Source organism: Desmodus rotundus, chromosome Y (genome assembly GCF_022682495.2).
Source record: "Desmodus rotundus isolate HL8 chromosome Y, HLdesRot8A.1, whole genome shotgun sequence".
Lineage (NCBI taxonomy): Eukaryota > Metazoa > Chordata > Mammalia > Chiroptera > Phyllostomidae > Desmodus > Desmodus rotundus.
Window position 1 is genome coordinate 4,326,264 of NC_092332.1, and position 243,793 is coordinate 4,570,056.

Consider the following 243,793-nt stretch of genomic DNA (forward strand, 5'->3'; position numbering starts at 1 on the left):
ATACTGGCTGGGAGGAAACACTTTTATAGGTAAACAGCACCCAAATACATCTGGCTGATACAAACTTGAGAGATCTTTGCAGAGCTCTGTCCTGGGATACTTTTAAAAGCAAAGAGCTAGGCCCACAACAGAGACTTCGCTATGGACGTTAGTAACTGTGAAAGCAGCATGTTTTACTGTTTTTGTCCCTTAAACACAAGGGACACAATGAAGAGTCGTGAGGTGCTTCCTCCCAGGCAGCACCAGGACTACACAGTATCAGAGGAGAATGAAGCCACCCGCACCTTGGGCTACACCCTGCACACAGCCAAACAGTAACAATGATCACAGGGCCTGGAGAACTGCTACAAACACTCTTCTTGACAAACCAGACTTTAAAGTGCAACTGTGTTCAAGTTTGTGTAACTTTATTTCTGCCCTGAGCCGCTTCCAGTAATAGTGTGTCCCCTCTGAAACAGCATCCTGCCTCCCCCCGAGCTGGGGCAGGCTGGACGCCTGTGTTCCTTATTTGCCTGGCTGTCTGTCTAGCTCAGGATGCAGAGACACGTTGCAAGAACAGTAATACATTGGAGTCCTGGGTGCCGTGGCTCAGTGGGTTGAGCACCCGCCTGCAAACCAAAAGGCTGCAGGTTTGATTCCCAGTCAGGGCACGTGCCTGGGAGGCAGGCGTGCAAGAGGCAGCCAATTGATGTTTCTCTCCCTCCCACTCTCTCTAAAAATGGATACGTAAAATCTTTTTTCAAAAAGATACTGGAAAGTAAGGAAGTAGGCTTTAATAATTCATATTTAAACTCTGAAGTTTTAAGTAATTTAACATAATTATTGTGTACCACTGACATCATTTACGATGCCCCGGGAACCAGGATAAATGCTTCCCATATATTATAACTCTTAATTGTTAGAGAACCTGGTGAAATCAGCATCATGTTCTGTGTCTTAAAGATGGGCAAACTCAAACTGAGACACAGAGAGGTTGATTTCTGCCCAAGATCACACAGTAAGTAATGGCGATGCAAAACCCGTCATGCTTGATTCTGACATTCTGGCTTTTCACTGGGAGTTTATCTTGTTTCTCCTCCTGTCCACCCAGAAAGGGCGGCGCACTCCGGCCCACGGGCGAACCCTGTGCTAGCAATGTAAGGAAACGGGGGCAGAGCACGGCGATTCTTCTTAGCGCACAGCCTGTCGGCCACCGCAAATGAACAAAAGGCTCAATTAGCCAGCGCTCACACTCTGCACGCAGCAAAGGAGTCTAGTACAGGCAGGGAGTGTTCAACCTCACGCAGCCATTCGCTGTGAGTGGAAAAGGAGGCACAACTCAAACTCTGCAAGCCACAAGTCCCGGATGGCTCAGGGCCATGGCAAGACTTGTTAACAACAAAACAAAAGATCCATGTAGCTATCGGATTCAGGAGGGGCAGTCAGTTCTGGTACAAGAGGTATCGATCAGGGCTCCCGGCTGCCGCCACCAGGATCTCTGTCTGTGTCACCTGCCCCGCCCCCCGCCACCCAAGGGCAGTGGGAAATCACCCTGAGGTCAGGAGTCATCTTTGCTGGAAAAGGGAAGGCTGCAGGCGGGTGCTTTCATGGCCGCAGGTGCTGTGGGCCTCCACACCTGGGCAGGGAGGTGGTCCAGCTCCCTCTGTCCTCACGCTCCACCCGTTCACCTCCATCACTGCTTCCCCATCCGGTCCCATCCTGGACCACGGGGCCACCAGCATCAGACAGGCGCCCTCACTCCACCAAAGCTGCACGGAGGCACTCCAGGGCCCTCCCACCCCTCACGCACAGCACGTAACATGCCGCTCTCCTTCTTGGTGTGGTGCCCGTCCCTCTGGGGGCAGGTGCATCTGTGGTCCGGGGGGGTCTCTGCACGCCCTGTGCAGGGGTATTTCTACCCTGACCATCAGCACAGTGCCCGGAAGCACATGTCTCCTACAATGCACTCAGTGTCCACGTGTGGACTATGTTGACACTTCCCGGGTTTGTGTGCGTATTTTTTTTCTTTTTTTTTCTTTTTTTTTAATGTTTTTAAATTTTTTTTTATTGTTATTCAGTTACAACTGTGTGCCTTTTTGTGTGCGTATTTTTAGCAAGAGGGCTGTAATCAGAACGTCCGTGTGCCCCTGGGGGGACTGTGGCAGTCAGGACTACAAGAAGGCAAGAGGAGAAGTGAAGAGCCTGCTAATAAGACTGAGAGACGACGGTATCCTCCAGCTACGTCGCACAGCAAGAGGCGAGCAAGGGGAAAAGGATCCAGGCCCGATCCCAAGCGCATATGCTGGGACCGTCAGGTCTTGGACTGCGTTCACGCAGACGCCGCCCGGGGTCCGCGGGGCCTTGTTCCAGCCCCACAGAGAGGGCCAGGCGGGCCCTGATCACCCATTCCTGTAGGCGTGGGCCCTGTTGCCCCTCCATCTTCTCTCAAAGTCTCTTTCCTCAATAGGATGCTGCTCATCTTGCAGGCAGCGCTAACAGGATGTGGGCAGAAGAGTTTAAACGGCAGTGGACTGTGCCGTGTGCATTGCCCAGAAGCAGATCTAATGCCGAGGAGCCCGTCCTCCATCCTCAAAGACTTCCCGGCGCCCACAGGTTAATAGCCGATTTCTTAGTGCAGCCCACGAGCCCGGCTCTCCGGACGTGTTCCGGGTGTCCATCCCCGAGTCCCAGAGTGACGGCGATGTTGATGGCATGCTTACATGCACTTGTCAAACGTCACCACCACGGGCCCTTAAAGCAGGCGCGCTCGGCTGGATGTATATGTCACACTTCAAAGAGCTTAGTGTAGGAAGTGATCAGTCAACAGGAAGAAACCCAAGCACCGGGTCAGGGGCCAGAAGGCTCCCAAAGCTCCAGGCGGAGCTTGCACTTGCCCAACGAGTGTGTTTATCTACAAACAACTACTTTGGGCTTCATAGCTTGTATGTCTTCAGACACCTTTTAAGCTATTTATTTGCACGTGCTGTGAGGGTTAGTGTCCCATGAACTTGACTTAGCCACCCGGGATTCTCACCCACACACGGGTGAGGTGCGATCGAAGCCGGTGTCCCAGGTACAGTAGGGTGGCCTCTCGTCCTGTTTCTGACGTGGGACGTGGACCTCACAGCTTGGATGGCGGCACCAGGATGGATCCTGCTAGATGGCAACAGCGGTAAGCACTTCCGCACACAGCTTTGATTTTTCATTCTTACAACACGCTCTAACGTGTTTTCCCCCACATGAAGCCAACCGTCCCAAACGCCCACTTTGGAGAGCCCTGCTCTGGCTGGCTGCCTCTCCCTGACGCATTTCCAGCCCTTTGACCGACGCCAGTTCCTGCCCATCGTGGGGGACCCGTCGGGCGTGACAGGCACCGGTCGTGTGTCAGATTACCCGCCTCCCGTGCTCCTTTCCATGCGGGGAAAGTCATCTCTTTCCTCCCCGCTGCTGTTCCAGCGCGGTTCCTCTACCATGGCATTGCTGACATGCTTCCCTGGGAACGGCATTTAGAGCAAAGTCTCCAGGTTGTGTCTGCCGTGGATTTCCGAAATGGTCTCCAGGCATGTGCGGGTTACCGACGTCCTTCATCCCGCCATGCAAAGCTGGAGGTTTCTCCCCCGTTTTCTTTCTTGTCGCCGAATGAAGTGCCGGGCCTGCCACCCTTCCTTTATTCTGACGACCTTTGCTGGGTTGTGCCCCCTGAAACAGAGGGGCTCCCCCATAGTCCCGTCGGCTTTGGTCCCTTCCTGTGGTCAGACCTGCTAAGGTGTTTTGCCGTAAGAACAATACACCAGGGTCCCTCAACTCGGGCGCTGTTGACACCTGTTGACACCTGTTGACACCTGAGGCAGACGCTTGTTTATTGTGGGGCTGAGCAGCACCCCTGACCTCTGCCAACTGGATGCCAGGCACACCCCGCCCCCCAGGCATGCAAGCAAAATTGCCTGCCAGCACTGCGCAGTGCCTCCCCAGGGGTGCGATCACCCCCAGTTGAGAACCTCTGCTATCAGGTGACCCACTCCACGCAGCAACAAAAGAAGGCCCTCGGCACCAACAGCTCTGCCTCTTTCCTCAGTGACCATAAGGACTCTATTGCATTTGCCAGTGAGTGGCCATTAACAGCTGGCAGACAAAAAATTTCTTTCCAGAAGGGAAGTACGCCTTTGGCTTAACACAAAGAAAGTCTTCCTTTCCAATGGGGGTGGACAGGGGGGCTCATTCCAGGGACCTGTTCTGCTTCCCTCGGGAAGTGCCTCCACAAGGTACTGGTTCCTTCCCCCAACATCCTTGGCAGAGGTGAGGGCGCCCCTCCCCCGGCACCTGGGGGGGGGCACCACACCCCTGATTGTAGACAGCCTGCAGGCCCCTCCGCTCCCCCACGTCCAAGTTGACGGCCACCTGTCCACCACTGAGGGGCACCCCAAAGCCAGGCATCCGTGGGGTTCTCATGCTACCACAAATAAGCACGCTTTTTCTCTCCAGCACACCCATGTAAGACGGAACCCTTCACACATGAGCTACGGGATGGAGAGATGGCTACGTGGCGGGGAAGGAGATCGGAAACAGAGGAGGCCGTGAACCTGTGTTGAGACCCTCTCTGGGTCTGATCCTGAGGCCACACTTCCTCCAGGGGACCCACACCTAGAAGGACAACCAGCGAGAAAGTTCTCGCCCGGGGAAGCTCCTTACAGAGGCCGGTCCCTGCTACAGCGTGAACACAGCCCCGCGAAGGGCAACCCACACAAAGTTGGACACAAACAGCGCCCGACACCAGGTCCTGCCTGGCCCTTGGGAGGGGCTCTGAAATGACAGGTGGGAAACCGGCTCCCTACCTGACTGACCCGGGAGCGCGCCCAGTAGCAGCGCGTCCTCCGAGAGGGTCAGCCCCGCCTGCTCTTTTTAAGACCCGAAACTTAAAATAATTCCAGACCCCTCGGCCACACGTTGTGCAAACTGCTGGGTAAGGGACACACCTGGAACTGATTCCAGCAATGCACCCCAGAAGGGGGTCTCTCCCATTTGGCAACATCAAACTTGCACCTGGAAAGAATTACTGGGACCAGGCAGGAGCGGGGAGGAAGGGGAGGAGGAGGAGGAGGAGGCCGTGGGGGAGGCTGGCCAGGACTCTGAGGAGCGGAGGCATGCTGTGCTGGGCGGTGTCCCCTCTCGTCAGCACGAGTCCTGAGGTCTTCTTTGTTAACCTCGCTCCCAAGCCTGAGAGTAATTAGCCCTTGGCACTCAAGCTCTGGTATCTGGGAAAGTCGTCCTTATTAATGGGTGGACTCTGAGCTACCTGCAGGATTTCAGCTCTCCCGCAGGTGGGAACATTCCGACCCCACATCTGTTTCCTAGTAAGATGCTGTTTGGACACGATTTGATAAGTACATCTGCCGTGCCCCGAGCGTCGCGAGGTCAAGCCACCGGTGCAAGGTCGCACAGAAAACGAGGCTCCCTTCTAATTACCGGGATCCCCCTGGGATGGTTTCCAAAGGAAATGGGCCGCAGGAAACCTGAAAGGGAAGCAGGAAGTCGTCGCAAAGACACCGCAGTTCCGCAGGTCTGGCTTGGTTTGGAGACCCTTCTGGAGAGAGCATGGTCCTCACAGCCGTCTCTGAGTTTACCCCCGGCTTTTCGGGTGCTCTGTGAAAGCCTGGAACCCTGTGCAGCTCGCCGGGATCAACCCCAGCCTCCCCGGGTTCCCCGCATCCATGAGGTCTGCTTACAAAACAAACAGGTGCTCAGTACTCCAGGGTGGCTTAAGGGGCCAGCAGCCTGAGCCTCTCTCGGGAGAGCTTGCTAGAAATTTGGGATCCCTCCCCCACCTCGGATCTGCCCAACCCTAAACTGCATTGTAACAAGTTCCTGGGTGATGTGCATGCAGGGATTAAAGCAGAGGAAGGCAGGCTCCTGGTCTGCAGGCCAAATCCGACGCCGGCAGGCTTTTGTAAATAAGGTTTTATGGGAACACAGGCTGGGCCATCAATTTGTCTGTGCTTGCTTTCGCACCACCGTGGTGGGCTGCAGAAGCTGCATGCACGTCCTGCCTGGCGCTTCACGGAAAAGTTTACAGACCCCTGATCTCAGACTGTACTCCACTGTGGCGGGGGGAAGGGTGGTAGACACCTCGCCCTGGGGAAACCACCGCAGGAAGGGATCACATAATGCAAAAGCAGGCATCAGTCAGGGTGTCCAACTCTTTGGCATCTCTGGGCCACACTGGAAGAAGAAGAGTTGTCTTGGGCCTCCGATTAAATACACAAACAGTAACAAAAAACTGATGAGCAAAAAAAAAGTTTTAAGTAAATTTACAACTTTGAGTTGGGCCCCATTCACAGCCATCCTGGGCCCCATGCAGCCCACGGGCCGCGGGTCGGACAGTCGAAATGACCCATCTGACGGGTGCCTTCAGTAATGAAAATCATCACACAGGTTTCCAGGCCTCATTCTGGTTATTTTGGAGTCACCGCTGCTGCTCCCGGACTGGGTGACGGCAGGACCGGGTGGACCACAGCACAGGGCTCCGTGTGCTAACTGCAGAGCACTGCCCCTGCCTGTGCCCCCCACTGCACCCCCCTTCTCCATTTCCCCTCACTCTGCCTCCACCCAGCACCTGACTGTGACGTCTGCCGGGGGGAGACTGTTCCTGGTCTCTGCTGTATAGATCTACTCCAGCTCTTCTCAAGGAGTCAATGCATTTGGAAAAACCACAAGCGTGAAGGATGTTAAAATTTAAAACTTCGAGAAGCGGCCTCACAGAGCTCATGCCACCACTTGGCCGAGCAGAGAACGGGCCCGGGGGTGGTCCATCAGTCACTGTGCCTTCCCCCCAAAACAAGCGCTCTGCTCTGGCCCTCACTGTTGGGCCAAACAAAAATTCACTTTGTCTCCAAGCCAGGGGTCCCCAAGGCGTGGTCCCCAGCACCACGTGGGGGCAGGTGGGAAACGAGTCTCAGGCCCCGCCCCAGACCTGCTGAATCAGAAAGCCCTATGATGTGTATTCACCAAGCCCTCCTCCTTGTGGCTGCCCCACACACTCGAGTTCGAGAATCAGGGATTACACAAGCCCTTCAGGTAACTACAGCGTGTTAATAGTGCGCTCTCCCCTTGGTTTTCTCTCCCTAAGATTTTGGGGGGGCACGAGGGGCATTAGAGGGGTACTGGGGCCCTCACATCAGCAAATGAAGGGCCCGAGCCACGGCGTGTGTCCTCTGCCCTCCGCTGCCCCATGGGGTGTCTCTCGTCCGCCTGGGCTTGCTTTCTCAGCAGAGACTGCAGCCTCCAGCGTTCGCTCTCAGAGCTCCAGGCGGCAAACTCTTCTATCCTTGCTCCACTGGCCCATAATTGTTGCTAATCTGGCAGTGAGGTGCTCACTTCAAGACACACCTGTGGCCTGAGGAAGGGAAGGTGATGCAGCCCCTCAAGGAAGGCACAGTGAAGGTGAAAGAGGCCGGCCAGCCCAAGCGGGGACCCCCCATGCTGCCTCTCTGCCTGGGGCAGAGCCCGCTCAGACACTGGTACCAATGCACTTACCTGCTGCCTGGAACCAAAGCCACAGTCTACAAGGAGGGGAACCTTCACAGGCTGCGGATGGACACTGCTTCTGAGACGCTGGTGTCGGGCATCTGGATACAGTTGCATGCACCACAGGCCCCTGCCAAATGAAGCTCTGGGTGCAGAACAAACGGTATGACGTCACACTTGAATCGCACAAGTTCGAATAAGCCGGTGATACGCCAAAGGGCCCGAGTGTTGGAGAGCTGGAGGCAGAAGGATCAGAAAGGGAAAGGATAGAATACACCCATCACTGCTGTGGACGTTCCCAGGGCTCGCCCTGGCTCCGAGATGACATTCAGAATAGAAAGGCTTACTTCTCGGCACTGGTTATCCTGACAACATGTGCTTCATGCGTGAGCCTGCCAGACGCCACGATTCAGCCGTGGGTGTATTTTCCGTGCAATCAGAACCATGTGCGGTTTCATCTGCCGCCCCTCCTGCCCACCAGATACTGGAGAGCACGTCTCATTTCGCTATGTTTTGTCTAGAGGCAGCCGAGCGGCTTCATAGCGAGGCAGAGGCTGAGGATGCAATTTCAAACAGGCCTGTGCAAAAGCTCAGAGCTAATTGCCTGTAGCTGGGGAAACGAGGCAGCGATGGAGACCCTGGCTGTGTTCACACAGGGGGGAAGAGCGGGGAGGGCTGTGAGCAGGCCGGGCAGATAAGAGCAAGGCACAGCCCCGCCAGGGACGCCCGTGAACTCCAAGAGCGGTGAACTGGGAGCAGGTGAAGCCGGCCAGAGAAAGGTGTGGCCTCACTGCCCAATCAGAAGGCCACACACACCATGCAGGAAGTGGTCCTGGCTACCGCAGAGAATCTAGCCCGCCACGCCAAGGGGGCCAAAGAACAAAAGCAATCCACCGCGACGAACAAGGAAAATCTGCTCCTTGAATCATGTTCAACTCACCTGACTTTCCCTGTTTTTCCATTTAGCAGCCCTTTCTTTATCAGAGGCTTTAGCAGAGACAAAATCTTGGTATACTTCAGACCTGTGCTTCAAAGGAAAAATAGGGCCCCGAAGTGGACCTCGGCCTGAGTAAATGCTGACTTTTCGTAAAGTGAACTCACTGCCCATTGGAGGAAAATTGTAGATGGAGGAAGACTGTCAAAACATGATGGGTTGGTTACGTCTAGAATTCTTTTGATTCTAAAGAGGTTTTGGCAAGTTCTTGGTCTTCGTAAACATTGCCCGGCTCTGAGGTGCTGGGTGAGGGGCGCCCCCACGTTCTGCTTCCCTCCCTCCGCCTGTCTCGTCCTGCATGCCCCTCCCTGCCTTACAAAACCTGCAGTCTGTGGGCTACAGCTTCTCCCCCAAGGCTTCCAGGCGGGAGTATCAGCAGCCCTGCCCCACGCTATTTTGCAGAGCTTGGTGCTACTCCCCTCCTTCACCGCTTGCAATTCTGTTATCTTTGTTGTGTGTGTTTCTGTTCTCAGTGCCCCCGCTTCCTTGCGAGCTGGCCATGGGTCTTCTTTGTCAAGCATCTCTGTATCTTTGCTTGGAAATGTTTCCAACTTCAGCTGCAAGTAAAGATACAAGCCCAACAGTTTTCAACACAATTAAAATATCTTCCTCTCCTCCGGGCGTACAGGAGTGCTGAGTAAATTAACCTGTAACAGTGAGAGCAGAGCCATTTCTCCGCCTCCTAGCTCGCGCGTCCAGGGCTACCGCAGGAAAGACACAAAGTAAACCCCACAGCGTGCATGTGCCACGTGCAGGCTGAAATTCAGCACTGGAGCAAAGCAGAGCTTGCCAAGGACACAGTTACTTCGAAATCCTGTTTTCATTTCTGATACGTAATTATTGCTACATAAACTGGGCTGAGGGAATTTATGCTTTTTGGAAATACAATCAAGAGAAATTGCAAGTGTAATATTTTCTATAAATGACTTAGAAGAATCGGGGCGGGGGGGGGCAGCGATAGCCATTCCACTCTAGTACAAGGTATGGAAAAATTGATTGTAATATACACTGCTTTCAAATGTGGAAGTGATGGCTTACACATGTACGTATGTACACACGTGTGAGTATATATTATATATGCATGTTGTGTTGTGTGCTGAGTGGGTGATACATGCATTTTGCATGAAGTATATGTGTTTATTGTGTGTGCATACATGTGTACGCACACACAGTTTTGTTGTTCTGCTTGGTGACTTCAGATCAGTTTTATCATTTGCACCATTAGAGTTTGGGCAGTGGCCTCGTTTCCTGCCTTGTGTGAAGTTCCCGTTGACCTTTCTGTAGCTGAACTCCTCACCCCTGCCGTGTTATAGTGTTTTTATGTTTCCTGTTTCAATAAGTGCGGTTGTCTCTGTCCTCACGCTCTGTGAGATGCAGGCCCCCCGCCCCCGCCCCACCAAGAGCGAGCCAGGGTTTCTGCATCCTCGCCACGTGGGCGCGTGGCCTTCCGAAAAGGACGTCCACATGTTCTGTGTGCGCTCTCCGACACGCGGAAAATGCTGCTGGCGACATTGCAGATCTGTTCCAAGGAGCCCCCTGGGTCTCGCTGGTGCGACGGGGTGAAGTTAAGTGAAGGAGGAACGGCACAGAGCAATACAAAAGACAGCTGTGAAGGCACGCAGAGACCAAGAGATGAGCAAGCCCTCTAACGCGGAGGGACCCTGTCTGACAAGGACATTGTACTTGGATGGCACCCTAGAAATGAAGAGAGGCAGCCAGGTAGCATTCCCACATACAGCACCAACCCTCACCAGCATCAGTGGGAGCTCAGGCTAGCTCCGATTTCTCCCTGGAGCCATCATTCCTGACCTAAATGCTTTCCGGGAAGGAAGCTCACTGAGCCCCATGGGTAAAGTGAACAATACTGAGGCAGAAAGACAGGGAGAGAAACATCGATGTGTGGTTGCCTCTCCAGCACCCCCTACTGGGGACCTGGCCTACAACCCAGGCGTGTGCCCTGACTGGAAATTGAACCAGCGATCCTTTGGTTCTCAGGCCAGTGTTCCACCACGGAGCCCCACCAGCCAGGGCCATAATTATGTATTTCATATTTCTATCTTATATAATATGTATTTGACAAATATATGTAATTCATGTTACATGATATGCGTGTTAATGTTTATGATCATTAATATATTTTTACCAGCATCTACAATGGCCTTTAAGAACTAGCAAACCATAATGTGTGTGTGTGTGTGTGTGTGTATCTGGCACAACTTGGCACGGGACTATCACAGCTGCCTGCCCGTCCTGTACACACCCAGGCTGACACAGTGTTGTTGTCACCAGAGGACGCATAACCTGGCTCACTCTCCTCACCAGCCACAGCTGCTCACTCAGCTCACAGAAACACACGTCTGTGCTGTTGGGTATCGCTCACTGGAACACACACAAGTTCAAGGAAAGCTGCCCACGGAATCACCTGAGCATCCGCAATGGTTCTCAGAGGCACAAGCCAGGCTCAGCGAGGGACGGCCGCCTGGCCAACAAGCACTGGGCCCACACGGGGCACAGGGTGACCCAGCGTGTTCACACCCAGTGTGAAGGCACGGCCACGGGAACGCAGCTGTTGCCTCCAGGGATGGTGTGTGGAGGGTGCCCCGGGCTCTCAGGGTGAGCCTGCAGGGGTCAGGGTGGGGCGTTGCGGTACCAAACAGCCCCCCTGTGTGCACCCGAGCCTCACGGATGGCCTGCTCACACACATTCCAGCGCACGAGGCCCTGGTCTGGCAGTGCCCCTGGCCTGTCTCCTCCTGCCAGCTGCTTCCCCTGCCCGATCCTAGGGCCGTGAAGAACCTGGACAGCTCACTCGAGTAGAAAGCAAGCCCACAGCCCGGCACACAGGGGATTCGGGCACCACTGGTGTTGTCATGGCGACCACATGTGGGCTTTCCAGGATCCACGTGTCAGATGATGCCTCAGCAGAGGCCTGACATCACAAGGTGCTAAAGTAATGAACAGTGGGCGTGGGTTCTCTTCCCAGCACCTCTGACCTTCTTAAGTGTAATCGAACCCTTCATAATCCCTCGGAAAATAGTCAAGACAGCACCGGGGTCTCCTGATTTAAGCTAACCATGGGATCGTGCTTCCCACCCCATTGCCACGCGAACCACGTTTCAACACCCCGAACAGGTCCACCGCCCCAACAGATTTCTCATCAAAGCAAGTGTGACATAATTTCCCCTGCTTTGTACAGCGAACTTCTTTATGGAAGTAAGTCCACCACAGAGGAGATAATGCAATTCCAGAGGCGCGAACACCCGGCTTCGAGAGGGCGCCTGCGCTGATGTTATCATAGGACATTGTTTCTTTTGTTTCCTTAAGTCTCAGCTGGGCGGTAGCAGCTAGCAGCGGCTATTGAAACAATGTTCCCCAGTGCAGCCTGGTCTTCAAGAGGCTTTCGGGAATGAAATTACCTTTTAATCATGAAATCCACGGAACCGTGGAGCAGCCTAGTAAGAGAACTCATGGAAAGCCGGCAGCTTTCAGTCATTTCAAGGTCCCCACGCAGGGGCCCTGCAGCAACTCACCCAAGGCTGTGGAGAGAGAAACAGAGGTCCCACCTCCTGCGCCCCTGGCTCAGAACCCCACGCTCCCTACATCACCCTCCGGGGGTGAGGAGCTTGTTAGTCAGGGGAGGCAACGTAAACCAGGAAGATCTGGAGTTTGCACTAGACTTAAAAAATCAGTCTCCTCTGTTGAACCTGCAGCTGATGAACAGCCCAGTAGCAAGACACCCCCCTGTTGGCAGACAGCTGAGGCAGACAGCTCCCGGCAACAGACACCCTGAGCAGACACGGCTGCTCCCAGGACCAGGCTGCCCTTCCCTCCGCTCCCTGCAGCACCCCTAACTGCTGGGGGTTCCGCGTCAATCACCTCCCTGTCCCCCATCAGTACGCTCCAGCAGGCCCACGAAGCCCCGGAAGCTGCAGCCTCGTCTGGGGGCCTCAAATTCATCTCGGATTGTGCAAGAACATCAGAGCACGGGGCAATGGTGGGCGAACAAACAGCAAAGTACTGGCGAGCTCGGCACAGGTCACTGACAGTGGCTGCATGTGAACATACATGCACACGTATGTGAACATGCATGCACATTCCTGTGTGCGCACTGTGAAAGGGAAGAAACATGGAGCCACCAGACTGCGATGGCTCTAGTGCCCGCAAATGCGGCCAGGTTACGGAATTGAAAAGCTAAGGCCCACCATGCACCAGCAACGGGGCCTGAAGCTGGAGCCAATCAGAGTTCCCCTGTCTTTGCTTCCACCTTTTCTACAGAAACGTCTCTCCGCCACCCCTGACGGTGGCGTGCTCCCCGCCACCTCCAGCTTGGCACTGACCCATTCAAATCGGCTTTCGCTCAAATAAACTGAAAACCTTTACCATGCCTCAGTTTACCCTGTCAGCAGCTGTGCGCACAGACACACACCCCCACCCCCACGAAAGTAGCCAACTCTGAGCGGTGAGCGAGCTGCCTATTGTCGTGGGCATCTATCAGTGTAGAGGTCCCTGGGCCGCACAGTGAGCCTGGGCCACGACGTCCCAAAGACCGAGACTTTGACCTTGGGCCACCAGCGTTCAGGCACCGACCCTCCGGCAAGGGGCCACGTGAATGGGGGCTGTGACGTGTCATCTCATGCAAGGACAGCCTGGCCACCTCAGGCTCCTATGCAGTAGAAGGAAGCCGTCCATCACTGGAGACGCACGCAGGCCAAGGACGGGGGTGGCCGCTGCGTCTGCCAAGCTGACCTTGCACGGACCTGCGGACCACAGATCCGCACAGAAACCCAAACCTCATGTGCCCTCAGCTTTGCTGCTGGACAACAGGGACCCGTCCTGTTTGGCTAGAGCTGAAGCTAGAAACGTGTGTAGCACGAAAAACCCGGAAAAGCAATCAAAGGAAGTAAGATCAGCTCAGAGAGCAGGAGAGAGGGAACTCCCCTCCCACTCTGCCTTCACACTGGGACCTGGGTCCTACTGGCAGGCAGGCCAGGGCCCAGGTGGAGCAGGCACCATCACCCCACTCCCTGTCTGCAGACCCGAGTCGGCCCCTCCAGGTGAGAGCAACAGAGCAATTCATCAGAGGTGTCCAGGAGGCCTGACCAGATCCAACCCCTTCAAGCAAATTGCCTTTCTCCCCTCCCTTTCAGCCCTGACTCTTTCTTACATAAGTGTGCTCCCCCAAAACGCCACTGTGTTTCTGGTAAAACGGCACTGTAAATCTGCCGGCCATCGTCCGGCTTTAACATCCTTATTGAAACGTGGCCCGATCTGCCGGGTCCACACAGGAGGAGGTTAGCGGCGAGGCAGGGTCCCCTGGGGGACAGCCAAGCGGGGCCTTCCGCAGGGCTTGTGCTCCTGGTGTCCACCTGCCAACTGCAGGAGATCAGGGAAAATTAGCCTGTCAATGAAACCTAGGTCTCGGAGTCAGAACTTGAAAATGGAAGCGTTTCCTTTTGCTTATGGGTCTGGCTCGAACCCCATGGGACAACCACATACGATTTGAATCCATTGAGCCATGCTGTCTAATATCCATGATTCGACAGAGCGCCCAGTCGGTTTCCACACCACGGTTACCACACACATTCCAAAGTTAGTAACAGAAACCTTCGAGATGTTCGTTAGGGGTTAACACTCAATTGTTGCGCTCTCATCAAAAGAAAGAAAAAGAAAGCCAACGCAGGTAAGTATTGCACTTTCAAAATAGTGTGTGCACGCACGTGTGTGTGTAAAACTGTTGTGGGGTGCACACTTTCTCGTTTTCTCAGGGGTGACAGGAAAGATTATATTTCACTTTAGCCTTCTGTACCCCAGGAGCAATTCACTGTGTTTTAAGAGGAATGGCAGATCCCGGTGAAAAGATGATATTCTGTGCTCACTGTGCAAGGTAAAAAATTAGAGTTCATGTCGGTGTTATTAAATGACCCAGTTTTTGTCTTAATCACGTTACGTGGACACGCCCGCTAACTCGCTGTGATTGGATTAGATTAAGTATCAGCTGAAGTTCAAGGGGCCCAGTTTCTATTTGCCTGGCAACGCGGGCTGTCTGACGGCTCCCTTATAACCCCCTTTGTGTTCAATGACGCAATTACTTAACGCAATGTAACTGTGTATCACCATCAGGACAAAACCAGAACAGGATGGAGGAGGCAGCAGTGAATCATCTGGTCGCAGAGAAGCCCAGCGGGAAATGTCTGCCTCCTTGACGTTCTCGATGTCTGTAATTTAATTACCTTTTTTACATCAACAACATTTTTAATTGTTACTGTACTTTTTCCTCTGAAATCTCACACCATTTCTGATTTTTTCCAAATCGATGCTGAAAGTACGTAAGTACTGGTAAGTATTAAAGTAGTTAATAAACACTGCGTAAATACTGAAAATTACTCATTCACGCCACCGATGGGAAAGATTGTGTGGGCACAATATTTGGTAGCACACACAAGATTGTACAGCGTTGGCCAAAAAGTCTGTTCAGTTTTTTCCGTAAAAGAAGAGACAGATTTTCATGTTCACCAATAATGGGATTGATTTTGGATGTTTTGAGGATGTCGTCTGTCTCCCACTATTGGTGTCTAGTGGGTAGAGGCCGGGGGGGCTGCTAACTACCTTCCAATGCATGAGACAGCCCCACAGCAGAGAATTATTTGGCCAAAACGTCTGTAGTACCAAGAAACTTCACAAACCCCTTTTGACACGTTCAATCTGTCACAGCCTCTTCTCCACACATGGCACAAATCTTTTTGGTGTATTTCAGTTGCATTTTTACTTTTCTTGAAATAATAAAGGATAATATGCCCAAAATATTGCGTATTTTCTTCCATCTTCAGTATTAAAATGGCTGCACAAAAATTCAGCAGTGTTGATCGGTTTTGTTTTTAATGCACAGCTCATAGGACAGCTGTCACCATACAATCTAACAGAATTGTTTCAATGAAGTTAAAGATGACTAAGCATTACTAAAGCCATCACATCGAAAAAAAAACACAAATGAACTTTTGGCCAACCCAATAGTTCGGCAGGGGACTTTGTAGAACTGCTGGGGGCCCTGAGCTGTTACATATTAATCATCCGCTGCTGTGTAACAACACGGAGCCAAACGTATCAATGTAACAGAATAGGGCTGTTACCTGCCACAGTTTCTACGGGAGCCACTTGTCAGAGGGGCTCCAGCTGCAAGCCTCTGTGAGGCTCAAGTCGAGCGGAGGTCACGGCTGCAGTCCTCTGGAGGCTTGGCGGGGGCTGGCGGAGGATGACTCCCCAGAGGGGATGTGGGCGGGGCCAGGCACCAGGTGCGGTGCTGCTCAGGAGACACCACCCCCCACCACAAAGGCCTCTCGGTGGGCTGCGCACGTGTCCATGCCGTGACAACAGGCTGCCCCCACGGTAGATGATCCAAGGCACAAGTGGCCGTGCCTTCCATGTCCGCCCCCCATGCCACAGTCTATCATTTGCATTTCATCCGATCGTGTTGTAATGGTCAGCCTCATCCTGGCGGGGCGAACGGCGCAGCGATGACCCTATTGGGAGGTAAGAATCCCTGGGCACCACCTTGGAGGCTGACACCTTCGGTTTCCCAGAAAACAATGAGAGAATCGTGACAACCCATACACAGGCCAGACCCCTGGTGGGGAAAGAAGGGCCAGGGTCGAGTGCAGGGCCTAGATACCGGCTCTCCTTGTACTGGGGTGGCCAGCAGCCCCAGTGTGAGGACCCGCAGGCCCACGGTACCCCCAGGGGGCGTCTGAGATGAGGAAGAACCACAGCATCCCCGGTGAGCCAAGCCTGGGAATGGCGGCAGCAGCCCGAGAGCCGAAGCAAGACCACGGCTGGCAGTCCGGGATGGCAGCCCGGTGGTTTCAGACGGCTCGTTGGACTTGGGCCAAGATTCCGGGTAGGAGCCCGAGAGTCCAGCGCCCTGCGAACGGAGCCGCCTACAGATCAGGGGCGTCTCCAGGCTGAGAGGTGAATGCGAGCGCCAACGAGGACCCCACACAGGATGGGGGGCCAGCGGTGAGCTGAGCAAAGCCGTCGGTGCCTGTGACGCTGGCGACGAGGCCGGGTCCGCGCGCACGAACACCAGGGCCCCTTCCTCTGCGCGCCCAGGCTTCCGGCTAGCTGTCACGGGCAGCTCTGCATCTACGGCTTCAAAGAATGAAACAGCCAAGAGACCGCAGATGTGTCCAAGTACACACGTGCCCCCAGTGCTGCTCCAAGACACGCGCAGAGCCGCGTTGGCATGGGGTGAGGCGGGCGTCCCTGAGCCCAGAGCTCCAAAAGCCTTTGGGGCTGGGCCTTGCGCATGGAGCCCGCTTGTCCTTCCAAGCTAAATGTTTCGGGGTTCCTCTGTCAGGGGCAGGTTTTAGGCGTCCTCAGGGTGCTGAGGAGGGGACCCGTGTGGGAACAGCTACGGGTTTCCTCCTACAGCAGCTGCGGCAGGGGGCGCCGTCCAGGGCGGGGCCGTGTCCCAGCCTCGCCGACCCTCACTCGTGTGGTAGCGTTTTAAGTTTCTTCCGAGGAAGCTGCTGAATCATTCCAGGGGGCAGGGGGCAGCCCAGGACGCTGCCCGCGGAGCCAGACAAACCGGAACCGGAACCGGGTTGCCTGGGAGAAAGGAGTGAGTTTTAATGGAATGTTACCATTCTCGATGATAACGCTGGGGAGCATTCTGCCAAACATGTATTAGTCACCTGCATCTTCCCAAATATTTGCAATATTGTGTCCCACAGTGAAACGTGTAACCTATTTGTTACTACGGACTTGCATCACTAGCACAGGAGTTACAATTTAAAACATCTTCCATGAACGTATTGTAATATACCTGCCAGCAGCTTGCTGGCCTGCTGGCTTCCACCTACAGAAATTCCACATAAGCACCACCTCTTTAGGAGCATTATTTTAGAAACACTGATGGCTCGTGAGGCTGGGAGGCCGGGTGCGGTGCTGGGACCAAAGTGAGACTTGTGCTTACGGGCTGTGCTGGAGCTGTGCCGTCCAGGAGAGCGGCCCCTGACCACACCTACAAACCCACTGTCTTCCCAGCAACCACCCAAACACCTGGCCCTCTTGGAAAACGGGCAGATCTGTGAGGAATTGGGCCCACGTTTCTATGGCTGGAGGCGGCCGCACCTGGCTTGCTTCCCTGCCGAAGGCACCTGCATGATCCAGTTTGACATCTAATCCCCAGACTCTGCCGTCAGAGCTGCCGTTGACCACTCACGCCTGGGTTCCCAAAGACTGGATGGCCGGCTGTCGGATGAAAGCTGGGCAATGGGACGCTTCAGAGCTCCCGGAGGTGCCTGCAGACTGGAGCCTTCTTCTTGGTCCTAACATGGAAGCTGTGCTTGTAACTTGGAGTCGACAGATTTTCTGCGTCTCCCAGATTCGCCGGGAAGGTGGCCTGTACCTGGCTGTTGTGTTCTTTGTGGCGCTGTCTGTTTTCTGGGAAGGGACGATTCAGAACTCGGCTGTTGCCGTGTTCCTATCAGGGCCAGAAATCAGCGCACCGAACTTTAGACAAGTATTTAGTTTGTTCCTGCTTTCTCATCTTTCTCTCTCTGGAACACCTGTTATTCAGACATTGGACCTGCTACAGTGGTCCTCTGTCTTCTCCGTGCTCCCCTATCATCCCTCTCTCTTCCTGTCTGTCTTTCTCTGCTTTATGTGTAGATTTGCTTCCTTTCGTGTTTGGTGGTAAGCTCTTTCGGCACTCGCCCATGTCCCCTTGGCACGTACGTTTTCCTGTCTGCCAGGCCGTGTTTCAGCAGCGAACGCCGTCCGGTGGGGGCTTTCTATGGCGACCAGACTCCACTGTGCTTTTCTGAGCGTCAAGCTGCAAATGCCAAGGAATTGTTCTGTCTCGGCAGTAGCCTTTGATTAATGGGTGATTGGCTTTTTTTCCCTCAGCATATTCCTTTTTTTTTTAAAGATTTTATTTATTTATTTTTAGAGAGAGGGAAAGGGAGGGAGAAAGAGGGAGAGAAACATCCATGCGCGGTTGCCTCTCATGTGCCCCCTAGTGGGGACCTGGCTGGCAACCCAGGCATGTGCCCTGACTGGGAATCGAACCAGTGACCCTTTGGTTCATAGGCCAGCACTCAATTCGCTGAGCCACACCAGCTAGGGCCCCTCGGCCGATTCCCTTGGGGACACATCCAAGTGGTCGCATGATGAAAGTGTGTTGCTTTTTACCACAAAATGGTATTCCACAGCACGAACAGACGAGCATTCGTTTAGCCAGCCACCTGCTGTAAGACACTGGGTTATGACAAGTAAGCCACTGCCAACATGGACACGTGGGCCTTTGTGGGCACAGGAATTCCATTTCGGGGAGACCAAAGCCCAAGAGGGCAGCTGCCGCGTGCGGTGCTATTTGCGTGCTTCCTGGCGTCGAGTTTTTGCACTCTCATCCATGGGGAGGCAGAAGGATTTGGACTTGGCTTAAGGGCAATGGAAAGTGTTCACCACCTTCAGGGCAGACAGAAGGAGGTCAGAGTCCAGCTATCTGCAACATATTGATGTCATGCAATATGGGGACGACATTGGACGTGAGGAGGCCGAGCCACCGCCGCCGTACAACTAGGAAGACAGAGAATGGGAGCCGGAAATGGGTGTAGGTGGGCGTAGGCAGCAGAAAGGGCAGAGTTCTCTGGAATCTTTCTGACAGAATGAATTCCACAGCGAGGAAACGGATAGCCATGTAAAATAGGACCCTCTGGGCTTCTGCAACCCCCAGGAGGATATTCGAGGAGAAATATAAACATAGCAAAGCAGGAGAGAAACTCGTTGTGCTTAAATTTATTTTTCATGAATGTGCCCATTAAAAATGATTCCTGTAAATAAAACCATGGCTTACATAACAGCCAAGAGAAAAACCCCCACTCCACGGCTTCCCTGTCTGCAGCCTCTCGGCGCGGCTTTTAATAAAATGAAACATGATGTGCTTCTGTGGGGAAATTATGATTTTCCCCTAATATGTTCTAATTCAAACTATTTTTGGAGAGCCCAATTGGAAAATTGCTCCCATATCTATAAAAAGCATGTGTATTTTGAGAAATAAAAGATGAGAAACAAGAAGAAAAAGACACTTTAAAAAAAAAAATGCCGCAGCCTGCCTGGGTGTAGCGTGAGCCAAGAATCTGGTGTCCCGACAGAACCACTGCCTCCGACCCTTTCAGAAAAGGAAGAGCCCAGATAAAAATAAGCCTCGAGCGCATGAAGCCTGGACAAGAATCCATCTCAAGAAAATCTCATTAAAAATATATATTATCTCACTTGTGCATCTTATTTTGGCTACCTAAGAGGCAAATTATAATTAAATTTCTTAAAAGAAAATGTCCCAACTTTAGTCCTTCTCTCTCTGTGTAGTTTCTTATTGCAATGGTAAAGGGAGGGGGAGCGTCTTTTGTTTTATTTTGGGTAAAGTTTTTCACGAGCAAAACCACCATTCCGTGTCTCAAACTCGGCTGCTCGGGAAGGCCCGTGTCAATAAAGAAGGAAAATCCAGCAGCAGCAACAAGAAAAGAGAAAAACTGCAAGACCCCATTTGAGCTCAGTTTTGTGAAGCTGGAGGGCCTGAGAGCAATCCTGAGAGCTGATAAACAACTCTCGAGAGCCCCAGTAGCAGCGACTGCAGACTCCTGAGTCTGGGCGTTGCTTCCCTGACAGGAAGAGCCTCCTTGTCCAGCCCGTCGCTGCTTTCTGTCTGCACAGGGGGTACAGGGATCCTCTTCCGACCTGACTCCAGTGAGGTGTCAGGCACTGTTGCCTGTCGGAGAGGCATGCCCCCGATTCTGAAGCCTGTCCTCACGAGGATGTATTGGCGGCATCTCCCAATACTCGGGAGCACGCAGGTTGGCTTTTGCGCCCCATTTAACGACATCAACAATCTCTTTCCAAGGCTGCCGCCGAAGAGACACGTGTAGGGACTCAGAGACACAGCAGAGTGCTTCCAGTAGCCCACAAATGTCGCATTTCCCAGCGTCCGTTCCATGTGACCATGCTCCATGCGGAAGCACAGCCCAGGCAAACGTTTTTGTGTCTCACGGCCTGTCTCCCTGACTGACCACTATACGCGTTAAAGTCCTTAAGTTTGTGTATATACCTTCCAGCCAAATGCTGGGGGACGCAGGGGGGCCATAATTCCAAGTTTGAGAATGATCACATCCAGAAAAGCTTTTAAGGTTTTCATCCACTAAGCAAAGAAGTGTTCTTAAAACCACTCATGCATTCAAAAGCTGATCACACCCATGGTTGCTGAGCTTGCTGGGTAGGAACTCATTTGTTGTAAACCTTCAATCATTGTTGGTATGTTTAAGGACGCCATGCCCGTGAGTTCGCCAGGGAATGGGTGTATGTACTGAGCACATTGTCGGGTGTCACTAGATACAGGTGACAGAAGCACCGGTCTGCAAGACCTCGCCCACAACGCCCACCACCTGGAACTCGCACCCTGCCTTTGTCCACTCGCACCCCGGACCAGGGCTGGCCCTGCATGGCCAGGAGACCCCAGAAGAAATGACAGCGTGTGACTTCCAAAACCAAGTGTTCAAAGGCACCAAAGTTTCCGCCCGGGTCTTGTGGAACACCCACTCCAGGAAGCGCCCTCCTCCGTGCTGTGAGGAGGAGAAGACGTCCCATGCAGAGGGACTCACGTCCCAGCCAAGTGAGGGAGCCACTGTGGAAGCAGCCCCCACAGCCCCAGTCAAGTCCCCAGATAACCGCCGCCCTGCTCAACACCTGACTGCACCTGCTGAGACCACCAGAGCCAGAACCGGCCAGCTAAGTCCCTCCCGGAGCCTGACGCTCGCAACCAGGGGAGAGGACGTATCACCACGGTTTCAAGCCGCTACACGTTGGGGATGGCTTGTTACAAAGCCACAGGCACGGCAACATGTACATTTTGGGTTGGCCGAAAAGTCTGCTTAGTTTTTTTCTCTGTAAAATAAAAGACACGTTTTTTTTTTCATTTTCACCCATAACCTTCTTCATTGGGATGTTCTGAGGATGTCGGCTATCTCCCACATGGCAGAACATAGATTGTTGTGAAGGAATGTGTTGATTTGCTCCCTGTCCGTTTCAACTGGTCTACTGGACCGTGGAGCCTCGTCCAGTGAGAACTCCAGCACGAAACTCCGCAAACCGCTTTCGACACGCTCCATCAGTCACAGCACCTTCTCCGTACACGGCTCACATCTCTTCTTGCGTTCCAGCTGTGTTTGCACCTTTATTGAACTAATAAAGTTTAATATATCAGAAATGTGTGTCTTCTTCCATCTTCAATATTAAAATGGCTACACAAAACTTCACCAACTTCGATGGGTTTTTTTTAAATGCACACGGATATGACAGCTGTCATAGTACAATCTAACAAAATTGTTCGAGATGAACTTGAAGACAATTAAACACCACCAGAGCCGTCGAACGGAAAAAAACAAGCGAACTTTTGGGCCAACCCAATATATACAAACCAAGCACAGATCACTCAGAAAAAGACTCAACTTCAAAACTTTTTCACAGGTAACAGCCGTCCAATTATTCAGTGGGTCCCATAAAATAACCCGTTTACTGATAATCTTTAAAATATCAAAAATTGAACATAGATATTTTTATACACCGATTAAAGATATTCTTCTTAGAAGCAGTGAATGCTTCCTACAGAGCTCCTTTCTCTGATCACATTCTGATAAGGAAGCAGGCATGGCCAGTATGCCTTTCTAGATTTTTCCGTGATTGTCTAGATGTGCTTGTCAGCAACTCATGTGCATTCCCAAACACTGCATATAGTGTAACTGACAAAAAAAAATCAAATTGAGACTATGTAGAACATGATTTAATTCTGTCTATAAAAGAAACCATAATATATTAATTGAGGGAGGGAATGAGATACATTTTTTAATTGTCTATCCAATATTTGCAATGGAGGAGGGTTAAACTCGTGTTTTTTCTTTCATTTCTGTATGTAACAGAGTCAGTACTCAGAGCTACACTATAAACAAGTCTGTACTGAATGTGCCAACCCTGTTAAGAAACAAATTATCTCTCTGCAGATGGAGCGCCCTATGACCAGACTGGCTGTAACCGGGTACATGTTCCCGATCTTGCTACATCTACGACAACTCGGAATTCTTACCCCGTTAGCCAACGTCTCCTCCAGCTACGTGCATCAAATTACATTCATGGACTCAGATGTGTGAGAGCTCACAGGTAAGCGGAATCATTCAGGTCAGGATACTGCATGAGCAGATGCAATATTCAGAAGGCCTCTAAAGAGGACACAACGCTGCCCCAGCAATAAAATTTAAAACAGAACCTTGTGAGAAGGTTCCCCGTCTGTAGGAGGGAGGTTCCCACACACGGCCAAGCACCACGGGTAAAATGCCCGTTCAACAGTCCTTTCTTCAGCCCGATATTTTTCTGCCCACAGCCCCCAGCTATCATTCCAAGGACCTCTAATTCCACAAGGAATATCTTGTTAAAAATAAGGAAGAAAAGTTAGTCGGTGACTACCCTGCATTCTTGTGCTTCCGGGTCTTACTTTTTATTCTTTGCATGAAGGGAAAAGAAATGTCACGCCTTTGCTTTTCTGTGTGCCTTTTTGTTTCACGGTTATGGAACACGTTGTATAACCAGAGAGCTGGGCTAAGCATCCCACGGTCCGACGAGTATCTCTGATGTAACCCTCAGTAACCACTGGGTCCTCCCCTCTCACAGGGGAGAAACGGGGCTCAGAGCGAGCGAGCAGCTGTGGGCGGTCCACATAACTACCCCATGGGGGGATCTGAGACTGTGACACCTGACACCACACCCTTAGCCACCACTCCCTCCCGGTCATTCTAAGGAAGACAATCTGTCCCCGAAGGCACCTGTTCTCAGCGGCTCTAACATGAGCTGTCCCGTGAGTGAAAACAGAGCAGAATTGCCAGGAAACTGGGGATTTCCCCTGCAGGTGTTTTACATATTATACGCAGTCCGTCCGACATTCCAGAAAGCTAACAAACGTGGTCACGTCACCGCTACCCGTGACAAATTCATAAAGAAACACTTCGAAAGGGGCTTTCCGGGCACGCAAGACTGTGATTGACAACCCAGACGCTTGCCTGATCCAACTGCTGCAAGAGACTCCCAAACGCAGCACAGGCTCGTGCGGTCAGGGAGGAGGGTTGACGGACTGGCGTGCCGTCGGGTAAAGCTCGCAGGGACGTATAGAAACCGTCCCTCCACCCCGCAGGCAGAGAAGAGCCAGCGTTGCCGCCATGGTTTTAAAATACGCTCACGGATTCTCTGATACTTGTCCCTCTCAAAAGGCGGAACCCAAGTCCCCTTCTGTGACTGCGTGATTTGCTTCCGACACGTAGAATACGGGGGAAGCGCAGGTATGTGACTTTCGAGAGTGAGGCACAGACAGCACTGTGAGTCCGCGTTCTCTCTTGGGTCACGCACTCTGGGGGAAGTCACCTGCCATGTTTGCAGAGGCTCAAGCAGCCGTTGTGCAGGTCCAGTCAGTGAGGGGGAGGCCTCCTGCCAAAAGCCAGGGGAGGGAGCCATCCTCAAGGCCCATCCCCCAGCGTCCGGGAAGGCTTAAGGTGGCCTCAGCCGGGGCTGAAGTCTTTCACTGCAGGCTGCTGAGCCAGCCCTTGGGTGGGAGCCACGCCAGCTCTGTGGCTCCCAAATCCCTGCCCTAGAAACCATGAGGTGATAAATGTTTGCTGTCCTTAGGTGCTAGGCGGTGATTTGCTGTGAAGCAGTACGTGACGAATACACCAGGACATAAAATACGGAGGTCTTGACCCCTTTTCTCTCACACCACCTCTTTTTCTATCACTTCTTGGACAAAAGTCAAAATATTTTGGCCCACCCAACTGACATTTCCGTAACCGCCAGCTCAATCTTTGCCAATGAGGTCAGCTTCTTCTGGGCCCATGTACAGTAGTGCTTTATTTTTTTTTAAGTATTTTATTTATTTTAGAGAGAGGGGAAGGGAGGGATAGAGAGAAACATCAATGTGTGGGTGCCTCTCATGGCCCCCTACTGGGGACCTGGCCCACAACCCAGGCACATGCCTTGGCTGGGAATCAAACCTGCGACCCTTTGGTTCTCAGGCCGGCACTCAATCCATTGAGCCAATCCAGGCAGGGCTGCTTATGGTACTTCTTGCATTCTTGAAACGCTGGCCTCCCCTCCGAGATTATAAGGGCTGTGGGAGCAGGCGCTAGACCTGTTTCGGTCACCTTTGCACGCCCAGGACCAAATTCAGTGTTCAGCAGGTAATAAGTACTCAATAAATGTTTTTGGATAAATATACACACATGACACATCTAGTCTACCCTTGGGACTTGATTCTCACTTTTTACTCAGCAAAGGAGAAGTAGATTCTGTTAGACTTCTAATTTCTATTGATCTGAGCTCCCCCAAAGCTCAGATCAACAGAAACTTTTTTATTCTGATTTAAAAAATAATAAAACTTTGCAGAGCTGAATACATTATTGTTTTTCAGCAACATGCAAAAAGAAAATGGTCAATATAAGTACGTTTTTCTGAGCCAAAGCTTCTTGTCCAGGGCTGAGCGAGTACTTTGGCTTCCTATTCCAGACCAGCCGACCAGAGGCTATGGGCAGTGGGCCCTCAGACAGGAGTGGCCGGGCTTGCCGCTGACCTCAGCCCTGGAAAGGTGCCTGGCATGGCTGAGAATGGGATTTTTAATTTCATTTCATTTTCTATTTTTTTAAAGATTTTATTTATTTATTTCCAGAGAGCGGGGAAGGGAGGGAGAAAGAGAAGGAAAGAAACATCCATGTGTGGCTGCCTCTCTCACGCCCCCTACTGGGGACCTGGCCTGCAACCCAGGCGTGGGCCCTGACTGGGATTCAAACCTACGACCCTTTGGTTTGCAGGCTGGCACCCAATCCACTGAGCCACACCAGCCAGGGCTCATTTTCTTTATTAACATATTATTAACCTATTACATGGACTTGAATTAATTTAAACTTAAACCACCGCATGTGGCTAGAAGCTCTGGTATTGGGCAACACGGAGCTGAAACTGGTTCCCTCAGAGTCTGGAGTAATTTTCGGTGTCCAACCGAAGTCCCCGTCTAATCCGAGAAGGACGCTCTGACCCCTCCACATCAGGGGCCATCGGCATGAACCCTCAGGGTGAAATGGGGCAGCAGAGGAAGCCCAGGGCTGCCTAGAAGAGAGGTCACACAGAACGTGCGAAGGAGGTGGAGCTGGAACGCAGCAAAGCACGCAGACAGTCCCTGAGTGAGAGGTCGGGCCAGCACAGGGCTTTCTTTACAGCATGCTTTCCCTCTGCTCACTGACAGCACCCCCATCCGACCGTCCAGGTGGGACTGGGGACCCCCCTCTGGAACATCGCCGTCTGCTGGCGGGAGTGTGAACTGACATGACCACTTGGGAAAATGGACTAGGAATCCACTCAACTGAGCCCTCCTGCCCCTGAGTAAACACAGATCCAACAAAAGACACCCATTTCAACGACCACAGCAACATTGTTCCAAGGGCCCGAACACGGGAAATACAGAAATCGCCACAGCAGTGCAAGGGATCCACGTGGTAGGTTTATACACCGGAATAGCACACGGCGATGAACGTGGACAGTCTGCAAGTTCATGAAGGGATGCGTCCGGCACCCAGATGGGCTCGAGCAGCTGGACGAAAGAGCACCCTTCTCTTATCTGACAGCAGAGACATGCTTCTTGCGGTCTGGATCATCATTCCACACATAGCAAACCCAGCAATGGCACCATTACTCCGTGCTTTTCCGACAGGTGGAGGAGGGTAGAGACTGGGAGGGAAGAGGGGGAGGGGGAGGAAGCAGGAGGGGTCCCAGCAGGCTGGGGATGTTCCTTTCTTGGTCTGGGTGCTGACGAGATGGGTGTGCTCAGTTGTAAAAAGTCAGCAAGCTGCAGCCCTGGCCGACTGGCTCAGTTGGTTACAGCATCATCCCATGCACCAAAAGGTTGTGGGTTCGATTCCCAGTCAGGGCCCATACCAAGGTGGCGGATTGGAGTTCTAGTCTGGGCGCATGTGGGAGGCAACCGGTCAGTGTTTCTCTCTCACACTGACGTTTCTCTCTCTCTCTCTCTCTCTCTCTCTCCCCCCCTTCCCAATAAATACATCCCCAGGTGTGGATTAAAGAGGGAAAATAAGTCACCAAGCTCCACATTGAAGATGCATTGAAGTGTATATTCCTCCACAGGAAGATACACTTCCTGTATGTACTCTTCCACACTTATTTTAAAACTCCGTCCTCGAAAGGGCAGCTCAAAATCACCTCTTCCATGAAGCATGCATCTTACGGCGACCTTTCGTTTTTCTCCTCCTCAAAACAAAATCACCCCTCCTATCATTTTAGGCACATACGTTTTATTGTTATCAGTCAGAATTTAAGCACTGCTCTTTTGAAACCTCCCTTGGCACCTAGCACAAAATGTGTATTTCATAAACACTGTTAAAGCAAGCACATCTCCGCTGCTACTGCTTAAAATTGCTTAAATGGCAAACATAGGTATTATCTCATACTTTCTGTGAATGTTGCAACAGCTCACTTCAGTTAAGCACACATTTCGTTGCGCGTATAAAAACGGAAACCATTGCAACAAAAAAGACTCTGGAATGTTCCATCCACGCAGCTGTTGCTACACAGTGTCCGCGGTGTAACCTTGTCTTAATGGAATTCCCAGCCGCAGTCCCACACACGAGCAATGACATCACCCTATTGCCCTCCGGTCACCTCACGGGGGGACAAGTCGTCGGGAATCGCCAAGGAGGAGAGAAAACACTCCCCCAATAGTGGGGCCAGAGGCATGAAAAGCTGGCCGGCGGCACCAGAGCCAGCGTTTGCAGACTCACAATAAAGCCTATGTTTGGGAGTTCCCAAACGACAGATGACCAGTGAGTGTGCTTACTCACTCCCTCGCTCAGACGTGATGAGAACCAGGCACCAGGCAAGTGCACCGCCTTGCACTTCGCCCTAACACGGCACAGCCATTCTGCGGAGCCCTCAGCAGGACCCGGCAAGGGGTTTGGCCCACGCGCACTGCCGATTTCGAGCAACTGCATGGCTGAACCCTTCTTCATCCATGTCCCTCACATATCCTGTCCTTCCCACCCAACGGCTGCCACAAAGAGGCTGGGCTCCCAAACGTTGTCCCAATGATCTGCTTGCTTTCATCAGCCCTGCAGCACGGGGAGCCGGTCATCTCCAATGTGCAGAAATGAGAATAAGGCGGGAGGTGGTGGGCGTCCTTGAACTTTCACCTCTGCTCAACATAAACAGTTGCAAATTCGCCCCTCCCTTTCCGGGTCACGGGGAAGGTCGTGCCATGGGATGAGAGGTGTAGTTGGATGTATTTACAAACGCCCGGGGACGGGCGGGGGGGGGGCGGTGGAAGAACACCGAGCATGTGCCAACACAATATACAGGCGACATCTTAAAGAATCATACCCGACACAGAGAATAAGTAGCATAGATGGTAGGTGGAAAATAGACAGGGGGAGGGTAAGAATAGTGTAGGAAATGTAGAAGCCAAAGAACTTATAACTATGACCCATGGACATGAACCATAGGGGGGGAATGTGGGAGGGAGGGGGTGGGCAGGATGGAGTGGAGTGGGGGGGGAAATGGGACAACTGTAATAGCATAATCAATAAATATATTTTAAAAAAAGAATCGTACCCAAGACCTACATAATTTTATTAACCAGTGCTACCCCAATAAGTCCAAGTTGAAAAGAAGACTCTTGTCAAATTTCCCCAGGACCACGAATGCACGACAGCAACACAGAACCGATGAAACCCAAGAACCAGTCCAGCTACAGCTGTTTAGGGCCCTGTGCGTACGGGTGGCGTGTGGCGTTGCACCGGGTACAACCTACAACATCCTTTGCTCGTGGGTTAAACGGTCTTCCAGAAATAGTCGCGCTGCCTCGTGGGTGAGCCTGGGAGGCACTATGTTAAGGGGACGACGCCAAACACAAGAGCCACGTATTTACGGGTCCCTTTGGATGAAATGTTCAGAATAAGCAAATCTAGAGACAGAACGTGTCTTGGTGGGCGCCAGGGGCGGGGGACAGAGGGGAATGCTGACAGGCATGGTTTTCTTGTGGGGGGAGATGAAAATGTCCTAAAATCGATGGTAGAGAGAGGGGTACAACACTGGACTAAAATCGCTGAAATGGACATTTGAGAAGGATTCCTTTTCTGGTAGGTGACTTATATCTCCATTTTTAAAACCTCCATTCCCACTGCAGGTAACCCAACACTATTAGGTGAAAGAAAGAAAAGAAAGGGGAGAGAGAGAGAGAGAGAGAGAGGATAGAGAGAGAGAGAGGGACAGAGACAGAGAGGGAGGGAGAGAGAGAGAAAAGAGAGAGAAGAGAAGAGAAGAGAAGAGAAGAGAAGAGAAGAGAAGAGAAGAGAAAAGAAGAGAGAAGGAAGGAAAGGAAGGAAAGAAAGGAAGAAAGAAAGGAGGAGTGAGAATTTGATGCACAGACTTAGCAATTACAAGGCAGGCCGTGTTTCCCACGGAGCTACGTCATATTATAAAATCCTCAACTGTGGCCTGAACGTAGGTATCTGGTGTTTTGGCAATTCCCGGGGTGTCACATAACAGGCATCAGTTAGAAGTGCATCTGGTCACCAATAACAGAAATCCCTCCTCCAGCCGTGGTGCACACTGGATGGAGCAGCTGGGAAGTGGGGCTAACGAGAGACGAGACCACTCAGAGCCCAATCAATCAACAGGACCAGTGGTCCGCGTTTTCTCTCCTCCTCAGCCCTGCCCACGCGCCTGGGTTTCACTTCCACACTGAGTCCCCCTCCTGGGCCCCGCCGATGGGTGCCAGCCATTCCGGCTGCTTCCTCATTGCAGACCAACAGCAAAGAGTATCTCCTGGCAGCACACGGGGCCCAGTAATGCTCCCCTTTCCTGGGAGCCCTGGCATCAGCCCCTTGGGGCCTCCCTGGGGGTCGACGGGGATGCCGGGAGCTTCGGCCGGGATCCAGCGCACCCATGTGCGAGACACAAAAATCGGTGAAGGCCAAATTCCTCAACAGCAAATCGGGGTTCAGTCCCGCAGCGAAATGGGGTCTCCCTCCTGGAGACACAGCACAAGAGTCGGATATACCACGCATACCTGACTGATTTAAAATGTTCACAAGCTAAAATCAACGTGAAATATAAAGTTTTACCACGCTGAAACCATTTCTTACCTCGAATTGTAGCCTCCTCAGCTTTTAAGGGCCATGGAAATCGTTGATACCCCGATTGCGGTGGTGGTGAGATTGCTGCTTAAATCGGTGGAAAGCCAGAGAATGAGAGCCCCGTCTACAACTCTGACGTAAAGGCTACATAGTAACGGCCGTTTGACTTTGCAGACCAAGACTGGTGCAGCAGCTGCTCAGGTCTGCGGGGTTACACGAAAGTACCCACAATATGTAAATGCGTGGGAGCAGCTGTGTTTCGATAAAACTTTATTTACAACAAACAAGTAGGGGGCCAGGCTGGACCCATGAGCTGCATGTTGTTTTTTTCCTTCTTTTTTGTGTTTTTCCTTTTCCCTTATTTTCATTACATTGATATACAACCGTATATTCATTTCAGGGGTACGACATAGTGATTAGACATTTAGTACCTTACAAACTGACCTCCCCGGTAAGTCTCCTAACTACACATCACCATGCATAGTGGCCACCGTGCGAGCTCTGGGTAGTTTCAAGATTCCCGAACTACACACTTGAAAAAGAATGAATTTGACTCTGTGTAATATATATATATCTCAAGACACAAAACCAAAAAGATAAAGTAGAAAAAAATAGAAAAAGAAAAGAAAAAACTGTAGGTCTTTTGCCTTATCTGAAATGAGATTTTATCAAGAGAACGGAGGTATTTCATTGCTTGGGAGAGGCATCTGCCGACAGGAATTGCGCCACGGGTGAGCCAGGAGATTTACAGAACGTTAAACAGGGCATTTTGCACTTGACTTTTGGAGATTATGTTGACCTTTGAACGGCACAGGTTTGAACTGTGCAGGTCCACTCAGATGTGGAATTTTTTCAATAAATATACACAGTACTGTAAGCGTAGTTTCTCTCCTTATGATTTTCTTCTTAACATTTTCTTTCCTCTAGCTTACTTTATTGTAAGAGCGCGGTATGTAATACATGTAAGCCAAAATATGTGTCAATCAAGTTTATTTTTTCATTGAGGCTTCTGGTCAACAGCAGGCTATTGGTCGTTAAGCTTTCAGGGAGTCGAAACTTAGACACTGATTTTCAGCTGCTCCTGGTGTCAGCACCCGTAACCCCCACGTTGTTCCAGGGTCAATGCATTTTAATGACTCACTTGAAACGGGCAACAAGAGGTGAGTAGCCTCACTAAGCTCTGTCCTTGACAAAGCCACCTACAGCTGTGCCCCGTGTCAACGCCCCAGGACTGGGCTGTTTGTTTTGCTTTCGTTTGGTTTAGAGAGATGAGTTTGAGACTCGGCGTATTAAACTTTTAGCTCTTTGTCGCTTACTGCTTTTATGACGAAGCAATCTTTGTCGGACATAGACTGTCACACCAGTCATTTGTTCCCTTCTATTAATAATGGTGCAAACAAGCCCTGGCCAGGTATATCAGTGGGTTAGAGTGTTGTCCCGATACACCAAGGTTTCAGGTGTAATCCCTGGTCAGGGCACATTCAAGAAGCAACCGATGAATGCATCAGTAAGTGGAACAACAAACCAATGTTTCTCTCTCGCTCTCTCTCTCGCTCTCTCTCTCCCCTCTTCCTCTCTCTAAAAAGCAATAAAAAGTTTTTTTTAAATAAAATACGGGCTCAAACAAAGCATCTCTGAGGCTGTTAAGCCACCAAAATTGAAAGAGTAATCAAACTCTTGGGAATGAGAAAAAGAACACTCTCACGGAAAAAAAGGAAAAAAAATTAAGCAGCATCGTTCCAAATCAGCACTCATCAGCTGGCATTCAAGCATCCAGACTGGGCGCAGGCAAAGGGACGGGGGTGTCGCTGTACGTGTGGAAATGCAGGTTGTAGAAAAGCAGCGCCGTCAGCCTCGAGCAGGGGGAGTCTCCGTCATGCTGAGAACACTTCGAGAAGCACAGTGGGGCTCTGATCTGTCAGCAGGAGAAGCGCACTTCTGCAGCAAAGGCGGCGAGTGAGCAGATCGGCAGTGTTCCACGGAGAAGCTCCTTGCTGCGCACACGTCCGTCCCTCAGGCCCTGTGTACAGAGGGGCAGCTGTCATGCTGGGCAGGGCTCCAGAGAGACACAGGACACGTGAGCTGCCCTGGCCCAGCGGAGGGCCCAGCGAGGAACACGGACGGGCACACGAACTTGAAGGAAATGCGTTGCGTTACCCGGGCGGCCGTAAATTCCTGAACCAGAGCAGGCGATTTCATTTGCACGAGGCGGCGTTGAAGGCGGCCGCAAGGTCCCGTCCCTTTGAAGCAATGTGCCTCAGAAAACGTGATCGAAGGGTTGTGCAAGCGAAAAGATTCACACACGGTTCCCTTCCCCCTCTCCCAAGTCGTGCGTTACCACCACACGAAAACATCGTGCACAATTTTCTTTCTTCTCTTTTTTTCCCCCCAAAACACTCACCCAAGGACATGCTTATTGATTTTAGAGAAGGGGGGAGAGAGGGAGAGAGAGAGAAACATCGATCAGTTGCCTCTCGTACGTGCCCTAACCATGGACCAAACCCACAAGCCAGGCTTGTGCCCTGGCGGGGAATTGAACCCACGACCTTTAGGTTTACAGGAAGATGCTCCAACACAGGGACCCACACCAGCCACAGCCGGAATTTTCTTTCTTAAAAAGTGCCAATCAAGGGGATGTTTATTTTTGCTCTGTTGTGTGTGTCTGTTTGTTTTGTTTTCACTAAATAACTTGAGCTTAACATGACTAAGAGGGATTAGGAGTCAAAGAAAGGTTAAACGGACCGTCAGAGTTCATCTCTGTAACAATGCGGGTCTTAGTAAGCATCAGAACATTTTGAAGACAGAATTGCGATACACTTTCAACAACCAGAAGATAAACCTGGGTGGAACACGTAGAGTCACTTTTTCCATGAGTCATTTCCCATAGTCAGACGTAAATATCTCCACGACTCTTTGCCCAGGAGATACAAACTGGCAAGTTCCAATGGAGCGGATCAGACTCAGTGCGAGTTCACGTCGGGATGTGAGGTTCTCACTCTGCAAGGAGTCCACCGCGGGACCACATAGGCCCTGGCTGGCGTGGCTCAGTGGACTGAGCACAGGCCTGTGAATCAAAAGGTTGCTGGTAGTTTGATTCCCGGTTGGGGCACATGCCTGGGTCATGAGCCAGGTCCCCAGTTGGGGGCGTGCAAAAGGCAACCACACACCGATGTTTCTCTCTCCTCTTTCTCCCTCCCTTCTTCTCTCTCTAAAACTAAATAAAATCTTTTCTTAAAAAAAAGAAGGACCCCATAGGGATCTTGTCTCAATGCAGATTCAGGCACAGACCCCAGACAACTTGGTTCAGTTTGCTTCAGGAGACTCACAAGGGACAGGGAATTCATGCATTCATTCGGCGAACTTTATCGTATTCCTACTGTAGCCAGGAGGGACCTGTGTGGGCACCCTGTGCTGCAGGTGGCACGTAACCTGGAGGTCCCCAAAGCTCTCCGCCACTGGCTTCTCAGGGCTCCCTCTCAGAAGCCAAGGAGAATGTGGGACGGACCCGGGTCTGCCGTAGATAAGGGAGGAGACAGGCCTGCTGTCTGGTGCATTTTTAACCATTCAACGAGCAATGGAAATGAGCTGGGTAGCTCAGCTGCTAACAGCATCGTCAGGATACACGACGGTTTCGGGTTCGATCCCGAGCGATGATTTCACAAATGGGTGCAACAACAGATGGATGTTTCTCTCTTCCTTCCTCTCTGTCTCTAAAACCAGTAAATAAACATTTCAAAAGAGGAGGGCGTGTTTGACATTACATTTCACCAAGTCTTTGGTTGCTTTTCCATTAATTATGTTACTACGAGGTCTGTTTCCTTACATGACACTTAATCCTATTAATCTGCAGCTACCGGTGGTCCCCGGTCAGCAGAATAACTACCCCTCAGCAGCTCCTCTCTTTGAGAAATTCAATCTCACGCCCAGGGTGAGGCACGGACAAGACCCCTCTCCCCGGAGTTAGCCGCGTGTCTTTGGACAAACGGAGGGCTCTCGGACCCAAGTGCCTGAAGGGAAACAGCACTCACACGCAGCCCTGGAACCATTCTACATGTTCATGTCACGCACACGAAACCTCTGCTGCCGCCAACCATGAACTGAGCGTGGCCCATTCGACTCTGCAGCGGCTATTAGGCCGTGTGTTTATCGCTCATCTCGGGGGAAGAGCACGGGTGCCTCGCTAAGGCTGGATGGGAGACGTGGCCGGTGTGCCGTCCAGCGGTTGACAAATCACAGCCGGCCGCCTGTTTTGGCAAACAAGCGAAGATCTACTGGCACAGAGACATGCCTATGCATTTAGGTACTGCCCGTGGTTGCTTTCTGGTGACAACAGCAGAGCTCAGGAGTCGGCACAGAGCCCACAGGGCCCTCGAAACCTAAAATAGTTACAGTCTGGCCCTTTGCAGACAAACTGTGCCCACCCCTGGTCTTGCCAGCCGTACCAGACTTGGAACTCAGACACAGCGCGTCCACACATGAAAATGCTGGATGTGGACAAAGAAACCGCCCAAACCGAGACAGAAGTGGATGGAGTTGCTGGGCCTAAAAAAGCAATACAAGAAATCACAGAGGAAATACCTATAGATGTTACTATACTCCACGTAACGTTTTTTAAATTTAACACCAAAAGGAAAAACATTGCAAAATAACTACAAAGGGGTTACTCTGTTGCATATCGAAAGAACTCTCACAAATCGGCAGGAAAGCCACTCAACAGAACAGACACAGGAGAGGTGTGGATACCAATGGCCACTTGAGAGATCAGGAAGCGGGCCAAACTCACAAAGACATGAAAAGGTGCTAACCCAACCGGCCATCAGAGAAACTAGAAGCATGAGGACACACCACTTCGGATCGGCAAGACCAGAGTGAAACGCTGAGTGGTAGTGTCAAGGCTTAGTACAGACTCGAGGTTCTCTCTTCACTCCCCACCGTGGAAGGGCATTTTGAATGGCCACTGCCCACATCTATTAAAGTTTCAAATACACGTGAACTTTGGCCCCACGATTAAAATCCTCGATGGTCGCCCTAGCGAAATACTCGCACTGTTCCTAAGACTACATGTCAAATAGACTCTGAAAGAGCCAGACTACAAGCTGTGCAGCAATTATAAAGGATGAAGCAGAAGTGAGCGGATTAATGTGGAAAGCAATCCAAGCTCATCATGACTGAAAGAAGCAATCAGTCAAGCAAAATATACATAAACATACTGCTGAGTTGTTGTTTTTTTAAATCATACCTTCAGCCCCGGCTGGTGTAGCTCAGCAGATTGAGCACCGGCCTGGGAACCGAAGCGTTCCTGGTTCGATTCCCAGTCAGGGCACATGCCTGGGTTGCGGGCCAGGTCCCCAGTAGGGGGCACATGAGAGGCAACCACATGTTGATGTTTCTCTCCCTCCCTTCCTCCCTCCCTTCCCCCTCTCTAAAAATAAGTAAATAAAATCTTTTTAAAATATTGTACCTTCATGTTCTTATGGGTTGAATTGTGTTTCCCAAAACCAATAATAAATAGAAGTATATATCATTTCACTGAATTGATCGAGTTGAATCGAGGTCCTTCAGGTGGGCCCCGACCGAAACTGAGTGCGTCCTTGGGAAAAAGGGACATTTGGACACAAGGACAGATGCAGACAGAAGAAAGACAAAGTGAACACACGGGGAGAAGGTGGCGGTGCGACCAGCCATGCATCTGCAAGCCACGGAAGGCCACGAAGGAAGTCTACTCAAGCTGCGGCCAGGTGAGTTGCTTCCCCAGTGAAAGCGAGAAACAATGACATTTCAGCGGATGCTTAATGACGTGGTTGTCATCTTCCTCCCATCCCCATCAACCTCAGTGCTCAGTGTCTATAATATCAGCAGAGGCCGCGAGGCACGTACAGGGACATGCATCAGGAGCAAGAAACCAAGTGAGCTGGAAGACCGTGGAGCTGGGTGTTACGCAGCATCACGCGGCTGTCTCACGGGTACGGCAAGAATCCGAGACAAGCCGCCGCACGGACCTCTAGAAAGAAGAGGGATGTTGCATGTACGGTCTTAAAAACCGTCTTTGAAGGACTTGACCTCCTGTTCTATTCTCTTGCTATTTTTACACCCTGTAATTATTCTTCTTGATATTTCACTAACGTAGCAAAAGGTTCTAGTAGTTTTGAGCGTGAGTACCCAGCTAGCTAGGGGGAATCATGGCCGGGTGAGAAGCTGTCACATCGTCATCACTGCTGACGCCGTGCCCTGGATTGTACCGTGGTCATCATCGGGGAGCACGCCAAGGCCATGTTTCTGAAACACATCGCCCGACCTGTGCTCCCCGCCACCCCCAGCCTCGCAAGAGAACAGCACACAAGCCGAGCCCCCTCATTCTTCTCAGATCAGTTTTTATCCCACATCTAGGCCTGAGGTTAGACCAGAGGTGGTGCCTCATGGCAGCTACCGTAAATCACTGTGATAAATTCAGGCTCAGCTGGTGAAGGTTGCACGTGGCAGGTAGGGGGTACGGCCCTTGTGTCTCCCTGGGATGCACAAATGTAAGGAAACAGTCCCTTAAATCATAGGAAGGAAGCACGGTTTTCCATATACATGGATGACAACCATCTTCAGTGACCTTGTGCAAGAAAGGAACACAGGAGAGAGTGAAAATTACTTTTAAAAAACTACCCTGAGCCCTGGCTGGTGTGGCTCAGTGGCCTGAGCACTGGCCTGTGAACCAAAGGGTCACCGGTTTGATTCCCAGTCATTGCAACTGTAGAAGGCTGCCGAGTTTTACATTTAAAAGTGTTCCTAGCTCTCACCAGGTAGCTCAGGTGGCTAGAGCATCGTCCCGATACACCAAGGTTGTTGGTTCGATGCCTGGTTGGGGCACATACAAAAATCAGCCTGTGAAAGCACCAACACAAGTGGAACAGGAAATTGATGTCTGTGTGCCTATTAAAAAAAATTTTTTTAAGTGTGCCCATCACCACCCCCACCAAACCCCACAGGACTCCCCAACTACTTAAACCGCTCCTTGTGCTGCAGCAAGACTGCCTTTCCACGCCAGCTCCAGGAGGAAATCCAACAATGAAAACTGAAATTTGACTTAAAACACCGGCGCCGTGGCCTGAGTCACGGACTGTGGAGCTGAACGCGCAAAGATGATGGCTGGTTTCCCCCAGCACCGCAAGGGAGAGCGTGAAGCAGCTCATAAATCCAACTCTCATTTCGAAATTTCCTGGGATTACACTTTGGTTCGTGATCTTTTCATCAGGGAAGTATTTCTAAGGCGTCCTCCTCTGTTTAAAAAAAAAAAAAGCATGGAAGCCTCTTATTTGTCTACAAATCATGGCTGATGGGCCCAATTCCCCCGCCCACACCCCAAAAACATATCAGCATCTGTCGCTGTTTTTTTCTTTCTTTTTTTTTATGTGACCCTAAACAGTTTTACAATTCTGGGCCTTTCCCAATTACCTGGAAATCAATCCTTCTACATTACATCATACCAGGCTCTCAGGTGACAAAATGCTTTAATTGGGTCAGAAGGGGAATTTGCTCCTTCAACAGCTCTGTGGGAAAACTCCTCAGGCGTTACCAGCATCCCAGCCCCCCGTTCCGACCCTACACCTCTGGCACACCTGCCGGCTGGCCTCCCTGTGTCTCGGGGGGACTGTGTGGGAGGCCCAAGGTGTCTGCAGGTTCTCTCTGCTTCCGCAGGATGGATGACAATCCCCATGCGTGTCCGCAAGAGGCTGTGACACAGGTAAGGACCCACCCATGGGTGGCCATACTTGAGCTTTTTGTTCTGCTTTATTTAAAAAAAAAAATCGATGCCCCATGAACACTTTTCTGTTTAGAGGTTGAACCATGTTGGGAAAGGAAAATTAGCCCCCGACAAATATTCTCTTGCTCTGTCTAAATCAATGAGGCTGAAAGACACGAAAATAGTTCACTTAAAAATTATAAATAAAAACCCTACGTCTCCCAAGCAGGGATCGGCAAACTACACCAGGAGGCCTGATAAGGCACTGCCTGCTTTTATAAATAAAGCTTTATTGGCAGACAGGCACCCCCATCTGTTTAGTTGTCTGTGGCTACAAGGACCACGTTAGGAGGTTCAGCAGAGATCATCCTGTCTTGCACGAGGCCTAGAAGAGTCCCTACGTGGCCCTTCCTAGAAAACGCTTGCCAATCCCTGCTCCAAAGCAGTGCGGTCTCACAGGGATATAATGTAGGCTGCGTGTGTGATTCTAAGGTACTTAGCAGCCATGTTAAAAGTGAAAAAAAAGAAACAAGTGAAGTTCATTTTAATAATATATTTTAAGCCAATATATGCAAAGTAGTATCATTTCGACACGTGATCAGTACTTAAGGCATTAACGAGAAACTTTCCCTTTCTTTTCTTCTCGCTACTAAGCCTTGGAAGCCTCACGCAACAGAGCAGACAAGTCCCAGTTCAAAAGCTCACTAGCCACTGGTCACTACTGGCCACCACACTGGCCCCTGCAGGTCCAAAGGGCAGGGAAAGTGACAGGGAACAAAGGTTTCGGTGTTTCTCCTTGTCATTTCAGCTTACAGCTCCTTGCAAACGCAGGTGATGGGAGAGAGCCACGGTTCCATCCCCCGCCTGTCCCCCCAGGCTCTGAGTTTGGATAGTGCCACGTCTCTGCCTTATTTTCGGACAGCCTTGCCCAGTTTACCTTAGATTCTTCCACCCTGCCCACCAGAAAGCTCACTGCAAAACAGGAAGTGCAAATGCACCAGAGAGCCAGTAGCCTGCCCCGTTCTCTCTCTCTGTGCGGGGGAAATCAGGAACACAGGGCCCCAGGTCATCCGCTGTGCTCTTGGGCGGAGAGACTCCTTTCTCTCACAGGCTGAATGGAAATGGACCGCCCCGTACTGCACCTCCAAGCCACTTGTAAGTCTCCCCACATTCACTGTAGAATTCTTCTCCAGATGAAATTGCATCATTGTGGAGGTAGCTAAGGCTGCTGAACTATACACTTAAAACGGGTGAACATGGTCAATTTTGTGATTCATTCGCTAGCACAATAAAACGTTCAAGCAGAGCCCTGGCCGGGCAGCTTACTTGGTCAGAGACCCAACCTGCTGTGCCCAAGTTCTGGGCTCCATCTCCAGTCGGGGTGCTCACTGGAGTCAGCCAACGGGTGAATGAGTGAGTGGAACAAACACATCGATGCTTCTCTCTCTCTCCCCCCCCTCGTTTCCTGTCTCTCTCTGAAATCCATAAATAAAAATTTCAAAAAATAATAAATACTGGAAATATAAAACATCAAATGAAACCAAACAGCTATACAATGTTGCGCGCAACACAACGCAGACGGCAGGCGTTATCCTACGTCCGTCACACCTCCCAGCCACCGCGTCTAATTTCCCTCCGTGACCTCAAATTCCGGAAGTTCCTCCCCTGCTACACACTGGCCATTCGGTCCTATCTGTGGACAGGCCTATCATTTAAGTAGGTTGTTAAAACACAGGCTTATCTGCACTACTCCCATGCAGGTGACGTAGTTATTTTGCCCCAAGGTGAAGACAGGCGGAAGTCCACTGCCACGTTACCGTAATACTAGTTGTATCTGCGCACGCCGGGGCCACGCCGGAAATCCCCCTTCTTTGCTGGCCATCAGCGACAATTTCTGTGCCATGGAAATCACAGTGACTATTGTCACGAGCAGTCCAATTCCTCAGTGAGGATTTGGTTCTCCACTAACAGGTAATTTAGGAGTACGTACAGTTTCACTGGGTTTTTTTATTATTTTTATTTATTTTCATTTTAGAGAGGGAAAGGGAGAGAAACATCAATGTATGGTTGCCTCTCGAGCGCCCCCTACTGGGGGCCTGGCCTGCAACCCAGGCATATGTTGTGACTGGGAATCGAACCGGCGATCCTTTGGTTAGCAGACCAGCACTGAATCCCCTGAGCCACACCAGCCAGGGCTATTTTCACTGTTTTGGAGATTAAACATTCCTTATTGAATTTTACTCATTTCCACCCGCCACGTCGGTTGGCTTGAAAGATGGGTTTCAGGTCTGTGATTTGTTCCTGGTGGGGGGCGGGCAGGGAGGTCCGGATGATGACTACACATACACAGTATGTAGAGCTGGAGAGAGACGGCTGGTCCAGGGGAAGGAGGGCGTTGCTGAGATGAGACTCAGTAAAAACGACAAGGCGTGCCCTGGCTGGGGTGGCTCAGTGGACTGAATGCTGGCCTGCAAACCTAAAGGTTGCTGGTTTGACTCCCAGTCAGGGCACGTGCCTGGGTTGCAGGCCAGGTCCCCAGTAGGGGGCGCTGGAGAGGAAACCACACATTGATGTTTCTCTCCCTCTCCTTCTCCCTCCCTTCCACTCTAAAAGTAATTAAATAAACATTTTTTTTTTAAGTACAAGGTGTGACATGGGGATCTAGGAGTGACATCCTTTCCCAGGAAGAATGGGGCCCACCACAGAGCAGGGCATGGGGCCACAGACTCCAGGCTGCAGAAAGTGTCACAGACTCAGGGGTACAGGTCATACCCTGAAGGGAAACAGGGCACCACTAGAAGGTTTTAAGCAAAGAGGCATGTGTTGGGTCACAGAGCAGCCCCCCAAAATACATGCTTCAGCCCTAAGTCCTGGCACCTCAGAACGGGACCTTCTTTGAAGGAAGGGTTTTTGCAGGTGGAGTTAAGGTGAGCGTCTCCAGATGAGCTCGTCCCAAACAGATTCAGGGTGGGCCCTAAATCCAACCGCAGGTGTCCTTTTCAGAGAGAGGGAGATTTAAGGCACAGAGCAAAATGTCCAGGGGAAGATGGTGGCAGAGATCAGAGAAGGGAGTCTACAAGCCAAGGATGGCTGGAAGCCACCAGGAGCTGGGGCAGGACAGGGGACAGATAAAACCTCCCCAGAGCCTGCAAAGGGACTGGCCCTGCAGACACTTTCATCTCAGACTTGTGGCCTCCTCCAGGACTGTGAGAGAAGGCATTTCTGGTGTTGTAAGCTCTACCCTCACCCTCAGCATCTCCCACCCCTGTTTGTGGTTCCGGCAGCCCCAGGTAACTAATGCGGATTCACACAATCAGATTTGCATTGCAGAAACACTATTCTGGCTTATGTAGGGGGGAAACGCTTTGTGAACTGTAAGACTCAAGCTGAGCCCCAGAGGCGGCAGGGAACAGGGAGTGGATGCAGGTAAGATGCACTGGTGCCAAGTTCAGCCGTGAGTGACCTTCTGCCTAATGACCTCCCTCACACAAGGTCATCTGTGCAGGGACGGGGCTGGGAGAGAGCCGTGGGCTCACACAGTTGGGCAGCAGAGAGCTGAAGGGGGGCTGGCAGAAGGGCTTGCTCACGCCAGGGCCCCCGCTGGGACCAAACAGCAAGATCCCCAGGAACCAAAACCCTGGGTCGTGCAATTTTCCCTCACAGCCCTCGGCAGCCTGGATGGGGACCAAGGGCGGCAGATGGCCGCACTGATTCAACACCATGCTTCCGCAAAGAGCGGAGCAGAACATTGCTGTTTGCTTCCAAAGGCGCTCTGGGCTGATGGACTTCAATAAATTCTCTACTGTAAACACCGGGTACAGAAAGATACTCCCTGATGGGCAAACGCAGGGCGGGGCAGTCACAGGCTACACGAGCGTTCAGCACGCACGAGCTACAGGGACGGCAGAGAGGAACGTCACCAGGTCACATGCAGTGTGATTCCATTCACGCAAAATTCACTGTGTAAGGGGGCCGACGGGAAGTAACACTATAGAGAAAAGCAAAAAAGATGACTCCCCCAAAACTCAAAATAGGGGTAAATCCTAGTGGGGAGAGGTCGGTGGGGGTCAAGGGGACAACGTTCTCCTTCCTGACTTGGAGCGCTACTGGGTGTTCCTTTTCAATTACTGATTAAAATGTGTTTATCTCAAACACATTTTTATATCCCCTGGTCACATGTCATAACAAAAGATGGAGGGAAAGGAGGAAAATGGTCTGTGGCTTTAGTAGCATTCAATTATCATTTTCATTCTCTACAAAACAGAAGTTGGTATTGTAAGAAGCCAGGAAATTTTTCTCAGTGGCAAGTATTTGCAGCCCATTTGGCACAAAAAAAAAAAAAACAAAAACAAACCCCACACACATACACACATTGCTTCATATAACTGAATAATAGTTCATGTATGGGCTTCAGGCTTGGCTGGATCCAGGTGCTCAAATGCTATGCAGTGCATCTGTCTCTGCACTCCTCAACTCTGTGCTTCTCAGTGCCCCTGTGCTGTCTTCAATCTCAAGCAGTGATAAAGACGGATTTTATCCTCACTAGGTTTACATGCTACCAGCTTAGCAACTGCAGCAAGCAAATAAACAAACAAACTTCTCTGTCAGGAATTCCAGGAAAGGCCCACATCTGGCTGTGTCTGGACCCTACAGGTCACACACTCTTTCCTAACCAGTCACTGTAGCCCAGGCCTGCTCCCCATGTCTCTGCCTGGAACTCTGTATCACAGAGCCTGCGAATGATAGCCAGGTGTTCCCTAAAGAAAACGTCACTTGGTCCTGGCCGGGTAGCTCAGTTGCTTAGAGCGTTGACTGGATTCACCAAGGTTGTGGGTTCGATCCCTGATTGGGGCACATACAAGAATCAACCAATGGATGCATCAATCAGTGGAACGACACATCGAAGTTTCTCCCTCTCCCTCTCGCAATAAATCAATAAAACTTTACTTGTTTTAACCAAAAGGCAGAGGGTGGACACAGGGACAGAGAAAACCCACCAATGTCCAACACCAATTATTTCCCCATTTCCTCCTGCTATCACCAAGCCCTAGTTTCATTTCCTGTATTTCAAACATCTCCCTTCCTGTCCAGCCCTCTGTCAAATAAAGACAAGAGTCAAACGACATCAACAAAACACACACACACACACAAAGACCCAAGAACTTAGAAGGAAGCAAAAGGACTCAAAGAACGCATGAATGATCCCGTCCTCCTCGACCTTTGGCCTCTGGTGGACTACAGAGAAGTCTGCACCAGCCAGGACACGGAAAGGCTGGACGCCCTGGAGACAGGGCCCTGCTGGCTCCGCTCAGGGGAACAGAGGTGACATTCGACTTGGCCAGACTGACCCAACTTCCTCAGCCCTTGCCCAGTGCCCAGGAACGGCTGTCCCACAGCCCCAGGGGACAAACGGAAATGAGCCTGCTCCTCTCAGCGAAGAAGGGGTAAGATCCCCAAGGCCTGGGGAGAGTCCAGGACAGCAGGGATTTCCCCCTCCCCCGCCCAGGAAAGGACAAACGTTGCTTATAGGGACCCACTGAGCCCCAGCGCAAGATAATCACAAGCTACAACGTCTGGTTAATGGTGTCTGTGGTTGGCTGGGTCCTCCAGGTGTCTGCTGACGTGGTCCAGCCTGGGCTTCCAGGCGGATCTGTGCACATTGGAAAGCGCCCTCAGGTTGCCCCCCTCCCCCTCTTTCCAGCCACCTTCCCCGGGGATCAAAGGCTCACACAGGCCGTGGCAACTGCCTCTGGACATCTCCTGGCTGGGACCCACTGCAGAAAATCCACACCATCAGAACACACAGGCTGGCTCCTCCTGCCTCCCATCCCCTCCCCCCAGTAAAGTGACCGAAAGGCAAAAGGAAACTGTCTCTTTTTAATCACTAACCGTAATCATTTCACAACAAACGGATTTGTGGTTTCACTCCTGTAGAATCAATGAGGAATAAATTAACATCTTGAAAACCCCCCTGATTCTTGCTCAAGCATACCTCGGGCTCCCCCCCAGGTGCCGCCAGGCTCTGGTGAGCTCTGGGGACACAAATCTTCCTAAGACACAGCTCCTGCCAAGAAGACATCACTCAGGCATAATTCGCCCTGAGCAGCATTTTCAGATGACCCTCGGGCTGTGGGGAAGACGGAATACAGAAGTAACCTCTTTTTGAAATCTCCCTTCTCCCAGAAGAGAAACTTAGAAATGCCACGGGCACTTAACAGTGCCCTTGAGGTCCCTCCCGTCCCGACCCGTCCCATCCCAGGCCCACTTCGGCCAGTACCCAGGAATGAAACAGCATCTTTCAGGAGGTGGTTGAATTAAAATGAAGGCCTTAGGGTGGGTCCTCCCCAAACAAGACTGGTGTGGACGACCGTGAGAGGACACAGGGAGACAGCCCAGGCGTCCGAGCGGAGGAGACCCGCCTCTGGAGGAACCAGCCCTGCCCACAGCTGGACCTTGACTTCCAGCTTCTGGGACTGGGATTAAACAGGTTTCTGTTGCTGCAGCCCCCAGGCTGTGCAACTTGGATACGACCTAGCTGCCCAGTCCGCGATCAGAACGCAGAGGCCCTCCCTTGGGTGTCAATTTTGAAAGCCTGGGCAGCCAGAATGCAGGAGATGCTCCTGAGGCTGGGGTGTACAGCGAACCAAAAGCTGACCCCACCCCCGCCCGCCCAATTACACACAGCAGCCCCCCAACCCTGTCTCTGCCCTCTTGGTCCCCTCTCTCCCCCACGGACAAGACCCCAGACCCTTTCCAGCCACTGCTGACCCTGGCTTGGCAGAGCCCCGGGCGCCCTGCCTGAACCTGGCCTTCTCGTGACCATAACAGATTGTGCCCTACGCGTTAGCCAAGTGTTCCCCCGTGCAGGGCCGTGTCTAAGTTATGTGAGCACAGAACGGCACTCCAAGGCCTTAAATATCTCCCAGGGGACAGGAGAGAGTAGAAAACAGCCCACAAAGCTCCCATAATATGAGCAAAAACAGCTGACGCCGTTTGGGGTGGGTTTCCTGCGTGTTTCCTGTTTGGGGAGGGGGCTCTTCTGGTGGGGCGCTTGCCGCCTTTGCTTTAGGGCTGCAGGAAGGGAGAATGGCACTGCAGGAACCCAGTTTTAACGGGCTATTGATCACTTGCAGGTTAAATGGAGGGCTTGCAGAGGCCCGGACTCCAAATCCTCAGGGGCTGCAGGGTGCGCAGGCGCAGAGGGTCCCTGTCACCCTGGGACTGGGGGACACCCAACCTCCACCTCAAACCCACCCCCTCCCGATCCGTGGACCGTGGACAAGCGGTTGTTTTAAAAAAGAAAATGTGTGTCTTTTTTTAAAGCACTACTTCCTGTTATGTTGGCGGAAGGCTTGGGCCGTTTCATTATTAAGCAATTTTCTTTCTGAGTGAGCCAGAAAGAGGCTGCATTTCCACCCGGCCCGGATCTGGTGTCCTCGGACCTCCAGCTTTTAAACCTCATCGTTTCTTAAGCCCTTCGCTAAGCCGGAGCTGGCCTCTGTGTCATCTGCATTCCGAAACAGAGAATCTAGTGTGTATTAACATTGTCTGCTTCGGCTGAAAAGGAAACTGTAAATTTTTACAGTCTGGCTTAAAAAAAAAAAACAAAAAATTGGCACTTGCATCTCATTGAGTCTCCGGCATGGGGCTGGGCGCACCCCCAAACCCCTGGGGCTGGGCTGCCCAGCCTCCCGCTTTGCCCATCCTCCTTACCCTGCCTTCCTCCTCCCCACACGCCCCCCCCCCCCCGGCTTTCCCACCCCCTGCCACCATCCTCCTCCCCCTGCCACCATCCTCTTCCCCCTCCCGTCCCCGCCCTCCTCTTTCATTTCCCATCCCCCCTCCTTTTGCGTCTCCCATCCCCCTTCTTCCTCCGAGCCGTCCCGTCCCCCCTCCTCTTTCATCTCCCATCCCCCCTCCTTTTGCATCTCCCGTCCCCCCTCCTTCCTCCGCGCCCTCCCCCGATCCCTCTCCCCTCAGGTCCCGTCCCCCCCTTTCATCTCCCATCCCCCACCTTCCTCCGCGCCCTTCCCCCTCCCACCCCCCACCCCCACCTTCCCTCTGTAGTCACGGGCTCCCTCCCCAACTCCCCGCACCCCACCCTTCCCCCAGCCCCCTCGGCGGGGGCGGGGGTGAGCCTCGCAAAGGTCACGTGTCCCCTCGGCCCCCGGGGCGGAGGAGGGGCGGCGGCCGAACCTGTTCTTTGTTAAGAGGTCAGCGCCGGCGCCCGGCTTCGCAGGGAGGGCGGTACCGACGACCTTGGAAGAGCGGCGCAGGGCCACGCGCGCCCGCCCGCTGCCCACGCCTGCGCGCCCGCTCTGCGCACGTGCTGGTGTCCCGGCCCCCCCCCCCCCGGGGACCCTCGGCCCTGGTGCGGAGGACCCGGAGAAGGAAACGGGGAGCGGGGGGCAGATGGGTTGCGCGGCGCGGAGCCCGCGGAAGGGCTGGGGCTCGGGCACGTGAGGGACACCGGAGAGAGGGGTGCGCCTGGAGAGAGGGGAGCCCACGGGGAGCTCAGGGAAAATGAGGCCCACGCTTTTAGGGCTGGCCGTCCGGCCCTGACTTTCTCTGAAGTCGCACTGTTGACCCCCACCTATATGGTTGAAGCCCCCTAAAAACACGGGGCGCTCTCCCTGTTGACGGTGGCGCGACTCTGAGAATGGGATGCCCGTGGGGGAAACCTCCGAAGCTTCTGGGGTTGTCGTCCTGGTAAAGCGAGTCGCCCAGTTACGCGACGCTTGGGGTTTCTTCGTAAGGCACCTGGTGAAGTCATTTCTTCGCTATGGCTTTACCGCTGAGGTGTGGAAGAGTGTCCATTCTCCCTAATAGAAAACACGGCCAAGACCAGTGGTGACGTCTGGGGGCCTCGCGTTTTTCTCTGCGCAGAAAACTTTTCCACCCCAAGATGGGCCTTGAGGGGTGAGGGGAGGTGAACGGGTGCGCCCGGGCTCAGTCTGTGAATAGCTGAGACTTCTGATTTCGTTAGCTAGTCTTAAAACTATTTTTCTGGGTCACTCGATAGTTCTCAAAGGCATGCTTTTAATGATGGCTTAAAATTCCTCTGGTCCACCATTTCATATGCCAGAAATTGTTCGCCATTCCCTATTGGGGAACGTGCCTCTCGTTTAAACCCCACCCGATCCCCCCTGGTGACCTTCCACAAGTAACCTTTTTCACCGCAGCCCTTGGTGGAAGAAGTAAATACAGTTTCCTTTTGCTGTGGATGGGTAATTGTGTCCCTTTGGGTGGTTTCCTTGCTTTGGGTGGTTTGGAACTCTTGCTTGAAACTTGCGAGGGTTAGAGGTAGAGAACATCGGACTAAGCGTCCAAGCCAAGGGCTGCTGCTTGACCTTTTGCAACCTCGGGTCAGAGAAGAAGAGGGTGGCCCACAGGGGGCAAAGGATGTCCCGGGTGCCTGGAGAGTGTTGCAAATATGGGAACAGCGGGGTTGTTGGAAGGAGCAGGGGATGAGAAACTCAGCCCCAAGGCCCTGCCTGCCTGCCTACGCTATCTGACATAGCCTATGCGCTGTGGTGAGCGTGGAAATTTTCCCGTCGGCCAAATTCTCTGCCGAGCACCTAGTGTTTTGCATTTATATGCATATGTGCGCTTTGAGGGGGATGGCGGATATCGGCAATGCCCTATAAATGGAGTGATCTGCACCGAGAGCACCAATCTCGGTGTATGGGGCGGGCCAGCAGGCAGGCCTCAGAGTGGCAGTCGGCAGTGGCCAGCTGCTGTGTGTGAACTTTGCGTGTGGGCTGCAATGCTTCGCCCTGTCTGTGCTCACCGCAGGCAAATCACTTCCCAGAGCGGCTCCTCCTCCCGCCCGCCCCCCAGTACTGACTGTGGAAGAAGAAATGCTAGAAGGAGGCCCCTTTGCCACCCTCCACTTCTGTCTTTGTAGCAGACGAGGACTCCCGCCAGAGCTGGTCTCGGACCTCTTCGGAACAGTCCCATGGCTGGGTTTTTGTTCTTTTAACCAACAACTTCAGTGTTAAAATGTGACCACTCATGTATACCTACCCCGGAGAAAAGGAAACATTCGCCCAGTGGGCCTGCCTGCGGCTGTTCACAGCTGCATCGTTCCTAGTGCAGGGCCATTTAGACGGGGGTCAGGAGGGTCGGAACCAGTGCCAGTGGCAGAGGGTCACCAGGGCGGGGTGCCTCGGCTGCCCAGTGACGGGCAGAACTACAGGCCTTGCAGACTGCTCTCTGAAGCTTTAACCCCTGGAGGTGACACCAGGCCTCTCCTGGGTTTCCGCTCCAGGCCCAGAAAAACAATAAAACCAAGTGGGTCAAAGCCGTAGCTGGCCTCGGGACCGGCTATAACGACTCATGACCCCTCCGCTGGTGCTGACCCATCAGTGGAGACCTTGACCCTAAAGAGACCACCAGGAAAGCTGGTGAGTGTGCTATCGGAAGCTCCCGAGACCTCAGGTGAAAGCCCTTTGGATGGAAGACCCAGCGAGGCGCTCTCTATGGAGCACGGCTGGGCCTGTCCTCCCTCTTGTTCTCTCCAGGTCTGTCTCTGTCCTCTCTCTCTCTCTCTCTCTCTCTCTCTCTCTCTCACCAAAGTACTCTGCACGAGATGTGATGCACGAGCGGGCGCATTGTTGTGATGAAGCTGCCAGTCACCAGTTGCTCACAGCTGCAGCCTTCTGAGTCATCCAAATAGTTTCTGTGGAGGAACGTTCAAGCTTAATGCAAAATTGGATGCAGCTTTATTGCTGTACCCACTCAGTCACTTTGAATGTGACGGCCACACAGTACATGTGCTCGCTCAATGGCGTCTAGCGCCCCCACTGACTGGCACAGTGAAGTCGTCGTTGTTCACACATGGGCCTCCCAGTCCCCTCTCCTTGGCTGCCGGGTTACATCAGTGTCGCGCACACCGGTCTCTTTATATTAACCAATGGCTGGGCTTTTTCCAGGCAGACCTCCTAGGAGAAGGAATGAATTACTGATACGTGCTACAACTTGGTTGAACCTTTCCCTAGGACCCCGACTCAGTGCCCCCTGCTTGGAGCCAGCTCCCCTCCATGGCTGGGCCCCAGGAGAGTGCGGGTCCTTCCGGGTGGAAACTGAGGTCCCGCCTACTGCTGTCGGTTGAAACTGCTCTGAAACGAAGCCACCTCTGCCCACACCACTCCTCGGCTGTCGCTCAGTCCTCCTGGCCTGGCTTGGTGGTGACACAGCCCTCCGCCCCCATGCACCTTGGCTCTCTCCTCCCACATTGCCTGCACCCCCCCCCCCCCCCCCCCCCCGTGCAGCTCCCCCTCCCTGCCCTGCCTTCTGCTGCTTCGGAAAGCTGCTCCTGGTCAGCCTGCCCTAACTCTGCTTCTTTCTCCCTGCTCTGCCACGTCCCCTGCGGCTCCAGCTTTTCCCCACGTGGGAGACACTCAAGAAGCTTTAAAAAAATCCTATGGCTGGGCAGGGGGCACCCCCAGAGACCTGGGCTTCTCTGGGCAACAATGATGCAATAAACTGTCACCCAAAGAATCCATTCTTCTGGGAACAGAATGAACATTTTAAACACTTGGTTTTCTCGGTTGCCAAAATTTTCCTTTTTTTCCCCTTACCTTGTAGCTACATAATAAAAACATGCAATGTATATATAAATATATACTTAGCATATACTTATATTAAATATATATTTAGTATATATATCAATAACTATATGTTTAAATATTTATAAATATATAAAATATAATTTTATGAACTTCCTTTTTTTGTTGTTTCTGATTTACATTTCTTGCTTGACTTGTAAATCAGCCAAGAAAGAACTGAGGAATTGTAATTTATGTTGTGACCAAAAAAATGTACAATTCACAGAATCAGGCAGGAGTCCCTTATGAAACACACAATGAAATCACTGGCCGGTGAGTTTGAAACGGCCTACGCAACACGAGGCGTGTTGCCTGGGTGTCCTTCCCCCCACCCCGACAGGTGGACCCAGGCGGCGACGTTAAGGTGTGCGACTGGAAGGTCAAAACACGCCTTCCTGCCTCCTCCACGCTGCTGAGCCAGCATCGCAACAGATGGATGGCCGCCCTTAGCTTCTCCTTACACTCTCTGGAAGTCCCGCCTTGCAAGGCAGGAGCAACACCTCACATTGTAACTGCCCTCTCTCGGCCCAGCAAACACATCCCGTCTTTTATGGAAGGTGACGTTGTTTGAAACTTTAAAAAATCGTCCACATATAAAATGCGTTTGTTGTATTCGTAAACGGGTCTCCGCGAATTTGGTTCTACGCTGGTTTTAAACACAGTTCTTTCACTCTAGTTACAAGTATCTTTCGGCGGGGGGGGCTGTGGTAATGAACTTGCTTTAGACACTAGGGACTTCGGCGTCCACTTCTCGGTATCTAAAATACCCCCTTCCTGTCACTTCTGTTTATCAAGCCGTGCACACATAGCAACTTGCTGGCTCCAGAAGACTTGAGGAGAGGGGCTGGCCCTTGTTTTATGACCACTGTTTTTTTGGTTTTTTGGAGGGTCCCCTCTGGCAAAACTTTGCCACCTTCCCTGAGATTTTCATTTTGCCGCAAGTGGTGTGTTAGTTGTATTACTTTAAACTATGACTACATTCTAAAAAAAAAAAAAAAAAAAAAAAGCAAGAGCAAAGGAGTCTTAAATAAAGGGGGGGGGGAATTTTTAGAGCAAAAGGGACAAAAATAAAAAGGTACAGATGACAGCCGGCTTAGATGCTTCTGTAAAGTCTGCATATCGTGGTGGTAACGGTCGAGCCCCGGGCGAGTGTTTCAGAGAAATGCACGGGAAGTGAAACTCACTATGCACCCACGGTCCGGTGTTGTGTTCATTCACGGTGCCCTGTCCCACAGCCTTCTCGGTCCTCACAGCTCTGCGTCACCTCCACACCTCATGGCGTAGATGCCCGGCTGCCTCTCTCCCACTCTCCACCGAGGACTGCTCTGCAGGTGTGACGGGACACAGCTTTCTTCAGAACAACAAAAACGGCGGGGGAGGAGTAAGGAAAACCCTGGCTGTTCCCCAGAGTCTCAGGGTGGCTGGCCTATCTTTTTCTCTTTCCTGCCCTGTGGGCTTCGTGTTTTCCTTTATTGGCAAAGAGGAAATGTCAAGGGTACTGGGAGGAACACTCACGATAAGCAAAAGGCAACATTTCGCCTACGGAGAGATCTTTGTTTCATTTGAGGTTGCACTGTTGAAAGGGAAGGACTCCTTGGAGAGTCTCGGGAGAAGAAAGACACAGTGAACCGATCCAAGGTCAGGCAGCACGTCTGTTTGCCTTGGTTTTGCAGCACAGCCCGGGGCTCCCCAGTAAGCCCTTGAATGCACTAATGACACCCCTGTGCTTGCAGGCCTTTCTCATGCGGATCTGGAGGTGCAGGGCAGCGTCAGCCAAGGACGGTGGCCAAAAACAGCCACCTTGCAGGGCCGCAGAGAAATGGCAAGCCAGTGGCAGAGAAATTGCAAGACCAGAAATTGCACGCCAGTTCCCCCATCCATGCCAAAGAGTGGGCTACTTTTGGTTACAAAATAGGCATGCCTGTCGGGAAGGATACAAACTGAAGAAAGTTGGGAACTTTGGGGCAGCACGGTGTCTGCATTTTCAGCCCGGTGATGTCCTGCCGAGTTTCTGGGGTCTGAGAGTGTGTGAGAAAGTGTGCTTGTCATTCTGTCCCCAGGCTCCCGGAACCCATGCGAACAAACGGAGATCACTAAAACAAGGAAAGCAAGCTGAGCAGTGAGTAACTAGCCTTACGTTGACGTCGCCAAAACCACAGGACGTGTGTGTGTTCGAGAAATGAGAAAACCTTAGCAAACAAAGCAGGTGTCGGCGGCATAACACAGCTCAGGATGACATCAGGGCCTTCGCGCCACTGGCGTCCTTCAGATAGATTTTCCCCTTCTGTTTAACTGAGCCCTCACTCGGGCGGCAAAACGCTATCCTAGGTGTGGCGGGAGGGGACCTGGGAAAGATACAACAGGGCCAGTTGGCGGAGAGACCTACAGTCCGTGACGGCAGTAGGCAGAGGCACATTCTCTAGGCAGAGGGAGAAGCCAGGCCAAAGGATGAACCCCGTTCCCTCGAGTTTACAAACGCTGGCACCACGGAGCCAAAGGACCTCCGGGTTCAAATTCCCTTGACATCAGGGGTTGGTCAGGGGTAAGGGTCCCTCCGAGCCTGGGGCGCAAGTCCAGGCCGAAGGGACCCCTTTGCAGTTTCATCCCATTCGTGATGCTCACCCTAGTGGTGTCATGGTGCCCTGCCCCAGAGGTGGACACGCCAGCCAGGATGTCGAGCTTCACGCAGTAGAGAGACAGGTGAAGAGAGACAGGTGAAGAGAGACAGGTGCACTGCCATTTGGCGGGCTGAGGACGGGCTGCTGAGTGGGTGGCGGGCAGTGTGGCTTCTTAGCCTAAGTTGCATAAAATGCTACGGTATGAACAACAGAGAAGGAACATAGGCACCAATCGGGTGAGCTGTGCCCCCCTGCCGCACCAGGAATCGGCCCCTGGGGGGAGGGGTCTGCAGTGTTGTGGGAGGTTTAGCAGCGTCCCTGGCAGACCTCAGGAGCATCATCCTCCGGGTGTGAGCACACAAATGCCTCGAGACATCGAGACGTCGCCAAATGTCCCCTGCACGCAGATATGTACCCCCCGCCCCCCGTGAAAACCGCCAGGGGAAGTGAACTCCTACAGCGACAGCCGGGTCAGGTCACAGGACAGGTCAACCCGAGTTAGTGGGTGCCCCAGGGCTGGGGGATACTTGGGCACTTCTGGACATGTCTTGCGGGCATAGCCCAACTTCCAGGGCTGCAGAGATTAGAGACGAGACGGGAGAGGGCAGGAGACTCTCTCTCCACCATTGGGACATTTTGAACTTTATGCCATGAGGATACGTGCCTGCTTGAAAAGAATGCATTTTATTTGAACTCCTCGCTAGGAACGTAATAGAAGCTCAGGGGACAGAGTCCACAGAAGTGAACATCGACACCTTCACAGGTGGGTGTCAAGCTGTTTCTGTTAGGGAGACCGGATTTCTGTCTTCTGAGGGTGTGGGAGGCACCCCTCGGATTCAGCTCATGGGCAGGGCTTTCACCAATCAGTCTCATCAGCCTCTTCGCATTGAACTGGTCACTTCCGTAGGTAGCCGTTCTCCGCCACCCTCGGAGTCACTGGGACTAAAATGCGTCCCCATGAAAACATGTTATTACAACAGCACAGAATGCATTTACTGTAACGCAGGATTAAAGCAATGTTGTGCTTCCTCCTTTCTGGTTGGCAAGGGGCTGCCATAATGCCTGCTTTCTTCAGGATGGCTGAACGTCCCTGGCCCATGTTCACAAACAGATAAATAGTACGCAGAAGTTTGTATTAAAAGTTCACAATCCTTGTTTTTTAAAGATGTTATGTATTTATTTTTAGAGAGAGGGGAAGGGAGGGAGAAAGAGAGGGAGAGAAACATCCATGTGTGGTTGCCTCACATGCGCCCCCTACTGGGGACCTGGCCCACGACCCAGGCATGTGCCCTGACTGGGAACTGAACCGGCGACCCTTTGGTTCACACACAAGCCGGCACTCAATCCACTGAGCCACACCAGCCAGGGCTAAAGGTTCACAATTCTGACTGAAGGAACCCCCCCCCCCAGAACCTTCACACTGGCTTTTTTCCCTTTTGGCTGCAGGGCGGAAACCCTAGGAGAGAGCAGAGCTGTCAGAGTGGGCTGTTTTGTATCATTTCTCCACATTTTCCGATGATCACCGTTCTTGTCAGGGGCTCCCCCACCACCCCCAGTGTTTTCAATGCAATCTAATTGCTGACTATGAGCAGAAATGCATAGGCTTTCATTGTCACAGAACAAAGGTTAACAATTGTGATTGCTCCGCCAAAGAGACCATGGAAATTGCCAAAGTGAAAATATTTCTTAAATCAAGGATTTTTTTTTCCTATAAATTTTCAAATCCCTGAAAATACCGTTGTTTCAGAATAGTTAATGAGTCATTTACGGGTCACTATTCTTGTATGCTCACGAGATTAAAATGTTAGATCCTTTATCATATGTGTATCAGTCCACTTTCTCTGCCTAACAAACATCCCCCAAGCTTAATGACTTCACCACGATTTATTTAGCTCATGATTCCGTGGGTCAAAAATCTGAGCTGGCGTCTGGTGAGCGGCACTTCCGGTCCTGGCTGGGCTCAGTCCTGAACAGGCAGTCAGCCCTCAGGGGGTCTAGAGGCCGTGTGCCCGTCAGGGATGGCTCATCTCTGCCTCGTACAGTCCACAACCCTCCGGCAGCCTGGGCGCAGTTCTGAGAGAGGTGGGGGCCTGAGACCTCTGGAGACCAAGGCCTTCAACAACGCCCCCACCGTCACATCCTCCCGGCCAAAGTGAGTCCCCAGGCCAGACGGGCCGGCAGTCTGCTATACCCTTTGTTTCCATTCTCCCAATCGCATTCTCTCACCTTGTGGTTTTAGAAATCCGGCCCTACCGCGAGGAATGGACAAACGCGTTGAAAACCGGACATTTCCATTGGATTCCCATTAGACACAACTTTCGTGCCTGAATGGCCGTTGTTCTTAAGCCTTACCAAGTCTGGCTAAATATGGGTCCTCAAAACATCACCTTGAACGTGAGACTCTTCAGTGACTGGCGAAGCTCCTGTTTTGTTGCTGGGTGAAAGAATGACCTGTCTCCCGCCGCAGTGGGAAGCCCTTGTGATCCGTTGCAGAGATAGTGCTGTTGTGGCAATAAGAACAAATCTCGGATCCGATCTAAGGTTTACATTGCTGAAGCTCACTGATGTTGAACAAAGCAGCCTCATTGTTTCTGCATTCCATTCAAAACGCACAGGGTGATAGGGGATGGGGAGGGGAAGCCAAGCTTACTGAACAGAAAAAAGAAAAAAAAAAAAAACATAGGAGAGGATCGTTCATTTCTTGTTCGTAAGTAGGAGGCTTTCACCAAGGATAATGAGAGAGAAAGCCAGCCCTGGCCGGGTAGTTCAGCTGCTTGGAGTATCATCCTGAGCTGTGCCAGGGTTGCAGGCTTGACCCCCGGTCGGGGCACATGTGAGCATAATAAATAAACACATCCATACATGGAACAATAAATCTCTCTCTCTCTCTCTGTCTCTCTCTCTCTCTCCCCTCCTTCCCCCCCTCCAAAGTCAATAAATAAAATGCTGTTTAATTTTATTTATTTTTCAGAGAGAGGAGAAGGGAGGGAGAAAGAGAGGGAGAGAAACACTAATGAGTGACAGAAACATCTATTGGTTGCTTCTCGCACGCCCCCTACTGGGGACATGGCCCGCAACCCAGGCATGTGCCTTGGCAAGGAATTGAACTGACGACCTTTTGGTTCACAGGCTAGTGCTCAATCCACCAAGTCACACCAGCCATGGCCAAACATTTTATTTAAAAAAAAAGAAAAAGAAAAAGAAAATCAGCAATATCTTCCTTGGTGCAAGCCAGCGTTCTGGCACGAACGGCCTATATTCAGGGCTTGTCCCTGCTCTCTCCACAACCCCCCTACTTCACAGGATCCGGGACCCGCCATTTATATGTGATGTAATTTTCTAAACTATCACAGGGGACTGGGACCCACCCCAAAACTACCGCCTTTCCAGGCTGCTTATATTTGGAGCACATGTTCGCGAGATAAAAATATCCATTCCCTCATCCCCAATATCTCTGGTGTTAAAATAACGAGAAATGCTTTTGGAGCTGGGGGCTTACTTCTGCATTCCTGGACACATCTCAAAGGTATAGCCCACTGAGAGGACTAAGAGTTGCGGAAGGAGAGCCAGGTGCGATGCAGAAAGGCCTCCAGGGACGCCAAAGCTGCGGGGTCCTTCCTCCTTTGCAATTAGTCTAACAATTGATTGAGCTCTTAATATGAACAAGGCGTTGCGCTTGCTGTGGGGGAGGTAGAGAGATAACCCCAGCTCTTTCTGTAGAGATTGTCATTCATCAGAAAGAGAAGCACATACTAAGTAACAGTAATGAAAGGTGGAAAGAGATACAGTCAGTCCACATGGCTTGCAGACACTGCCTTTGCACATTTGCCTACTCCCTGAAATGGACGTGTGACCGGGAAATCGATACTCCTGGGGCTTTCGCAGCCCCGTGTTTCAGGATCCGTACGGAGCCGCGAACATTTTTGCTTTTGCCCGATGTGTGCATTCCCCGCTGAGGTCAAACAAGGTGGCTTCTTGCTTCAGCTCTCAGATTGTAAACAGTGTCTTTTTCGCAGCTGATTCACCGCCATGGTTTCTGCATTTGGGGGCTTTCTGTTGGTGATGTCGCTGTTTCAGTGAGCATCCGATACTGAGGTGCTGCGTGGTGTCCCTAAGAACGAGAAAGCGGTGCTGTGTCTTATCGAGAATATCGCGAGTTAGGGGAGTTTTGTTCAGGCCTGAGTTTCAGGGCCGTCAGGCTTGAGTTCCATGTGAATGAATCAGTTCTATATTAAATAGGGTGTCCTTGCCCTGGAGGGTGTGGCTCAGTAGATTGAGTGCCGGCCTGTGCACCAAAGGGTCACCAGTTGGATTCCCAGTCAGGGCACACGCCTGGGTTGTGGGCCAGGTCCCCAGTAGGGGGCATGCAAGAGGCAACCACACATTGATGTTTCTCACCCTGTCTTCTTCCTTTCCCCTCTCTCTAAAAATAATAAATAAAATCATTTCAATAAACAGGGTGCCTTTGAACAGGAGCACACGGGAAATGAGGAGCACGCAGGAAGCGAGGTTAGGCACTGATTGGTCGTGACCAGAGGCTTGCGGGAACCTAACCCTGTATTTCCCGTAGGAGCATTCGGTATTCACTAACTCAGCGTTCACAGTGGCGTGTTGGAGCATCATGGGAATCGACTGTACTTGTTAAATGAATGAGACAATGTTTCTCACAAGAGGGACGGTGGATGTGCCGTAGACATGCAGAGGCACCTTCTAGCGGGAGGAGGCAACGTGAGCTGAGTCTGGCAGTGGGGTGGGGCAGGGGGCGGGTATCGAGTGTGCGTAAACAAAGTGGGCTGTGCATTCCCTGCAGGGTGGAACAGCACGAGCAAACGCAGCCGTGGAAAACCCCAGGGCACAGTGCCGAGTCCCAACCTCAGACCCTCCGAACGTGAAGGCAGCTCTGGGACAAACCAGAGCCGGGCTGCCTGCCGTCAGGTGAGTTGCTCGGTCTCCGGTGAAGCGGGTTAATACTGGCGTGTGTCTTCTGAGCTCGCTGTGAGGGTTCACATCGGCCACATCTGAATCCAGAGCCTTTGCCAAGGGACGCGTCTGGGCATGATACATACTTAAAACCAGTCAGCATTGGTTGTAGTTTCTCCTTAAGTTATGGCTCAGTGGCTATTTCCACGTGGCTCCATCGTAAAATGTATGAGGCAAGGTTGTGGGAAGTGGGGCTGGAAATACAGGTTAAAAGCAGGACCCAAGGGCCTTGGACTCTCGGAGAGGAGACAGATTTTTCACACGCCAGCGTGGGGGAGCCACAGTGAGCTTTTGGACAGGGGACAGACGCGCCGGGACTGTGCTCCAGCCTGAAGCTGCATGCACGAGGGAGAAGGGAGGGGACGGGCCGTGTGGGGGCTGAGCCCCATGAGAACAGGTCCAGAAAGGAGGTGAGGCGCCCCGGGTGATAAGGAGGAGAGACAGTTCCTGAGATCTGAAAGACGTCAACTCGAAGAGTCAAAAATGACGCCCGGGGAGCTGGTGGCGGTCTGCTTTGTCATCCAGTGCCGTTTCCATGATGGCACCTAGTCCGTGAAAGTTGGGGAGCTATGGACTGCGCGCATGTGCAGTGACCTGTACGCGCACTGGGCGGCGCTGCACTTGTTGAAAAGGGAGGGAGAGGGTCCGAGCAGGAAGACCAGTTTGAGCGAGGATCCGCTTCAATGAACAAGGGGAGAAAGGCGCCCAGGTGGGCAGGGAGGATGCTGAGTGCAGGCCGTGGCCTGGGGAGCTGGCAGAGCTTCGCAAACTGGGGTGAGTGGGATGCAAAGCCCCTGTGCTAACCTTCCAGCTCGGCATCAAGCAGGTGGAAGCAGGGCTATAAATCTCAGCATTCTTAAATAAAACGCCAAAGAGAAAGAAAGGGACGCAGGGCGGAAGGGAGAAAGAAGGCTGACCTGAGGCATTGCGTGAAGGGCCTTTGTTAGGAGGGGCAGACACTTACATCCAGGCTTCTGTGCCTGCTAATAGCCTGGCTACATTTCCCCTACAAAACAGAAATGGATTGGGTTGGCCAAAAAGTCCCATTTAGCGTTTTCCATAACATAAAAGACACATTTTTCATTTTCACCAATACCTTTATTGACTTGGATATTTTGAGTTTGTCGGCTGTCTCCCACGTGGTAGAATGTTGATTGCTCTCAATGAATGTGTCAATTTGATTGCTATGAAGTTCAACTGGTCTACCCAACCATGGAGCATCGTCCAGCGGGACATCTCCAGCGTGAAACTTCGCAAACCACCTTTGACAGGTTCAATCTGTCACAGCACCTTCTCCGTACACAGCAAAAATCTCTCTCTCTCTCTTTTTTTTTTTTTTGCATTTCAGTTGCATATTTACCTTTCTTGAAATAATAAAGCACAATCCGTATGCTGAAAATGTTGTGTTTTTCCTTCTGTCTTCAATGCTAAAATGGCTACACAAAAACTCACCAATTTCGATAAGTGTGGTTTTAAATGCACACTGATAGGACAGCTGTCACCCTACAATCTCACAAAAGTGTTTCGAATGACGTTAAAGGCCACTAAGCTCTACTAGAGCCGTCTCACAGGGAAAAACTTTTTGAACAACCCGGTACCGCAGCCTGAGTAAAATTCCCACAGGACACTGAGAAAATTTTGTCTCTACATGAGAGAGCTTCACTTCCAACACCAGTTGTCCAGTGGGGCACACGCACATGCCACCAAAAGTGTTAAATGCTTTCATTCTTACATCAACCCAGCTCACTTCATTTTGGGGAACAGCCCGGGGTGGGGAGGAGTGTTAAAGCCAAAAGACGAAACCCGCTCTGTCATCGAAAAACTGGGCTCTTTGCTCCTTTCCGGGGGGAAAAGCGACTGACGAAGGACAGCAGCCGGCGCTGGCACCCTCACCGGGGTTGACCTGTGTGTGCACATTCCATAGCGAGGCTGCCCGGGGCCTTTATCCCGATAAAAACAGCCAGGCATCTACATTTTGTCCGCTTGCCCTAGTGACTCCCTGCAGACAGGGCTGCACGCAGGGGATTTCACCCGTCTGGATGCCAGCTTAGTAAACAGAAAGAGCTGTCAAATCTCGTCATCTGGGTAACTGCCAAATAGACCGAGGACAAAGGAAGGAGGAGGAGGAAGAAAAAGGGGGGGGGGGGAAGAAGAAGGGAGAGGAGAAGGAGAGGGGAGGAGAAAAAGAAGGAGGGGGGGAGGGGAGGAGAAAAAGAAGGAGGGGGGAGGGGAGGAGAAAAGAGAGTGTTTACCAGCAGCCCCCCCTTTTTTTCCCTATGGAACAAATTACCTTTGGGGGCCCGATGCTCATCGCTCCTGCCATGGAGCCTCCAGAATGGAACACCCACCACCATAGCCAGGAGGGACCACATGACCTCTGTCTGTGCCTGGAACCCCCTTGCAGACCCCCTCCGGGGCATCAAGGCTAAGTGGAAGGCTTAACCAGGAAAAATGCAGAAAGTCACAGAGTCACCGTGGAGGGTGCTGTTTCCAGCACCGGTTTTTCTAGCGCTGACAGCGCTCCCGTCTCCACCTCAGGAACTTCTCACCAGACTGGTTGGGCGTCTCTATGTGATTTCCATAATGTCCCAAAAAATCAAAAGATAACGTTCGCCCTAAACCTGAAACGTTTTGAAAACACCGTGTAGGCTCCATGAGTCAGAACATATCCCAATCAAAACTGTGTTTCCCCAAACCTGGTTTCAAAAAGGAAGCAAGTGGGGAAGGGAAGGGGAAAGTCCCTGGACGTCACTCGGCCTTGCAGAGTGTGACTTGGGGCCAAGAGATAGGATCAGTCCTTACAGGGCAGCGCAGCGCAGGGCAGGTCAGCCCAGCGGGGTGCCACAGTCTGGGGGAATGCCGGCCCCTCAGTCACCCCAGAGTCCAAGGGAACTTAAAAGAGGCCCAGCATTCTGAGCTTCCCTCAGGAGGATTGCTTGCAACAAGGCAGAATCTGAGAGCCTTTTCATAAAGCTTGGGGGAACCAGAAAACTGAGGCCCGTCTCCCATTCCCTTGAGGTTGAGGTTTCACGGGGCTTTGAAACCTAAAATGAGCTCTCTTCACCATCAAGGTCGACCGGAACACAAAAACACGAAACACAGCCCTGGCTGGTGTGGCGTCAATTAGACGTTCGAAATGATAGGTGGCAGGAATTGTGCTGCCCGGGAGCCGGAAAGCCTGGTGTCATTCCTGGTTACCATGGTGGGACTGGGGTGCCGCCGCCCTGCACCCCCCTCCCGCCCATGACAGCCGACAGGGCTCCAGTCTGTGTCTGAGGCTGGGGCATGGGTTGATGGCAGAGCCCGGGATGAACAACAGTTGCCAATCTGCTTGATTGATCTGCCTTTGAGTCATTGATCATTTGATTGGCCGCTGACCCCCAACACGTAGCTCTGATTAGTGCCTCCCCTTCACGCCCCCGACCTCTGGGGCCTGGCCACTCTTGATCGCCGGGGGCTGAGTGGGGCCCTGGGGAACGGTGAGCAGCACCGCTGGCCTCTGCCCAGTAGAAGCTACAGGGCACATGACCTTGCTGTGACACAGGTGTTCCCACAGGGGGCATGGGGACAAAACCACTCCCAGTGAGGACTGGGTGTCGAGAAGAGGATGTAGTCCCCTGCCTATGTAGGTGTTGTCTTCGAGCCCAGCCCACCACCCCAGGCCCCCAGCTCGCCCAATGGCCAACGCCACCTGCCCAAGGAAAGCAAGTTGAACAGCTGCACCTCACAACAGCCAGTCCCGTCCACAACCTGGAGCCTGCATTCTCTCTCCGTCCTGCCTGTGAGGCCTGCGTCTGAAGCCCTTACAAAATTAATTGAACCTGCCACTCAGCTGTTTCTTCCTGGTCCTCATCAGTTGCCTTGAGCAACTCTTTCTTTTACTTTTCTTTTCTTTTCTTTAGTATTTTATTTATTTATCTTTAGAGAGAAGGGAAAGGAGGGAGGGAGACAGGGAGAAAAACATCCATGTGTGGCTGCCTCTCTCACGCCCCCTACTGGGGACCTGGCCGGCAACCCAGGCGTGTGCCCTGACTGGGAATCAAACCGGCGACGCTTTGGTTTGCAGGCAGGTGTTCAATCCACTGAGCCACCCCAGTGAGGGCTCTCTTTTTCTTAAGGCATAAATGATTCGGCGTTCGGGCTTACTGCGAGAAGCCAGCAACCAGTAAGCATTTCTTCCAGGACAAGCAAGGGCGGCAAGGGCCCGGTGGTCTGCAAAGTGTCGGGTGTGTGTTCGTTCCGTCACCAACGGGTGACCGAAGGAAGAAACAAGGCAAGCAGGACTCCTGTCTGACAATCCATCGTGGCGTCTTCTACCGCGAGAACAGGGTCTGGACCATAGTGGGCACTTGATAAATATTTGTTGAAGGAGCTCCCTTACTTCCCAGGAACGTTAGGTCAATAAATACCAACGACCATTTGCCCAGAAGAGGTGGTGGGAGCCAGAATTTTCAGACGGCCCCTCGGAGTCCTGCCCCAGGCATACCCGTGCCTTCTCCGATGCTCCAATCACACATTAACCCAGGGGTTGGCGGTGTGATGAAATCCCAGGGGATTATCTGGTGGGTCCGACCCAATCCGGCGAGACCTTAGGGGAGACAGCGTTTTTCCTGGAGGGATTTGAGAAGGAACCAGCTGTACCAGCTTCTCTGCTAAGGGATTCGAAGAGGAATGGACTCAGGGTACAGGGACAGCAAGTGGCTTCTGGGAGCTGGAAGCCACCTCCAGCTGAGAGCCAGCAAAACAGGGATGTTAGCGCTGCCGCTGCCAGGCACTGAATTCTGCCGGAACCACATGACTGTGGACAAGGACCAGGCCTTTGGGGAGCAGCCCCGGACCCAGAGTGCCCGCCAGGCCAACGCCTGGGCTGCAGCAAGTGGCAGCTGAGCAGAGACTCGGCCACACCCCACCGAGACCTCTGACCTTAGAACCGGAGGTCCTGAGCGGGCGTGGCTGTAGGCCGATAAGCTTGCAGGGATTTGGGATAAAGACATCCGAACTAGTCCAGAGGTCACAAAAACAGCGTGGCTTGGGAAGTAGGGCACAGAGCACTTCCTCGGAAAGTTCGTGTCGTCTGTGCCCAAGCGTCTCAGGAGCTCTTTCAAGCTCACACTGGAAGCCGGGCTCCTAGGTCCGGATGTGGCCGCAGTCACCCCACCTGGTGGAGTGGCCCCTGTCCCCCGGCCTGCTACCTGCCTGGAGCGTCTGTGGAAGGAACGAGGGGAAGACAGGACAGGCAGCAGGGCGGGGAGAGAGAGGTAAGAGGGCCACACTGGAGAGCAAGCTGGGGAGGCTGCAGGGGTGGGACAGAGAGAGAGAGACAGCAGGAAAGAGAGGTCGGCCAGGTCTGTTCCGCTGGACCAGGAAGGAAAACCCAGTTTGGTCATTTCCTTGATTGCCACACGTAGGACTTATTTGAAGGGTTGTTTTTTTTTGGATGCCAGGTTGATTTCTTGCCTTGGCCTTCACGGGGAAATGGCACTTCATTTGTCACCAAACGCCCAGTTGTATACAGATGACACCAACTTGGTCAGATTCGACCAAGGGCAGGGGGGATCTGGCTCAGTTTCCCGTCCGCCTGTGGCTTCTGTCCTGTGCTCCCAGCCGTTGGCTTCTGCCTGGAGGCTGGGGTAGGGGGGGTGGTTAGGAGGCGGAAGCCCCTGGACATCAATCGGCAAATACAGGTGCACGCAGCAAGAGCCTGTCCCCCTGTCCCCTGGGGCAGCTGCCTGCAGGAGCTCCCACCTTCCCTGGTGGCAGTGCAGGAGTGAGAACAGAGTCTCACAGAGGAGAGGCAGAGTGGAAGGCTTCACAGCAGAGACAGTCACCTCCTGTCCTTCAAGCGGGGGTCCTTCTGCTGCCCAAGGACCATTTGGCAACATCTGGGGACATTTTGGTTGCCACACCTGGGATGGGCGAGGGGGGCTGCTGGTCACACACAGCGGAGAAAGTGACGGAAACCAATTACCACAGGTCCCGCTGGCAGGCCCCTGTGTTGGGTGTGTGTGATGTTTTATGTAGGGAAAGAAACGGAAAGGACAGAAAACACCGTGATTTCTTTGGTCCAAAGATTGGACTGCAGTGAAAACCTCGAGGGGACAGGGCTCTCTCACTTGAGGGCCCGCAGACTCTGGTGGCCATGAGCGGCAGGGACAGCAGTGCCGGCCACTGTTGGCACCCTGCTGACTTGCCTCCTGAAGAGATGCTTCCAGGTGAGTGTCCTCGGCTGTGTTGCCACTTCCTGGGCTGCGCGCCTCTCACCAGCCTGGCTGTGTATTTGGAGGACGGATACATGACCAGCCCTGTGTGACAGCTGGGCAGGTGGGCTTAGGCCCAGGGCCGGGGAGCCAAATGCACGGCGTGAGTTCTTGTTCTAGGAGGTGCCACAGGGAGAGGACGCCTCGTGGGCGGCAGGGAGTGACTGGGACCTGGGACTGCCAGGGACAGGCCCCAGGTGGTTGCAAGTTCCAACCAAAGCCTCGTTTCCTGAAGTGGCCCCATGGGTCATTGTGACCCGCAGCTCGGGAAGGACAGGCAGAGCCGGGAGCGATTCTCAGGCACGCTCTCTCCTCCAGCTTCCTGCCCACCACATAGCCGTGGCCGACGTCCCTCCGTCCTCCGTCCAGGTGCAGCGTGGTCTCAGCAGGGAACAGCAGTGCTGTGCCCCCGTGAGGGGAAGCCTGGGGGTCTTCTCAGCTGAGCAGGGGAGACCACGTCCTGCTGAGTGAGAAGACGGGGACACGTGGGACGGAGACACCCCAAGAGACTTGGGGAGATTCACGCAAAGAGATGTGGTCCGAGACTCACAGACACATCGGTGGTGGCCCAGGTCTCTCTCTGGCGGGAGCCTAGGAGTGAGAGCAGCTGCCAGGGTCTGAAGAAACAAATCCTTCTATCGGACTTTAAAATCTGGGGGCTTTCCTTGTTACCCACTTTTCTAAAAAATTGATTTTACAGAGAGAGAGGATGGGAGAGAAAGAGAGAGACAGAGAGACAAGAGAGACGCATCAATTTGTCATTCCACTTATTGATGCATTCATGGGTTGCTTCTTGTACGTGCCCTGACCGGGGATCGAACCCACAACCTCGGTGTAGCAGGATAACACTCTAACCCACTGAAGTACCCAGCCATGCCTATTACCCACATATATCTGAAGTTTCTACGCCACAGGATGGATGTAAGTCTACAAAGAGGCATATCAAGAGTCATTCGTTTCATCTCGTCTTTCCGCGTTTTGGATGAGGCAGAAGCGACCAGGCTGTGGACAGATCCCCAGGAGTGCTGAGGCTCCCCAGGCTCTGGAGCCATCCGCGAGCCCACAGCCCAGGGCACGTGGCTGCCGCTCTGCCTCCGCAGGCTTCTGCGTGGCTCCGCAGCGCTCGCCTTGGGAACCAGCTCCTGAAATTCTGAGAGTGGCCACTCCTTCCCCACGTTCAGTGCCCATGATTTCATAATAATCCTACGATAGAAAAAACGGATCTGCAGGGATTTTACCACGACCGTTGACGGATAGTTTGAGCTCTCCATGCCCTCTGTCTATTTTTTCTTTTAATTCAACAAATTGTAACATTTATTGGGTCTCTGCTATGCTCCAGGCTCTGTGCGAGGGCGTGGGGGCTGGGCATGAAGTTGACTCAAACAGACACCCATCGGCCCTTGAAGATCTTTTTTATCGTTTTGATTTCAACAAATCCATGAATTCTTTTATAGAACAAAGAAGCTGAGGGCCAACCATGAGCAGAAATGTAGCAGCACCCGTCTAGAAGATAGAAGTGGACAGGAGTGTGGGTCTTGAGGAAGCCCAAGGTGCCACCAGGAGTGACGTGGGCAGAGAGAGTTCACCCTGCAGGCTCTCTGCTGGAGACGGACCCAACATTCGGCTCCCAGCTTGGCAGCAGCCAGTGTACACGGCCGGACGCCATGATGCCACAGTATACAATGTAGCTGAGGAAATGTATCAGAACAACACTCCCACTGTTCTCGAAAATGTTCTTTCTCTTGTGCTTCTAACGCGGCTCCCTGTGGTGCGATGCTAACAGTGAAGCTGGAAGGCCCACGGGGAGACGAAGTACCCATGAACACAGGCCGCGGGGCAGCCGGGTGTGGGCAGGGAGGACCGGCTCGGAGAATAGAGGGGGGCACCTGCAGAGATATGGCGGAAGGACCCAGCGCTAACGGTGGGGAAGACTCCCAAACAGGCAGAAAGAGTGGCGTTGCAACAGGGGGCACAGCCAGGACCCAGATGCGGGGTTCTGGAGAAACAGCACCTTTTGAGACACACGAGTTGTGCAGGTGGCTGGAGTTTAGCTCTTAGGGGAGCAGGAATAGGAAGATAAGCTGGAAAAGGCAGGCTGGAACCAGATTGTGACATTTCCTGAAGGCGGGCTGAGGGGTGGAGACGTTATTTTGTAGGTTGTGGTTTGTGTGGAGTCGGGAGGTATGGAAGGTTATGGCCGCAGCCAGGATGTATTGGGAGAGCAGGAGGTGGTGCATTGGGAGAGCAGGAGGCAGTGAGCCCAGAGCCATGGCTGGGGAGGGACACTGTGAAGAGGAGCAGGTTGTGAACGGGGCAGTGGACAGAGGTAATAAGGAGGATCAAAGGAAGAATTATAGGCTTTGGCTGAGGATTCCATCCTTGGCAAGGAGTCTCGGCTTGGGATTTAGACGCTCTACAAAGTTGGTCCGATGAGCAACCTCAGGTGGAGACTGGAAGGAAGGGGTGTGAGAAGGCGGCTTTGGGTGTCAGAAGGTGTGCACTCAGGAGCATTGCCGTGGCATGAACTGGAATAAGGAAGCCCGATGCAAAAACCCTGGAGACTCAGGTGCATTGACAACATACAAGTAGGGTTCCGATTCTCAGTTGCCTGAAGCACACTGTCTGCAACGGGGCAAGACGGGTGACGAAATGTTCCGCCCGTGGGTACGCATACAGTTCTGTACCTATTTTCAACTAATTCAGGTCTGAATGTTGCTCGTTTGGTTTTCTCGCCCGTGACCCATGAGGACCTCCTGGACTGACTTCAGGGCTCTCTGCAGTGTCTTAGGCTAACTCTGAAATGTGGTAAGCATTTATCACGGCGATGGGTATCTAAAACCGAGAGCTTTCTAACCGTATGTGCGTGGGATGCGTGTGTACTTCACGCGGCCTGTGGGCTTGTAGTTCTCGTCCTCTTCGGTTAAAAGAAGAGACCCAGAGGTCATGTCTTTGAGGCCAAGGAATTCTTCTGACTTGTCTCACTGAGCAAGTGGCCACGACTGATCTTTCCCCACACTGGTCCCTTGAATCAAGGAAATCACCTTTCACTGTGGCCCTGGAGCTCTTGGCCATCCCAGCTTTCACGCCACGTCTGAAGGGCAAACTCTCCTCCTGTTTTGACAAAGAAGCCCTCGTAATGAGCTGCGCCCAACACGACCCATCGGAAGATCCCTGGGAGATGGAAGAATTGCTCAGCGGCCGGGGAGCGCTTTGCGTAATGCATGCTTTTTAAAATCGTGGTGATGTAGAGTAGCCGCCTCCCCGGCTGCCAGGCTCCTCGCCGCGGCTATCTGCGTTCCCACATGTATGGTCGGCAGGCAGGCAGGCATTGGTTGGTTGGCTACCTTCAAAATTTTAAAAAGCCTGTGGTGTTTTCTTATCTTTCGGGGGTGGGGGAGTGAGGAGCCGGTATCTTCTCGATTCCATGTTGTGTAGCATTGACTGTAATGACAAGAACTGTGTTTTTCAGTGGAAATAGTGAGTAGCCGAGCGCTGACAAGGGTCAGATACACTCCAGTGAAGCGAAGGATGTATTAAAAGGGAAGATGGAACCTGAAAATCTTGTCTTCGGGGCAACGCAAATGAATGCATTTTCCACCTTCTGTATCTTCTTTTTTAGATTTTATCTATTTATTTTTAGAGAGAGGGGACGGGAGGGGGAAAGAGAGGGAGAGAAACACTGGAGTGCAAGAGAGATACATCCATCTGCTGCTTCTTGCACGCCCCCCACTGGGGACCTGGCCGGCAACTCAGGCATGTGCCCTGACTGGGAATCGAACCGGCGACCCTTCAGTTTATAGGCTGCCACTCAACTCACTGAGCCACACCAGCCAGGGCTATCTTCTGTATCCTAAACCATGGATACCTTGCAGGATTTTTTGTCTATTTCAGACCTACAAGCCCTGAGCACCCGTACCCAGCTCCGGAATTGTTCCTGGCTTCCTGACCCTCAATCCACTTGCCCAGCTGCCCACCTCCACTCAGCACCAACCGTCCCTCCCGATGCCTGCAGGGGGTCATTGCTGGAGACATTCGCCCAGTCTGCAAATGTCATCGGGGAGCAGCAGGAGGTCCAGGGCACGGAAAGCCATGCCCTGGCCTCATCGACAGGGGCCTCCAAGCTCTGGATCAGGGCAGAGAGCAGAGGTGAGTTGCCACGGCCACGGGTGAGGCTTTCACGGAGTCCAGCGAGGGCTACACGCGTCTGGGGTGGGACCGTTCTCTGTGGTGGGCCATCCTCAGCACCCAGTAGGGTGGGAAGCAGCATTCCTGGCCTTCACCCACCACAGGCCAGGAGCACCTTTCCATCTCCAGAGGTGCCCTGAACCCCTCTTCACCCTGTCTGTCGCCTGGAGAAGAACTTCCAGCCTGCACCCTAGAGTCTCCACGGGACCCAGGATCAAGGCCCAAGACTGCTGATGCCCAGAGATGCCACACCATGGGGGCTGTTGAAGCCCACCTAGAGGTGCCGTGTGCCTCACCCCTCAGGGAGCTGCCCCTGAGACCATGCAGATCCCAGCCCGAGCCTGCCACCCGCTCCTGAGCCTGGGTAAGAACGACAAGGGGCTGCAGCCCACCTGCCTCCCCTTCCTTCCTCCTTATTCCAGCCTTAATGAGCCAGGTCCCTTTCAGAGGCAGCTTCCCTACCTACTGCACAGAAGATCAAACACTTGGGGCAAATGGGGAGAGGAAAGGTCCAGCTAGAGGAGAAACACGAAGACGCGGGCAAGAGACGTGCCCGGGAGAGAAATAAGGCAGATGACACACACACACACACACACACACACACACACACAAGGAAAAGGAGCAAGCCTCTGCCGTGGGGGCAGGGGGAAACGAAGAGCAGAGGAGTGAACTATACACAGGGCACATTTGAAAGCAGGAGCACAGCGAAGTGTGAATAAATGTATCGAACCACAGAGACCTCTGATTCCCACCAACTTTCTCAGCTGGTCCTCAAAGGGGAGGACAGGAAGGAAGGTAACAAAGACAGGTTTCACCTATAACGGCATGCGGAAGCCCGCACGCTCCCACGGCCCTCACGCCTGGGAACTGGCCTTGGTGAGCTCTTCCTCGACTATTTGCCTGGCTTCCTGACCCCAGGAACAAAGACTCCCATCTTAAAGGAGGATCGTGGGTGAATCTTAATGAAGCCAATTGTGTCCTTCTGGATTCTTGGGTGTAAACAGTACGGCTTAACTCGGGCGAGTCTCGCCAGAAAACGAATTTATTAAAGAATAACAAGTAGTTCTTCACACGCGTAGCTGAGGAGGTCAGAGACAGCGGCAGAGCATCACAAAGCTGCTGACAAACCTGCAAATAACACCCGTGCTTGCCCTTGAGCGAGAGAACAGCGTTTGGTTGCCTGGATGCGGGACGAGAATCCGTTTTCCAGGCGAGGGAGGGTGGTACCTGCACCCTAAGTTCCTGCCTCAGCACAAATGACAGCTGAGCCGCCCGAACCTCGGGCCACACCCAGGTGCTGACTCCTGTGCAATTAAAGCCACAAACACTGAGTGTGTCTGACGCCATGGTGCAGCTCCAGCCCGGGTCCTATTTTTGTGCGGCACAAGTGATGTTTGTATTATCTACATGGTTAAAACAAAATCACCTGAGTCCCCAGGTGGGTTCCGGCCTGCTCACCCCTCGCCCGGCCCCCTGGTGCCTCATGCCCGGCCTGGCCCATCCCCACCCCACCAGCAATCACTGCCAGCCGGGCACGTGCTCTGTGGCCAGCCACAGTGGTGGCCGTCCCCCTCCGAGGATGGCAGTATTAGGGCACAGTTGATGGGCGATGTGGGCAGAGGCGTGGGGTGAGACACTCGCTCACCCTCATCCAGACACCCAGCCCTTCTTTCTGCTTCTCCATCAGAGGACCTGAATTGGCATCTTGCAACTATGTAACAGCTCTTGCCAGAAGCACTCCCTTTCTCATTGCAGGTTACAGAACCCGGCTCCAGGTTTGCCCCTCCCCCCACCCTTGCACAGTCTGTCTGTCATCTTGGGGCTGGGAGAACCATGGAAGTGCTCCTTCCTTAGGGCCTCTATGGGACCAGCACGGTGGGGCTGTGCTGTAGGCAATGGCACTGGATTCCGTCTGAGTCTCCGGGCCACTCTCTACGGACAAAGGATCGCGCTCAGCCTGCGTGCCAGATGAGCCAGGGGCGGAGAGCTGAGGCTCCAGTGAGCGGCCCTCCACTACTGACTGTGGGAGGTCAGTGTGTACACCCCGTGCCCTCACGTGTTTTGTGGGCTCCACCTGCCCATGCCGTCCGCAGTAGGCTTGGTGGTGCACCCTTCACTGCGGCCTCCCCCGTCTCTTCACCCCCTCCCCTACAGGTACCCCCGGGACTCTCACACAGTAGCTGCCTGAGCTCAAACCCCGTCTCAGGGTCTGCTTTGGGGGAAACCTACATCCAGCCGTTCAGTAACTTAGAGTCCAGGTTTTAGAAACCTTGCCTTAGAGCTCTCAGCGGTTCCCGGAACCTGTCTCCTGCTTCAACAGGGTTTGGACGGAAGAGACCCAGGGACGCCCCTTCTTCCAGCTTCCGGCCCCCCTCCAACCTCTTCTCCACTTGCCCTCTCTGGAACCACCTCTGCCACCCTCAGCCCCCGAGACCAGCCAACACTGTTTGCTGACCTTGACTCCTCATTGCTGGACAACTGTGCGCTTGAAGATTTGTCAGAATTACTCCACCCAGGTGGGGGCGCATCAACCGCCTGGCCACCCTGCACCCACAGTCTCCCACACCCACCTCCCTCTGGGCTCCTATTTTGACCATGAGGACCTGGCTCTGCAGGGCCTGGGCCACTTCTTTGGACAGTTGACCGTGCATCTCTTAAAGCTGCAAAACCAGCGTGGGGACTGCGTTCTCTTCCAAGACATGCTGAAGCCTTCCCAAGATGCATGGGGTAAAACTCAGGCTGCTGTAGAAGCCGCCTCGGCCTTGACAAAGAACCTGACCCAGGCCCTGGTGGACCTGCAGGCCCCGGTTCTGCCTGCAAAGCTCCTCAGCTCCGTGACTCCCTGCAGAACCTGGTCCTGGGTGAGCAGGTGCAGCTCACCAGGAAGATGGCCCACGCCTGGCTCACCTCACAGGCCGGTGGTCCCCAGGCTGGCCTAGGCGAGTGTGTCTTCGAAAGGCTCCCCCTCAAGCATGACCAGGAGCCTGTGGAGCCCAGAGGCCTTCCAGGGGCTCCCTTTCCCCCCGCCCCCCCCCCCCCGTGTCTGGCTTTTGTCTGAGCCTCTCCCTGCAAGCACTGGGCATCGTTTTCACCAGCCTGGAGCCTCTCCCGTGCATTGGACCAAATGGAAACAATAAAGCTTTGCAGGAAAAAAAAACTTGCATCAATTAAAATTTCAAAATCACGGCCATGCACGGAGATGGCGCTGGGCTCTCACTCTCGTGCCGGTGGACATCCACAGGAAGTTGTCAGCCGTATTTTTAAGGGTGCAGCTTTGACAAGCACAGAGAAACCAAATTCGATATCATTAAGGTTTAATTTTTTTTTTTCCTATTTGGTTTGTAAGTGGCCCGTGTGGAGGCGAAATCAATTGCTCCACCAAACGGAAATCTCACCTTGTGGACAATCATATCTCTGTGGAGAAAACGAGCCACAGAAAAAGGAACGCATGGAGAGCACCTCCCGGGCCCAGCAACTTGACTAAGCGCTCTCCAGCAGAAAAGATTAAATATTGATCCTCGGTGGGGGCAGGGAGGGAGCCATCCTTGTCCCCTCGGGAGGGAAGATGCTCGAACCCCACTCTGTGTCCATGACAACTTTCCAGCTTTTCTAGGGTAAGTGATTTGTGGAAGAGCCATCTTACTGAGATCATTGGCCATAGTCGTCACTGAAGAAATCATCATGCCCACCCCCCGCTGAGAAAATGTGTTTGTGGACGTGCGAGGGACGTGCGAACGTCAGCATCACCGGCTGTTAGCACGAGAAGCTGATGCACACGCACAGGTTGAAATGATTCTTTTACTGCCTCTCACAATCTGAGAGGGACTCTTTTAAAACATAATTGGCTTCTGTTCTAACGGATGGGGAAGTCAGTATTGCATACAATTGATAAATGACAAAAACAAACCAACTAGACTTAAAAGGGGACCTCAAAAATCTGCTTCTCTTCTTCCTTCTCTTCCGAGCGCTCAGGCGCTCAGGTAGATCAATCCCGTTTTTAACCAGGAAGCGTAACAAGGTCTTCGTATGACTTTGACACCTGTGATCCCGCAACAATGGTTCATTTCAGCCACTTGAATCTTTGTATCCTTTCTCAGTCAGGGACTATCCAACCCAAATGCATGTTTGTACTAAAAACATACAGCGCGTCGTTTTCTTTGAGCTGAGGCTAGGGCTTCAGCAACCCTCTAGGCTTCCTGCACCAGCCTCAGCTCCCAGCATGTATCCGCTGGGGGATTTGCTTGTGCATTTGCAGAAATGTATCAAGCTTGCTTTTCTGCTACACGGAGACGGAGAGGCGCAGAGGAGAAGAAGTTAGCCTTTACTATCGCTACAGTTTCCAATCCTGCTTCAGAGAAGCCATGACACTGACAAGGGGCCTCTTTTCAAGACAGAAAGTGTGGACTTGGCAGGAAGTGAAATTGCCTGTCAGTTCCTGAGTCTCTTTCACGCCTATGTGGGACCCTAATGCAGTTAGCATCCTCTACCCAGGATAATCTACAGCCTTGGCCTTTAATCGGGGGTGAGAGCTGCAGCTAACCGGGCCTTGGGTGACTCCTTGTGCAGGAGGCAGGAGATAACTAATCTATTGCACAACTGAGCCCAACCACCTGTCACAGCCCCAAGCCAGCTGCTGGCCCAGAACCCTGAGCGAAATAAATGGTGCTGGTTTTAAGCCATTAATTCTGCAGCCACTTGTCAAAACAGCAAGCACTGACCCCTACACATATTTTAAAGGATTTTGTTTTCCCTCTAGTGAGCATACAAGAGTGATGATTAGGGAGTTACTCCCCACTACTCAAAAAAGGAACACTTTCAAGGATTAAAAAAAAATTGTAATGCTTGAAACCTAATTTTTAAAAAAATTAGTTTTTTAGCCAGGCCTGGCCAGGTGGCTGAGCTGGTTGGAGCATCTTCCCATACACCCAAAGGTGCAGGTTCGATCCCTGGTTGGGGCGCGTACAGGAGGCAAAAATTGATGTTTGTATATCACATCTCTCTCTCCCCCCAACCCCCCTTTCCTCTCCCCCTCAAATCAATAAACATATCCTCAGCGGAGGCTTAAAGCCACCTTTGGGCCATTGCAAATTCGGCTGCTGTGGGCAGGGAGCGTGTGAGACTCTTAAGTCTTCATGTGTCTACAGTAAATGACCAGGACGGATCGCTGTTTTCCAGGTTTCCACAGGGCACCCAACACACCTTTAATGACATTTGTCCCCTTCTTCCAGTTCCAAAGACGATCAGTTTTGCGCCCAGCTATTCGGGTCCCCTAATGAGATCTACTGTTAGTCCTCAATGTCATGGAACGCTCTGGCTTCAGCAACTGAGCATCAGCAATCTCTTCAGTTTCGGGAAGAAATCGAGATTAGAAATCATTAGATATAAGCTTTTCCGGGGAGGGGGCAGCGGAGAGGGACACAAACTCTCTGGAAAGAAGTGGCAACAGTATGAGTGAGAAACCCCCAAGGGCAAGATAAAAGTCAAGGATACGAATTAGGGAACGTATTTGCAACATCTATGAACGCATTTGCCTTTCTTTCCCAATGCTGTCCTTCCCAGAGTTCTCCTTTCAGCACTGCTGATGTGCAGATGGTTCCCGGGACAGTCACCGCAAACGGCGAGCATCACGAAAGCCAGGAAATACCTGAAGCGTGCACTGGGCACAGCGGGGTGAGTTGCACCAACCCACAGCACCATTGCAAAGAAGGAAGCAAGCACGCGTGCAGGGATTAGGAACCAGCAGCCACGCGTATTCCACTGGGTGGAAACAGTTTCATGGCATTGCTACATAAAAATGAAGACGCAGGGACACTCTGGATACAGAGCTTCTGCTCCTCGGCAAAAGCACCCCCTGGGGGAGCGTTATGAGGAGTTTGCCTGCAAGATTAGCGCCTCTGCGGAAGGGGTGGCTGCATGGCCTCGCTCCTGCGGCCAGTTCTGAGTCGTCCTTCGTCCTTCGCTTGCCTTTAATTAACATTCGAATGAGTTCCATCAGTGGCTCACAGCAAGACAAATGTGTGCTAGACAACACTGTTTCATTCTGCGGCCTTTACCTTCATTATTAAACAATTGCTTTTTACTTGCACAGGAAGAACCAGCAAACTGTCACAATTGTATCCATGAGTCCTTTATATATGTTGCCACAGAGTCCCAATTCTTGTTGCATTTAAGTCCTGGGGCACCTTCGGTTCTGCAGCATCTGCAGGGTTATGATTTAATTGTACAAGGCGACAGGAGCTTGCAAATGAGGGGGGAGAGAGAGAGAGAGGAGCTATAAATAGGAAGCCTTAATTTTAGCCATTAAAAAAATGGTGATTCTAAAAATCTACCACACTGTAAGAATCTGGCTTTTTCCATGTGCTCACATCTCTGCAGAAAAGGCTTTTTTTTTTTTTTAACCTCAGAGGGAATATAGGGCAAATACTCTCAGTTGTGAAATCCCAGACAGGAGAATGCTTTCTCTGAAAAATGTAGCTGCGGGGGAAAATGATGCAATCATGTGGAGAACTAGCTGACTCCAAAACAAGTTTCCTTGTGCTGGCAAAGTCGTAGGAGAGAAAAGAGACCCCTTGTGTGGCCTCCTTATCTCTGAGCATATTTTTGGAGCCCCACGGATTCCTGGAAAAAAATATGCACGCACACATTTTATTTTTAACAAATGCTCTCCCAAGTATGCAGTCTCGTCAGTCTCTAACATCATCTTCGGTGACCTGAATAGCCGGGGCCTAGCGGGGGGGAGGATGGGAATGGAAGCGACGCGGAGGGAAAGGAGAAACTGGCTGGCTGGGAGGTGGGGGAGGGGAGCGGCGTGGCGTCAGGCCCCCAAGCGGAGAGGGCAGGTGCGAGTGGGGACGCCAGGGGCCTCATGGAGCAGGCCCTCAGCCCGCTGACTTGGCGATGAGTTTGCAAGAACAGCATTCTTTCTGAAACTTGCTTCCTCCTGTTGTTGGAGGAAATGCAGACCCTGAAGGCCCAAATTCTGGGGAGAGTTTATTTGTTCATACGAGGAAGCTCACCTGGAGGGGAATCACGGTGTGTTTTCAAAAAATTAACTAGGGAAGAAAAGGAAAGCATGCCCAAAAGCGGATCAAAAAGTGTCAAGTGGCCATGTCCTGCTCTCTGTCTCCTCGCCCCGCCCCAAAGCCACAGCTTTCCTCTCTTAGTTTCTTCTAGAAGTCACCTCCGTATTTCTAAATAACATGCACCTGCTGGTATCTCTCAACTTATTAATTTTAGTCATTTCATCAATGTCTATTATGGTCATTGAGGATTTTGCTGGGTAACTACCCCGGTTCAACTCTCTGCATCCCCTCAGCTGAGATGTTATAAGTTGTTTTTTTAATCCTCACTCGAGGGTATATTTATTGATTTAAGAGAAAGAGAGAGAGAAGCATTGAAACATCGATTGGTTGCTTCCCTAACACGCCCGCACTAGGGATCGAACCCATAACCACTTGGTATACAACACTCCAGCTAGCTGAGCCACCTCCCAAAACAGATGTTCTAAGTTTTGTTTCCACTGTCTGGCGGCCCACATACCTGCTTGGAACTACAACCGGGAGAGCCCACGCTCACATGTTCGGCTGGAGAAAGAGTGTCTTTGTGGACGCAGTGTCCCCGGGTCCTGCTGCTGCCCTGGGATTTCGCCTGCCTGCCTGCCTGCCTGCCCCAGCCTCGTGGCCTGAGATTCCAGACGACTTCTTGGAAGACTCTCCAGGTTTCCGACATTTTCTGGGAAGGAACCGACAGTTCCTGGAAGGAGTGGTGTATTGGGTAACAGGCAAGAAGGAAACAGGGTGTGAGCCAGCACAAGCAACACCCCGCCCAGAAGGAGCCCAGGCTGGGGGAGGGGGAGGGGGAGGGGCAGAGTGCAACGGAGCAGAGGGCAGAGTCGGTCTCCTTCCCCTGCTGTTTAGCCGTCCAGGACTCCAGGCTCCCTTAGGCTCATCCTCTCTCTCTCTGTCTCTCTCCACCTCTGTCTCTCTCTCCATCTCTGTCTCTCTCTCCATCTCTGTCTCTCACCCCCTTCCCCGTCCCCTTCGTTACCCTCCTCCTCCCTGACCCTGCCCAAGTGCCCGTGACAGACAAGACCCACAGGTCCGCACGGTGCTTACCTAGAATCGAATCTCTTTACGCACACTTAGCAGGGAAAAGATTCCCACTGTACCTGGCCTTTCCAAAGCACAGTGAAGAGCAGGCCTCTTACCTGTGGGCAAACATTCACACAGCGTTCCCCGTAGGCCTGCGTGCAAACTTGACCTCAGTGAACCCCCATCGCAGCCCCAGGAGGTGCTGGCTGCTCCCTGCTGGGCAGGTGAGAATGGGGAGGCCCAGAGCGTGGCCCAGTGTGTGACCCGGAGCGCCTGCACAGCCCAGGCTCTCGGCCGTTCGGGGTGGCTCCCTGTCTCCGTGGGGTGAGCGCACAGTCGGACAGGGAGCCGGAAACGTTTGGGCGTTTTGCCATCCCGCAGCCTACTCTGAAAATGAAGCCCACGGGCCTGGAGCTGAACTTTACAAGGGTGCCTTTAAGTCCAGAGCCAAGCCTGAGCTTGGAGTTCTGAAGGCTCTTTGGGGGTCCCATCCTGACCAAGAGCTGGCGCTGAGGACCCCCAGGGAAGCCCGCGGAAGCCGAGAAGACATGGCCTGCCGCCCGCTAATGCCCGTGAACGTGAAACCCCCACTTCATTTCAGCCGGACTCACTGGTAGCGCAGGCTGTGTGTCAGCTGTGAACACTCACCCCACTTCCTCTCTGCCGTACTCAACGTCCCACGCGACGGCGGACCTCAACCCCCACGGCTGTGTCTGCCTAGGATCCAGCGAGCTCCTAACGCATAAGATCTGATGCTTCTGGACTCTGCCGATTTGCATTACGTGTCGGTTTGGGCAGAAGCTGGGCGAGACTGAAGCTTCATGAAGAAAAGGCTGGCTGATCGTTGTAATGGACGAAATACCGCAGAGACGAGATCAATCCGCTTTCAGATGGTGGAGCTGAGACAAGTGTTAACCTGTGTATCAGCAGCCCACGCTGCTTCATGCACACTCCTTCGCACGTGGAATCATGTCTGACTTTTTGTGTTCCGGACTTAGCGGCCACATCCTGGGGGAATGCGAGGGTCCTCTTATTCATGTTTGCATTTGCCTTGTCGGGGTGTCCCCTGAGCCTCTAGGAATGGGTCAGTGGGTGCCATCTCTTCAAATCCTGCCTGTCTCGCCCTGGCTGGGTGGCCCAGTTGGTGGGAGCACCATCCCATTTGCCAAAAGGTTGCAGGTTCAATCCCCGGTGGAGGCGCATACAGAAGGCAACGGATCGATGACTTTCTCTCATATTGAGGACTTGTTTGCCTTCTCTCCCCCTCTCTCTCGGAAGTCAATCGTTTCCCGAACTTGGCAAAGCAGAGACCTGCCCGAAAGCCCCCAGTTCATGGCGCTGGTGAACGGGCAGGGGATAAATATTCAAGCCTGAGAAAAAGAACTGGAAATCGTGAGTTTGAATGTAAGCCGTGAGCAGCCTGCCCGCAGGCCGCAGGGCCGTGACCTTTGAACTCAGTGTCAGGAAGTGAGTGAGCTTCGGAACGTGGCTTCCCAGTTTCCATGTGACTTCCAATCACTATCGACAGGTAATTAACCAATTTGGGGCACGACTCTCCAAAAGTCTACAAAAGCGTAGGCCTGGAAAATTAATCGGCACAGTTTCTTCTCAGTTCTGCTTCTAATAGAAGGAATACATTGTTTTTCATGCACTTAATTAATATTATATAACGAGAAATTGGCTTTTCTCTTATTGTGGTGCTGATAGTTTTCGCGTGCATCCAAAAATGTGACATTGGCTATTCCAAATATATTCCTGCATTCCACCACGGTCATTAGTACCTAATTTCGCTGGAGTGTTTTTTTTCCCCCTGAAGCGTCCAAAAAAGTGCCACACTAATTATGAAATATTCTCACTTGTTCAGTAAAGCAAGCCCTCAAAGGACATCCTTAAGGGGACAACTTGTAAACCGAAACTGGGTTGTTACATTTTGTTAACTATGATGGAAGCATTATTGTTTTTAAAAATATTAGCAATTCACAACTGTTCTATGAATTCACAGCTATCTCCCAAATAATGTGACATGTTGTCATTTTATCCCGATTCTGGACTCCTCCTTTTTATTTTTTTTAATTTTTAAAAATGTTTTATTTATTTTCCCTTTTAGAGAGAGGGGAAGGGAGGGGGAGAGACAGGCAGAGAAGCACCGATAGGTTTTCCATTGATAGAATTTTCTTTTTTAAAAAAAAATGGCCAAAACAGATTTTTCTTAAAGATTATATTTATTTATTTTTAGAGAGAGGGAAAGGGAGGGAGAAGGAGAGGGAGAGAAACATCCATGTGTGGTTGCCTCTTGCACACCCCCAACCAGGGACGCGGCCCACACCCAGGCATGTGCCCTGACTGGGAATCGAACCGGCAACCTTTTGGTTCACAGAACACCCACCGCTCAATCCCGTGAGCCCCACCGGTCAGGGCAGGCCTCTCCTTTTTACATGAGCACAGACAAGTAGGACAAAGCTGTGCCGTTGGGAACCAGGGTGCATGAAATGAACCTTCCCAGCAAGAGGTGACCTCCCAACGTGCTTCCTACACCCCCGATCAGCTCGGACCCATGCTACCCTGGCGCCCACCCCACCGTGGGGGCTGGGACAAAGGTACGCAGCAAAGGCACGGTTGGATGATGACCCTCTCCCCTGTCCAGAGGGCAAGACCTTGAACTCGAACCCACGTCCCTCAGGACATTCATTCTACAGATCCTCACAATGGAAAAGTCTCCAGGGGCTCGAGGGTCCCACCTTTACCCAGGGATGCTGCCAACTATGTCACCATGCAGAGGACCGCCCCACGACAAAGAAGCAGCAGGTCCAGAGCGTCGATAGGGCTGAGGCTGCGAAAGCTGCCTCACCTGAGGGAGATCAGGTGAGCCTCTAAGGGGGACACCAGACAAGCCTTCTGTGAAACTACTCACTTCAAGTTGCCCAGTGGGACGAACGCTGTTTCCTGCCCAGGTGGACCTTGTTACGCTGATTCTTTCTGTCCATTCCCGCGGGCCACGAGCAGGTAAGTTTTGGGGAGGGTGGGAAAAGGTGTCAGAAGCTTCTGCAACACAAGAAACTACGTGATGGGACAGAGCAGGTCCAGCACAGAACCCCTCGGAGCCTGTGGAGACCAGCACACGGAGACGTGAGCCCCCGGGGAGAAGCCGGTTGGTCTCCCAGAAAGCAACAGTGGGAAACTCGAACGTGCATTGTTGTGCCTCAGAACTGTGCTGGTGAGAGCAGACCTCAGTTTGGGGAGGCTGCGGGGGCGGGGGGAGGGGTGACCTACCGTTACCTCTGGGGAACGTGGCATCTGGCACGATGGCTGGTGAGAAAGAAGGAACTGGGCGATTGGGAGGAAATGCTTGCCTCATTAAGTACCGTGCGGTTCTGAATGTACTTACTGTGTGTTCGTCTGGACTGCCTCCAGTCCTCCTCCAGCCTGGGTTACGTTGCTGCCGTCTCCTGCTGTGCACATTCCTCGTCCCATCTTCTCGTTACATTTTCTGTCTCCTTGGTTACATTCGTAGCCTCCCATGCTTAGGTGGGTGATGGCAAACGTCTGCAGGGCGTTCTTACACTCCCGGGCTGGCTTCCAGCACTGTGTTTTGTAAGTGATTTGCAAACACTGACACGTATTTTTGCATGAAATGAACGTCCTCCAAGGCGGGGCTGTCCCAGAGCAGAAGACAAAGGCCCTTCACCCTCATGCTCTCCCTGGGGTGTAGCAGGATTAGTCTGGACTTGTCCCACGATGTTTGCCTGGAGAAATGCCTTCAGTGGGCGCTGCCAGCCACGCCGTAATTCCGCACAGGGTGCAATGGAGGGCCAGGAGCTTCTGTCTCGTAGTACGGATGGATATTCAGGTGAGGCCTGAGCGGCGAGCCTGGAAATTCCAAGTTTGCATGATGAGAAAGATGTGATTGAAGGGAGGGGGAGGAAGAGTGTGGTGGGCCACACAAAGGCCCCCCCAAAATGCCTCTGTTGTAATCCTCAGAGGCCGTGAGTCTGTGCCTCCGTGGCAAAGGGCAGTTGGCAGATGAGAGTTCCCCACAGATCTGGAGGTGGGAGGGGGATGAGGGATTAGCTGAGAGGGCCCAAGGGCGTCCGGGGGTCCTTGGAAGAGGGGGCAGGGAAGTCAGAAGAAGAGAATGAGATGTGAGGATGGACGCGGCGGTGGGACTGGGAGCTGTGATGATGCTACCTACGCTGCTGGCTTTGCAGGCGGAGGAGGGGCCAGGAGCCTCCAGTAGGGACACAGCTCTGTTACCCTCACCTGCCCCTGCTGCCCCCTTGCATCCCCTTGGCCACGGTGGAGAGCAGAGAATTCAGGTGGACCTGATGACTGAGGAATAAGGGTCTCAGTCTTCCCTGGGGGACCCCCTCCCTGCATCCCCTTCGGTTCGGGTGCCTTTCGCCTTTGCCCTCTTGACCTGTCACTGTTCTCATCAGTGGCTCTTTTTTAAAAAAAATATTTTTTACTGGCCCTGGCAGGGAGCTCAGTTGGTTAGAGCGTCCCATAGGATCCCATATGCCAAGGTTGCAGGTTCGATCCTTGGTCAGGGCACATACAAGAATCAACCCAATAATGCATGAATAAGTGGAACCACAGACCGATGTTTCTCTCTCCCTAAATATCAACCAGTCAATACAAATTTATTGTGGTAATAATGTATGCACGAAGTGTCCCCTTTTAACTACTTGTAACAATAATTCCGTGGCACTAGGAATGGTCACATTTTGCGCATACCCGAATGAGACTCACCTCCAGAACTCTTGGTCTTCCCAAGCTGAAAGTCTCCAGTTTCACCGGGAAGCAATGGCTGCCCATTTCCTCCTCTCCCCCAGCTCCGGAGAGCCTCTAATCTATTTCCGGTGTCCCCAAGTCTGCCTGTGGCAGATTGTTCACACACGTGCCATCCGTCCTCCCGTGTGTGGCTCAGTTCTCCTGGCCTGATCCCGTCCACGTCCTTCTGTGTGGCAGCAGGGACGAGAACTTCCTTCCTTTCTCAGGCCGCAGAGCTGTGCATGGTATCGCTGGACCACACTCATCTGCTGATGGACGTTTGGATGGCTTCCACCTTTTGGCTCTTGTGAGTGACGCCGCCACGCACATCAGTCGACAAGTATTCATTTGGGGTCCTACTGTGGGTTCTCTGGGGTGTGCCCCTGGAAGCCGAATCAGTGGATCATACGGTGATTCTGCGTTTAACTTTATTTCCCGTAGTAGCTGCACCATTTCACCTTCCCCCAACAACACTGCGCCGGGTTCCGATTTCTCCACGCCCTCACCAGCACTTGTTACCTCCCTTTTGTTTGCCTGTTTGTCTTAACTGTAGCCTTGCTTGAATGTAGGTGTGAGTTGCACGCTCTTGCTAGAAGAATGTGGCACCCAGCCCGCGCCCTGGGCAGAGCAGGGCACTGGGCGAGCAGGGACCACAGGCAGCGTCCGGGAGGGACATCCTCCGCCCGGACAGGAAAGGGGGGGAAGGGAAAGGAACATTTTGTTCGGTAACTGGGTTATGCCCTTGAGAGCCCTGCACAAGTGGCCCTTGGTGGGTGACTGTCACAGAGGACAGGAATCCCAAGCGGAGCCCTGTGCTTCCTGCCATCCCCCTCAGCCTTGCCCGGACGTAGAGGCCTGGCCTAGATCCCTTCATTCGCAGACATCAGGAGGCACCCCGTGGTCCCTCCCCTTCATGGCGAGCTTCGCAGAGCGAAGACATTCAGAGGCAAAGGAACCCAGTGTCAATCAATCCATAAACAAAAGGTGGTCTTTCCACACGATGAAATGCTATTTCCTTTCCTTAAAAGGGGAGGAAATCCTATCACTTGCCACCACACGTATGAACCTTGAGGCCGTGATGCCAGGGCACAAAAAGGCAAATGCTGTAAGATTCCACGGACGTGAATGTGTGAGGTACTCAGATTCAGAGGGAAGGAAAGTAGCATGGGGTTGCCAGGGGCTCGGGGAGAGGCGGGAAGGGGAATCATGTAGTTGTGGGCAGGTTTCATTTGTCAGGGTGGAGAAGCGCTGGAGATGTGTCCTCACATGTCAGTAACATTCGCGCGACTGAACTTACTACACAGGGGCAAGACGGTCAACGTGACGTCATGTGACAATAACAACCCCTGTGGAAGCTCCCAGTCCTGGAGATTCTTCTCTATTTGTGTCTGTGCCGGAGGTGAATGGCTTCCCATGTCGTTGTCTCTTGAGGTCAAGGAGAAAGACCTCTAGGCAAATTTCCTCCACGGCCCGTGCAGCCGGTAACCGGGTCTTGCATGTGACCTGGATTTGTTTTCCCCTCAGAACGTGAGTTGCCAGGAGAGTAGCTGTCTTAAGTGGCTCGGTAATGGCTTATTGATTCCACACCGCCACTCTCTCCAGCTCCCCGGCCTCCGGCTGATCACCGAGGTAGGGAATATGGCGAACCCATTGACGGCCTTCGGGAACAATGCACACAGATCCGGGCTTGTGAGCCACTACTGACAGCTGAGCAGAAACGGGTCCCTTTCGCTCTCAGTTTTCTCGCTCACTTTCCAGGGCAGCATCAACTGTGGGGATTGGGGATCTCGGGGGCGCTCTGGAGTCTCTGCAGTGCACCTTCGGGGGATCGGGGCGCAAGGGAAGAACCACGGTCCCAGGGAGATGTTACTCTTCCACGAGGTTGCCTGAGATCGGCCCGAATCCGCTCACCAAACCTCACAGATGTCCCACACAAAAACACAGAGCACCGAGCATTTTCTAAGAGCTTTTGATCAGGGCCGCGATGAGGCAAGTTCGAGGGAAAGATGCCATCAAGTAGTCCTTCGCTCATGTTCCCCCACCGGCAGGTTCCAGCCCCACACTGACTTGGGAGAACAATCCTGTGATGTATATTTGCTCTCTCTGTTTAACCGCCTTTTCTGGTGAAAACACTGAATCCCTTCTGAAGCCCCAGTCGAGCCCATTGAGACCCGTGGCAAGAGACCTTATTTATTTTTGCAGCTATTTTCATCCCTGTGGAGAACTCTGTTTTCATCTGAGCGTGTAGGGGAGGTGGTGCAGGCCAGCAGGTCCGGCCGACGTTTCAACCGGCTGCTCCGGGTTCTGCAGAAAACGGTGCTAAATTCAGAGCCGTATCAGGCGTCTCTTCAGGTGGCTCAGTGTTTCCATTACTTGAAGTTGTCACATGCTAATAAACCCCGATGCACTATTTTTGGTTGGGAATGAGTGCATTACGCGTTTCAGAGCTGATGTTTTTCCATAACAAGCAACTGTTCTGCAAGGGAGAGGAAAAACTACCCATGCAAGGTGCACACGGACTGGATTTTTTTTTTTTTTTTCCGTATTGATGTGGAGCTGTTGAAGCAGAGCAGCAGAGCAGCGGGCAGAAAGGTAACGCTCCCCCCTCCCGCTGGGAAAATACACCTACGAACTCGGCCCGCTCCTACCTTCTGTCTTTTGGCTACAGGTTCTTTCCGCATGTGTTTATTTCCCAACAAGGCACCAGACGTTTTCAAATAATCAGATGCAAAGATCCGTCTGGGAGACAGCAGGACCACTCTGCAAGAGTCTGTCAGAGAATGCATGTGTGCTTCTCCCAGCCACAGTCAGAAGGAAGGCTTGGCCACAGCCTCCCCAGATACTGGACGCCCTCATCAAAATCCGAACTAGAATGGACGAAACCCGTCTGTGATGACAGAAACCCGGGTGTTCCGTGGACATGTGCACGCAGACCGGGAACGCAGGGGGACGTTCTAGAAACGTACCATGTCTTGATGGGGTGGACAGTAACGTAGGTGTGCGCACAGGTAAAATACACATCTCGATTGTGCGCTTGCCGTATGCAAGTTACACCTCAGAGTTGAAAGACCAAACAGGGCAAGGCAAGGCTGGCGTAGAAAACAGCACAGGGGATGGAAACCGAGTGACTAAAGGTCACCAAAGCTCATTCACACCAGGGCCTGCCTCTTCCGTCTGACTCCCCTTCCTGGTCCTCCCCTCCCCCCGCCACCTTCCTCTCCTCTCCCAGGGCTACTTTAGAGGGCTACTTTTGTTACATGTTCCTGTACTCTTCTTCAACCAGCTTCTGGTACAAAGATGTAGCATTTTAAGAGCTTAACATCAGATTACTCATCTTCCCCTCTTGGATGTGTTTTTTTTTTTTTTTTTTCAGAGAGAGAGAAACATTGACTCATTGTTCCACCCATTCATGCGCTCATTGGTTGATTCCTGCCTATGCCTCAGCCGGGGATCAAACCCGCAGCGTTGGGGCATCTGCAATGCATGCTCCAATCAACTGAGCTACCGGGCCAGGGGCCTGAAGGTGTTCTACTTCCATCCTTCAGCGTAGAGGGACAAGTACAAAACGCATCTCTCGCCCTGCCCAGGTGTCTCAGTTGGTTGGAGCATTGCCCTGTGCACCAAAACGTTGTGGGTTCGATCCCCGGTCTGGACACATATGGGAGGTAACCGGTCCATGTCTCTCTCTGTCTGTCTGTCTCTCCCTCTCTCCTCCTCGGTTTTGCCTGGCAGGCTCTCATCCTTTGCAGTTGCTGACCCATACTTTGGGGAAGAGTCGAGCCAGTATTTCTTGTAGCTTTTCGGTTGCTGCAAACACAATCTGGCCATGCGTATACCCCTTTTCTATTAGGGAGGTCGTCATTATTTACTGCCCCTACTAAGGAAATCGCCCCCCCAGCTCTTTGCCCCAAGAAGCTCAAACATCCGCGTCCTGTTTTCTCTCTGGGTGGCGGAGGGGACAGTGCCTCGTGTCTGCTGTGATCGGGGCCTCTGCTTGCAAATGCCTCCGTTGGGTGGCCCCCAGTGACATGTCTCCCTTCGCTAGCTCTGAAATGGAGCTGCAGCCCGATTTCAAGGGACAGGTGTCTGTCATTCTGCAGTTTAGTGGGGAGACAATTTTTGGTGACTTTTTGGATGTCAAATAAATGGTATTCTTTTCTTTTAAAAAAAGAAAGTTTTATGTATCCTGCTAACTTGGATGACATTTGCCCCTGCCTTTTTTCCTTTGGGTACGATGAAATTCACATCACGTAAAACGAGCCCCTTTCAAGCGCACGAGCGGGTGGCATTTAGCCTGTTCCCAGAGCCGCGCTGGCTTCGCCTCTCTATCTGGGTCCGAAGCCTTTTCATGACTCCCAGGGGGACCGCGTCCCCATTAGGCAGCCACTGCCCGTTCTCTTGCCACTCAGCTCCAGCCCCAGGCAGCCCCTAACCCGCTTTCCTTCTGTCTCTAACAACAAACGCATTCTGGCCGTTTCACGGTAATGAAATCACGTGACCTGCGACCTTTGGTGTCCTGCGTCTCTGCTCAGCGTGCTCTTGAGGTTCATCCCCATTTTACAGCAAGTGCCACACCTTCATTCAATGTATGTTTCAGTGAAAACAATGTTAAGAAACAATCCTTTTAGGCAGGCACACTGTGGGCGGCTGAGCTACTGATGGAGCACCTACTGTGTGCGCGGCACCTACTGTGTGATGTAAACGTGGATGTTGTTTCTGACGTGAGCCCGGCCTGTGTATCTTTGGACAGAAGCACTCGAGGGCCCCGCCCTCAGGCCACAGTCCCTGTTGTGAAACTGTTGCAACCGGTAGGGCTGTATCTGAATGTTTCATTTTCTCCGGAAAAGGCCGTCAGCGTTTGTTGGAACAAAAGGAAATTTACATGACTTAACAGGTGTTTGTTTCCAGTTTACTTTTGCTAGAGGACCCACTGAATGGCTATCTTAAGAATACTGCATTCCTTAGGAAGGTACAATTGTATTCAGTGAAAAAAAAAATATCTAAAAGTGTCAGATCCTTTAAGAAGTCATAACTAACACAATGTGACAGGAACTACGGGGTCTTTCTTTTTGTACAAGTTTCCCTGTTTGATGATTTGAGTATAAAGGTATCCTGACAAAATTTTACCTGCTTTTCACATGTATTTTATCCAACTGGTGTTTCCTCTCTAAAGTGTTTTTACAGGGCAAATAAAATATACAACGCCAGGCTTCTGCCGCTCTGTTCCTGCTACATTTATGCAATGTCCAAAATGTGCACAGCAGTCCTCTCGAAGCTGTTTCTTTATGACAACTGACGGACAGTTAAAAGATTCTGAAGTGTTTCAACCTGAAGGGGAGGTCGAGACTGTAGCAGAGATCTTGTGAAGGAGCAAAACCCCTGTCCTGTCCGCTCGCGTACATTCTGACATAAACACACAGCGCAGGAGGATAACGGCGAATGAACACGTGCATAGTTTCGAGCTACATAATTTCACGTATCATAGCCAATGCAATTTTTGCGTCCATGAGGTCACACAAACAGCGAGGTGTTATGGCTGTTGAGGTTCTTCCCCCTCCCTTTTCACAAAGGGTGCCCAGTAGCTGGCCCTGCCCACCGGGCTCCCTGGGGGCAAAGGCAGGCATCTGGGGCCAGTCTCGGAGGTGCAGTGTGAAATGAGAAACCTGGATCCCTCACAGGAAAGCCCGTGGGCTGAGGGAGTAGCTGCATGATGAGAACGCAGTTCTAACTGTGGCAGATGAAACGGTGACCTTCGAGGGAGGGAGGTGGTGCGGCCGGTCCCTGAGTGGGGAAGCGGGCGAGGGTGTGCGGGGCCCACCTGGCGAACAGTCCTGCCTTGTGACCGTGTGAAGTGCAGCGTTCCTTTTTGCCAGCCCGAGGGGCTCCGTCGGGGCACTGCCTGGGAATTCCTTCACCACCCCCCTTTCCTTCTTTCTGTCCAAGTCCTCTGTCTGCTGTCCCACATGCGCAAGAGCAGGCATGAAATACAGAGATCTCTCCTCTCGTCATTTCACGTCCTATCATATTCTCTTTTGATACATAGTTTCTCCTTCTCAGGCCCTCCTTTGGAACCAGTAGTGTCTGCTTCCCTTTGTTGAGCGTTTTTCTGGGACTGGGAGTCAGGTGCTCCATCGCTCAGGGGCTGGGCCCCAGCAGGACACTGAGAACGAGGAGGTGCTCCAGGCAGGCGACCTCAGGCTGTCTTCCTGCTGTCCACACACCTAGGGGACCCATGAAGGGAGGGGCCGAAGAGGAGGAAGGTGGCACTGGGGTGCTTGGGGACAGGTAACTCGTCCCTTCCTTTCCAGTGGGCCACCGGAGCCCGGCTCCTTTTCCCAGAGTTCTGTGCTGGTCCCTGCACTCCTCTGTCCCCACCGGAGCTGGCAGGGGTGCTGGCCAAGGTGGCCACATACCGTGGGTCCCTCGGCCAGCAGCAGCAGCAGCAGCATGCCTACCTGCCAGAAAGCATTTCTGCAGTCTCGCTGACTTCTTCTAGAAGCGTACTTTCCTTCTCCAGCTTCTTGGACAAGGCAACTGAGTGACCTTCACCTGCTGCCGTCCCTGCACAGGGGCCTGGAGCAGGAGCCCCGCCCATGGTGGTGAGGCTCAGCTAGGCCATCGGGGTGGAGTGGCCACCGAGGGTCCCCCCCGACCCCCCGAAGGACTGGCCCCTGCAGCATGGGGGCCAGTGTGCAGCCAGCCAGAGGGGGCCAGGGCTACTCTGAGATCCACACCTGCTGGGGTCCTCTGAGCCTGCAGAGGTGTCCCTGGGGAGCGTGGACACATCTCAGCTTGGGAGCGAAGCCCTGGTTGGCCTGGGACTGATGTACAAGGCCCCCTGTGCAGCTGGGCACATCTGATGTAAAATAATGCTTCCAACCCAGAAGGAATGGCCTTGTGGTGGAGAAAGTATGGCAGAAGGAGGAGGAGGAGGAGGAGGAGGAGGAGGAGGAAGGAAGGGGGAAGGGAGAAAAGAAAGGAAGAATGAGGAGAAAAAGAGAAGTGAGAAAAAAAGAGTCCGAAGGAGGGAGAAAAGAGGAAGAAAGGAGTGAAAAGGCAACAAAGAGAAGGGGAGAGACAGAGGGAAGGGAGGCAAAGGAAGGAAGAGAGAGAGGAGAGGAGAGGAGAGAGGCTTGGAAACCATGGCCCCATCCCCTCCGTGGGCAGGCTGGTCAGCTGCCCCGTCCTGGGCAACCCCTCACCCAGGGACCCCGGAGGCCCCTCGCTCATCCGTTCCTCCCACTGACCAGTCCGTCCCTCCTCTGCCAGGGGACGAGGCTGCTGACCAGTCCTGCCAAACAGCGAATGGCAGACGCTTGACGGCCGATTTCCGCCCCGTAAATAATTGAGTTCATTCTGGGTACACTCAGACTCAGGTCGGGTGACTTTGGCCCAACCGCACCGGGTGCCTGCTGAGCCTGGCACGGGGCCCCCCGAACCTCCGCACTCCCCAGTGCAGCTCCGGAGTCCTCGGGGCTGTGGCCAGGAGGGGCAGAGAGTGGACCTTTGGGACCACAGCCCGCGGCCCGCTCTTCCATGCTGCAGTCCTTTCCCCCGGCGTCAGCAAACAGCCTGACTTTACTGCTGAGAGCAGGTCACTTGTGTCTGTCATGGTTGAAGGAAGACACTGTCCCTTGTCATGCCTGGGCAGGGGTGGGGGTGGGGGGTCTGTCCACCCCAGGGCTCCTGAGCCTTCCCAGTTCTTGCTGCTCCCAGCCAGTCCCCTTCAGCCCAGCAGAGAAGAGACAGTCACTGAACTGAAGCCCGTGTTGCCACACACACAGGTGGTTTCGGTCTCCCTCCGCAATGACCAGCTGCACAGGGATGTGTCAGGGACAGAGAAGCACCCAGGGCCACTGCTGTGGGTGTGAAGCACAGGTGGCCCCCAGAGAGGCTACCCCTGTGTGGGTCCCTCCCCTAGAGTGTGAGTAGGCCCCCTGCATGCTCCTGGCCGATGGGATATGGTAACGGTGAAGGTCTTTGTGCAGATGACTGTAAGGCCCCACATCAGGTGATTCTGAGTTGCTCCAGGGGCAACTGGAGGGACACTCTGAAATACTGTCGAGGCACGCCCCATGGGGTGTTTACGATGTCAGGTTAGCTGTGACGGGGACCTAGTGCCTCAGAAACATAAGCTATGGCATATGCAAACACATTCCCCTACCACTTTTTATTTTACTTTATTAAGGATTTATTTGCTTATTTTTAGAGAGAGGGGAAGGCAGGGAGAAAGAGAGGGAGAGAAACATTGATGTGTGGTTGCCTCTTGAGCGCCCCCTACTGGGGACCTGGCCCACAACCCAGGCATGTGCCCTGACTGGGAATCGAACCAGCAACCCTGTGGTTCACAGGCTGGCACTGAATCCGCTGAGCCACACCAGTCAGGGCCCCCTACCACTTTTTAAAAGCAAAATTACTGTATTTTTTCCATGTCTGTTTCACCCCCTTCTACCCTCCTCCGCCCACCCCTGCAGTCCATGGGCATGATCCCTACCCCTTTCCTGTGTCAGCATTGCAGATGATTTATGTGCAGTTCTCTTTACAAATGACTTGGGGTTTTCACAACAATATTTTGGATGATGCTTCAGGCAAATCATGAAGACTATCACGCAATTCCGTGTTACACACAGAAGAGAAATTCTGCTTCATGATCCCACGCGTGTGAGTCTGATCCAATCCAAGGCCATTGCCCAGTTCTGATGGAGCAACGGGGGTGCCGCTTAGCAGCAGAACCAGGGGAAGATGCGCGCTAAGAGATTTACTGTAAGGAACGGTCCCGGCTCCGCAGTGGGAGGCTGGCCAGGCAAGGATGAAGTGCGTAGGGCATGCCTTTAGGACCGACCGGCTGGAACGCTCCGGGGAAGGGGCTAAAATTCCCGTCACTGGAGAAGATTCTTCTGTTTCAAGGAATCTCACTCCTGCTCTGAAGGCCCTTTACCCAACCTCCTGAGGCCCACCCAGAGGGCGCAGGCTCCTTCCCTTGCTTTAGGCCAACCGATTATCACATTTACAAAATACCTCCTCGGCCACACCTTGATTGAGGTTTGCAGTGGGTTGAATGGTGTTTCCCTACCCCCATTCCAGAAAAAAAAAAACATTCAGGCCCTAACCCCTGGTACCTGTGAGAGTGACATTATTATTATTTTTTAAAGATTGTATTTATTTATTTTTAGGGAGAGGGGAAGGGAGGGAGAAAGAGAGGGAGAGAAACATCAATGTGTGGTTGCAGCTCGTGAGCCTCCCACTGGGGATCTGGCCTGCAACCCAGGCATGTGCCCTGATTGGGAATCGAACCCGCAACCTTTTGGTTTGCAGGCCCGCACTCAATCCACTGAGCCACACCAGCCAGGATGAGAGTGACATTATTTGGAAATAGGGCCTTTGAAATGGAATCGAGTTCAGGAGAGGTCATACTGGGTTCGGGCAGGCTCTCAATCCATGACTGGAGACTTTATTAAGAGAAAGGAGAGGGGGTTTGGACATACCCCCCCCCCCCCCACACACACACAGAAGGAGAGGGCCGTGTGAAGACGCAATGCAGCCAGAGATTGGGGAGTGGTGGCTACAAGGCAAGCCACACCGGGGACCGCCGGCTGCCACCCACAGCCAGCAGCAGCAAGCGAGGATTCTTCCACAGAGCCTCCAGCGGGAACACGGCATCCCTGACACCTTGGTTTAGGCCTTGTGGCCTGCAGGACAGTGAGAGGGTAAATCTGTGTTGTTGTGTTGGACCACGCCCTGCGTGATTCCTCCGCACAGCAGCCCTGGGAAAGGGGGACAGTGTCGGAGGGAACAGCTCCCACGTCAGAGGCTGACCCACTGTGACAGGCCTGTATCCTCACCCGTCTCCTGCACTGCACTCATTCCTGGTGGGCGGGGAAGACAATTAAAGCCGATGAACACCACCCACGTGTCCGCTCGGAGTGACAGACGGGCAGGAGGAGGCCCTGCGTCCTGACAGAGGGCCAGTACGATGTTCTTCCTGTCTCCTGCCCGGAGGTCACTACTCCTCTCAAACCATTTCGTTTTCAATTTCTTCGTGTCATTGTGTATCTGTGTTCAGATAGAAGCACTTCGTGATTAAGAATAATTCTCTTTCAGGCCAACTGACACGTGGCGTTCAGTTATTTAAGCTAGCTTTCAATTCTTTAATTTATTATTATTTTTAATCTTCATCCAACGATATGTTAGTTGATTTTAGAGAGAGAGGAAGCGGGTGGAAGGGGGAGAGAGGGACAGAGAGAGAGAGAAAGAGAGGGAGAGAGACAGAAGCATCAACGTGAGAGAAACTTCAATCAGTTGCTTCCCACCCACGCTCTAAGCGGGGATTGAACCCACAACCTACGCATGTGCCCTGACCGGGAATTGAACCGGGGACCTTTTAGTGCATGGGAGGATGCTCCAAACAACTGAGCCACCCGGCCAGGGCTACACCAGCTTTTTACATTTTAGAAGTAAATGTTTTTGAGTTAGAGTAGTTGAGCTGAGGGTTCCCACTCACCCTCACCCCGGTCACCATGACTAGCGAATCGGCCTTGGTCCAGCACTGTGGATTCAAGTGTGGACCTCCCAGTGTCCACACTAGTGTGCTTTTCCTGTCCCAGGGTTCCGTCCAGGACACCGCATCAAAAGTAGTCATCCTATCCCCTTAGACACCCCCAGGCGGGGACAGGGTCTCCACCCTTCCTGGCTTCTCAGGACTTCGACAGCTTTGAGAGATGATGGTCAGGTGTTTTGCTGATGATCTTCAGCTGGGGTTTGTCTGATGCTTTTCTCAAGATCAGACAGGCTTATGGATTTTCAGACATTCGTAAGTTTTTATTGACAGTTCATTGCATAAATAATGTTTTCCCCAATACCAGTAGACCTCAGTACTGAAGGCATACCTCTCAAGTACTAGCCGGACTGCCTATACAAAAATACAGGGAGCTCGACGCGGTGCAGCCCTCTGTTTGTACTCCTAGTTTGGAGGCGACACCTGGGCGTGCTTGACCTTCATGTTCCGGGAAGAACTGTAACATTTAAACCTTCCGACCACTTTGCAATTCGCCAGTCATTTCCCGTCTCCACGGGGACCTCTGCAAAGGAAAACCACCTTTGTGAAGCACACTTCTTGTGTTCTCACGCCTCACTCCGACTTCTGTGCTCTTTGCCCCTGCTCAGAGAATCCCTTGCAAAGACAGCCCCCCGCTCTGCCCCGCCCTGCTGCACCCAGGCAATTGGACCGCTGGGTGCTGGAGTGTGTTCTTGTGGGGGAGGTGGGGGCTTTTATTCAAACTCCTTATTTCTAGCAAGCTGACCGATTCTCATTATTATCTCAAAGTATATTAAAATGTTCTTTCTCTCCCCCGTCCCTTAGCGACTTTTTAAGATTTGCTCAGGACCTGCCCGTATACCTGATGTTACTGATGTTACAGCAGATGGCTGTGATCTTGTGACAATGACAGGAAATCAAGGGAGTCCTCGCAGAGGGAATTCCTTTCAGTATCTCAGTGTGCGCCCCAAATCTGCAGCTTTCTTTTCTTTTTTTTTTTTAAGTCCATTTGAATGAGGTATCATTTCCACACAGCAATGATCACCCTTTGGGAGTAGACTTCAACAAGTTCTGACTGATGTTTAGAGGCCCCAAGTCAGGACGCAGAACAGCTCGATCACCCCCCCAAAAATCCCCCCATAATTCTCTACAGTCAACCTCGTACCTGGCACCCAGCCTCAACAACCAATGATCTGCTTTAGGTCCCAGAAATTTGGTTGCTCCCAGAAGCCCCAGGTACATGGAACCCCAGAGAAGGCTGCGCCTCGAGTTGGCTCCTTTGAATTTGTGGTTGACCTTGGAGGTTCATCCCTGAGGCTGCACAGGTCAAAGGCCTGTTCCTGGGTGGGCGCTGTTGGAGCCCCCCTGTCTGCTCAGACCGTGGTGCCTTCACCTGTCCCTCCCCTCCCATCACCTGCGGTGTGCCCAGATTTTGACAAGCATGAATAAAGCTGTTTGCTGACAGATGTTTGCGTCAAACTCTTACTTTAATTTCTCTTGGGTATGTACATAGGACGGGATTGCTTGGGTGTATTTGCCCACGACAGATCCCTGACCTTCTTGGGGGCTGGTCATTTCATAAAAATGACATCAAAGAGGCTTTAGGACAAGGGCATCAGAGGAAAATGCAACTGTTCTACCTGCGTTTTTCTTTTCATTGGTTTTTCGGGAGGGGAGGGAGGGAGAGAGGGAGGGAGAGAGAGAGAGATCATGCATTGTTCCACCGATTCATGCATTCATTGGTTGATTCTTGCATGTGCCCTGACTGGGGATCGAACCTTCAAGCTGGGCGCATCAAGACTACGCTCTCACCCACGGAGCTACCTGGCCAGGGCTCGCCCGTCCTTTTCTTGAACCTGCTGGATTCTCTCTTTGTCACAGTGGTACGGAGCTGTCTATGTGGGGGATGATTTGGTGCAGCAGCTATTTGTGGAAATCATCCTCCCTCCCTTGGCTCTGCCTCTAAGGTAGTTTTAAACATGAAATGCAGAAGCGAATACAAAGGGAGAAAAAAAATCACCTAACTTCTTACAATGAAATATAGTTTCCAAAGAGAGAGGGGGAGGGATGGCCTGTGAAAGTTGTAATCTCCTGTTATTTAGTAACCAGACAGCCCGTGTGTTATTTGGGGGAAGTTGGGAGTGTGCCGGCGCACTTGGAGTGAAGGCAGGCAGCGTTTTCTGCTGTGTTTTGGGGTGTTGCAGGGTGGGCGAACTCTGAAATTATCTCCTGAGGGAGAGGCATTATGACCTGCTGGAAAGCCCATGGGGTTTGGAGGTGGAGGAGCTAGATTCGAGTGGCCCGTGCCCCCTTTTGGTGTAAGACATCCCCCAAGGCCACTGCAGAGGGCAGCGTGCAGCCCCTGCACACGTCCACAGCTTCATGCCCTTGAAGCTGTGATGGCACCTTCCACGGTGGCGAAAGGGACTTTGGAGACGTGACTAGTTCTGAACCTTGCGGTGGGGAGATTATACTGGATCACACAGTTGGCCCCATCTAATCTTGGAAGATTGGAGAAGTGGGCAGAAGAAGAGGAGGAAGGAATAGCAGGCTGTGAGAAGGACAAGACCTGAAGTAGGTCCCCTGCCAAGGAACACAGGCCCTAGACGCCGAAGTCCCGTGAGACCCCTCGGGAGCTCTGACCTCCGAGTGGGCAGAGAATACATGGTTGGAGCCAGTAACGGTGCGGTAGGTAATCTGTGACAGTCACAGTCCAACTCTCTGGGACTCAACTTCCCAGAAGATGACGATGATCACACTGCATCTCCTCAACCACTTCCAGGGTTGCTATGACAACGGGGGGGGGGGGCTCTGTGCAAATGTGTAGGAAACCATAAGGAAACTGTGTTACATAGGAGACACATGGTTACTGTCACTTTACTTCCGCCTTCCAGCGTCTGCTCCCATCAGAACACATTTAATTTTACTGAGTCTTCTGATGACCTTTACCCTCCCTGAGCGGGTGACGGCCGGAGTCCCCAGGCATCTCTGCGCTGAGAACCCACCAAAGTTGCCTAGGAAGACGTTAACAAGCTATGGGAGGAATCATCTCCTACAAACACGGGTCTGCACACTTTCTGCAACAGGCCGGAGAGTAACCATTAGCGACGATTTGGGGGAGGGCCGTCTCAGCCACCTAACTGCTTTTTCAGAGCCGCCACCAGTGAAGGACCACGGATTCCAGCGTGCACCTGCCCCCTGGGCAGGAAGGTCCCCGGCAGGGATTTGGGGTGGGGGGCGCGTACGTACGTGAACTTCCACGGGGAAACCCTGCAGCCGTGTGGTCACAAACCACTAACTGAAACGGGGCGTTTCTGACAACCACGCACACAGAGAATGAGAGGCGGGATCTTTAATTTGTTACCAATGCGTCCCCAGCAGGCGTGTGACATGTTTCCAGAGCAGGTTACAGTTGTTCACGCTCATCCTTACTGTGACGAGGCAGAAGTTACCAGAATCACCTCTAGAGCTTACCCCTGGAAGTGCTGAAAAGGAAGCACAGGCTTGACTCAGTTCGACTTCTGGAAACATTTGATAACCATTTAAACATAACTGGGGTTTCGCGGGATCCTGTGTATTATTTTACGTATATATATTTTTTGCATCATTTTATGCATTTAGAAACAAGAGCCCCTAAATTGCCAAAGAAGGTGTCAGGCCTAGAGATGGCTACAAAGCCCCTCCCTCAATATTTTTAAGCCCTTGGGGCCAGTCTTCTCCGAATATTGGAGACGAAAGCACCTCCCCTCCAGCATTACTGGGAGGATGAAGTTCAATGCTGTGTGTGAACACCCCCGTGGCAGACACAAGGTGCCTTCAGTGTTCACGTGATGTGAAGTGAATGTAACATTCCAAAGGGCAAAACATAGCAACAACTCACAGCCTTAGCCTCCAGGGCTGCCACAACAAAGCACCACCGAGTGGGTGCTTTAAACAACAGAAACCGAGGTTCTCCCAGTCCTGGAGGCTGGAAGTTCCAGGACAGGGTGCAGGCGGGCCCATTTTCTCCTAATCTGCAAGAAGACCCCTGGGATTATTGGGACATTTTCAAACAGGCAGGACAGATTCTGAGCTCACCTGCTTTGTGACTTAATGAACAGCTGCAGTTTGGAGTGACAGTGCCCATCATTTTCCCATCCTTTAAATCATTGGCATCTGCCAAGTAATCCGAACATGCAAAGAGGCCTTAAACCAAGTACAGTTCGGAATTTCCAAGCCTCCTAACGTTGAGCACGGCTGGCAGGTCCACAGGGTCAGTTTTTTTTTAATTTAATTTTATTTATTTATTTATTTATTTGCTGCGCGGCTACTCGAGAGTGTGCGGTAGCGGAGAGCCGCGTCCGGGTAAAGCCGAAAGCTGTATTGCTGTCAACTTGTTATTTACTTTCCAAATCTGAATGACTGAGCAAGGCGAAAGGAGAATCAATCAACCACAATGTGACCCTACAGGCGGAAAAAACTCAGCGCTGCCTTCAGCAGGCGGTGGGGGAAGGGAAGCACGTGTAACCGGGGCAGGGTTGCATCATGGGCTCGCTCGGGTTTTCTATTGCACCCTTGGTTTTTCGGTTGCATGTAATACCTCTCGGCATCAGCCCGCTCAAGCCCAGGGAGCCCGGGAGCAACGAAGGGCAGGCTCAAGGGAAGGCCCCCACCACGTCCTTTTGGGGGGCCTTGAATGGCAACTGATACATAATAAGACACAATCTATTCTGCTGATTCACAAGTATGGAGACTGTGTAAGTGTGTATTTTTTATTGATGTGCTCTGTAATAATGGTGTAGCAACAGTCGTTTTACATCATTGACGTTTTACAGCAGTCTACGGCAGGGGAATTTTTAGGTCCGCCTTTTTGATGGAGGACCAGCCCCTGAGAAAACTCACCTCGGGACCCCTCCCCCCAGCACTGAGAACAACAAATGGTTCAGTGTCCCAGAAAAAGAGCAAGTGAGGTTACAGTTTGAAATGCTGAGTGTACAGGGCTCTGAGCGCGAAGCTCATTATACACTCAAGGGAGGGGCCAACTTATTTAAAATATGCAACAAAGCCGACTCCAAAAGTGCCGGCGGTGGGCGCGGATATCTGTTTAATTGAATTGAGGCCACCAGGGGTGGGTCGTTGTCACCGAATTGGAGGGGAGGAAGGGACGCTGGGGCCTTGGGCGCTCTAGGGCTGGGCCGAGTCAGCCATTGCAACATAAAAACGCTTTGGAAATGCCCGAGGTCTGAAGCCTGTAGGTGGCGGTGGGGAAGAGGGTAGGGGGAGGTTCCCCCCCCATCCCCGGAGCCCCCAAACCCCAGCTCCTGGCCTCCACCCGTGTGTGTCGAGTCTGAGCTTCTGTCTCCCCAAGCATTTCTGGCTCCAACCAGGAGGCTTTTTGCAAACGTGGAGGCCCCTACTTTAGGGGGAGAGGGAAGAGACCATTGGGGTGTCCTCAAGGCCGCCGATTTGGAGGGCGTTGCCCCCCGCTCTGGGCGGGTTTCGGGGGTTTCTGTTAGGGCAATTGGGTGGCTTTTTCTTTGAGGTGGGGAGGGGGCGGTGATAACACTCCAGGACTGGCCCGGCTTCCCCGGTCCTATGGAAACCTTGGGTGGGGGGGTGGCCCGGGTTCCGGTCCCCTCGGGGCAGTGGGGAAAAAGACTGGGTTTGGGACTGGGTGGGGGTAGGCCCACGTTCCCTTCCTGCCCCCTGGAGGCCACGGGAAGGGAGAGGGTTCGGAGCAAGTAGGCAGAGGTCCGGGATCCCCACACCCATTCTAGGCGTGGGGGGCAGGGGCGAGCTCGGGGTGAGGGACTGGGAAAGGTCGCAGGTTTCCTCTGTTTGGAGAGGGGCTGCCTTGGGACCCAGATCCTCCCCGGAGGCTTTGGGGGAGGGGCTGTGCTAGGGCGCGGATTCCCTTCCCAGTCGCTGGGGGGGGGAGGGGCAGGCCTGGGGGTCCCTAACCTCCGTGGGGGAGTGGCTGGTTTGGGACATGGCCTCCCGGGGCGCAGGGGAGGGGCCAACTGCGACTCGGGGGCCCCTCTCCGGGTATAGGGGTGTGGGGGAGGGGCGGCCGAGGCGGCCCCCTTGGCAGTCCTCCCGGCCGGGGTCGGCGCTCTGGCGGCGGCCGCTCCCCCCGGAGGTCACTGCCGGTGCCCGTCCCTCCCGCCGTCCCGCCCTCTGTCGCCGCTGCCGCTGCTCCCGCCCCGGCCCCCCCCCCCCACCTCTCCGCGCTCGGGATCGAGAAGCCGCCAGCGCCCCCGCCCCGCCGCCGCAGCGCCTCGGCCGCCATTCGGCACCGAAACTTTCCAGCGCCCGCGCCTCTCGGGACTCGGCGGCGGCGGGGCGGGGGCGGCCCGGGGGCGGCGCGCGGCTGCTCCGGGGCGCCGGGCCCTCCTCGGCCGCGGCTCGGCCCGGCTCGGCGACGGCCGGCCGGAGGGAGGCTCGGGCGCGGCGGCGCCCCACAAGTTGCCCTGCCTGCGGCGAGGTGAGTGCGCGAGGCCGGGTGGGCGGGAGGGCGCGGGGCGGGGGGCGCAAACTTCTCGGGCGGTGGGGGGGGCCGGCCAGCGGCGGAGGGCGCCCGAACGCTCCGCCCGCCGCCGGGGCTCTGGAGGGGCAGGTCCCCAACTGTCGCCGGGGCTTGGGCTGGGGTGCGGCGCGCTCCCTGCAGGCTGAACAATACCCCAATGTGGCCGCTCCCCAAAGTGCCGGCGCGAGGGGCGCGGGCGGAGGCTGGGGGGGGACCCTTTGTTTTAGGGAGGGGGAGGCGGCCGGCAAGTTTGGGGAGGCCCTGGATCTGCCCCCCGGTCTCCTTTGTCTGCCGCCCCTGGGGCTGGTGGGCGAATCTGCTGCGCCGCGGGCGCCCCCGTGGGGGAGGGGAGCCCCATTCATCCCCGGGCGCCGGCCGGCCCGCCCCGGACCCGGTGGTTGCGCCGCGGCGCTCGGTGGAGTGAGTGCCGAGCGAGGCCCCGCGGCTGCTCTGTTTCCGGGGCGCAGAAACTGTCAAGGAAGTCGCGAGCCCCCGGGCCGGAGCGAAGGGACCGGGCGGGGCGCGACCTCGGCGGATGGGGGGCGCCCCTGTTCTGGCGCGGCCGGGCAGGCTGCAGACCTGTTGCTCGCGGCCTCGGGGGAGGGGTGACCCCCAGATCCGCTTCCCGGGCCCTGCTCCCTAGGGGACTACCCGCTGGGGCCCAGTGCTCTGAACCGGCGGGGGGTGCGTCTTCGGGTGCCGGTGGCCGCGGGGTATGTGACACTTTGGGGTCGGTAGAGGCCCGCCCGCGCCGGGATGGGGCCTGGGCTTCACGTGCTTCGCCTGTGCACGGTCGGGCCCCGGCCCAGGCTCGCTCTCTGCACGGCCTGGCGTTCTCCCACCCAAGTGCACTGGAAGTTCCACAAAGTGAAGTAAGTCGGAGGTGCCGTCCCCCCCCCCCCCAATCCCCGGTCGGTGATGTTGTGGAGCAGGAGCCCCCAAAGAAACAAAACGCCAGACCCTGTCGCAGCTGCAACTGTCGCTGCTTTGCATGGTCACATGTGGCTTGCCCTGACTTCTGGGTGTTTTTCTCGCCTGAGTCGCTGCTGTAACCTGGAGGCGGAGGGGCGGGACTCCGCACCCGGAGGGAAGGGGGCGCTGGGCTGAGGTCCCAAGCCTTGGCCTCGGGGAACGAATGCCTGTGAGGATTTTGTGAAAAGTTTACAATTCGTCATTCCTCGAAAAGATGCGATGGGGGGGGGACAAAGAATGTTGAGTATGGAGCCATTAAGAGCTTAAGATGATGTTTTTTATTTTAAAGGATGTTAATGTGTCAAACTAGCTACACATTTTTAGTGGAAAACCACCTAGCTGGGGAGCTAATCAGGAAAAAGCTTGAAGTTCATCCCGTGACCCACTTATTAAAAATGGCCCCTCAAGGGGATTGCAGCTGGGAAGTGAACGCACACCTGTGTGGCAGAAAGGGCGACTCTTGGTGTTTTGTATCTGGTGGTGTGTATTTTGCCACCTGGGTGGGCTCAGTGGTTTCTGCTGTCAGTCATTCCAAAGAAAAAATGCTAGTAATGATGGTCACCTTCCGAAGATACCGGAAATCGGGTATTTCAGAATTTGGAGTGTTTTTCATCAGTTGTATTGGTAGCGTGGTGGCAGCCACCAGCATCTCAGTGAGGCGGTCTTTTACGTTTTCCAGTGACGGGTAGATATTCGGTAACAAATACACCCAGAGACTCAGTCAGGCCCGCGGACACCAGGAGCGAGGCAGGCCCAGTTTAGGGAAGGGACAGTGCAGCCTGGGAAGGCGTCCCGTCCCCGGCACGTCTCAGCAGATAGAGGCAGCTTGGCGCTGGACGTTTATCCAGGTGTGACCAACATCCCCACTTCAGTTTCACACGTGGCTTCCTAAGGCTCCCAAACCTGATCCCTGAGGGAAGTCTGGGCGTTTGGGAGGGTGTCACGCGTGTGTGGGGTCTCTCTGTGGGCCTGGTGTCTTCGTGGGACTCGAATCTCTCCTCTCTCTGCGGGAGCTGCCATTCTGTCACCTCTCTCTGCGGGATGCCATCCTGAGTCAGTCCCCAGGCCTGTCAGCAGAGTTTCCGTGAAGCCCCCACGGGGTGGCAAGTAGAGCCCCAGACTCCAAGTCCATTTTGCCAGGTGACCCTGAGCCAGCAAAGCAGCCTGTGTCCTCCCTCATTTGGCCTGCGCCAGTGAAAGAGACTGCCCACCCAGGACCTGTTCCATCCTCCACCTTGACCTTGAAGTCCCGCTGCTTTCTGAGGGCCACTTTCTGTGTCTGTAAAAACATAAAGGGGAGCGGAAAGCGAGGTACTCACTGGGCAGCGTGAGGATGCCGGGAGAGTGTATGCGAAACTTTTGGGAAACTACGAAGGCGCCCGTGAGTTTTCAGCTGTCGCTCTTGTGCGCGCAGAGGAATTGCCGGCAGGGTACTTGAATGCCATGCCCGGAGGAATTAATAGGCACGAACAGCCTATGGGAAACAATCACTATTTCCTATCTGCAGCGAGTCCCGCCAGATGCTGAAAGATGCTAAGTGACCTGCTGGTACCTGCATAGTGGCTGGAGCATCTTCTCATTCCTGGAGCCCAGCTCTTCAGCGAGGCCTTCTCTTGCCTTCCCGACTCCCTAGTGTGAATTTTCCCGTTTGGAGACCAAAGCTCTTTAAATTACACACGTAGAAACCAGAATCCTCGTTGAAATCTCTGTGTACATATAGACACATCTGGACAGAATGGGAAGCGCCTACCACAGCTGAGCGATTGTCTCCCTCTGTAGCTTTGTTGTCCTACGTGGTAGCCACTGAACACGGGTGCATGTTTAGATTCAAATTAGGTAAGATTCAGTAACATGAACAATTCCGTCCTTTTGGCGGTTGTAGCCCTAATTCCCGTGTTGGATGATACCTGTGGGTAGTCGCCACCATATTGGATCGCACAGAACTTACAGAAAGTGCTGTGGGCGGGTGCTACTCTATCCTTACTGTGGTGATACATGACTAAAGGAAACAATGTAACCTTGGCCCAGTGGCTCAGCTGGTTGGAGCGTTGTCGTGCTACACCAGAAGCACCAGAAGGCTGCGGGTTTGATCCCCGCTCAGTGCATGTATGGAAACAGTTGATGTTTCTCTGTCTCCCCCCACCCCCCTCTCTCAAAATTAGTAAATATATCCTGAGGTGAGGATTAAAAAAAAAAAGAAAACAGTTTTGTTGGGGGCAGGGGCAGGCCATCAAAGATTGAAATACTTTACAGGTGGACCTTAAAAAAAACAAAACCTTGAATTTCAGCCAGTGGCTTACCCTGGAAAGTGATGTCAGTAAAGGGACTCTTCACCCGAAATTGACAGCTGTGATTGTGGGGTGAGGTGCTTTGCATTAATTTTGAATCATAAAACCAGACCTCTCAGCAAGAGTCCCTCCGTGACCGCTTTTCCTTGGGCAAGGCATTTTGCGTCTTCGTGCCTCGGTTTCCCCCATCTGGAAAATGGCCCAGTCAGTCCCCAACTGCCTGCCTGAGCAGAAGGTGGTGAGCATGTCTTGGGACGGTCAGAGCCCCAGGGGTCAGCGTCCTTGAGGCCCGGGTAGGGGACCGAGAGGCTCAATCTGCTGTGTTTCAGTCCTTGCTGGCTGTGGCCACCCGGGGCTCCCCTCCGGCCCTGGCAGTTTAGGTCCTCAGTATTAAGGTTCAATCGCTGGGCGTCAGTCTTTTGTATAAAAATGCTGACAAGGCATCCTTCCAACAAAGTGAGACTTCCCAAGAGTCAAAGTTGTTTTTTGGTTTTTGTTTCAAATGGCTGAGAGCCTTCTCTGTTTCCTGTCTACTGGGTCCCTGAGTCAGGATGTTATTTTTATTACCTTTGCATAGTTTTTATTTTTATAGCAACAGGTTACCGATTGTCTTTGTGAATGAGGAAGGGGGAAAGACCCACTTTTGTGCCTGTCGGGGTGAGTTCCCAGATGGCCCCTGCGCCGTTTGTGGTCACTTTTGCTGCCCCTCAGGACTGGGGGGGACCTTTGGCTGAAGGATTTCAACCGCTAGGCTGCAGGAGATGGTCTCCCAGGCGGGGAAGGGTCCCTGCAGAGGGAGGCCAGGCCCGGAGAGACGGTGTCACGTGGGTTCCGAGGGAGCATCAGGAATTTGCAGTCACGGCTAGCTCCCTGTGGGCTGGGGAACACCCAGCTGGAACCTGGGGCTGCCCCTTTCCCAGGAACCTCCTGTGGTGTTCCCCCCTGGACACTGCCAGGCCGAACCCCGAGTCTGACGCCAGTCACGGCTGCTCTGCGTGCGAGCATGGCCCGGCCCAGCTCTGGTGTCTCCGTAGGCCACTGTTGCCCCTTCTTCCCTACCGAAGAAAAAAAAAAAAGGACGCTACATCCAAGAAGTTAACATTTCACCCCCAAAGACATGTTAAAAATAGTTTCAATCAGGAAGCAAGACTACAGTCGTTTAGTAAAACGTTTTTTTTTTTTTTAAGTTGGAAAGATAAACTTTTTTTTTTCCCGTAACTATTTTTAGCATGAAGAAGGTCACTGGCCTGGGAGCGGAGACTGGATGTGACGGTCCCCTCGGGTCCTGCCCTCCTTGGCCTCCCCCTGCTCTCCATCCTTTCCGTGGGGTTGACCAAGGGCAGCGCACTGGCCACAGCGGCAGAAGGAGAGCCACCAAGCCAAAACAAAAAGCTGGGTGTGGGAAGGGACTACCAAAGTCAACATGTTTATAATGGACAGGGAGGGCCTAGTGTGAGAAAGAGTTTGGAATCCCGGGGGGAGCAGGCAGCCATTAAGAATGTGCTCTCTGGGCAGCTTGGAGACCAGGGTGTTCCAGGGAGCCGGCAGCCTCCCGCCACGGCTGTCTGTGCACCCTCATCTCCGCGATCCAATATTTATGCAGGGCCGGGCACTGGCAGCCAGGAAAACACTGGCTTGCAACAAACGTAACATTCAGACGGGACAGGCGGTTTGTATGGGTCCCAGTAGGGTCCCGTTTCCTTTGTGTTGGTTTGTTCTTGGCGGATGGGACAGCAGGTGGAGATGCAGGCACAGTGCAAGGCTCGAGAGGAAGGGGTGCCTGAGAAGGCGAAGGTGGAGGAGATGAGTGTTTATTGAAATCGTATTCTCAACATTGAACTCTAGAATTTTGCCATCGGCGATGGATGACAGGGGGCAGTTTTGGTTCCTACTGTTAAAGAGCGTATGGCCGTCTGTAGGCATTTTTGGTTGTTGCAAGTTGGGGGTGGGGGGGTGCTCCTGCCCTTTAGGGTGTCCTCCACCTTCTGCCATGCACGGGACAGCCCCCGCCCCAGACAATGACCAAGTGCAGGTGGCACCCAGGTGGATACCATCCCTGATAGCACGGTCAACTCTGCAGGCCTGTTTTGAGTGAGGTAGGCAGGTCCCAAGGCGGGAAAAGAAAACATGCGTCTATATACACATATATCTCAAGGTCTGTAGTTCTTGAGGCACCCGTGTGTTTTGGGGGGTCCAGGCGGTGTGTGGGATGCTCCCAGAACGTGGGGTGTAGTGAACTTGACACAGGACTTGGAAGGCCTGTTAGAAACCAGGCCAGGAGGGGCCGGGGGAGCAGGGGCTGGTAGTTGCCTGAAACTCCGTTTCAACACAAGTACTTTAGAGCCCAGGCGCTAGTACACGGTGGACGCGTGTTCCGGGACGCGTGTCCTCCTCCTTCTCGTCACCGCAGGCTCCCTACGTCTTACTGTGCTACCACTGGGGTTTATTAGGGAACAAAACCCCCAACAAAACGTGCCACACGTTTTCACGGGCTCCTCTCTATCCCCACCCCCGTGGCGGTTAACCTGGATTTGGGGGTCTCCTCGCCAGTATGCCGGGGGCACAGGAGGGTGCAGGCAGCTGAGGGGAGTTTCTGCTGCTTACAGGACTCTGGACCCGGAGGAGTGCCAGGTGCATCCCGGGCTGGCGCCTTCTGGCTCCCGGGGGGACACGGGCCGGTGACCGTGTTGGCAGCAGCTCCCCAGGCACTGGCTGCAGTGTGGGGCGAATCTGCGGCCTTCTCTGGAGTTACTTTTCTCGTTGAGAGAGACACACACACAGTAAACTTCATCTCTCAGGCTCGGATTCGAGGAGAGAGGATTGGAATCTGCGGTGCCGCTGGGAATTGGGTGTGGACGTGTCTTCATTAGTAGTCAGGACGGACGGTCTGCAGCCTCTGCTTTCTCTTCGTATCTTTTTTCCCGTGTAAAGTTACATTTCAGGGCTGGTGTGCGTGCGTATGTAAATCTGCACACGCATGTTTCCTCTCTGTTTTCTAAATGACTGTGTGATCAGTCATGAATTTCAACACCTGCGTAGTAGATTCGTGTGACCAGTCACGGCCCGAGCTGCCCCTCTGTGGCTCCGGGATTGTCACCCTCCCCCCGCCGGACCCGCCTCGACACCCCATCAGCTCTGCCCTCCTCTCCTGGAGGTCGCATCCGAGCTCCGGAGAAGCTCCCAGCGGTGAGTCCTGCACTCTTGCAGAACCTTCCTTCACACGTGGACGTCCCGCTTTGGCACACTGGAACCGGGGGCTTTCCTCAGAACGAGTGGGCTCTGCCGATATCACGAAACGCGAGAAAAAGCTACACGTGTCACTGCTTCCTGTTTGCAGGAAGCCAGAGTGCACACCGTCAGCCGCCTTGCGGGCGCGGCCAGAGGTGCTTCTGTCGTCTTTGCCCGGCCGTTCTTGCTGCCAGCTTGGTTGACAGGGGACGTGTTTTGATGCCCTTTCAGGGACTGTTTCCCCAACCTTTCAAGACATTTCACATGTAAAATGTATCAGTAGGTCGTAGGTTAGACTCACCTCTGGGCGATCAAGTGGTACTTGCATTCCTTGCTGTGGACGGGAAGCGAATGGGCTTCTGGGTCGTGTTCCTGCATCTCGCTTTGGGCCCCTGTTCCTGCTTTTCATGATCTCACAAGCAGTGGCATGTTTTCTGGAAGAATCCATGACCCGGCAGTTTGGCTCCTGGCGTGGGGGCAGGGGGTGCTGCCTGCTTGCTCGGTGTCTTTCACCTGTGTGTGTCCCCAGGCGTGCCGCGGAAGGGTCGGTGAGCTGGGGCTTGAAGCTGCCCCACCTCTCCTGTGCGAGGGTTTCAGTTAGAAAAGGGGTGGGTGCTACTTAAAGGGTGGTGAAAGATTATGGCGATTTCCCGTGAACTAAAAGCGTACTTAAACTAATATGTCTTTGTGTCCGATGTTTTGGTTAGGATATTACTGTGATTAAAATATGCAATGTCATACTTAACTTATCATGGGTAAGTTAATTGCATATTTTAGTAAAAAAAAAGAAGAAGAAGAAGAAGAAGACACGTGGGCTGTTGGGGGCTTGGGAATCCTTCTTGTTAGCTTCCTGATCTCATGAGATGCTGTCAAATGATCAGAAACGGTGCCCAAGGCCAAGTTCACAGTGCTGCTGCTGCTTCTTTTAAAACTTAGAGAGAGGAAAGGGGAGATGGACAGTTAGAGGAACATCGATTTGTTGTTCCGCATATTGGTGCATTCATTGGTTGACTCTTGCGTCGGCTCTGACTGGGGATCGAACCTGCAACCTTGGTGTATCGGGGACAACACTGTAACCCACTGAGATGCCTACCCTAGACCATAGTCCTTATTCTCGAACACAGCCTGTGCCTTGGAGCCCTGTGATTTGTCCTGTCGGGTGGATATGGCTGGAAAGCTTCAAAGAACACCCCAGAGTTCTTGCTTCCTCGCTCCCCCTAGCCTGCAGCATTGCCTTCCTGGACCACTTGCCTCCAGCCCCAGGCAGGGGCAGCTCAGGACTCGGAGAAGCCCTCAGGGGTTCTGAGGGCTGGTCTCAGCACCACCTGTGCCGCAGCATGGGGGGCAGACACTGTCCCCTTCTAGTATGATGGACGTGCCCCATGAGGCCTTCGAGTCTGTGCCAGCAGGTGGCATCTCAACATTTTCTGCTTGTTCGAACCTGCCGGTAGATGGAAATTGGGGCCAAAAGACGCTTACTTGTCCGGGATGCCGTTTTATTCCTGAAATCGCTAGCGGCCGCCGCTGTCCTGGGATCAGCCCGTGCGTGTCATCGGAAGAGCTGTAGAAAAATTCAGCACAGCTGAGCCTCCTGTGACGTTCCTAGAGAGCCACAGTGCGGGTGATTCTTTGTGCGAACAGGGTCAGTTGTGACCCTCTGGTTCTCATCTGCAAAGGGCAGGAGTGACAACCTGGAGGAGTGGATGGGGGGGGGGGCTGTTGCCAAAGTCCCATGGTGCAGAAGCCTGTGGACGACATGCAGGTGTGATGGAGAACAGCTACACGGTCACAGGTGGTTGCACAGTTTTACCTTATATTTGACAGAAGTAGCTGAGGAGAGAATCGGGGTCCCTACCATTGGGTCCCTTCGGGGGGGACAGATGAAACGCGGGCTGCTGCCCGAGATTCTTTTTCCAGCAGAACCTTATCGGGCGTTTTATTCCCATGCAAGTGTAACGCCAGCTTGGCGGGGTGAGACTCAGGGTCCCCAGTCACCAACCTGTAAACCACGGTCTCTCCTCGCTGACAGTCGCGGGTGGGTCCACGAGACACAGTTCGGTGTAACTCCTAATCTGGTCGTGAAGGACGACCACGTTGGGTTCGTGTTTGTAAGACCCGTACCCGTGCCAAGCAATTCCGGGCATGGGTAGGGGCGAAGCTCAAGGAGCCCGGCCAGTGGGGGCGGCGTTAGAGATGCCCCCAGCTCAGCAGCTGGTGACATGACGATGTGTGATGTCACGTGTCCACTGCGTGACATGTGACTGGAGACCCCGTGAGCACACAGGGAGAGCCCCACAGAGGTAGAGTGGGCGTGTACATTTCTCGGACCCCTACCTCACAGGGGTCTCCACATTTGTGTGTGTGTGTGTGCACACATTCCCAGCGGGAGAATTCCTGTATCTTGCCGTCTATAATGTACACGCACTGTTTTTGCCAAAATTTTGGAGAGAAAAATAAGGATGCGCTGAACTACAAAATTAAAACAAAAGATGTTTTTGTCCCCGAAATCTCGGGCCCAAAACATGGATGCGCATTATACGCGGCGAAAAGGCCGGGAAAGCTTGTCTCAGGATTTAATCCCCAAAGTGGCCTCAGAGCCACGCAGGTTGGAGACGGGTCTGTGGCAGGTACTCGGCGGCATTCCCAGGAGCACAGGGAGAAACTATTACAAGGTCCGCTTGGCTTTTATCTCATACTGCACATTTTAGATCGGCTTGCTGCATTTGGTCTGCTTTTACCACGGAGAAAATGTGGGTGTCTGAGCCCAAGGACAGTGGCTCAGCCGCAGGTGCAGGAGGAAACTTTGTAGCAAAGGGCTGTGCTTTTCAAACATTTCGTGTCTGCGGGGTTTTCATCGTCGCTCAGTTCTGTGTATAAGTCAGCTGCTTCCGTGCAAACACGCCCTTAGGGCTGTCGGAACTGGGCTTTTTGTGGAAGAAGCGATGGCAGCTTGAAAAGACAGCCAGGCGAGAGAGCGTGTGGAAACGGGGTTGTCACAGAAGTGTTTGGGGGCCTTCAATCTGGCTGTTTATTGGATGCCTTTTTTGCAGAGACAGATTTCATTCACTGTGATTGTTACTGATTTTTTTTTTCCTCCTGCATTTCACCTGAGAGGCTTTGAAGAGAGAAACCTGTCACTTGAGTTGATACTCTCTTCCTGGTGTTACAGCAACTGAATGCAAAGATCATCTTCGCAACTAGGACCACGCCGCCGGCTGCGGGCGTGACAGCAAGGGCTCCCGTCCCCTCCACACAGGGTGGGGGGGGGGGGGGCTCTGGCCTGAGCCCTTTGCTGAAGGTTTGGATTCCGTGAGACTCCGAACCCTCGGGTTTCAGCGCCCGCCACCTTGCTTGTTTCACTTGATACAGTTGATACGTTGGCTTTGGGTTTCGTGTATCATTCAGGGTGTTTGCCTTTGTGACTGTTGAGTGTGCAGAGTAACTTTGTGTGTAAAAGGAAGGTAGCAGTTGTACCTTTCTGAGGAGCACGAGACACCGAGCGTCACATGTCATTAATGCTGGTCAAGGTCTACCCGGACACTCGCTGTGTGTCCTTTGGTATCGCGGGATATGTATCTCCTGATTCAAAATAAATTGCTTCTCTTTATGGTAACATTGAGAAGGCACTTCCCATGGAGGTACAGCAGAAGCAGGAAGTCAAAGGTATTTTTTTTAATGCTAACCTGAGGATATGTTTATTGATTTGAGAGAGAGGAGGAGGGAGAAAAGGAAAACGATGTGAGGGAGAAACATTGATCGGTTGGTTGCCTCCTGTGTGCACCCTGACCAGGGATCGAACCTGACACTTTCGTTTTTGTTTTTTTGGCTCCAAGCAACAGAGCCTCCCCCGGCCAGGGCAGAGAGTCAGATTTGTTGGTCATCCTATCCTGCACCTTTGCCCACTGTCCGGAGACCAGGGAGCTCCAGACCACGCTGACTTACGCTGAGACTCAGTCTTCGGGAAGGTACTGATGTGCCCCAGCCCTGCCTCCAGAGACAAAAGGGAAGTTACTTGAAGTATTTGGCCTTGGTGCTGGAACCTAGTCTGGTTCCTGACTTCACATCCCGGTGGGTCAGCCAGACCCCCGCGAGCTGCTGCCCGCCTCAACCGGAAGGGTCGCAGCCCTAATCGTTACCGTCGGCAGATTTGCCGGCTGATTGGCCCTGCGTAACGTCGCAGAGCTGCTTGTCAGAGAACGGCCCCAAAGGGAGCCTGTTCTCGGGAGCCCTCCCAAAAGCCGGTTCGGTTTCCCACGTGCCTGTCAGGCGCGAAGTACAGCGAGGTGTGGGGAATTTCTGGGGACTCAGCCTGGGTGCGTGCAGCGTGGGAGGGGAGGGACCAGCAGGACCGAACGGCGAAAGCCAAGCCGGTGGGGTCACCGGTCTGTGAGTACGCTAAGATTCGAGAGCGAATACACACACACACACACACACACACACCCGCATCGTCCATGATTTACATCGGGGAAGGCAGTGCCTTCTTGTTAGCGAGATTGGGTTATTAAAATGAGCTATCTTCATTTTTTTTCCCTCCCCACACAAATAAAAAGGCAAGTGTAGTTCAAATAATTCTATGTGAAGCTTGGTAATTGGAAGTGTGAAGCTAGCAAAATGATATAACCCCGGTTAATTACGGTAGTCCACTCAAACTAAATATAGAATAAGATCAGCTCATGGAACTATTTCATTTTTATCTCGGTTAGTACAGCTCATACTTCTAGCTACATTTTGTCGTTTTTTTTAACCGTCCTGGACGTGTTTTTCAGGAAAGTGAGTTGAAAGGAGACGCGATGTTTTCATTATTCCCCAGTTTGTGTTTAGCTGTCAAATGATGCGCAGAACAAGCTGTCTTTGGTGGATTTTAATTTTCGCCGTGTGTATGTTATCTGTGAGAGCCACACAGTATTACCTGTGCACCATCATAGACGGGGGAGCTAGGGTCCCCTTTTTCTGCGTGGCGCTTGCTTTAAAGGGAAGTTTTGGCACGATTCGTAATATAGCTCCCCTGTCTAAAGGTAAATGTTCAACCTCCAACAATTTCCTGTCCTGTTTGCTTTTCCACGGGCTGTGCTCTATTTGGACAACAAATGGATTTTTCTGTACAGGTTTCTGACGGCCCAGGTGTTCGCCGCAGTGGAATTGCTTTCCGTGTGAAACTCAGTGGCCAGCGTTTGGTGCTCCCGGCTCGCAGGGTTGCGGTGGACACATTGTAGAGTCGTGTGTGGCTCCTAGGATTGGGGTGGACACCTCGTACATAGACGTGGGTCGGGCATCTCTGTGCTGTGTGTTCCTCTGTTTCACATGTACCTGTTACACATGTCAGCTTTGCTCTCGGAGGGCTGTAGGTGGTGACCGCTTATCTATCATTGAACAGAACTGGGAGTCCCACCTCAGCTCAAGTGGATTTTCTAACCCTTTATTGAGGTATAAGTTACATACCATGAATCTATTTTGTGTATTTTTTAAGAGAGACATTTTTTACTTTTTAAAATATTTCATTTATAGAGAGGAAAAAGGACGGAGGGAAACATTAATGTGTGGTTGTCTCTTGTGCGCCCCCTACTGGGGACCTGCCCTGCAACCGAGGCATGTACCATGACTGGGAATCGAACCGGTGACCTTTATGGTTCTCAGGCCAGCGCTCAATCCACTGAGCTACACCAGCCAGGGCTGCAGTGTGGTGTTTACTCTGTTGTCTCTTACCTGTTCTCTTGACTGTGGTGCTGGTCGCACAAATACACCTATCAGGATGCCAGCGATTCCCACTCGAGAAAGCTTGCTTGTGCCTTTCTGCAGCCTCTCTGCCTCCCTGCACCCCCTGTGTAGGCAAGCACTGGTCACTCTATAGCGAGATGGGGGACCACTGTTTTCTAGCATTCGGTCAGGGAAACCACACGCTGTTACGCATTGTTGGCCTGGCTACTTCCATCGACCGTGATGATTTGCGGCTTCGCCCACGGGGTGGTCTGTGCCTCTCCTTCCTCCCTCTGTCTCCCTGGGTGGGACTCCGGTGGCTCCCGGTGCTCCTCGGTCTATGGATGCGGCTGTTGGGCATGTGAGTTGCCTCCGCGGTGGGGCTGTTCTGCGTCCCGCTGTGACCGGTGGTTCTGTGGCCGGGGTGGTGGTTCCCAAACCTCCCCGTGTGCAGAACCCTCGGAGACCTCGTGGAGCACAGGCTGCCGGGTCCCGTCCCCAGCATTTGTGCTTCCGGAAGCCTGCGTGGGGCCCAGGACGCTGCGTTTCTCACGGGTTCCAGGGGCTGCTGGTGGAGCGTGTCCCCCACGCTGGAGCGGCTACAAGTTTCCCGTGGGCGTTTGTTGCCGTGGGCGGTGTGTTCGTGAGGATATTGTCATTACTATTGATAGTTTGAACTGGGGGGAAGGATGTGCTACTTTGACTTTAGAGAGGAACTTGAGTGCCAGCTGCTGTTTTGCCAAAGCGTCGTCCTGCACTTGGCCGTGCACCCCTGGTCTTCTCACGGTTGCCTGCGAGTGTGTCCCATCGGACTGCCCGGGTTGTGGCCTCTCCCCCCGTGCCCCTGCCTGCAGGGTGTGTGCTGCAGCATCCTGACCCAGGGGCCGCGGGCTGTGCACGGCGGGCTAGCACCCCAGGCTCCTTCCGCAGCCTCGCCTCCTCGGGATGCGGAGACTTTTACGGATCTGCAGCGACGGCACCGTTGGCTGATCTGCTCCTGTCTTCATCCCCCATCTCTCTAATGTGACAGCTTCATGGAGATGTGATTCACACAGCACACAACCCACCCGACGGGATTGTGTCATTGAGGACTTTCCTGCCTGGTGATTTCACAGAGCTGTGCGACTGGGAGCAGGCACGTGCTCGTTCTAGAACATTGTATCACCTGTGGAGAGACCCCGTACCCAGGAAGGCACCCCTGCCCAGCCCCTGCTGCCCCCACACCCACAGCGCCCCGTTATCTCTCTCTCTCCGTCTGGATTTGCCTTCCCCGAACGTTTTGTGTACATGGAGCCAGGCAGTGCGGGGTCTTTGCGTCTGGCGTCTTCCCTGGGGCACTGGTGAGGCTCTTCGCGGTGGCAGCACACGGGGCTGGTTCTGGCTGCCCTCCTGTGGAAACTGGGGGTCGTGGGGGACGGGCTGGGGTCAGGCGTGTGCAGTCGAGGTGGAAGGATGTCTTAGGCTGAGGGAAGCGGACCGGCTGCCCGTCTCCGGTGACACGGGAGGTGGAAAACGCCATACAACTGCCGCGTGGCTGTGACGGCCGGTTTCAGTATAGCTCCTGCTCGGGCCTGGATGGTAACCGCACCCTGCAGTTTCTCCAGCCTTCCCTCAAAGAGGAGACGAGGAGACAGCTGGGGCCCGTGGCAGCTGCACCTGCGGGCTGCGGGCTCATGCCACATTTCTCAGTGTGGTTTTAGCAGGAGCTTTCCTGGGACAAGGCACGGGAAGGGGGTTATGTGATGCGCCACCCAGTCTTGAAGTTTGTGGGGTTCCCACCAGATACCACAGCCCTTCCCGGATCCCGGACTTGTTTGCCTCCCTGGATTTATAAGCCTCTGCTGGCGAAGGACCACAGGTAGCACTGCTGTGGAAGGTGGGAGGTAAGGCAGGCTCATGTTTCTCGTCCTCCACGGCTCCCCGCTTTCTGGCGCATCTGTGCTTACCACAAAAGGCTCGCTGGGAAGGCGGACGTCACAGGCGTTTTCTCAGTTGGTCTTGTTAACTGACTGTGGCTCTCCTGTCCCTGCTGCCACAGATGACCCCACACTGACCCACGTGATCTCCCTTCCAATCGACTCCCTTACAGCGGTAGAGAGCAGAGGTCGGAATGGGTCTCCCTGTGCTGGCTGGGCCTCGTTCTTTCCCCGAGGCTCTCAGGGAGAATCCGTTTCCTTTGTTTTTTTTTGTCTTCTTATTGATAGTCAGTTTTTGCCCCAGCTTCTAGGGCAGCCTGCACTCCTTGGTGTGTGGTCCCTTGTCCCATCCTCAGAGCCCGCAGCGTAACCTCTCTCTGACCATCCCTCCAAAGTGCCAGCTCCCTGTGACCCTGTCCTGGAAAGACTCCCCACTTGTGAGGGCTCCTGGGGTGACATCAGACCCACCCTGGCGACCTAGGGTCACCTATGCATCTCGGGATCCTTAAGGGCGTCACATCTGCCATGGGAGGTCACATTTCACCATTCTTCTGCGGGTTATATGTTGACTGTCTACAAGGAGAGACGCACTTCCTTTTTTTCTGTCTCTTCGTTCCTTCCTCTGAAGCCTGCGGGCCTTGTGTCTTTAGTTAACAGTCACTGTTATTCCGTGGACAATTCAAGGCTCTCGGACCATTTGGTCTGTGGGTCTGCCTTTCCCAGGGGTGCACCACTCATGGGGTTTGGCATGGAGTCTGCCACACCCCAAGCGCCTCCCGGAGCTGTTTTCCGTCTTGGAGAGACCGGGATTGTTGGGGCAGCTCGTGGACAACACCACTGCATATCCAGCTTCTCTCTTCTCTCCCAGGCACCGTCAGTTTGGGGGTGTCTTGGGGACTCTGCCAGACCACGCTGTGGAGTTAGTGTGCCTGAGACCGAGTGAGGCATGTGGAACGCAGCATCCCTGGGGCACAGGCAGCAGGGGGGCTTGTGGCTTCACGAAAGGGTGGACAGAGATGGGTGGGCACAAACACACAAGAGTCATGCTTATATCCACTTGTCACCGGCGTTTTGGTTCAAACATATTGTAGGAGTGTAGCAGTCAGCTTTCTGCTACTCTTCTGTTGCGTAACAAACAGCCCTCCGATTCAGATACTCTTCTGTTGAGTAACAAACAGCCCTCCGATTCAGATACTCTTCTCTTGCGTAACAAACAGCCCTCCGATTCAGATACTCTTCTGTTGCGTAACAAACAGCCCTCCGATTCAGATACTCTTCTGTTGTGTAACAAACAGCCCTCCGATTCAGAGGCCCATAGAAACAGGCACGTATTTCTTGCTTTTCCTAGTTTGCTCTGGCTCCCCAGGGCTCAGCCGGGTGGGGTCAGGAAGGCCAAGTTGGGGTCTGGACTGGGTTTGGGGCCGAACGGCGTGCATGCGGAGGCCAGCGGGTTCCTGGGACGTGCCTCCTCCCATCTGGTGTGAGGAGGAGCCACGTTAAACCACGCAGGCACATTGAAAACCTGCTTGTCACCCTCACTAGCATGCCGTGGACTGAAGCAAGTGACACATCCAACATCCACGGGGTGGTGAAGGATGGGGAGGGAGGTCCCCCAAACTCACATGGCAAAGGGAGCAAGTGTTTATTTGTTTTATAGGAAGGGAGGGAGGGAGGAGTTTGGGAGGGATGGTGACCCAGAGCTTGGGACTGGATTCACCTGGTTGCATCCAGGAAAATGAGCTGTGCAGGTGGGTGTTGGGAGCCCAGGTGGTAGCCGGACGTGTGGCCGCCTCGGTTCTGCCTTCAAACAGTGGTCCACACCTCGGGCTGGGGCGAGGGCGTGGCGTTTGGCAGGGGACCTTTGGCAACGCCTGGAGAAATCTTTGGCTGTCCCAGCAGAGGGGGAGGAGCTTCTGGCCTGCAGTGGGCAGAAACTAGGAGTGCTTCTCTGCATCTTAGAGTGCATGGGGCAGCCCCCCACAGGGAGTCGTCCAACTGGGCACGCAGGCCAGGTCCAGAGGATTCTCATGCACTTTGAAGTTGCTGGGCCATGTCTCGCAGGACGGCCCCAGCTGGACAGGGGACCGGGCGGTCCTTCCCATGCACAGACACAGACGGCCGAGAAGGGCACCCACTGCGGAGTGTCTCAGGGGCGCCGTTGCAGACACGGGTGAGCACGCAGCACTCTTGGCTCGCTCTCTGGGATTTCTTTGTATCAGTTGCTTTGTACCATGTTCATTCTTTAAGTTTTTATTAACGCTTTACTATTGCTCGGCCTAATAAATGGACCATTTATTTGGTGTTGAAAAATGTGTTTTTTATTAGATTTCCATTACGAGCTTCGTGGTTTTGTTTTTTTTTCTTTCCCCCCACTCCAGGTGGCCTTTCGCCAACTCTTTCTTTCAGGCGTGTATTTTCTTTTTCCTCACGAGCAAGATCGTGCGTTCTCGACAGCAAAGATCACGCCTCACGGTTTGTGCACGCGAGTGTGCATGTGGTGGTCGCCGGTCGGCTGCGAGCGGTGTCCATTGCCATCCGTACGGACGGGTCATTTCGTTTATGCACCTGCCACGGACCAGCCTTTTACACCCTGCTATAAATCATGCCTGCAGTCTTCCGGGCCAGTGCTTGGCCGCTTGGTGCTTGGTGCCCGTGTGGCAAAATGAAAGCTTTGAGCTCCACGGCGGAAGGGCGCCGTGCCGCGGAGGGGCCCCCAGGCTCCGTCCTCCTCCTGGGCACACTCTGCTTCATGCGGGGGAATGCCACGTTGGAGGTATGAGAACAATCCTGTGCCGTGAGAGGAAAAATGGAGAAAATCCTTGCTCTAGAGACTTCTTGGTCCCTAGAGTTTGTTAGGAATTGCTTGGCAAGGATGGGAAAAATTTTGTTATAAAAAAACTTTCTTTTTCCAGTGTAGTGGTGACTAATTCAGATGGTTCTCTAGGGTACAGTAGTTGTGAGCACACGGCTCTTGTTCTTCCACATTCCACCTGTGGGAATTCTAGGTTGGCGGGATGCAGGGAGAGGGGCGTGCCCACAGAGGACTTGCTACCCTTTAGTCATTCCTTGCTTACAAATGTGTTCAACTGAGAACTGTAGCTGGTGTAGCTCAGTGTATTGAGCACAGGCCTGTGAACCAAAGGGTCACCGGTTCGATTCCCAGTCAGGGCACGTGCCTGGGTTGTGGGGCAGGTCCCCAGTAGGGGGCGACGAGAGGTAATCACCCACACGTTGGAGTTTGTCTCCCTCTCGTCCTCCCCGGCTCCCCCTCTGTCTTAAACTAAATCTTTTTAAAAACGCTTTTGAGATGTAATTGACACGTAATGTATTAGTTTCAGGTGTAGAACATAATGATTGGATACATGTATTTATTGCAAAATGATCACCCAGCACACTGTTGCTAGTTGTGTGTTTTTAATTTTTTTTCTGATGAGAACTTTTAAGGTGTGCTCTCGGCAGCCCTCAAACGTGCAAGTGTTAGGAACTGTAGTCTCCACGCTCTGCGTTGCATCTCAGGGACTTGCTCCTCGTGTAACTGGAAGTTGCTCCTTTTGAAGCCCTGGCCTGTTCTGCTGCCCCCACCCCACCTGCGCACCCACCTGTCTCTCCTGTGCACCTACCAGTTCCGCAGTTCTTACCCAACGTCCTGCCTCGCCCGACACCTCCCTGCCAGTCTGGACACCGCACTGGCGTGTCTGACAAGCAGACGACCTAGAAATGCACGTGGAGTCAGAGAGAAGGTGAAAGTAAGCCTGTGAACTAGCTACGTGCAGGGATGGGCTTGAACTCAAGCTGCGGGGAGGCCGGGGTGCAGATGGATGTTAACCGCCGCCGCGAGGCGCGCAGGCGCCGCAGTCGCGGGTCTTGTTAGGCTACCGACAGGGTCACTTCCAAGCCTGTTTTTGTCGCACATGAAACTGACATTAGGATGTCGAAATGGAGCAGTTAGGAAACCAGTGTCAGCTCGAGGGGAAGGAACCCACGCTTTGCAGCTCTGTCCCTCCGGAAGGCATGTAGAACGTCCCGTGTGCCCAGGGATGGGAGCGGGAAGCCCCTGGGGAGGAAATCAAACTTCTCTGCCTGTTCTGCCAGCCTGTGTCGGGGCGTTCTGAGTATCGCCCAGGCCAGTGTGGTGCAGTGGCTTGGGTGGCGTCCTGCAAAGCCAAAGGTCACCAGCTGGATTCCCGGTCAGGGCGCATGCCGCGGTTGTAGGTTCAGTCCCCGGTCGGGCACGTTCAAGAGGCAACCGGTGCGTGTTTCTCTCCCTCTCATTCTCCCCCACTTCCCTTCTCTCTAAAAATAAATAAGTGAAATCTTTTTACAAAGGCCCTAAAGACCAAAGACTTGCTAAGCAGTCTCCTAGTCCCCTCAGTGCTGGGGTGTGTTGTCTGTGACCACATTTCTGGGATTTGCCTGCTGGCTCTAACGTCTTTGCAGGGTGCCTGCCCTCGCCTCCCACCTGTGCGACAGGTACAACAGGAAACGGGGACTTTGGGAGATGTGTTGATTCTCCTGGTGTGGGGCTTGGGGGTCTTTGGAGCCTGTATAAGAAGTCACTGCCTGACCTCACGTGTGGTGCACTGGATCGAATGGAACTAGACCCGCATCATCGCGGGTTATCAGTCGTTGTGGGGGTCGAGGATACACACCAGGGTTTTCCTGGAAAGAGGCAGTGAGCAGGAACAATCACTGAGTGTTAGTCTCGGGCTGTCATTAAACACCCATGTGACAGAGGCCCCGAGAGAATAAAAGATGGTCCCGTTGCTCCCGACAACTGAGGGCTCGGGCCACGGCTCTCTGGTCATTCCAGCACAACACGCTCGATCGGTTTTCGGGACTGCCCACGGCCCCTCGTTCAAACTGACAGGGGAACGTGGAGGTAAAAATGGCACAGGGCGCCACCCGGTGCGTGCTACGCTGTGTCTGGGGTCTTGTCCTCACCTTACAGGGAATTCTCCAGAATAAGGAGTGCCTGAGCTGCCTTGAACAGGAACCCGGAACGGCTGGCCTTCTAGCAAATTCTCCGTGGCAGGGTTGTCTCGTGAGGTCTGGGCGCATCTCTTGATGGTCTAGCCAGCTGCATGCCACAGAACGGAGGGCTGGTTTGCCGGAAGAGGAAGTTCAGACACTCAGCCTGGGCGTAGAGGTAAGGGCGACGGTTAGCTTTATCTCACGGTCGTAGGGAGTTGTGTTTCGGAAATATACAGGCTTGCACCCTGGTGGCAAACACCACTTATACATGACTTTTTTTCCCCATAAAAGTCCTTGGACAATCAACTCAGAGACTATTCATTCTTTAAAAAAAAAAGGTGGGGGCAAAACAAAAAACATAGTTAATTTTTTTTTTGCATTGTGAAAATGGTTAGCTTAAGGGTCTATATATATTGAAAATTGGTCATCTTTTGTGAATTTCCACAGGCTTTGGGGCCTTTTAAGAACGTTCCTTCCTTCCTGCTGGATGCGCTTGGTTGGAGTTTGCGTTTGGCTTACAGCAGCTCTGCAGGAAGGTGGGCGTGTTCACCGGTCACTCAGTGTTAGGGTCACTCAGAGGACAAAAGAAGTTTCTCGCTTTAGCCCTTCTTGTTGCTCATGCTGTCTTGGACACGTTCCTACGTCTGGTCTTAGAGGGGGTCTTTTAGGTCTACTTCTCCCCCTCTCTCATTCTCTCTCTCTCTCTCTTTCTCTTCCCCCCTCTCTTTCTAAAACCAATAAACCTATCTTCAGGTGAGGGTCCTTTCTAACTGTCTATGTCACTGAAAGAGAAAAAGGCATCTGCCAACAGCTGGGAGCACGCCTGGCTCGCGCAGTGAGGCTGTGGCATTCTCCTGTGGAAGCATGAACCATTTCAGAGACCCCCAACTCACACAAGGACCATCTGATTCCTGGAACCCTCCCCAAAGTCACTGCAACACAACCCTCTGCCGCACGGGACGATGCTCCCCTCACCGGCGCCAGCAGCCAGGGCTTCGTGCATGCCTGATCGGCACAAGAGAAGGCTGACCGATGGGCGTGGGTGTGCCCTGCAGTATCAGGAACATGTGGTAACAAAAATTGTCATGAAAGGACTTCTTAGTCACTGATGTTTGCAGTTGTGCATGGGAGCGACTCCAGGTGGTTCCGGGGTCACCTGGGAGCATTTGATGTTGATGGGACACCAGCTTCTTCCTTATGGACGCGTCGACAGCTCGGGGGGCTGGAGCACGATTCCGGGCTACGGGAAGCCCAGGCGGGGTGGGGGTCCACTTCCAGTGACGGCAGCTCTTTGCAGCTCCTAGTTTAGAGCATCGTGTGCGTTCTTGTTGATGCCCTCGTGAATGGCGTTTTCTCGATTTCCTGTTCAGATGCTTCATGGCCAGTGTTTGCAGAACTGGAAATTTGGATGCAGTGGGAGACCTTTTTTTCTTGCTCCTGACGGGAAGAAGGTTTTTCCTGGGTCCTGGCCTGTGTCTGTTGCCTTCAACCTTCATTGGGTTCTTGTTTGTCTCCTGGGTTTGCCACGGTTCCTTCTCCAAAGCCACAGGAACACGCGCTAGGTTTTGAAAATTGTATTGAACGCACTTTTTCTTGTAAGTGATTTAATTTGGTTAATTCTAGGTGCCCCCGAAGTTTCAGAAATAGTGCCGAGAGATCCCGTGGGCCGTCTCGCCGCTTCCTGGGATGGTGGCATTGTGTGTGACCCTGGGCAGCTGCCGCAAGTTCACACGGCACAAGGCAGTGAACTTGGCCTGAGACCTTAACATTCTCCAGGGTTCCCACGGACTCACTGTGGTTGCCGGTATTTGAAAGACAAGCGTTAAGTGATAGCTTCTCCTTCACAATGCGAAGGGAGCGTGACTTGAGCGGAAGGGGATGGATGAGGGGGAGTACACACAGGTTGCCGGGAAGGGCCACCTGGTCACCCAGAGGAAAGCAGCACGGCTTTCTGCCCTGCCTGTCCGGCAGGGTTGGTTTCTGATGGCGATGGAACACCGAGGCGCACAGCTCAACGCAGTGTGGGCTGGCTGTGCTGTGTCCCCACCATCCAGGGCCACATCATCGGGTCCCTGCCCAGGTTTGGACCCTGGTCAGGAATGCAGGCGGGCGGCGTTGGTCTGCCAGTGGCTCAGCCCGTGCAGCTGAGACGCCTTCAGGACGCAGCCATGCAGAGCAGGCTCGGTTCCAGGCTTGCACCGGGAGATGTGACAAGACTGGAAGTCGGAGCTCCCTATCTTCAGTGGCAGGAGCCCGTGAACCATGTAGGAAACACGGTGTGGTGGACGGGTCTGCGGAAGCGAAAGGAGGTTAGGGGGTCGCCTCGGACGGCGGTGTGGGGCCGGGCAAGGGTGGTGACTGTGAATGGGGGCGGGGCTGCATCTGGGGCTGGTGCCGATGTTCAGAGGCTCACGTGCTGATGGTGGTCCCGCTCTGCGCACACTAAAAGCAAAAGCAGTGGGCGGTCCAGCGGGGCAGTTGTATTTTATGTGATTTATATCTCAATAAAGCTGTTTTGAACGGGGGGCCTTCAAGCTGCTCTTCCAAGACCTCGAGTGTTCTCGTGTGGTCCCAGCTCTTTCTCGTGCACGCACGTGGGGTCACTTTCGGCGTGCGGAGAGCAAGTTCAGAGTGACCAGTTCCAGAAACCGGGTGCCTGTCTGTCACCACCAGGCCGCCAGGATTAGGAGCCAGGCCTCGGCAGGGACCGTGAAAATGCGGCTGACACTGGAGGAAGTGGGCCTGTATTTACACGTTCCCTTTCTCTTCCTCCCCAAACAAACAAACAAAGAGAAAGCGAGAGACACCACAGGCCCAGGTGGGTGTGCCACGGGCGGGCATTTGGAGAGAAACAGTTACAGGAGGGGAAATAAGGGGCAGTACAGCCGCCCACTGCCTCTCAACAACGAACGTAGAGATGGAGGTGCGGATGGCAAACGGCAGAGTCAGCCTCAAACGGACCCTCAGACTTGGGGGGGAAATTGGAAACATCTGGTCCCTCAAATCACCCGCAATATCTTGGATGCAGCTGACGGAGGTGCGTGCGTCACCAAGGGCGCCCCCGGAGAGGGCAGGGGAAATCAACGCAGAGCGCACGCGCATGCTCCGCGATAACCAGTGTGCGCGCCTCGCCCGTGAATCCTGCTTGGTTGGCAGTGGTCAGAGGTCCGTTGTTTTAAGTAGTACCAGCCTTTCCCCCATTCGTAAACGTGACCAAATAAAAAGCACACGCCTGCTGAAAAACGGTTTTTTGTTTTTGTTTTTTTACTTATGACATCCAGGTGGGCATTGATTGTTTGCTCGCACTCAGCAGTTTTGCCCTGAGCATCATCTGCCCATGGAACTGGCTCGGCGCTTGCGGTGAGACTACGCGCGAGGGGTGACGCGGCACAGCTGGTTGCAAACCGTCAGGGTTTAGTTTCCTGGTAAAAAAAAAGAGAAAGAAAAAATTTTCTGAGCAGGGCTCTTTTGCTATTTGGTTACTGCACGTGGTAACTGTTACCAGACGTGGTACCACGTGTTTGGCACCAGCTGTAAAGACTGCGTAGTTGCGAGGAAGGCTAGAGGAAGCCGGCTGGGGTGCGGCGTTGATACAGTGTAGTGCTACAGTGTTGTGTGGAATAGACCCGGAGAGGGGTGGGAAGGACCGCACCCCCCCCACAACCTGTTTCCTTTCATGTGCTGGAGTTTGATCTGCGGGACTCCTGCACTGTTTGTTTGTGACTTCCTGCGCTGAAACCTGAGTGGCCTGTCCTGCCGTTGACCTTTCCATCGGAACTGTGGACTCATTCACGTGTATCTGGTTCATTCTCAGTACCAGGGTCACATCCCTAGACGGACAGCGAACCTGAACTTCGGGGGCATGGGTAGGACGTGAACTTTGCCTGCAGGGGAGATAAGGATAAAAATCATAAGTTTGGTAGCCGGCCCCTTTGGGGGTGTCCGCTCTCCGCAGGGCAGCGCGCTAGGTGCTGTGTGTAGAGCCTTGGAGGCTGCACAAGAGGTTCGAACCCATCGCAAAGGCTCTTCCTGCTTTGCAGGTGGGGGAGCTGCAGCCGGGCTGGGAAACAGGTGCACAGCTGTGCACCGTGCGGCTGAGAGCGGAATGGTGGGAGACTGGAACGCCCCTGGTTTTTTCCCAGGGCACCCCTGTGCTTCCAAATGCCGCACAGGCCCCCACTCCTCGCCCCCTCCACTTCGTGGCACTGTTTAGTCTTAGGATTCCTCCGGACCCTCGGGAGTGTGCCTGGGAACTCTGAGCAACGGACGGCGCCTGATTCGCAAACCGGCTGCGAGCCGGGGCTGCAGCCTGGCTTCCTGTAAGGCCTGCCAGCTGTGTGTTTGCCGTCTGCGCGCTAAGACTGGTTTTGTATTTTTAAACGGCCGAGAAAAACAAGACTATTTTGTGACACGTGAAAATGATACGGAATTCAAACGTCAGTGCCCGAGACGTTTCACTGGGACAACCCCACCCACCTGTTCACTCTTGCTCCTTATGAAGAGTGTGGTCCCAGACGTCCCGTGGCCCCAGGAAGCCAGAAGTGTTTGATGTTCAGCTCTTGGCAGAAAAGGCACCATCCCCGCTTGCTTCAAGGCACATAGCTCTCTGCCAGGTATGGCTCGCCCTTCCTCGTCCTCTCTCCTGTCTCTTCTTCGTTTGCACCCTGTTCCCCTCTCACCTTGCTTGCTTTCCACTATTAGAGAGTTCTTTCTTTGATGTGAGCTTTGTCCCACTTAAAATGCCTACTGTCCCCGGGACAGGTGATTGGCGGAAGCTTGTCAGTTGTTCATACCACAGTGTTGGAAGAGGTTGGGGGTGGCTTTGTCAGAGCAGAACAGTGTGACTGCATAGAATGAGGAGGCATGGGGCGTCCCTGTGCGGGGGCTGGAGGAAAGGGGAGGTCGGGTGACCCACAAGTGACCTTTGTTTGTTTATTCTTCCATTGCCTGTGTCGTCCCGTGTCCCCCAGCAGTCACCCGGAGGCTGCAAGTGTTGGTGGGCAAAGTCCTTGCTAAGCTCCTCACAGGGAATTGTCAGCTTACCACAGCCATGGGGCCTGAAGTCGCCCCGGCCCCACCACAGAACGGGGGGGACTGGGCAGACCTGAGCAGAGCTGTAGGGCAGGGCCCACCGAGAGCAAGGGGCAGAAGGGAACTGATGTGGCCAGTCCTCCTCCCGTCCCCCCGGGAGCTTATCTACGTTCTGGCGCCTTCTGTGGAATGCGGACTGAACCTGCCGGGGGCCGTGACCCAGGTCTCTCCGGTTTAGCTGCTATTTATAACGGTTGCTTCTGCCGAAGCGCAGGCGAGGGTGAGGCGTGTGTGGGACATGTCACTGGGTTTCAGTCCGTGGCCCCCCCAATACACAGGGAAAACTCCATTCCCCTCCCAGAGACAGCGTTATGATAAACATGCCCAGTGCCGCAGTGTACGGTTGGCCCGTTAGGATGACCTTCCTGTGAATGTGTCATGACCAGTTGATACTCCAGCCCCGGTCGCGGGCTTTGCGAGGCTCTCCCGGGCTAGCTGGGTGCCCGCTGTGTTTCTGTAGCATCGTGTTTTCTGAGTGAGACACCGATGGAGACTTGGACTGGGTCCCACCCACATCCACAGCCCTTTGGAGGCTGCTTTCATTTCTGGATCTCGTCTTAGCACTTGACCTGTGTGGATGTCCACAGTCATAGGGCAAAGGGTTACTCCACCTGTGGTGCTTTGGGGTGGGCGCCCTACTCCTTGGTGTTCCGTGACTTCGCAAAGCTTTGTTAAAAGATGCTGGAGGTGCCCACCTGTCCGGCTGGGGGGTGGGGTGGGGAAGAGTGGGGCTGGGAGGAGGAGGGGCCTACGTGAGCTGGAATTGGAAAGCAGCAGGTCATTTGTCACACGACCCCACGTCGCAAAGCTGCCGGCACACGTGTAGAGTGGAGAACCTCGGGTGTCGCCTGTCCCTCTGTAAAAATCGCTCACCGAGGAGATGGAGCACGGTCCTTGGATCTCCTGGGCGGGGTGTGTCTTGGGAGGATTGCAGACCCCCAGGGACTTGGAGTGGGTGGGTGGGGCGGTCCCTGGCTTCCATCTCTTGCTTCTCCAAATACTGTCTCCCCACACCTTCCCGGTACGTAACCACAAAGTGGAATGTAAGTACAGACCACCTTTATACGAGACAGGTCACAGCTTTACAGCAAGCTTTGCGTAAAGTGGGCTGGATTTGTGAGGGATTTATGGAGAGCCTTCTGTTCCAGGATGAGTAGGGGGAAAAAAAAATCTTCAACTCCAAGAGGGATGGTGATTTCGTGGGGCAATATAATGGCGGGATTGCATTTCCTGTCTGTGGAGGTGCAATTTGACGTCACTGGCTGAGGGCTGATCACATGTGGGAGCCAAGAGCTAGCGATGGAGGAGGGGCAATGGGGAGGAGGAAGAGGAGGAGGCCTCCTGGCGGGTGAGGGATGAAGGATGTGTCCATAGGAGCCCTGGGAGTCATGAGACAGGGAAGGGGGTCTTGAGCCAGGGTTGCCAGAGGTGCGCAGGTGGGTTGGCTAGGCCACTAGAGAATCCAAGTTTGGTTTTGAGCGAGGATGCAGGGTGCCTGCGGTGGGCTGAAGGTGGGAGCTGTGGGATAATGCATGGACGGTCTGCCCCAGCAGCCCTGTGATACTCAGTGGTATACCCCCATCTCACTGGCTGGGCTCGGGGAGGGTGAGAGGACTCACCCACCTTGTCCATCGGCTCTCACAAGCACCCTTACCAAGCCCCCACCAGCTCTGCTGACTTGCGCCTCGGGGAGGGGAAAGACCGTCTCAAAGTGTGCACCCGCCAGCGAGGCGTCCTGAGCATGGGGAAGATGTGGGCTCCCTTTTGTAAGCTCAGCAAGGATTCATGTGGGGGGCTATGGAAAACTGTAGGTTTTGGAAAGCAAGACAAGCCGGCTCTCTCCTGTGAGCTTGCAGATACCTGCCTCTAGTCTAGCAAGGAAAACAGGCAAAGCCTTCCCCCAAATGGACGGGACCCTCTGTGTGATCTGGTAGCTCATTGCTCTCATTGCATTTTTCTGCTGCTGGTGGAACGCCTTCAAAGGCAAGCTCCGTGGCCTTTTGCCTTCCCTCAGCCCACAGGCCGTGAACTTGCAACGGTGGAACCTGAGGCTCTCCCCGCCCCCTCGGTCCCTGCCCTTCCCCCTCTGCTAATTCCACAAGTTTCGTTGCCTAGTGTCTACTGAAATTCAGTGACAAGTTAGTGAATGTGAAGCTGTGGGTCTCTGCCCTCTCACCCCCCCCCCCCATGCACGTTCACTGACCCTCCCTCCTCGTGAACTTCGGTCTGCCCACACCTTCCAGCCAAGTCTGAAGACCGACTTTCCACAGCACGCGTGGAGCTTCTGGCCTCTTGCACGGGGAGACCCCGTTCCCCCTGCCTCTGTTACCTTCCATGACAATCCCACCCCTGGAATAGGCTTCGTTGGTCGGTGGCTTCTCTCCGCACCTGCTCATTTATCCGTCCGCCTGGCAAATATTTGCTCAGTGCTGCCTGCTCCGTGCTGCCCTGGATGCTGGGGAGATGGCGGGGAACAAAACAGACGCCACTGCTGTTATCATGGCAAGCAGGGCGCAGGCTGAACGGGGAAGGGTCAGAGAGATGTGCGCCCAGAGATGATTGTGTTTCAGCAGGAGTGCATTTCCTGCGGGGAGCCGGGCGGCCCCTAGACAGGAGCCCGTGGTGGGAGCAATCACTGAGGACGAAGGCACACACGTCACCTGGGACCTGGGGGTTGGCGGGGGCAGGGATGCCTGGCCCAGGAGCAGCGTGTTGGCAGGTGCCGAGCTCAGCACAGAGGAGCAGAGGAGCAGAGGGAGCTTGGTCGAGTCCCTGGGTCTGACTCTGGGTAGTGTGAGGAAGGTGGCTCATCTCCTCAGAGTCTCGGGCAGCCTGCGTGGACGGAACGGGGAGATGTGCACCTTGAGGTGGGCTGTGGCTGCTCCGTGGAGAACGCCTTGCGGCAAGTCGACGAGGGAAGTGGGCCGACCGTGGGCACCTGCTGGAATATTCCAGAACTGTGGTGACTTGGACCAGGGCGTGGTCCCGGATGTGGAGCAGAGGGTGTCAGTGACAGGCAGGACTGGGATTTTTTTTTTTTTCCTAAGAGAGAGGGGAAGGGGGAGAGAAAAAGAGGCAAAGAAACATTGGCTGGCTTTCTCTTGAATGCGCTCAGAGCGGGGACTGAATCCTCATAACCCAGGCATGTGCCCTGGCCGGGAATGGAACCAGTGCCCATCCACTTTGTGGTGCTGCGCCTGGCCAGGGTTGGCCAGGCGGGACTGGGATTTGCTGGGTTTCTCCTTTGCCACCAATCGTGAGAGATTTTCCTCCCCTCTCGTTGCATGGAAACCCTAGTCATACTTACCTCTGCTCTTAAGTACAGCTGTCAGTGTGCCCCGTGAGGCCTGAGCTCAGATGCTGCGTGCTCTGAATGTTTCCAACATTATTCCTAATTGTTGAAATGCACGCATGCTTTTATTTATTTACTTGGCTCCAGTATGCGTAGGTGTCTGGACCAATTTCTCAGTAATACAGTGAAACTGTAACTAGAAGTTTGGAACATCTCACGGTGTGGGGAGCCCTCTGAGCTCTGAGCGAGCTGGGCACTCATCGCAACAGTATCCAAACGCTACATAATTGCTTAATTAATTAGGAGGTGTTTTCTCAGAGATTTACATTATAGCGTTTTGCTTTTTGAAAAAGACGTTATGTGCACGGGCATAGGCAAATTGCCTCCAGCGTGGGGTTCTGCGTTCCGTTCTGTCCCTGTTTCGCAGCTGCTCGTGAGCAGGAGAAGACAGCCCGTTTTGCCCGCAGTGAAAAGATGTTTGTGTTTGAAGGATGACTGACCCCAAACAGCTCCGACTTGGCCAGCGTGGACATCCGTGTATCAGTCGCATCTTTCCGCCTGCACGCTGCTCACCGTAGTTTTCCCTGTTTGCGCAGGAAACAGAATGTTTCCCAGAGAGAGCTGGAGTGAAAATGAGCTGTAATAGTGTTGGAAGGACGAAGAGGTCTTAGATTTACTTTTCTGCCTTTTTTTTTTTTTAATTTTTTTGCCAGAGAGGGTGGAAGGCTCAGGAGGTTCGCGATGAGATTGGGTACGGGCGCTTTGTTGCCTGATTTCTCCTTCTAGTTCTGTTTCCTGGGTAAGAAATAATGCTAATGAGTACAGCTGCAGCCAAGAGGGGCGGGGGGGGGGGGGGGGAGAGAGAAAGTCTCTTTGTCAAACTCAGTTGCTTTATGTGGTTCGTTTGGAGATACATGTATATACTGTCTCTAAAGTTGCAATATCTGGAAGTCTCTACAATGTTACTCTGGAAAGAGTAGGTAGAGTGAATAATTTTCATGGAACTGCGGGCGTAGGATAATAAAGTGACAGACGTGCAGTCAAATTGAGTATCGCTGAGGAAGACTGGGGCGGTGACAGGAGGAAATGCAAATGTTCAGGGCCGGGAAATGTGTCCCCAAGCGTCTGTGGGTGTGTCTCTCTGTACCTGAGAATGGCTTGGCACCGGTGCGGCTGAATTAGGCAGCGTGGGCTCTCGTTCCACATCACACCAGGGAAATGCACAGTGGCCCCGTGGTTTTTAATGAGCTGGGGCAAGGTGAAGTACTTAGTAGCAGGCATTGTGTCCTGTGATGACTGCTGCACCCATTCTTTACTTTGTAAAGTCCCTTATAAACCACGCATTATGGTAGTTACAAGGTCCATTAAGCCGGAGACTTTCCAGTGTATGGGACAACCCTTGTTTGGAGAGGTGTCAAAATTGAGCGTTTTCATTCTGGGAGATAAGCATTGTATGGGCATTGCATTCTCTTCCTCGGGATATTCCGCGTGGCTGTGCTTTTCCTTTTTCCGTCCTGAGGCAGTTGTGGAAAGGTCAGTCGGCGAATTCCTTCCCAGGGACGTTTCGTGCCGTCCTGCGGAAGTCGATTCGTGTATTTATGGAGCGCTTACTTTGGGCAAAGCACAGTGCGGTGGCCGGGTAGGGAGTCGAGGGGACCTTGGTTCTTGCCCTTGAGACAGCGACTGTCTTCACTGGTCCGGCTACCTGTGTCAGCAACCGCGAGGTGCTGGCGTTCCTGTTCGCGCGTCTTGAAGAATTTGCCGTGACAGGTGGGAGTACACGCAGGAGGGAGTGACCGGGACCTGCCTGCCATCTGTATCGCATGTGACACCCTCCACCTCCCTTCATACTTCCTTGACGCTGCCGGTAACATGGGTTGTTACCCAGACACCTGAGAGTTTTGAGTGTCTTCCAGGGTCATTGTGTTCGTCCATTCGGGCTGCTGAAACAAAAATACCATCCATCGTGTGGCTTTGAAACAATGTTTCCTTCTCACGGTTCTGGAAAGTGGCCGTCCAGGATGAATTAGCCCAGGCAGATGCCGTGCCTGGCGCGGGCCAGGTTTCTGGCTGGTAGCTGGATGTCTTCTCTCTGAGCCCCCGCACAGTGGAAGGGACTGGGGCATTCTGGGGGGGGGGGGTGCCCTCTGTGCAAACGGCACTCATTCTGTTCATTAAGCTCCACCCCTGTGACCCAGACACCTCCCAGAGACCCCACTCCCAGATACCATCACGTGGGCTTGGAGCTTCCCACGTAGGAATTCGGGGAGGGGGCACGTTCAGTGTAGAGCAGCGGAAGAAGAGGCAGCTGTGCCCGGGACCTGCCAGGCACGCCGTCTTCCGGGAGATAAGCTCAGCAGACAAGACTGGTTCCTGGAGTTCCACCTCGGATATGTGCCTGGAAATCACGTCTGGTGAGTGAGGCGGGAAGGACTCGCACGTCCTGCTTCCAATGCCATGTTCGCAGCGAGAGCCCTGGTTCTTTGAGGAAACCATGGTGCAGCAGCCGCACTGCACCCAGTGGCACTCACGTGTCTTCGGCTGCAGGGGAGGGAGGCTCGGGTCAGTGCGTGTATTAGGACGGTCACAGTCCCTGCAGACCAAGGTTCGGGAGCCGTGGTGGTGGCGTTGGCCCTGGGCTCTGCCAGAGGGCGGCTGTGGACCGGGAGCAGCAGTGAGGGAGAAGAGCACCCCAGGAACCACGGCAGGGTGCGGCGTGGGCCTCGGAGACAATTGCAGGGATGTTAGCAGGGTGGATTGAGGTCTTGAAGGCCAGCTGTACAAGCAAGGAGACATATTCTGTAGAGCGAGGGGAGACCGTGGAGTGTAATTTTTTTTTTGCAGGATTTGGTATGTGAGCAATGGCTTAAGGGAGAGAGACCTCAGAGGGGGTGCACTGCGCCCTGGGGGCCACACCCGCCTGCGGCCCCCCAGCTGAGACTGGTTTTACACTTTTATTCAAGAGCCATAAGAGGAAAGGAAGGAGCCGCGTACAGCGGCGTGGGATCCACAGAGCTGCATGATGCTTGTCGTCGGGGCCGGAGCTGTGCCGAGCTGTGATGGATTGCAAAGGGGACAACCTGGAAGAGAAGTGTCCTCCCCGCGCAAAGGGGACATTGAGCTTGCTTGGACAAGGAGGGGAGGGGTCCCTGAGAACGATAGCCGTGAAGACACAAGACAAGAGCACAGAGTGGAGACACTGGGGCCCACAACAGGCAAGAGTGTTCAGAAAAACCATAGGCAAAAATCTCTCTGTTGGACAGTAGGCAGGAACCCTGGATGTAGACAGGGTGGGACAGAGTGGAGAACAGGACAGTGGAGACCCCGCAGAGGTCTCAGGGCAGCACATTCTGGGATGGGTGCCCCGAGACAGCAGTTGGGACTGCGTATGTGGGTGAAAGGCCATGGGTTGCGTTCCCTCCTGATTTCCCTGCCGTGGGAGAGTTGAGCTGCCTGGTGTGTGTTGTTACTCATCCGCAGGAGGAGCAGGTGCTTGGCGCAAACGTGAATGGCGTTCCGTCATGCCTGATGAATGAATGAATAGATGAATGAATGAATGAACCAGTGCACGAGCGAACCAGTGGGAAACAGCAGGCGGGCCAGTGAAATATGGGCGATGTCCCTTTTCAGTGGCACTGGCCAGCTGGCCGCATTAGTGAAAGGGAATCGCTGTCTGACGGACTTCCTGCAGGGGGCAATAAACATTGTAATAAGTGCCGTCCAGCAAGAGCGGAATTTTACGTTTATTTGTTTTCTCCTGGCGCTAAAGTGTACGCAATATGAAAGTGCCCGTGTTAAGCGTTTTTCAGCGCAGGGTTCTGTGGGTTCAAGGGCATTCGCAGTGTCGTCCACGTGTGGCACCAGCCAGCGCCACGACTTCCTCATCTTCCCAAGCTGAACGGCTGCCCTGTTACATGCCGACTCCCCTGCCCCAGCCCCTGGCCGTGGCTAGTCTTCTTTCCCTCTCCACGGAACTGACTGCTGCTGGGAGCCTCCTAGGGATGGGACCCGACAGCATTTGTCCGGTGAGATGGCTGACTTCACTCCATGTAATGCCCCCGGGGTCGGAGCAGGTGTCGGTGTTGCCTCCCGTTCTAGCCTGCATAATTTTCCACGCTGTGCACGGACCACCCTTTGTATATCTGCTCGTCCATGGTGGGTGGGCACAGGGCTTGTTTCCACCTTCTGCTGTGAATAGTGCTGCCTAGTTCGTGGCGGGCTCCTTGCGGGAGAGGCCCCCAGGGCGTTCCTTTGGCTGCTGAAGGCTGTGGAAGGAGAGTGGTTCCCCATGACCACAAGCAGGCCCACGGGCACTATTTCCGGGTGGTCGGGGTGCGTCGGAGCTGTGGGGTGTTGGCGTTGAGGGATGCTGGTGCAAGGCATTCACGGTTAACCGTCTGCGAGGGCCGGGCCGTGTGTGTTGTCTGCCGGTCCACTTAATCACCTCAACACAACCATTTGTGGAGACTGGAGGTGAGAGTTCATCTGTCCAGTTAATGTCGTTTTCTGCCCTGCAGGTGGCAGGTCTCACAGCCACCTCTCGGGGTGTCTGTGTCACTTGTTGTCCAGCGCTGGTGGGAAGTTCTGGCTCTGTCTTCGTGTCTGCTCCCTAGGGGGTGGGGGGGTTGTTCTTGTATTTTCTGTTGTGTGGACAGTGTCGCACGTCCAGACCGCAGGACGTGTTGACTGCCCGTCTGCCGCTGAGTGTGAGGTTGCTGTGCTGGGCCTTGGATGGGGCAGGGTGGCCGCGGAAGGAGGCGTGTGTGCCCAGGTGTGTGCACCTGTCAGAGAAGCAGGCCTGGGACAGTGGAGGGTGAGAGCTCTTGTCCTCACCCTGAACAGCTGCAGGGGACACGTGCTCAGAAATCCCGAGGGTGGACGGGTGGCCGGTGACAGGAGGTGCTGACAAGGAGGAGTGACCATCCTGATTTCTGGCCCCTTTCTGGGTGTTTCAGGGCCAGGCTGAGGAAAAGGACAGCCGAGGACAAGGGATATCCTGGCACATGGGTACTTGTTCCAAATGCACGGACACCTTCTTGCGACCTTGTCACACCCTTGTGGCTGCACGGAGGTCGTGGGTGGCATGGAGGTGGCGATGGTGTGGGGGTGACTGGGATCGCGGCGATGAGACCCCCTCCAGAATAGCCAGGCCACAGTGCCACGTTACCGCCCTTCTGCCTGCTTTCCGAATCAGGAGAACGGAGTTGACGATAGTTATCAGGCCGTCGTGTGAATTCAGTGACAGGCCAGGCGACGATCTTCGTGCGTGGGCACTTGCCGAAGGTTCGTTCCTGTCACGAATGTGGGGCTTTGGGGTGGTCCCTACTCACGCCCCTTTTCTCCCTGTGCCCGACTCACGCTCATTCCTTAGGGCTTGGCTGACGGGTCACCAGACCTGGGGAGCCTCTGTGTCCCATCATCTGCGGTCCGTCCGATGCCAAGGACAGTTTGCAAGAGTACTTCTGTGTTGTTTTGTCATAGTCTTTGGATGCATGTCCCTCTCTCCTCACGAGAAGGTCCTTTGTGTCCTGGCAGGGCCCTGGGACATTTGTCCTGCAGTCCTCCTGCCCATAGTGTGTGCTCAGGCAGAGCGGTGAGCACCAGGTGGTCCATCCTCCCCTGTATTACCAAGTCACCGGAAAGACATGTCCCGTCAATCACAGACAGTCCCCATGGACAGCAGGCTGGGAGTTCGAACTAGATGGGCGTGGTGGGCTCGGGAAGGTGCCAGGAGACAGAGCTCTGCGTGGGTGTTGAGAGACATCCGCCAGTGCCCTCCGAGCAGCTTTACCACACCGCATCAGGCTGGGACGGCAGGTTCCAAAAACCCGCACTCCGGTGCCCACTGAGTCACAGGACAGAGGCACACTGGCAGCCCGGCTTCCTGCGGCCCGCACACCAGGGTCGGAATTTGTTCCGCTCCCTGTTGGGGAGATCGCACGTGGAGGGGAGGCAAGCTGGAGAGAAGCCGTGTTGCTGGCGGTGGTGCCTTCACGGAAGACGGGGTCCTCCTGCTGTGTTTTGTCAAGAATGAACCCAGAGGGAGTGTGTTTCTGCATTCGCCACTGCCCAGGGGTTCTTCGGGAAAACCTCCAGTGTGGGGACAAGCCGCAGGGTGTGATACTACTAGGCAGTCTAACCTGCAGTATTTTTTGTGTGTCTCTCTTACTGTCTTTTAAAGGGTGTAAAAATGGTATTTCTACCACTTGTTTAAAAAATCCTCAACGGAGGATGTGTTTTACTGATTTAGAGAGACAAGAGAGCAAGAGGGAGAGAAAGAGAGAGAGAAACATCGATGGACTGCCTCTCACACGCACCCTGACCCGGGACCGAACCCACAACCTTTTTGGCAAATGAGACAATGTTCCAAGCAAACAAGCCGCCCCACCCAGCCAGGGCTTTTCTCGCATTTCTATCTGCATTTCTGTCTTTTGAAGGCAGCATTAATTTTCTTCCAGTTTCTAACTTGGCTTCTGCATTCCAATGGAAGTGAAGGGAGAATGTCCTTTTTGTATGAGGCGTAAGAAACAAAGGCAGAGTTTCACCCACCGCCATGAGGAGGGAGCTTGGGAATCAAGCGATGTGAGAACCCAATGGCAACCGAGCAGAAACGTAAAAATGTGTCTGGTGGCATTTGACTGCAGCCACACTGATTCAACATTGTAGAGATGTGGGTGCCGTCTCACAAAGCCAAAGCTCCCAGTTCCAGTCCCAGTCAGGGCACCTGCCGGGTTATAGGTTTGGTCTGCAGTTGGGCACATTACCAGAGGCAGCCGATCAGTGCTGTTCTTTCTCCCCCCTGTTCCCTCTCCCTAAAAATCAATCAATGAATAAATAAATAACTTAAAAAACTTGTAGAGATATGATTATAAGACCATTCGTAGATTTTATATGCGTTCGGCGTTAAGGACTAGTGTGGGATGTCGGAACGTGGCCTTGAGTGGCCAGGGCAGGAGTTGGCTCCCCGGTTCTGTTTCTGTGGCGAGGAGCAGAGGTCTGGGAGACCCTGGCTGGTTAGGTCGACTTCAGCCCACGGTTGGAGATGGGCCCAAGGAGCACTGTTGTCCAAGGGTTGCCTGAGTCGGAAGGGGAAAGAGGTGTGGAAGGAGGTAAAGCATTTCTCACGCATGAGAGTATAGCACGCATTTGGCCATCCTTGGAGGTCCATGCGTATTTGTTTTCATTACAGTACATGGTGTTTACTCAGTGAAGCATTTCACAGTTTGCAGAGGGCCGAGGGGTACGAGAAAGAAGTGCAAGTCTGTTTCTCCCTCTTAATCCCACTTCCCAGCGTGACCCTCGTTGGTCATTTCTTGTGCTTTTTTTCCCAGATGTTTTATGAGTGGTTGTAAGCGTGTACACACACACGTGTGTGCATGCTTGATTTACAGCTGCATTTTACGGACAGCCGAGCTGTACATAAAGCACACACACCTTGTGTCTGTGTTCACACGGCAGCACACACACCCCGCCTCCTAGATCAAATGCGTGTCTGTTGGGGTTTTTGTTTTTAAAGACAGAATCTGAAACTAACGGACTTTACTGGCTTTGAATGGGCCCTTGGGAAGGGACGCAGGGAGCAGGGCCGGAGGGAGCTCTGCAGGGCAGAGAAGCGGGACGTGGGAATGAGTGGGCAGGTGGCAGCAGTAGCCCTCACTGTTACGGCCCCCTCCTGGCCCAGATGCCGTCTCGCGAGGTGTTCCTGACACCGTCAGAGAAACTCCAGGGCACGTCTGTTCTTCTCTCAGTTCCTGAAGATTCTGTATGTAGGTGTGTGATGGAAATGTGGGCCCATCTCTGGGCTCCACCAGGGTGTGGGGACACAGCAGGACATCATCTGGCTGAGGGGGCAGGAATGTGATAGCCATGGCCGTCCACTCTTGGCCCGCATGAGGCCCTCTGCTTATGTCCCTTCTGAAGCCAGCAAGCACGCTGGGTGGCACTGATACCCATGCACTGGTGTTTTCCTGTAGGTGAGCTTGGCTCCCTTCTCCTCTGCCTCCTGCTTTTCTCCTGCCTGCCCACAGCCTGGAAGGGCTGTTCACGCCCACCTGGCAGATAGAAAGTGAACCGAGGGAGGTGGCAGAGTTGCTCAGAGGCGCCCCCTACATGCTGGTAGCCTGAGGGCTCTGCCCTGATGCCTCCCGTTCTCTCTCGGTGGGTCAGCGGTGATAAACTGATAAACGACTGGTGTGCAAACTCATCATTGAATCCGATTGTTTTTAATCCTCGCCTGAGGATGTTTATTGATTTTTTTAAGAGAGAAAGGAAGATGGGGTGGGGAGGAGAGGTGGAGAGAGACAGAGACAGAAAAAACAAAACATCAATCGCTTGCCTCCTGCACGTGCCCCGACCAGGGACAGAGCCCAAAACCTAGGCATGTGCCCTGAGCAGGAATCAAAGGGGCCACCTTGTTCTGTACGGGATGAGGCTGCAACCAGTGGTGCTGCCGGCCAGGGCACGAGTCTGATTCTCAAATAACCGTATTTGGTTGAACGTCACCTGAAGTCCCCTGGGTGCCAGGTGTGCATGGAGAAAGGGAAAATTCCCCACAAACGTAAAATTGCGATACAAAAACGGACAGCCACGTGCCCTTGTCACGGCCTTTGGTCTCCTAACACCCATGCAGAAAGCTCTTGAGGCAGAGCCTCGTTCAACCAAGCGATCCCACTTCCTGAAAATGAAGCCCGAGGAGCAAAATTTTTTTTTTTCTCATCTGGGAACGTTTAGCATTCAGTTGTCGGCTCACTGCTCCTCCGTGAGGGTGAGGGCAGAAAAAGCCCGAGTAGGAGCCCCAGTACGGAGCATGAGATTGCTGGGTGATAGAAAGGAGCCCCCGCCGGGGCCTGGGCAGGGCAGCGGCAATACGAAAGTCTTCTCACCAGGGGGCGCTGCGGCTATTGGGCTTTGTCTGGAGCAAGAGTGTCCAACCTTTGGGCGTGTCTGGGCCCCACTGGGAGAAGAGGAGTTGTCTTGGGCTCCACGTAAAATGAAAACTGGTGAGCAAAAAAACAAGATCCGTGTGTAATTTTCGTGGTAATCCGCCACCACAGATAAGCAGAAACGTCCTAATTGATCATCTTAATTTTGCAGTAGCCCTTCCAATGATCTTTTAAAACCATCGAGCAGGTCCCAAGTTTGTGATTGCTAAAATAGAAAATGTACATATCAGCCCTGGCTGGTGTGGCTCAGTGGATTGAATGCCGGCCTGAGAACCAAAGGGTTGCTGATTCGATTCCCAATCAATCCCCACTCCGGGCACCGGTGGGAATGCCTGGATTACCGGCCAGGTCCCCAGTAGGGGGCGCACGAGAGGCAGCCACGCATTGATGTTCCTCTCCCTCTCTTTCCCTCTCTAAAAATAAATAAATAAAGTGTTTCAAGAAAAAGAAAATGCACATATCTAAGTAATACAATGTCATTGATTTTTTCAACTTTTTTTTTTAAAGTAAAAAGAGTGGGGGAGGGAGGTGGGTTCAGCTGGGGTGGGGTGGAGGGATGGGGAAAAAAGGCATACAACTGTAATGGAATAACAATAAAAATTTAAAAAAAATAAAAAATAAAAAGTAAAAAGAGGGCAGCATAAAACGAGCGGGGTGTTTGACGTCGTATTTGAGAAAGTAGAGCCTCAACCTGGTTTGATAGTAGTTAGCAATGCTCAGTGAATTCTCAAGGTGCTCATCAGGTATTTTGGTTCTAATTTTCCTCTTCACGTGCCTCATTCTTGAAGATAGTTGCTCGCAAATGTAGGTGTGGACAAATAGCGAGAGTGTATGTACGTTCATGTTACATGATATCACGACATGTAATCACACAGGAATCTCATCGTGTGTTGAGTAAATGTATGACTTGGTGTGGGGCCACGTTCATAGCCGTCCTGGGCTGCGGGTCGGACAGTGCTGGTGAGAGGGAAGGCCTTCCCCGACAAGCACCAAGTCCTGGGCACCCGTACAGGTCAGCAAGCTGAGCCAGATCAGCTGGCTGCAGGAAGCTCCGTGGTCAGGTTTCACTCACGTGGTTAAAAGTCTGCCATTCTTAAAAACCGCCGCCCCAGTGCCTCCGATTCTCCACCCTTTCTCCCGGGCAAGGACCGGGGGGAGCTGCTCGGCCCAGATGACCCCAAAAAGCACCACCGCCGCGCAGGCTAAGAAAAAATGCTTGTGAGTGCAGGCAACAACCGTTGGGAAATCTTGCAAACTCCCGCTGATCAAGAGTGGTCTCTGAGTCAGGAGCATGAGAAATACGCTGTTGCCGTCCCGTGGCTCCTGTGAAATGTTCTGGAGAGGTGGCCAAGCCGGAGAACTCGGGTGTGCGTCCAATGGCAATTCTGGCGCAGTTCTCACTGGGGCGTAGTTAAGGTTGCCTGGATGGCGCTAGACCTGCCCGAGTGTGCAGCGGGGACGCCGGTCACACCTGGGAGAATCCACAGGCTCGTGAAAGTGTGCGGGTAAGCTGTGAACGTCAGGCTCAACACAGAGGCAGAGTCAGCGGTGGTTTTTTTCCTGAGTACTTTGAATTTTATTTCCATGTTAAGACTGACTTAATATGTAGGGAATACACAATGCAATCACCAGATGATATATTATAGAACTGTACCCCGGAAAGCTATATAATTTTGCTCACCCATGTCACCCCAATAAATGCAATTAAGACAATAAACTTGACTAGGTATTTTGTTGACGATAAACCGTAGCCAAGCAGAGCTGGTGTTAGAGTGCGGGACAGCTGGCTTGGAACCGAGCTTCTGTATGTGATGCGTTTGACACCCACGGAAAACCCAGAGCACACACCTCAGCCTTCCTCAGGTGTTCTCAGTGTTCATCAATTCTTCAACAGTCTGCATTTTGCCAGATTCATTGTCTCTTGCATGTGCAGTAATTTTTCATTCCTTTTTTTCTTTCTCAGTTTCCCCCCCTGAGCCTTTGGACAGTAAGGGTATATATGTTTTTTTAATTTCAAAAACATTTCCCTGGCCCAGACGTCAAAGCTGTGCTAATAGGTGTCATCGAAATTCCCTCCGCCTCCTAAGACCTTTCACAGCTTCTTACTGACCTCGCTAGTCCATTTCTAAGCGATTTTTAAAAATCTTCTCCTGAAGATGTGTTTTTATTGATTTGAAAGAGAGAGAGAGAAACGTCAATTGGTTGCCTCCCATACAGGCCTTGACTGGGGACAGTCAGTCTTAGAACCTGCAAGGGGCCCCGTCAGGTCTGGGCTCAGCTCCGTTTGGAAGGAGCGTGGGCCCTGGCTGCTGGAGGTGTTGCGTTCTGATTCTGCCCCCAGGTTCGAGCCGGGATGGGGAAAGACAGTGTGAGCCAGAAGCGGGGAGTCCCTCGTTGCAGCCGAAGTGATGGGAGAAAACACGAGCTTTGGTGGCATCTCCATTCCCGGCAATGTGTGTCCATTCTCTCTGCACAGCCGAGTGAAAATAAGCAGTATTTTCAAGTGCCCGACCAAAATCTCGGTCAGGTGAGGAACAGGTGAAGCCTAGGGTCCTTCGGGGCCAGCTCCCCGAACGCAGGCTTTGGTGTGAAAGAAATTAATCCCGGGGTTTGTTAGACTCTTCAAATCCGTCTTGGAAAAAAAGTGACTTCAAATAACGTCCATAGAGTTTCTTTGATGCGCTGTACAGTTTGGCCATTTCATGAGAACGTGGGATGAAAAAGTGGGGTGCAGAACTTATCGCTCTCCGACGACCTGCCTGGGAAGGTAATTGTGGTTGTGGTCCGTGCGAACCTGGACAGGTCGGTTGTTCTGGTCTCAAGGGTTGTGTGTGCCTGACATACGCTCGGCCACGTGGCCTGTGGACTCTGGTGGCTCAGAGCATCGGGCATGTCTGTGCACCTTTTTGGTTGGCACGGCTAGGGAGTGGGTGGTGTGCTGTCTGCATCTGGAGAGAGGAGAGCAGGGATGCATGTGGATACCCGCCAGGGGACACGTCAGCCACCGCTGCGAAGAATGACCTGTCCCCAAATGTTACTAGTGCCCAGGGTGAGGGACTTCAGCAGCTGTTTTTTGAGTGTAAAATTGTACGTGTGCATGGATTCACATCTACACATGAGCGGAGACCCCAAACACCAGCATTTATTCACAAAAAAGTGTATATTCTTACGTGTTTCAACATCAGTCACTTCAAAGGACTCTCCATCTGATGCACTAAACCTGTGGAGACTTTTCTTTCACTGCTCCAGTTTTGAACTGCTCGATTTTGACGCCTTTTAGTGCTTCTGCCGATTTCGGTTCACCTCTTCCACAGCAGCAATGCCTGGTGTCCCAGGTGGGCGGGGGCCCCATGTGCCAAGTGTGGGGCCAGGGAGGAAGCGGTGAGGCATTGGTGCGTCGAAGGGCATAGGGAAGTGAGTGAGGCTGGGAGGACGGTGATATTCACATCTGCGGTAAGTAGCATCCTTGGGGTGCCCGACGGGGGTCCAAGGGAGATAGTGCCTGGGCCCCCGTGTGCGCTGACGTGGGACCGGAGCTGGAGGAAGGAGATTCAGGGGCTCAGTGTTGGGCAGACGCCCACGTGGAATGGACAGGAGGATGCCGAAGAACCAGAGGAAGCAGCTGAGAAACAATAGCTACAGAGCAGGTGGACATGGACTCAGCCCGCGTGTTTACGGAGCGGCTGCTGCGTGCCAGCCATCAACGGACTAAGAACAGACGCCGCTCCTGTCTTGGAGGACCCGACCTTCTGGTGAGCTTGCTCTGCACCTGTTCACTCAGAGGAGCGTGGCCGCTGCACAGGCTTCGGCAAAGGACAAGACGCAGGAATACAACGTCCTATTTCATTCACCGAGCGCGCCCTTAAATTCTCAACTCAGATTTGTGAGAACGGTTTAATGGCAGGCATTTCGTAATTACTGCTCGGGAAGCCTGGAACTTTGATTTCGCACACCGGCATCGTGTATGGGTTTAAGTCAGTTGTCTTGTCTCCGCTACAATTCCGCACCAGGACCTGGACATCCTCCTGGGAGTAATAAAAACAAATAATTTCAAAGGCATCTTTGAATCTGCTGTCATGATGGAGTTGTGCCGTGAGGCATTGTCTCCTTAAATATTGGGTAATAAAACGGCAGCTTTGAAATGTGATGACAGTTCACTGAATTGCCGACCCTCAGCAGAAGGCTTCTCCCTGTTTGCAGAGACGCTGGTTACGAAGCAGGGAGTGGAACGCAGGGGTGGAGGATCCAAGTCGGATGGTGCCCATACAGCGGTTACTAGGCAGCCATTGAAGTGATGCTGTACCAGTGTCATATAGGTTTTGGCCCCCCAGGGTGTTTACAATATTCTGGGACGCTTTCTGCCACCCCTGAGAGGCCTGCAGCCCTATTGGCACTCGGAGCACCCAGACTGGGTGGAGGTCGCATGCTGGTATCCGATTGCTTGTCACTCATCAATTCGATTACCCAGAGTACGTAGCTGTAGCTGTCGGTGGTCCCGTAATACGGGGGCAGTTTCAGGAAGCAGCCCCGTTACTGTGGCTGGGGTTGTCCAGAATGCACCGCTTCCTCTCCGGCCCCCCTGGGAGACATGCGTCCTGCCTGTGCTTCTGGCTGTGATTTTAACATTTGTATCTTTTTTACTGTTTGGATTACTGTGACTCAAGCACCTGGCATACTTGTTTCTTTTTTCTTTATTCATGAGAGAGAGAAAAACATCGGCTGGTTGTTGCATTTATTGATGCGTCATTGGGTGATTCTTGTAGGCACCCTGACCGGGGATCGAACCCGCAACCTTGTATCGGGATGATGCTCTAACCCACTGAGCTAGCTAGGAGGCCAGGGCCACACCCTTGTTGCATTGAACGGGTGTCCAGGAAACTGAGAGTCCCATTCACGGTTCCCTTGACGACAGGCATAAGTACTCTGCTCCCCTCCAGCTGCCCTTGTTTTTCATGTGCCAGGACCGCTGCTTGTCCTTGATGGGCCCATTTCGTTGTTTTATGTTTGCTCTCTGGTGTGTGCAGTTTTGGAACCCACGTCTGCTCTTTTTTCCTTCTTGTCTGCTCCCCGGTGGGGCGTGAAGTGGTTCCAGGGAAGCAGAGCCTCGAATGTGGTTCACAACAGTGGGTGAAAAGCTGGAAATGAGGCTCTGCCAGTCAGACGCCTTCTAAAGAAATTATTTTATGTGTTCCTTTGAGAGGGGGAAGGGCAGGGACAGAGAGAAAAATAAACGCTTTTACTTAATGGAGGCAGTCATTGATTTCTCCTTGTATGTGCCGTGGCCAGGGATCGAACCCGCAACCTTGGCGTATTGGGACGGCGCTCCAACCACCTGAGCTGCCCGGCCAGGGCTGAAGGTTCTTCAGTGTCTGCCACCCAAGAAGTGTGAGGAGTGCAGAAAGGGTGGCTGTGGGTGGGTTAATGAGAAGGACAGGTTTGGAGCGGTTTCTCGGGGATGCAGAGATACTCACCGGGATGCACTTCTGGGAGATGGCTCCTGCATTCTCTCCAAGGAGCAGGGCTGGGGAGTGAGGCAGCCGTTAGGAGAGATTACCTGGCCAGCGCAGAGGATGGGGGTGGGCAGACAAGCCAGATGCCGCGGTGTACCTTGCGCAGGTGTACACAGATGGGCCAGGTGTGGGTTGGGTGGCCGAAATGCCGGGGCTTATTCATGGTGCAAAACCCCCACTCTGTGTTTGCCCCCCGTCCTGCTGACCTCGGGTGACACCTGCCCACCCGTCATCCCAACTCCTTCCCTGCCCACCACCAAGCAATTCTGTCGGCGTGGCGGTTGTAGGAGCTGACCTGGGCGCCGTACTCTACTTTCTACCCACTCCGTGCAGGGACATCCTCCATCGGTGGCACCCTAAAATGTCTCTACACATGGCCAGTCATCCCTTGGGGGGGGGGGATGCAGTCACACCCAACTCCCCCCACCCCCCGTGCAGAACCTCAGTGCAAAGGCTGGAGAGCAAGCCTGACCCTCGGCGTTAACTAAAACAGAAGTCGCGGCGGCCCAGCGCATCCCCATGTTGAATTTGAGACTTTTAAAGAAAATGTTCGTCTGTGCCAAAAGCTGGAGAAATAAAGGTCATTTCGAAGCCGCCCACTTCCCAAGGGGTAAGGGTGAGAAAGTGGGGTAGTTTGCGTCTCTGCCCGGCAAGGGTCTGTGGGCTTCTTTCAGTCTCGGGCGACCCCTGTGTACTTAGGTGGGAGTGTTGGGTCGTTTTCACTTTTCGTTTTCAGTTTTATTTGGGATACATGCCCGGAGTCCTGAATAAGGAGGTGGTGCTCGATGAAGCACTTTGGTTTGTGAATAGTGACATGGGTGTGTCAATCCTCAGTTCAGTTCCCGAGAGAGCTGGCTGCTGACGTTGGTTGGTGCGTCCCTTTCTGAGGGATTTGTGGAAGCAGACATTTGAATGCAGTTGCCTCCAAAAGTTGAACGGAATTGCTTGCTGTATTTGTCCACGGAGCGAAAGGCAGTCCGATGGGCCGTTCCAGCACCGGGAAGGGACCTGCGGGGTGTTTTGCTCGTGATGGAGATTGGACCACACACGCCACAGCTGGATGGCGTTCTGAAACTTTTCCCATAATTTCGGTGAGTAGATCCTGTGACATCTCGAAGTATGCTCAGTGCTTGTTGGAGACAAGTGGTGAGGAATCTTCCCTCCCTCCTCACACGCTGCGTCATCCATAAACAAAAATGCCTTCAGTGTCGCGCACGGGAAGGTCACGTTTATACAGTTGGGGGCTGCGCGTGGCGGCTACTATTATCTAGAAATGCCGTGATTCCTTTTTCCTCTCACTAAAGGTTAGTTTCACGCCGCTAACTCACATGCAGTCTGTCGCTCTATTGGAAATAACCATGAATGCTTAGAAACAAAGGTGGTGCAAGTGGTAGCTAATTAAAATGGGTTTGGGTTTTTTTATTCCCGTGACTTTTAGCTCTAGATGGATTATATCGTTTGAAGCCCGATTGGCTCCTGTTATTGCCTTATGTGATATCAGATTTCCATGTGACGAATTCTGTGTTGGTGTTGTTACGTGGAGTTTATTTGGCGTTTCATGGTGCGTGTTGGGAAGTGGTTTTTATTTGTGACGTGGGGCCAGTGACTCTGCTGGCGTAGGGTGTGGGGAAGGGCTGCACACCCCACGCCACTTCCATGCATGTGTACGCATCTAACCGTCTCTGTACGTATCGGTTTTGCCACTTGCGCAAGTGTGAAATCCTCGTTCGCCCGCCTCATAATCCATTAAAGAAGAAATCAAGTTCCTATAAATGTCTGGTTTGGTGGCTCTTTTCCTCTTCATTTGAGTAGCTCCTCCTTTTACACCGAACCATAAAACCGACAAGCATAATCAAACGGCATAGGAGCAAATGGATATTAAATAACTTACCCGAAGAACAGAGGAAGAAAATGTGTCTTCGTCTCTGCCTACCCTGCCGGTAGATTTAGGTTTCGTTCTCTTCCGAGCGGGAAAAAAAACCACGCAGTGACTCTCTCTTGGTTTGGAGCCACTTTTGATTTGTCGTAAATGCTCCCCTGCTAAGTGCCTGCCGTGTGCTGGGCTGCAAGCTTTAGTGACAGGGACTCAGGGTCCTGGCTGTGCAGGGCGCGCAGGGCTCGGGGTTGGTTGTGTTCTGTTTTCTGGTGACAGTGTACCTGGGTGACGCGTGTTTGTGGCAATCACTGGGTGAATGAATGAATCAGTGGGTGACGGAATGAGCCCAAGCACAGGGAGGGCCCCTTGCCTTTCTAGGTCCTGTCCCCTGGAGCACCCGCCCACCTTCTTTCCTCCCACACCTGCGGGAGAAGCTAGGGTGGTTTTATCAGATGGATAGGATGGGAGGTGGTCACTCAGACGTTCGCCGAATGCTTATTCCCGGGAAGGGAGGGAACAGTCTCAACTGTGAAGGAGGCAGAAACTGCACACCAAGTGACTACATCAGTGAATAAAAATTGAATACATCAAAAACACTTAACTCCATGAAGGTTCATTATCATATCCTTTCAGAATATTAGGAATAAACGCAGTGTCTGAGCACTTTCCTAGATTTAAAAAAAAAACTCATAAAAAGGATGTAGAATCAGAATAATATCAAATTTCTTTTTTAAAATTTATTTATTTTTAGAGAGGGTGGAAGGAAGGGAAAAAGAGAGGGAGAGAAACATCAATGTGTGGTTGCCTCTTGCACGCCCCCTACTGGGAACCTGGCCCGCAACCCAGGTATATGCCCCAACTGGGAATCGAACTGGTGACCCTTCAATTCACAGGCCGGCGCTCCATCACTGAGCCACACCAGTCAGGGCAGAATGACATCAAATTTCTTAACAGCAACACTGGAGGCTGGGAAACAACCTGAGCTCAGAAGCCTGGAAATAATTTCCACTCAGAATTTTGAAGTCATTCCTTTACCAGTTGTGAATTAAAATAGAACAGAATTATGTGTACGTATGGGGTGGGGCAGAAGTAGGTTTACTGTGCGAGTCCCCGAAACACAGAGTTCATTCTTGTATTATTATTTACTGATTATTGTAGTTTGTACATGAACAACTGGAAACCTATTTTGGCTACACCCTGTATTAAGGACATCGGTAAAACTCAGCTTTTCACACGTCACCTTTCAGGAAGCTCCTGGAGAATCTGTCCCACCAAAATGAGAGAGTAGCCCAAGAAAGGGGGCGTTCAGGACCCGAAGAACAAAAAGGGACAGAAGGAACACTCAGGACGCTGGCGTGGTTTCCAGCTCATTAGCAGTCTTAAAGCTGACACGTACGGAGTGGAGCAGAGACAAGACATTTCAAGGGGAAGCTCTGGTGTGTATGGATTTGGGCAGAAAGACATGGAATGGACAGGTTATCCAAGAGGTTTGATCATGTGAAAAAGTGGAACCAAAAGATTGTGGAGGTTGTTGGAAGAGTTACCAAAGAACACAAAACTACAGAATAAAAACGGAGGCAACTAATAACCCAGGGAAACACAAAAGCCATGTAGGAATGGAGTCGTAATCATACTGTGCTCCTAGCGTCCACGCCACTGCCAGAACAGCGTGTGGAGGGTGTAGATTTCACCCCGAACAGTGACACCGTTGGAAAGTGGGGGAGGGGGCCTGTAATGAGTTTTAAAAACTGAAAGTCTTCATCCGTATGTGGGAAAATCCAGTCCACCGTGCCTCCAGTTGATGGGGAACACTGTGAGCAGGTTGCAGGCATGAAAGTCAGGACCGGGAGCACTGCCAATACCAGAAACACCGCTAAGGTTTGAGAGGGGTTGCTTTGGGAAGTAGAATTGGGGGCAGGTGATGCTAAAAAGCTTATCATTAAAAGGAGGAGCCTTTTGCCTCGCCTCTATTTTACTTTCGAAAACCATGTACATATATTACTTTGAAAAGAATGAAATGATTTGGAAGATGAAAGGATGTAGGATATATATCGCCTATAAAATTACACAAATTTTGGTATGGTGAACCTTGGCAATAACTGGTATTTGGGCCAGACAGTTCTTTGCTTGGGGTGGGGGTGGGGGGTCCTGTGTCGTAGGAGGTTTAGCGTTCTTCCCACTGTCCATACAGCTAAACGTGTCCGTAGACATCGCCCAGCGACCCTGGGGCCAAAACCAGTTCCCTTGGAGAACTGCCGATGTGAAGGATTTAAAACATGTCGTCGAGGGTGTCATCTAAGACACAGGTTTGGGCCGGGTGGTCCAGGAGATGCCAGCTGCGTGCCGCAGGCCTGGACGCTGAGCCAGTGGAGGGGTTCAGCATCTCTGCACCCCAGTGCCCGACTCAGCCCCAGGGCTCACTCCACGCAGAGGAGGACTCAGGAGGGAACTGCAGCTTCCCCCCCGTCAACGCTCTGTGTTTCTGAAAACATGCTTGAGGTTTTGCTTGTCGTTTCCATGATGGTTCAGCTTGAGTTCCACTGGGGTGGAAATGTGCATCATTGTCAGAGCAACAGGGGGGAAATAGTGCCCCCTTTGGCTGTATTCCTGTGCCCAGGCCCTGCAGGACAGACAGACATCCACCCCAATCTCTGCCTCCCTGCTTGGGCCGTCCTTTTGCGAGTTCTTGGTTCGGCTCTTTGCAAGTGTTTTGCCTTGCATTTTCGAGAGAAGCCAACAGGAAAATGGTTCCTCAGATTTCGTGATGTGCAGGAAACTCATCAATAATTTAATACCCTCATTTCACAGCTGAGGAGTCTGTGTCCAGAGAGAGTTTCTTCCAATTAATTAGGAGCAAAGCGAGGCCCGTTGCGCTGCACTTTCTCTCCTCTGGATGCAATGTTCACGCACACTGAGGCTTCGCACCCCACTGACGTGTTCTGAGCATGGTCCGTGGGGGGTGTGAGCCCTTGTAAGCTGAGGGAGGATGATAGAAAAAGAGGCAGGAGGGTCGTGGCTCTCATCTTCCCATGAGGGGCCCCTTTGGCCCAGTTCCTGCTGGACCCAACTGGACCGCTCTGGGGGTAGAGGCTTGGCCGAGGCGGTGCAGCCTGGAAAAAGGTCTGCCTCGGGTCTCTGTGGCTGTCAGCACTGGGATGGAAACAGTGAAGCCGCCCAATGTGGAGCTCCTGCCTCCTGACCCGCCGGCCCTGCTAGGTGGGCCCCGGCTGCTGCTTGGGTGGAATTCTGCAGGTTGTCCTGTATTGGGGAGTCATCCTCCACCCCTGGGAGTGTGCCTTCTGCAGGGTCGTATTGCCCAGGCAGCCCCTTCATCCCCCAGCTGGACGGGACAGCCCCACTCTGTCCACCCACCAACCTTCTGGGACTGTGCTACCACCCTTCCTTTTCCCGAGCACCATGAGACCGTCGCCTGACATCGTTAGAAATCTCAGCGCCCTCTTCTTGTCCCTGTGTGTTGCCTCCAGCACCACACAAGGTGGAGCCCCTTTCTCTTGCTCCTCATCTGTCTTTATGCGCCAACAGGAGTGCCGCCTCCTCCTGGAAGCCCCTCTAGATTTCTTCCACACAGGGAACATGTGACGAGGAGACCATGTGGCTCCTTGCTCCTTGTGAGTCATCTTGTGGCAGTTGTTTGCAAGTCTCTCTGCGATTTTTGAGACAGTTTTGTCACTAGATTCTGCCAGGGACACCCCACCATTCTGGATTGCCTCCTCCCTCCCACACACTTTTTGTCTGTCTCGTTGGCCTGCTCCTCCTCTTGGGGTTCGATCCTCCACTCAGCAGGGCCACTGGGCAACGTCTGGGCTCAGTTCTGATGGTCCCAACGGCAGCGTGGGTGGATTGCGACGAGCATCTCGTGGGTGGGGCCCGGGGAGGCCCCCACACACCCTGAGCAGCCCTGAGCTCCGTTTCCATTTTCCACCAGAAGACACGAGGACTGGGCGCCGGTGAGCGTTTGCTGAGAGCTGTGCCGAACCTGCCAGTCCCTGTTTGCACCTCGCGTGCTTCAGGCCGGTGGACAAAAACGCGTCTGCTGTGAGAGCCGAGTTTTCTGTTATGGAAATGATGGGATCGGTCCTGCACTCGTGAATGTGGTGTGCAGGACGTCACCGGGCTCTGTAAACAGGCGTGAGCCTAGAGTTCACCAGTGACGTCTGCCTCCCGACGGGGTTGGTGTATCAGCTCCTGAGGCACGAACTCGGGTGTCTTCCGGCCTAGGGAACTGTCGGGGACTGACCTGCGTGTGTTTGCGCTGATGGGCGTGCCTCATTCTGGGTGTTTTCCATTCACAGGTAACAGAAGACAGAAAAGCGGCGTAAACACGCCCCCTGGAAGGAAGAAGGGATCGGCCCACGTTTGGCTCTGAGTAAGTGAAGTTGTGGAAGGGATTCTGTACAGCCTCCTGCGTGTTTTGGCGACCCCTTTCCCTTTTCAGTGTCTAGATGTGAAATAATGCCACAAGGGCGGTGTGCCCTGGAATTGGTGACGTGTCAAGGTTTCTTCTACTGGGTGCTTTTGCCGGCTTCAGCAGGCCGTCACAAACTCTTCGTTTAGCTTCTGGAAGTCGGAGAGAATGCAGGTGACGCCGACAATGTGTACGCTTCCTAGAAAAGGGCTGTTTCTCGTTTCTTTCCCGTCTGCACTCGAGGTTCCGGCTTGTCCTCAGGAGGCTGATTCGTAAGAAGCATCAAAGACCCCTTTTGTCTTGGGAGCCCCTCCCAGAACATGTGCGGGGCAAATGACAGGCAGCGGTGTGATACGTGGGGGCCAGCCCGAATGCTGTGTGGAAACCATGTGTGGCACCCTCCTGTGGCTGCGTGGCCTGGGAGGCGGTGCCCTCCGGCAGGGCCCTGCATGGGGCATTGTCTTAGGGACTGTCCCAGGATGGGGCTCCTGGGTGTGGAGCCGCCGTGGCCGAGGCTCTAGTTCACAGTATGGACCATGAGGCCGATTCTCTGTGAGCCTTCTGAGAACACTGTGTGTGAAGGATCTTCCGTGGGACTGTTCTGAGACTCTGTTGCGTCCCGAGATGAGCGAGGCAGGTGTTTGCTGTGGGGGTGAGGCATCACGGCTGCGTGAAGAGGGGGTGGCGCGGACGGGTGCCCCATGTCTGGACGGGTGTCCCGTGGGTGGCACGGACTCTCTCTGCTGTGGGGATTCTGAGGATGGGCATGGCGGTGTGTGCCGGAGCAGCCGAGGAAGGCGGAGCCTCCTCGTGGAAGGGAGACTTGAGTGGGGGTTGCTGGTGTGGCATTTCGACACGAATTGAACTGTGTTCCTGATGGCAGGCTCTGGCTGAAGGTGAAGAACCAGGAGTCAGAAAGCATTATTTTTTTTCTTTAGGGAAAAGTTGATAAACCAGGTTAGTGGCGTAGAGGGGAGTCACAGGGAAACAGAAATGACGTAAAGAAGAGGCAGGGGCTTCCTTTGCCCCGGACCCTGCCTACACCTGCGCAGAGGAGACTTCCTTCTGACTCTCAGCACAAGAGCTGCCACCTGTGTCCGCCTGGGCGCACCTGGCAGGTACCAGAGGTGACTGTCATACCCAGCCCCCACCAGGGAAGAAACAAGAGCAGCTTGTGACAAAATATATAACACGGTGTGTGACATGTTCCCATGTTTTGATAGCATGTACTGACATGTAACCCACATAGGAACAGTTCACCTGTTGGAAGTATATGTGTGTGTATATGTGTGTGTGTTTGCTGAGTTGTACAACCGTCACCGCAGTCGATTCTAAAACACTTCATTACTCCCCTAAAAGTATCTCATAGCCACAGCAGCCCCTGCCCATCCGGGCTCTCGGCGCCCGGCAGCTAGCCGTCTGCAGATTTGCCTGTTCTGGATGTTTCCGATGCATGGAATCGTGTTGTTCTTCAGGACTGACTCCTTCTTCTCGGCATCACGGTTTCGGGGTGCATGCACGTGGTTGCCCGCGGCACACTCCTCCTTTCCTTTGTAGTGCCAGGTCCTGCTCGTTGTGTGAATAGGCCGCGTTGTGTTTATCTGTCCATCTATGGGATGCTGCTCTGTTGGAAGCTTCTATTTTGAGATAAAGTGAGACCCACAACAAGTGGCCAAAGCAGACAGGGAGCCCCAGAGTACCCTGCCCGCCTTCTTCCGCCAGCGATAACATCTCATGTGAACAGACTGCGTTTTCAAAAGGAGGAAGTTGACCTTGGCCGGGGTGGCTCCTTGGATTGAGTGCTAGCTGGCAAAGTAAATGGTCAGCGATTCGATTCCCGGTCAGGGTCACCCTTTCCTGCCAACTGCTGGGCTCTCCATGTCTCTTAATTTCCTCCTTTCAGGAATGTTCCATGAGTGGACTCCTGCAGCATGCGGCCTTTGGCGAGCGCCTTTCTTCAGTTAACCTAAAGCCCTTGCGGTCCAACCAAGCTGCGTAGAGCACACCAGCTCATGCCCTTTCGATGCTGAGCAGTCGCGGAGTTTATCCACTCCCCGTTTGAAGGGCCTTGGGGATCTCTGCAAACCGCATGCTGGTTTGCGTCCCCATCACTTCCTCACACAGCCTGCGTGCGGAGGCTGGCACTGTTTTTGCCTCCATCGTCCAGCCCAGGAGACTATGGCGCTGAGAGGCGGAGAGCCCCCCTGGAGGTCACCTGGGAGAGCCCACACCAGTGTGCTGTCCATCCCTGGGTGCTGTCCATGGAAGAGACTGAGAACCCCAGAGACACTGAATGGGGTGTGTGTACCGTTTACTCTGAGCACTTGCCTTCTGTCTCGTTCGTCTCTGCGCGCTGTTGTTTTGGGGGGCTAAGGAGCTCGCACCGGTGGCTGGTTCTCACTGCTTGTCTTAGTTTTAATTTTTAAATTAGCACTTTGTTTTATTTTAGTAATATCCCTTATCCTGAGCAGGCACCGTTAATTAAAACAGCACACTTGTTCGAACCGTCGGGTGAACACGTGGAAATTCTCTGCTGAGATTTTTCCAACCTTCACCTATTGCTTTTTATTCGTAAAGCCCCAGGAGGGCACAGCGGATTCAGGTAGTTGTCATCAAAAGGTACCGTGACCCTGAGGGAGCTTGTGCCTGGCACCTGGGGCATTTCCTATTAGAATCAGTCAGAACTGCACCTTTTGATGAGGACCAAGTGGGACAGGTGGATCTCAGGTGGACCATCTGCCAAAGGGCAGGTGTCAGCTGGACCATCTGCCGTGTTAAAGATGAAACCACTTGTGGGGAGCGGGGCTGCGCCTTAAGGTGGCGCCCCAGAGCGGTTGTTGAGCGGTCCTGGGTGCGGTGGGGTGAGTGGGGTGTTGCTGGTCTGTCTTACCGAAAGCAGTAACGCTTCCTGCGCGCTCTGCGAACCGTAAGCTTGTTGATTGAGAGACGTGAATTCCATGTGGGTAACTCGATGGACCGGACCGGTCGCTCGGAGGCAACAGCGGCTTCTTGTGGTTGCCCATTGAGGAGCAGCGCTGGAGGAAGTGCTATTTGTTTGCACAAGTCAGCTCTTTTTCCTTCCCTTCCAGTCTGTGGTTCAGATTTGTTCCCTGCTCTTTGCTTTCCAATGATGTTTGTTCTTAACTTCTTTCTCCAGCGGTACCGGGCGGTTCCTGAAGTACCTCTTCCTTGGTTTTGGACAGTAGTTCTCAGCTGGGATAGTTTTCTCCTCCGAGAGACATGTTTGATTGTCATTTGAGGGGGGGACGAGAGTCTGAGAGCCAGGGGGTGGAGACCGGGGTGCTGCTGGGCACCCCACGGAGCGCAAGCCAGTCTCCGCCACCCTTCCCCAGCACAGAATTCTCTGGCCCCAGACTTCAGGAGTATGGAGGGGGGCTGGTTGGCAGCTGCCCAAACGTCGTGTTTCTAAAAGATTTCCTGCCCTCCCCTTTTTTAGTTGTTTAGAGGCTGTGGGAGAGGAAGCGCAGCAGTAAAGAATGATATATATACTGTGGGTCCCTTCGCAGTGGCCTCAGTACCCAAAATAACTAGAACTTTAGAAAAGAGTAAGGGTATAGACCTGCATTTCACTCCTAAGTTGGCTTTTTTTTTTTTCTTTTTTGCATCAAGAAATACCACATTTTGCTGTGTATAATGCGCACCCCACATTTTTGGCCCAAACTTTCAGGAAAAAAAATCTTTTAATTTCTTAATTAAATTTGTAGTTATTTATATTTAGATACTTGGGGGGTTTTTTGTATTATAGAGGAATTTTAGCATTTATTTTTTAACGTAGTAAGTTCAAGAAGTTTTACGGGCCAGATAATTACAAAACACGAGAACAGGTACAAGGTGTTTCAGGTACTGCCCATGTATAATGTGCATCCTTATTTTTCCCTCAAAAATTTGGGCAAAAGTGCTCATTACGCACGATAAAATATGGTATATTTTTGACGTGATTAGATGTGTAATGCATAGGCATCAATTTAGTCTAACTCCATTCAATTTACATTAATTAAACTTATATGGAATTAAATGAGTTGTTTTCATGGGATTTAACTTTATCCAATCATCAACTTCATAAATTATTTAGTTTATTGCAAAAATTGTATAATGAGTGAATAATAGTTTATTCACTTAATTTAAATGAATTAATGTATTTGTACTAAATGTCTATTAAAAAGGGAAATAATTTGTGGAAGTTGTGTTTTATGGTCAGTAGTAATTCAGAATTTAATCACTTACCATAATTATGCAATTCCTGAAATTTGCCACCTTGATAAGAGCCTTGTATGAATTAGCAGCCAATTCTTAATGGAAGCCACAGCATGAAAATAGTCCCCGAGGAAAAGACTGTACCTGCGATGTCGTGGCTTTAGTTAATACCTGTTGAAGTCGGATTTACAGGGACTCTTTCGTGTGTGTGTGTGTGATAAAACTCACGGCACATACAGTCTAGTGTTTTGATCGTTTTGAGGTACACAGTTAAGTGTCCTTGGTACCTTCACACTGTCCAGCCCTCACGGCTTCCAGGCTCCAGAAGTTGCTCACGACACCAACTCCGGGTTCCTATCTCTTGGGCCCTGGCCACTGCCTTCGATGTCCACATCTCGTCCATGCACTCGCCCACGGGCAGTTTGTTGGGAGGTGTACAAAGACGCAGGTGGCTGTTGCACCCGGGTGTGCCTGGCTTGTGGCCACTGCATCCGTGTAGAACGTGGCTCCCGTGGGCGTGGCTGGGCTCACATTGTGTCCACCTCCAATTGCAGTGCTCATCTGTACACACCCTCTCGGACTGTGAACTCAGTGCTCTCCGCGGCCTTGGGGACTGCGTCTCACGTGAGCTTAGCGTGCCTCCCAGCTGCTGCTTTGTTCCCTTGAGCTTCCCAAGGGGAGTGCAGTAGGAGAAACAGGGAAAGGAGAGCAGCAGTTTCCAGAACGGCTCCTCGTGCAGCCCCCTTCCCGCGGTGTCTCTCACAGTGAGATCTCTACCCGCCCCTGTCCCCTCCTTCACTTATGGCCACAAACCCCTATAACGGCACCATATCTGTGCTTGAATGTGCTCTCCTCATTCCCCCTCCTGGAACTTGGCTTCTCGGGACCCAGGAAGCAAAGATTCTGGGGTCGGGCAAGTCGTAGTGGCAAGAAGACTTCCTGGCGGATACGCTCGGCTGCGTTGAATCTTCCTGTTGCTGTTGAATGGAAGGATGACTGAAAACTTCACCGTTTCTTCTCAAATTAATTACACGTTGGGTGCTTTTCTTCTAGACCCGCCCGGTGGAGGCTCAGCATTTAGCGGCGCTGAAGGGCAGAGTGCCTACTGACCTTTAAGGTTTTTTACATCCACTTCAAAGACATTTTCCTCTGTGATCGAGCCCACAGTGTTTGCTTTACAAAATATATATTCCTCCCCAACGGCATATTTTAGCTGCAAATGTCATGTTTTCGGCTGAGCTCCTTTCACTGTGTTTCCTTAGGAAGGATATTGTCATTTTGCGCCCTGGGACCATTTGTGTCTGTCAGCGGATGTAGGTGGAATATTAATCTTGTGTGAAATTCAGATCAGCCGTGAGCAGATGGGTTTAAGGCTCTCGAAGACCTCGAGACGCTGCAGCTGCAGTGAGCTGTTGGACTATGATTAAAGAAAGGCCGGCCCTGGCTGGTGTGGCTCAGTGGATTGAACGCCTCTCTCTGAACCAAAGGGTCGCCGGTTCGATTCCCAGTCAGGGCACGTGCCTGGGTTTCAGGCCTGGTCCCTAGTTGGGACTGTTCAAGAGGCAGCCACACACTGATGTTTCTCTCTCCCTCTTTCTCCCTCCCTTCCTTTCTCTAAAAATAAACAAATAAATAATCTTTAAAAACATAAAGAAATTCTGGACTGTGGTTTGCATCTGGACTGTGGCTTGCAGGGGTGGACAGATTAGCTACAGAATGCATCGCACTGCCAGGTATATATCTGCCCTGTGTCTTCCTTCTCTGGTGTGGGCTGCGTGCTCGGAGACTGGGAGAAGGGGCCCCTCTGAGAGAAGAACGAGAGCCCAGATGCCTTCGTAGGCCAGGCATGGGCCTCTCCAGGTCCCCAGCGGCAGAAGCAAGGCCTCAGGTCTGCTTAGTCTGTGGAGGTAAAAGCGAGTCTGCCCCCCCTCCCCTGGGCCCTGTGGCAGCCGGTGGGGGTGCAGGAGAGGCCCAGCAGAGCGGACAGGGCCTTGTAGGTGCAGAATGTGGGGAGGGCACCTGGCCGTGCAGCTGTGTGGAAAGAGTGGCAGAATCCATGCGTTCGGGAACCACGCCTTGGACTTGAGTGGGTGGTGCGAGCTCAGTGCGGAGTGTGCCTGCCTGCAGCATGGACCCCGAAGGTCGGGTCGGTGGGGGGGCCGTCCCAGGACTCGGTGGAAGAGACTGCGTGTTGGATCACGGGATGGCGTTCTTAACACTGGAGGCTGAACCTGTGCCCACTTCTCAGCCCCCCCAGATGCCCCCAAGCCAACGTGCTTCAGCTGGAGATGGTGCCTCACTTCTCAACCCCACAAACCAAATTGCTGCACTTGAACACGTTCCCCCACTTTTCAGCCCCCTCCATACCAGAGCATTGCAGTTGGAGGTAGTGTCCCCACTTCTCAGCCCCCCAGGTGCCTCCAAACCAATGGCCCTGATGCTGAGGAGTACAAGCCATCGGCCTCCTCTAATTTAGTCCCACGCACACATGTGAGGGGGAGCGTGTGATTCAGCCACACTGGGCAGACGCAGAAAGGACCCCTAGAGTGCAGGGCTGCCCTGGGGCCCCGTGGGGGTGCCAGGTGGAAAGAGATGCTTCAGGGAAATGGGCGGTGGATGTCCAGCGCTCTGGCACAGACGGGTCACCATGGCTGGACGCAGGGGCAGCTTCTGTAGGCACACCGCTCCCAGGCGAATTGAATAATGGAATTGCATCGGCCATTGCTTCTTTTAGGGAGACTGAAACTTCCCGGGATGTGTCTTCGCCCAGACAGCTGGCAAAGCAGGCAATACTGATAATGCTGGGAAAGAGACGCTGCGGCTGCGATGCCTGGTTTCGATCCTGTTGGCAGAAACCGTGGATTTGAGTAGGACAGATGTGGCTGCAACTTAAGTGAGACAGTTTTGGCCGAGGAGTGAAATTGAAATCATTCCCTGAAATAAGCTTCCTGGCAAACCCAAGGCCTCAGGGGGATTTCAGATCTTACTTCATGTAAAATTCCTTGAAGCAAAGACATTTTGTTTATTGCTTCCGCCCACCCCCCTAAATATTTGTGAATGTGTGAATTACCCTGGAAAATAAAACCACAGGGAAGGGGAGGGAGGTGTCACATAAATCCCTTTTCAGCAGAGAGTCTGGAGTAGCTTGTTGTAGCAAACTCCGTCTCCACGACAACAATGTGACACAATGTGACGCAAGAAGCGGTAACAGATGTGAAATTTGCAACATCGGAGTCCAGCGCTGCTGTGGGGTGTGGGGGAAGCATCGGGCCCCCCAGGTGAACGGTGGGGGTGCAAGCGCACCGCGATTTCCACATCGCCTCTCTCGGGGGAGCTGGCTGGCAGGGTATTTGGATCAGTGCTTACTGATAACACTGGAAATCAGAACCAGAATGAGATTGGCTGCGCGGAAGCCATCTGTGAGGTCAGAAGGGAATTAACGGAAAGCAGGCCCGTGCGTTCCCGCGAGGCCAGGGAGTTCAGAAGTTCTGGAGTTCAGAAGAAGACGGGCTTGGCTGAGAGTGTGACTTCCGAGGACGTGTCCTGGGAATGGGCCTTCTGGTGCAGCTGGGACAAGGGACACAGCCCAGGGGTCAGGCAGGGCTGGCACGGAGCACGGGCCGAGAACCAGCCAGCTCATTCTTTTCGTGAGCATAAAATCAGGCCACTCGGGCACCTGAGCACCAGCTGTGATTCAGTTTTCCTAATCTACACTCCTTTGAAGAGGAATATGAAATGAAACTTTGCGTGAGACAGAGGCATTTCGATTGGGATTTTTTGTTTGTTGGTTTCTGAGTTTTTGTGAGAGTTTCTCGGAGCCAAACTGACGGAGTGCGCCACGGAGCGAGACCGCAGACGCTGCAGAGAAGAGCAAGCAGTCTTGCAGCATCTTTCACAGTTAGTTGTGCTTCTCCGTGGTTCATGCCCTGGAATGTCTTTACATTGTCTCGTTTGTCGACGCCGTGTTCTTGGTGATGGCCGAGTCCTGTTTCTGCTTTCGACAGAGCCGCCTGGGACTGTTTGATGATGTCTGTTACTCCCAGCAGCTCTGTGCTCCCGCCCGCCTTCCTTCATTTCCGCGTGTCCACTCCGCACCTGCCCACGCTACTGACCACCTGCCCGGTGCTTAGCGTGTCCGTGATATTGCTGTCGCCGTGTGGAAGCGTACAGTCCGGTGGCATTAGGTACATGGACAGTGTTGTCGAAACAACTGTCTACACCAAAGATGTTTTTATCATCGCCCCTACAATGTTGGACCCGATAAACAATAGCTCACCCTTCCACATCCCCTCGCCCAGCCCCTTGGAACCTCTGTGTGACTCTCTGTGTCTGTGAACTTGCCTGTTCTAGGTGCTGAGAATCCAAACGAAACAGATTTAGTCTCAAGGAATCTTCGCCAATGCCTTTGACGTAAGAGCTTCAAGCAAAACGGTTTTTGAGACCCCAATACTTGTCGGTAGGGTGCTGACAGAGTCAATGGTTGTTTTACACCTTTTCCTCGCCCACCAGATGTAGGAGAGACGGGTCTCTCCCCAGAATCACTTTGTCGTCTCTTGCTGGCTTATTTTATTTTCCCATCACGAAATGTTTCCATAGTCCAGTGTCCTTCCAGCCTTCCCCCTAATCTGCCCTAATCTGCGCTTCGTCCTCAGTCACAACCCAGGAATCTGCGGTTTCCGCTCTGGCATTTCATTCTCACCCACCACCTCAGCTACCAGAATGGGTGTGTCATGGTTTCAGAGGTTTCCCAGCAAAGTCACAGTCAAGTCCAAGAAGTCGCCCTGCTTAGCTCAGTCTCTCTCCTTGGAGATGAGTTCCCGCCCACCTTTCTGGGGACACAGCCGGGCTTAGCTTACCGTGTCACGAGTTTATAGGAAGGAGGTTTAGCGTGAGAATCACTTTAGCAGCCTGGAGCATGATGAGGTGGCTTCGGAGTGTCACGAAGGGGACGTGTGCTGGTGGGAAAGCCACCCGCGGACTGTGAGGTGCCCTCCCTTCCCTGCCCTGTGAGGGACACACCCACGGCTGCTTCTGATGGGACACTGGCAACTCCGTGGCTTGCCCAAGGCCACGGCAGCTGGGCAGTGGACCAGCCACCTGGCTGAGGATCAGCTTACATCACCCTAGTGAGCACCCATCCATCCCGTTTGGTGACAGCGTGGTGGCTGGCCGCCCTGCTGACGAGAAGTTCCCATCATTGCCTGTTGGAAACGTAAACACCTTTTTGCCCCAGTGTTAATCTTGTTTAAGGGGGTTTGGCTAATACGTAATTCCCTGCACAGAGGTGCTGATTGCATGGCCCTCCGACAGGCATGTGAGGTGTGCTGCCTTTCACGCTTGCTGGTATTTAAGGGAAGGCAGGCACCGATGGAAGCCAGTATGTAACCGTGATGAGAATCCCTGGCACGGTTTAAGGTTGGAAAGGGCTCGGTGCTCACAGGCTGCAAGTTGAGGTTCTTGTTTTCTTATAAACGGAAGTCCACTCGGTGTGTTCCTCCCAGCAGCCCGAATGGCTTGGTCGCCAGCATGAGTGTAAAAGAGAGCCAGGTTTCCGTGAAATCATGCCGTAAGCGTCGGAGGCGTCCTTCCTGAAGTTCTGGGTCACTGTGTTTTACTTTTCCAATTGTTTACAGCAGGTCATTGTTCTGAACGTAAGGAGAGCTGCAAACTCAGATGCCCAGAAAGCCGGCCCCTGTGGGGTTTGGCCCCTCTAACTGTTGTGACCGTTCGCCACGCACCAGGTGGGTGAACAAAGTTACTTCGTGCATGCAATCGGGAGGAGACCGGCTGCCCGGCCTACATAAGGGAACAGGCGTGCATTGGCCACTGTGGGAGAATGTCACAGGCAAATGTTCAGCTTCGTCCGTGAATAATAGACGTGAGTTTTTTTTAAGACCTGAAAATGTTACAGTGAAGAGTGCTGTAATGTAGCTCCTTCTCTCTCATGCTGAGTAGGGAAGATAACCAATGTGTAGTTAGCTGTTACACAAGCCGACCCTCCCACTCTGAGTGGACGTAGATGGGAAAATTGGCGGTTGGCCGAGACTGGCATTTCCCAGTGCAGGCAGTGTCTGGGACATTTTTGGTTGGAATGCTGCTGAATGCCCTCCCATGGAGAGGACGGTCCCACCAGAAAGAATGATGTACACAGTGCCTGCCGGGAGCACATTCCTCCCTCACTGGGACAACCCGAAATAAGTCCAGACATTACCTAACGCTCTGGGAGGTGGGGGCGTACTCGCCCCCATTGGGACCCATTGCTCTAAACCCTGAAGTTCTGACATCTCTCTCTCTGTGGCCTCTGGAGCTCAGGGACATCAAGCGGCCCCTCTGAGCTGGCAGGGTTTGTGGGGCCAGAATTAGAGCTCCGGGTTGTCGTATCTCAAGGTCGTGACCGCCCTCCCAGCACCTGAGTCACCCACGTTGCGTCGTGGTCTCTGTATACACACATGTTGGCGACTCAGCGTATGAAAAGGCCTCAGAGATCTTTGCCAGTCTGAGTCCAAGTACAGACTAAGTAATTTTGCAGGTGGACATAATGCCCTGTAACCCACCAAACCACCATGAGGCTCAGGGGTGCAGCCCAAGCAGACAGAGCCGATGGAATCGGGATCTGCTGTCTCCATGTGGGTCCCCCCAAGCCGTTGGGGGAGCACGTGGAAACCAGCTGGAGGACGCTGCAGCCCGTGATGCGTGGTTTCCTGGAACACAAACTATAGCTGCAGGGCCTGCTCATAAATAGTGGCGTGTGGGCTCTCAGTGTATGGCACTGGTCCCCAAGTACGTAAGGAAAAAGGCATCGCTGAGACTTTTAAGGAGGAGAGCTGAGGCGTAGGTGGGTAGGAGATTCGGGGGGAAGACAGGTTACCACCACACAGATAGAAAGGGAGGGCGTGTGTCTCCAAAGCCTTGGGCTCTCCCTGGTGCGAACGGTTTATTTCAGAATGTCACCTGATCTCTTGCCGAGGCCTCTCTCATCGCTGCTGCTCACGTTCCCAGTGACGCTATAGAATGCTGCCTTTCATCTCCTTTATGACATTCCGTGAGCGTTTGTCCTCCAGAGACATAAACGTGGAACAACAGTGAGTGTGCACGGTTGCTCGGCCCTCCCACCCACGCACACACTCAGCCACCCACTGCCCTCACTCTGCCGGAAAGGCCAGAAGTCACAGACAGAGTGCCTCTTTTAGAAAGAAAAAGTGAGAGAGAGACAAAAAGGAGAAAGGAAAGAAAAGACCAAAGCATGAATATGTCCAGAATCTACGGAGGAGGTTTCGCGCAAGCCGTCCTCAAGTTCAGAGTGTGCTTGCGGAGTTGGGGGCGGGGCCGACCTTGGCATTGCCTGGCTCCCAGGGGAGCCAGCTCTGGACAGGGCCGATGAGGCAGCCTTTGTCCTCTGTCTAAACAGCATCTGTTCTCATGCACGCGTTGCCAAATCTCACCACAAATACGGCCGTGTAAATTAAGTAGTCTGTGTCCCGCCCTCCGCCTCCCAAAGAAGTTGGAGCCCCAACCGGCAGCACCTCAGCATGGGACCTTACGGGGAGGTGAAGGGTTTGCGCAGGGAGTCAAGTTTGTGGGGTCACCATCGCGACAGGTGTCCTTCCATACACGGGTAGCCCTGGGAAAGGAGTACACTGGGCCCTTCGTGTATTTGCATCTATTTCGTGCGCCCAGCATATGGGGCGCGTGCCCTCCCTCCCTGTATGGAGGAGCGATGTTGCAACAGAGTTCACCTGATTCCTCCTACACAGACCCTGTCTCCAAACAAGGTCCCGCGGGGAGATCCTGAGGGTTAGGAAAACCTCTGGTTTTCTTGTCCTTCTCTCCTCTCCTTGTGTAAGCGTCTGGGCAGAGGACTGCTCGCCGCACAGTGGATTCAGTGACGTGTTTGTGACCCAGAATTGCTTTCTGGGTCTCGGACTCCCCAAAATTCAAAGGAATGATTGCCCATGAACATCTTACACGTTTGGGCCCTGGGTAAGAAAATGATTGACGTGCAAAATCTTGATCGGAAAATAAAATGCGGCATCTTTGGGAATGCCAGGAAATGGGTTTCTTTTGTTTTGTTAATGCTGTTTATCCCTTCGGATGATGCCAAGCAGTGACACCGAGCTGGTGTGGATGGCCAGGCCTAGATTAGAGACGCCTGTGGGTATGTGGAAGGGGCAGGTGCAGCGGGTCACGGGTGAAGCGAAACACGGCGTGGAGCTGTCGGTAGGCACACAGAGACCTCCATCACAGCACGGAGCCTGGGCAACATTCGAGGTGGAGGGGAAGCACAGACCACGGACGAATAAGTACCCGGGGTTCCCTGTGGGCCGACGTGAGCCAAGTGCTGAACTTATGCCGCCAGGCAGCCTTCCCCTCCAAAGTGCCAGCTAGACTGGAGTGGCCTTTGGGTCCCTGTCCCCAGTGGGGCTCCCTAATAGGAACGGGAGGGCGAAGGCCCCTCACGCTCCCAGGCAAGCAGGCATGGTTGCTGAGCGCTGACCGTCTGCCTCCCGGCCAGCATCTCGTTGGCTCAGAAGGACTTTGGTCTTGAGGAGGGTGGAGAAATCAGGCGTTTCTCCCCACTACCTTGGGGCCCTGTGCAAGAGGAGAAATGCCGCTTTGGAAATGACATACGGACGTAGCGACAGGGAGGTGTTTGTTTTAAGTAAAGATCGTGAACATTGGGCTTCTGGGGAGTCCCTCAGATGTGCTTTGGGGAGCACGGGGATCTTTGTGAAATGAAGAGGTGCTGCTCTCGGGACTGTGGGTGCTATCTGAGCCCCTGGGAGCCCAGGGCGGAGCAGACGACCAGTGAGAGCCATGTGGAGTCGGATGCCTGCTGTCCCTGGGTGTATTAAACTCGTGTCCGGGGTGGGAAGTCGATGCTTGGCACTTCTGTGTCTCTTTCCGTGGATTGATAAAGCTCACTAGGACTTCATTGGCTTTTCTGAGCCTGTGACGGAAACCAAGCAAGGCCTTGCACCCGGGAAAAGTACCAGAGAGCGGGTCGTTCCTGTATATACGAGAGAGCAAAGCTCACCCGTCTGCCTAGTAATGGGGGTGTGCATTTGTGACCCTGGCTGGCTCATCGGAGGTACTTGTTTGCAAATGCCTAAGCATGCCTGCAGTGTGCCTAGACCCCCGCAAAGCTGTGCATTCACGGGGTGGTGTTACGGCATTATGTCCGGAGTTGACTCGGTGCAGCCAACACTTTGGCGCTGAGTGTCTTCCGTGTGCTGGGCACAGAGGGGTACCGATAAAGGAAACTTGGTCTTTTTATAACCTGAGCACGGCTAGACCTTTCAGCATTGGGGGAGCCGAGAGGAGGCTGTGGTTCTGCCCTAGGGGTGGAGGAGGCCGAAGGACAGGGCTGATACTCCACTGGGGCCTTGAAGGAGACGTGGGATTTGATCCAGAGGAGAAGGCGGAGGATCTCCTTGGCAGAGGGAACAAGCAGGCCAGGACACGAGGACCTAATGACGCGGGCACAGGGGACCACTGGAGGTTTGCCGAGTGGGGAATAATGGCATAAGTCGTTACCTTTGGTGACGTAAAGGCGGGGCCTCGGGGGCAAGCACTTCAGCAACAGACCGTGGCAGGAGCCCAGGGGGGTTCAGAGCCACCACCAGCCTTCCCCAGCCTATACCTGTCCTGGGAGTGGGGACACCTGGGTCAGATGGCGCTGAGACCCTTGTGGCTGTGTGTGGCACCTCTGGATGTTCAGATGGCCGTGGGGACTTGGAACCACCCCCCCTCCCGGCATTGTTTCCGTAAGCGCTGCTCTGACTAATATGTACCTTGTAGATAAACTGCATGTCTCTGTAACAATCCTAGGAACTAACTTGAAAAGATAGGGACTTTGACCTTCAAGCAGTTCAGCTCCAAGACATTGGTTGACCTTCTGCTGCGGAGGCGGGATGACGCACAGCAAACCGTCACTTGCCTCATCCGAGGGGACTGTGCTCGTCAGCACGTAGAGAGCTGTGCTAACCTCTGCCTTGGTCTGTCTGTTCTGTCCCCTCTCCTTCCTTGTCAAAAGCCTGTGCTTCCACCGAGACGTGGACGTGGGCTTGGAGATGGGCATCCGCCCTCTTCCAGGGGGCCCTGGCACCTGAAAATAAAAACCCCTTTCTCCTTTCCATCAGCACCTGGCCTGCGGAGCGGTCAGCAGCCGGGCCCGCGTTTGCTGACATTCAGGAACTGGGTGTGAGTGAGGGCTGGTATCCCCTGCGGCCCCCCTCTGCTGTGCGCAGAGGGCCCTTCTCACACCGCCTGCCCACGGCAGGTGGGGCGGTGCGGGGTCTCAGGTGGGCAGGGGGAACCCCCCCGAGCTCCGCGTTGGATCTGTAGCCCCCCGCCGTGGACGGCGTGCCGGCGTTAGGTAGAAATAGTGCACATGTCCCTGGGAAGTCAAACACAGAAGGACCCCGTGAGGTCCTTTTCCTTCTTTTCCTTATGATGGGATGCAAATGGTCTACAGTGTGTGTGGTTCTCATGGACAGGACAACCTGCACTTCCCCCCGTCGCTGCCAAAGCTCAGGTCGGGGCCTGGCAGGTTGACTGTTGGTCACGTGTCCGAGCTGTGGGCTTTCAGTTGCTGTCGGGGCCAGTGCTCGGGGTGCCGCTGAGGAATTATCAGCACAGCATTGGATCTTCACAAGCCCTTTCCCTCCATCCTGGGAAGTCCTGGCCCGCGGGCTCGCTCAGAAAGCCGAAGCAGTGGCAGCGACTCCTGGATGCTTTGAAGTTGCAGCCAATGTATTTTTAGCTGGTGGTTGATTAATTAGGTAGAAGTGAGGATGTGATTTCTTTCACACCCAGTGCATGCCAAGTATCGGGTAGCGTTGACTAAACTTCCTGATTTTTTTTTCTCTCATATGCCAACTCAGCGACGGACGTTGTCCAGTTAGACTGAATAAATGATCACAGACTCTGTTTCCCCCTTTTATGAGTGTCAGGAAAGTCTGCAGGATTTTTTCAGCCACATAGTTTCGGACCAGTGGTTCTGGCGGACGCGGACGTGAGTCATAGAATCCGGGAGCTGCGAAAGCCAGCTTAGGTCCTGATTAAATCTTGAAACAATTGCCGTTGGTCTGTGGGGCCTCGGTACATGGGACGCCGCACTGCATGAATCAGGCAACCACGCGCCCGAGAAATCTCAGCTGCAGGAAGGGTCCTTTGAGTTTCAGACGTGCTAAATGGTGAGGAGCAAGCAGAACATAATTTCCGGCACCAGCGTGGATTTGAGCTGCTTCCTGCCCTTCTCGATAAGCCTACCTTTCTCCTTTCAAGGTTTTATGTATCTTCAGAGAGAGGCGAAGGGGAGGGGGACAGAGGGAGAGAAACATGAACGTGTGAGAGAAACATCCGTCCGTTACCTCCCGTACATGCCCTGACCAATTGAACGCCGCCCAACACAAAATCGTACATTGACTTGAAACATCCTGAGATGTTGTTGTGATTGTGTGTGGTGATGTATTGAATGTGGGGCCCAAGACAACTCTTCTTCCCCCAGTGTGGCCCAGAGACGCCAGAAGGCTGGACACCCCTGCCATGTAGGGAGGGCTCTCTCCCCCTCCCTCAGCGCCTCTCCTGTGGGTCAGGAATGCTCGCTGGGCCTGTGGCCCGTCGCTCCCTGCTCTGCCTCAGGACGCCGCCCATCTTGCCTTCGGGGCCGCCCGACTCCGCTGTGACTTCATCTGGGTGAATTCCACCTGTAGTGACTGTTTCCAGATCAGGTCCCATGTGGGGGGTGGGGGTTAGGGGCATCGGCATAGCTTGTTTAGGGGACGCAGTCCAGTCCCTCAAAGTGGTCATCTTCGGTACCCCCCAGTGCACCCCCAGGGGGCTACCCGCCACGCAGGACTTGTTTGAGTAAAATTTGCATGTACAAGGGGCAGCCTTCCATAAAAGGTCAGTGACCTTGGGGTTCCCGCTCTGTCAGGGGCGGAGGTGGCTTTCAAAGGTAAACGGGAGCAAAGCAGGGTGTCCTGCCACGGAGGTCACCCACCCCTTAGAGACAGACGTGGTGTCCTGGAGGAGCACCTTCCAGAACAACAGGGGGATGCCTGTCCTATTTACGGCCCCCAACAAGATCGGCTTCGGCATTAGACCCGAGGCAGAGCACGCCTGCGTGAGTCGGGGCCGTGAACTCGTCACAGTGTCCTGCTCGGGGAACCAAACCGAAACTGGACTTTCGCTTAGGAGAAAACAAACTCTAAACCTTGTCCCGTGAGGTGATACAAGTAGTTTGTAGCCACAAAGGGGCTCTCCTCCCCACTCCCACCCCCGCCATACACCTCTTCCCTGGAGGTGGGAAGTAGAGCACACCTCGCATCTTTACGTCAAATATTTGCTAAAATAAATCACTTCAGGATTTACCTCCTAGTGAGTCAACAGCTTTAAGCAGGAACTTTCTTCTGATCTAATTTTTAAAAAGCAACACCACCACCGCGTGTACCATTTGGACATGGAAATGTTTAGCCGAGGGGTGCGCGTTATTTTGCTGAGGGCTTGAGGGGAAAAATACCAGTCAGTCTGGTTTCTAAAGCTGCGTGAATCCCAGGTTGTGCTAAAAGAGACCTCTTTCACGGTGGTGAGATAGATCCGTTTAGTTCGCTGACTCTTTGTTTGCGAGCTTCAGAAAGGCTACAACTTGATAGAGTGTGTGTGTGTGTGTTTTCAGGCTGCCAAGCCTAATGATTTCTGACTGGTTGAAGATTTGCAGCCAGACAAACTCATTACTGGTGGTTTTGTTACAGTAACAGCTGCTGAGCCAGATGGGGTCGGTTTGTTTTCCTCTGCAGGGAAGGGAGCAACCACCGCCATGCGCTGGTTTCTCTCTGTCCCAGCCCAGCCGCCTTGCAGGATGCTGGAGACCCGTGGGTGCTGAGTTCATCAGAAGCACTGGCTGGATTAGGGACTCGTTACAAAGGGCACATATGTTGTTCTAAGTTCGATTAACCATATTTTAGACCCCCTGCGATTTCGTCCACTTTACCAAGGGAAATCCTGTTGCCGGCCCAGAATCGCCCGAGCAGGGCACACCATGAGGTTTTGTCTCTGCGTCTCCTCATTTCCCCTGGGCGGGCCTGGCGTCTCAGCTGCTCGCTGTGCTTCCCGACCCTGACCGTGTGAGGGAATCCTGGTTATGAGTTCATCAGTGGTCCCTCACTTGGATTGAGGTGTTGACATGATTGGACAGGGGTCGAAGAGTTTGGGGACAAACACCCCAAAGGCCCAGTGTGCTCTGACCACACCACCTATCAGGGCACCGACTGCCGACGTGACTTCCCTGCGGCGAGGTAACATGCATCGCTTGCTGCTTTTAGTTTAAGGTCAAGTGTATCAGTGCCGGTGGATTGACCAAGAGCTCTTTCCTGGAATGTGGGAGCAGACATTCAGCCCAGGGCCAGCCCTCCTCAGGTGCGGTACCCATGGTGCATCCTCTGCATTTCCCAGTGTTGGTTTCGGAGAAGTGGGGTGCGAATTGGCACAGGAGGGCGAAGCTCCCAAGTGTAAGAACGTAAGCAGGTTTGGGAGCAGTTGACCCCTGGGGTTTCTGCAGCATGCGGGGAATCAGATGAAGTGCAGGAAGCAGAAGGGCCCTGGGCCTGCAGGGAAGGGAGGCGGAGCCAGCCCAGCGGGCAGCTGTGAGCTGGTCTGCAGAACCGTCAGTCTTGGGTAATTCAGCGAGAAGGTCAAGTGCAGGCCTTGTGAAGAGATCTCCCCCTCTCCGCATTTTTAGAAGTGGCAAATATCAGCCATACATATTTAATGTTGTGTTTGCATGAGAAAACTTCACAGAGGTGAAGTGGGAGGGTGAGAGGGTGAGAGGGTGGGAGGAGGTGGGAGGAGGTGGGAGGGTGTCTGCCGACCTAGAGGAGGAAGAGATTTCGCAGCAGGGCGCCCTGTGTAAGGCATGCCGCCCTCATGGGCGCGCTCGGAAAACGAGGAAATCGCTAAGTAGCTTTCCTGTTCATCTTATCAATTCTCACCAGGTGAGGAGTGAGCGATTATTCTTTGCTGGCCACGGTTTTCATAACTCCTTCCTGCTCTGACAAAGAATGTGCCACGAGCAATTTCAAAAAGTAAAATTCAGCGTGAAAACAAAGTAACACCCCTAAGGCCAGCCATAGGAGCTGCTCCCCACCACAGTTTTGGTACATTTTGGTGTGTGTGTCTGTGCGTGCATGTGTGTGTAGCGTGTTCAGCTTTGTAACACACATGTCCCAGCCTCATGTCCGTATCCACCAGACTTTACGGCATGTGTCTTTTGTGAGTTTGTCCCGTAACTCGGGTCACACACCAGAGGAGGCTCAGGTTGCTTCCAGTTTGTGGCCGAGGCTGCCCTGGAGCAAATTTGCTAAAAGGTTGTGCCAGTTGTGTGGTATTGCCGCGTGGCGGGGGAGGTACATCCAGACCCCCGCAAACAGCTCCCGTGGCCAACTGGGCTGAGATAACAAGGCCTTTTTTTTTCTTCTTCTTTTCTCCCAATTCTTGGATTACTTACGAGGTGGCATATTTTCTCTTATTTGTCAGTCATTCGCATTTCTCTTTCTGTGAATCGGACATCGTCCGCACTAAAAGGCCTATCTCAGGTCCTTGTTTGAACATTACGCTTTGTAGGTTTCACTTAAATGCCTGGTTTTTGTTTGTTTGTTATACATTTTATTTATTTATTTATTTATTTATTTATTTATTTATAGAGAGGGGGAAAGAGAGACAGAAAGAGATGGAGAGATACATCAATTTGTTGCCTCTTGCACGCCCCCTACTGGAGACCTGGCACGCAACCCCAGGCAGATGCCCTGACTAGGAATCGAACCAGCGATCTTTTGGTTCCCAGGCTGGCACTCAGTCCCCTGAGCCACACCAACCAGGGCTAAGTGCGTGTTGTTTTAAAGATTGTGATGTTGGCATTTTCTCTAAACGGGCCATACCTGATGTCCCCTGGTATATGGGTCTGCTGATGTTAGCCAGGCTCAGCCCGGAAAGAGGGAGGCGTGTTACCCAGGTAATTGCTGAGGTTACGCTGACACTCACACGCGCCGTGAACTCTTCGACCGCCTTTCCTTAAAGGTGCCGAGGGTGTGAGAGTCGTGACCGCCTGTTAACAAGAGTGGGTGTGTTTGAATGCCGTGAGTCTGCGTGGATGTGGCTCATCTCCTATTTCCTGGGATGCGTGTCAGAAGGTGGCGTTTTTATAGGATGACAGTTGTAGAAAACACGGATTCTTATGTTAGCCAATAAAGGATGTTTTAAAAATAGAACTACAAATTGGCAGGCTTGTTTCTACTTGTCATCAGCCAGAGTTCGGTATTTCCAATGGATGTGTGTGCATGTGTCCATGGGCGTGTGTGCCTGACATATGTGGGTTTGGTTTGGGTTTTTTTTATCCTTACCCATAGGGCATTTTTTCATTGCTTTCAGAGAGAGGGGGTGGGGACAGAGAGAGACACAGGCATGTATGTGAGAGAGAAATATCAGTCGATTGCCTCCTGTCCGCGCCCTGACCGGGGATCGAACCTGCAACCTTTCGATGCATAGGATGATGCTCCAACCAACGGAGCCACCCACCCAGGGCCTGAGTAACGTGTTATTGTGCCAATGAATTCACTGACTCCTCTTATGTGATAAGCTGTGTGCTGCCTCTGAAGCATCGGGCTGCTGCCTCGCAAGGGGAGAAGTGTTTGTTTTCTCTGTTGCTCTGAAGTCATCACTCAAACTTCTCATGAGCTGTTCCCACTGTTTCCTTCACTGTTTTGTAACATCACCCAGGAAGCTTTGCGAATATCCATTCCGGTTCTCTTTTTAGAGTGTTTCAGTGTCATTTTGGGTTTTGTTTTGTTTTTTTTAATTCTCCTAAGACAGCTTTCCAAACTTTGAAGTGAAAGGGGAGGGAAAAGATGATTCGGAAATTATTGATGGTTGGTAAAAACAAATGCTGTGATAATTTGGGGGTGGAATGTGTGGTGTTTTCCACCGTAACAGAGGTAGTGGCTTTTTAATGATGTGTGTGTGTTTTTGCTCAAAAGCACGTTGCCTAGGTAAACGCCTAGCCAGGGCTGGAACGAAGGATGTCCGACCAGGTGCGAGTCGAGGAGCTAACCCTCGACGGGGAGAAATAACCGTATTCCTTCCATGGTGGGTATCTTCTCAGGACGCAGATGCCCTTCCCTGCGCCGGCACAGACTCGGCGTTTTCCTGGTGTGACCCAGGGCCGGGCGCACAGAACAACTAAAAAGGCGCTCTCTTGACACTGCACACATTTCCGTCCTGTGAAATGAGTTCTTTCTCTCAACGCCCACCCATCTTATGGGGGGGGTTTCAATTTGTTCCCCATGGAACTTAAGGTGGCCCTAATGTTCCATTCGGTCCAACAGGGCCAGGCAGGTGTCCAATTTGTCACCCTTGATGCGGTGCAGGCAGCTTCCCCCGGCACTAGGTGCTGGGCCATCAGCAGCTGTTCACTTACCACTGCTTATCGTGAGTGGGGCTGAGTTAGATCTCAGAGGGGCAGCTGAAGACTTAAGGCAGGACGTTCTCTCTGAAGGGACATGTAGCATGACAATAACAGCCAGAGTGACCGAGAGCAGCCCTGCCTATGCTGCTTGTTCAGGGTCCCGCAGCCGTAATTAGTGGCACGCCGTGATTTAAGTGGTCCTCTTGAGTGTTGTGCAAGGCGGGTGAGTAGCATCATCGGCTCTAAGCTCCCGTGGCAGCCTGCTGGGAGGGTGGCCCAGGTATTGGTGATAGATAAGGCAGCCTCGGCCAGGCTGGGGCCTCGTGCGGGAGGTCTACAGCAAACTCCGCACTGCCTCTGTGTGTATGCGTAGCACCGAGGTGAGTGCTGGGCTGTCGGTTCGCTGCGCGAGCCACCTGCCGATGCCCCGGCGGCCTTCTGAGGCCCGCAAGCTTGCTTCGGGGCCTGTTTGTGTGTCTGATGAAACTGCTGATAATTCACTGCCTCAAAAATAACCTCAGACAGGAAAGAACCACTTGGGATTATTAATCTGTTTTGAAGTGATGAAGGAGTAAGAGAGATGTTATGGGCATATAATCAAAAATTTGCCTTGAGCCCAGTTGAAAGAGGATGCATAAATAAGCACAACAACAAATCGATGTCTCTCTCTCTCCCTCCACCCCCCTCCCTCTTGCTCTCTGAAATCAATAAATAAATATTTTAAAGAGGAAAGAAAGAAATCACTTTCGATACTTGCATTTTTATTGAGCGTGACAGTTTTTAAAGTTTGGCACTATTTACCTAAGGGGGGTGTAAACTGTTGTACACCCCCCTGCAACCCCCCCACCGAAGAAGAGTCTGGTAAAACTGTTGAAGTATCGATTGAGTATTTTCACGGGTTATTATGGTGTATTTGAATTATTTCATAATCTTGAGCCCGTGTAATTAGAAAGCTAAAATCCATTAATAAATTCTTGTTTGTTTTCGAGAAAGACGGAAAACGCCATTTCCCTTTATGCAATCACACTTGGTTGGAAAAAATAACTTAGTGTACCATTGGCAATGAGAAAGATTATAAACAGAAATTGATTCCTCCTGGGTGTTGTGTAGAAATTAGCAAATGCAACAGCGTTTCCCTGGGCGGGGTCTCATTGAAACGACTGAATGTTTATAATGGAGCCAGTGCAGCAGCCGGTGGGGTAGGTTTGCCGCTCAGCCGATTCATGACAAGACTCTGATTTTGTTTGAATAACTCCTTCTGACCCAGTAAGGAAAACTTGGACTGTTTTCTTCCTGTGGCAGTGTTGTTACAATTTATGCTAATGAACACTTTGGTTATTACGAAGCCTGGCCTGCCCCTGCTTTCCAGGGAGCTTGCTTATTTCCACCCAGTGTATTGGGGTAGTGTTACATTTCCATACGGTGAGAATGATATTGTTACGGTGAGAATGATATTGTTTCATGGCAGTTTCTGAGGTATAGAGACCAGGAGGAGATAAAGGCAGACAGGCCACGCCTTGTAAGTGTCCAGTGTGTGGTGAGGTGAGCTACTTCCTCACATTTAGAGGGAACTTTGCAACCCGGCTGGGTATTTGCGAGCAGAACTGCTTAGGATAAGCATGGAAATGCGGGCTTCATCCGCATGACACCATTGTGGCTAGTTGAACTATTAAAATCTCCTAGAGCCCTGGCCGGTGTGGCTCAGTTAGTTGGAGCATCGCCCCGTACCCCAAAAGGTTGTGGATTTGTTTCCCCGTCAGGGCACATACCTAGGTTGTGGGTTCGATCCCCAGTCCGGGTGCATACAGGAGGCAACCAATCAGTGTTTCTCTCCCTGCCCCTCCTCCCTCTCTAAAATTAATAAACATGTCCTCGGGTGAGGATTAAAAAAAAATTCAGGAGTAATGGTGCAGTGTGGGCGCCAGTGAACAGGTACGAGACACTGTGTTTTTCATTGAAACAACGAGCTTTTGGCTGATGTGGCTCGTGTTTCCGTGTCTGGCGTGCGCTGCTTTTTGTGGCAGGCGTGGTGGGGACGTGGTGCCAGGGGTGGTCGGCCCACTGCCTTTGAGACAGCTGTCTTGTAATTCCGCGTCCTGTCTGGCTACAGCTGAGCATGTGGCCCCTTCCCCGCCCTCCCCCTACGTCCCTCCACAAAGCCCGCTCGGAGAACTTACCTGTGGTAGCATCGTGGGGCCCACCTGCAGTGGCCTCCCGGTGAAGTACAAGGTCAGGTGCGTTGATATCCTCGAGACTCAGCCCGTCCTTGGGCTGTTTTTGTGGTGATTACACTGCATGACGAGTATTACCAGGCATGTAGTTAATAAAACTAAGCGGCACATTTGTAGTATTTTAGCTTAAGTTCTGGGAGAATGTATTGCTTTCCCACTGGGAATTATCTGTGGAGAGACCCAGGGAGGGGGGAGGGGCATGAGAGGTGTTTTTGTTTTGTTTTAAGCTTTGTTGTTTATTTTATTTTTAGAGAGGGGGGAAGGGGTGGAGAAAGAGGGGAGAGAAACACACAGGTCAGTCGCCTCTCGAATGCGCCCCGAGCAGGTGCTGAATCCGCATACCAGGCGTGTATCCTAACCGGGAATCGAACCCATGCCCTTTAGCTTCGAGGGATGATGCCCAACCAACACTCAGGGAGTGTGAGAGTTATTTTTAGGGCAGTAGCCCTAGAAGATAGAGCCGTTAAACCTTTCTGGATTGCCTTCCTGCCGTGAGTCATGCTCCCTGCTGAGAAGCACAAAAAACGGTGTGAAGTCTTTGAATCAGGGAAAAGGACAGGCAAGCTTGGGCTCCTGCCGGCCGAAGGAGGGTGTGTTGCAGACAACGTAGAAGGAGGAAAATGTGGGTGGGCTTGTGTGGAGCGTGAGAACTGGGTACAGGCAGAGCTGGGCCGTCCACCGGCCCAGAGTACATTCTGAACCTGGGAGCTGGGTGCATTGTGGGGTGGCGAGCAGCACCCCTGCCCTGCCCCCACCCCAGCCTTTAGAACCACCAGGTACTGCCAGCTGCCCCCGGAGGCGGGGGCAGCATCGCCCCCCAGTTGGCAGCCCCTGGAGGAGGGAGGTAAATGTGAGGGTCTTCAGCGTGGTCTTGCATTTGGTGGGGGCTTCAGAAGTGTGAAGACAGCAAGTCAGCACAGCTCTTTCCTTGCCTGCCAGCCCAAGAGACGATGAAGAAACTGCCCCTGCGGGGGTCATGAAGGCTCAACTCCTGACATGAGTTTGAGGGGGTCCTGGAAGGTGCACATGGAAAGGGGAGCGGGGCTACAAGTACCAAAGGATCGGCATGGTGTGATTTTTAGAAGTTTGTCACAACTCCCGTCCCAGATGCCTGTGTTTAAACAAAGGTTTCGCCCTGGCCGGGTGGCCCAGTTATGGGAAGCACTGTCCCAGCCACAGAAAGTGTGCAGGCCTGGTCCCCGCTCAGAGTACACTTGTAGGTTGTGGGTTTGACCCCCAGTCGGGGTGCGGACAGGGGTCAAGCAGTCGATGTTTCTCTCCCTCTCTCTGTCTGCCCCTCTCCATTGCTCCCTCTCTAAAATCAAAACTAAACATATTCTCGGGTGAGGATGAAAAAGTTAAAAATGGTTTCATCAACGAATATTTTGAGCTGATCAAATAGATTCAACAAAGTGAAGAATGTGCTCATCTCCGATTCTATCGCCTGTCCTTTTCAAAGAGGAAGAAGCTACTTGTCGTGAAAACGCTGTCCCTTTAGCTCTGTTCTGTGTTCAGCGTTTAGACAGTGTATTGTGCGAAGGGGCTGCAGAGGATCGGGGCTCGCCTGCAACATTGTGGCGCTTTACCGCATTGATTTCATATGATACAATTGTAGCCATGTAACCTTGGGCCTTCCGAGAACTCTACACAGTGTAACTTCTGTTTGAAAGGGCAGAGCCAGCCCCCGTGTTCCGGCCCAAACAGTAGGTAGATGAATGGAAGCAGTCAGTTCATAGAAAATGCTGGGCATGACTTTTTTAAAACGTGATACATACCTGTCTTCTTGTGGCTACTTTAATGTACAGCCTCTGAATACACAGCCACCTGCCTGCCACTCATTTGAGCAAGGACTGGCCCTCAGCTCCACACCCACAGTGCACCTCGTCCGGTGCCCCGTTTCTAGTTCCCCTTCCCCCGCTGTGAAAACTCAGGGAAACCTGCCCAGAAATCTCACATTGGCGTCCCCCCCCCCATTTTCCACCTGTCCCCCAGTCCTGTGGATGGTCTGGCCCCCACCTAGTCCTACCACGTGTGTTAAAACAACTCACAGGCCAGCTCTGCCTGCACTCCTATCCATCCGTTTGTGTGATGCCTTCAAGAGGGGTGGGGGGCTCCAGCAGCAAGGACAGCTGAGAGCGAACCGGGAACAGCTGTGTAAGACAGTCAGGGTGTCCAGAGGTGGGGGAGGACCTGAAAATCAGGGACACGTGCGTGTCAGTTACCTGGGCCTCCCGGTCCCACTTCCTTGAGCTGGCCCGTGGAAGTCAGGGCCTGGCAGGTGGCACACAGGCTTGGTTCAGGTTGGCCACTGGGGGTGGCAGAGGCACTCACTAGAGTTGGGTGCCATCTCTCTGTCACTTAGCGGAGCTCACAGTAGAGTGTGGGGCCTCCTGAGGATGTGTGTGTTGGACCAACCGGGGTGTAAGTTTTATGCAACGACGACATTAAACTCCCACGTGGGCGGCATGGGAGAGCAGAGCCATCTGCTCAGGACTGTGAATTCGCGGGGGTGCAACACCACGCTCTTCTCCACCCACTCTGCAGTTGTCATTAATGCCTATTACAAAAGCCCTCGGAGACCCGAAAATGGCTGGTGAGTCACCGAGCAGGGCAGCAAGCTCTTCGGTGGCGTTTTGGTGTCCTGTCCTCCTTCCTGTAGTCTGAAGGGGTTTTTTTTTGAAGTTCACACGTTCTGCCTGTTCACCTGTGTGCACTCGCTATTTGTTAAGTTTTCTTCTGTGTCAGGCACGAAGCTACGCTTTGGGGATGCCCAGGCTGAGCCGGGCCCCCGTGAGTGCAGAGGCCCCTTGCATGCTGTGTGGGAGACAGGCAGCGAGCAGAGAAACGCCCAACACGGTACTGGGGTACTGATGCGGGCTCTGAGGGAGGCGATGAGGCGATGTGGCTGGAAGGACACAGCTGGGAAGAACCACAGGGAACAGCATGTGCAAATGTAAGCGGAGGGACCGACCTCCGGGAACTTGAGGGACACCAGTCGAGGTCAGGCCAGCAGGATGGGACCCAGTGACTGACAAGGAGATGAGGTCAGAGCTGTGTGCGGGGTTGGGAGGGGGGGGCAGGGGGGCAGCCATTCAGTTCCTTGCAGGACTTGATAGTACTAGTAACTGCTTTGGACTGGAAACTGCCCAGTGGCTTCCCACCACACGGACGGGTGGGCTGGCCGCAGGGTCAGGGGCTGACAGGTGGGCTGGCTGCAGGGTTAGGGGCTGACGGGTGGGCTGGCCGCGGGGTCAGGGGCTGACTGGGTGGCCCCTGCGGGTGTCAGGCAGGGTGCAGTCTCCTGTGCTGCTGGGGTCGCTCAGCAGAGGCAGGAAGGTGAATGAAGACTGGGGCGAGTCAGCAGAAGGATTGATTGCCTGCGGGCTTTGCACTTGGCCACTGGGGGGCGGCGATGGGCGAAGGGCTGTGTGGTGGGCGGGCCCCGTTTGAGATGCAGGTGGGCTCTCCAGGTGGACACGCACTGCAGGCCACCTGCAGGACTGTGGAGCTGGGGGGCGGGGGGCGGGGGTGCTGGATGAGTTCACGGGGAAGGTGGTCCTGCCTGAAGACACGCTTTGCAGTGGGTGGGAGGTGCTGTAAGTTCTCCCAAGTCATCTGATACCGGCTTGGATTTTCAGACAGATTTCCAGGCTTGTAGGTGAGAATTCAGTTTGCCTGCGGGCTGGAACCTTTTCCCAAGAAAATGCATTAATATCATGCTATCAATTCCTCCCCACCGCCACTCCTCCCCTTCCCCCGCCCTTTCTTTTCTTTTCTTTTTTTTTTTTTTAAGTAACGAAAACAGCTTCCACTAAGGATTATGCTGAAGTTTCCTTTTTCCTGACTTTGCAGCTTTCCTTGGAGGTGGGGTGCAGAGATTCAGCCTAGATGCAGCAAATCTGCGGGCCTGTTCCTTCTCTCGGGGCTCTGCTGACAGCCACCAGCACGGAGTCCTGGAGACCACGTCTCTCCGGCAGAGTGTGCTTGGTTTTCTTAATGACCTTTACGATTAACCTTGATTTCACAAGAACATCCCAGCCCTGTCCCAGCCACAAAGAGTAGTACCCATTTAATTAACCCGAACATGTCCTCCTGCTGCCGTGTGGCTGATGTCTGCAGGGTCAGAAGCTGGCGTACCAGTTTCTTAAGTTTGACTCACACACGCAGACAGACCAGCAGCGGTTCCGAGGATTCCGAGATCATTTCTAGGGAAGGCCCATCCGCCTCTGAGAAAGAATCTCAAGGTATCTCCTGTGAATTGGAGGTTTTCGAGTACATCCTGTATCTCACAGATAAAGGTCGGAACTGGCTTGCGGGAAGAAAGCGGGTGTTCATTCTGGGCGTGCTAGCTGCAGAATGAATTGGCTGCCGCCCATTCAGACTATCTTTCCCAGGGAGTTTTTCTTGAACCAACAGCAGGCTCTTTGTAAGAAATACGCGCCTACCAGAGGTTCGCTTTCTTGGGCTGCTTTTCTTGACCCCAGTGAAACACAGAATGGGAGATTTACCATTCTTAACCATCTTGAGCCGTGCGGCTCGGTGGCATTGGGTGTGTTGGCCCTCCACCTCCAGAAACTTTGTCATCGGCCCAAATGCATACTCTGCTCCCATTAAATAATAACTCTCGTCTTAACCCCCAGCTCCCCCTTCCTCCAGCCCCCAGCCCCTGCCACTCTGCCACTGAATTGGACGACTCTCGGTTCTTCAAATAACTGGGATCATACGCGACGGGTGTTTTGTGTCTGGCTGGTTTGGCAGTCTGGCTCAGAAGTCCATTCTTCTGAAAGGGGAAATAACATTCCATCACGGGTTCGTGCGCACCCTGCCCCACCCCCACCGCATTTTCTTCATCCCTTCATCTGTCGCTGGGCATCTACATTGTTTCCATCTCTTGGCCCTTGCGAATGATGTTACTCTGAACCTCGGGTGCAAATACCCATTCAGGACTTGTCTTCCCGTTCGCTGGGGGATATTCCTGGAAGAGGGATTGATGGAGCGCGTGGTAACTCTGTGTTTAATTTCTTGAGCAACAACCCTGCTGGTTTGCTGAAGGTCCGTTTTTCAGTCATGCTTGGGGCAGAGAGGGGATGGGACCCTGGCTCGAGGTCTCTAACGCAAGAGGTGACGGACTCCACAGGCCACGTCCACTCCCACGCCTGCTTCTGTACGGTCGCCAGGCTAAGGATGCCATTTCCATTTTGAAACGGTTAAAAAGAAGGAGAATGTTAGGATATGTGAAAATTCTGTGAACCTGAAATTTCATCGTTCCCCATCGCAGGTTCTTTGGAACACAGATGCCCCCGTTGAGGTATGGGGCGTCCTTGACTGGTCCTCTCTACAAAGGTGGAGTCCAGGGACAGGGACTTAGGTGGCCCACCAAGCCGGACGTATTTACTGTCAGGCCCTTGAAGAACAAGGTTGCCAACACACCAGCGGGTTACACCCTAACTTCCACAAGCAGAGTCACATGTGTTGAGTGCTCTGCTCACGTACACAGGCTTTTCAACAGTCTCTCCAGGTTCATTAAGCAGATTTTGTGGGGCGCACAACTTTAAAAGATGCAGCAAAGAGATACAAGGACACTGTCGGTGTGTTGAGGCGGTCACCTCCCGGCCCCCCAGTTTCCTAGATGGCTGTGTGCATGGACAAGGGAGGGTGGTGGCCCGCTTCTAATTCCCGCCAGGCAGAGGCTCGGGGAGCACTTGCCCTACTTCCTGGGCTCTTCCAATTTGAACGGTGCTGTTTATTTTTAGAAGTCATCACCCGCTGGGCACTCTTGCATCCACTCCAGCGAGGTCCCATCGTCTTAGATTTCAGGCGCCCGGTGTCTGTTAAGAGTTCTGCTGAAGAATTTGTCCTCTCCCTGCAGTGGAACCCCTGTTTCTCGGCGCGTAACGAGTGTCTGGTGCGCTCCGATGCATTCGGAAAGGCTGGGCAAACCAGCGCAGGTTGAACCTGGAATGCAGATGCCTGGGCACGGGGAGGGGTGACCGGAAGAAGGACCTTCCAGAAAGGCATGCTGCCCGTGGCTTGGAGCTGGGAGCAAACTGACAGTAGTGTGATCACGGATCATCCAGGAGCACCTGGGGTGCCCCGGGTGGTGGTCCTGCCTGGGACCCCTCCGGGAAAACACGTTGGGACGTTCCCGTGGGCGGGGTTCTTCCAGTAACGAAAGGATTTAACACAGTTCAAGGTACCGGGAACAGAGCCAGGCAGACAGTGAGCCTAATGAGATTATTGCTTTTTAATCACTTGATTGAACCCCGTGTTCCTGCTGCTGTTCGATTTCAGAACCACGTTCAGGTGACGCTTAACCACAGGCATAGCGAGCAACCTGGAAAATGTCCTTCTGAAGGACGTGCTTTTGGCAGACTCTCCCCGACTGACTTTAAACCCCTAGTTGCTTCATTGCAGGTTCACTTGGCTCCAGGTTGTCCTGGCGGCCACCCAGCAGAGGCGCGAGCTGAACAGGTCCCCTTTCCCCAGGTGTCTCCTGCCTGCCCTTCGAGATGTGTTAGATGCTGAGGGTCAGGAGCACTGGTGTGACCTAGCTGGGTGGTTCTCGCGGGGGGTCTCTCTTGTGGGTGCAGACAACAGGTCAGCCGGAGATGGCTTGACTGGGGTTGCACCATCCACGTGGTGGCCCCCTCACGTGGCGCCCCCCACGTGGCTGGCTGTGGGCAGGAGGCCTCGATGCCACTCCATGCTGACCTCTCCACGGGGAGCTGAGGGAATTGTATTATACGAACTTGATTCTATTTTAGCAGGCGATAGCATTGGTATTTATGTAATTAAGCATTTCACTTATGATTGATACAAGTCGGTGTTTATGCTTTGGACTGGGTGATCCGTGATGGCTTTGTGCTTTGTTTCCTACACGGGGGCAGCCAAGAAGGAAGGAAGCGTCAGCACAGTGTACGAATGTGTCCCTTACACGGGTCTTCTTCCTGGAGCTCAGGTGTGTGCGAAAGTGTCGTGTCCCCTGCTGATATTTCTCAATAGAAGTGAGGTGAGAGGCGGTGAACTCAGTGATTGTAAGCTCTGTTCTGCTGAAGTTTCTCCGGCATTATTGATGTTTGGGGGCCGATCGGGTGTGTGGTAGGCTGGTTAGTGGCATTCCCTGTCACCACCCTCCCACGCGAGGGGAGTCGGGTCCCCCACTCCAGTGTGACTACCGGAAATGTCTGCAGACCTTACGGAATGTCCCCTGGGGTGGAGGGCGCGGCTGTCCCTGGTGGGGAACCACTGTGTTTGAATAGGGACACACTGTGACAAAACGCAGAGCTTTCTTTAGGGATTGTACACGTGAGTCACTCTTGGGTTTCAGTGTCGGAAGGTACGTGGGCAACCACTGTAGACTCCAGTGGACGTGATGAATCTCACCAGCAACTCCCAACTCGAAGTCGGTGCTAAAACCACCAGAGGGTGGGGGTTTGAATGACCGCCAGGGCTGAAGACCAAAAAAAAAAAAAAAAAAAAAAATTCCGGTGCCCCAGATGTATGGAACTTTGACAAGGTGCTGAGTTGGGAGGGTGAGCAGTTTGCCCCACGTAGAGAAATAGTGCGTGTGTCGCCATCTTCTCCAGCTTTTGGTTGCGGGCCAGTCCCTGCCTCCCTCCCCTTTGTGGGCTGCGAGCTAGAGCACAGACCTCTGTCCCCAGCTCCGTGCCTTCCCAGGTCACGGCTTGTTCCAGCTGGGCCTGCCTTCTTCTGTCCTGTTTGCGTCTTTGAGTCCAGGACAGGAGGACAAAGGCAAGGGAAGGAGTTTCCCCCTGGAGGTATGGCCCCAAGGGATGGAGAACGGGCCTCGTCACATCCTGGTGCCCAAGCAGATAGGTGCAGGCTTCCTTTGCAGTGACGCAGCTGCTTTGGAACTAGATGGAAGTAGACAGGGTGGAGGGGGAACTGCACGGCACTGGGAATGTATCAGGGGGGGTCCTACCTCCCAGTGGTGGCCACCCCGTGGCCCAGCATGGCTATGCTTGTGGCCCAACTCAACATCGTGACTTTACTCCCAACCTTTTCTGGGCTCATCACTTTTCGTTAGTGTGTGGGTGTTGAACGAATGTGTCACCCAAGACAGCTCTTCTTCTCCCCGTGCAGGCCAGAGACGCCCAAAGGTGGCACAGCCCTGGAAGGACTGCCAGTGTTATGTGGGTGCCACGCCGTGCCACGAGCTGGCGGCCACCAGAAAACGAGGCCTGCTGGCGTGGCGCGTCTTCTTAAGAAGAAAGAATGTATTGCATTCGTTAAAGCCGTTTGCCTGTCCTACAAGTACTTTGCAGTCCGTAAACTTTGCCGGCGCTGTTGGTGAATGATGGTTCTCTTCGGGGAGTAATGATAGGGAAATCAGTAATGGCCGGAAGGTCAGGTTTCTCGTTTTAATTAATGAATTAACTTTTTAAAAGATTTTATTTCTAGAGAGAGGCGAAAGGAGGGGGAAAGAGAGGGAGAGAAGCATCAGTGTGTGGTTGCCTCTCACTTGCCCCCCGACACACACACTGGGGTACCTGGCCCGCAACCCAGGCATGTGCCCTGACTGGGAATTGAACCAGCAACCCTTTGGTTTGCAGGCTGGCACTCAGTCTGCTGAGCCACACCAGCCAGGGCTAGGTATTTCTTTATTTATTTTTAAGATTATATTTATTTATTTTCAGAGATGGGGGAAAGGACGGAGAGAAATATCAATGTGTGGTTGCCTCTCACATGCCCCGCACTGGGGACCTGGTCCTCAACCCAAGCATGTGTCCTGACTGGGAATTGAACCGGTGGCCCTTTGGTTCGCAGGCTGTCACTCAGTCTACTGAGCCACACCAGCCAGGGCTATTCTTATTTTTTAACCCTCACCTGAGGATTTTTTAAAAACTGGTTTTACAGAGAGAAGGAAGAGAGGGGGAGAGAGGGAGAGAGGCATGGATCAGTTTGCCTCCTGTACACTCCCTGATGAGGGGTCAATATCCCACAACCTTTCCGTGTACCAGACAACGCTCCAACCAACGGAGCCACCCAGCCACGGCTCTCATTTTAATTTATTGTCCCTAGCAATCAACTAATGGATTGTGGCGTGTTGTGTAACCAGAGAATGTTATTAAGCAAAGTCCCATTTCTCTTTTTTTTGGCATTGATTAACACATAGATGATGTTAATTACACTTACTGAGTTTGACAACATATATAATCTTCCATTCCAAGAGTCTTAATTGGTGGGTTGCCATCTGCTTCTGGACCAAAGAATAAGAACTTGATTCTAAAGCTGTGTGTGTGTGTGTGTGTGTGTGAACAGCTTGTACTAAGAGCTGTTTCTATATTAATTACTTATTGAATTATTATGGATTTTAATTTTTAATTTTCGAGCAATTTGGAACTTATTGTGGTGACAGCTGCTGATATTTTGACACTTTACGGCATTCAGCAGTTTCAACAGGAGGCTAGTTCCCCCCCGGCAATTTCCAGCCCAGCCCTGCAAGCAGGGATTCGCTCTGCGCTTCAGGTTACTTGAAGGAGTCTGGTCCTGTTCCATCTCCACGGCAGAACTTTTGTCCCAGTGACATGTATTCGCATCTTAAAAGCAATAGCAGCCTTCCTTGGTGCCTGCTTTACTGTAGTGCCCTTTAGTTTTTACTCAAAGGGTTGTGGACAAATGTGGTTTGAGTATCATTTTCCCCCCGGGGGGGGGGGGGTAGGTTTTTTTTTTTTTTTTTTTTGTAACTCTGGTTGTTTCTTTTACCATATATATCCTTATGCTGTTTTTATTTTAAATTAGCACCCTGAGCCTGCCTGGGGTGGAACCCTCTCACCTCCTTTTCTTTAAGGAGTGTGGCTGTAGACGTGGCTCAGGGGGAATAAGCTGGACCGCCTTCTGTGGCATTCCGTGTAACATGTGGCATTCCATGTAACATGTAGCATTCTGTGTAATTCCACGCATAAGACACCTGCATTCATAGCTTCGCCCGTGGATTTGAATTATATTAAAACATTGCAACTTTTTCTTTTTTCTTTTTTCTTTTTTTTACCACTTAAACCTATTAAACAAGAATTGGGGGGAAATGGTGGGTTTTCATTTCTTTAAAAAAAAATTTTAAAAATATTGTTGATTTTAGAGAGAGGGGAAGGGAGACAGGACGATAGAGAAACGGCAGTTTGTTGTTCCACTTATTTATTCATCGGTTGCTTTCTTATATGTGCCCAGACCGGGACTCGAACCCACAACCTTGGTGTCCCGGGGGCGATGCTCTGAGGAAGTGAACTGCGGGGCCAGGACTTAATTATTAAGTTGCTCAGCTTGTAGATAATCCTAGATGGTTGAAACTTCAGGGGGCTGCAACCACAGACGTTGCGGGAGGAAGGCGCGCTCTCTGAGGCAGCGCTGGCGGGGTGTGCCGCGTGAAAAGTAAACACCGGTCGCTGATAGGCAGGATGGGCGCGATGAGCTGTAAGCCTGCCCTCCTCACACATCGGGGCGGACGGGAGCCCTGTGGAATGCAAACGTGTGAGTCCCAGACTGGAAAGTCGAGATGCGAGAGTGCCTTTCTCGTGCAGCATTTGAGGGAAGCCAGAGGGGAACAGGGAATCAGATGCGGTTCGTGGCTTTTTTCTGAGCGTGGTGTGTACCAGGAGGATCGAAACGCAGAAACAAGGTGTCCTCACTCTCACTGACGCCTCCCGGAGCAATCTGTAATGCTTTTCTGTAGCCTGTTTTCTTGTTTGGGGAGGGGGGTGTGTGGTTGAGAGTATCGGCTGCATGTGGCAAAAGTCTTCAGAGAGATTTCAGACGGGCAGATTCGCCCATCATTGGAGAACAGCCGTGTCCGAGCTCAAACGAATTTTATCTACTTCGAGACTTTCTGCTTTCGGAATTTCCACACGGAGAATGATGACTGACTGGCCGCTTTCCATTTCTCCGTCTTCACTTAGCCCGTGAAACTGCACGCTCTGTGTTGACAAAGCTCTCCGTTTCTCAGCAGGCAGGCGCTTGGTGGTCGCACGCTCGCATGCTGGGGAGCCCACTGGTGTGCGGGTCCACAGATGAAGTCCCCGTAAAGGTAAGCGCCCACCTGCTTGCTCTACTCGGTCTTTGTCACCCCGAAATGTGCTTCCGAAACAGAAGTGCGTATTGCCACCGTTCAGTACCTTCAGTTTGAAAATGGTGTGGTTTTTTTTTCAGGATTAAAATTAAACTGAAAAATTCATTGTAATTGAGCACATGCATACAGATTTTATTTGGCTCCTCTTTCTTAATTTTATGCTTTCTTGGTTTCTTAATATGATTTGTGCCTATCTTGATTTGCTAGTTAACCTTGAAACTGTTAGAAAAACACAGATTAGCCTGTAGAGATCTAGTGAGCTGATCAGGTTTCCCGAAGAGTGAAGCGAGCAATCACAGGTACCCGACCGTCGAGGGGGGCGGCTCACACCCCAGATTACGACGGATGCTCCACCCCCACCAAAAATATATATACATATTCCATAAACATTATTATCTTGTGCTAGATAGGGTTTGGGGCTGTTGTTTTAGTATTTATTTCTGTATTTGATGGTAGTTCAGTTTTTCCTTAATTAAAAAAATTTCCCACAGAATATTTGTAATTTTACAAGATAAAGGTGAAAATGTGGGGGCGATTTTTTTTTCCTTTTATTTTATTGTTGTAAATCAGAACTAAAATGATGGACCTGGATATTAACTAAAGAAAGAACCTCAGGTCTTTTTTTGTTTGTTTGAAATCCAAGATACAACAGTTTTCTTAACAAAGGCAAAAACGTGTCTTAAACCCGTGTAAGAGTTTTGATACTTTATTTGAACGGTAGAGTGCGTTGATAAAAACAAAAGTATGTGACACGCTAAGCCTACGTTGCCCGGCTCTCTCCTACAATCATCTCTTCACGGTTCGTCCGTACTGTAGCGTGAGTCTCTTTCGGTGTCCAAATAACATTCTGTTCCATGCTCATGCCCCATTGGTGTGTGTCCATCAGCTGGTGCACGTGGGTGGTGTGCTTCCCTTTGCGGTTGTTACAATGCTGCTGCTGCTGTGTGTGCGTGTGGAGTCTTGGTGCACACCTATGTCTTCATTTCCCCTGCGTGTACCCATGGGGGGAGGGGAGGTGTGGGCCGTGAGGACACGTCGTGTTTAATGTGGCGGGGGCCCATCAGCCTGTTCCGGAGCGGCCACACCCTCAGCGAGACACCCTCAGCGAGGATCGGTCCAAATGCCCTAGGACCTTGTTTTCAATGTCAGAGGGAAGAAGAGACAGGTCCTATTGCTTACAGGTGGGTTGCTGGGGTGTGAATTCAGTCCTCAGGGGACGGGAGCTTCTGGTGAATTGGGCCCATGTTGAGGTGCTGCTGTGGGTCAGCAGCTGCCTAGCACACACAAGGGCACGAACCCGGTGTGTGTGACACGGGCGTTCTGAGCCGTGGTTTGCTGTTCCTGGGTTGAGCATGCTTATTTAGGAAGGCTTCTTTCCCGGGGGCAGCCCGGGTGGTTTTGGATGTAACTTCAGGAAGGGACGTTTTTTCTGTCACGTCAGCATCCTTCATCGACATGTACACGCATTTCGGAGGAAGGCCCCAGCCGCCGTTAATGAACCGAGAAGGGCAGCCAGGTGCAGAAGGGACCCTTTCCGAATGCCTCGCCCTGGGGGTTCTTTCCTTCCTTCAAGACAGGCATTATTTTTCTAGCCCGAGACCCCGCCTCTCTGCTCCCTGGGCCCTGTGGCCTCATTTCCTACTTGCGAGTGCTGAATCGTTCTCATACTGATTGCGTCTGAAGACGTTGCCAGGTTTTAATGGCATCTTAACGAGTGGGAAAACAGTTTGAGTGCACAGGAGAAAATTTGCAAAATACGGAAAAGGGCACCCACACACGGATGTAAGCCCACTGCAGACAGCGTGTGTTTTGCAGAGTATCTTCCGTGTGCGTGTGTGTGTGTGTTTGTGTGTGTGTGTACAAAGCAAAAGTGCAGCAACACCTATGTTCCATCTTGCAACCAACGTTTTCTACAGAGTAGTATATTTTGGACATTTTCCCTGGTCATGAAATGCTCTTTTACGGCTCTCCTCTGATTCCATTGATTTATTCTTGGGTTTATTTTTTTTTAAGAGTTTATTTATTTTTTAAGAGGAGAAGGGAGGGAAAGAAACATCAATGTGTGGTTGCCTCACATGCGCTCCCTCCTGGGGACCTGGCCCAAAACCCAGGCATGTGCCCTGACCCGGAATCGAACCGGTGACCTTTGTTTGCAGGCCAACACTGAATCCACTGAGCTACACCAGGCAGAGCTACTCTTGTCTTTTAATGATGCTGCTACTAGGACTGTAGTCATAACATAACAGTTCTTTGCTTATATTAATAATTTTGGAGCATTTGCCTCTGGTAAAGTAAATACAAGTGCAGGATTAGTGGAAAATCTTACCTTTGGGGGACATTCTTTGTTGCTGTACAATCATATACACATGCTTGTTGATGAATGAAGATAAGTAGGAAAGAAAACAGCCAGGCTGAAACCACCGTTCATACGTCCCTGTGTTTCCTCCACAATCTTTCCCGCCGTTATATTTTTCTATGACTGGAGCCAGACTGGAAATGGCACAGTTGATTCAGTCCCACTGTGATTGGCCGAGAGTCCCCAACAGCTCCGTATTGACCCAGAGATACGCAGGGTGCTAAACCCAGCCTGCTGCATGCAACCTATACTGGCCCCCACGCCGATTTCAGAAAGGAGTCTATGCAAATATAAATGTCATCTTAAGCTGACCGGTGATTGTGAAATGAAAATAAACTCTGTTCACACGTGAGGAGAGGAAATGCCATGGAGAAAGCGGGTGGGGCTGGGGCCACGGCCTCGAAGTCGGCAGAGTTTGTCGTGTCCAGGGGGCCGAGGGCCGGTTGGGGCCATTTCGAGCAGACGTGGCTTCTCCTGTGCTCTGCTGCTCAGTCTGCCTGGAAACGGGTCCCCGAGACCTTCGCCCACGCCAGAGGATGGCTTGAGGCAGCATAAATGCACACACCAGGTGTGAGCTACGCATTCTTGCGTCCCTGCAGAAACAGGGCTGCTCTCAGAGAGTATGAGAGCGTATTTCAGCATGGGGTGCATTGTTCAGAGAGAAGCTTCATCACCGCCGTGCCAGCCCTCCCATCAGCGTGCGCTTAGCTCCTTCTCTTCCTGCTTAGCTCCTTCTCTTCCTGCAAGGCTGCCTCCTGTTGGCAGCCACCTCGCGCCCATGTCTGCCTGGAATACCGTCACCTGCCAGCTCTCGGGTTCGCTCTCTGCTTCTGTCGTGAAAAATAATTAAAGCGAAAGTCGGATTTTGTTCTTTGGCGGCCGTCTGCCCTCTTCCCAGAGAGTGATCGCGGATTCGATGCTCCAAGTGTGTGCTGTATAAAACGAAGCCCGGAGGCAGCATTTCCCTTGCAAGGAACTTTTTAACTGTTTTCGGAAGACAACTGGGATTTGTGGAAACTGCTGCCACGTTGAAGTTCAATTGTAAAAAGAAATGGTGTGAATAATTTTCTCTGCAGTTTCTTCACGGCCTGTAGCCCCAAATTAGGATTTATTTTGGGATACTTGTTTTTAGAGGGGCAACTCCAGCAATGCCATCAGCCCACACTAATTTTTAAGTTTCTGTTTGAGGCAACACTATGGGGACATGGTGGCTTTAAGTCACAGTGGAAGGGTTTTTTTTTTTTCTTTTGTCCTTTTTTTTTCCCCCCTCCATCACAGCTCCAGTCTCCTCACATCAGCCTCATGAAGGTGTCTGGAATGAAAACTGGGTCAGGCCAGAAAATAAACACGGCTCACTCATTAAGGCCTGTGTTTTTTGTTGGTTTTGTTTTTTTTCCCTTCGGTTTGGGGCCAAGCACTTCCCACCATTGCTGCGAAAGGTCCGCTTTGTTCCAGAGTGGCAGAGGCGGGACAGTGTCCCCTGGACCTGGAAACCCATGGCGTCCGGAACCCAGCTAGACATTGGGCTAATTGTGTCCCCAGGTGTCCCGAGGAGGACATGCGCACCCACACGGAGCCTCGGGGGCTCGTGCTTTCCCTCACGGGCTCAGTGCGTGCTGCTTGCGTGTTCCGAGCGCGGATAGAGTCACTATCACCAGCTCGGGTGCATTTGGACGAGGGTGCTGTGTCCGCCAACCCCTGAGGAGACCCTCTGTGGTCACTCTTTGGGGACGTGCTCAGGTGCTGAATGACCTAATAACCAGGTTGTCCCGAACCACTCTGCTGCAGGGATGGGCACACGGGCAATTAGCCTGCATGGCCGCTCCCACATCCAGCCGCTATTACTGTCCTTAATGTGGAGGTGACAGAGCCGAGTCACGTAGCTGGCCCTGCGATGCACGGCTAGGAGGGGTTGCAGACACCAGTGGAGGTCGGTTGTCTGGCTTGGAGCACATAGCCCCTGCGTCCCCCTCCTTCTGCCCCAGCTCTGCCGCCAGCATAGCTGTTCCTAGCTCCACGTCATCTGTCCAGTAAAACCGTTCTTTGCAGAGAGACACAGGCCAGCCTCTCCCCCACGCAGGAGACAGCGATCACGTACCACTTGGAAACTGAGCGCAGGGGATGTTGTTAGAGGTCAGAGTCCCTTTTGCACTGTGTGGCTGTGTGTGTGGGTGATTCCCAGACTGCTGAACACCACGCTTTCCATGTGCCGATTTGTTTCTGTTCTCTCCTTGTGCTTCATTTTCCTTGAGCACAGAGGAACTAGGACAGCCCCGGCCCGTGTGGCTCAGGGGGCTGGAGCAATGTCCCACACATAGCCAAAGGTGGTGGGTTTCATGCCTGGTCTGGGCACATACAGAAGGAACCAATCAGTCTCTCCCTCTGCCTCCCGTCCTCTGTCCGTAACATTATAAACATGTCCTTGGGTGAGGGTTAAAAAAGAAAGCAGAATTACAAGAGGAATCCAATCTGTAGGACAGGAAGCAGATAGTAGAATGGGTGCCTGAGGTTGGGGGACGGGTGAGGAGTGGGTGTTGATTGCAGACAGTTTCCATTTGGGGTGATGACAAAGTTCTGCAGGTGATGGCGGTGGCACCTGTATGGGCTGTGAATGTCCCTAATACCCCTGAGATGCTCACTTAAACCTGCTTTCTGTCGTCCATGTTACATGTACGCACATCATTACAATAATTCTCCTTCGACGGTAACTTTCGCCACTGCTGCAAATGCCTGCAAACGTGGGACAGGATCTGTGAAGAGAGGTCCCTCACGGCCTGCTGGGTTCGCAGTGGGGCACGTGACCGGAAGACATCCCTGCTCCTCTCGGCTGTGGCTGCCGGGGGCTTGGATCGTGAACGCGTCAGCTAAACTCTTCTGAGTGAACGGTGTCAAGTTCACATGGCTGCTGGTCTACCCAGTAAACCCCCTTCTGTCGGGAAGAGCACTTAGTGTCGAAGCCAAGCACGTGTGTCTCGGGCAGCAGGACGCCGTTCGCGGTCATTCTCAAGTCACAGGCGTCAACACACGCACGTGATTTTTACTGAACAAAGTGTCGGCTTGTTTTCATTTCCTCTCGCCCCTGAATTTGTCTGCGTCAGCCTGGTTGGTCACCTGACCCCGCGCCAGCCTTGTAAAACACACACGCTTTTCTTATTTTTGGCATCGTTTCAACGGGATATTTGCTTTTTATATAAATAATTACGAAATTTTTGTGTAACATGGGGTCACACAGGATAACATGAGTCAGACGTGTGTTGGCTTCGTGGGAATAGCGTCCTGGGTGGGTTTTTTTATTTGTTTGTTTCTAATTGTTTCAAAAAGAATTCAGAAGAAAGCCATACGTATTGGGCAGTGTTTGAAGACTCTCTCCGTTTTCCCCCCCACCCTTCCCACAGAGGGTGCCTCCTGCTTCCTGAAGACCTCGTCGCCGCGAGGTGAGGCTAAGATGAGCATAACGAGTGACGAGGTGAACTTCCTGGTGTATCGGTACCTCCAGGAGTCAGGTAAGAGGGCCACGTGTCTGTCCACGGCCGAGTCGTGGGCTGCGCGTGGGGCACAGCTACCGAGCGTGGGCGGAGAAGCCAGGCTGGCGGCAAAAGCCTGCAGTGTTGAAGGGGACGAGAGCAGGCTCGGGGACCGTCCCGTTCCTGGGGTGGCGTGAAGGGATGTGTTCTTTCTCCCTGCGGCGGTTCAGATCAGAGAGGTCTCGTTGGAACGGAGACGGGAGCGGTTGTGCTGGAGGTGGCCTTGGCTGCAGCGAGGTGGGGCTCTCGGGCTCGGGCATGGCGAGAGCTCTGATGGGCTGGTGTGTAGGTGCGAACCCCTTAGACTGAGGACCTCCGATTTACTCAGCTTCCACACGCCCCCTGAAAGGGGGGACCCCACGCATTTCTGTGAGCATGTGATTATGACCAACAGTTTCCTTCCTGGTGAGGAACATACAGGCGAAGGGCACATTCCCTGTACTCTGGGTGCTCCAGGTGTTTAGCAGGTGCTGACCTCGGGGGGCAGCGGAGGGGGCGGAGGGGGCTGCCGTGCCGGGGCCCGGCTTTGTCACAGACGAGCAGGATTCCTCACACGAGCCCCCCCTGGACGTCGCTGAGTCCTGGTTTCCCCTCCGTACAACACTGGGGCTGCTCCCAACAGCGGAGCCTCACCCCAGTTTACAGAATTGCTAGTGGGTGCTTCTTATTAATCTTTTGATTCGTTTCTAAAGGGAATACTCCTTTTGCATTTGCAAAGCTTTATGAGATTTCACTGGAGCATTCGTGGACACACACCCTTGTACCCTCCTGACTTAAGTCACCCGTTTGTCGGGCGGTCCGGTCCCCGTGGCCAGCTGCCCCTTCTGTCTCCCCGCAGGGGTGCCCACCTCCTGGGTTTGGTGGGTTTCATCACCGTGGAGGTACCCCACAAGGGTGTTGACCTGAGCAGCCCTGAGCCCTGCTGTATGTTCCCCAGGCTGCTGTCACAAAGAGTCCCGGGCTGGGCTGGTTACAGACTTTCCTTGTCTCATCGTTCTCCAGGACAAAAGTCCGGCATCAGGGTGATGCAGGCGTGGTTCTTCCTGAGGGCTCTGAGGGGACTGTTCCGGGCCCCTCCCCCCAGCTTTGGTGGTTTCCGTGGCGGATAGATGGGTCCCCCACCCCCACCCCACCTCCACGTGGCATTCCCCCTATGTGCAGGTGGCTGTCCACGTTTCCCAGATTTCGCCTTCGTAAGAGAAGATACTCGTGGTGGATTCTCCCTGTACTCCGGTGGGGTCGTGACAACTAATTATATCCGCAGTGGCACTTTTTAAATAAAGTCACATCCTCGGGGACCAGGACAGGACTTCCTCCACACGCATTTGAGGGTGGAGGACGCAGTCCAACCCAGGGCTTCTCTGCAAGTTTACACTTTAGACATGTGCTTTGTCTGAGATGAGTTTTACAACTTGATTTTTCCACAAGGAAACCGACGTCCAGGTCCCGCTTCCCAGAGACACATGTGCTGGGACTCGGGGGGAAAGCAGCCTGAGCCCTGAGCTCTGGCTCTTTCTGTGTCCCTGGTGCAGGAGGTGGCGGGTGGGGCAGCATGGTAGCCAGACCAATGGCTCCAGCTCTGAGCCGTGAAGAAGTCACTTTGTCCATCGGAGCCCCGCCTTGTCTGCCGAAAGTGGTTTTGCTGGGCCAAGGGGCGAGGTCTTTCGGGCACGTGGCGTGTTGTGACTAAACACCTGTGCCTGCCCAAGCCTGGATCTCTTGTCACCTGGGCCCCCAGTGGGCATCACCCATGGACAGTGCGCATCCTTTCTGCAGAGAGATTAGATTGTTCCACTGAGCTGTCGCCAGAACGTAGTAGAAGAAATGGATACACAAACCAAACAGTAAGCGGGGGAAATGACTCCCGCTGCTCGGAGCCCTTAACCTGGCAGGAGTGGCTCACCTGGACCACAGGGGTCCGCCCCCCTGTCCCAGAGCTCATCCCTGCCCCCGATGTCTGCGAGTAAAGACCCACGCCCCAGACCTGCTCCCCTGTGAGAACATATAGCTAGTGAGACTGTTGTTCTCGAGTTCTTGGACATCAGGAGGCGCGAAGGGCAAGGGCGAACATCTCTGTGGGTGTGGCGGGTGCCCCGTCCCGTGGGCCCAGGATGGCAGGGATGCTAGTAGCCTCTTTGAATTGGCAGGGGAACCTCTTCCCTCCCCTGGAAAGCCCAGGCTCTCCCTTTGTTGATAGTTTCTGTGATGGGGCAGCTGGTGGAGAGGCAGCAATGCATACAATTTCCTCCAGGCCGATTTCTGTAGCAGGTCTCCCTTCCAAGGCTAATCATAGGTGGGTCAGAGCGCCAGGGGAGGTAAAATCCCGGGAGGAGACATGGTATTAAGAGATCCAAGTGCACTGTCACCTTCTGAGTCTGTGACTGTTAGTCTCTTTTCCAGCTTAGGAAAAGCAAACTCACCTGTCGGTCATGGTTCCCCCTCAGGCCCCTGCGTTGCCTCCTCTTCCCAGTGTCTCACTCACTCAGAGTGAGTCCCAAGGTGCAGCAGGGGACTCGTTCCTCACTGCTGCCAGGCTGGCTCTGTCCCCTGGAAGGGCCGGCAGCGTCTGTGTGGCCAGGCCTCACTCTGTCTTTGCATTCTGTGTAGCGGACGGGGGCTGGGGAGGGAGGGAGAAGGAGGGAAGGCTGTAGTTCCTTCTTTTTTTTTTTTAAAGATTTTACTCATTTATTTTTAGAGAGAAAGGGAGGGGGGAAAAAACATCAATGTGTGGTTGCCTCTCACACTCCCCACTGGGGACCTGGCCCGCAACCCAGGCACATGCCCTGACTGGGAATCGAACCGGCGATGCTTTGGTTCACAGGCCGGCACTCAATCCACTGAGCCACACCAGTTGGGGCTGTAGTTCATTCTTCATTGCTCAGCCGTACTCCACTTTAAGGATACGTGGGGAAAACAAAAAGAGGGTACGCAGCCGTTGGCTGCCGGTCTTCCTGTTGAAAAACACTGGGGTCGTTTTCGGGTTTTGATGATTTCAACGGACGGTGTCAGGGATGTTTGTGTACACGGGTTTCGCATGAACACAGGTTTTCGTTTCGGGTCAGTATCCAGGAGCAGGGTGGCTAGTCGTGTGCCAGTGTGGGTTTTGCCTTATCAGAAGCCACCACATCCTTTCCCTTGTCACTGGGCCGCAGGGCACCTCCTACGCAGCGTTGTTTTTCTGGGGTTTGTTAAACTGAATTTACTGGGTTACACTGGTGAGTAAAATTATATAGGTTTCCGGTGTACAGTTCTACAGCCTGCCCTCTGTACATTGTGTTGTGTGTTCACTGGCCCAACTCAAGTCTTTCATTGCCATTTACCCCCTTTCCTCTGTCCTGCCTCCCCCCGACCCACTTAGTGCGTCTCTGGGTTCGGCCGGGGAGGCCGAACTGATTTCTGCTCTTAGCACCGGGCGTGAGGGAAGGAAGGTAAAAGGCCACGGGCCCGACAGGCATGGCTGCAGCGTGCTGACAAAGGTTTCCGCCTCTGCGTCGGCTTTACCGTGAGCCTCGCTGGACCTGCGTGGGTCCCTCCAGCCCCGACTGTCACCCAGGTGTGCTAAGTGGGAGAGCGTCCACAGGGACGCGTGGCTCCTTAATCCTTAAGCAACTTCCTGCAGGAAGCTAGAAAACTCCGCAGCCTGGCCGGCCCGCCGTGGACAAGAGCGAGCTGCCAGGGAGGACTTGTGTCCTCCAGTGCAGATGGACCGTAGGGCAGACGCTGGCTCTCTGAGCATCGGCCCAGACACCCAGGCACTGAAGTCAGCACAAGCCTGGGGAAGGGGCCTTTCCCCGCCTCGGGGTCTGTGGCTGCCTTCAGCCCGCCAGGAGCACCAGGCAGGCACTGAGCTACTACCTTGAGACAGCTGAGGCACTGGCTTCACAGGGAAAGAGAAACGCAGGGAGAAAGGGACTTTCGCTAATGTTTTGTCGGGGGCGGGCGTCTTGGCCGGCTGCCCGTGCCTCCAAGCCTGCCGTTAGAAACGCAGCAGATAACGGGAGGGTCCTACCCTAACAGTGGATGGTAACAACGCATTCGCCACGGATCACCGAGGGTCAGGGCACCGAACATCTTTCTTCTTTCTTCCTCATGAGAATTTAAAGACCTTCGAGCGTGATTGAAAACTCCTCCTAGCTGGAATTTATTTCCTGACGTGTATGATGCGTGGTTGAGTGGCCGACGTACCGCGTGTATTTATTGCTTCTGAGAACATCCCCACACGTCTGTTGTGGAGACAGGAGCGTCGGCGATTTTCAAAGCTGAAAGTCTCCCCACCGCACCCCCGCCGGGGGCTGCTTTTCTGAACGTGAGTAGCTCCGTGCAAGTAGGCGAGTTTCCTTTGATTTATAGAATGTGGACATAGTTACAGCTCTGTGTCGTATATCACCCTTCAAACAAGGAGGAGTGGGGAATACCACGTGCCCAACCCTTCAAGATGTCAAGGGGAGCTTAGCGGACATTTCTCACTCATTGCAAGGAGGCCCGGTGACAAGAACAGCTACAGAGACTTGCCAAGTGGTGGCACAGCCTGCGCCCTCTGCCGCGCCTCTCAGTTTCCAGTGTGGCCGGGGCATCGCAGGGAGGCCTGAGAGGCAGTTTGCATCCACAGCCAAGCCCAAGCACAGAGCTAAAGGGCTGTTCTGCAGTCGCAACGCACCGAGCTTTCACTTTCCAGAGAGACAGCCCGGCAGTGTACAAGCCCTGCATGTCAGCTCAGCTGCCACCTGGGGCCAGGTGGGAAGGAGGCCTGTTTGGATTGAAAACAGCCAGGCTGCAGGGGGTGAAGTAGCCACATCCCAGGGGGCTGGAATAGAGAAAGGGCCCCAGGGGTGGTCTGTGTTTTCCAAGAAGCCATGGGCACTACCAAGGGTTTTTTCCTTTTCTTTTCTTTCCCCCCCTCACTTCCTCAAATCAGCCAAGAAGAGTTCCTGGGAATTTCCTTATTTTATTTTTTTTTTTAATTTTTGGAATCTTATGTAATTTCCATTCCCCTAACAATGGACGTACAGCCATGGGCGGTTCTGTTGGTTCCCGAGGGCATGAACACGACCCAGCAGAAAGCCAGCCACTCCTTCCCGCTAAGTGACGTTTTAACGGCCTTCTTACTTCTTCACCCTTTGGATTCCTGCCGCCGCAGAACTCAAATAGACTTGGACAGTGAGCAAACTGCAGTCCCTGTTTTTACTAAATTTTGCTGGGTGTTTTTCCCCCCCTCTACGAAGGGGGGCGGTGTGCCAAAGCATTCTCAGGCAGATCATAAAATAGCTGGGAGTAGCAGATTTTTAATCTGATATTTTTTTTTTCTTCCAGCAAGAAGGTTAGATAACCAGGAAATGGGTGTGACTCTTAATATTTGAGAATAATTGCATCTTCCAAAATAATTAAGCGGCTTTGCTCCCTGCATTCCTAGCGGCTGACAGATGACCCAGTAAGCCCCGCTGTGTTGCCTAGGACCGCGGAACACCTTCTTCTTATGCAAGACACATTTCCTCGGATTTGGGAAGTCATTTTCATGGTTCAGCTCTCTTAATTTATACAAAAGTTCAGGGCTTATTGTTCAGCCGAGTCTCTAAAAATAGACTTGGGCTGCACAGCCTCTTTTACATTGCTAATGGGTGTCCCTGTTTCAAAGGAAAGTCGTTACGAAACAGCGAGGCATGCATCTCTTTGATGGCGTGGTTAGCCTTTGTTTGGGAGAATATTAGTTTCAGTAAATAATAAGGCAGATCTGAATAATCTGTCCGTATTACTAGAGGGCAGAAGAACCTTTAAAGTCTTGGAAACAGTAACGTCTCGTGTTGGAATAGTTTCCAGGAGTTATAAGCAGTGGGTTTTGGGTGGTGTCGCAGGGGTCCCCTGTCCTGAGGGTCTACGATTTGCTGGAAAGATTCACGGGACCCAGCGATGGTCAGACTGACAGTTTGTTACAGGAAAAAGATACACTTCCTAACAGACAGCCCTTGACTGCAGCGTAGCGTATACTTGAAAGTTGCAAAGAGAGTAGATCTTCAATGTTCTCGCCACTAACAAGGTAACAAGGTGAGGTGATGGGGCGTTAAGTGACCTTGTGGCAGTCACTCTGTGGCAGGTACATGTATCAAATCAGCTGTGGTAGGTACATGTATCAAATCACCGCTAAACGTACACAGCGTTGTATCTCGGTAAAGCAGGGCGGGGGTAGGGTGCAGTGGGATACGGGTTAAAATCAGCGAAGGGGAAAGGTGCTTAGGGCGTAGCGCAGGAGAAACCATGCTCTTGCTCACAGGAGTCCCCTGCCAGGGAAGTTAACTTGCTCCTTCCAGCATCCACGTGCTGGGTCCATTGTCGCTAACCACCCGAGCGTTGGGGTCCTGGGTTTTTACTGGGGGTCAGTCACGGGGCCGGCAGCACCTGCGGAGGGGGCAGAAGAACAGCTAGGGGAGGAGGTGGCTGTCCACGCTGTGCACATCGGTGGCTGCCCCGATGACACTCTGGGTTGCGGTTGTGCATTTGTGTGCATGTTGTATTTCAGTGTGAAAACATAAGTTTAGCCCTGGCCGGTGTGACTCAGTTGGTTGGAGCGTCCTCCCGAAACCTAAAGGTTGCAGGTTCGATTCCCAGTCTGGGCGCATACCTAGATGGTAGGTTCGATCATTGGTCAGGGCATGTACGGGAGGCAACCAATCAATGCTTCTCTCACATCAATGCCTTTCTCTTCCCCTGTCTCTAAAAGCCATGAAAAAGTGTCCTTGGGGGAGGATAAAAATTCATTTTTAAAAAACTTTTTTAAATGTAGGGGTTTGTAAGTAGCTGGAGAGTCAGGTGCCTGGACCTTTCATGCAGACAGACGAAAACACCCCCTAGCTAGCCTTGTAGCATCAATAATTCACACGCCTCCACCAAGCGGGCATATCATGTTCCCACCGCAGAGAGCAGCCTACAGGTGTGAGCTCCCCTGCATGGTGTTGGGTACGAAGCTGTGCTCAGTGTGACTTGTTGCCGACGAACACCCTTGTTACGGTGCCGTTGCAAACCAGCGCTTCATTTAAGGAGGGTGTTCTCGCCCTGGCCACATGGCTTGGTTCGTTGGAGCATTGTCCTGGATACAAAAGGTTGTGGGTTTGATCCCTGGGCAGGGAAGCAACTGATTGATGTTACTCTTTCTCTCTCTCGCCTTTCCTCTTTCTCTAAACCTATCCTTGAGTGAGGATTTAAAAAAAAAAGAGCATTTTGCTAAAGTGTTCCTTGGTTTCATTATAACCATTGTGAATAATAAAGTGGAACGGCGGAGACGCAGCTCTCTCCTCAATGCGACACGTCCCAGCCAGCCCGACTGGACTACCTGGTTCCTGCAATCTCGTCTGTTCCGATGTCTGTGTGTGTAGAAGCTAAAGTCAAGGCTTACCACTCTTGTGCATGTTAACTTGTTCGGGGGAGGGGAAGGAAACTTCCCTTGAGTGTTTCTAAGTTGAGGTTGTTTAGATATGGGCCTTGCTCTACAGAGCCAAATAATTTCCCTTGGTATAAACATCACAAAAAGGTTCGATTCTGCTGAAGATCCTTTCAAGGGTTCTGCGCTCGCCTCCTACTTTAAAAGTTGTTGATGAGACATCATCCGAGATGGCCGGGGTCCCCTTTCTTAGCTACGATGAAACAGCCGCTAACCACAGTGCCCGTGTTCAAAGGTCAGACACCATTTCCACATAAGACCTGCCAGCTGTGAACGTGGCACGTGATCTTACACGTTTGCGGCCTTGTGATACTTCACTTCCTGCCAGGTTTATCCTCTGCCGTCACCTGGATGGGCAGACTCCGCACCATCCTTCCTCCCAGGTGTCTGTGTGTGTCATCCCTGGGGTGTCTCCTCCTCTGTCCGCTTCTTATATGCCACCATCCCCAGGGGGATGTCCTCTTCTTGCCCTCCCACGCCTGTGTCGGCCGTCAGCATGGGGCGCCCCTGCCTCTCCTTCACCATCCGTCCCCCTATTTTGGGGGCCTGTTTCCCAACCTTTAATAGGATTCCACACTTAACTACCATCGCCATTTCCGAAACCTGCCCCTCCTTCCAAAGAAAAGCTTGCTGTCCTCTTTAATGTTAAATGTGAAAACAACCGGGTCACGTTCAAATATTTCTCTTCTGTAGCGTTTCCCGATTGCCTCTATTCTCAGGCTTCTCATTCTCGCGCCTCCGTCAGCCAGGTGCTCCCCAGGTCTTGGCCCTGCGGCCCCTTCCCCGTGACTTTGTGGTGGACACAGTGTGGCAGGCAGGGTCCTTGAATGGTCTGGTTTCCCCTAATAGCCATGACCTGCTGCAAGGTCTTTTTCGGACAGGAAGCCCTGCGTTCCTGGAAAAAACCACACTCGGCTCAGACACCGTGTCCTTTTCCATATTGCTGAGTTGGGTGTGTCAGAGCTGTGTGCAATGCTAAGGTCATGTTCATCGTTCCAACACAAACTGGGCTGCGATGTTCCTTTTGGAGTGTCCTTGTCAGCTTTGGGTGTCAGGGTTGTGCTGGCCTCAGAAGACGCACTAGGGGCCCCATCTGCTAGCCCAGGTCTCTCCCCTTGGTCGGGGGGTGGGGAGGAAACTTTCTGTAAAAGGCCAGATGGTAAATATTTTAGTCCCCGTCACAACCACTCATCTTTGGGGCAGCAAAGCAGCCATTGAAAATACTTAGAGCCCTGGCCACAAGGCTCAGGTGGTTGGAGCATCGTCCCTTACACCAAAAGGTTGTGGGTTTGATTCCCAGTCACGGTGCATGTGGGAGGCAACTGATGGATGTTTCTCTCTCACATGGATGTTTCTGTCTGTCTCCCCCTTCCTCTCTCTCTGAACTCAGTGAACATACCCTCAGCTGAGAATTTTTTTTTAATACATAGAACAGTGAGACAGAGGGGCTGTGTTCCAGTGGGACGTCACGTACAGGCAATGAGCAGCTTTGGCACACGGGGTGTACATACGGTCTGCAGGTCCCTGTGCAAGACTGTTCATAGAATGTGGGAGTGCGCCCTCACCCCGCACCCCGCAGGCGGCCTGGGGCCCGTGTGTGTCTGTGGTGAGAATTCCTTGCTCCTCTCTCCTTCCACAGATATCTACAGCCCCCGCACTATCTGAACTTGGACTTCACACGCTCACTTGTTTGTGTGCCTCCTGCATTCTCTGTGCCATATTTGCCTACACCTGGGCTGTGTCATTAATGTCGATTGATTTTTTTTTCTTATATTGAAGCAGTTAGTTGTCCTTTGATGCACCAGGGTATCTATTAGCTATATGTGCATGGTACACATTAAAATAAAAACACTGTTGAATTTTGAAATGTTTGCCACTGTGCCACCAGAGACTGTTTCGGAGACCATCAGAGGTCTGGGAATCCTTGAAGTCCGAGAAGGAAGCAGTTTGTCAAGACCTTTAGTTTGAGAAATGTCTGTTGGTGGCCAGCGGTGGAATGGTGGTGCTGCCCTAGGCGCTGGGGTTAGAAGCACAGATTGAAGGAGGAAGTCTTAGTTTTTCACAATCCAGAGCCTGCGTTAGGCCCTGAGGCACAGCAGAACCCCTGTGTGCTCAGGGAGAAAAGGCCACGTTGTTGAGACAGAGGTTGGAGGGCGGAGGAGAAAGGATCGGGAAGTTGGGTTGGGAGCAGATTCACACCAGGACACAGAGTTCTGACCAGCTAGAAGCCGGGGATTAGTTTTTGCAAGTAAATGTGGAGGCAGTGTGAGTACAGCGTGAGGTGCCCAAGCAGCCACTGTGGACAACCACAGAGCTTGGTAGCTATGGAGACCAATAAACAAATTGTGTTAGCTCAAAAAGAGCAGGGACACAAATTAAACCAGAGTTACATGGAAATCCCCCCCGGGGAGGAGAATTGTGTCGAGTGTATAATATTATGAGTCATTTCCCCTGTGCTCTCAATTGCTTTCTGTTCTCCCAAACTCCTGTGTCGATTTTGACTGTGCTTTTTCATGGTGCTGTGCCCTGTGAGTCTCCAGTTGGGGGTGCATGCTTCTGTGACCCATTTCCAGAGATGGAATGCAATGTCCACCAGGGTTCCAAACTGGGAGGTGCAGAAGGAGTCTTGCTTTTCCAAGTGGCCCCCAGCTGCTGGAACCGAGGTTTCTCCCCTGGCTTTAGGAGCATTTCCAGGAAATCAGTGCCTCCGCTGGCCCCCGGGGAGCTGCCTCACGCCCAGCCAGGTGCCCCAGGAGGAAGTGGTGACCTTGATTTACAGCCTTGACTAATGCTCTCCCCTGCTGGGCCTGCCCGGGGCTTAGAAGACATGGAAAGTCTTGCCAGGACAGTCGCTCTGCTGTTGTCAGAGGCCCAGCAGTGCTCAACCAACCGCCACCCTTGGGGTTCGGGGCCAGATGTTAGAAGTGAGGCCCTTGTTTGTTTTGGGCGGGACAGCAGGCAGTTCCAAGGGCAGCGAATGCCGTGTTGCGACGGGTCGTCTAGAACAGGCCTGCGGCGCGCCCAACACGCCCTCTGCGTTCCATGGGCACCGATTGCCGCGTTATGGCGCGTCGTCCTAGAGCAGGTCTGCAATGCGCCTTGCGTGCAAAGCCGCAGAGCCTCCGCAGAGAAGGCGAGCACGGGGTCTTGAGCCCCCCTTTTTTTAGATAAACACCTGGAAGTGTAAAGCCGATGTGAACATGTACACCGGTTTAGGCTGCAGAATGCAAAGGCATGCTCAGCATACCCGGGTGCACCTACAGTTGACAAATAATATTTGCCTCACGGGCAGAACGCGGAGTGGTCTGGTGAGCGGATCCATCAGTCCCGACACAAAGAAGCGCGCCCGGAAGTGCGTCCGCCCCCAAAGATGAGGGTGTGGTTGCTCCTCCGCCTGCCTTTTCTGCGTGTGTCAGATTGGATTTATTTCACCTGCCGGGTTTGATTTACCTCGTCCAGCTCCACTCCGACACCCCGGCCTCCCCACCCTCTTTATTGTTGTTTGCACGTCCCCACAACCACCACCTGAGCCCCGCTTCCCCCTCCCGCCACACCCTGCGTCCTGCTACCGGAAGTGGGGGGTCCAGGAGCCACCGTGGACCGGAAGTTGCCAGCACATCCGGCTTTGCAGACATAAGGAAGTGATGCTTACCGAGGAGCGCCCCACAGTTGGGCTTCCAGACACACCCAGTGGGCACAAACTCTCCCGAGCCACTGAGGTGGCATGAGTCCAGTCACCACAGCTCCACGCCCGTGTTCCTCCCCAATCCTTCCCAAGGCGGCTTTGTGGGGGGGGGGGGTGTGCCGTGAAAGTCACGTGATGAACCCCGCATCGCCCCCCCACGGCGCAGTCCGACGCGTGCTTCCGCTTCCGGTCTGGTAGGGGGCAGCCCCCGCCAGTGACTCACCCCCACAGTTGTGTTTATAAAGGCGTTGCCCGAGTTCCTGTTTCTTTCGGCACCTTGGTCCCTGCAGGCAACGGAGCTCCTGGTGCCGTACCTGCGCGGGGGACGCGGCCACCGGTTCTCTCGGGAATCGTAAGTGATCGATTTTTTGTGCGGCCGCGTGAAGCCCTACCTGTCTCCACGCAGTCGCCCCGTGAATTAAAATCCTGTGGGCTTGACTGGGACAAGGAGGTCTTTCTGTGCGCTCTATGAAATACGAGTATTCGAACTGAACGGGACCTTGGGGACTATCCGCCCATGGGGGGGGGGCAGAAAAGGAAACTACGGAGCGGAGGAGAGCAGCCCCGGCTTGGGGGCGCCCGGCGAGGAGGGCTCTCGGGAGGCGCGAAGAACCCCACCCAACGCCTGCGTCGCTGCATCGGTCTCTCTCTCTATTCACCTATTTGTGTCTCTTTCATTCCTAGCACGGTTCTCTCTCTGCGAGTGTCGCCGCTAGCTACGGTTCATCTTGCTTTGCGTTTTTAGTAGGGAAAGGATCGGCTCGTTTTCCTCCCGTTGACCCCGTTTGAAACATAGTAAATGGTGTTATTGAGTCAAGGTTTTTGTCCTCTTTTGGAAAAGGATGCCCCCGGGACCCTTGAGAGATTCTAAGCCACCTTCACTGTTGGGTGGCGTGCGGGTTAAGAGCATGAACTTGGGTCAGCCGGACAGGGACGGCTGTGTGCGGGACCCCCCCACCCCGCCCCGCGGAAATCGCTGGAGTGCTGGGTGGCTCGGTTTCCCCATCTGCAACGTGCATTTATTAAGACGGACTCCTAGGTGGTTGCCACGTCTCTGGGAAAATTCCCAAAACGCTGTGGCTAGGTGGTTTCCGTCATCGGAGTGTCTGCCATCCCTTACACCAGAAAGCTGCAGGTTCGATTCCTGGTCAGGGCGGGTGCCTGGGCTGCGGGTTCCGTCCCCAGTCGTGCGTGTATGGGCAGCAGGGATCGGCGTTTCTTTCTCACAGCGACTTCTGTCTCTCACATTCATGTTTTCCTCTCTGTCAACTCAGAGAACTTGTCTTTGGGTGAGGATTAAGGGGGGGAGGGGCTGGTACACGTAGCACTGAGCATCATTACCTTTGTGGTGTTATTGTTGTTATAATCATTACTATTACCAAATAATGCCATGGTTTCTTACCCAGGTGTACACATGTGGCCGAGAGCCTCTCAGGTGTTTGGAGGCTGTTGCTTGTGTGACAGTCATCTTTGTGTGAACTCCGTGTCTCTGCTGTTAGTCGTCCCCACACCCTAGACTCTGTCCCATTGTCCTTAGTTATGTGACGGGGACGGTGCTGAGGACTCCGTGGGATGGCGTTGGTCCCCACCCTTTATTTAGATCAGTCTCCCCGGTCTTTCTGATGGGTCCTGGGCAGCTAACGCGTTTGGTCCCGGCCAGCTAGTGCACCCGGAGGGGCAGCGCCCAAGGAGGGCGGCGGCCGCGGAGGGGTGCTTTGGAGGAGGGGCACCCTGTGTGGTGGCTGGCCATTCCGAGCGGGCTTCCTGCCTTCCAGGCCCCGCGTCATCGAGGCAGTAACTGACATGCGTGGGTCAGGTTTGGAGACGCGCAGGAATGAGGGGAATGCTGCTCGCCCTGCAGAGATAAGAGCAGAGACTGGTGGATGGGTCCTGACCTGTCCCGAGCAGGGAAGGCTTTGTGGAGGGCGGGGGGGCTGGGCCTCAGTGGAGGAACGGGGGTCCCACAGCAGGGCTTCTGCACCTGGCACTATCGGAACGGTGGCCGGGGTCCTTCTCCATCCTGGGGGGCTGTCCAGGCATTGCCACATGTTGAGCACAGTGCTGGTAAGCAGGTCACTGCCCAACTAGGGGCCAGTACAAACAGCACGAGCAAACAGGCACTCACACGCACGCCCACCGTGGCGAGAACCGAAAATATTTGCAGGGATTGTCAGATGTCTTCCTCTGGGGGTCATGTCACCTTTGCGTGAGACCGCAGACCACCGTTCTAGACTAAGAGCCCCGACCCGGTGGAGGCCGCTACGGGCCATGTGGGCGTGGGCTTGTAGCAACGGCACCCTGGGGGCGCGGGGCAGTGAGAGATGACTGATGCACCAGGCTGGGGGGGTGGGCGATGCTCTGAGGACCCAGCTCAGGCAGGGCTGTTGCTGGGGCCTATGCTTTCCCCTGGAGGCTCTTGGGGAGTGCCGTGTGCAAGGACGGAAGGCCGTGAGGCAATGCCTGCGGAGGGTAGGTAACCGGGGGCTGGACTGCATCGCTGACATTTTCCAGCAATGCCTGGCCGGTGGCTGGCGCCACTGGGGTGGGTTTTATCATAACTGCAAAGGTCAGGTACCAGCCCCTAGGCCTTTTACTGACGCCAGCAGGGTAAGGAATGGCCCTGGGGCTCCAGGGTGCTGTCCTTTCAGCCTGCCAGGACATGAGTCGAAGGGAAGGCAGGAGGCGGCTGTGAGGACAAGGCCAGAGACTCGGATGTAGGCGCAGCAGCCTGAGGGCAGGAACACCGATTTCCGACAAAGAGGACTGTCCACCACGAAGGGCAAGGGGTTCTCCAGAGGGAAGTGACCGCACTGAGGGATGAAAGCATGTGGGTCACACGCAGAGACCTGGGGACAGGGCTGTTGCTGACCACAGGCTGAGGGGTTCCGGGCAGGGGTGGAGAGGGAGAACAGAAGGAAAAGGCACGGCCCCTGAGAAAGGGTCTTTGCTCACATCCCTAGAGAGCCGGGCACAGGGGCCCTGTGGTGGGAGGGCCTCGCAGGGGTCTCCTGCCGCCTTCCTTGGGGTAGCGACACTTGTGTGAAGAAGCAGTGGGCGGCGCCTCTGCTGCTGAGCCTTGAGTGAAGAGCCGTGGCCTTATTCTCAGAGACGTAAGAAAGCTAGACGCTGCCAACATCCTTCCCCATCAGGCATGGGAAGCTCACAGAGTGCACTGGGAGGAGAGGGAAGGGTTCGGCCTGAAGCACAGACACCTTGTGTGGAGGAACACCCCCACCTGGTGAGCGTTTCCTTTCTTGCAGAGCCTGGGTGTATTTTGAATGCAAAGATCCAGGCTGGTGATGGTGCTGCATCTCAGGCAGGCAGGGCATTTGCAGCCCCTGATTGGCTGATGGAGGTGGTGTTCTGGTCCTGTGGCTGGGGGTGGGAGGCAGGGCACAGACCCTCAGGGCCCCAGGCAGCCCACCGGGAGGGGGAACCGGGACCTATGGGAACATGCTTATCAGAAAGACACCTTGGCAATGGGGTTCCCGGGGTCACCGCACCACGCCGGCAACGCCGAGAAAGACTGAAAGGCTCTGGCCTTGTGGAATCGCCCTATTCTGTGCCTGCGCACGGGGGGCCACCGTCAGTGGCGGGCAGAGCGTCCCAGGGACGGGGTTCCTGTGCCGCCCCCTGAGCCCCTCGTCCCCTCTCCTTTGCCCGATGGGTGGAGAGTGGAAAGTGAGACAGGTCAGAGCCACCGTAGGGACGCCCTCGCCCCAGAGGATGGCCGGTTCCAGTGCACCCCTAGCTGTCCCCAGGCCCTGGGGGTGATCGTGCCCCCTGCAGGGTGCCTGTGTGCGGAGGACTTGTGCGCGGCCCGCCTTCCGGCAGTGGGGTCCCCTGACTCTCCCTGAGGAGCATCATCGCAGCTTCCCAATTGCTGCCCGTGGACCCCCCACATCGCCCCCCACCAGGGGCTCCTCTTTCCCTGCCCTCTCCAGCTGCCTCTGTTTCAGAAACAGGCATTGTGCATAGAGGTGGAGACCCCCCTCACGTTCCTCGAGCATGTGTTTTCATTTCTCCCCCGCCCCCCAAGCGAGCCCTGGGAATGGCTAAGCGTGGCCTTTATCAGCAGCTTGCTGTGCAGGTGATCGGTGTGGATGCGGGCAGGCTGTGGTGGTGGGGGAGCAGCATCTCCTACCTTTGCGATGGCCCCAGAACAGCCTCATTTTCTTAGGACGTTGGGCTGTGCGATGCCCGCACCTGGCACTGTGCAGCCACTCTGCTTCCGGCTGTGGCCCAGGCCCGGTGCGCACCGCCGCTGGGCCTAAGGCAGCAGGACACGCAAGCACTGAGCTTCTGGAAGGACTGGTGGGGGCGCCAGGGAAAGCCTGGCGCGGCCCGCCTCTCTCGGAAGCACGGAGCCAGGGTGCACTCTGCCCTCCGTTCGCTGTTAACAGTGCTGAGACGGGCCCACCCCGTAGCTGCTTCCCCCCAAGTCAGAAACCGGGCGTCCTGCGGTGGATAAGCGGGCTTGAGATGGGCTGGTGCCACCGTCGGGTCCCTGCAGCCACAGCGCCGTCCGCCTGCAGCCCGGGCCTGACCGCCTGCCTTCTGTGTGTGGCCGCAGGGTTTTCGCACTCGGCGTTCACGTTCGGTATCGAGAGCCACATCAGCCAGTCCAACATCAACGGGACGCTCGTGCCGCCCGCCGCCCTCATCTCCATCTTGCAGAAGGGGCTGCAGTATGTGGAGGCCGAGATCAGCATCAATGAGGTGCGTGCATGTGTGCCCGGGCGGGCGGGGACAGGGGCCCCCTGTGTGGGTTTGCTCGTCGCCCCTCTCTCTTTTTACACGGGGCTCCGGGCGAAGTCAGGCCGGCTTTACACCAATGAGGGAGCCCCTGTTTACGGGACGTAAGGTGGAAGCGTTCACGTATCCCTAATGCCCCACGTCACTGGGTCCCCCCTGAGGACCGCCACTCACCACCCCCGTCCTGCACGGATGCTCGCCCACACCGGGCCTGCCCACAGGGCCCACCACAGATGCCCTTGGCTCCCGCATGCCCGCCCGTCCGTACCAATCCCCCTGGAGTACAGAAGTGCCCTGCGGGGAGCTGTGGGCAGCTGCGGGCTGATGGCTATCCCCTGCTTTCTCCCCAGGACGGGACAGTCTTTGATGGCCGTCCCATAGAGTCCCTGTCCCTGATCGACGCTGTGATGCCCGACGTGGTACAGACGCGGCAGCAGGCTTTTCGGGAGAAGCTCGCTCAGCAGCAGGCCAGCGCGGCGGCGGCGGCGGCAGCGGTAGCGGCCACAGCGGCAACAGCAGCCACAGCGACCCCAGCAAGTGTGTCCCAGCCCAACCCACCAAAGAACGGAGAGGCCACAGTGAACGGGGAAGAGAACGGAGCACACGCAATAAGTGAGTGCGGGCCCGGGACCCGGGGCGTTTTCTCTCTGTCGTGTGAGTCCGGCAGGCTCTGCCAGCATCTGCCTCCTGCACGCTTCTTCTGGGTCCCTTCGTTGTGCTTCTGTCCCCTTCAGCCAGAAGGGCTTCCCGCCCTTGTCTTTCATTGGAGCCCTTCCTTCCTTCTGCACGACATCCTCGACTCACACGCCCTCAGTTTTAGGAAGGGTGCCACTCGGAGAACTCGCTGTGTGTGGCAGGGAGACGCACCCCGAGATCGCCCTCTGACGTTCTGGGTTGCACTGTGGAGGCCCCGTCCTGTCACACAGCCTTCCACATGGAGGGTTTTCCACCAAATTCTGGCGTAACAGCCGAGCTCCTGGTTGCAGAGTGGGCGCCAGGCCCAGAGAGCGGGCGCTGTCTTACTTGCTCTTGGCAAATCCCCGCGAGGTTCGTCCCTGGGAGGTGGTGGCCCGAAAGCACCTGGCAGACAGGTCAGGGAGCCCGAACGTTTGCCCAGAGAACCCGAAAGGCCTCCTCCCACCGAGAGAACAGGGGCCTCCTGCTGTGCTGCAGCTGCGAGCTTGCTGCCATCACCTCGGCCCCCTCTGGTTGCAGAGGTTGTTGGGTGTTGGCCTGCACCGCCTTACGAAGAGTAACCTCGGTCAAGGGTGGAATAAGCGTCACACGCAGAGAGGGGCAAAAGTAGGTCAGCAGTTGTGCGCGTGGGAAATAGTACGGTACTATGAAAAACAGCACGAGAACAAGCTGTTTTGGGGAGTCCCGACTGCAGGCCTGCTGTGCCCCTCCCTGCGCGTACTGTGGAAGGCAGCATGTTTACTGAACGGCAGCAGCCCCGGTCCCCAGAAGTGACAGCTTGGACACAGCAGCCGTTTGCAAACCCAAGCTGCCTGGCCGAGACCTCGCCCCGGGCCGGTGAGCCACGGGTCTGCTCCTGTTCCCAACCCCAGATAACCATTCGAAACCAATGGAAATAGACGGGGACGTCGAGATCCCGCCCAGCAAAGCCACCGTGCTGCGGGGCCATGAGTCTGAGGTGTTCATCTGTGCCTGGAACCCCGTCAGCGACCTGCTCGCTTCTGGGTAAGGACGTTGGGCTGGGGGTCCGCCTCCCGGAGCACGCTCTCCCTCTCGCCTGCCTGGGCCGTCTTCCCAGACGTGTAGGCCGGGGCCTGGGGCGCCCCACGCTGAACTCCTCTGGGTATTTCCAACTGCAACCAAACCGCGGACAAATCCACATGCTGGGGGCCGATGGCAGCACCTGACATTACTCCGTGCAGCAAAGGTGCTGGGGGGGATGCTACCACGCATGGGAGTGCATCGATGGCAGGCCCGTTCCCCTGGGTCTGCCACAGTGGCCCGTGCCAGGGCAAACCGTGGCCTCGGAGCATGACCTGGCCTCTGCCTGTAGGCTGCGGGCGCTGAAACAGGTCACACGGTGGGGCAAATAAAATAGAATAAAACACGCACCCGGGGGGTGAACCGGAAGCCGAGCGTGGCCTGTTTCATCCTGCAGGTCCGGGGATTCGACGGCTCGGATATGGAACCTGAACGAAAACAGCAACGGGGCGTCCACGCAGCTGGTGCTGCGGCACTGCATCCGGGAAGGCGGCCACGACGTGCCCAGTAACAAAGACGTGACCTCCCTGGACTGGAACGTGAGTGCGGCCGCCTCCCCGACACGCCCGGCGGGGCTCGTGTCCCGTCGATCGCTTTCCGAGCGCTGAGCAGGTGGCGTCGGGCAGAGAGCTGGTGGGTGTTCGGGGGCTCCTCGCTTCCAGCATCAGCCTACGTCTGAGCGCAGCCGAGATCTGCGTGGTGGTGTTTCAGCCGTGCGTGTTGGGGACACGTCCCAGTGGGGACTCACCGCTCTTCGTAGCTGCTCGTGCCTGCCCCACTGTCCTCAGGGTTTGGGCACGTTCCTCCTTTCATCGCAAACTCGGTGCTTTTCTACCCACAAACCCGTTGTCTGGAGCTCACCAAAGTCCCCCGAGCCTCGTTAGAACTTCTCGCGTGGTGTTTTCAATTACGTCGCCGGGGTGAATGGTGGCATGTTTTGCTTGCTCCCCCCTCTCCGTGGTTGCGACGCCTTGCATTTTAATTTAAGAGGCGTGTGGGATGAGCTTGATAAGCCTCTTCACTGGGGACCGAGGATGGATGGGAGAATATTGTGGCCTGGGGTGCTGGGGGGTTGGTTCTCTCCACCTTGTCAGCCCCGCCCCACTGAGCTGCGTCGTTGGCTCTTTTCTGGCCCGCAGAGCGAGGGGACGCTGTTGGCTACAGGTTCCTACGACGGCTTTGCAAGGATATGGACGGAAGACGGTGAGCTGCCCCCTCGGGTCACGTCGCTTCAGAGGTGCTGGGGTGTGGGGCCGGGGAGCAGGCGCGCCCTGACTTGGAACTCACCGTACACGTTGTGTCTGCTTGTGCTCCAGGTAACCTGGCCAGCACCTTAGGGCAACACAAAGGGCCCATCTTTGCCTTGAAGTGGAACAAGAAGGGGAATTACATTTTGAGTGCCGGCGTGGACAAGGTAAGTGTCACCTTGAAATACCTCTTTGGTCTGTGGATGCTCTCTGGTTTGGAATCTCTCGAGAACACCGTGCTTTCTTTGAATTGTGAGGCCGTCTGCTGCTTCCTAACAAATCAAGGCGACTCGTGTAGGTTTGTTGGTTCTCTTAGTTGCGAGGCCCGTTTGTCGATAGCCCACCGTCAACACGTTACACCGCCTTGCCGACCTTTGTACCGAGCTTCCCCATCGCTTGGGGTGCATAGGTCAGCCTGCAGAGCTGGAAATACCACCTGGCCCTCGGCAGAAGTGCGCTTGCCGAACCCCACGCTGCAGTGTAGCCTGCGGGGCCAGTGAATTGTGCATTCTGGATCTCTCTCTCTCTCTCTCTTTTACGGCAATAAACCCTTCGTTCACACTTGGCACATAAAAAGCTGAGAAGCCGTGGCCGGCACACAGGAGGCTGTCGTGGAACGGCCATCGAATCCTCCCCAGAACGCTGTAGTTCAGGAATCACACGTAGCACATCTTTTGTGTGGCCGGTCATCGGTGCTGCGGGCGGAGTTACTAAGATAATGGGTGCGAGCCAGCACTGACCTTTAACGGGCACTTCGGTGCGTGTGTTGGCGCATTCGGTGCTCCGAGAGAGGAGACGGGCACAGAGAGCGCGGGTCCCGGGTGACAGAGCCCACTGGCCTGCCTAGGGACGTGCTGGTGCAGAGTGGACCAGGGGTGGAAGTCGGGCCCCGATCCAGCGCGGACTCACGGCCCTGTCTCAGCATTCTGGAGAGTCCTTGCAACCCTCAGCTCCTCATCGCCCAGCACTGTTTTTTGTATTTCTTTCTGTTTTCCTACCTGGTTGTCGACTTTGGGCATCTGGTGGCGAGCTGTTTGGCCGGTGAAGACGCACACTGGAGATGTTGTTAGTCTTTGCATGTTTCACTGCCTGTCTTTATTGGTGAACTGCAGCAGAACGATATTAGTGTTCTAGAAACCAACACCCAGCAAGGAAACGTAATCTACAGGGATGCTGGCGTTAACCTTGAGTGCGTGCTTGACCCAGAGGGGCTAAGTGGTAATACGTTTCAGATTCTTTAAAGCTCTGGCGTAATTCATGTTTTCTTTGGTCCAGGGCATATCCAATGTAAACATGAAGAAAATAATAGGGTTGCTGACGGTAGTATATGAGATTGCATCAGAATTGAGTGTACACGTTCTCTGCAGTGTCAGATTCGTCTGTGAGTAAATTAAGACGTGTAGGACCCACCAAAGAAATGAACAAACGACGTTGATCGGCCTAGAGCTGACCCAAAACGTAGAGGACCCGGCTTCAGAGATACGCACTGTTTTCTCTGAAATCGCCTGCAGTCAGCCCAGCTTCCAGCCAGTCCTTCCAACAGGAGCTCTGTAGTCAGTGACCGGGAGCTGTACAGGTCCCTGCGAAGCTGAAAGTCCCCGTCGATTCAGAGGTCACTCACTGAGCTGTGCCTGGCCCACAAGAACTCACGAGTTCCCGTGTTTTCTGGGGGAACAACCGTTTGCCGCGTGTTTTTAGATCACGGCGTGGGGGCCTCTCCCCAGTGCCCCTCGATTACCCGGCCCTGCCTCGTCTCCCCAGTTCTGGGAGTGGCAGCCGGGGGAATGTGCAGAAACGCCCGTTTCGTCTGGGAAGTGCCAGGAACACAGAGAAGCTGCGTTCCAGGTTGTTCAGCCTGTAACAGGGAGGGAAAATGCCCACGCATTCTGGTAGTTTTCCAACGACCCGTGACGGCCGCTGTGTCTGTGGAGTCGCCACCAACACGCGTGGCTGTGGAGACCGTTACGTATAAAACACACCAGCTCCCCCAGACTTCAAGCCGAACACCATGTATATGAGGAACAGATGGGTCTCAGTTACAGGTCAGAACAGTAACACTTGGGTCACACTGGAGTGAGGTAAAACGTGTCCCTAAAAGTAGTTTTAACACTTTCTCTCTCTCAGAGGGCTCACTAGAAAACAGTTCCCTGCGTGGCTCACGCTCTCGCTCTGTTGCGCAGGCTGGTTCGCAGGGAAGGGCGGCCAGATGTCTTGTCTTGCCCGGTCGGTGTTTCTAGAGGGAACCTGGCGGGGAGGGCAGGGACTGGCGCTAACCGGTTGTGTTTGTGTGCCGAGCGCAGACCACCATCATCTGGGATGCCCACACGGGGGAGGCCAAGCAGCAGTTCCCGTTCCACTCCGGTGAGTCTTCTGCTTCTGTCTGGTAGTTTGAAAATACAGGCACCCCGGGCTGTGCTGGTCACTCCAGACTGCTCATCCCTCCAACCGAACGTGGGGGGAGACGTCTCTCACTGGAGGAGGCTGTGTTCACTCTGGGAACAATGGATCTTTTTTATTTGTTTTCTTGTAGAAAGAAGGGGAAAGGGAGGGAGAGAAACAGCAATGTGTGGTTGCCTCTGGCGCACCCCCTACTGGGGACCTGGCCCGCGCGGGACCCAGGCATGTGCCCTGATGGGGAATCGAACCGATGACCCTTTGGTTCACAGTCCACTGCTCCATCCACTGAGCTGCACCAGCCAGGGCTGAGATGAGGCCTCCTGACTGTGCCTTTAGTTGTTGTAAACCACCCGGGAGCTCGGTGTACAGCCAGTCCGTGCCGACGCCCCGCTGTGTCCCGCCCGCAGCCCCCGCCCTGGACGTGGACTGGCAGAACAACACCACCTTCGCCTCCTGCAGCACCGACATGTGCATCCACGTCTGCCGGCTCAGCTGTGACCGCCCCGTGAAAACCTTCCAAGGACACACAGTAAGTGCGAGGCCCAGGCGTGTGAACTGGGAGCCAGGAGCCGTCCCCCAGGTGCCTGGGATCAGACGGCGCTGTGACTGTAGGCCGCTTCTCCAGCAGCCTTCGCTGCTTGGCCTGTGGTGTCGCATTGGCCAAAAAGTTCCTTTGCTTTTTCTGTACAGAGGGTCTCGTTGTGCTTAGTGTCTTTAATTACAGTCACAACATTTGTGTTAGATTGTGTTGTGACAGCTGACGTGTCAGCAAGCATTTTTTAAAAGACATCGACATGGGTGAATTTTTGTGTAGCCGTTTTAATATTGATGGTGGAAGAAAATAGGCAACACTTGTGGCATATTATCCTTTATTATTTCAAGGAAGGTAAAAGCACAACCGAAACACACGAAAAGACGTGTGCCGTGTGCAGAGAAGGTGCTGTGGCTGATCGAACGAGTCAAAAGTGGTTTGCGAAGTTTCTTGGTACTGTTGACGTTTTGGCCAAATGATTCTCTGCTGTGGGGCTGTCAGGCGTTGGAAGATGTTTAGCAGCACCCCTGGCCTCTGACTGCTAAAAGCCAATAGCGGGAGGTAGGCAACCCATTCAAAATACCCAACTCAGTCACATCATCGGTGAAAATGAAAATGTGGCTTTTATTTTACAAGAAAAAAGGTAACAGACTTTTTGGCCAACCCACTACTAGGTCAGGGGGTTAGATTAGTCCAGTTATGGTCAGTGGAGAAAAAACAAACTGAGATGAGCCAGGTGATGGACTTTGCAGGAAAGACTTAAAGTAGCTGTTGGGCAAATGTATGAGGATGTAAAGGAAAGGATGCTTGTAACGAGTGAACAGATGGAGAATATCCGCACACGAAGGAAAACTGCATTGTTAAAAACAAGTCCAGGGGAAATCGGAGGACTGAGAGGTATGTCTGAAATGAAACGTTCACGATGGGTTAAACAGCAGATGGGAGAGTGCGGAAATCAGGCCAAGGAAGCTCACGACAGATCCTAGAAGCAGCCGGTTTTCCTCAGTTTGGTGGGAGATGTCACCATTCACTGCAGGGAGTTCAGGCACCAGCAGCCTGCTCATCCGTTCCCGAGTGTGGCAGCCAGGGCTCCCTGTGGCCCTGCTAGAGCACATGCCGGTCTGCCTGAGACCCCCCAAACCTCAGTGCTCCCGGGTGTCCTGCTGGGTGTGAGCGTCCCACACCGGCCACGCCCCCGGCCTTGGACTCTCGCAGCCCCGCTATCACAAACAGACGTGAATTCCGGCGTCGTCAGCACCTGCCCGTTTCCCCCTTTTCCAGCTCTGTGCCCCTGCTCCCTGCATCTGCAAGGAAGCCACACGTTGTCCCGCTGACGTCCCGCTGTGGCCGTACACAGTCTTCCCCTTACTCTCCCGGCCCGAACATGTTTCTGCTCTAACACGGGTCTGTCCCTGTGCTTTTCCTACAGGTCTTTGTGGGGTTGCAGGGCTGGGTGGGAAAGGGGAAGGGATTGCGCCAGAAAAAGAACAAGACGTCTTTGGGACCTCCAGCTGTCCCACGCACAGCCTTGCTTCCCTCCCTCCACCCGGCTCTGTAACGGGTGTGTCTGCAGCTCAGCTTTCTGCACAAGACTGGGAGGTTGATGCATTTGGGGTTTTTTTCCCCACGACCTACAAGCTGTTTCCAGATGCTTTCTGGGAATTGAGACTCGGGTTGTGTTGCAGAGAGAAAGAGAGAGAGAGAACTCCACTCTCAGAAAGGACTTGCCTCCCCCCTGGAGGGTTAAAGGCGTTCAGCTGGAGGCCGTCTGTGGGGACCCTCTCCGCCTTCATGGGCCCTTCTCTGTACAGTTGGGGCCAGAGCCACGCAAGTGGCCGTGTCCTGGCTGAGCCCGTCTCCCGTTGCCATGTTGTCAGACCCCAGGGTGTCCTCCCTGATCTCCTTCCTCATGCCTGTGCGTGTGCATACACTCACACTCACACGCCCTCTGGTCCTAGCCCTTCACCGCCCCCTACCTCGCCCAGGGGCCTCGTGCCTGGACTCCCGCTGCCTTCCTCCCTTGTTCTTGGGCCCTGTGCCCTTGGTACCACCCGGAACACAGATGTGGCCCCGTCACTTCCCCTCTTCGTAGCCTTCGAAGCCCAGTGTCCTTAGACAGCACCGTGACCATGGACTTTAGTCTTCAAGCCCAAGCATGTGGAGCGGGGGATTCGTGTGCCCTGTCCTGGGCACATGGGACCCTACAAGAAGGTCCTGTCACCTTCCTCCCTCGCTCCGCATGCCAGCTCGCTGGCCCCACCTTGCATCTCGTTTCCCTTGTGCACTAGGGGGCGGCCTGTGTGTGCTGCTTTCTCTCTCGTTGCCTCCAGCCTGAGTAGCCTGCGTTGTACGTGGGACGTTTTATCTCTGTACTTCCCTGCCCCCCTTCAGTCATCACTAAAAACAGCTGTCTTGTAGGAATTTAGAGACACAGAGACATCAGAAGTGACTTCCAACGTCAGTTTCAAAACGGCAGTCCTGGTGGTTTTCTGTGCTGCACTTCCTGTGTGGGGGTTCACTGGCTCCCTCGTTGTGATTGTTCTCTTGGACCAGGGTGGACGAGGGGGGCTGGTTTTGCATGGCATACGGCCGAGTGTTTATACAAGTGAGAAAGGCAGAGTAAGAAAAGGAGGGAAATGGGTGGGTCCCACGGTGGTGGTCCCTGTATACCCAGGGTAACTGGGAATAGATTCTGTAGGGACGACGGAGCGCTCCTGCCCCCTGCTGGACAGCTGTGGTACCTACTCACAGGCCTTTATTTCTTTAAAAAAAGATTTTTTTTCCTTTTCAAAAAATATTTTTATTTGACAGTAAAATACACCCTGGCTGTCTGTGCCAGTTGATAGATCCCTGTGTGGGGGCCTTTACTTCTTTTTAAAATCCCCCGCTCTCTTTCAGAATGAGGTCAATGCAATCAAGTGGGACCCTTCCGGAATGTTGCTAGCGTCCTGTTCGGACGACATGACGCTGAAGGTAACGGGGTCTGGAGGGTGGGCGGCTCCATCTACACAACCCCGTGTGCTCAGCGCAGGTGTGACGCTTGCCGCTGCCCTGGCTGGCAGCTTTGTCATGAATGTTCCCTGCCACTGCACGTTTTCCCCGTGGCCACGCCAGGGCTCGCCCTCATCTGGTTGCCAACTGCTGATGAGCCGAGGGGCGTGCTGAGAGCCTCCCCTTCCCCTGGTGCCCCCCAGGATGTTGCCCACCCCTCTGCCTGAGCAGCAACCCACCAGTCACTTCCCAAGGGCCGCAGACCTCACACACGCTCACAGAATGACTGGTGTCGGTCGAGCCCCTCGCAGCCCGGAAGCGGCGTGTGCTCGAGTTGTTCCCCGTGTGCCCCGCAGATATGGAGCATGAAGCAGGATCCGTGTGTCCACGACCTTCAAGCCCACAGCAAAGAGATATACACCATAAAGTGGAGTCCCACCGGGCCGGCCACCAGCAACCCGAACTCCAACATCATGCTGGCCAGGTAAGCGGGGGCGGCCCAGGCCCCCAGAAAAAGGGAAGGGAAAAGTAGTTCTGTACTAGTTGCAGCCAGGAAGTGCCACTCTTACCGAAAGGAACAGAAACGGCCAGCAGTTCCTGGTGTCAGGGGGAAGTGACGTTCCTGCCGAGGGCTGTTGTGAGTGTGCTGACACCCTTCCAAACCGTGCAAAGAACCGCTCCCCTTGGAGGGGCCCACCAGATGGAGCTCTGTCGGGTGACTCCCACCCAGGCCTAAGCACCCTGTACCCACCAGGCTGGTAGGAGGGCGGGTCACACGTCTAGGCTCCCAGCAAGCTGTTTTGTGAAGGTTCTTTTTACAGCAGAGAAAGGAAACAAGAGTGCAGCGTGTACCGGGGCCACTCCCAGCCCTAGGAGGCAAGGATACTGAGTGGCAGTCGAGGGTCCCCAGGTGTAGCAGGTCCGGCCAAACCCCTTGTGCAGCGAAGCCCCGAAGGCACCAGCATTGGAGGGCGTGGGAAGGCTAGTCTGTCCACCTCTTCCCAGAACTGGGAAGACCGGTTGTGCATGGCCTCGCTGGCCTGCCCCCAAACGTGCCACGTCAGGCTGCAGTCCACGGAATTGTCTCGTCCCCGTGCTCCCTTTCAGGACATAACGTTCCACGCTGAGTCCTGTGTTTTAATAAGACCGTTAAGAAAAATTAGCTAGAGGGAGTCTGAAGCTGAATGCCGGGGTGCTTAGGGGTCTGGAGTCGCTGATGCAGAGATGCGTGAGTGAGTGTTCAGCTGGCAAAGACGGGATTTGGGAGGAATGTCGCATTCCCTGGAAGCCGCTGTGGGTTGGTTCTGGGTGGCAGCAGAGACAGGAATGGTAGGGACAGGTGGCACAGTTCTGTCAAATAGGACTCTTGTTCCTCAGAGTGCCCGACCCAAGGCCGTTTCTCGAAAACACTGGGAAGAGGGCATCCCTGCAGCCGCTGAGAGGCTGAATCCAAAACCACAAAGGCCCCCGTCCCCCTATTTCAAGTCGCCCGAAAATCCACGTAAATGCCCTGGAAGGTGCCTTTGTGTCAGGTGGCTCCCAATCTGTTCACTGTCCTTTTGGGCCACGAGTAGGGACAGACGTAGCAGTGCCCAGCATGTCCACACGGGGGGGAAGAAGGCCAAGTAACGGCTGTGTAACGGGCACTCTTCTCTACGTGCGAACAGTTGGATGCGTGGCTGCATGTTTGCCCGTGATTGTGTTTTAATTCCCTTTGCATAAGTACTTTTATTCCGTTGATCTTCTACGTTTCCAAATGCCGTGGTTGGCAACAATAAATGTTGTTTTCCGTTACGAGAGCCTTTTCGAAAACGCAGTAAATACTCCCCAGACACGTCTATGGTCCGCATCTATGGGAAACAGAGACACCAGTGAACGTTTCCCCAGCAACAGCACCGAAAAGGAAGGAAGGAAAGAGGGAGGGATGGAAGGAAGGGTTGGTTTTGTACCTGTGGCTTGCGGTCAGTGTGCTGAGGCACAACGTAGGCGGGACAGAGCCAGCCAGTTTATCACACAGTCTCGGAAACATCAGAGCTGTGAAAGGGAACACGGGCGCCGGGTGCTGAGACGTCCTGGGGACGGGGAGAGACCGCAGCGTTTCTGTGGTGACGCCTCGTCCCACCCCTGCAGCGCCTCCTTCGACTCCACGGTGCGGCTCTGGGACGTGGAGCGTGGCGTGTGCGTCCACACGCTCACCAAGCACCAGGAGCCCGTCTACAGCGTCGCCTTCAGCCCCGACGGCAAGTACCTGGCCAGCGGCTCCTTCGACAAGTGCGTGCATATCTGGAACACACAGGTAATCCCCGGCTTCCGTTCCGAAAGGACACGCCACGTCACGACTCGGTGCCCAGGCTCGAAGCAGCAGCGGGGGCGTGTGTGCTGAGGCAGGAGTCGCTCGGGCGGAGACTGGGCGCCAGTCGGCTGTCCTGGGGGACCGCAGGCCTAAAGCTGCGTGCCTTGTGCTCCCCCTGGGCCGGGGGTCTTTCCCGCAGGGGCGGCCCCCGTTTTCTCCTTTTCCTGAGTCCCTCGCACAAGGCTCTGTACCTGCCTCATCCATTTTTCAGGCACAAGCTCTGGTGGTGGAAAAGTGTAACTCAGTCTTCCTACCTACAGAGAGCCTGTGGGCCTACCAAGGGGGCAGAGGTGGCGGAACCTCTCGAGGGGCCAGTCAACGGGCAAGGCCCGCCCTGATCTCCTCCGCTCGCCATCAGGCAGCAGATCGGAGGGTCCAGGGAATGGTGGCTGCGTTGTCAGGTCATTCAGGTTTTTCTGCTGAAGCTGTTTTACGTCTGGGCAGCAAAGGGTGAGTCGGTATTAGGCTGTTCTTCGCAGGGATAGCATTTGAGCAAGCGTGGCCACCGATGGAGGAGAAATGGTCGAGGCCATTGCAAACGGCCAGGACCCGTTTTGCATGATCTCGGGTGGGCCCAATGGCTGCCGTCCCCCCTCTTCCTGCAGTGCCCCCTCCTGATGCGTGGTCAGGTGCACTGCGTCGGGTGCTTGCCCCCTGGTGGCAAGGCTGGGTGGTGCAGGAGCCGAGGCAACTGCCAGGAGGCGGTGCAGAGAGTTGGGGCTTCCCCGGGTCCGCCTCCCTGGTACTAAAGTCGCCCTTGTGGACACGGAAAGGCGATGGCGGCCCAACACGGTACCAGCCTTCTCCAAGCCAACAGGCCACCCGGGAAGCGCATCCCAGGAAGAATGCGCAAGACTTGCTGTTGAGGGAATGCTCGCTGGAACTAGTGATGGGTGGATTTCTACAGCGATGTCTTGCAAAAGTGACAGGAGGTCCCACCGGCTGTGTCAAAAGCACCTCCAGTTATTTCACGCCTTGTTCCTAAATTGCCAGTCTCTCGGAGACGACGCTCACTGGAATGCTCAGTGAGGCGGGTGCCCTCTGTAAATAGGGGAAAACGTACTATTGTCGACTCAGACCCTTCCCGGTTCCCGCCACCTCAGGGCGCTCACCGCCATCAGCCTTTGGCCGGGCACGGGAGGCGTGCACCCCCCAGACAGTTTCCCGCACGTGGTAGGCAGTGCGAGGGGCCGTTTCCGCAGCCCGCAGCGTGCAGTGGAAGTCCTTTTCCCTCCTGTGTGTTTGAGGACTGCCACGATGGCGTGTTGGGGGCGGATGAGAGCCCTTCCGCCCACGTTCGTGATGCGTTTGCTTTGCTTTGCAGAGTGGAAGCCTGGTCCACAGCTACCGAGGCACCGGCGGCATCTTCGAGGTGTGCTGGAACGCCCGCGGGGACAAAGTGGGCGCCAGTGCGTCCGACGGCTCTGTAAGCAGCACCCACGGTTTGCTGGGGGTGGAGGCTGGGGGCGGAAAGGGGAATGCGGTGCAGCTGGTGCCGGGGCCGTGGGAGGGCTGGCCGAGGGTCGCTGAAGCTCCCACAGGTTCCCAAAGGCCATGTGCTCGCTCTGGGGTTCTCATCGGCCCTGCCACCAGGTGGCGCTGTGACACCAGTGGCCACTGCCACCTCCTCTCTTCCCAGCATTGCCCCTGACCTGACTCTGTGCTATTTCCTCAGGGTGGGTCGTTCAGATACTCAGCCCTTAGCCTTTTGTTGGAGCTTCTCTGAACCTGTGGCTGTGTATCGATAAAACTTTATTTACAAAACACAGCGGGTGGGTCTGACTTGGTCCCTGGGCTGTGTAACTGCCAGCCCGGGCTCTGAAGCCATTTTTGTGTTGTCTCCAGAGATCACATGGCTCTCTCCTCCCCCTCAGGTGTGCGTTCTGGATCTGCGAAAGTAGGCCAGAAGCGTGGCGGAGAGCAGAAGTGAATCCCAGTGGACCAGCAGTTAGCGTGGGGGGTGGCGGCAGCCTTCAGACTCCACCCTGGCAGCCTCAGAACTGCGCGGCCGAGGCGTGTCGGCGTGGACTTGCAAATCAGCTCATCCCCGGCCACGGAGCCTCTCTTTTTCCGTAGTCCTCACCGAGACCTTGGAAACACACACACACACACACACACACACACACACACACACACACACACAGTCCTATCAGAGGGGCAGCGTGGGGTCCACCTGGGATGCACAGCCACCAGCCAGACAGGGTGTGGTTTGGTCCCTACCCAGATGGGGTCATGGCTGAGACGGGAGTGGGGGGCGGGAAAGCTGTGCCAAAAAAAAACAGAAGGAAAAAAAGAAAAATGCTGTGATAAACCAGGAGGGGGTGGAAAAGATCTCCGGGGCTGTGTTTTCGCCAGAACCCTTCGGACGCTCCGCTGCTGTCGGGAAGGGTGTTTGAAGACCAGTCTGTGCTGGTGAAATGCGCGGCTTTGTGATCCTGAATCGGCCTGTCTCCTAGAACCTTCAGTGTCGGGGGCGCTTTTCTGAGGGCAGGAGTGCTGTTCTCCGGGCCTGCCTCCGCCATGGGGCCATGGGGCCGGTTTCCGCGGTTCGCCCTCCCTGCCCGTGCCCCTCCCCTCCACCTTGCAGTGGGTCTTGGTTTGCAGCCTTGGGGACGCGATGACAACGTTTGCGGGACAGCTTTGTTGCCCCTTCCCTCCCCGGCCCCTCTCTCCCGGGCTCTCCGCCCCTTATCATGGTTACTACAGATCTTAGGTACACGGGCACTTCCAGCGCGTAGTAAGTGCTTTATTAAAGGAAGAAGGCAGGGCAGGGGGACTTTTTACAGGAGAAAAAAAAATGACTTATAAGAAAGAGCCTGGAGTATTTTTGGAAAAAAAATATTTTTATGTTAAAACAATTTTAAAGTCCTGAAATGGCCATCAGACATAGCTTTGTGCGGTTTCATATTTTAAAAATATTCTAGGAAGACAGGCAGGGTGTGAGGGAGCGAGTCCCATTGCCTTCGGCTGTGTGGCGGGCAGGGGCGGGATGCTGGCTGGGAGGCGGACCCTGTGGGCGGCAGCGGGGCAATCTGGCCACAGCGACCAGTCCCCACTCTGGGCTGGAGGCAGAGTGGCATCTCCCAGCGTGTCTACCTTTGTGCTGCAGGAGGGGAATGAAGGTTGCACTGTGACCCCGGGGGCACACCCCAAACCAGACGGTGTTGAGCAAGCCATCGAGATGGGCAGCTTGGCTCCGTCGCGGGCTGGTAGCACCTCATTCACAGGGAAGGTCCCTGCCCAGGTGACCGACGGCTGCGGGGTCTCACCTGGCTGGACAGCGATGTAAACACACAGAGAAGGAAGGGCCTTCAGTCCTAAAGGTGAAGAACGTCGCTGCTCAATTCCACTGTGTCCATCTGTCCTTTCTCTGCCACGAGACAAGATTTTCTTTCTTCTAACAATGAATCTTTTTACTGGTTTCCACAATTAAACATGGCTCTGGTCCTACAGGAGTTTCCTTTCCTTGGATCAGGTGACGTTGGGTCATGAGCCCGCGCTGAGCTATTTTTGAAATGAGCAGTGGGGAAGGCCCGTAGGTTTCCTGTGCGGGAGGCGAGGGATGGGAAGGCAGCCAGGCTGGGTGCAGGGCGCAGACGCGTGCGACCCAGCTTCCGGATGGGACCTTGTTCGGAGCGCGGCATCCATCTGGGGAGCCGCAGATCGCCTGGCAGGGTGGGCAAGCGTGTTCGACAGCCGTGGAATGTGCCGGCACCAGCTGCCACGTGGGCGCCCCTGCGCGCAGCCGTACTGGACGCCCCATGCGTACGCACACCGCTGGAGTCGGACCCAGGGGAGGCCCGAGCACGCCCTGTGGACGGTGCGGGCCGAGTCCTGGCTCACGGCGAAGGTCCAGGTTCCCTGCACTCCCACCTTGGAGGGCCGCCGGTCCCCCGGCTGCTGCAGACATTTCCTACCCCGAGACATCACGGGTTCGGGGCGCAGCCTTTGGAGCAGCAGGCGAACGGCATCCCGACCCGTCCCCGAACAGAAACGTGCTCCCCAGCGCGGGGCGGTCGGCATGAGACAAGCCTCACGTGAAAGCCCAGAGCCAGGGTCTTGCGGGTGCGGGCCCTGTTGGTATGTCTGCACCCAGTGGCGGTGGAGAGTTGGGAACTGAGGGCGGGAGGCCCCGCAGCGCACGGGCTGGAGCCGTGCACAGCGGGGGACCTGGCAGGGTGAGGGCAGACTGCCCGCGTCCGCAGCTTTACCAGCAGCTGGGCATCACAGCACAGCGTGCCCGGCCCTAGGGGACCAGGGCGAGAACGCACCCACGCCACTCGGGCCCCACCCTGTCCCGGACACGGCGACCGCCTGCCACGCTGACTCGACTCCAGAAAGTCGGTTCACCTTTGACACCCAGCCGCCCGCGGGTACCATGACTGTCCTCGTGTCCGACCGCGCGGCTGCGTGCGGGATGCTCACGCGACCAGACCGGAGCTGGATGCTGAGAGCAGGCGTCGCGGGCCAAGCCTCAGAGCTGTCGTCGTTCGGCTGGAAGGGACTCGCAGCTCGCTCTGCACACGGCGTGCGGCCAAGGGGAGGCCCCCCGCGCGCCCCCAGGGCCTTGCCCTCCCTTGTGGCCCAGGTCCCGGAGCCGGGCGAAGTGCACTTTGACAAACGCAAGGGTCTGCTTTGTTCCCATTACGCTCCTCCTTTGAAACCTGTTCCACCCTCTTTTTTTTTTTTTTTTTTTTTTTTGAAGTCGTGATTCTTGTCCAGTGCAGAAATGTCTCTCCCGTCACTCACCGAGGTGTTGGATTCTGGCTCCTGCGGTTTTTATTGTCTGTGTCAGACGCGCCGGCCAGGTGTCCTTGCCCGTCCCCACCTCCGACCCCACCCCGGCCACGTCGGCCCCGTTCTGTCCCCCTCACGCCCCGCGCGCCGACAGAAAGAATCACCTCGTGTGTCGTAGCTCATTTGTTTCCAGAGAGAATCAGCAGATCATATTCAGTGTCTGGAATAAATTGCTCTATTTTGATATTAGACAACGTGGTGGGTGTGCTTGCTTCGTCCTGCTCGGTCACCGTGGGGCCCCCCAGCAGTGGAAACACCGTGTTTCCTCAAGGAGCGCTGGCCACAGGGCGGGCGCGGCAGCCGGGTGTTAAAAAGGCTACTGTACGAAGGCAGCGTGTTTCCAGGTGTATTTCTTTTCATGACGTCGTTTCAGGCCGGCTGTTTGCAGAAGTCCGAGTGAGTGAGTTTTCTCTAGCCACAGAGCGGTGGGCTGGGGCTTGGGCTTCGGGGACCACCTGCGTAGTCTGCACCCCCAGCACCCGGGGGACTGTGGACAGCAATTTCTGCTCCGAGAGGCAGACTCCCATTCCACACACAGGCACTGCGTCCGCTTGCACCCGGAGTGTGCAGGGCGCTTTCACCCAGGCCGCAGTCCTCGCTGCTGGGGGTTGGGTCGTCCCGTAGGGTACTGGGGTCCCCATACTCAAGTCGGACAGCAACAGAGAGAGGGCTGCCCCTCCCTGCCCGCTTTGGGCCCCAGTGTTGTCTGGGGTGCGGCCTGCTGACTTCTGTTTAACTGCTGCCCAGTTGGGCCCGCCCGTTCCCCCCAGGGTGGGCTTGGGGTGACATGCAGAGCAGCCCCGGCCCTGCTGCAGAGGCCAAGGCTGCAGCGAGGAGGTCCTGAGAAGAGCTGAGAGCAACCTCTCCATAGGCGGCCAGGAGAGCACACCACGACGGCTCCCAGGTGGAGGAGTGTGTGGCCGTGGCTTCGTGGCTTCAGCAAACATGTGGGCAGATGTTTGCAGCCTTCTCTGTATCGTAGGGGAAGTAGATGGGGACACGCACACTGTCCCACAGCTGCACACCTTTCACCTCCACGTCACCTGGCACCCTTCTCTGTGGTGATTTGGACACGTGTCCCTCGGCCCACGGAGCTCCGCTTAGTCTCACATCTTTGGGGACCCTGCCCCCACACTCAGCTTCTGTGGTCACCATCCACACATCCACGCTGTTCCTGACGGACACTGAGAACACTCCTCGTGTTCACGGGGAGTTCACACCTGCGGGGCTGGCTGTTGGTTAACCTGGGCATCACTCTGAGCTGGGGGCAGGACAGGGATGGGAGGAGGGGCAGGTGCGTGCTTCCACAAGAGACTCACAAAGTGGCCGAGTGGTACCTGGCCCTCCAATCTGGCCCCTTGTTCTGTGAAGCTTCTCATCCACGTGCAAGGTAAGCCCGGCAGGAGGACGGGGTTGCATGGGGCAGGGGCCGTGGGTGCTGTGGGCAGGGGGTGGGCTGCCCCCAGAGCTTCGTGCACGGAAGCCCGAAGTGCCCACCCTGGGAGAGGGGCTTGGAGCCGCAATCAGTGCCACAGGGAAGGCACGTGCAGAGGAAAGGGCTGGGGCACTGCCCTGCCCGAGCTGCACCCTACAACGTGACAGGGAGATTGTATTTGCAAAAGGGTGTGTGGTCCGACCCGCTCAGAGGTGTCTGATGCGGTGGGACTGACTAGTGGCTTCAAATGAGGTGGACGCTATGTGGTAGGAACCACTTTTTCCCCAAACTACGACCCACTACACCGCTGGCCACCCAGCCAGCCCAGTTCCTGTGTGGGCGCCAGCTGCCTAAGGTCTTCAAGGACTTCCCCAGTGCAGTTGCCCTCTCCCCCAGCCATCATCATCACCATCATCATCATCTCCGCTTCCCTGGCCTTCTGCATGCCTGCAGAGACAGCCTCACCAGGAACTTGCCTACAACACAGTGGGAATCGCCTGAAGCCAGGTGTCCTCGTTTAATCATTTGTTTGCTGAATCATGTCTCTCTTCCCCAGGTGAACTGGACGGCCCACAGCCCTGACGCTCAGCTGAGTCCCCAGTGCGTGGGTGGAGCTCAGAGTGGCCCCACCCATGGAGCAACCCTGACCATGAGGTCACACGCTCTCACCCGGCTCTCCCCTATCCAGCGCTACCCCGCCTCAGCCGGCTGGTGGCTGACACCCATCTAGGAGAGGGTGTTTGAGCTGATAACCACATGGGTCAGCGTTCTTCTTTGCAACCTTCCGACCCTGACTCTGGCTGACAGCAGCCAAAGAGGACTCACGAGGATGTTAGGAAACTGAAGACCCAGGGTTGCAGGCCACGCAGGCAGGAGCAGCGAAAGTCAGGCCACGGGAGGGGCCCCCTGCAGACCACACGGGGCACGGGCAGCACTGGGCGCCACTCACACCTTGGAGCAGGGCCCCAGAGCAGCCCCTGAAGCACAGCAGCCCTGCATCCAAAGGGAGGTGCCCATGGCCCCGCCCTCAGCACAGGTGCGTCTCCAAGGCGCACTTCCTTGTGCAAAGGCCTCTAAGTTAAAGACATGGGACACATCTGATTGACTGTGTCGGGTTCTGGGCCTGCCTTCAGCTGCAAGGGATGCTGGGAGAGCTAGCAGCTGCAGTCTTTGCCTCTTGAGTGGGAGTGAGGCTAGTGGGGGTTTTGAAAGAGCAGGGGCATTGCATGCTGAGGGCAGACAAAGTGGCAGCCCAGAGATGAAGAATGCAGAAGCCACCCAGCAGAAGGGACACTCCTTCACACACCTCTGTTCCTATGGGATCAGCTCCAAGCTTACAAAGGTACAAGCCTGGGCCCAGGGCCCTGGATCCATCTGTGGCTGCAGGACCCCCAAAGTACAAACCCCCGAGCATCCTGCAGAACCTTTCTAGAGGAAAAGGAAGTCCTAACTTTGACTTAATAGGTGTCCCATGGTGGAGCTTTCTGCAGCATCCTCAGAATATAGCATCCTGATTAGCTATGGACACCAGCCTGGCTTACAACTCCAATGCATACTACAATATCTCTGGCAAGATATATATTTTTTCAACCAATGGAAATATGGAGACCTAGACGATATGAGCATAAACCAGATTCCAAGGATTCCTGAGAGTGTCTTTGCTCTACACGGCGTGGAGACCAAAGGCAGAATTTCAGGCCAAAGCTGACTCTTTGGCGCCCTCCAGTGGTTCACTGAGAACATGCAGCGCCTATGGGGACCACAGGCTGGATTCCAGGTCAAAGCTGACTCTTTGGCGCCCTCCAGTGGTTCACTGAGAACATGCAGAGCTACATGGGGACCAAAGGCTGGCTTTCAGGTCAAACCTGACTCTTTGGCGCCCTCCAGTGGTTCACTGAGAACATGCAGCGCCTATGGGGACCAAAGGCTGAATTTCAGGTCAAAGCTGACTCTTTGGCGCCCTCCAGTGGTTCACTGAGAACATGCAGCGCCCGTGGGGACCAAAGGCTGGATTTCAGGCCAAAGTGGACTATTTGGCACACTCCAGTGGTTCACTGAGAATATGCAGCGCCCGTGGGGCCCACAGGCTGAATTCCAGGTCAAAGCTTACTCTTTGGCGCCCTCCAGTGGTTCACTGAGAACATGCAGCGCCCGTGGGGCCCACAGGCTGAATTCCAGGTCAAAGCTGACTCTTTGGCGCCCTCCAGTGGTTCACTGAGAACATGCAGCGCCATATGGGGACCACAGGCTGCATTCCAGGTCAAAGCTGACTCTTTGGCGCCCTCCAGTGGTTCACTGAGAACATGCAGAGCCAGATGGGGATCAAAGGCTGGACTCCAGGCCAAAGCAGACTCTTTGGCACTCTCCAGTGGTTCACTGAGAACATGCAGCGCCCATGGGGACCACAGGCTGGATTTCAGGTCAAAGCTGACTCTTTGGCGCCCTCCAGTGGTTCACTGAGAACATGCAGAGCTACATGGGGACCAAAGGCTGGATTTCAGGTCAAACCTGACTCTTTGGCGCCCTCCAGTGGTTCACTGAGATCATGCAGCGCCCATGGGGACCAAAGGCTGAATTTCAGGTCAAAGCGGACTCTTTGGCGCCCTCCTGTGGTTCACTGAGAACATATAGAGCCACATGGGGACCAAAGGCTGGATTTCAGGCCAAAGCAGACTCTTTGGCACTCTCCAGTGGTTCACTGAGAACATGCAGCGCCCTTGCGGCCCAAAGGCTGCATTTCAGGTCCAAGCTGACTCTTTGGCGCCCTCCAGTGGTTCACTGAGAACATGCAGCGCTCATGGGGACCAAAGGCTGAATTTCAGGTCAAAGCTGACTCTTTGGCGCCCTCCAGTGGTTCACTGAGAACATGCAGAGCTACATGGGGACCAAAGGCTGGATTTCAGGTCAAACCTGACTCTTTGGCGCCCTCCAGTGGTTCACTGAGAACATGCAGCGCCCATGGGGACCAAAGGCTGAATTTCAGGTCAAAGCTTACTCTTTGGCGCCCTCCTGTGGTTCACTGAGAACATATAGAGCCACATGGGGACCAAAGGCTGGATTTCAGGCCAAAGCAGACTCTTTGGCGCCCTCCAGTGGTTCACTGAGATCATGCAGCGCCCATGGGGACCAAAGGCTGAATTTCAGGTCAAAGCTGACTCTTTGGCGCCCTCCAGTGGTTCACTGAGAACATGCAGAGCTACATGGGGACCAAAGGCTGGCTTTCAGGTCAAACCTGACTCTTTGGCGCCCTCCAGTGGTTCACTGAGAACATGCAGCGCCTATGGGGACCAAAGGCTGAATTTCAGGTCAAAGCTGACTCTTTGGCGCCCTCCAGTGGTTCACTGAGAACATGCAGCGCCCGTGGGGACCAAAGGCTGGATTTCAGGCCAAAGTGGACTATTTGGCACACTCCAGTGGTTCACTGAGAATATGCAGCGCCCGTGGGGCCCACAGGCTGAATTCCAGGTCAAAGCTTACTCTTTGGCGCCCTCCAGTGGTTCACTGAGAACATGCAGCGCCCGTGGGGCCCACAGGCTGAATTCCAGGTCAAAGCTGACTCTTTGGCGCCCTCCAGTGGTTCACTGAGAACATGCAGCGCCATATGGGGACCACAGGCTGCATTCCAGGTCAAAGCTGACTCTTTGGCGCCCTCCAGTGGTTCACTGAGAACATGCAGAGCCAGATGGGGATCAAAGGCTGGACTCCAGGCCAAAGCAGACTCTTTGGCACTCTCCAGTGGTTCACTGAGAACATGCAGCGCCCATGGGGACCACAGGCTGGATTTCAGGTCAAAGCTGACTCTTTGGCGCCCTCCAGTGGTTCACTGAGAACATGCAGAGCTACATGGGGACCAAAGGCTGGATTTCAGGTCAAACCTGACTCTTTGGCGCCCTCCAGTGGTTCACTGAGATCATGCAGCGCCCATGGGGACCAAAGGCTGAATTTCAGGTCAAAGCGGACTCTTTGGCGCCCTCCTGTGGTTCACTGAGAACATATAGAGCCACATGGGGACCAAAGGCTGGATTTCAGGCCAAAGCAGACTCTTTGGCACTCTCCAGTGGTTCACTGAGAACATGCGGCGCCCATGGGAACCAAAGGCTGGATTCCAGGCCAAAGCAGATTCTTTGGCACACTCCAGTGGTTCACTGAGAACATGCAGCGCCCGTGGGGCCCAAAGGCTGAATTTCAGGTCAAAGCTGACTCTTTGGTGCCTTCCAGTGGTTCACTGAGAACATGCAGAGCCACATGGGGTCCAAAGGCTGGATTCCAGGCCAAAGCAGACTCTTTGGCACACTCCAGTGGTTCACTGAGAACATGCAGCGCCATATGGGGACCACAGGCAGAATTCCAGGTCAAAGCTGACTCTTTGGTGCCCTCCAGTGGTTCACTGATAACTTGCAGCTCACTTTGCTGCCTTTTGGCGTTACCATAACTTTACCCAAGAGCATGTGCTGCGAGTGCTGTTGAGACAGAATTCAGACTGGGAGCTTGGATACAACGACTTTATTAACTTTCCCAAGGACCTGGACCTGGCATTACAACACAGCACTTACAGAAGCTGCTGAGTATTTGCCCTAGAACAGTGACTTTGAACATTTTTCATCTCATGGCACTCATATACTAATTACTAAAATTGTGCAGCACACCAAAAAATATAATTGTTGCCAAAATTATTGATTTGACAAAAAATAGGTATAATTTTAATTCATTCATACTAGATGGCCTTTGTGTTGGCTGTTTTCTTTTCTTTTATTTTATTTGACAATCTAAGGGAAAAAAGGTCAGTGCCCCTGACTAAATAGTCAAGTATTGCATATGTTAAAAATTCTCGTGGCGCACCACCAGTTGAAAATCGCTGGTCTAGAAGGAATTCTTCCATTCCCAAGTGCACGCTCATGGGTCATTTCTCAACAGAAAGAGGGTCCTCGGGGAGATGCTCTAACATCGTGCAGAGAGAGCAGAGATGGGAAGGTGAGGACCCAATTCTGAAGCGTGAGAAATGTAGAACGGAGGATACAGGGTCGGCCCCCTGCCACTCCCCTCTCACAGGTCTCCCTGGATTTTTGGAACCGATTCGGCCTCATTCACGTTGCGGGACCTGCTGGCAATATGGATTTCAACTGTGCTGGCTTCAGAACCTGGAAGGGGAATGAGAAAAAGATTGTGCTGGTGTCCATGGTTTGGAAGGTGTTTCACACTCCTCCAAAGGGTCACACTCACAAGTGCAATCATAGTGTACATTCATGGCTGTCTGGTCACCTGCATACAACGCCAGGAGGTGCCCAAAGAGAGAGAGACCGCCCCCTGTCTAAGACATCCCCCAGTTGTCTTTTCAAGGATGATGCCACATGCTTTCAGGAGTTGGGACGTGGGGCATGGGATCAGGGGGATAAAAGCAAATGTCCCTCCTGCTACGAGTCATCCTGGAGGGCTGTGTGGTCGTTCCAGGAACACACTGTCCTTCAGAAGCTGGGGGAATCCTTTGGAACAGGTGTCCAAATTGTTGCTTCGTTCTGCAAGTATCCAGCTGGGAGGCCGGTTCTGGGCTGTGCCTGGAAATACAGAGATGGGAGCCACAAAGCACGGTGGCTTTGTCAGCTGCTCCTGGGGCAAGTGACTGCCCTTCGTAGACATTGCCAGCACCCCCACACCCTGCACCCAGATGCCTGGCTGACAACTGCGGCCTCCACTCGTGTCCCTCTGGCACCCTGGCCTCGTTCTGTCTTCCGCCCCAAGTTGACCCCTGCCACAGGCCGTTGCACATCTTTTTTTGTGCCTGCAAAACTTCTCCAGATGTTCTCATGGCTCCATCCTACACTTTATTCAGGTCTCCAGTCCCGTGTTACCTCATCCTTAGGGACATGTCCAGGGCACCCTGCCTAAAAACACCCTCCTCACTGTTTCTCTGCAGAGTCTTCTCAGTACGTGGAATAGAATACAGTTGTGATTTTTATTCTCTGTCCATTCTGGTAGAATGGAGCACCTCAGTGCCTGTCACAGTCATACCAGTGCCTCAGGTGACACTCCGCACACATTAGGTGCTCAATAAACACGTGTGGAGTGGATCGGCACAGTTGGGTAGGTGGCTTCACGTCCATGCGACACAGCCTTAATCCGCAACCTTGGAGCGTGGAGACTGGCGAGTATGCACAACAGCAGGACAAGCAGAATTTAAAAAAAAAACACGCAGGCCCTGGGAGGATGCTTCAGGGAGGAGAGAGCGTGGGTGAGATACATTGTGGCAATAGATGAATGTGCTTGGAAATGAATGTGGGCGGCTAGAAAAGGAGACGCTACTGCCGAGCGCGCAGAACGGTGCATGCAGCTCGCACGAGGGCGCGTGGGGGCAGCAGCGCTCGGGGCTTGCGGCCAGGGTGGGATTCGGGTGAGTCCGGGAGAATGCGGTCCGAGCCGGACCCAGCATCAGGCACCCCACGCAGAAGGGTGGAGGCATCTGGTGGAGTGCACAGCCTGGGGACAGCCCGGGTTGCAACAAGGGTGCGGACATAAGGCGTTGCGTTGGAGCAGTGGCCCTGCTTTTCCCGGGGACCAGGAGCCAGTTGGAGTGACGTGCTCGCATGCCCCAGAACCCTCGATCCTCCCGGGGCCCCCACCGTTTATCAGGACGCCTGGGGCTCGAGGGAACTCAGGTTTGATTTCTGTCCCGTTTCCAAAAAGACACTGGGGTGGGGTGTCCCTTGGTGGCTGGTGGGAACAATAAGGGGTCATGGGACAGGAAAACTCGGGGAGGGACAAAAAGATCGTGGGAGAGACAGGGGAGTCGTGACCCAAGCAATTACGGGAAAGATGGGTGACGGGTACCTGGGGAATTGTGGGAATGCCAAGGCATTGTGGGAAAGATAAAGGATTGCAGGTGAGAAGTGGAATTGTGGGAGAAATAAGGGATTGTGGGAATACAAGGGATTATGGGGAGAAAACGGAAGTGTAGGCGTGTCAGGGGATCATGGGAGAGAAATGGGATTGTGGGAGACACAGAATTATGGGGTAAACGAGGTCGTAGACACCTGGGGAACTGGGGGGGGAATGAGGTCTTAGGTACCTAGGGAATACCGGGAGCCGAGGAATTTTGGGAGAGGTGACATTGTGGATGGCTGGGGGATTGTGGGGCTGCAAGGCATTGTGGGTAGAGTAGAGAGTTGTGGGAAGGACAGGGACCCATGTCAGGACGATGGAATTGTGGGAGAAAACGGCCTTTGATTTCGATGACGTCATGGGCACCTGCGCATGTGCAGCAATCCGATAGCTGACCCCAGGGGTCACGGGTGGTGACAGCCCCAAAGCCCACGGGGGGCTGTTCCTCAATGGCCTGAAGTGTGCTAAGCGGCAAAATGCTGCAATGACTTAATTGCTGAATCACACAGCTCCGAGTTCTGTCCAGCGTGTGCATGCAGATTCCTGCGGGGCGCGGGGGAGGGGCAGTGCGGAGGGATCTACGTGCGGAGGGATCTACACGCGGTGGGCGGTGGTGACGTTCCTGCGGAGGGCGACACACGCGTGGCTGCCGGCCCGAGAAGCTGGCGTTCAGGACGGAGGCAGCGTGCTGACTGATCCCCGTTTCTGGTGGCCACAGGGGCACGGGCAGATTGGGGTGCAGTTTCATTGTCACTTGCAATGTTTTCCGTTTCCTTGACCTCCCAAGACGGCCTCAAGCGCTTTCAAACGCCCGGATGGGGATGCCAACAAAGCTGGAAATTTGCAGACACAATTTCTGGCTCATTCCCCAGGCGGTGGCCACCACGCTATCAGCGACTCCATGGGTGGGTCCCTCGTCCTGGAGGAAGGATTGGACCAGTTTTGAGTCTGCAAACACACAGTCTCTATCTTGTAGCTTCAGTACAACAACTGTTTCCCTTCGAGGTGCCCAATTACCGTGGTTTTGCGCCCGGGAGTATAAAGCAAGCTGGTTGCCTGAGAACAAACCTTTCTTCAGTGTATCTGAACAGCAGGAACGCAAAAGGCAATGACACTCTGAAGTCATAGGCCTGTTTTCCTCGCTACAAATCACGTTATCTCTGCACAGAGTGGTTTGCGTTGGGTGGTGTCTTTGGCTCTGTGTGAGCTTACGATTGTGTCTGCATTTAGCTCCGACAGCACGTTGGGCACAGCAAATTTGTGGATCTGAGCTCTGGGAAGCCTAATGATTCGGAGACCCTGGTCCTGACCTTGGGTCACTGTGCTCCCCAGGGGGACGTTTGTTGACGTCTGAAGACAGTTCTGGTGGTCAGGACTGGGATGGAGCTCCCAGCATCTGGTGCGTGGGGACCAGGGGCTGCTCAACAGCGTCTGGCACCCAGGATGCCCCACCGCAGAGAGTCACCCAACGCTCAGTGCCCACGGTGCCCAGGGGGCCAACCCGCTCTGACAGTGGACAGGTGACGGGTTGAACGGAGAATTCAGAGCCGTTTCTACCCAACCCCAGCGCCAGCTGAGGAAAGAAGAGCAGGCTCTAGACCCGGGACACACTCAACGTCCTTCAACATTCCAGCGCTCAGCTTCCCACACTCTTCTTTAGACAACCAGTGGGCTGCCATGAAACCAGAGCTGCCAAAGACCTCCTCGCTCAAGGATCGATTTGCCTCTACACGGCCAATCGTCACCAAATCGCCACATCCGTTAAAACTTCGTGGGTGGCGGAGCAGTGAGTTCCAGCCCTTTTTCATCACAAGCCATGTGTTTGCCGCAACGAAACCGTGCGAGGAACCCTTCCACGGAGAGACAGGCATCGTCCGTGGGCAAAGATTTACTTACGTTACCATTAGGACTGCCGTGCGAAACCTAAGCACGCGTAGCTGCGACAGCGACCTCAGGCAACACGCCGCTCTGACACCGAACACTCGACGCCTCCAGGACAGTGCACCGACTGAAACCCCTCACTTCTCGTGGTTTTCACGTGATGGCAGCACATGAAGGAAATGTGGTCTTCAGTGGCTACGCAGCTGAAGTGTGACGGTTTGAGGTAGCTGAGCGTGCCACCCCGGGACGGCCCACTGTCCCGGAGAGGGTGGGCGAACGTTAGTCTGAGCTCCGCACACTAGCCGGCCAGCCTGGTCGGACAAGATAACAGGTGGGTGGGCCCCGAGCTGGTGTTCGGCTACCAACGTGATTGAGAGTGAGGGCTTTTTCCTGGAGCTTCATGGGAAGTTTGCGATGGGATTTGAATTGTTTTCTGCACACCTGAAGGACCACGTTAGGGCTCCACAGGGCACGCTTTCAGGTCACAGCGGTGGTCTTTAAGTGCAAAGAACAAAGAGCCCACGCTGTCGCTGTCTCGCTGGATTCTCTTCTTCAGCACCCCCCACGTGACCTGGCCAAGCCCCCTACGATCCCCAGAGGTCATGGGTAGATTCCACTACCACTGCTACGAATCACAGCAAGTGTGAGTGACGGGTCCCAAGGGGCAATTTACCTCCTATTCAAAACGCCTTCCATTCCGGGGCGGGGTTGGGGGAGCATTTATAATTCACGCAAGGCTACAGTGCTTAATAACTACACAGACGGCTCCATTAAAAGACTGCAAGGCACGGTGGGAGATGAAATCCAAGATCACGGTCAACATGGGCCACCGTGACGTTCTGTTCACACTCTGAAGTAAGTGACAACCCACGTCACTTTGTTTGCAAAAGGACTTCGGGGGAGTCCCGGACCGTTCCCCGTGGACTGCCCGCCCTGGCAGCAGAGCCTTACCTCCAGACAGCATGCTCAGGGCCTCGTCAGAAGTATTCCCGTTCACATGCACCACCTTCCTGGGAGCGGGCCTGTCTCGGGGCACGCAGGAGCCCTCGTGCGTGGGGAAGGCCTGCTCGGTGGCAGAGGGTATCATGGGCTCCCACTGGACCTCCTTCTTGTGAGACCTCAGGTCCAGGCTGCAGCCGGTCCATCCGTAGAAGGCCAGAGACAAGAGAAAGCCCTGGGCAGGATTCAGCATGCTCTGGGAGGGGCACAGAAAGAGCAAGCGGTGAGGGCAGGCTGGCGGGGCTTACATCCCTGGGCGCGTGGGGAGTGGCAGGTGCCACCCAGGATGCCCACTGGCTGGCCTCACCTGGGCCAGCTGGTTTTGACTGAACAGAGGCTCGTGAGGCAACAAGCGGCTCCGGGAAGCATTCCTCAGTGGAATGTGGCGAGTACATGGGACATGAGCCAAAGGAAGCAAGACAGACTCCAGAGTGCAGCGCAGGGAGAGAGGCTCTGAATGCAGGTCTCACTTTCAAGTCCTGCGCATCAGACTTCCCCCAATTCTGAAGCACCGTGAATGTGCCTTCTGTGCAGGGCAACCTGCCTGTCTCCACGAACAACTCCTGCGTCTATTCTTTATCACAAATGCAACGTCATGGAAACACGGGGAGGGGGGGCCCACCCACCGTGTCTCCGCCTTATCGTCTCATGTGTTTCTGGCCAATATTTTTTTCATGCCTGTGTTACTACCTGGTTGTATTTAGCATACGTTTTTAAAGATTTTATTTATTATTTTTTTTAGAGAGAAGGAAAAGAAGGGAGAAAGAGAGGGAGAGAACCATCGATTGCCTGCCTCTCGCGCACACCTGGCCTGGAGACTGAACCCACAACCCAGGTGTGTGCCCTGACTGGGAATCAAACCGGCGACGCTCAACCCACTGAGCCCCCGCAGTCGGGGCTATTCGGTATCATTTTTATATCCTGCCTTTTTCGCCTAGTACCACAGCCTTCATAATTGTCATGCTTCACATCGGTGTAATATTCCAGCAAGACGAAAGATCAGAATTTTCCTCCTCATTCCCCTTGTTGGAATATTCAGGTCGTCTCTAATGCTTTGTGATTACGCATGATTTTACAAGGAGTGCCTTCACCGCCCTGGCTTCCTCACAGCCTGAAACATTCCTCCCGGATAGACTCCCTGAGGTCTGCCCCTGCCCGAAGAGCTCTGATACACTGGCCCACACGGGTCTCCCGGAGCTGTGCCCACCGAGTGTTGTTCCAGGAACCTATCCAACCCGTATGTTTTAATAACAAGACATCATACCTCTGAGTGGGGTTGGGTTTTTTTTCCCTCCCGATTTTTTTTTTTCCAAGAAGAAAATTTAAAACTCAAGATCGACCTACCATAATAAACCATGTGGTCTTCGCTGCGTTTCTCACATATTTCAAGGAGGCTCCGTGGATGTCTTCTTGCATCTCAAGGTAGAATAAAAGGCTTTCGTTGATGATGTTCGACAGCCAACTGTTAGAAAGAACATGGCCCGCGGTTAAGAGAACAGGAAGCAGGATGTGTTTTACTGCAGGGGGGGCGGGCCAGAACAGCCCTGCGGGGGGAGCCAGCAGGGAGGAGGCATCAGAATTGGATGAAATATTTCTACGTGTGAGAGCTGGAATTTTCCTGCCTATGTTTTTCCCTAGGAGTTTTATGGTGTCGGGAATTATATTTAAGTCTTTTCTCCATTTTGAGTTTATTCTGGCGTGTGGTGTAAGTTCATGGTGTGGTTTCCTTTTTTGGCATGCACGGGTCCAGGTCTCCCAACACCAGTGAATGAAGAGATTGTGTTTACTCCATTGTAAGCTCAGGCCCCCTTTGTCACACAGTAATGGCCCGTAAAGGCGTGGGCAGAATCTGACTAACAGATATAACTGCTTCTCTCGGACTCAAGCAGACACAGAGGAACCGTCTGTCAAACTGCCCAGAACTTGGCCTGCACTGGAAGGTGAATGTCACGTTTTGACAGAGGCCAAAGCAAACCCTAACTTCGCAGGTTATGTTTGCATTCTTTGGTGCTCTTGTGGGCAGACCCGTAAGGCCGCAAGGGCACTGGCGGTGTGTTTACGAGCTCATTTTCGCCTCTCCTAGGAGAATGTCCGAACGCCATCCTGTCAGAGAGTGGCAGCTAACGCTTTTCTGCTTCCCGTCTGTTCTGCGTGGACCACAGGTCTATTTTGCAGGCGTCCACCGGCAACACTGGGGCAGAATGGCTGTGGTGGGGAAGCTGAGGGGACGAAAATTGCTCTCTACCCTTCCGGCCTCAGCTAGGGGTCATCCCACAGAAGACGTGCCCTTACCCTTGTATCTTCCTAGATACAGGCATCCTGGGGTCAGGGCAGATGCAAGTGGGTGGATTTGGGAGGCGTGGCCAGGCCTGTACTTCCCTGTTAACCCTAGCAGGGGGTACGACATCAGAGGTGTACAGCTGGGGCTTTATAATCTAATTTCAGTAGATTTGACTCTGCGGAGATTCGCAGGCTGTGGGCTTGCCACCCCGTCTCATGGGCCCCTAGCACTGTTTCAAAGCTTTCTTTCCCAAAGACTGTTCCCTTTGGGACTTTCAGCTCACACGCAGAAAAGCAACACGGCCAGGGGCGTGCGTGTCCCTTCCCAGCGACAGTGAGGGAGAACGGAAGGAAGGTTACCGACCAAACTACGAAAACCAGCATCATCTTGAAAAACCGGGTCTCGATCCTGGCTGCCATACGTCGCTCCTTCTCCGTGTACACGCCTTGTCGCCCTTTCAGTAAGGAGGCCACTGTGAAGAGCAGAGCAGAGGGGCACAGGACGTCATTCCTGACACCACCGCAGTGACAGGGAGGCGAAGCAAGGTCCACGGGAGCCCAGGAGCAAAGCCGGGTGCACACGAAGCCGGGCAAGGCACCGAATTGTCTCCTCACAGCCGTTCTCTTAGACTCGAGGGAGGAGGGACATTTAAAACATTTACTTTGAAACAAGTTTAGATTTACGTCAGATTTGCGCACGTGAGACAAAAAGTCTCTCTTCACTTGGACTCGGCTTCCCCCGAAGTTCACATCTTACATGACTGCGGTCCCCTCCGTCACAAGGAAACGGACGTGGGTGCCGTGCTACTCGTTAAAGTCCGGATTGGTGTTTGCAGTTTACTAATTCAGGAGCTTTATTCTTTTTTAAAGATTTTATGTATTTACTTTTAGAAAGAGGGGAGCAAACTGAGAAAGAGAGGGAGAGAAACATTGATGTGCAAGAGATACATTGGATCGGTTGCCTTTCATGCGCCCCCTACTGGGGACCTGGCCTGCAACCCAGGCATGTGCCGTGACTGGGAATCGAACTGGCAGCCTTTCGGTTTGCAGGATGGCAACTCAATCCACTGAGCCACACCAGCCAGGGCAGGGAACTTTATTTTTTAAAGGTTTATATTTTCTATTATACAAACGATGCATGCTGGCTATTTTAAAACATTGAAAGCTTTACCACGTTTCCTTATAGACGAGTGGGAAAATATAAGACAGTGTTCAGAATGAATGACCCCTGCCCACCTAGCAACGACTGCTGTTAGCATCGTTGTGTATCTCTTTCCTTTCCCTGTCATTTTCCTTTGCTTGATATAAGCGCGTCACTACTTTAGTGCAATTTTGTTTAAAAAACGTGACATCTAATACACTATTTTTAAACGGAGAGATGAAGAGAGTGACAGAAACAGCGGGAATCAGTTCCTGTCCCCAGCGGTAGCATGCATCACAGGTGCTGAAGCTCGCCCGTCGTCGGCGCATCTGTCCGGGTCCTCACTCTGCACTGGAGAGATTCTGGCGCCTGGAGCGGGGCGGGGGCTGCAACGCAAGTCCCCCGACTCAGCCCAGACATATTTCTGGGGAGTTCTGCTGAGTTACAACATCGCCCTACCTGGTTCTTACCACCGCCTCCAACTCATATCCTGTGATTACTTCCTTTTCCTGCCGGGCGGAGAACAGACTGGAGGCCAAGTACACCCTGGGAGTACCCAGGCCCCTGACACCTGAGGCGGCTCTCCATGCCCTCCCCCACCCCTGTCCTCTCCTCCTGCTCCTGTGTCGCCTGCACAGTGCTGCACAGCCTCTCCTGGGCCCCCCACGTCCCGCCACAGGCAGACCCAGGAGAAGCCGAGCTGGGACAGAGAAGTCCACAGGTGCTGGCCTTGAGCTCACACTGGCTATGAACTTGGGTAGCCCCTCCCTAAGCCGGAGTGCTCCCTTTCACGGGTGAAAGCAGCTCACATTCTCCAAGCGCATGCTGCTTCTGTCTCTGCGGGGCGATGCGTGGTCCTCAAGAGTCCCAGAAGGACAACGCGTGCCAGTATGTGAACCCAAGGCACGGCCGCCGCCGGGGCCGCGCTCCGGGAGAATGCTCACACTGCTTACCTGCCCTCACGGTCTTGCGGAACAGGATGGGGTTGGCCACTAGGACGAGCAGCAGTGGCAAGTACGTGGTGACGTAGTGCGGGATGGTGTGCTCCAGGCCCCTCTCACACCTGGAGGAGGAGAACCGGGTGATTCTGGAAGGTGTCCACTTCACCTGGGAGCCGAGGTGAGAGGATGAAAGCAAAAGGATGAAAGCGAAAGGCACACCTGCACATGTCTGCTGCTGGCTGCCAAGGGACACGTGAGTCATCGCTCACGGCCGTGAATGAGCAAGGCCTCCCAGAAGAGCAAGGCAGGCCCGTCTTGCTTGTGTTTTTCTGTCGGGGGGGGGGGGGGGGACCTCTAGGGCTGCACTGTGGGGAAACACTACAATTCCCTGCTGGGAAACAGCAGAGAAAGGAAAAGACCCCTAGCATGGAAGACTCCCCCACAGGCTCTGTGCAAGGAAAAGACGCACAATTGAGGTAACACAAAGGTACTCAAAGAACGCATTCAGTTTTGAGCATCTGCTCTGCGCTGTACCTGCCTTGCCCGGCCGACCCATGAATGGAGGCGGGGGCTCTCCCTGAGGAACTGGGACCCCCAGCTTTGTATTTCAGTGGGCACGGGTCTCATGGTTAGGGAGAACATCGCCCCACTGGATCTTTGCAGGCAGAGGGACCTGGCTTTGCACAGATGGGTCAGGGGCGTCATCGGTCGCACACAGGTATGGCACCAAGGTGGGAGCTTGGCAGGTGAGAAGTGCAAAAACACAGAGGGAAAACGGCAAAGAGGGAGAGAGAACTGAAGGCACACTGTGCGCCCAGCCAGCCACTTGCACCAAGCAGAAAGGTAGAGTCAGGGAAACGCAGGCAGGTGGCAGGTACTAGGGCTCAGCAGCACAGCCGGAAAGCACCGACTCCCATGGCCCAACAGGACTCCCATGGCCTGACTGTGGCCTGACCCGCTGGACAGGACACCCCATCCCCCCACCCGGGGAGGGTCCAAGTGAGCCGGCCGGTTGGCAGGCTGGCTTACCTGGACAGGGACGGGTAGTAAAGCATGAGCAGCCCCTCAGCGCACAGCAGGACGGCCAGGCCCCAGGCCAGGATGTGGTACAGCACCAGGATGCTAGGAGAGCAGCAGACGGGCCACCACTGAGAGAGCACACTCGGGTTGGTTGGCTCCCACCCACTCCTTGCTCCTGGGGGTCGGAGGGCGGCCAGAGAGCTGCCTTCTTTTGCCTCTGAGTTCTTGGTTTTTGAGGTGGAATTCATAGAACGCAGAACTAAGCATGGTAAAGTGGACGACCCAGTGAACGGCATTCAGTACGGGCGCCATGCGCTGTAACCTCAACCCAGCCCCAAACCATGGTCCACGCCCCACAGGACACCCTGGACACACGGAGCACTCGCCCCCCTTCCTCCCGTCCCCAGCCTCTGGCAACCCCGAGCCCACTTTCTGTCTCCGTGCATTTCTTTGCCAGTTCTGACGTCTCATCTGAGTGAGCTCATACACCGTGTAGCCTTTGTGTCTGGCTGCTTTTTTGCTCAAATAAGCCTTTCAAGGGTGAGGGGGTCAGTGCCTCCTCAGTGCCTGGCTCGCCCTCAAAGCATGCTGCTCCTATCCCCGATCTCCCCGGGTCACCCCTGTACCTAACTAACACATGTGTCTGGAAGCCCGCTCCCAACCGACAAGGTCTCTGAAGGAATGGGTGTTGAGGATGTAGCCAGAGAGCAGGGAGCTTCCGTTGCTGCCTGCCACTCCCCAGCCACCCTGCAGAGGTCGCATTCTCCGGCAGTCTCTAGCCTTCATCTTCGTACTCCCACCCTCCCCACCCTGTTCCCCCAAAGGAGTCGAGGCGGCCAGCCTGGTAGGTGAGGCCAGGAAGACGGAGGCGTTCGGCGCAGGAAGACCATCCCAAGTGTTCCAGTGCAGCCTTGCATCCGCCTCCCGTGGGCGAAGGGCTGGGGGCCAGGCTGCTGGCCAAGGGTGCAGCCCCAACCTCCTCAGGATTTTAACTCAGAAGGCCAGCCGTGTAGACATGGGGAGCGGTCAGGGATCAGCGAGAAAGGACACCCTTCTACAAGGAGACGGGAGGGAAGAGACACAGAGACGGCACTTGGGGCGTGAGCTTCACAAGGAAATGCTACAGCACGTTTTGCCTCCACATTATAACCAACTCTGGGGCTGCTTGGGGACGGCTGTGTCTCGGGTGTGGCGTGGCCAGAAGCCAGAGGCTTTGCATGCAACTCAGAAAAATGGGCGGCTTTCGGCCAGGGCTGAATTGCCACACAGAGCCCTCCGTCGCCCCATCCTAGACCTTGACCTCAGTCTGCACGGCATCCTCAGCAGGCAGGGAGGGAGGGAGGGAGCCAGGGGCCAGGCCAGTTTGCATTCATTGGTTCCACTCACTGATGCATTCATTGGTTGATTCTTGCATGTGCCCTGACTGGGGATCAAACTCACAACCTTGGCATATGGGGACGATGCTCTAACCCCTGAGCTACCTGGCCAGGGCTCCAGTGCCTTCTGTTGTGACACCTGCGTATCCCAAGCATGGAACCAAAGTAGCAGTTTAAATGTTACCTTTTAATGACCTTTTTTAGGATTCGGAGTATAAGGAACGATTCTTCTAACAATCCCATGCCAAAGAAAATAGCGAAGGAATGGAAAACCCTAGCAGGGCACGCGGAGTTTAATCCCGCCGCCCCTGCCAAGCCTGGCGCCCTGCCCTGGAATTCCTCAGGGACCCCTCCCCGCCAGCTGCAGCCTCCTAATTGCCACCTGCAGGTGGACTCCGCCCCGCCCTTGCTCCTGCCCTTGGGAGGCATCGGCGAGTTTTGCATTTTGCATCCTTGGATATTTGCCTCCTGCGGGATGGGCAAGCCCTTGGGAGCCACCCTTGGCACCTCCCCAGCGTTCTGCCTCCTCACACTGAGCTTCCAGGTGGGTTCTAAACGCTTCTGGCAGAGAAGAGGGCTTCTCCGGGCTCAGCCTGTCGTCCACATCCAGACAGCGCCAGGCTGCCCTGTCAGACCCCAGTCCCCCAGGGGCGGGGTTGAGGCTGTGCCCCTGCCTATGATAACAGCAGGAAGCAGACACCTCTTCCAGCTTCCTCTTGGTGCTCAGAGGCTCCTCTGGTCTCCACATGTGGTGGTCTGTAGCTCTCAGTGTGTCAGAGCTCTGATCCCTCCCAAACGGGGTGAGGGGGCCACCAGACAAAGACACACACTCTCACTGGGCTTCAGGGAAAAGGACTTTTTCCCTGAAGCTGCTAGCTGCCCACCCACAAACATTCTCCCTTCTTCTCTTAGTAGTAGAACCTGGATGGCATGCACAGCAGCAGCATGCTTGGCTAACCAACTGTTCTCGCCTTCTCTGGTAGCTAAGTGTGGCCATGACACTAAGTTCTGGTGAATAATGTAAAAGTGGAAGGGTGTGAAGCTCCCAGGGAGGCTGCTTAAAGGGAGGTCCCTTTTGCATTGCTCGCATCTCCCTTCTTGTTGCCTGGAATGCAGATGTGAAGGCTGGAGCTTCAGCAGCTATTTTGGGCCATGACACCTTGAGGATGGAAGTCACATAATAGGATGGTGGAGCAGGAAAATAGAAGGAGCTTGGGTCCCTGATGTCCATCATGAGGCCTGGACTGCTTAACTCTGGCCTCTTTTAACACGATAGAGACATTCCTATCTTCTTTAAGTCATGACTAGTTTATGTAGCACAAACTAATCACCTGGTTAGTTTGATTGAAACACCTGGTTGGCTACCTTTAACTACATTCCCTAGAGAATCTTTACAAGCAGAGATAGGCAGGTTCTACACAGATATGTAACAGCTTGGGGATTAAAGTAAAAAGGTAGGAAGAACAAGCACAAAAACGAAGTAAGCCTTGAACTTCAGACCAGTGAGGCCATGTTAATGATGTCATATACATATGGAAGAACAGATATTTCAGAGCAGGGACCTACTAAGACTGCCCAGTGTGGTCTATAGCCTGACCATACCCGTACTTGATTACTGTATTGATCTTAAAAGTGAATTCATTCGACAAACTGTGCTCAGATGGGAATCTACATAAAAAAGCATAGAGGTAAATTTTTCCTCACCAACACACAAAAATCAATTCAGATCGCAGACCTCATTCACAGATGCTCAGCGTCATTAGCCATCAAAACCACACGGAGAAACACCAGGATGGCTAAAAAGAGTCACAACCAAACAAATACCCAGAAAATGACAAGCGCTGTTAGCACAGGTGTGGAGAAAGTGGGACCTGCATTCATTGCTGGTGAGAATGCAAAATGGTGCAGCTGTTTGGAAAGCAGCTTGGCAACATGTTATAAGGTGATACATAGTTACTGTGTGACCCAGGAATTCCACTCCTCACTGTACACCCCTGAGTCTACGATGAACAGATGTTTGTGGCAGCATTATTCCTAATAGCCAACAATGGAAACATCCTAAATGCCCATCAGCTGATAAATGGAGAAAATGCCATAACCCTTCGGTGGAATATTATTCAGCAATGAACAGGAATGAAGTGCTGACATGTGCTACACCATGGGTAAACCTCAGAAACCTGACACTAAGTGTAAGAAGCTGGATTCTGTTTATAGGCAATGTCCAGAAGAGGCAAACCTAGAGATAGAGAGCAGATTAGTAGTGTGAGGAGCGGGGCAGAATGGGGAGGGATGGTCACACAATTCTGCGCATACAGGAAAACGCAATGGATCTTACACATTTAAATGGGTGGTCTTTTACAAAGCTGTTTTTTAAAAAGGCAAACAGAGCCCATCCAAGGGCATTGAAGTGGACCATGAACTTGGTGAGGGCCCAAAGCATGCCGGACCTGCAGCCAGGCTCCGGACACTGGCCTGCGCCACCCTCCTGCTCCTGTTTGCCGTTTAGGCTGTGTACGATTGTGTCTCCTCATCCCTTGTGCGCCCCAGCCACGGTCTCGGCTACCGGCTGCCCAGAGCCTGCTGCGTGCCAGGTGCCCAGTTCTTGACCAGTGGCCCCCAATCACCACGTTCTGTCCACAGCACCCTTGTGAGGTGGGTGGGGTTTCACCGCAGAGAGCCGCGCAGCCCAGGGAGTACAAGAATCGGCAGCAGGCAGGGTGCAGGGCCTCAAGCCACCGGCAGGGCGGCGCTACCCCCTGGGAGGCCCCGCCCCAGGCAGCTTCTGCACCCCGGCATTCTCTGGTCCGTACTGGGCGTAAAGACTCTTTGCCTTGAACCTTCAGAGTCCATGAGGATTTTGCTATCCTCATGCCAATTCTTTTTCAGTATTTGTCCAGTTCCAAACATGTCGTGTACTGACTCCCGTGTCTTCAGGGTTTTAAGAGACGCACTATTTGGATTCGGCCTTTTCTAAACAGCAGCGGCCGCGCTTGGGTCAGGGGCCCGCGGACAGGGTCTGAGGGTGTTCGGGGGCCCACAGCGCAGGGCGCCAGCCAGGGCAGCAGGCCCGGCTGGTGCGTGCTCACCTGAGCCCTGACGACCTCCGGATCACCAGGTAAGCGTCCACGGCGTAGCAGAACAGCCACCAGAAGCAGGCGCTGTACAGCACCTGGATCCACACCTGTGGGGACGGACAGCAGCATCCGAGCTGCAGGAACTGGGCCGCAGGTTGTCCCGATGCCAACGTGTGAGATGGGCTGGGGGTGGCCCTCCCTCAGATGTCAGGGGGCCGCGGGCGGCAGCCTCGCACCCACGTGGGCAGTGCGCAAAGTGGGGCTGCGCGTGGCCGCGACAGGCGCGTGCGTCCATCCCGACGGCCCAGGCTCAGCCGACTGCACTAGCAAACCCCGCCCTGGGGTGCAAGGCAGCGGCAGAGCAAGGCGTCAGGGGGGCGGTTCAAGTGGCACGGGCTCGTTTGCCGAGAATGAAGGCGTGTGAGCGAGAAGGACTCGGAAAGGCCCTGGCAGGGGAACTGGCAGGCAGGGGGCCTAGGTTTCAAGCACGCGAGGGGCACGTGCGTCCAGGTCTGGCCTGACGCACACACTCCGCGGGGGTGTTCACGCAGCAACAGACCCAATAAGTCAATACTTTTTTTTTTTTTTGCCAACTGCTTCTCATGGTGGCTGTATCTAAGGAAGGACTGAAGGGGGGGCGGGGGAGGGGGAACCTCAGTGTGTTCCCAGGCCCCCTCCCCAGGGTTCCCGATCCTCAGCTCTGCAGAGAGAGCTCAGTCTCGGATTTGCGTTTCTGACGAACCCCAGTGCTTCGGTTGTGGTTGGTGGTTGTGATGCGCAGGGGGCGGTCCCTCTTGGAGGAGCCCACCAGGCGCACAGGGAGGGGGACAGGTAAACCAAGGTAGGGCTCACTCACCGCACTCCCCACGCAGAAGGCGTCTGGCCAAAGGTCTGTCCCGTTTTCATTTTCTTTGGAGATGTTCTCCACGAAATCAGGGAATCCTAACCACACGGCAGACCGCACGACGATACCTGAGCGAGAATGCAACGCCAAGAGTTCCTTTGTATATGGTCCTACTTCACATCTAAAGCTCACTTGTTACTTGGTAAAAAAAATGATACATGGATGCATGGATACATTGATTAATGACCTGATTGGCTGATTAGTAGAGAGACAGAAAGATCGGAGGGAGAAAGGGAGAAAAGCAACACACTTGTTGTCTGTGCACAGAAAGAGACAAATGAGACCGAGTTACTCAGAAAATAACCGCAGTTCAGGCAAAGCGACGCCCGGCGCTGGCACTTCCAGTAAAGCCATCATTAGGCATCACCGTGCCCCAATATCGTGTGTGCTTGGCATTAAGAAGTGATTATGGAAATAACAATCAGTACTTCTCAGCTACATTTTTAATGTCCATGTTGGCTCAGTTTTTTTAATCCTCACTGAGGGTGTGTTCATTGATTTCCGAGAGAGAGACAGAGGTGGGGAGGGGAGAGCAAGAGAAACATCAGTGTGAGGGACAAACGTTGCTCTCTGACGGCTGATTGAACCTGCAGCCCAAGTAAAGGCTCTGACCGGGAATCAAACCCACAGCCTTTTGGTGTACGGCATGATGCCCCCACCGAGTCACCCGGCCAGGGCCATATTCACTCATATCCATTCAAAAAAGAATGGTCGAAAAAGCACACTTTTGAAGTTGAAAAAGACACTTGATTCATTCTTTGAACAAATACATTTAAGATTTTCACCAATTAGCTGTTGCAAATTTCCTTCTGGCACTTATTACTTGCGAGGTTTTTTTCCTAACAGACCCAGATATCTAATTCTCCTCAAAACACTGTACACCCTTAAAGTATAGAACGAGGTTCTTGGTTAAGTAACACAACACTTGTGTTTAAGCATACACTACCTACTATACTTTGTGTTAAAGTATACACTAGGTACAATATTTGTTTTAAAGTATACACTAGGTACAATACTTTGTGCTAAAGTATACAGTGGGTACAGAACTTTGTGTTAAATCCTACACTGGCTACAATACTTTGTGTTAAATCATACACTAGCTACGATACTTTGTATTAAATGCTACTCTAGCTACAATGCTTTGTGTTAAGGCATGCACTAGCCACAATGCTTGTCTTAAAGCCTACAGTAGATACAACACTTGGTTCAAGCGTACACGGGTTACAATACCCGGTTTTAGGCATGCACTAGGTAAGAGTCTGCTGAAGGGGACCTGTCGCACAGCCCAAAGCTGTACACCATGGACTAGTGAACACAAGTAGACTGTGTGATACACTAGTGCACATATACCGTGTCATGCACTAAATACAGGCTACGGGACACACCACTAAACGTGAACTACACAACTACAAACACCACAGGACGATGGATCTTCTTGTTGTCAACGCACTGTTACCAAAAACAATGCTTTACTTCTCTAGAGAAAAAGATCACGCTTTCAGCCGGTAGCGCTCCGTGGCGCCCGATGAACCCCCTGTGAGACAGGCACGCACATTTGTTATTTTCCAGTGACAGCTTCCAGCCACCCGGCTTTTGTGACTTCCGCCTCTGCTCACTCACCCACACTATCCACCTCCCCTCTGGAGGTGAAAGAATATGCAAATATTAGTTCACCGGCCCAAAAGACGTTTGAGGGCCTCTTATTTCTACATATTCAAATTACAGGAATTAAGTCACTATTAAGAAGCTGTTCCAAACGACTCAGTAGAATGGGGCAGAAAAGCAATTTTGGATTTAATCCCTGCACCGGGCTGACTTTAATAGGAAGTAACTATTGCTTCCTGTCATACTCCCTTGAGTCTCGGAAAGCGACTAGTGTTCCGTAGCGTGTGTTTGCAGGCAAGGTTCTTGAGTGCCTCCCATCACAGCGGCAAGAATGGGAGAACTGGGCCCTGGGGCTGGCACAGGCACCTGTGCCCAGATACCTCTTCAAGCTGCAGAACAAACTTGGGGCCTGCAGGCGGAGGGCAGTTCAAATACTGTTTGCGGCCTCTGCAAACATTAGGAGCCGTGGCCGCATAGTTCAGTTGGTAGAGCGTCATCGCAATACGCCAAGGTTGTGGGTTTGATCCTCGGTCGGGACACATACAAGACTCAACCAGTGAATGCAAAAATAAGTGGAATAAATCTGTGCTTCCCTTTCTCCACCTTCCTCTCTCTCTATAGCTCAGTTGGTTGGTGTCGTCCCACGAAGCAGAAGACCACCAGTTCGATTCCCAGTCAGGACACATGCCTGGGTTGCAGGTCTCATCCCTGATCAGGGAGCATGCAAGACACAACTGATTGATGTTTCTTCCTCACATCGACGTTTCTCTCCCTCTCTTTCTCCCTCTCTTCCCCTCTCTCTAAAAATAAATAAAGTCTTTTTTTTTTAAGAGGAAACATTACTGAAAAATACAATTCCAAACTGGTCAGCACCTATCAGCCGGCTGCGATGGGTGGACAAGTATATGGATCGTGGACAAGTATATGGATGCTTCAAATTAACCCAATGGGGAGCGAGATGGGGGGTTCATTCCACAGCGCTCCCTCCCCCCATTTATGTGCGCTACAAATTTCCCAAGATAAAACGGCCGGCAACATCTAGCTTGAGGTCTCTAAAAAGCGCCACGTTATAAAGGCGCCATACCATAGTTAAAGCAGCTTGGTAAAGCTTCTGGAAGGGCCAGTCAGGAAATATTTTAGGGTCCACTTTTTCGGTCAACCTTCACCTCCACCCCAGCAGGGCTAAGACGGCCCTGGACCACAGGCAACGCCCGCCCGCTTGTGTTCCCATAAAAGTTCACTTATGGCCACCGGCATCTGAATTTCACGGGATATTTACATGCCGAGAAATAGTATTCTTTTTAATTTAAAAACGTAAATCCATTCTCAGCTCATGGTGCACAGTTAGAAGAGCAGCAGGTGGAATTTTGTTTTGCATCTGCGCGGGGGTGTGAAACCCACACCTGGAACAGAAAAAAGTGCACGCCACGGCGGAATAATGATGCATCCATCCTATATTCTGGGTTTGGCTGAATTGCCCTAAAGTTTCTCCAGTCAACTTCGCATGCCCAACACAGTAGCTGGGTTTTTTAAAGAAACAAATGACCCTTGGGAGTCACTTTTATGGACCTTTTGTTTTGCAAAGTCTGCTTTCTAGTCCTCCAGTGCGCTCCCTGGGGAACCGGTGCTCCCTTCTCGGTTCTGCGAGCGCCCAGACGCCCTGCCCACCGGCGGGCCGCGCGCCCGCATCCGCACACTGAGCAGATCTCCACCCGCGGGGCCGCGCGCCCGCACCCACGCACCAGGCAGATCGCCACCCGCGGGCCGCGCCTCCTGATGCAGATCTTAGCAGGTCTCCAACCACCGGCCGCGCGCCCCTAACTGTGCACCGGGCCGTGCGCCCTTACCCAGGCAGCCGAGCACGTCGCAGGCGGCGGCGACGCGCAGGATTCGGGTGGACGCCGGGGCGCGGGCCGAAGCGGGCGGGGATGCGGAGGGCGGCCCGGAGCCCGCGCGCCGGCGCCCGGGCAGCAGCTGCAGGAGGCCGAACACCAGGCGGAGCGCCCCGCTGCCCAGGCACAGCGCGTGGAACGCCCGCGGCTGGAAGCTCAGCACGAGCTGCGTGGCGGCGTCCCGCGTGGGGCAGCAAAAAGTCCCGAGGCGCGGGGAGGCCATAATAACCGGTTCTCTAGGACGCGGCCGGGGTCTGCGGGGACCCCGGCGGCCGGCCTGGGTCATGCGCCGGGCGGGCAGGGCGGGGTGGGGGGGGCGTCATGTGCTCCGGGCCTCTGCCTCCACCCGCCCCCCCCCCCCCAACGCCCCAGGCCCGGAGCTCGGTGGGGGCTGTGCGCCCTCTGCAACGCCACGAGGCCTCACGAGGGACATGCCTGGTTGGGAGCAGAGGGTGGGGGAGGGGAAGCGCCGGAGGCCGGCGGGTCAGCTTTCTCCTCTTTCACCAAGCCTCCCCACGGGCTTAACTCTCCAGAACCCACAGCCCCGCAGTCACACCCTCCAGGTCTTTCCCGTCCGCGACTCAGCATCCCTAGTTTGCTGCGCGACAGGCGCCAGAACGCGTTCGTAAACGGGGACTGCCGTGCTCGGTGTTAAAATAGTGCTTTTTTTATGGCCCCTGTCCTTCCAGGAAGCGATGCCACAGCAGCAGTGGTTTCACTTGAAATCAACAACAACACAAAATCTTAAAGAAAAGGGAAACTGGCTGGCCTAACACAGTCACACAATTGCGCGCTCCCGTTCAGCTCCGTTCCATTTTTCCCTCGGCTCGACGAGATGGGGTGACGTTTGTAACATTCTCAATGACATTTCAAGAGTGGTTCCGTTTAGAAAAAAGGAGTGTTATTGAAGTTTATTCAGATTTCCTGAACGGCTATCATTGTTCTAGGTATTCCATGGTACGCAGAAAATCCTACTTGATTCTCTGTGCACAAGTTTCCAAATTATATCAGTACTCATAACAAAGTACGGAGTGAAGCTTAAAAAGAATAAAAGCTGGTCGAGGTTGGAAATAGAAGAGGCACCTCCAGGTTACGGCTTTAGTAACCAAAGCTTTATTTAAAAAGAGACAAAAGCTATTCGATTTTTCATCATGAATAAACCTAGTAGGGCCACCGGCAACCCCGAAGCAGATCCCCTTCGACCTCTCCCCCCAGGAAATGGGCCGCTTTCTCAGTTTTCCTCCAATGAGCCAAAGGTCAGTTTTCCTCCGTCTTCTCTCGTTGAAGACAAATGTGAAGCGTTAGAGCGCAGCGCCCCCCGCCCCGGCGGCTCCCCCACCTTTGCGCCCCGGCTTTGCAGCTCCGAGCACGGAGATGCAGCGCGGGC

The 243,793-nt window shown here is 53.7% G+C and overlaps 2 protein-coding genes, 1 long non-coding RNA gene and 1 other non-coding gene across 9 annotated transcripts; 3 read left to right on the plus strand and 1 right to left on the minus strand.

Annotated features, from left to right (window-relative positions):
* Positions 1–61,648: 61,648 nt before the first annotated feature.
* Positions 61,649–73,318, plus strand: LOC139440589 (uncharacterized). 2 transcript variants are annotated; one of them, XR_011650816.1, is made up of 4 exons: positions 61,649–61,908; positions 62,624–62,862; positions 66,799–67,053; positions 72,652–73,318. It is a non-coding gene; the product is annotated as an uncharacterized lncRNA (long non-coding RNA). The 2 variants fall into 2 exon arrangements; XR_011650817.1 differs by lacking the exon at positions 72,652–73,318 and adding an exon at positions 69,413–70,107.
* Positions 73,319–94,978: 21,660 nt separating this feature from the next.
* LOC139440590 (F-box-like/WD repeat-containing protein TBL1X) lies at positions 94,979–217,377 on the plus strand. 5 transcript variants are annotated; one of them, XM_071220405.1, is made up of 17 exons: positions 94,979–95,219; positions 145,082–145,155; positions 179,060–179,140; positions 184,934–185,041; positions 200,750–200,895; positions 201,282–201,543; positions 202,500–202,632; positions 203,066–203,207; positions 203,808–203,871; positions 203,985–204,082; positions 206,216–206,276; positions 206,720–206,841; positions 209,743–209,817; positions 210,192–210,319; positions 211,966–212,131; positions 213,513–213,614; positions 214,063–217,377. In XM_071220405.1, exons 4-17 carry the CDS (start codon positions 184,984–184,986, stop codon positions 214,087–214,089), a joined length of 1,584 nt encoding a protein of 527 aa, XP_071076506.1. In that variant the 5' UTR covers positions 94,979–95,219; positions 145,082–145,155; positions 179,060–179,140; positions 184,934–184,983; the 3' UTR covers positions 214,090–217,377. The 5 variants fall into 5 exon arrangements, with proteins under 5 accessions (XP_071076506.1, XP_071076505.1, XP_071076507.1 ...); XM_071220404.1 differs by lacking the exon at positions 94,979–95,219 and adding an exon at positions 96,692–96,946; XM_071220406.1 differs by lacking the exon at positions 94,979–95,219 and adding an exon at positions 96,692–96,946 and having other exon boundaries at positions 179,063–179,140.
* LOC139440622 (small nucleolar RNA SNORA42/SNORA80 family) lies at positions 202,857–202,990 on the plus strand. Its single transcript, XR_011650818.1, has one exon. It is a non-coding gene; the product is annotated as a small nucleolar RNA SNORA42/SNORA80 family (small nucleolar RNA).
* A 5,928-nt stretch (positions 217,378–223,305) lies between the features above and the next one.
* On the minus strand, positions 223,306–242,644 carry LOC112313308 (G-protein coupled receptor 143). The gene is made up of 9 exons (XM_053917671.2): positions 242,362–242,644; positions 238,862–238,977; positions 238,018–238,112; positions 233,565–233,657; positions 232,548–232,657; positions 230,818–230,926; positions 229,518–229,635; positions 228,126–228,369; positions 223,306–223,558 (listed from the first exon to the last, which is right to left on the minus strand). The coding sequence occupies exons 1-9, from the start codon at positions 242,627–242,629 to the stop codon at positions 223,464–223,466; spliced, it is 1,248 nt and encodes a 415-aa protein (XP_053773646.2). The 5' UTR covers positions 242,630–242,644; the 3' UTR covers positions 223,306–223,463.
* Between the last annotated feature and the right edge of the window lie 1,149 nt (positions 242,645–243,793).

Bases quoted from the DNA above. Each gene is read 5' to 3' on its own strand.
- LOC139440590 (XM_071220405.1), top strand. From the start codon at position 184,984: ATGAGCATAACGAGTGACGAGGTGAACTTCCTGGTGTATCGGTACCTC. The intron at 200,896-201,281 runs GTGCGTGCATGT...CTTTCTCCCCAG, and splicing joins CCGAGATCAGCATCAATGAG to GACGGGACAGTCTTTGATGG. The intron at 212,132-213,512 runs GTAATCCCCGGC...TTTGCTTTGCAG, and splicing joins TGCATATCTGGAACACACAG to AGTGGAAGCCTGGTCCACAG.
- LOC112313308 (XM_053917671.2), bottom strand. From the start codon at position 242,629: ATGGCCTCCCCGCGCCTCGGGACTTTTTGCTGCCCCACGCGGGACGCC. The intron at 232,658-233,564 runs GTAAGCCAGCCT...CTCCTCCTCCAG, and splicing joins TACTACCCGTCCCTGTCCAG to GTGTGAGAGGGGCCTGGAGC. The intron at 223,559-228,125 runs GTAAGGCTCTGC...TTCCCCTTCCAG, and splicing joins CCTGAGCATGCTGTCTGGAG to GTTCTGAAGCCAGCACAGTT.